Here is a 246872-nt window from a genome sequence, read left to right on the forward strand (position 1 = left end):
GGGAGGGAGGGAGGGAGAGATCAGGGCTGCAGACTAATTATGACCTTGTCACTAATGGCTGATGAAGCATCCATCACCATCTGGCCTCTGACTGGTCACAGGGATTGACTGACTCAGAGAAGCTATCTCAATCCTGGGGCTAATTGTTTTTGTTAAACTAGCAGACTCCCTACAGGCCTGCTCTGTTATCTTTTGCCCCCCTCCTTGCTTACACAGAGTAAATGGATTAGTTGGCAGATTGCAGAAAATAGATATTGAGGTCTGGCTGGTGGCAGCAGTGTAGGTGATAGCCCCTCACCCTTTTCTCTTGTCTTCTCTGCACTAGATCTTTCCTATAGCATCAGAGGCTAAAAACTAAACAAAGATGAGCACCAGAGTATCGTCACCATGTAAGTCAAAGTGAAATATCAAAAACCTAAGTTCAACCAGACCTACAGGTTCAGAGTGATTGAAGTTGGAATCCTATGACCATTTAAACTGGCAATAAGTCCTATGGAACTTAATTGTGCATACTTCTGAGTAGACATGCACAGGATTGTACTGTTAAGCTCCACTGAACACACTAGGGATTACTTCTGGGCAAATAAGCATAAGGCTTCACTGTTAATTCATCACGGTTAATATTAAATCAAATAGGGTTGGGGAAAGAAAAGATTTCAAGTGCTTGTCAATCAAGCCAGTTCTTTGGCATGTTTTGACCAGGACATAGAAAGGATTCATTAACAAGCAATTGAGTGGAAAATTGCATGCATGTTTCTCCTTAAATAAAGCAAAAGTAATCCAGTGGGTGGGAAATCTGTGGCCATCTATATATTGTTAAACTATAACTCCATCAGCTCCAGCAAGGATGGCCAATGGTCAAGGATGATGGGAGTTGTAGGCCTTCAACATATGATGGGCCAAATGTATCCATTTCCTGGTCTGCAGTGTGTGAACCACACCATGGTTGCAGTTGAGCTTCATTCCAAGAATTTCACAGGAGTTCCATAATTCAGTTTGAGGCCTCCTTCCCATGTGATCTCCTTGGCGTGACTCCTCATGCACCACTTTTTCTTCCATCAGTAACATTACACAGGGTCTACTCGTAGATCCAGGGCATTCTCCTGCCTGGCGGGGGGAAAGCCCCATAAAATATTCAGTTCTGATCAGCAGCTGCCTTTGTAGGTTGGCTGACCCTTTCCCTTTCCTAAATGGTTTGCTATCGAGTCTCAGGGCGTGAGCAAAAGTTGATGATGTTGAGGGGTCAGGGCAGAGGTAGATCAAATGTCTGGAGAACACAGGCAGCCTTCATCTCTCTGGTCTCCAAGCTGATGGCTGAACAAATGAGCTGTAATCATCCCCCTGGGGAACAGCAGCACTGAGAGAGAGAAGGGCCTGGCAGCAGTTTTGTTAAAGCTGCGTTGGAGAGAAATGGTGTGGACAGATTCAATGTCACAAGTGGGTTTTGGTTACAGCATCCTGGCACCATCCCGGGCTCGCTGATGGATCTTCAGCACCTTTCCTCGCCTCTTCTTGTGCGGCTGATGGTTCCACCTTTGGGGAGAGAGGCTAAAGATTAAGAGGATGACAAATAGGCATCTGCTTACACAGCGTTAAGGGCTAATCTGCCCTGCTATACTGCAAGAGCCTTGAAGAGAAGGGATTCTCACACAGGCGTAATACGCGCACACATGCACAACTACCCCAGAGACTCTCAAGGAGAGCAAGGCTCTCCATGGTTTGTCAAAGGACACCTGGTAGGCTTAGACTGGAGAGCTCTTCCCATGGAAGATCCTTGGCTGGGTTGAAGAGTCCAGTCACTATTGGAGAGACGTGACCAGCCCACAGACTGGATGCAGCTGCTTCTGGGCCAACACCTGAGGAGCAAGAGGCTGGATTAGTTAACACAGCAAAGGACAAGTTGCAGAAAGCAGGGAGCTGAGGCATCCAGCCTCTCAACAGGATCAGCCACCAGCATGGCTGTCTCCCCTACAGACTCAACAATGAGCAAACGGATGGAGGGCAGCCAGGCAGGTAAGTGGCATTGCTGCCCTTTGGACCATGTTTCTTTCTCCCCCTGCCCCTTCCATTCAGGTCTGAGGTTTCTTCTTCTTCCTTGGAACAAGCCTAGTTGCAATGGACTGGAAGGGCACCAACGGGTACTGCAATTGGGTACCAAAGGCACTGGAAGCTGTGACAATGGATGTGGCTGATGATGCTAGCAAGCGTTAGAGCCAAATAGAACCTCTGTCTCATCATGATTCCATAGTTTTCACCTCTGAGCTCAGATAGTGAGCTCATCTCATCTGAACAAGGCAGGCTTTCCTGGAGCAAAGTAATAGGAATATACTTTATACCAAGGCAGCCTATTGCTCCTTTTACCTTAGAATTGTCCACCCACTGGTAGCAGCTTGCCAAGATTTCAGAAATGGGTATTTCACAGCTCTACTTGAAGATGGCAGGGATGGAACAGGAGATCTTCTGGATACAAAGCATGTGATCTGTCACTGAGCAAAAGCCAGACCTCTTCTGAAGAATCAGAAAGTGAGGGAGGTCACTGGAGTCCCACAAATGAAACTATGAAAACTTCAGTCCAGGTGACGCCTTTAATCCTCAAGGCCACCACATGTGGAGGAGTGGCCTTTGTTTATTTGCACGTAATGAATTCATTTAGAGCAGCAGTTTTCATTTGGGCACTCATTTCTTAATATATTTTTTTTTACTATAGATTTGTATGGTTGTGGTACAGCAGTTGTGACCCATCTTAGGTCAGGCCCCAACCCAATAAAGGGGCCTGACCCACTAGGTGCAGACTAATGATTAAGAGATGTGGACGTTTCAAACTGCCAATTGTCTAGCACTCGGATAAAACTGAACAAATGAGTGATTAAACAAAACTCTCCCACCACCCCCTGAAAAGAAGAGGTGGACCAGAGTGGCTAAATACTTATCTCTTAAACTATCAGGTAAATTTAGGATCCTGAGAGCCAAAGTAGACTAGTGATCAGTGTGTTGGGCTAGGATATGGGAGACTTGGGTTCAAATAGGCCCTCCATCTTAGGACCCAGTCACTATCTCTCAGCCTGGAGTACCTCACAGGGTTGCTGTGAGGAGAACAATGTATACCATGCTGAACTCTTTTACAGGTGAAATGGGATATATAAAAGAATATTTTTATTTAAAAAATCTGAAGATAAAAACAATGAAGTAAAGTTTTGTTACCTATCTTGTTTATTATGGGTTGACCCATCAGATACATTGAGCAAACATAGAAATTGGTGGGGAAGTATAAACTCAGTTTGTGGTGTGGTGTAGAATAAACAAAATTAACAGTCTGATAACTAAAGATAATGATGTCAGGAAAGCCTGTTATTCCTTTGCTCTCTGAGTTGTGCTTTGATATAGTTAAATAGTAAAATATCATATGTGATGGATGGGGTCCTGTTGACCTGGGGAAGGGGAATTCTAATTGTATCTCTGGTATACAGTATTAGAAACTCCATTTTTAAAAAAGTTTTTTTAATTTAAAAGAGAAGCTGCCTATTGGTTACCTTCCAGGTGCAATGCTGCATTTTGGTTTAGTTTTACTTTTTATTGTTTAACTTATAACTGTTTTACTTGTTGTAACCTCCCTTGGGACCTTGCGTTGAAGGGTGGAAAATAAAGTCTGTGTGTGTGTGTGTGTGTGTGTGTGTGTGTGTGTGTGTGTGTGTGTATTTCACACCAGTGGACTGTTGTTGTACAAAATAATGCATAAGCAGGTGGCTGGTAACTTTGCCACACAATAGCTTGTGCAATCTGTTGCACAAGTTTCTTCTAGCACAACTGTTGTGTTGGATTCTTCTGTTGTGTGATATTAAAACTCACCTGTCCGTCCTTGTACCGGGGACACAGGATACAGCTCTCTCTCTCTCTCTCTCTCTCTCTCTGTGTGTGTGTGTGTGTGTGTGTGTTTGATATACGTTTTCTTTGTTATTCCAGTTCTGTCCCCAACAGATGGAAGTGAGCACATGGAGAACTGCTCTTTTACAAAGAGGGTGTGTGTGTGTCAAGTAAATATAGGGGTCCCGCAATGGGGGAGCAAGCTCCTTACCTGCCCCCCACCTTTCCCCTGGATTTGTCGTCATTCAAAACATGTGAAGATCTTCTCTCTTTTTCATTTCATTTTAAAATTATCTTTATCTTCCTTTCTTCTTTTTCTTCTTTTATCTGCTTTGCTTTTGTTTATGTTTTGTTTTGTTCTTTGGTGTCCTCTGCTCTGGGTTAAAGAGGGTATGCACACAAAGGTGATGTCTGGCTGGTGTAAGATGCCCTGAGTGAGAGGCAGGGAAGGAGAGATCTCCACCACTTTCGGTGCAAGACAAGGGTTAAGATTTACCTCCGAGAGAGGGTTTTGTATCCCCCCCCTTCTTCTCTTTTCCTTTCCTTTCCCCCTTCTTTCCCTTCTTTTTTATTATTTAGTTTTATTTTCATTGTATTTTATGGTGAAAAGTTTCAATAAAAATCTATGCAGAAAACTCAAAACATGTGTGGAGAAAATGCCCGTTTCATTTTGTGGTGCTCCATTAACATGCTTGGATAGCTCCATTGGTAAGAGCGTGGTGCTGATAACACCAGGGGTGCTGGCTTGATCCCCATATGGGAGAGCTGCATATTCCTGCATTGCAGGAGGGTTTGATCCCCAGGACCCCTTTCCAACTCTACAATTCTATAATTCTATGATTCTGTGATCTATCCAGCCCCCTGATACCTCTCTTGTTTGTCGCTAATAGGACTCAGCCTGACTCCCAGCAAAGCTGGCAGCCCCATGTTGCTGTGCAAGGTGTGTGCAGACACCAGCAGTGGAAAGCACTATGGTATCTATGCTTGCAATGGCTGCAGTGGGTTTTTCAAGCGTAGTGTCCGCAGGAAACTCATCTACAGGTAAGGGTGACATCTGTCCCCAGTAGGGCTCAGAATATTTAATGTATCAATGCATTAATGTGTTAGCTGCATCTTTCCTTCTGCCTAATGGTAGCGCTGCTCCCTCTCAACTCCTCCCTCCTTCCCTCCCTTTCTTTACTTTAAAACAATTATGGGAGCTTTAGGTTTGATCTGAGCTAGGGATCTGGATTTTACGAGACCCACGCCAGCATCCAAACCACTGCACCACGGTCATCACCAGCTCTCATCAGCCCCAGCAAGCATAGTCAATAGACAGGAATGATGGGAACTGTAGTTCAGTGACATCTGGAGGGCCACATGTTCCTCACCCCTGATCTGCCACCTGATCCAGTGCACTGCATTGTTCCTTTTGACAGGTGCCAAGCTGGCACAGGTATGTGTCCGGTGGACAAAGCTCACAGGAACCAGTGCCAAGCCTGCCGGCTGAAGAAATGCCTGCAGGCTGGAATGAACAAGGATGGTGAGTAGAGACCGGGGGACCAGGAAAAGGCTCTCACTTGTTGGGCTTCCAATGCATAATACATTATTTGTGGGGATGCGGGTGGCGCTGTGGTTTAACCCACTGAGCCTCTTAGGCTTGCTGATCAGAAGGTTGGTGGTTTGAATCCCCACGCTCTCCTCCCACGGAGGCTTGGGACGGGTGCAACTTCACTCCCAAGCCTCGGCGGGGATCGCTCTCCTCCCGAGGAGGCTTGGGAGGGAAGCTGCATGCCCGCCAGCCTTATGGTTGGCGCGGCGCAGCTGGCGGGTGTGCAGGGAAAGGGGAGGCTGCCAGCAAAGCCGCACAGCTCCCCTGGGGTGCCCCTGAGAGGCCGGCACCCTGGTGCCGTGTACCACTAAGCCCTATGGTAAAGACGGCTCTGCTGCCAACCCTTTGATCTGTTTGCTTTGCTGCTGACCCATTGCCTGTCCTGCCTCAGCTGTGCAGAATGAACGCCAGCCCCGCAGCACAGCCCAGGTGCGACTCGATGCTGTTGACCTCGATCCCGACAGGCAAGCTGAACACCTGACCACAACGCGGGATGTCCTGCTGCCACCGCAGCCACCGCCCTGCCCCTCCTTGCCGAGCCACAGGGGCCCCACCACCTGCTCTGCAACGGGGGCTCCGAGGGGCCGAGCCACAACTCCCCCCAGCAACCACCGCTTCATGGCCAGCCTGATGACAGCCGAGACTTGTGCCAAGTTGGAGCCAGAGGATGGTCAGTGGCTGGGCATGGGTGCAGAGTGGGGAGGCAGGCAGTATGCCAAGGAAGTGATGGGGAACCTCTGGTCATCCAGATGTTGTTGAACTACAACTCCCAGCCTCCCCACTCATTGTCCAACAACAACTAGAGGTCTACAGGTTCCCCACTGCTGCTTCTGAACATGTGGCCTTGGTGTCATCCTACTTCCAGCTTCCTTAAAACTACAGAAGACAGCTGGTGCAGATGCATTGATACACACCATGGCTGGTTTTTGAGTAGCTGTACTGGATTCAATCAAGGCTGTGAGACTTTCCTCTGCTGCCCCCTAGAGAACATTGATAGTACTGTCTCAATTGGGTTTCCAACACCTCCTAGTTTTGCCTTGTTGTCCACTGAATCTTCTAGTCTCTGCTCACTCCAGTTACAGTGGCCAGGTGTCCATCTTAATAGGAGGACTGCTTTATGCAGTCATTTATCTGGAGGGCTGTCAGAGTAGAGCTCGGTTAGAAGGGCTTTTAGACCAACTGAAGAACCGTAATTGAAATTGCCCATCAACGCTGTGCATTTATGCCAAGTAATCTCGGGTGGCGATGTGTTAAGTGACCGCCCTCTGCGAACATTTCCTTCAGAACAGATGCGTCTCTAAACTTGCAAATCTGCAGCTCTACAGTGTTGACAGGATGATTCTCCCTTCTGCAGCCGAGGAGAACATTGATGTCACAAGTAACGAGCCAGAGCGCCCAGCGGGAGAGGCACACGTGTCCCCATATCCCCCCACCAGCTCCGAGAGTGTCTATGAAACCTCCGCCCGGCTGCTCTTTATGGCTGTAAAATGGGCAAAAAACTTGCCGGTCTTCTCAAACCTGCCCTTCCGAGACCAGGTGAGTTCCTGGGCCAAGTCCAGTTATGGATTACTTGGGCTCAGGCTAAGGCAGGGGTGGGGGCTGGCAACATATGTTGAGGAGGGGCCATAATTCAGTGGATGAGCATTTGCCTTGTCTGCAGAAGGTCTTGATCGCTGGCATTTCTAGGTTGGGCTGAGAGAGAGAATCTCCTTTTCTCTCTTTTATTGAAGAACAGGATATTTTTTACCACAGAGGTGTCTTTGGAGGGGATATATTGATTGAAAATGTCTAGTAAACAAGGTCGGTAGTTGGGCTCCTATTGAGGGTATTTGGCAAGCCAACATGGCAGTGATGTGGGATTGATGATTGGAGTGGCCATTCTGATTTTATGGCAGTGGACAAAACTGTATTGTAATTTTTGAATGTGTGTGTGTGTGTGTGTGTGTGTGTGTGTGTGTGTGTGTGAGAGAGAGAGAGAGAGAGAGAGAGAGAGAGAGAGAGAGAGAGAGAGAGAGAGAGAGAGAGAGAGATACTCTAGCCTAAAACCCTGGAGAGTTTCAGTGTATGATCTGACTCAGTATACTTCCTATGTTTCTGTTCTGGGCTCTTATTTTCTTCTACTTGAGCTTACTCACTGAACCAGGAAGCATCCAACTGTACCAAAATACAAGCTTCATGTGTTAACTTCTACAGGTAAAAATAGCACATGCTCTAAATCAGGGTGGGGAACCTCTGAAGCCCGCCCCCCCCCGTGGCCCACGAGCTTTTGGCTAAGCTACACCAACTTGCCATGTACCTGACGTTATATATGACATCAGGTATGGGGCAGTTGAACACACAGCTAGGCTAAAGGGGATTTGCAGGAGCGGCTGCTGATCAATGGCATCTGCAGAGGCTTGCACATAGCAAGCACTCTGTAAGCACCAATGCTCAGCTGAGCCTAAATTTGCGTATATTGCTATACAGTGATATTGACAAATTTAGAACCAGATGTATCTTTATAACTGGGGTGGTGAATTTGTGGACCTCTCTGTCTTATTGGACTACAACCCCCATCACCCACAGCCAGAATGGTCAATTGGCAGGGATGAGTTTGAGTTGGTAGCCATAGATTCCCCAGTCCAATTTATTAAAAATGGGGAAATAAGGCACAGGCATTTTGGCTAAGTTGTCACATTATGTAAGGACTAAGGAAGGAAGACAACAAGGTAATTGGTTTTGTGAAAATTGGTGCTTGTTGGAAGTGTAAAATACATTTCTGTGAACACAGAGCATCCATAATCTGTTATCTAGTCTAAGGTGTCCTGTCGTTTGCAGGTGATCTTACTGGAGGAAGCCTGGAGTGAGCTGTTCTTGCTGTGTGCCATCCAGTGGTCTTTGCCACTGGAAAGCTGCCCCCTCCTCTCTGTGTCAGAGCTGACCCCCACCCTCAATGGAAAGGTCATGTCTTCAGGAATGGACATTCGTGTCCTGCAGGAAATAATTGCACGTTTCAAAGCTCTTGGTGTGGATCCCACTGAATTTGCCTGTATGAAGGCAATTGTACTGTTCAAACCAGGTGAGTGGGCTGCCAGGAGGAGTATGTAAATCATAGATAATTTGTGCATTTCCCCAAAATTACAGTTAAAATTTAAAAGCTCCCCCAGTAATGTTTTCCATGCAAATTACCAGTACATCATGGTTTTTGCATAATTTATCCTGGCTTTGCTTCTTTCCCCTCCTTGTGCTTAGCACTGGAGGACCACTCTTCTGACGTCTCAGCAGGCGTTGCCCATATACTTTCAAATAAGTATTTGCATTCATGAAAGTTAGAAGCTCAAGATGGTGTGCCAAATTACTGTCCATTTCCAATCCTCCTTCAAGGCTGCTGCATCCTCTGTCTTCAAAATATTCCATGAGACCCTAATCCTGTTTTAAGATCTCCAGTAGAACAGCGTCTGTGTACACATATTTTCCTAAAGCAGAAGTCTTCTGTTTCTTTTCTTTTGCAGAAACACGAGGTCTGAAGGATCCAGACCAGGTTGAGAATTTGCAGGATCAGTCTCAAGTGATGCTGGGACAACATAACCAGTTACATTACCCCAGCCAGCCAGTCAGGTACCTACAGCTGAGTGCTCCTCCTTGCTGTTTTCTTCTCAATTCCTCCTTCTGAATGCATTCATTCCAACCCAGCCCAGGCAACATGGTAGTGCTAGCTAAAGCCAGTGTTTCTCCAATTTGGGTCTCCAGGTGTTGTTGGACTACAATTCCCATTATCCCTGACCACTAGAAATTGTTGGAAGGTCACCTCCATTTCTCCGCTCTCAAATGTGGTGGAAAATTTTGGGATATAATTTTAACCTAACCTACACTTTTGTCTCCTCCTCCCAGGTTTGGAAAGCTGCTTCTGCTTCTGCCTTCGTTGAAAGTTATTTCTTCAGACCGCATTGAGCTTCTTTTTTTCCGTAGGACCATTGGGAACACTCCCATGGAGAAGCTGCTCTGTGACATGTTCAAGAATTGATGCCTCCAAGATTCCATTATGCCAGTATTTCTATTTAAAAAACATTGAACCATACACAAGACACAAGCAAAGGCTTCCTTGTGCATAGGCTTTGGCTTGTCATAGACTGGAAGGTGGCATTTGGCTGCAGACCAGGAAAGTCGCTAGGACCCAAACACTGAATTTTTACAAGGAGTGTTAATAGTTGCCTGAAGTCACACCCTCTTATTATGGGGCCTCTTCTTATTCCTTCCAAAGAGGCAGTAGGTTTGGGTGTATGTATGTATGTATGCATATGTGTGGAGATGCACTTTGTACCTGCTCAGAGAACTCATAATTGTTTCCATAGCCAAGTTTTGGCCTTGAAAACAGGTTCTTGGACTCAAATTCAGCTCTAATTTTAACTATAAAACTCGCTCCTAGTGCTGTAAAGTGCTTCTAGCCCACAAAGCTTAGAATGAACAAGTAGCACATTTTCCTTTAAAGACAATCAAGTGTACTTCTTGAATTCATAGAAGAGGAAACACAGTGGAAGGGGGGCGTTTTCCTCTACCTTACTAAAGGACAGCACCATGGAAGAGTGTAAGAACACAATGATTGGAAAATGCAGCCTCTAAAATAACCTTCCTGGTTATTTAAAACTTAAGATTTTTCTTGGCTAACATCCTGTATTGAAGTAAATTTGGGGGACAATCAAGGCACACCACAGCTTGTACATGAAACAAAGAGAAGGTGGGGCACATGCCTTGCCTAAGCCAACAGAAATGCTTGACTCGGCCACCTTTCATACTAAGCGGGAGATATGAGTTCTGAACTTTTTATGTGACAAATGGGCACAGTTTGAAGGCAGAATCCGTTTCTCAGGGGCTGCTGATTCAGGAATTGAGGAATTTGCTGGCTCTTGGGCTTGTATAAGTGTTAATAAACTGGAAGCTTGTATACTTTTTATTTAATTTTTAAAAATCCGTTTACTGTTTGCAGTTCTGACCCATTCACATGTGGAAAGTCCAATCCTAGACTTATTACAGCGGACACCCACCGTCTTTCTAGGGATTGCCAGACTACAAACTGGAGAACATCATTTATATTAAAGAACTGATGATCCAGTTCTGTGGAAGACCCCTGCCCCCTTTGGTTAGACTTCACTTTCATGACAATCAGTAAGGCTGTTGATGACAGATGACAACAAACTGAACTTGCTGGAATGTCAGGAACAAACCCTTTTCATAACCAATGACTAATGCCTGGAATAGAGGCATGAGAAAGCGAGTAGCATTCTGCTAGGTACAGAGTTATGAAAACGTATAACCAGTTCTCCTGATTCTGTTTTTCTAGAAGGGAAAAAATAAGATGTTTATATGGAAGGGCAATCACACTCAGGTTAGCGGGATGAAAGCATCCAGAATGCTAAGAAAAGGGTTAATGTTCACAATGGCTATAGCGTTCCAAGATAGGATTCTGGGATGTGATATACCTTTTTCTAGAGGCAGTTGGTACAGTTATGTCAGTTATGAACAGTCTTATGTGTGACAGCAGCTGAGCAGTCAGTCTGTCTGCCTCAGAGTTAGTCAGTCTTTAGTTTTTGTCTTAGATACAAATCTATGTAAGATGTATTCGTAACCTGAGTAACACCTGCCTGTCTTGTACATTATTCCAACAAGTGCAAGTACACTGAGTAAAAGTTATTTGTTATTTAAACTTTAAAAAGAGTGTGTCTCGCGTAATTTTTATAGGAGGGGAAAGGGAACTAATTAAAGGGTTAAATGACCCAGTCTCTTCTTTCGCATAGCTCTGTAAATGGGAACTAGTCTAATTTCCACAAGATTCTGCTACTACAGGCATCAGTGGGTGGCAAGTGTGATGGAAAAGTTAGTTTGTTGGGGAGGTTAGGTCACCAAGTGTTTTTCTTCTTTTCTTTTTCCTGCCAGTGTCTGATTGGCTGGGGTCCAGGGGTGGCAGTTTAAAAGGAGAGGATTTGGAGAGACAGGTTGAGAGGCTGGAAGATAGGGAGTTGTTCTGGGTAGAAATATCCACGCTGAGGAACAGATCAAAAGCTATAGAAAGGAGTCTCTGAGCTTAGTGTGAAGGACAGTGTGTGGTGTCCTGTGAGAGTAATAGGCCAGGAATTAACTGGGAGGCCGAGGGTAAGCCAGGAGAAATAGTAGCTGGAAAGATACTGTCTACTTAGGTCTCATTCCAGTCAGGAAGGGAGAGATTCTTCTAGAAAGAGAAGACTCCCAAACCAGTTAAGAGGGGTGTGACAATCCCTTGGGTCTGTTACGTGGAGTACCTCAGGAGTAGGATTGTCAAAGGGGTGTGTGTCACCTTGTTTAAGAACCAAAGTATTAAGCAACAACAGCTATGTAACACCTGAGAAAGAACTGAAGTGAAATAACTGGAAATAAGCTGAGCATTTACAATTTAGTCTAAAAACCTGTAATCTCTACCTGAAGCGAAGTAACTGAACATAAGCAACTGACATTTAAAAGAAGCTGTGCTTGATTAAGAGTCCGTAACATCAGTTAGATTTAGTATAAATATTATTAGGTGAACCGTTACTTGAAATAACATCATAACCTGAAGTACCCTTTGTTTTACCCACTTTGTGTCAAAAACTTCATTTAATAAAACCTTTCTTGTTTGACCAAATCCTGCCTGAGACTCCAAATCATTAAATTTTTCCTCACACAAGTCCCCCACTAGATAATCTGAGGTAAATTGAAGAAGTTCGTGTAATTGGTGTACCGTGAAAGGGCCGTTGCGCCGTCACAGCAAATATAACTATCCTAGCTCCAGACACAAAGCCAATCGATACAATTGATTTAAAATCACTTTTTTTTGCTGAACATCAGTATTAAGCAAAATCAAAACAAAATGAGAGACTACTTGAAGCTCTTTGATAGTATTATGGTTACTAAAGTTCAGTATAAATATGTTGGTTTTTTAAAAAACTTTCCCCCCACAATGTGGGACTTAACTCCCCCCCTTTAATATGGGACCTTTAAGCCAGGAAGGTAAATGGGTGGGGGGGATTGTAGAATTAGATTTGAGGGCTTGGCCGTGTGAAACAATGGAAGATAGTAATTTTTTGCAGCCTTATGAGGCAACTCCCATCAGTACATTGGGTCTTTGTGATTAAATAGCTGTGAATGTGGGGGGGGGGAGCTCCAGGTCTTGACTTTGTATGTATCTTTTAAAGTGGACATTTGGGGAGCCCCATTTTTTAAACAGACTGACTGTGACAGCAGCCCTCCTTACTGCTTCTCCACCCATCTGCATTTTGCTTGAGTACAGTGATTCTGGGAGTGACTTTTCCCCTGCCCGTCAGTCTGTTTGTGGAGCTTTTTGCTCATCTAGCAGCAGAGTGTGTCCAGGGCATAGCCAGAAAAACAAAGGGGGTTCTATCTCCTGATATTTATGCTGCCTATCCTGTGCCCTGAAAACAGAACACTGTTGTGGTTATGGCTACTGAACATTTGACACAAATATTTGGGACTGACCTACTTGGAATCAAACTGGCATTTGTTATTCTGACCTTTTTTTAAGTCAAAAAGGTCACTTTTCCACTGACAGTTTTCTGAGAAGTGCTTGGGTAGAAATGAACATTTTAAAATATCTGACAACACAATGAAGCAAATAAGGAATAGCTTCAAACAAGAGCTTGGTCTCCTTTATGCTTCGGGTCCTCCTAAGAGGGCCCATGCTTATGAATCCCAGTGCAAAAACCCAATCCCTAAAGTCGGCTGGTTTGACTGCTGGGATCAAGAACAGGTCCCTGAACTTGAAGCAGCAAGATGCCACGGATGAGATGTTACAATTTAAACAGTTCTCCTGCTCTTGGGTTTTTCTAGAAGGGGAAAGATAGGAAGTTTATATGGAAGGGCAATCACACTCAGATTAGCGGGACAAAAGCATCCAAAATGCTAAGAAAAGGGTTAATGTTCACAACGGCTATAGCATGCCAAGATAGGATTCTGGGATGTCATATACCTTTTTCCAGAGGCAGTTGGTACAATTATGTCAGTTATGAACAGTCTTATGCGTGACAGCAGCTGAGCAGTCAGTCTGTTCAGCTGCTGTCTGCCTCAGAGTTAGTCAGTCTGTAAGAGTCTTTGTCTTAGATACAAATCTATGTAAGTAACACCTGCCTGCCTTGTACATTTACTCTAACAAGTGCAAGTTCACTGAGTAAAAAGTTATTTAATATTTAAACTTTAAAAAGAATGTGTCTTGCGTAATTTTTATAGGAGGGGAAAGGAACTAATTAAAGGGTTAAACGACCCATTCTCTTCTTTCGCATAGCTCTGTAAATGGGAACTAGCATCAGGCATTTGCTAGGGTGGCAAGAGTGACGGAAAAGTTTGTTTGTTGGGCAGGTTAGGTCACCAAGTGTTTTTCTTTCTTTTCTTTTTCCTGCTAGCAAACCGTTAACAAACAACAGCTTCTGATTGGCTGGGGTTCCAGGGGTGGCAGTTTAAAAGGAGAGGATTTGGAGAGAAAGGTTGAGAATCTGGGAGATAGGGAGTTGGTTCTGGGTAGAAACATCCACTTTCAGGAATTTATCAAAAACTACAGAAAGGAGTCTCTGAGCTCAGTATGAAGGACAGTGTGTAGTGTCCTGTGAGAGTAATAGGCCAGGAATTAACTGGGAGGCTGAGGCTAAGCCAGGAGAAATAGAAGCTGTAAAAGAGACAGTCTACTTACCGGTAGGTCTCTTTCCGGTCAGGAGGGGAGAGATTCTTCTAGAAAGAGAAGACTCCCAAACCAGTTAAGAGGGGTGTGGCAATCCCTTGGAGTACCTCAGGAGTAGGATTGTCAAAGCGGTGTGTAACTGACAGAAAGTGCAACCTTTTTTAAGAACCAAAGTATTAAGCAACAACAGCTATGCAACACCTGAGAAGAACTGAAGTGAAATAACTGGAAATAAGCTGAGCATTTACCATTTAGTCTAAAAACCTATAATCTCTACCTGAAGTGAAGAAACTGAACATACGCAACTGAAGTTTAAAAGAAGCTGCGTTTAACCTGAAATACCCTTTGTTTTACCCGCTTTGTGTCAAAAACTTCCTTTGTTTAATAAAACCTTTCTTGTTTGTTTGATCAAATCCTGCCCGAGACTCCAATCATTAAGTTTTCCCCTCACACAAGTCTGCCATTAGAAAATCTGGGGTAAATTGAAGAAGTTTGTGCAATTGCTGTACTGTGAGGTGGTTGCACTATATGCAAGTGAGGGACGGCCCGACGGTACCATGGTGAGAAAGGGCCGTTGGCACCGTCGCAGCAAGTACATTATAACTATCCTAGCCCCAGACACAATGCCAATTGACACAATCAGCAAAACCTACAGTACATGACAGACTTCTCCTAGGAAAATACCATTGCAGAGCATCTAATGATCCAATGAAAAATCACGTTTGAGTAGTTTTCCGTATTTAAAAACCCAGCACCTCCCTGCGTGTAGAAAAGTAGCACATATGGGGAGGGGATCCCCGACTTCTTCCCATATGACAAGATTTCCTTAATGCACACACACACACACACACACACACAGAGAGAGAGAGAGAGAGAGAGAGAGAGAGACAGAGACAGAGAGAGCGCTCTCCTGCCTCCTAGTGATTAAAATGTGCCCTCGCAGTCTGAAGTGGCATAGTCCCAGAATCACATAATTTATATGGCTTTGTTATCACTTCCCTAAAAAACTTCTGCTTCTAACTTAGGTTTCATGCTCTCAATATTGCCCTGTCTCCCAAAGACACAAAAGCCTTTGTCTAGATGGTTGATTATGATTACCAAGTATGGAAAAAATCTGCCACTATCATTTTATTTTCCATTGTTTTCTTCTTTAATAAGCTAGAAGTTATTTGTTCATAAAGTTGTTTTTGTACAGCCATATAGTATCATATTTACAAAATATTACACAAATTGCACTTTGAATATGACGGCCTTGTTCCAGGAAAGAGAAACAAAAATAACATTAATTTAAAAAACTAAAGAAACCTCCAGACATGAAATTACAATGTGCCAGCTAACTGCAAGCCAGCTGGTTCAGTGAGCAAAATAAAGCATTTTCCTTTATAGAATTCTTCTTTAAACATGTAAGATTTATAGAGTATGACACAGGACAATATATCCTTTTACAATACATAAGTCTTTTAAAATTTACACTCAGTATACTTATAAATTACTTTTAAAAAATCCATTAAAAATAACTATATGCAGCCAACGTCCTTTCTAGTGGTGAGTACATTCACTTAATACCATGAGTGGGGAGAAAAAATTCCAAGACCCTGTACTTACTGCACAGGGTCAGGGAGTGCAGGTGGGGAAGAGCAGACTGCTATCTTGGAAGACAGGTATCAGGCAAAACTATGGGTGGGGAAATTAATGGAAACACTTTTTTTCTTCCTGTTGCCAGTATCAAAAACAAAACAAACAGTGCAACAACTGAAACTCTGGCTTGGACCCATCTGAATTATGTGATTGTATCTCCTCCTCCCCCAACAAGGCCAGTGCTGAAAGGAAGGCTTTGCACTGGAAGAAATAGGAATTAGTACCCTGGAGTGTATGCAGAGCCTAGCACTTCCCAACAGAGCAACTAGTCAAAATGAGAAGACAAGTTTCCAAAGGATCTTGGGTGCACTTGCTGAGTGTGGCTCAAATAGAAACAAGCACCTAATGTGTGTGGGGGAAATGCAATGACTGTCATGCAGTTCGGGACCAAGAGCAGGATTGGGGGGGGGGGGAGAGGAGAGGAGTGCAGCTTATTAGTCTGCAACATACTAGCATTTAGAGAGGTGGGTTCAAAGAGTAGGGTACCCTTTCTGGCTGTGGGTGTCCTACATTGCTTTATTCCTTTTCCTCTCTTTCTTAAAGGGTAATTTGAAGCAGGAAGAGCACAGCTGAGGATTCCCATGTCAGCAGCCAGACAAAGTCTGACTAACAGGGCAAGTGCAAAAGAGTAAAGTGGCAGTAGATATCGAGTGGGATGAGGTTTGTCCAGCTAGTTTGTGCCACGAGACCCACACAAATGAAGCTGCAATTTTTAATTGCCTTTTTTGGGGGTGGGTGGGGGGTAATTGGAGGCCCCGGACTGAATTTGGAAGGGGCTGCTCGCATGTTTGGTTTTAAACCACCAACTCATCACTGATTCTTAGCCAGTCAGACCACTCAGACTGGAAATGAGGCGTAGGACCTGCATACAATCACTAACAAAAGCTGGAAACTAAAGGTTATCAAATTCCCTGCTCTCATGCATACCATCACAGTACACTGCCCCTGTTGGTAGATTTTTTTTAATATTAAAAGGTTTTTTAAAATTACAGCTATATTTGCATGGGTGATACAAAGCAGCTGGGCAAACCTTATCCATCTGAATATTTTCTGCTATCCTCAGTGATGCTCTGAAAAAAAATGGGGCTCCCCAAAGGTCCACTTTAAAAGATACATACATTACTGCTAAAGTCAAGAACTGGAGCAAATTTTCCCACACACACATTCACAGCCATTTCATCACAAAGACGAACTCCTGAAAGCTCCAAATCCAAGGTACTGGTGGGAATTACCTCATGACATTAGGATGCAAAAAACGACTAGTTTCTGTTGTTTCACACTGTCAAGACCTCAGAACTAATTCTAGCATCCCCCCCCCATTTACCTTCCTGGCTTAAATGTCCCACATTAAAGGGGGGGGGAGTTAAGTCCCACATTGTGGGGTGGGTGGGTTAAAAAACAAAACAAAACAAAACATATTTACATTGAACTTCAGTAACCATAATACTATCAAAGAGCTTCAAGTAGTCTCTGATTTTGTTTTGACTTTGCTTAATACTGATGTTCAGCAAAAATGTGATGTTAAATCACATTTTAAACAGACCGATTGTGACAGCAGCCCTCCTTACTGCTTCTCCACCCATCTGCATTTTGCTTGAGTAAAGTGATTCTGGGAGTGACTTTTTTCCTGCCCGTCAGTCTGTTTGTGGAGCTTTTTGCTCATCTAGCAGCAGAGTGTGTCCAGGACATAGCCAGAAAAACAAAGGGGGTTCTATCTCCTAATATTTATGCTGCCTATCCTGTGCCCTGAAAACAGAACACCTGTTGTGGTTATGGCTACTGAACATTCGGCACAAATATTTGGCATTGACCTAACTGGAATCAAACTGGCATTTGTTATTCTGACCCTTTTTTTTAAAGTCAAAAAGCTCACTTTTCCACAACAGGTATGCACCTGACGGTTGTCTGAGAAGTGCTTGGGTAGAAATGAACGTTTTAAAATATCTGACAACACAATGAAGCAAATAAGGAATAGCTTCAAACAAGAGCTCGGTCTCATTTATGCTGTGGGTCCTTCTAAGAGGGCCCATGCTTATGAATCCCAGTGCAAAAACCCAATCCCCAAAGTTGGCTGCTTTGACAGCTGGGATCAAGAATAGGTCCCTGAACTCCAATTATCTTCTGGTGTTCTTGTCTGCTTGCACATTCCCTTGCCCATCACAGACAGAACTGGGGATTGACAGAATATGCAGATACAGCTCACTGGCCATTCCTTCCTTCAGGTTTACTGAGGGAACACACTGAGTCCCAACACACTGAGTTCCAGAACACCGGTGGCAGCAGACGGTGTTGAAGAAGCAGCAGGGTGCCATGGATGAGATGTTACAATTTTGCTGCGATCAGCTGGTGCGGCTCATACCATAAATTCATTGTTTCCAAGTAGCACCAGCTGCTGGGCATTGTTGTAATTGGCAGCATCAGGCTGTCTCTTCTGGCCTGGCCCGGCAGTTGCCTCTGGGAGCTCTTTGGCTTTTGGTGGGGAGTTCTTCACATTCTTCAGCTTCTGCTTGCCCTTCTCGGGATTGAAAGTCCCTCTAGTGGTGAACTGCGGCTTGTCATCCAAACCTCTGAGGTGCCCTGGCGCTTGTTCGAGTGCCGAGGCATCCCCAGAGGGAGCTGCCCGGTAGAAAGGCGATTTTGAGTATATCTGGAATCGCTTCCTAGTTACATGAGGTAAGCAGGAGGAGGAGGAGGAGGAGGAGGAAGGGGAGGGTGACAGAGATGGAGCAGACACAGAGGAGTCTACTGACTCCACAGATTCCTGCTGCTTCTTCAGATGCCTTCGAGGTCTGGTAGTGATGGTGTCTGCCTTGATGGGTCTGGCGAAGCCAAGTGCTAAATTTCTATCTGGCAGGAAAGAGATACAAGAGAAGTGTAAGAAGTGTTGGCATTATCCCAAAATGCACATATCTTACTGAGTTGTATGGAAAACAGAATATAATCAGGGAAAACCACTAATGGGAACGGACATCCAAAACAAAAAGACAGCTGCACATGTTGGTAGGATTCCCAACTTGTTTGTAAAACTATCTTGGGATTTCCCCCCTTACATTCCTTAATAAATACTACTTGGAACAAACTGCTACATAACTGAACTAAGCCTTCCTTTTTTGTGGTGAGCACATATTCCCTGCTTCCAAACCCAACCGTTCCCAGGGTCTGGTGTATGTAAAACTTTGTGCTCCCTACTCATTGATTTATCCAACTGGTGATCCCTTCTGTTCTTCCCTTAAAAGAAATTATTTGCTCCATCAAGTAACATGACAATCAGCCGATTGGAGAGGGGAGCACTCTTGCCTCTCATGGACCATGGGGAAGGGCACCCAGTCTGTCAATAGTTCTCTTGCTTGCATTCTGTTCTCTTCTATTTAACCCAGTGGGACAAACCACCTCTGGGAGAGCTGCACAGAGCAGGTTGTGTGCAAACTACAGAGGTATTTGCAAAGGCTGGAGTTGGTTATTCCCCATTGTATTACTTTGGGAAGACCTTTAGGATCATCACCATTATTAGAATGCAGAATTGCCATGGGGATATTTCTTTCCCCGATACAGTCAACTTTTGCAGGAGCTGGCTACCCATACTTTTGTCTGCAACCATGAGGTCTAGAACTTTGTTTTAAAACAAATGTTGCAATACTCAGGTTTCTGAGGGATTCTTGAATTCATCACACGGGAGGCAATGAATGCCATTTTCTCCAAGCAACATAAAAACTGATTTATATTTCAAACTTTAAATATGGTAAAGCAGACACATCAGTTATAATGCATAAGCAAAGACAGACACCCAAAGATAGTTAATCCCATCTTGTACATATGGACAAATTAACTATGAAAAGCCTTTATTCACCTGGTCTATCAAAGGTGTCTCCTTCATAACCAACGTTCAGGTTTTCAGAGCTGTGGGCAGTGCCAATGGAGGCCTCAGATTCCAGAGTTTCATCATCAGAGGCTCTTGGGTCTAGTACCAGCATCTCAACAGTTAGGTTTTCCCTGAGGAAACAAACAAAAAACAATTGGACTAAAGGGAAGAAGAGAAACCAGCAGCACGAGCAGGGAGTCTGGAAGTACTGGAGTATTTAGGTCACTAGAAAACACAACATTATCAGAAGCAAACATTTTTGGGCAAATGAAACCGAACAATTTTAACTGAAGATACATTGTAAGATATTTACAGCTGGAATGGTTCTAGAAGGCATTTGGTTATCACAAACCTGCTCCCAATCTGAATGTGCAACCCAGCTCCTAAGTGAGGCTTTCATTTCTTGAACCGTGGCAACCTTGACCACCCTCCCTGCTCCTCAGTTCCACTCATCCAGACTTACTTTTCTTTCTGAAGGTTTTCAATCTGTTCCGTCAAAACCCTCTCTTCTTCCTGCATGGCTACTTTCTGCTGCTCAGAGACCTCTGCCTCCATGGCCTCTTCACCACTCAGGACCTCTTCAGCAGCACCAGAGGCAGATGGCAACCGGAGAGGAGCTGGAGATGAAGGACTTGGGTAGGCACCGCGATGTAGTCGACCTTTGCCCTGCAGGCACAGTAGTGCTAATGAGGAGCATGGACTTTTAAGCCCACTCTGCAAATTACTGACACCCCTGATACATGTATGCAATATAATGAGCAAACAAACAATACCTGTTTGTGACTAGCAGAGAAAGACAAAACAGGAAGCAAATAGACACTTAAGGACACATGAATTATTTCAGAGGTTCTTAAAAAAAAAACCATTTCAACTATACATGAGCAGCAGAATTTTGGCAGATATCAGAAGCCACTGCTTTATTCTACAGATGTAGTTTACAACAAAGGTGCCTCAGTCTGTTGGCCAAAGCATCTGTGCAAGAAGAGAATATCTGGATTTCTATATACTATATTACTATACTATATATTATTATGCTATACTATATATAGTATAAGGTAAAGGTAAAGGGACCCCTGACCATTAGGTCCAGTCGTGACCGACTCTGGGGTTGCGTGCTCATCTCGCATTATTGGCCGAGGGAGCCGGCGTACAGCTTCCAGGTCATGTGGCCAGCATGACAAAGCCACTTCTGGCAAACCAGAGCAGCACACGGAGACGCCGTTTACCTTCCCGCTATAGCGGTACCTATTTATCTACTTGCACTTTGCATTCTTTCGAACTGCTAGGTTGGCAGGAGCTGGGACCAAGCAACGGGAGCTCACCCCGTCACAGGGATTCGAACCGCCGACCTTCTGATCAGCAAGCCCTAGGCTCAGTGGTTTAACCACAGCGCCACCTGGGTCCCTATAGTATACTGTACTATATAAAATCTTCCCACACAATATTGTAAGATACCTTTGTATTTTTCTAGGCGGAAAGTCTGAGAACAAGAGATAAATCCACCTATAAAGTTGATTATCCTCCATTTTGCACTGTGTAGTGAAATTCCATGACTAACAAGTACATGAGGGTAGCTATCCCTGAATACAGTGCCATGAAATATTCAAATTCTGATCAGGCAGTTCCAGACTATTCTATGGAACTGGATCCTACGGGATCACACCCATCTCAATTTATACAATTTCCTTTAGTGCTGTCTCTTTTCTTCTTCCTGAATAAGCTTGCTCTAGAGAAGCAATCCTGGACCTCTGAAAGGGTGGAGCCAACATTCTTATAACAGGAAAGAATTCCCTTTTCCCTCTTAGACGGACACTGTGTGCCATAGTCCCAGATAAATAGAAATTGTCCCAAGGTAGTGCCTCTGTGCAAGAAGAGCCAACAAAGCGCTGAAAGCAAATTTGATACAATTTGCTTTCTTAAGAGTCAAGGCTTTGAACTGCACACTTGCAAGATTGCATTTAAGTCTAGAAAAATAACTGCAAAAGTGAGACTGGAGTGGGAAAGATCTTTTTCTATACATCATTGAGAATCTGCATAGAAACACAGAAACAACTTTTGATGGATCAGATGAAATGGTCCCATCTACTTCAGCACCCTGCCATCTTGTTTTGGAAAGGGCATGAAGGCAATTGCACAGTACACCCATGTGCAGGTATAGAAAATGTCCAGTAATTATTTTTCTTAGGGAAAAGCAGCTTCAAGTGAAAGAGGTCTGGAGAAAAGTGGTGGGGAGAAGGCATTGAATCCCTCTCTCGGGCTGCCAGATCTGTACTCCAATCTGTACAGCTGCTTTTCTGCCTAAATAATTGTAAATGTGCACTCTCAGAAAGATGTGCTTGAAATCCCAAAGGAAAAGTTGTTTGGGAGCAGTGATTTGAGGCAGGGATGTGGCAGGTAGATTAAACACCACTGTTCCTCTGCTCAGAATTACCACTCCCAGAGCTCCACCTCCTCCAGAAAAGGCCTGTGTTAAATTTGTATGTGTGGGACAGGTTGTTCCACTCATAGTAATGTCTGAGTGCTTATCTAAATTTAAATATATTTGATTCTCTAATGTGGTTATGCCCCACTGGTGCTGCTGTTGTCGTTTTTTAAAAAACAGGACTATATTTAGTATATAACTTGAATCCAAATATTTGAGCTGTATCCCAGTGATAGAACATGTGCTTTGTATGCCTAAGGTATCAACTTCTATCCCAGGTGTTTCAGTTAAATGCATCCTGAGTAGCAGGTGTTGTGAAAGATTCCTGCCTGGGATTCTACAGAGCCACTAATGGTCAGAGCAAACAAACCAGTCAAGATGAACCAACATTGGCAGTACCCCACTTCTGATAAAGTGAAACATTCTGGAGAGCAACAGTGAGATCCTGGAGACAATACTGAGCTAGACAGATCTGACTCAGTGGAAGGCAACTTCCTATGTTCATTTACGTGCAAGGAAGATTCATAATTACCCCTGGCATTTCTTCTAGCAAGAAGAGGGGGGAAGCAGACTCCTACACTGCCCCTCTCTGGCAGGGTAATGGACTATTTCTTGTTTTCTGGTTCTTCTTGAGAATTCTAGCTAAGGTCGTGCTGGTTGTTTTGTTGTTGTTGTTGTTGTTGTTGTTAGATTTAATAAAAGTTGGATGGGGAAATAGCTTTTCAGAAGGATGGATCTGAATTTGCCCTCTTCCAAGCAATTGTTGCTTAGGGTCTTAACATGAAAAAAGGACTGATCAAGCGGGCAAGACAAGGAAGAGAAAAATCACTTAGAAGAAAATAAAGGGTTAGTAGAGAAGGCAGAAAAGGAGAAAATAAAAATGTAAGGAAACCAGCTCAAGGGAATGGTAAGGTCACAAATCACAAATACAACTTTCCAAGTGAACTAGCTTTACTGTGATATACTTTTAGTTCAGGGATAGGCAATGCTGCTGGACTAGTTTCCGTAATCCCTGACCACTGGTCCTGCTGTCTAGGGCTGATGGGAGTTGGAGTCCAACAACATCTTGAGGGCCATATGTTCCCCATCCCTGCTTTAGTTGTTTGGAATTGCCTGGAAGTCCAGTCTCAATCTGCGACTGGAAAGCTGTTCCATCAGTAGCAGAGACAGGCTGGTGTTTTTACACTCCTCTAGAGACCACTTGCAGATCAGATGCTGGAAGAAAGCAATGTACTTGGCTCACTGCAACCTCAGTCACTATTCAGAGACCTTTCCTGCCACCCCTGTGGAAAACTGGCCTCATCTGTGCTCCCTGTTGGTACCTATTCTACCAGAAGAACCCAAGGACAGTTTAAGGGAGAACAAACAAACAAGCACACGCACACACAGTTATGAAGTGTGTTGGGGCATGGAATGCAGCAGCACTGAAATGAGTGAAGGGTTACAGCACAAGGTCAGTGCAATGCAATTCTGATACATACCGGGATCGAACTGCGGGTTATGCTCATAAATCTAACGGCAATTAGTACAGGTTTCTGGATTAGAGAGGATAGGAAAAGGAAAGGAGTAGGTTAGAGTGCACGTGCCATCACCCTTCTCAAAGAGGAGCTAGGCTTTCAAATGGAAGCCAGATCTCAGCTGCAACTGTGAGAAAGCATAAGTAAACCACAAGCCACTGTGTGCTGCATAAAAGAGGTGGATTAGCACTGATTGTGTGCTCTCAATACAGCATGCTGAGCGGACTCAGAGTGCCCATGCTTGCTTCCAGCAGTGTAACTGGGTCACCTGCCACATGACTAGCGAAGCCCTATTATATAAGCAGATAATGTGACACATTACAAAGCCTGCCATGTGTTCCATCTCCAAACAGAGGAAAACACAGGCCATTTCAGTGCTGGAGACTGCCTTTCAACTCAGCAGCCCAGTTAACAATGTGCAAGCTTTTCATATTTCAGAAAGGCAATGAGGCAAGAGGAAGCCACCTGCTAAAAGGAGCTCAGCATGTGCTGGACTGAAATATGCATGGCAGCTTCATCACAGGTTCTCCCACTGGCACGTGCATGTGGGAGGGAAGCAAATGGAAGCCTGTTCTGTGTCAGATGAGTTTAGGAAAACCAGATGCTAAGAAGGGTTGCTCACGGAGGAAGGCCAATTACACACAAGCTAAAGTGGCCCAAATTCACCAAGGCAACCATGAGAAGTAAAAATATCAGACCCCCACCAAGGAACTAATGGGTTGGTCTTTGTGGGATAATGCCAGATTCCCACCTTCTCTGAGTTTTTGCTTTGTACATATCTGCACCTCTGAAGACTCAATCCAGGATAAAGCCAAACTTTAGCTTCTGTGCTAGACCCAACTGTGTGTTAAAAGGTTTTGAGGATGTATAAGGTTTGGAAAGACATGAAGAAGAGGAGATTGGGGAAGTGGGAAAAGGAGGGGGAAGAGAGAGAGAAGAGAAGAGAAGACAAGAGAAGATACATGGGTGTGTTCTCAGTTCCAAGATATTGTATTAAACAAATCTGCTATTAAACAAGTGTGGCATTGAAACACACACACAATCTATCATCTCCAAATTCTCGCTTGAGGAGGAAAGTTGCACTAACAAATGTGGGCTGACTGGGGGACAGGAAGACACGGGTCTCGGTATAAATTTCTTCCTGTTATGAATGGTCAGCCAGGAATTCATCCACTCCTTCGCCTTACCATAGACCTCCTGATCATCGAGAGCCGGCTCTTGGCCTTGTTCTCCGCGAACTCGAGGCTACTGATGTCTTTAAGGCGAGCCCGATATTTGTCCATTTGCTCTACAACAATCAGCTCAATGCAGCTGAAAGAGAAAGTTTGTTAAGATGGAAAACTGAGCTACATTTGACTGTAGGATGTATACACAAGGAGATAAATCTGAAAATTTTCTTGTTCTGAACACTATGATTGAGAAACTGGCAGACCAAGTCTATTCTGATGGCTGCCATTTCAGGGATCTCATTTCCACAGCAGTACTCCCTGCCTGCCACCAACATGACTGACAGGGCCAGTGTCACTATGGGTCATCTTTAGAGATTCCCCTGAAACATTCTCCACAATTTCACAGTGTATTGTATGCAGGTACTAAGGCTGCCCCCTGAAAAGCACCAACCCTGGAATTTCTGCAAGTGTGTGTGTGATTAGAAGCATTTCAGAAGAAGGGTGTTGATGCTTACTGCAATAGGGAATGAAAAAACATCACTTCCCACCCATCCCTTTTCTCCATTGGAGGCAAGAATGCAATTTTTCATCATGATGTACAATTAAATACACATAGAAGTCTCTTTGAGACTGCTGGCTGAAAACAATAAATAGGGGTGGAGATAGAAAGTGTAGAACTGCTCCCCACTGCACATATTCAGTCTATTCAGGGGAAGGGTTTTCACAAGTTTCCATTTTTGCTAATAATTTATCACTAGCAAGATACCCACAAGACAGTGAGCATACATACAGAAATGGGGCCATAAAGATGGCCTGAAGCTGAGTGGGTAGGAAAGTGATAGATCTCACTTTCTTTCACAGTTGATTTTGCCTCCTCCTTTCTCTTGACCTCTGATCCTTCTTCTTCTCCTCAATCTGCACATCTGAGTTCTGTATTGTTATCACTCAGTTGCCTTTTCAGACAACAACTGTGTTAACTGCTATTCACCTCTACATGCCCACATTTAGCCTTGGATCTTTGTTCCCAGTCCCAGTACGGACAGCGGCCTTCATCTGTTTCCTTGGTGTGAGGTATGATTATCACTAGGCATGCTCATCAGTCTAAGATTAGAGTGGGGTTGGTGTAATGGCTGGTAGTGTCTCACAAAGCTATTCATGACTCCTTAAAACTGTAAAAAGCAACTATCTCCCTGTGTAGTTCTCTGGAGAAAGAGGCACTGGGGGGTTTCCCTCCTATGTAAAAGGTTTATTCTTTCCCACCCTCTCAGCTTTCAGAGGGTACCTCCCTTCCCACACAAGCAAAGTAGCGCAAGAGAAAACGGCTGGCAGGCTCACAGAGGTGTGGCACATTAAAGAGGAGGCTTCAGAAATTACAATGCAGCATGTATTTTTTTTTACCTGATTGTTTTAGAGACATCCTGAGCACTCCGAAGAGGGTCAGTAGTATCTGGACTGCGGAGAACGCATGGAGCAAACACAATTGCCAGGGCATTAGCTGACATCCGATTCGTCTCCTCCTCTAGGGCAATTCTAAACAGCACCATAATATGACACCATCATTTTTTGTGAGAAGGCATCAAGTTGGAAATTACAAAGTTTGGACACAGGTTAAAGAGAAAGAAAACCAAATATGCTGGGGATGGGATGTAAAGAGATATGGGAAAGGACTCTCAAAGGTTGTGGGGAAAGTTCGTCCTTAAAACATTCATGTGCTACATTTTGCCACACCTCTTTTATTCATGACCTCAGCACTGATGGCATACAAAGGTGCCAATTTCTATGGCCTGTTAGGCTGGCCACATTCAGCACTGCAAGTGTGTTAGAATAAGAACAATACAATATTTTCCCACTAACATGAGGGCCACAGGGTAAAGACACAAATGTTAACGTTTTGCTTGACAACTTAAGGACAGTGGCTAGATACCTAGAACAATCTGACTAGCTGCTGCTGTGTGTGCTTGGATTGTAGTGTTGTTTTAATCTTGTACTGAGAAATGTATATTTTCTGACTGATGGTCGAATAAAGAATGATGATGATGATGGATTGTAGTGCTCATTGAGAGATCATAATCCGTGTGATTTTAAGCAAGTCACCAACACACAGAACTTGATATCCAAGGCAGGCAGCTTTCTTGCCACACTGCATGCTTACAGTATACATGCACAAGTCTCTGAGCATGCAGTCTGCCACCACAAGGATGCTTACAGGAAGTTAGGGGATATATATGTTACATGATGATATACATTAAGGGAAAAAGGAAAAAATTCTACTATCATTCATTACCTTACAAGATGGAAGATCAGTCGCTCCAAAGTACTCAGATGAGTACCAGAAAGCTGGCTGATCACTGAATAGACCCCACGAATGGCCTCCTTCCTCTCATGCAAACCTGCAGAAAGCACATTTAATTCAATTCACTGGAATACATACTAGAATTCTTCAATAATATAAAGTCTTCTTCAAATTAAAATCTAAGATCCAATTGCTAAACACCCCATTCTCACCCACTGGCTTCACTCTAGCCCTCCAAATGTCAACAAACATGTCTTAGAAGCTGCCTAATGCTCAGGTTTTGGTGAGCCTCCTAGGAGAGGAAGTGCTCTTGCAATCCAAAGGTGGCACAGGGATAGTATTGCTAATAAGGGTGCTAGTGGGACTTAAAAACCAGCACTTGACTTGTGTCTGCAGTGCAAAGAAAGAACCCAGCCAGCATATAGTGACCCATACATAGACCGCCTCCCTGCTTTGCTGGCCTATTTCCACTAGCCCAGGTGGGAGGAGCTCTGAGTGAGTCTAGCTATAAAAGTTGTTGCTGGTGAAAGGGGTGCCTCAAGAAAGTCTGCAAATATCCTTCTGGACAAAAAGGGAAGCTGTCGAAATGATCAATTGGGAGAGAAAACAATACTGTACAATCCTATTGTGGGAAATGAAACTTTTTAGTTCAGTATTTAAAAAAGAGGTTGAACTCCTCTAAGTAGAACTGCATTCTTTTTTGTGCAGGTTTTTAGCAGTCATTATTTGCAAGTACACATTTTCATACCCATAGCTCGCAGAAATTCTTCATAAAATTCAAATGTCATGAGAGGGTTAGGTAAATCCCGCAGCCACTGTTTGAACACACTGGCAATGACATGGATGTTGTAGTCATCAAGATTCACACTCTCAATATCTAGTTAAAAGAGAAGGGAGGCAAGCAGAGTGGAAGAAAATTGTTAAGAAGGAAATTATATTTTGCCTCTTAGTGATCAAGCCAACAGCTCTATGCTAACGTAACAGTTGAGGCTTGAGGCAGACAAAAACCCTCTTCCTTGGAACAGGTTACAAAATCATATGGATACAGCACAGAGGATGCTTTCAAGGATTTGCGTGTGGGGATGGGTCAGGCACTACTGAGCTCTGTCAGCCTTATATATGATACAAAAAGTCAACTTCAAATGTCATAGCCAACTATGATTTTAGAGTCCAAACCAATGTTTGAGGTTCCAAGCTTGCAAACATGCAGAAAAGCATTGTAAAGACCTGCTTATCTGTTTTCATCTTCCTTATGTTCAGCACACCCAATTCTATAATCCACAAGCCCTTGGTAACGACACAATGGCCATAGCTTTAGTTTATCTGTTCAAACAGTGAACCAAAGCTGGCACAAACTATGGTTTACTTCAAAGCACGTTCCCAGTTCTGGTCTGCTGGCTGATAGTCAAAAATTATTTGTCAATTCAGCTATTATGCCAAAGTCTAGTCAAGCTTCCTTAACCATAATTAGGAGTGATGTACAAATTGAGCCTATAGCTCTAAAACAGTGTGGATCTGTGTTACGTATAATCAGGAGGAAACAGATTCCTCTTTTCCAGAAGGCCTCCTCACCTGTGTCCAGTCCCTGCCGCAACTCTTTGATCTTATTGGTTGATCCGGATTTCCGGTAAATGCCCTCTGTGTACAGTGCATGCATTTCTATATAGCTGGTGAGCTTCTCAAACACTAAGGGCACTGTTCGCTCTTCAGTGGTCAGACGGGAGAGTTCAACCCCAAATTGCCGTGAGGAAAGCTCAGGATCGTACTAGAAGAACAGAGATGAGGTTATCAGTATCTTTTAAGAGGCAACAAACCAATACTGTCCACAGTTCAGTGAACCCAGGATGCATTAGGATGGATCCTGGTAACAAGTTCAAGCAGGAGAGAAGCACATGGCTTTAGAAACAGCAATTGCAAAATTTTCAAACATATGAGACGGTATTGAAAGACAGTTGTGGAGTTTTCAAACCCTTATCTGATGAAATTCTTTTGTTGCTTTTACAGTTTGTATATAGATGGCGTGTTTTTAGAGTTTGTTGAATTGATTTTATTTTTAGAATTTGTGTTTGTCCGTTTTATTATTATTTATTTATGTATTTATTTATTAAATTTGTTTGTCACTTTTTCTTGCCAAGGAAATTCAAAGCGACTTACAACCAACCAACCAACCAACCCTAGAAAGAGCCATTAAATCTGGGAGGGAACACATTAAAGCAGAGGTTTTCAACCTTTTTGAGTCCATGGCTCCTTTGACAAACTACATTATTTCTGTGGTACCCCCATAGGGAAACACTTTGAGTCTCAGGAAAAAACAATGCATTAAAGACATCCCACCCACTTCTCAAAGCCCACAGATCGTCAAAGGCCAAAGAGCTAGTTATAAAGGATTTTTTTTTTGGCCTAGCACCTAGTTTTAGTCTGTTTTTATCTTGTGCACTACTTCATTGGCTTTATACTGTGAAGAAGTCTATAAATCTGCATAGTATGAATAAGAATCATAGACCAATGAAAGGCCTTTTCCTAGATAGTTGTTGTTCTTGTTATACTCCTGTGTTTACACCACTGTGATAGCAGCAGCACCACAGTCCCAGTTAACAGCAAAGGTAAAACTCAAGAGCTAAAAGTGGAGCCATAGTAAAAAAAATGGCTCTGAAAAGCAGTCCCCATCCAAGGCTGCTCCTGACTCTGCCCTTCTCTCTAGGCTTTACTGCTTGGTTTGCTGAAGTGCAGGACTCCCATTTCACAAGCCTCAGCTTTGCAGGTGAAGGCAGAACAGTAGGAATTCTCAGTGCAGAGATAAATAACACAACTAGGCTGTGACACAGTCCGAGAGGCTACTGGAAGACCTGGATATGCTTTTAAAAAAATACTGTACCATTTAAAGACTCAGCAGCCAACAGTTAAGACCACACTTCCACCTAGACAAGAGCTTCTGACTGAGGAAAAAAGTGCAGGGCTTTAAAGCAAGCTTTGATCACAAGTGCAAAGAGTTCCCAATCAAGGACTGAATGAGAAAGGGGACACAACACCAGGATCTTCCAGCATTTGGTTATCTTCTTTTCTCATTCAACATAACAATTAACACATGAAAAAGGGAGTGATTTTCACTGGGTAAGGCTCTCCATGCAGGAATGCACCTGAAGAAAATGGGTCAAACACTGGGTGAATGTATTACAGACTCTTTTCCTTAGGATTACAGCATGGTCTATCTTTTGCTGTGACAGCCCTGTAAGCACTCTTTATTATGGCATAAGAATGATCAGTCACTGCAAACTATCACTAAAAAGCTACAAGGCTACCACTGAAAAGGAGGGAAATAGTTCTTTATAAGGCAACCCTCCTAAAATGAAGTGACCAGGAAATAAGAGAAAGTTTGAGATCCGCTAATATTTTCTAAACTCGGCATAACAATACATTCCTGAATTGAAGCACCATCCTGATATGAAAATACTGCTTTAGACTGAAATTGCCAGGAAGTATTAATCAAAAAGTTTCCAAATAACGAGGTAGGCCCCAAGGCCACAGAAGTCATGAGATTTGGCTGAATTATTCAACAAACCTTTTCATGTCACATTTCATGTTACATTTTCTGTAACCATTAAAAAACTAGAAACATTCTTAAAATGGAAAACCCTGACTCAAAGAAGATAAAACCTCAGTGATACCACAACAGTATAACAAAAGCATCTCAAGCCAATTGTTCCAGCATTACTATTATTCTTTCTAAGCTTGCTTTTTCTGCATTTAAACATTTAATGCACAAGATCCTGGCAGCAAACCACTTAGCCTCTAGTATGGGAAAACCCCACATTATCTAGATTTTACTTGGATGGAATACCTTAATTTCTTGTTTGCTAATTTTTTGATAGAAGGCCCAGCAAATTTAGGCCCAGCAAAACAGCTAAAGATGGCTGTGCTATTTATTAGATGTGACTCAGGTGGCGCTGTGGGTTAAACCACAGAGCCTAGGGCTTGCTGATCAGAAGGTTGGCGGTTCAAATCCCTGCGACGGGGTGAGCTCCCGTTGCTCGGTCCCAGCTCCTGCCCACCCAGCAGTTCGAAAGAATGCAAAGTGCAAGTAGATAAATAGGTACCGCTATAGCGGGAAGGTAAACGGCGTCTCTGTGTGCTGCTCTGGTTTGCCAGAAGTGGCTTTGTCATGCTGGCCACATGACCTGGAAGCTGTACGCCGGCTCCCTCGGCCAATAATGCGAGATGAGCGCCGCAACCCCAGAGTTGGTCACGACTGGACCTAATGGTCTGGGGTCCCTTTACCTTTACCTTACTATTTATTAGAAAAATAAAACCCTATTTATTTTCGAGTAATTGGTACCCTAAAACTGTGTATGACCTATCATCTACAGTTTATCAGAAATTGTGCAAATCCGGTTTATTCACAACACAGCACATGCACAATCCGGGGGATGAAGGGTTGGGTCGGGCAGACCAGGGACAATGTAAACCAAAATGGCTTCAAAGAAATACATCCAAATGTATTTCCAGGCTTCACAGTGAAAAGAAAAAGACTGCTAGTTACATACAGAAAGAGTTAGTTACCCTGGTCCACAAAACATATACCCTGAGAATATCTCAAAGGATATCTCAAATATCACAGTTTTGCCCATGCTACATCCGAATACATTACCCAAAGTCACACCAGCCACTGACTGAATGAACTAAACACAGAAATTGAAAAGGAACAGTTTAGAGGTAGGCCAGCAACTAAATTAATTTTCCTTATTTTCATATCCATTACTCATTTATCTGGAAACTAGGAGTATAAAATTAGTGGGTGCCATGGAACCAAATGGTCAATACTAAGGCACTTAAGTTATAGTAAGGGCCTTAGAAAATCAATATTGTTATGGCAGTTGCAACACAAGTCCTGCATTTTCCATAAACTGTGAGTTTCTAGGAAGATATGAACAGCCTCCTCCATGTGATAAGTGACAAAGAACCTATGCTGCAGATTTGAAGACGAGAGCCTAGCAGAAGACTCACTTTGCCATAGCAATCTGGATTTTCCATACCAAAAATTGAGGTCCTTCACAATCCAATAATGCAAGTTATATCAGGGAATATTGAAAAACCACTGCAAGCTGAAGATGAAAGAAACCGTACCTTTTTGGGGCACTTGGTTGTGGTCCTCAGGCAGCACTTTCTGTGGCAAGCATGCTTGCATACTGAAATCAGGAACACAACAATTAATACACTTGAATGCTGCTGTGTTGTGACTGATATTTACAGGAAAGCATTTAAAAGGGGGGGAATTGGTTGAGCACCCCATCACACCTGCTGATTCCCTCCAGCATTAGAACTATGGGGCAAATGCAGGATTTAAAACCTGGAGGGCCTTCAGAACATGCAACCTTCTGGTGTTCACTGTTGGCAACAGACTGTAGAGCTGACCTGTGCCCATTCTGAACTACTTTTGTGTCATTTAAGGGGTAAGCAGAGGACAGTGCAGGGTGAATTTTAGGAACTGGACACATAATTCTAATATTGGGAAATAGCATGGTATAAATATGGCTTGTTTGTACACTACAACTTGCTGCTGCTTTTTCTGACTGATTTCAAAGAGGGAAAACAGTGGAAACTTTCACGTGCAAATAGTCACTATATGCTTTTTGGATCCAAGACAAGTGTCTATTGGGGGGGGGGAAGAACCTTTAAAAAGGGTAGGAAAAAGTGCAGATGGGAAGAGTACATAGTAAATCAGTAAGAGTAAACACTTCATGCTTACATTTACAAACAGAGGCCTTGTCCATGATCCATATCAGGGAGGAACAGAATTCACAGTAAGTGGGAATGCTGTACTGAGTGGCCTTAAAAATGTGACCATTATGTTCTTCTACCTACAAGAAAAAAATCAGTTTGACATTCATTGACAGCTGAAAACAGATTTGAGTGTTTACTCTTCTGCTAAAAAGCTAAACTAAGCTATACCAAAGCATTTCAGACAGCTGCTATTTCACTGTTTGGGTGGAATGCTAAAAGCGCATTCTTGGCCCTGCTGGCTCCCTGACTCCCAGAATGCATGTGGCATGCCAAATAATTTAACATATAAAAATGTCCTACATGATCGGACTCATAATCCATCCAACCCTGTGGCTGTCCCAGAAAGTTACAACCATTAGAAAGTATCAGCAGAGTACTGGCAGAGAATCCTAGTCCCTGATGCTCATAATTAGATTTATGAGATTTTGATATTCTCCCACTGTCATATCTTAGTTCATGAGGGAATGTACGACTGGGGAGCGCCAATTTTCTTGTCATTAGTAATGATGCTGAGCAAGATCTGGGTTGTTCCAACAGCGGGACAGTAGTCTAATGATTCAAATTATAAAGTGAACTAATTGCAGTCTGTAGTTCATTCTAAAAATAGCTGTTAGGGCAAGCAAATCTATAAATTCAACCACAGCCAAGTTAATGTGAAGAGTGTTACTCGGATAAGCACCAAAAGCAGAGTGAAGTAAATTGAACTATGAATCCCATTGTCCATAAAGGCAAGCCCCAATGTTCTACATATTTCAGTTAAGATTACCAATGTGTGTCCACACACACAGTTAGTACATTATCCCACAGAAGCCTTTGCCAACCTGGTACCCTCCAGATGTTATGACTACAACTCCCAAACACTTGGCACTGGAGGACACCAAGTTGGTGAAAGCTGTCTTATAGCCACTGTAAAATTAACAAAAACCATGCTTTGTTAAGATGTGTTCCTGATCTATAACTCTGGGTTGTTTCACTAGGTGGCACAACTGTTACAGAGCTGATTGCTTAATTTCTGAAATATATAAAAGCACTTTATGACTACAAGAATATAACTTTTTTGTTCAGGACCCATGGCCTGTTAAGTGACTCCTAGCTTCAGCTTTGGCTCATACAAAATTATCAGCCATTCTATGACTGTTATATCAAAGTAGAATGATGTGCTTGCATTCCGACAGTAAAAGCCAATAGGATTCAAGCGGCACACAAGCAAAATCTAATGAACTTGTGGACCAGTAGTCGTAGTGTTTGAGTTCATTATGGGGGAATAGACCTGGGGTGAGGAACCTGGTGCCCTTCGCACATATAACCCCCATCAGCCCCAGTCAGCAATGCCAATGGTCAAGGGTGATGTAAGTTGTAGTCTAGCAACATCTGGAGAGCCACAGGTTCCCTACTCCTGGAATAGACCTTCCTAAATACTTGGTGCAAAATAATGCATTTAAACTAAACAATGAAAGAAGAAAGTTTTCAACTTACAACATCTGCTTCCTTCTTCCTTCTCTTTTTTCTTTCTGTTTTGGTTACCTGAAACAGAAGTAGCAAAATCAGAAATTAACAGGTTCAGAATCTGTTCTCCCAGTTACCCCTATGGTTCATTCTGCATCCTCATGCAACTTTCAATCCTTCACAAGCACTTTTCAAGGGCCCAATTAATGTCAGATGGAGATTTGGTATCTCATATAATGCTTCTCCCCTGCCCAGTACATCCCTCTGTGATTTCACTTCAAGCCTTCAAACCTCTAGCATTCCTAAGACACTGCTCAATTAACTCTGAGGTGGTTGGAGGAGTCTAGAATCCTGCTGCCATGGTGATACCGGTACCTTTAAAAAGAAATCCAACAAAGGGGCAAATAAAAAAACAATCCTGCCCTGACTGCTTTAGTACTAACAACTGCCCTTTGCATATTTTTCCATGCTTCCAGCTCTGTCCAAGAGACTTGGCTCCATTCTAGAATGGCAGCCATTAAAAAGATGTGAGCACACAGGTGTACAATTATGAGATTGTATTCAACTAAGCAGGGCTGGCCCAATACATTTTGGCACCTGCGGCAGACACCCAAATGATGTCCCCCTCCCTGCCAGGGAAGGAGTGAGGGAAGGTCTGTATCGGGATCTGCTGCCTCCGTAAATCCTGACACCTGAGGCAGTCACCTCACCTAGCCTCATGGGTGGGCTGGCCCTGCAACTAAGTTCTATTCAAAGTAGACCCACTGAAATTAATGGACCTAAGTTAGTTGTGTTCATTAATTTCAATGGGCCTATTCTGTGTAGGTCTAATGAAGGATACAGTCAATAGCTTGCAAAAATTATCTTCATCCATGTGCTTTTCTAGAGAAGAGCAGTCCCCAAGCACAAAGGTTTTACCAGGAAAAAGAGATGTCCATCTCTAGCAAAGCATTATGCTCTGCAATAGTGGAGTGTTGTTTGTGTGGCTAAAGCTGCAGTCTTCTGGGGGTAATGCCACTGCTCACTGGGATGGGGTGAGGTAGCACTGAGGTTGAGGGAGCTCTGGATTGGCCGTTGCTGCTCCTCAGGTATGCACACACTGCCTTGTCTCCTTCTGCACTTCACCTTCTCACCTCACACTGATGCTTCTTGGTCTTAATTTTGTGTTGATTACTGCAAGCTAACCTTTTCAAATTGCATTTGTTATTTAACATACTAATTAGGGAGACTATGAAAGATATTAAACTGCAAAGTGGTTTGTGCCAGGACCTCAGCAACAAATGCCCTTTCTACAAAACAAAGCTTTAAGAGGCAGTAAGGTCACAAGAGGGAGGCTCTTAAGGTACAGAAAAAGAATGTGATCCTTATTCCAGTGGGATGTAAGAGTAATCATTTGGTAGGATGTGCCAGGCCAGTTTACCTTTAAGGCAGTACAATTCGAAGGCATATATTCTGTCATATATTCATCCAAAAACACCTTGAAGGTATTGACCCAGACCCGGACAGGCGATTCATGCCAGTCTCTCTGTTCAAGTCTCATTGTTTTCTCTAGAATCTGTTCAAAGAGGGCATGCAGGTCTTTGTACCGGATGCAGTTTCCATCACCCATCTATAAAGAACAAAGAAGTGAATGTGGATTTCTCTCGATCTGCAACATTTCAAATTTATTTATTTTTATATTGTGATACAAAGCAAGTATTAGTTTAAATCAAAGCTCAACAACAGTACAGCAACAGTGCAAACACAAATTATAAGTAATAAACTTAATTAGCTTTGCTTGTTCTTAATATTGTTATCACCTAGATGAACAGAAGATTGCAGCCACTTTGCTCCTCCCTCTAGTCCTGCTGCCGCCACACTGCTGTGAACTAAGCCACTATGTCCACAACTGGATTCATGGGTTTTCTTGCTCTACACCAGGGGTTGTCAACCTGGTCCCTACCGCCCACTAGTGGTCGTTTCAGGATTCTAGGTAGGCAGTAGGAGAGGAGGGGGATCAACGGCACAAGCTGAATCCTCCTTCCATTGAGCACTGGTGGGTGGTAAGGAAATTTTACCATCAAGAAAGATGCATTAGTGGGCAGTAGGTATAAAAAGGTTGACTACCCCTGCTCTAGACAAACCATGAGCTGTAGTCAACCTTAATCCACTTCCCCCTTTTTAGAGAGCTAATGTGTCACCCTGGTATGCAATAATAATGAGAAATTTCAAGGATTCTGAAAAGTTTTGAAACTTGGTAGCAACCAAGAGCCTACAATCTAAAGCTCTTCACCTCATAACATAGTCACCCTGCAACTTACTGCCAAAGCTGATGAGTAGAAACTGAGGATATTTTGTCGGAATTCTTTCAAGGCTTTTTTAAAGACAACATCCACCAGAGTGTCCTTTTGGCAGTCCTCACTATCAAGATCATTCATCTGTGAAACAACAGAATAAAGTTAAACCATATCATTAAATTTCAATAGCTAATGAGCAAAAGAACATGAGAGGCAGAGGTTAATTCCATCATGCTCTGGTGTGAGCTACTGTATTTACATGAATCGAATGTGCCATCAAATCTAATACGCAACTGAATTTTCAAAACCTTTAAACAAAAAAATTATTTGCTGGCGAATGTAAATGCGCCATCAAATCTAATGCACACCCTAATTTTCACAACTTAATTTGGCCAAAAAAGTGTGCATTACCATTCAAGTAAATATGGTATTTGGGACACTTCGGACACAGCTGAAATGGAGCTAAACTTGTTCTCACTAGGGGTAGGGAGTAGACTTAGCCCCATGCCAAAGGGGGACTTTGAGAGCATTTCTTAACTTTCTTGCATATAAAGTGAATGCCTGCACACCTCTGAAGATTAAGAAATGCACTTGGAGATGCTATTATGGGGTGAGGAGAGGTACCTGCCCTCCAGCCCCACAACACTGGTGGTCCCCGCCTCAATGACAAGAGGTCCTGCAACAATGCACAAGAAGTGTGTTTCTGTACCATAAGGAAACAGAGGCACAGTGCACCTGCATCCTCACTGCAATATCAGAGTTCTAAAGGGAATGAAATGGCGTTGCGCAGGGGTTTAAATCATCCTGGCCACGCCCCCGAGCCTCCTGATTGGGTGCTCGGTGCTGTGATGTGGCTAGGACACCTTGCTGTGATGCGGGACATTGTCCCGCCAACACTGAGGTGGGAGGAAGTGTGCCCGGGAGGCCAAAGCACAACATGCCTCCGCTGTGAGGCGGAAGCGACCTGTCATAGAATGGTAAGATACCCACAATTAAAAGACCATCTTATAAGCAATTCTACTTATTTATAACTTAAGAGCTCTGCTTGATCCAGCTATCAGATCAATCTAGTCTAGCTTCTTGTTCCCCACAAAGTCAAGAAAAGCACAAAACAGGGCTACAGGCAATAAGTGCATTCCACCCAGCTTTTGCAGCCTAATTGGAATTCAGTTGCCTTCATAATATAGTTATAATGGCTAATGGCTGCGCCTTTATAATTTTTCTCTATAAAAGATATGAGATGCAGGACTCTTGGGCTGTCCATTTTTAAAGTTTGGTTACCTTTTTCAAGAGGAACTCATCCATGCTTTTCAAGTCACTGACGCTGGTTATGATCTGTAGAGCGTCATTCTGCCACTGTGCAGGTTCCATTGTCACATTGCTGATTTTCAGGCTGCGCTTTCGCTTCACCTTGGGAGATGGCTCTTTATTCTCCTTACATTCCCTTCGATAGATGCCAGACAACTCAGGACTCCTTGGGGGTGTCATCTCTAAAAAGTGCAAAGTAATGCATGTCACATCAAGCAGCAGGGTTTTCCAGCTCAGACATATATTGCAAGCATCTTTTTTATATAAATTATTTATTATTTTAATGTTTTAAAATACAGAAACAAGGTTAGGAAAAAGAAAAAGTACACACAAAAGGTATATGAAATATAAAAATTAACACAAAAATTACAAAATCAAAGATACATAATGAAAAAGATGTGAGCAAAAAAAAAAGAATGACCATAAAAGCAATGATTCCAATTATTCTCTCTGTAGTTTGTATTTTTCTTATTTTATCGCACATTTATGAATATCTACTTATCGTTTCATTTCTTCCTATTTGTACCAGGTTCAGCCTATATCTGCTATTAGGGTTTCAGATATACCATTGTTCAATAAATATTCTTTGAACATTCTCCATTCCTTCTGTGTTTTTTGCAAGCATCAATGCTCCAGTTCAAAGGTTCTTTATGCCCCTGGAACCTTGATGTGTGCACAAGAAGCTGCTGCATGCCCAAAGGATTCCCACCCACTACATTGTCAGGATTATTCTTAGAAATCTAAGGCAAATTATGGGCAAATACTAAATACAGCTGCCAAGAGGTAACTTTGCACAGTGCATCTGCAACCATTGGGAAAGTTTCTCCTTACTACTTACAAGAGAGACAACTAGCTTACCAAGCGGCACATTATGATTTGCAAAGGGTTGTCTGCAGTCACCCTGTATCAAGCACCTATGTCATGATCCCCCCCCCATAAACAAAAGTGATTTGAAATCCAATACACACAAACCTTTTTGCCTCACTGCTTATTTTTCCCCTCTGTATCTCGTGTGTAACCTCTCGCTACCTGAAATTTGCATAAAAATGCAATAGTGCCATTTCTCTTACCTTCTTCATGTTGTAGACCTGAAATAATCTCTCTTCCTGGTGCATCTTGATCAGAATGCAACTCCAACAGCTCTGACTGGGTAGCAAGCTTCTCCCTGTGGGTCTTCTTCTCAACTTGTCTCCCTTTCCCCCAAAATCTCATCTTGGCTCTCTGAGGCCTGATAAAAGGCAAATGAAAAGAGAAATTACTTCAAGTCAGGCTGCCAGTTTTATTCCGTACCTGCTTATTGCAATGCAAATATCCCTTCCTAAACATTTTCTAATTGTTACTTGGAAAATAGGAGGAAAGTAATGCAAGTATGAATATTCAACCCTGTTAAATCAATTCCACATTGCATTACACTCAGCTTCATAGAAAGGCTTCATGAGATCAGCTTTTAAATATGGGATTTGTTTGACAGCACCCCCATGTAAAACAAAAAACCCCTATCAGAAAGGCTTTTAAAAATGTGGTTAACGGCATTCTTCTCATCTCAATTACATGCTTCTGAATTGGCCCTTAGATAAGTCATGAGCTCTCAGGAAGATTTGTCAAGCATCCAAGGCAACTAATGCTACGGTGCTTAAATAGCACATTACAGAATGTTGCCTGCTACTAGAAAGTGAGAGTTCATTTCTTTTATATAGAATTTAGTAATCTGTATCCTCCAACAAGGTCGGGTTGCTTTAATTTCCAGCCTGGAATTAAATGCAACCTTTGTAGTACAACTTGTAGTACAGCTAAGGTACTTGAAGTGTGATGCAGGTCTCTACAGAGGAAGAGAGGATCTCTTTCTGCCCCACCTATCATATTTTTGTGCATCTTTTAGTGGGACCAAAAGATGGTCTTGCCTTTCCCATCAAATTCCAGCCAATCACTATAAAGCATTATAACCAGAGTTGGCAATACACTTTCTTCCCATTCTTCCAAAGGTGCTGGAGACTATAAGAATAGATTTGGCAGTCAATTAACTTTTGCTTTAGCTGAGAACAGCTTCAGACATTGCAAGTAATAGTGTTAATGACTTGCAATCCTTCCCTTCTTTCGTTACTTGTGTGGAATGTCTGAAATAGTCACTCATACAGTTTCTCCTCAGAGGCTTCCTATGAGTTTTAAGAAACTTTGCAAGGCAGTGTTAGTTTACACTGTTCATTTTTCTATGTTGCTGTATTGTTACTGCACTCAATCTCCTGTATCACCAGAGACTCAAAAGTCTCTGCCATGCCATGATCATGCTTTCCTTTGCTAATAACTGCTTCCTTAACCCTTAGAAACAAACAGTGAAAAGCCTGTGAAAAGCCTCCTTTACAAAATAACTCCTCATATACAGAAAACACATTAGTTGTGAAAACAAGGTGGTACAAAGTTATTGTAGACAATGCTTCTGGTCATTCAGATTCACCTTAAATTACAGATTGATTTTAATGAACAATTACTCCTGGGTTAACTGTTTGAACTAAATCCTGTAACATCCTACAACCCACGGGATCTCTTGTGCTGAGCATTCCAATTACAGCTCTATTCCATGCAGATGCATTTCTCATCATCTCATGAGAACTAACTCCGCAAATGGAATCATACAGTCAAATATGTTATCTGCACCAATTCCTTTTTTAAAAAATAATGTTTATTAATTTTACACAATAAAGCAAGACATATATAACATATTCTCCCCCTTCTTCTACCTCCCCCCCACGAGCCCTCTCCTGCCACGAGAGTCCCATGCAAAGTGGATAATTGAAGGTGGTCCATTTCATAATTGGGTTTATGCCACCAGGAAGCTCTAGGATGGAATCTGCACCAAATCCACCCTCCAAAATGTATAATCTTTTATGCAAACGAGAAAGCAAAATATATAGATGAATGGAATGGCTTTTTGAAATTTGTCCAAACATCCAGGAAATAAAATGCAGATATGAAGGAAAAAGAAAATTAGAAGCAATTAACTCAGGATCTCCCCCTTTCTTTTGGCTAGACATTTTATACCTTCCATCTGCAGCTGCAGTCTTCTGTGCAGCTGCCAGTTTTCCAATCTCTCCTTGAGACATTGTTTTGTGAAGTGTTGTTTGGCCTTCATTTGAAGAGAATCGTTGTAGCAGCTGCAACAATTAGAAGCACAATAAATACTTCAGAACCCACAAGGTTGCTGGATATTGTAAGGATATACAATCATCTTATAACGGTGTAGATATTTAAGCTGCTGCAGAGAATACAACTCACTATGAAAGATAAACTTGGAGGGAAAATGGTTTGCCTTGACTTCTGGCTTGGTTGCCAAAGAACCAGCTATATAAGGAAAACATCTACAGGTCCCTTGTTACAGAGGGAAGGAATATGCAGTACATCAGTCGCCTGCCACTATTGGCTCAGAAAGTCAATAGCAGAGAAAACAGCAAGGAGCTCCATGTTTATTTTCTGTCTGATGTATTTTCGGAAGCTGCCAGATGGTGCCTGTTATACTTCCGAAAATGCTTCACACCCTCCTTATAAGATGTGATTATGGATTATGGTAGAGAGGTTTGCTATAGCAACTTTTCCAGGCACAGCGAGGTTGGGGGTGGGGTGTCTAGCAGGTTACTGGAAATTCAGATATGAGAAATGAACACAAAGCAGTTTATTGTAAATGATTTTTTTTCCTGATGAGATTGAGTGTAGGGCTAGATAAGGGAAAGGAAGGGAGAAGAGCTGGAGTTCTCCCTACAGTCAAAAATCAGTGGGCTGTGAATGTTCAGTTCCAACAGTAACATTGAAGCAATAGTAACATTGCTAAAGAACAACAATGAAATAATGCCCCCCTCTCCCGTTTCTGGACTTAATAGTCAACTCAGGCCAGGTGAGACCTGCAGGCAGAAGTTCACTGTGCATAGATACCTGTATGAATCAGCAATAAGACATAGCTAGCCTGTCTGTCCTCCCAGAGTTGCCATATGCACTGCCTTGTCCCATGAACTTAACTTGGTTTAGTAAGATGATACAGGAACAAGACTTGTACTTGTGCCTGAGAAATCCCTGCTGAAATCCCTGAGAAATCTATCTAGCCCAACATCCTGTTTGCCATTGTGGCCAACCAGATGCCTCTGGGAAGACCAGAAGTAGGATGCGAGAGCAAAAGCCCTCTCCTGTTCCCCGTGGCCCTCATGATGAGCTGTCACTGTAAGTCTTAGCCTCCATTAATTTGTCCGATTCCCTTTAAAAATCAGCTAAGCTGGTGGGCATCACCACATCATGTAGATTTTTGTGCAAAGTAGTATTTTTTCCCCTGTATGTCCCAGATTTCTCACCATTCAGCTTCACTGGATGGTCCTGGGGCCTCGTATTACAAGGGAAAAATACATCACTATCGTTTTCCTCCACACATAATTTTGCATACCACTATCATACTTTTCTCACTCACATTTTAAATAGAAAGTAAAGATCCCCAAACATGATAACCTTTCCATATAGAGCAATTGCCCACAATCTTTTGAGTTTTTCCCACACCTTTTCCAGTTCTAAAATATCATTTTTGAACTGTGGTAACCGGAACTGTACACAGCAGTCCAAATGTGATCACTTGTGAAAAGCCAGAAAGTCTTCAATCAACTAGTTTCCCACTGCATTTGAAACAAGCAACTACAGTTACCCAATTAAGAAAAGCCAGCATCTTGAACTACTTATTGAAGTCGTTTTTTGACTGAATAATAATAATAATAATAATAATTTATTATTTATACCCTGCCCATCTGGCTGGGTTTCCCCAGCCACTCTGGGCAGCTCGCAACAGAATATTAAAATACAATAATCTATTAAACATTAAAAGCTTCCCTAAACAGGGCTGCCTTCAGATGTCTTCTAAAAGTCTGGTAGTTGTTTTTCTCTTTGACATCTGGTGGGAGGGCGTTCCACAGGGCAGGTGCCACTACCGAAAAGGCCCTCTGCCTGGTTCCCTGGAACTTGGCTTCTCACAGCGAGGGAACTGCCAGAAGGCCCTCAGCACTGGACCTCAATGTCCGGGCAGAACGATGGGGGTGGAGACGCTCCTTCAAGTATACTGGACCAAGGCCATTTAGGGCTTTAAAGGTCAGCACCAACACTTTGAATTGTGCTTGGAAATGTACTGGGAGCCAATGTAGATCTTTCAAGACCAGTGTTATGTGGTCTCAGCAGCTGCTCCCAGTCTACGGCATTCTGGATTACGGTAGTTGTAGTTTCCGGGTCACCTTCAAAGGTAGCCCCACATCCAAGCGAGAGATAACTAGAGCATGCACCACTCTGGCGAGACAGTCTGCGGGCAGGTAGGTTCTCAGCCTGTGTACCAGATGGAGCTGATAAACAGCTGCCCTGGCCACAGAATTGACCTGTGCCTCCATGGACAGCTGTGAGTCCAAAATGACTCCCAGGCTGCGCACCTGGTCCTTCAGGGGCACAGTTACCCCATTCAGGACCAGGAAGTCCTCCACACCTGCCCGCTTCCTGTCCCCCACAAACAGTACTTCTGTCTTGTCAGGATTCAACCTCAATCTGTTAGCCGGCATCCATCCTCCAACCGCCTCCAGACACTCACACAGGACCTTCACCACCTTCACTAGTTCTGTTTTGAAAGAGAGGTAGAGCTGGGTATCGTCCACATACTGATGAACACCCAGCCCAAACCCCCTGATGATCTCTCCCAGCGGCTGCATCTAGATGTTGAAAAGCATGGGGGAGAGGACAGAACCCTGAGGCACCCCACAAGTGAGAGCCCAGGGGTCTGAACACTCATCCCCCCACCACCACTTTCTGAACATGGCCCAGGAAGAAGGAGCAGAACCACTGTATGACAGTGCCCCCCGCTCCCAACCCCTCTAGACGATCCAGAAGGATGTTATGGTCGATGGTGTCAAAAGCCGCTGAGAGATCCAGCAGAACTAGGAAACAGCTCTCACCCTTGTTCCTCGGCTGCCAGAGGTCATCGACCAGTGCCACCAAGGCATGATGAGGCCTGAATCCTGAATCCTGACTGGAAGGGATCCAAATGGTCCGCCTGGTATTGGCTCTTAAACTGTCAAGCAAGAGAGCTGTTGTGTTGCCTAGCAACCACTCAGAATGCTTTGATTCTTCAATCTAGAGTTCTGATTGGCTATGTGGTTGTGAATGAGTTTTTCCCTTGTATAGTTGCTGTGGACCAGGCCTGAAGTCTATTTCTCCAAAAATTATATAATGTATATATAATATTATACACTGCTTTTGTTCCGGTTACCCTCAGTAAAATAGTAGAGTAAGCCTGTAATTTACGGACATTTAACTCATGTGCATTCTGCTTTATGTGCTTGGCAAAAAAGACTGACTATAGTTGTTGTTGTTTTAAAAAAGAAATTAATTAAAAGGGGAGTGGAAAGGAGGTGGGCAGTCTGGGAAAAAATATTTGCACAATTCAACCCCGCACTGAACCGAATATGCTTTGACATATTGGACAGTGTTCTCGAAGCTATCAACACGAGTCTGACCAAACAGCCAGATGGGCGGGGTATAAATAATAATTATTATTATTATTATTATTATTATTATTATTATTATTATTAGGGAGTGTGTATGGGTTTATAAAAACCTCTTGACGTGTGTGGCTGGAATGCAACCTATTGTACAAAAGTAAGAGTCATATCTTTTGCTCTGCTCACTTTTGGCCTTTGGTCCTGCCCACCACTGGCATTGTGACCCCAGAAGGTTGTCCATGAGGGAATGTAGCCCCCGTTTTGAACAATACTCCCTACCAGTGGTAAAGGTAAAGGTAAAGGGACCCCTGACCATTAGGTCCAGTCGTGACCAACTCTGGGGTTGCGGCGCTCATCTCGCATTATTGGCCGAGGGAGCCGGCGTACAGCTTCCAGGTCATGTGGCCAGCATGACACAGCCGCTTCTGGCGAACCAGAGCAGCACACGGAAACGCCGTTTACCTTCCCGCTGTAGCGGTTCCTATTTATCTATTTGCACTTTGACGTGCTTTTGAACTGCTAGGTTGGCAGGAGCTGGGACCAAGCAACGGGAGCTCACCCTGTCGCAGGGATTCGAACCACCGACCTTCTGATCAGCAAGCCCTAGGCTCTGTGGTTTAACCCACAGTGCCACCTGTGTCCCTCTACCAGTGGTACACAAGTACAATCTACCCAGCTTTGCTATAGCAACCGAACATTTGCAGTAGGAGAAAACACCATGACTGTAATGCAGTAGAAGATAAAAGGACCATATAGCTTCACTATATCTGTAACTAAGAATGGCTTCACTATAGATATTATTGCTTTGCTGACTTCTTTGGAAAAATAGCAGGCTAGTGAAATGCGATCAGTCTCCATACTTTGTGAGAAGATTAATTGCAACCTCTGCTCGCACCTCCAACTGCAGCCAACAGACAGATTTGGAAGGATAAACTGTTAATCTCCCAACTTCTCTATGTACTGAAATTTATTCAGAAACTTCAGAACTATGAATCACAATAAACTATGTACACTACTTAGAGATGAATATATTGTTGAAATAAATAAAATAAAGATTTAAAAAGAACCTGTAGTCATCCCTCTCAGCATAAATACCCAACACAGCATGCGACTAGAAAAGTTTCCTACTAGATAAAAAAAAATGTTTCTTTGTCCTAAACTTGAGATTGATCTCCCAACCACACAAGTTATTCAAAAAAGGATGTCATTTCTGGTGCAGAACTCATAAAAGCTATAAAATGAGACTTTGTGGTGTGCAATGCAGAGAACCATTAATTTCATTAAAAAAAACAACAACCAAGTTTCTACTTACCCGTATATTCCGGTGTATAAGACGACTGGGCGTATAAGACGACCCCCAACTTTTCCAGTTAAAATATAGAGTTTGGGATATACTCACTGTATAAGAAATACGACCCAGCGTATAAGACGACCCCTGACTTTTGAGAAGATTTTCCTGGGTTAAAAAGTAGTCTTATACGCAGGAATATACTGTATATTCATGTATATGTTGCTGTGCAACACTTATCGCTGTCCAGGAACAGATGTTCAATTCCTCTGTGCAGTGATGGATCATGATCTGCTTTGCCACAGACAGTTAGCCAAGCTAGTCAGCAATAGAAGGGTTGTCACTTAATCAGATTTTATAAATCAATGCTATGCTAGTATCTGTATTATATTTGCACTGTAAATGTATTTTTTTTTAATGGTATTGGGGAAAGGAGGTGGAAGTTGGTTATTCTGTTAGCTGATTCTTTGCCTGAGAACATGGGAGTGTGGTGACTTCAAGCAGACACTGTCTGGAGGAGTTTGTGAGGACAGGCAAGCTAAGGATTAATAACTTATGCGCTGCTATAAAGGAGTTTTGAAAACAAAAAGGACTAAACCCTCTCTTAGGCTCAAGGGAGAGAAACACATTGTATTCATTAATATATATACAGTTGTACCTTGGAAGTCGAATTCCAAAACGTTCGAAAACCAAATCGCAGCTTCAATCAGAAGCCACGGAAGCCCCATCGGACGTTCGGGTTACAAAAGAACGTTCATAAACCGGAACAATCACTTCCAGGTTTGCGACATTCAGGAGCCAAAACGTCAAGAGTTCCAGGGCAATCGGGATCCAAGGTACAACTGTATATGAATAATACTTGTTCGACTGTTGCCAACCTGTCAAGTAAATATGTATCTTCAAGTCTCGTGTAAAGTGCCTATTTTATCACAAATAGCTAACACGCTACGCCTAAGATTGCTTTAATGCACTCAAAAGCCCGTGACTAATGTACAACACTGGAAAAACATTGACTTTCAGGGCTTTTGTTCACTAACAACCAACTGGTGCAGAGGCAATAACCTACTTTGTTTCTTTCATGAAATCAATCAACTCTGCATATAGTCAGACTGCCTGGCATGCCTCCTCCTTTACTTTAAGCTCAAGATAAATACCCTACATCAGGGGTCAGCAAACTTTTTCAGCACTGTCCCTCAGACCTTGTGGGGGGGCCAGACTATATTTTGAAAAAAATATATGAATGAATTCCTATGCCCCACAAATAACCCAGAGATGCATTTTAAATAAAAGCACACATTCTACTCATGTAAAAACACCAGGCAGGCCCCACAAATAACCCAGAGATGCATTTTAAATAAAAGAACACATTCTACTCATGTAAAAACATGCTGATTCCTGGACCGTCCACGGGCCGGATTTCGGCCCCCGGGCCTTAGTTTGGGGAACCCTGCCCTACATGCTTGTGAATATATGCCAATGTCCTTTCCTATATCCACTGCTGTACTGAAGCTTGCTTTATTATTACTTGAGATTAAAACACAGCCTCTGCAAAGGGTAGCCATTAACATCTGAATACTAATGAACCACAGGAAAATTGATCAAACACCGAATATATCCCACTCTAACTAGCCAGATTAGAAAGAGAAACTGGCCCCAATGGTCAAAAACAACCAACTTTAGGAAAGCAGGAACCTAAGTCCAGTGAAACTAAATATATGTTGGGAATATTCACATGCCCAGCTTTAAATGCCTATGCAGTATACTTATACACATGTATACGGCATACTTATGTACATGTTTATACGGTTTTAATATATAACAATGGGAATGTAATTCAGCATAAGCTAAAAAGCAGAGCGGCTGCCCCAAAGTAGGTGTGCCAAACTACCAGTGAGAAAGCTTGTGAAGCCCCAAGGGCAGCATAGGAAAAAAGAGAATATCAAATGAGATGAGAGTTTAGGACTACTTGCATGCAAATGAAACCTGTTAAACTATGGCAGCGGAATCAGAGGAGCATTTTGAAAAGTGGCATGAATGGGACTCCTTCCGAATATGGAACTCTCCAAGCAAACAGTAAGCCCAGCCCCCTTCCCACCTTAGCAGTGATTCCCAGTGTGAAAAGCTTTACTGATAGTTAAACTAGTGATTTGTAACAAGGTAAACCTCCAAGAACATAGCACATTTCCTGTATGCACAAGGGAGAAAGCTTAAAGCTACTTCACTACCCTCTCACTGGGCTCTTCATAACAATCTGTGTAACAAACACAAGAACTGAATCAATGAAGATGCTAACCAGCTGCTCTGGTAGCAATGTTGTGACACAACTATATCCCCAAAGTTTTCAGAATAAGTTCTCTTGAGAAGCCCCTATGCTATGGCTTTGAGTACTTAAAAACACTCATTGCCTTGAAGGCTAATTAATGAATATGAACTTCAGGGAATTAGGAAATGGCTGTTCCATATAAACAGTTCTACCATCACTTTTAGAGGGATACTCTACTGGTGCTGACCTTTAAAGCCCTAAATGGCCTTGGTCCAGTATACCTGAAGGAGCGTCTCCACCCCCATCATTCTGCCCGGACACTGAGGTCCAGCGCCGAGGGCCTTCTGGCGGTTCCCTCGCTACGAGAAGCCAAGTTACAGGGAACCAGGCAGAGGGCCTTCTCGGTAGTGGCACCCACCCTGTGGAATGCCCTCCCACCAGAGGTCAAAGAGAATAACAATTACCAGACCTTTAGAAGGCATCTTAAGACAGCCCTGTTTAGGGAAGCTTTAATGGTTGATGGATTTCTGTATTTTAATATTTTGTTGGAAGCCACCCAGAGTGGCTGGGGGAACCTGGCCAGATGGGCGGGGTATAAATAATAATAATATATTATTATTATTATTATTATTATTATTATTATTATTATTATTATTAATTCATTTCCAGTTTCTCTGAGGAACTGGCATGTTCATTTATTGTACTCTAAATCTGGAAGGCAGACCGCCTCAGTAATATTTGTCTATTTTATTTGATAGTCCATTGCCTGTTGAAAGTATTTCTGTTTAACAGTGTTTTTAGAGAATTAATTTCATTCAATCTTGGTCATTGCTGTGCAATTCAGGGTTTTACCATTTTATGAGGTTTTAATGATTTCATTTGTACAGAAACATGATATTTATGAGTGGGCAGATTATGAATAAGATAAAATAAATGTGTCAGGGATGTAAAGCAGATTGTGCTCCAACCAGAAGGGTGCCTCCAAGAGCAATCAGTTTTTCTTCGAAGGATAGGCATGAATGGCAGTGAAGAATGCCACTGGTGTGGGGCAAAATAAAAAAATTCCTTCAGTAGCACCTTAAAGACCAACTAAGTTTATATTTTGGTATGAGCTTTCGTGTGCATGCACACTTCTTCAGATACACTAGGTATATATTTATATTTAGCTAGTGTATCTGAAGAAGTGTGCATGCACACGAAAGCTCATAACAAAATATAAACTTAGTTGGTCTTTAAGGTGCTACTGAAGGAATTTTTTTATTTTGCTTCGACTCAGACCAACACGGCTACCTACCTGTAACTGGTGTGGGGGCTCATCATGTTCCCTGCACCTGGTGATGCAACCATTGCTCTTCAATAATGTACTTGCCAAAAAAAAGGGAAAAAAAGAATGTACACCAGCCCCTTCACCTGCAAATCTCCATAACTGGGGCATTCCAAGTCAGGATGAAGTGATGGAAACTTAGAGAGAAACGACAATAGTCTAACTCAATATGGCTGCCCCATATTTCAGACCACCCCAAGATGTCTCCAGAACTTGATGTAATCTGTGCTCTTTTCTGCACCTGATTAAAACATTTCTGTTTATCTGAGATTAAGCTGAGATTAAAGCACATGTCTTTTTAGCCTACTGTTTGAATTGAATCTTCTGAATTACCCCCCTATTATTGTCCATGGCAGGTCGCTCAACCATTGCTGTGTCCTTTCTTTTAGCAGATCAAGATGATCAGGTGGCAGCAAAAACTGCAAGGTTTTTAGTGGGGGCAATTAGAATAATATCTATTATTTGATTATTGAAGTAAACCTCCAAAATGTATTTTATATAGTTAAGTTTTTACCTCTATCTTCAGTACATTTTATTTTATTGCTATGGCTAGTAGCTGATGCAAATAAAGATTCTTCTCATTCTGATTCTTCTGAATGTTTTTAAGTATCTGTTTTTAACTATTAAAGGATAATTTTTATGTTTTATGTTTATTGTTTGTAAACCGCTTAGAGGTTTTATTGCAGCCAAGCGGTATATAAATACTGTTAAATAAAGAGAAAAATGAAACATGCTTGTGACTATGTTCTCGGAGGTTACAGGCTACTACAAGAAGGGAGAAACAGCAGTGGAAGGTGTCAGTACAGCTACTGGTTAGCCAAGAGATGCTCCCACACAGCTGTGTGTTGGATCAATTACCATTTCAGAGTCACTGTGACAGGGCTGCCCAAGTCTGGCTGCACAGCCGGGCTCAGGGTGAGGAGGTTGGTCAAGGGAGAGAAGGAATTCAAAACTGTCATCGTAATCCTCTTCCTCCGTATCCCCCTCCCAATCAGCAAAAGCACCTCTAGTCAAGAAATCAGAGCGTGTCCGTGCCATGCGGGCTTTCTTTTTATGGGCTGGTCTGGCAACCTGCTTGATACCAAACGATAAAACAAATAACATGAAAATGCTTTAAACAAACAAACAAACAAAAAGGACAACATGTGATTCTGCTGCTGTTTGAAGTCAAACAAAGGGGAACATGCAACCATAAGGATTAAAATAAAAGGCTAATTTCCAAATGCAAGTTGGGGGGGGGGGAGTAAACAAGTTGGTAGTAAGCAACAAAAATGAAGGACAGCACAAAGAAAATGTATTGTAATGGAAACCAATAAAAACAATGGGGGGGACAGAAACAAACAGCACAATTGCTTTTGACACAGCTTATGTGTAGGGTCAATTCAGGGCAGGACTTGGACTCAGTTCTCACTGAGATGGTAATCCAGTGGTTGGGCTGGACTTCAGACTGCAGGTGGGCACCCTAGCAAACTTCCTGAACATGCTAGTTTTCTATGTGCACAGATTTGTTATTTTGAAGGACCATTCATTCATGTGAATTCCCACCTGTAGCCTGAAGTAGTACAGTCCACAAACACCCTTACTACCTCAGTGAAAACCAAGTGAATGGTTTATCTTTGTATTGCTGTCTGTAGAGCACTCTTAAACCTTGCAATTGCTTCCCTACTGATAAAATCCTGCTCCATCCCTTTACTCTCATACTGTTAGAAGGTAGCCAACAGAATAAAAAAATTCTACCAAAGAAAGATAAGGTTGTTGCATACCTCTCCCCTACTTTGTCCAGAAACCTTTAATGGTTTTTTATGTTCTTCTTTTGGAAGCAATGCTGAAGATTCTTTGCTGAAACTAGAAAACATAATTATTGCAGATTGACCCACAACAGGTCCGATACATACTCCAGGATGCATAGTTTGGGAAAGGCATCTGCAAGTCACATACATTGTTGTAATCCAGGGATGGAAACTCGGCCTTCCAATTGTTGCTAGACTTCAATTCTCATCAGCCTCAGCCAGCACGGCCAATCCTCAGGGCTGATGGGAGTCGCATACCAACATTTGGAGGGCCACACTGTCTGCAACCCTGTTGAAATCCTTGCAATTACCCTGCATGTTAGATCAGGATTATTACCCCCATATTGTGGGACAGGAGCAAGCTAAGATGGAATGGTTTGCTTAAGGTCACCAATTTATTTCATGACAGAGCAAGATTTGAGCCCTCTTCTATTCATAGCAAAGCCTCTCAGTCAGTACCGGTACTACATTATATCCCCAGTCTCAGAAGTGTATAACCGGTGTCTGGGTAAAGTTTCTGAAACTGAAGATGACCAAATAAGAGGACAAGTGCTTCAGCACTCTGAATAGGTTCATATCCCTTCCTATGAATGGCAGAAAACAAAGATTGTGGAAAATATAAAATATTGTAAATCTACTTAAGGTGCATACTTTACATAGGTTGAAGAATTTTAACTTTGGGGGTAGAACATTGATTTCTTAAGCACAGAGTAAAACAGTGAAATTTTTTCACATACAGACTCCCAACATCATCACTATCAATATATATATAGACCCCTCTCTCCAATTAATACTGTTCTGGGTTGGAGGTAAGTTACACATGTTCCTGTGTAAATGTCAATATGCATACAAATGGAAAAGCCAGAACATATATGTATACTAAAAATATAAATCTACTACAGGAACACCACATAGAAAACAAAAGAAACAAATGCCATTTTGATGTTTGAATTTTTCCATGTGCATGATTTTTCTGGGGGAAGAATCCTTTGGTTTTCTTCCATGCGGTTAATATTTCTAGGAGGGCTCAGGCCTTGTGAAAGTGAAAGTGAAATAGAAATACTGCAACATCATACTCACTTAAGACCCACATGACTGTCCTTTGGGGTAAAGAAAATAGAACCACCTCTAGTTTCAGTAGAAGAGCTTTCAGTACCCTGGCGAGGAATTCGGGGCAACCTGAACCGTTTTTCTCTTGCAGGCAGATTGCTCAAGCCTTCTTGAGATTCAGCAGCCTTTTGCAAGTTTAACTGATCTTTTCCTGCAGACTGCTGAACAACTGGGGTCTTGTCTTCCTTTCGTTCCAGGATCATGATGATAGTCTTTTCTTTCTGGGTCTTCTGGCAAACAGGTGGGCTTCTTTTTGTTGTGACAGTAAGACCTTTAATATCCACCATTGAAGTGGGCCCTGCACTTGTTGTAAGACAAGGCTCCTCTTTGCTCTGGGGACTCCCAATGAGGAGAGATTGAGGCTTGTCTGTTTTCTTTGGTGACCTGATAGAGGCTCCTTGAGAGGATTCCCTGACCCTATTCTGCTGTTCAAAAACTTTACGCTGCTTCCCCAAAATTTCCTTCTGCTGTCGAATCTGCTCCATCATTTCTTTCTCGTTCTGCAGTTGCTTTTGTTTCTGGCGCTCTTCCTTCTCCACATTTAGCTTCTCCAGCTTCTTGATAACTGGATCTGAAGATAGCATTTCTGAAGCAGGGCCCTCTTGTCCACTGAAGGAAGGCTGACATTCCCCATGAAAGGCTCTGCTCTGCCCTGACCTGTCCAGTTCAGTGGTATGCTTGGCTTCTGGGAACAAAAACTTCCCCCCTATTTCCATTCGCTTGTTCCTCAAATTGTTCTCTATAACTGACTGGCCAGCTCTGAGACTGTCCTGTGGCGGCAGGTAAAATGTAGGTAGGCTGCTTGAAATGTGTGGCTCTCTTGTGTGCAAGTTGTAGACAACACCTTGAGAATCGCAAACTGATCCACCTTTAGCAGCAAGGCACTCTGGTAATTCAGAGCTTGAGGCCAAACTTTTTCCACCCAACACATTTCTATTTATATCTGCATCAAGGACGGGGATGCATTTAACATTGTCAGATTTAGGGCTATTTGGTAACGAGTTTTTGGGATCAGGCTCGTGTAGCAAGGTTGGGTCCTGCTTGCCCTTCTGAGTGTCTTCATGGCTCAGCATCTCTAGACTTCCCTGAGAGCTTTCACTCTCTGGAGTTCCCCTGGGAGATTGCGTGTCTTCAGAAATCATCTCTGGTGACCACTGATGCTCTTCTGAGGGAGAAGCCCCACCAGTGGACCGAACCTTAAGCAATTCCAAACTAAATATTTCCTGTTCCAATTCACGCATCCGCCGGCTCTCTCGCTTTGCACGAACTCCTTTCTTTTGGTTGAGGTCTTCCAATGACTTGGGTCTCTCTCTCACAAGAACTTGCTCATCTATGCTCTCTCCACTCTGGCTGTTGGCTCTCCCATAGTGTTTGTACAATAAAGCCTCAGAATTATCCAAGGGATCAATCTGACCCACTCTGTTTTCAATCACTGACTTATGTTCTTCCACAGCTTTCACTCGCTCTTCAAATGAACGATCTTCCCATTCAGAAGGATCTGATCCTGTAATATCCAGGTTGTCCACTGGTACAAGTCCATCCTCTTCTTTAACTGCCAGTCCATTCCTCAATGGAGCCTCTCTTAAGCTTTGCTCCTTTAAAATCCTCAACCTTTTTTAAAAAGAAAGAAAAGAGATTTCAGAATTATGTGTTGCCAATTTCTCACCCTTCTCTTTAAAGCATTGCAAGGGTTTGGATTAGATGACCCCTGGGGTACTTTCCAAATCTACAATTCTATGAGACTTTCCTTTTTCTTCCAAGCTTCTTCCTCTAGCAATATGGCAATATTATTAAGTCAATCACCATTACTAGGAACAATAAAATGTAAAAGAAAGAAAGAAAAGTGAAATTAATAACAATACCATACTTGAGAAGATATGAGGTGTGTGTGATGGGTTTTAACAAGTATGAAAACCACGCTGTAATTAACCCTTTAATGGCCTTTATTTCTGAGCTCATTGTTCCTAATTAAATTTGCTGCAGCATTCCACTGAAACTTCTTTACACCCCTTGGCCCTTTTCTACTCCCTTTCAATCCCTTGGTTTTTATTCACCTGCTGCACTTCAGGGGGTCAATACCGGCTACTTTGGGAAATCCTGATTTACACGCACTTTTGTCCTCCCATGAAGGTTACAAGTATTACCTCTGCCGTGCTTTGTATCCTCTATATGCTGCTTGCAACAAAATCACTTTGTTTCTCTTGGCCCTGTAGACACTTCTGGTGTGGTAGCTTCGCCATTTTGCCTGGACGATGGTAGCTGCAGCATTCCGGTGCCTCAAGCATTCCCGCCAGTAGCTCTGGATAATGAAGCCAGCCACCCGCATCTGCTGAAATCTTCTCCTTGCCACAAAGCCTCGCCAGTAGGCTTGAAGAACAACTGCTGCCTTGCCTAAACAGATGGAATTGTTCAGGGACTCTTCTTCCTCAGCTTGCTTTCTTCTTTGGTAACTACGCCAGTATTGCTATGGGAAGAGTGAGAGAAAATATTTTCCAGTACTCCATACTGAGTCAGATTCCCTTAAAAGAAAGATCCTTGAAAACAATATCTAACAAAGATCCAGTAGCATAACCACAATTTCGCCTATTAATAAGACCAAGTGGTATTGAATGAAGAAGAAAGGCTGAACAGCCATTATCTTATTCTCGTGGATGACCAATCTGTACTCGGGTTAAAAAAAAAAGTTTAAAAATGATGAGGTGCAAGCATTTTTAAAGCTGGTGTCTTACTGACATTTAAGATGACAGAAGACAAAGCAAAAGAGAGTACAATCATGTTTTTCAATAACAACCTGGACAAATACTTTGTGGTATGAATGAAATTGAGAAGTGACTTTTAGTGTTAGTAAAAATATACACATGACATGAAAATAATTTTCTTAACTATGCATAAATATACTGACAGATGCCTTACTATGTATTAAACTCTTCCACATTCCTTATTATTACAATGCCACTGTACTGCACATAACTATGCCCTCATTTCCACACAACACCAAGCCAAACCATGGTTTAGTGTGAACGAGCATGTTCCTAGATAAGAGTTTGTGGTCTCTGCTCCCCCTCAGTGGTTCTGCTGCTGTGCTGCACTGAGCCAAGCCATGGTTTGGTTTAGTGGAGAGCTTTCCAAACCGTGTGTCACAACACGTTAGTGTGTCAGCTGCAGTGTGTGGGTATGTTGTGCGAATGCTCTTACAAGGGGTTAGTTTAACCTCCGGTTTGCTAGCAAAACTGAATTACTATGTCACAAAATGATGCATATCTAAAAAGTTTGTCAGCAACGTGAACGGTTTGGAAAGCTCTGGTTTAGTGTGTCATCCAAACCATGGCTAAATGAGCAAAATCTGGAGTGGAGATTGTGATCGCTTTGTTTCTCCTTTGATTATCTTACTGCTGCACTGTGCTGTGCTAAGTTTGGCTGTGTTTTGTCCAAACCCAGGTTCATGGTTTAGAGAAATCATGAGCTGCAAACCAAAGGCTAAATCTTGGTTACAGTTTGCAATTTGTCCGGAGCGAGTTTAACCCCAAGTCTGTGTTCAAAATCAGCACAGTGCAGCAACAAAATGACTGAGGAGAAGCAAAGCATTCACAATCTCCTCTCTGGGAGTGTACACATTTTCTTGTGCAAAGGAAGGCATGGTTTGGCTTAGTTTTATGTACAAACCAGTCCTATATGTAACATAAAAGAAACAGCTTTTGTCTTGAGATAAATGTCAGGCATCCTAAATGTCTGAAATTACTGGAAATCACACTGTTGACACCCACCTGTATGACCACAGCTGCCTGCTTCAAATTCAGGAACTGCCTCCTGTAGAGCATAGTGCGGAACCAGCTCTGCAGTAGAGTGATCCTTCGCAACACCTCCTCATGCAGTAGGCCTTGTAGAAGCTGACGTCCCTGCTCTTTCATGAAAACCTAACAACGTTGAGAGCAATAATAAATGCATATTTATTAATGAACAAATTACTGTCAGTTCCCAACCAGACACCTATAAAGATTTCTGCAAAATAATTGCAATGGTGTAAGTATCAGAAGAGGACGCGGGTGGCGCTGTAGGTTAAACCACACAGCCTAGGGCTTGCCAATCAAGAAGGTCAGTGGTTCGAATTCCCGCGACAGGGTGAGCTCCCGTTGTTCGGTCCCAGCTCCTGCCAACCTAGCAGTTTGAAAGCACATCAAAGTGCAAGTAGATAAATAGGTACTGCTCTGGCGGGAAGGTAAACGGCGTTTCCGTGCACTGCTCTGGTTCGCCCGAGCGGCTTAGTCATCATGCTGGCCACATGACTCTGAAGCTATACGCCGGCTTCCTCGGCCAGTAAAGCGAGATGTGCGCCACAACCCCAGAGTCGTCCGCGGCTGGACCTAATGGTCAGGGGTCCCTTTACCTTTACTACTACTACTACTACTAATAATAATAATTTATTATTTATACCCCGCCCATCTAGCTGGGTTTCCCCAGCCACTCTGGGCGGCTTCCAACAGAAATATTAAAATACAATAGTTTATTAAACATTAAAAGCTTCCCTAAAAGCTTTAAGTATCAGAAGACAGGAATAACCTGTTCTGCCCACCAATCTCAGCACTCACATGGGAAAAAGAGCCTGAATATTCATCCAGAGACACACATATGGGTGAACATATGGAATCTTATGGACTTCTTTGTTGGGTTTTACCTCAAGTCTGCAGCCTGAATACTTTTAAAAAAATATGAAGGGGGTGAGGGAATCACCACAAATTATTTTTTTAATTTTTTAAAGACACACAGTGAAGCAAATCCACAAAATGACTTTTAAATAAAATAAGGGTCACATTTACCTCAGAATCTTCCTCTCCCCACCTTATTCTAGCATCTGGGGCAACTTTGGCATGGCAAAAAAAGTCTTGGGGAGTTGTCATTTTGAGTTCTACCAGATGTTGTCTTATTTACATGCAACACTAAAATTGTGGCAACTTTGATTCCCTCTGCTCATTTTGCTGACGGACTGCACCAAGCTAAGCTATGTCACAGTTTGACTTAGTATGCTGTCCCAGTCTGGGTTCATGGTTTAGCTCTCCCTGACAAACCACAAGCTGTAAACCATAGGACAAACCTTTGTGACAGTGTGTGGTTTGTCTGCAGAAAGCTAAGCTATGAGCTCAGGTCTGGACAACATGTTGAGCCAAACTAAAGCTTAGCTCAGAGAAGCAGCAAAATGACTGGCAAGGAGCAAACAGCTCAAATCTCCTCTCTGGGAGCCCATACATTTGCTTGTTATCAATACATGGTCTATGTTATCAATACATGCTAAATGGGTCACTGTATAATATACAGATATACACTGTATAATATACAGATTATACACTGTGTATAGCTAAAAAACACCATTATGGCAGCAGAGTACACCCATATTTGATACTAGAAAGGAACAAATGTATTTTAATATTGTCTCAGGGAGCAAAAGGGAAATGAGGCTTTGAACGTACCATTGTTCGTCCCACTTGATAATTGTCAGGGTTGGTCTTTGTTTTCCTTAAGAATTCTTGGATATTCTCCTTGGATGGTACCATGCCTCTCGGCAGGAGTACATGAAAATGATCCACAAACTCCTGAAAAATTAGGCATACCTCTGCATGTTACTTAACACATTTTGTCATTTTACTTTGAAAGTTCATTGAAGTCAACTCTGTATCTATGGAAATAAAGACTGCCTCAGTAGATGAGATGAGAAACAGGGATCATTCCACCAGCTCTGCTGAAAGACTAGCTTCTGCCCTGAGCTGTTTCTATGTTGGATGATCATTACAAGAACTACTATTTAGGAACTGGTGCCTGACTTTGCTTTTTTCCTCTTCCTTCTGTGGTCCCCTTTCTCTGGTGTGTCATGCTTTTTTAGATCATAAGCCTGAAGGGACTGTTTTGTTTTAACTGTTTGTATGCAAGCAGCTCTGGGAGGTTTTTCAGCTGACAAGTGGAGTACAAATGTTCTAAATGCATAATCAATAAATAAACATAGCAATCCTGAAAAGGACTGTCATTGTGGATACCGAAAAGTAACAGTTTTAATTGTGTATTATATTCAAAGCTCTCTAGTTTACACAACTGAGTTAATCAGAAAGGTATGAAAGCTTGGGGTGGGCAGGGAGCAATATTAAGCTCTCCCCACCCACATCGCTCTGGTGGCTGTATGGAAAATGTGACACCGGGATGCAAAAATCTACATAGGCTTTCCAAGGAAGCTTCACGACCAGTTCATGATCACTGATCTCTGCAGCAAAAAACAACAACACAAAAACACTAATTCATGGATTTTTTGAAACTGACATTTCATTCTAATGTAACATTCCTCTATGTTGCAGAATCATTAAATTTGCCCTTAATGGAGTAACACTTGTACATGGTTGGGATTAGAAGATTATCCAATAAACTAATTCTCTTCCACTAGGAAGAAAGCTAAGTAAGACTATGGAGGGTTTTATAAAACAGATCATTTCAAGAAATGTAACTTGGAGTAAACAAGAACTTCAGCTTTGGGTGTATGACAAAGTATATAATGGAAAACGTTTACAAAAACAATGAGCAAAACACATTATAGTTAACACATCTGTATAATCACAGCCAATTTGTAGCTTCAGAAAAACTACGGTACATGGAAAATAAAGCTAATGATTTATTAAAATCAGAAGGCTACCTTTTGCACTAAGTTCAAATCATACGCTTTCAAAGGAGCACAATAGAGGCTATCACTCTGAATAACTCACTCCAAGTAGTTCAATGCACAACACTAGTGTAGCAGGAATATGGTCGACCTTTCCTTTAATTAACATGTTGATTTGGAAATGTGTTTTGTAAAAGTATAATACTGTAATTCACAAATGTTTTACACAAATATCACTATTTCCTGCACAATGTTTCTACAGCATCCCTCCTTTCCTTCACTGATTTTCTATTTACTTCTCAGTCCTTGCCGAATAGCAGCTGCAGCTCACAATGAACATTCCCAGCCACAACTCTGCATGCTTGCAAGCACTAATTTGACATGGCTATTTGTTCTGCCAGTTGCATCATTTTTAGCTGCAGAAATAATACCTTTCATACACTTATGCATTCACCTACATTTAAATCAAGAAATTGCCTAACTGACCGTAGTCCCTTGGAGCCCACTTCACCAATACTTTTTTGGGAGATTCAAATAATCTAACCTTGAAGGTGAATTTGGAACTATATCCTGACTGTCGTATGCGCACTGTCTCTCGCATCCCTGTGTATCGCAGCTGTCTAAGCACCTGGTTGTCACTGAACCTCAGGGGAAGCTGAAAAAGCAAAACATACAAGGGCCAAACAGTTACACATTGACTGCAAGTTCATCCAGGTAAGCAAGTTTCTATGGGTGACTTTGATGGCTACCAGGGCTCACCGGTCCTTTGCTGACGGCTGCCCTTTAAATAGATCTCAGTCTACACCACCAGAATCAACCAGGCAATGGCTTCTAAGGAGGCTCCACTTGGGAAAAGGAAGGGTGGAGCACTCTCAGTCATGTTCCTGATGCAAGGGAAGGAGCCCAGCTGCCGTACCTCAGGCAGAATGAAGGGTATGGGGACAGGGAGGATATAAAAAGCCTAAGAGAGTAGGAAAAAGGAGTGAAGCCCAGTGGAGACAGAGAACAGTCTGAGCACCTAAATAAGGCTCTTCCACAGACACTGGGGCAACTTGATCCTTGGTCAAAGGCCTTCTTCAGCCCCAGAGAATGCAGTTAAGAGAGGAAATATCAGTAGTCTGTTTATCTAGTCCCCAACACCCGGGGAGGCATAGGAATCCTAGACTTCAGCCTGCCAAGGCTAATGGTATGGAGCGGTATATCCAGTGCTTTTTTTTAAAAGGGGGTCTTCTTCTTCTTTGGCGAACACTCGTAGCTGAGTAAGATTGTCTTCTATAAACACGGTTTTAACAATGAGTCCGTAAGTGACTGTGGAGGTCAATTCTGGATCTACACTTCCTTCCACAGTGCGGACATTGGTTTCCGGGCAGGAGTTGATCATGGTGTGGATTTGCCAAGCGCACCTTCCTCTTAGCACGTTTCTCCCTTGTGTCTTGAGATCGAGTGTCTTCAAAAAAGGGGTACGCAAAGGTACGCAGTACCGGCACATCTTTTTGTTGTTGTTGTTGAAAAGTGTGCCACTTACTCTAACAACTTCATGGTGAGTTGTTTTCTCTAGAAAAAAAAAGCACTGTCCTCTTTGGCATGAGACCCCGAGGTAACAATTTTTCACAGCCCTCTAAGCTGCTATGGTGGCTCATTTACCAGAAGTAATGTATTTAGTGTTAAGTCCATCCAAGGCTTGGTTTGGTCAAAATCGAGCACACACTTCCAGAGTTAACACTAAATACATTACTTCTGGTAAATGAGTCACCATAGCCACTAGAAGGCTGTGACAATTTGTGTCCTGGGTTTTCAGAAACCATATGGGCACATTGTTTGCCAGATGTGATCACCCCCCCACCCCAGCTCACCTACCCCACTGCTAAATGAATCCCTGCTCCTGATATATAGCAGAATGGTATTGAGGATTACTGTTATGTTGATCTGAAAGATCAAAAGGGCACGACACTCCTTTACATTTATTTATTTTTATTCAGATTTGTCATGGCCAATGGCTAGTATAATCAAGTTATTTGGATTGGCTGTAAGTCCAGCAAAACTGATTTTCACTGTGGATTACTTAGGATTGGAGAGGCATTTACCTTGTCAGCATTGGAGCGAATGCACTTGACAAAATAGGGTTCTGCTTGGCCAAGGGTCTCCATCAGTTTGGTAAGCGATGCCTAAAGTGGAAAATAAAATTATGGAGTTGGCTTCTGCAACAATTATTTTGGTAAGAAAATAACATGTTGCCAAACCTCTCCTTATGCTATTTTTAAACTGTAATTTAACACACATATGAAATAGAAATTGTGATAATATTGCTTCTTATTGTAGACATTGAAAGACATGAAAATGGCTTTGCTATACAATGCATAATAATGGCATTAAGTACACATATGTAAATCTTCAAAAGCACGTCACTGGATCAGAACAAAAGCATACATGTCCCTCAGCAGTTCTCCTTCTGGAATGCTGCATATTTTATTCGAAATTTAGCTTCATTTATCTACTTAAGAGACAAGGTGTTCATAACACTTACCTATAGGCCTGGACCGGAGGCTCCAGCTTGTGGCTATTCTGCGGTTAGACTGTTGATGGGGACAGACTATCACCAGGGACAGTTTCAGAAGATAGCATTGGATGAGCATACCTGAACCACTTGGCTTTTGAATTAAAGGGTGCCAAAGGGCACTATAATGTCTCTAATGCTATTTAACATCTACATGAAGCCACTGGGAGAAGTCATTAGGCATTTGGGAGCAAAGTGCCATCGGTACGCTGATGGTACCCAACTCTATGTCTCGGTAACGTCTGACTTGGGAATCCTGAGAAGGCCCTGGACTAGTGTCAGTTAGATAATTTTTGGACTTATCGTATTGTGTCTAGTGTACACTGCTTATAGACTATTGTGATTTAAGGCTTTTTATGAAAAAAGGTTAGAAAACTCCTTAAAGCTATTTAGAGAGCATAGTACTGCTGAAATTAAAACAGCTTTGGCAGGTATATGGGTAATTAGTATACTATTAAAAAAATTCAAGCTGACATACAAGAATTCATATCCTTAATTTTATTAAGGACTCATATGGGCATCTATGGAGTTAGCAGTCACAGCCTATGCACAGTATAAAGTCATATAATCATATCAAGTTGACTTACTGTATATCACATATGACAATTAATCAGTCTAGCCGAGGATTGTCTACACTGACTGGCAGAAACTCTTCAGGATCTGAATCAGAGTTCTATTTCCCAGTCGAGCTACCTCTGACTTTTTTTTTTTAATTGAGGTAATAGGAGTGAAGCTGATACATTCTGCACAGAAAGCATATGTTCTACTACTGTGTTATGGTATATGAACCCAGAGGGCTGATTGATGTCTAAGGGATTTTAAAGAAGATCTAAGCCATACATAAATGGCTTGGCTTGCAACTATCTTTTTTTTAATGCGAGTCAGTTACTGAGTTAACTTACATAAGGCTGGAAGTGCCCAGGGGGATCTAGAGAATTTACTAGTTGACTATGATGTAAAAATGAATGGGACAACCAGGGAAAAATAAAGAAAATGGGAACGGCAACCAATTGTTATTGTTGTTTTTTCCTCTAAAATCAAGAGTAGGCTGCATTCCAGCCCATCTAGTATCCCTATTTAATTTCAATTGGAAATAGATATTCCACATGTTTTTCCTTAAGTTAAACTTCATGAAATGGTCAGTTACCTGGAACTGGGCACTGATGCTTGGGGGCTTCTTCTTCTTGTGAAGGTGGAGAAGAGACTTTGTGATACGGTCATGTAGAGTTAGGTTCGTCAAGTGCTTGAGCGATTTCACTTCAAGCAAGTGCTAAGAAACACAAAGATTATAACTTTGCTTATGAGAAATTTGAACCAACATAAGCACAAATCTTTGCAAGAAACCAACAGTGGAGCATGGTACCTACATGTTACCCAAAGGTCTCTGCCCCACCCTCCCCCTGCTGAAATTTAACTTCCACTGTAGCCAATAGAAGGCTTTTTTCAAGCCCAATTGCAGTTTGGAAGTGCAAAGTTAACTTTTGGGGGTCTCAACTATGAGGAAAGAGTAAATCTCTACCCTCCAGCTGTAAGCCTCTGAAATTGCTCCTCTCCAAAGTCTAATTGTTGCCGGGGGGGGGGGGGCAGGGGACAGTGATCTTCCTGGGGATTATAGCTGGAGAAGGGCCCATGCATTCCCAGTTGCATTCACCAGGAAAATAATCCACTGCCTCCACCCTCCCACTCCACTTGAAAAAAGTAAACCCCCTTTTTCAAAACCTAATAGTTGATATAGAGTTAGTGAGCATGCCATCACAATCTCTGTGGTTGTGGTGCTCACAGCAGTTTATCTGGCTTGCAAACGTGCATCAATTCCTTTTATCACATACACAGCCCAACAAGACAAAAACCCACCAACAGCATACAAATCAATATGGCTAACCTGATGCAAAACACCCACCCACCCCACTCACACACGGAACAAAGACCACCACAGCCAACCACAAATGAACAACCATACCCTAGGCCAACCCCAACATTTCTCACCACCAAAGGAACACAAGCAAACAGCAGGGAACCTGCCCAAGCGACGCCGACAACCCCCCCCCCCACATATTTTAAGTAAAATAGAAACATCGCCACCTGACCCCACCCATCTCTCCCCCATCTACCTCTTTCCCCCTTTTCTTCCCAATGTCTCAACAAATGAAACTGATTTGTAAAAATGTTACGAGAGACATTGCATATATCTTTGTAAACAAAGAAAATCTTTTTAAAAAAGTTGTACACATGGTGAAAACCACACTATGAGTTCATGGACAGTGTACACTTTCTGTATGCTTTCTTATGAAAAAAAAGAATAGCCTTGTAAAATAACAGCATCGTTTGTGAAATTAATCTAATTTAAATATGTTAGCTCAGGTTCTCTGGCTCTAGTACTCTCACCTTTGGAAGGTTAGGCTTGGCTTTGACGTTCTTGTTTCGCCTAAGAAAAAGCAACAAAGATCCACATTAAAGCAGCAGTCACATGTTAATGCTAATTTGTAAACTTTCATGAGAAAAACATTTGCTTCTGGTGTCATGGCAAAGCATGTGCTAATGCAGTGTCAACATGTCTGTAGTGAGTGCTGGTTTCATGTGGTCCCTCGCACTCCTGCTTGTGGAAGTGTCTGCATTTTTTGAAGAGATACTGAACTGAAAATACAAGTTTCACACATCTTTTTTTTTTGAAACCCACTCAACTCCTAGAAACAAGCTTCTTTAGAACTGAAGACATTCTTTAACAATTAATTCAGATACCGTATTCTTCCAGCTGCATCTTTGAAGAGGTATTTGGAAATTATAAAAGAGAATATAATTGATGTGATTACCAGGGCCGGCTCATCATAGACCCCCGGTGGCGCAGGGCACCATGGCGCCGGCCCGCCAGGAGGGTGCCGCGAGCTGCGCCCGCCCGCTGACCAGCCAGTCCGCCGCGCTGGGAAACGGGGCGGGAGGGCGCCGTAGAGATCGCGCGTCTGCCCGCCCGCCCGCCGCACAGCAGCGCCGCGCCCACCTGCCCACCCGCCCACCGCGCTGGGAAACGGGGCGGAAGGGCGCCGGAGAGATCCGGCGCGCCATGGCGACAGGGGCGCTTAAGACGGCGCTGGTGATTACAATACTTTCACAAATACCTAAAAGGAGATTTGTGTAACACGGTAACCCCTTTTAATTTAATCAATGTTCATAATAAAAACTCTGGCTCTACTGATCAGAGTCTCTGGTCAACTCCCAAGACCAGAAGAGAGCACTGGGGGCCTAGAACAGTTCAAAGGTTGCTTCCATGTATTTTATAGTGTCCCAATTCTGCAGTCTACCTCATCATCTAGATTTAAGATATACTTTTGAGGATTTCTGAATTGTAATTCTGTGTGCTTCGGGTGATGGATGCTGAAGGGTAATAGAGACCTCTCTTACCCCAACTTGTCCCATGTTTGTTGCTATCCCTAGAGATAAATTCATCTTTGTAACAAACAACAAATATGAACTAACATGAGGATGCCATGGGCTCTCTCCAAGAGCTTGCTGTTAGTTGAATTCACAAATATCCCATCTTTGTCGAGGAAACTGCTTTGGCTGGAGAGTCTGCTCTGTCGCACCCCCATCCTGCTGTTCCAACCAACTCCATACATATCACTGCAATGTGGGAAACAAATACACTTTATTGCTTAGATTTTACAAAGAATATACTATTCATTCATTCATTCATTGTAAAAAGGTAACCTTTTCAAAGTCACAATTTCATATGTAAAGCTCTTGCTCTAGCAGTGTCACTTATCACACAATCTGACTTACCGCTGGCTTTTCTCATTGATAGTGTTAACTCCCTGCAGATCTGAAAGTGGTGTTCTGGGACATTTGCGGGTGATACCTGTGGCAGCATATCAACAAAAAAATTAACATTCTATTTAGCATTAGATAAATTCTCTGCACCAGCTTGGGAGCGGAGGGAAATCAGACTGCAACATGTGCTGAAAATGGTACATGCTGGGAACTCGGGGAGGGGAGTGGGAGAGAAGAACCATAAATGAGGAGCCATGGCTGGTAATAATGGTATATTTGACTTAAGCTCTTAAAATACAGAAAAGATGTCCTAAATTCGTTTGCCACAAAATTTACTTGTAATCCTACATATAAAGCCATATTTTAAATATTTTTTTAAAAGATGCACATCTCTATATCCAAGAAACAACACAGAGGGGAAAGCTTTTATAGGAGGAAAATATTGCAACTAAGAGCCACACCTCCAATAAGATTATTATCTGTATAAGTTCTTTTCTGGACAGCTGCTTTCTCCTTCTTATAAAAGTAGAACAATGCAGGCCATATGAACACCACAAATTTGTGCAGAAGTAAGCCTCTGGATTCTATTAATAGCTTAACTGTAAATCTTTCTTATATACTGTGCTTGGACAACCTCCAACCTGGTAGCAGAGCTACCAGGAAAAAAGTTCACCATTTTGGTCTGGGCATTTTCTTTTAAAAAGCCCAGAATTATGGTTCAATACATTTTACTGAATACAAGATACACTTCTTAGCTGTTCCATCTTAAAAGCTACTGTCTCTATTGCAAAGCATACTGCGCAGAATTTAACACAAATATAGCTTGCCTTAAGTGAGTCTGAAAGTCTCATCTGAAATGCAAAACTATGGGGGCCTCTAACCTGCATTAGTAACCCTAACATAGGTATTCAGAGATGGTGCAGCACAGTGGCAAAGAAATGAATCAGGGAATTCTTGGTTCCAATTTCCCTCCTCCACCATGTCACAACTAATCAGATACAGAACTGACCTAATCTACAGGGTCCTCTAAGGATTAACTGATAATGTATATTCAGTATTTAGAACACTCAGTATCCTCAAACTGGATTTATAAAGGGAGTCAACTGGCAGATAAGATTGGTTTAACAATTTTGGAACCTTTGAACCCAATCATCTGGTATGGAATGACCCCAAATTTTAGGTAACTAGATTTGCAAAATAAATTTACTGGTTTGTTTCCTTGTGTAAGGGAAGTACAAAAAAATAAGATATACACCCCACACACACTTGGCTAGAAGTCAAGCCAAGACTTATTGCTTTTAATAAGGCCACAAATATCCTAATTAGCCAAAACAAACAAACAACCCCCTGAGCAAATAAAAACAAATCTTTCAGTCATAGTATACCCATAGGACATGAAAAGATTGCTGAAGAGATAAATAGATAAATATATATTAATAAATTAAGGTGATTCAATAAGCTAAAGCTCTATCTTCATGATGAGATTTGAAGGTGAGCAGTCTTACTGTGTTTGGCAAGAATCACTCATGCAATGTAATTTGCTCTGGGCCTAGTCATTTTCAAAACATTAAATTAGCACTTATAAACTTTATTATTTCATTCATGACCACTGAATTGCATCATTCAGGATTTAAGAGCAATGAGGGATAATATTTATTCAGTTTATTATCCACCTTATACAAAGCGTCTCAAGGTCACTTACATACACAATTTAAAATAACCATTAGGTTTTAACCATAAAATACTGTTCCCCCCCCAAAAAAAAGCAGTAAGCATGATTATTACACTCTCTCAAAAGCCTGGGAGGTGGTTAGTGCCGAGCCAGCAGGCATCCCTGGGAATAGCATCCCATAAGGGCCTCACATGATCTTCAAGTGAAGGGAGGTATTCCATTTGGTATCAGGGTCCTGAGCTGTATAGTCCTTTTATGTTAAAACCAGCACTTTGAGCCAGACTCAGAAACACAAGCATATGTGCCAGAACCAGTGTTAAATGTGCAGACTGCTTCATAATATGCTACTGTAATGTTCTGAAACTAAGTAGTCCCCTGGGCAGGGAGAGAAGCATTCAACTATATTAACAGAAAGCAATAAACGCCATCCCCTAAGGATTTGTATCGCACCCACTGCTACGTAACTGATTCATAAGGACCTAAAATCATGGAATAAGGAGTGAGGTCTGCAGAAGTTTGCAAATTGTTCAGGACAGAAGAATCCCAAGCAGACCACGGATGTATACCAAAAATAATTTGCAAATTAAAAGTTATAGCAATGTGCACCTAACTACTATTTTTGTGTTTTTATGTTGTAAACCGCCCCGTCATCCTTGGATGAAGGGTGGTATATCAATTTATCAATCAATAAATAATACTTGGTGACCATTTGTCTGTAAAATCATACCATGCCTTACAAACCTGATTAGAAATTCACAGAAGCAAGAGTTGAAAGTTTTCTCTTCACTGTGTGACACAGCACACAGGTTGGCTTAACAAGTGATTTCAAACACACTATGGTAAAGCTACAGCTTTGTAAATGGTCACCTGCATTCTCCCCATGGAAAGCTCCAAATGGGCAACAAAATGGCTGTTGAGATGCAGTGTAAGAGCAAATTGATAAAAATAACCAGTATCTTAATATATTGATATAAATTCTATTGTGCGACTTCATTTGAAACACTGGTGCGTAGTTCTGGTCCCCTTAAGAAAGGATAATGTAGAGCTTGAAAAAGCAAAGGGCGACTAAAGTAAATGAGGGGTTGAAGCACTTTTTCCATAATGGGAAAAGGCAGAAGTATTCAATATTTTTTTTATTAGAAGCAAGATCGGGGAAGGACACACTAAAGACTTAAAATTATGAATGGTGTTGAAAATAGGGAGGCATTTTTCTTCCTCTCTCTATGCTATAACTCAAGCTAACCCAATGAACTTGATTAGCACAAAACTCAGGACAAACACAGTTTCACACAAAACGTAAAACACTTTATGGATTTTGTTAGCAACAGCTATTGCGAAGATACTTTTTTTAAAAATAAAAAAGATGGGAAAAATTCATTGGGGCTAATCAACAACTCTTGCCCTTGACTAGATGGAGCTAGATGCTGAGGACAAAGAGATGAATACCAGGTGCTGAGGACAAACAGGAGAAGGCTGTTGACTTCCAGCTTCCCACAGGCATTTGGTTTGATGCTGCTGGAAACAGAACACTGGCCTGGATGGACCTTTCATCCAGCAGAGCAGTTCTTACACTGTTCCATCCAAAACTGATTTCAGAGCACACTTTCTTGTTAATTATATTTTCTTATATTCAAACACGATGGGGAAAATCCATGTCCAGCCAAGATTCATGCAATTCCTTCAACTCAGTTCATATCACATCATCCATTCAGCTTTTCTTATGCGTTAACACCATCCACACCCCTTGCAGAGGGAACACCAACCTTTGTGGGGGATGGTACTCCAAAAGATACGCAACATATACATGAGGGAAAGGCATTTCCTTTTATTAAGATTAGCAACAATGTGGCGTCTCTATAAGCCATTACAGCACAAATGCAAAAATGGAGGTCTATGAAGGCACAAGGTTTCAGTCTTCCTTGGAACCCAAAACACTGAAAAGCTGAATCATTTCTGTCCAAGTAGTCAGGCAAACTTTTAAAAGAAACTTAAAAATAAAATAAAATCTCCTGTTTCAAGAGTCTGAAATGGTGATGCGCCTGATCATTAAGGTGGAATGGTTACTGCATGTGCAAAGCTGTTTAATGAGCAAGTTAGCATCAAGGTACCCTTCAGTAGGCTCCCAATGTAATTGTAACACTGAAACACCATGCGCTACTCTTTATGGCAGAGGGTGTTATGTTTCATGCTGCTAGACCCCTTCTCCTCCCACAATAGAAATCCAGCCATCATTAGTATCAAAGGCAAACGGGCCTGGTTTTCATGCAGGACTAGTTCATTATGTAACAAACGGAAGTGAGGAGAAGGAAATGGAGACCAAGTGCATATCTATTCTCTTCTATGAAGGAAATCCTCCAAAAGCAGAACAGTTATTGTACATTGCGCTAGAGTCCTCAAAAAGTGGAGGCTTTTCTTTTAAAAAAAGATGTATAAACATTTATATCCACATGTAGACACTACTATACAAAAAAAGAGGGCACCAGAATTTGGTGGTATCTTGCAAAAAAAAATCTACCTAGTATAAATACATATTAGACTATCCCTCTGTCTAAAGGCTTTCACTAATGAAAAGCTTTTAATGAAAATCTTGGGATACCTAGGAGATTTAATCAACAGTTCCTTCGGTAAAATGGCTCCATGCCTTAATCAGGCTTATATACTGGAGAAATCTTTATGAGTGAGGTAAAAACAGGATTCAGAGCATCCATTCAAACCTCTAGGGCCCATCCTGCCTATAAATTCCCAAGAAAAGGGCACTAAGATCCCTCCCATGTTTTAACAGCTCTTGTCATTCAAGATGCCTTCAGGTTCTGCATTACAAGGTTCCAAGCATGGTTGCCCACCCTTGCTACTCAGTATGCTCCTGGTTTCCATTTCCTGCTGTGTGTGAGTGTCATGTCAGAGAGATGGTGGGATATGGCGCCTTACTGTACTTCTCCTCCTTGCATCTCTGCAGGATCTCTAAGCTCCTCTGATGAACTGGGTGATGGAGAAAGCTAAAACTATCCACACTTTTCAAAACCGCATCATCATGCCCTTGGGAAGCAAAACAAAAACATGGAGAAAAGAGAAAGATTACATAAGCAGAAACCAACGAAGAGTCAAGAACAGTGCGGACAATTGCCTTATTGACACAGAATAGTTCAAAAGTGATGGGTGCTTTCTGCCTATGGACAGTAATTTCACCATTTCTAGCAATTCTGAGGAGTGCACAAGACAGAGATGAACTGATCTTTTACTGGATCATTGTAAGGCAAGCTGTTGGGTTTTGGGCAACTTCCCTTCATTTTTTGAAATAATAAAGCTGCAGCCAAAAATATGAACTATAAATTGGAATCAACAATGAAACAGCACTGCATTTTATAATGCATGGCCATGATATGTGTTAACAGTTTTATCATAGCATTTTCATAAAATAGCATGACATTTCTATGTTTAATGGGATTAATGAGCTCACTTACCCATTAGCAATTAGGATCACATTTTCCAAAGGGCATTGCCTAATACATCATTTTAAATAAGCTGTTCTGATTATTATAAATATGTGTATCTGATGTGGGCTGTGAATTATTTCCAGATCAGGTATAGCCTGCTGAAATGTGGGATTTAAAACAAATCATAACAATTATTGCTATTATGTGCTATTATTTAATCTTGAAAACAGAAAACTATCATCCATGTCTCGAATAATTCTAATTATTACTTATCTTGTACTTCCAGTCTTGCATAAATCCTGCATCAGATATGCCAGATTCTGCATGTGGACTCTCATAATGCAGGACAGGCCTATTTATTCTGCATAATTTATTCTAGATGCTCTCTTTGTTACAGTTTTTTTTTTTTACTTTCAAGCATCATGAGTTATTCGTGTTGGGCTTGATTCATGTTACTGTTGTTACAACATAATCAGGAAGATAAAGACTAAATGGCAGTGCCTCTTATAAAGCTATGCTGACATTTCTAACTGAACAGCAGAAAGGCTCAAGTCTTGCACTGTAACACTTGGGAACTGCTTTCTAGAGGCAGATCTGGAGATGGTTCACCACAAGGCGCTCGTTGAGGGTGTTGTTTTGAGTGACTATTACAGCTCACCTCTCATATGCAGGCACAAAAGACACTCAAAATAACTCTCTGTATGAGCAACTTGTGAGGAATCGTCAGCAGATATGCCACAAGGTTTAGTCATAGTTAAGCCAAGGGAGATTTGAAGTTTGTATAGTTTAAGTTTGTCCAAGACTTTTCTGCTGAAGAAACAGAGACATTTGAGTGATGTAACAAAGTTGTACTTGTGCAAAAAGAACAATTCATGAAACTATCATGTGATTGGACCCTCAAATATATTTTTGTGGAAGCGAGGCTATTTAAAATCTGGCTTCAAATTACCTAAATTGCTAGGTTGCTCAGTTACTACTGGGTATCCTGAGCTTGTTGAATCAGTCTCTGTGCTTATCTTTGCAATACAGGTTTTTTCAGCAATGACAGCTATGAAGACAGTAGCAAGTTTTCTATCAACACTGATCTCAGACTGTGTCTGACAACTATCAAACACTGCATTGACCTACTTGTTGGAAAAATGCAAACTCAGCCATCCTACTGATGATGCTTTCATTAATTATATTTGACACTGCCTGTTTAAATCACATTTTTAGAATAACTTTCATAGTTTAAGAATTAATAGCCAGCAATCAGTTGACTGGTGTTCTTAGATTCCCATTCAAAATAAAACACTGTGAATAACTGCAAGTACTATAAATATTTCAGCAAATTCTACACTGTGAGAGGTATTAAGTAATTTTTTGCTTGGATGCCTCAAATAATGGTTATTAGATAGGCAAACTTGCAATTAAAACACATGAAATTGACAGCTGCTGAAGACATTAGGTCCAAAATTCATGTGACGACAAATCAATGGATCATCCTAACAAGCAAATTTGGAATTGTGGGTTGCAATACCAAAAAGCTTAGGGACCACAGCTCTAAAAAGCCCACATCATATAACTTCCCTGCAAACTTTGTAGAAGCAAATCAGGATGAATGTTCAACAAACAAGTTGTCTGGAAGCGACCTTGATGGTGAAATGGAATGAAAGACTGACCGAAGGAATGGATTAGACTGAATAAATTTCAGGACAACTGTAGTCTAGATGTGGACAGACCACAAAAAAGTTCATTTATACTGGATGCTGCATATTTATTCTATGATCTAGACTGGGCAGTCTACCTCAAATTATACCATTTTAAGTACTAGCTTTGTTTCACCATCAATAGCCAGCAGAAATGGTTACAAAATAGGGATTATACTGACAGTAACATGGGATAGCTAAATGCAACACAAACATAGCTCAAAACAGAAAGAGTTGCCAGATACTTAAAACAGTCTCGTGTAACAGAGAAGGGTGGCTATTTACATAACTTTGCAGCATATTCCTAACACAAATGGTTAAGATAGAGGATGAACCAAGAACTACAGCAAAATATGGTACAGGGGACCACTATTACAGGGAAATTACAATGGGGGAAATAGACTCTTTGCCTGAAATTTTCTACATCATCTAAATATTACAATTTAAAAAGTCAGGGTTTGCATTCATCGTGATTTCACAGGCCCACTTGATGTGGATCATTTTAATGTGAGATATATTAATCAATTTTTAGTGTGGAATGCAAATCTTTATTCACTAAAATTTGAAATACGAAGTTTGAAAATGTGGAGTTTGTTTTTTTACTTTCAGTTATCAGGATGAAAGTTTGCCACTATAAATGTAGAAGGGCTACAGTATCACTTGCTGAGTCAGGAGAAGAAAAGCTCAAACTCTAGACACTTGCATTCATTCAACTCTAGAAACTTAACAGATGTATTTGAAAAGCTAAACTATATAAACAGAAGTACAAAAAAGAAAACACTGCGAATAAATATTAACTTCAAGTTAATGCACAGCACCGATATTCAACATCACTGGCACAGAAAGAACAAAATAAAGTGATTTAAAACGAACGAGACATAGGCTTGAGATACTTTCCATATGTACCATAAATGTAACTGTAGAAGCTTTCTCAGACAATATTTCCTATTGCTTTCTGACTGTCCATGAGATGTTCCACACACCTGTAGATAAAAGCTACCCTTGTAAAGAACAGCAGTATATGATTAAGGAAGTATACCTAAGGGTTGATGTGGAATGCTCATATCAGGAGTTCAAGCTATACCAGGTACAAGAAACTACAAAGCCCTGACTATTCCACTTAATGCTTTTAGATATTCTCCATGGTACATTTGTAACAATTAAAAACAGATGAACTGCAAGGGTCCAAAGTTTAATTTTTCACACCATCATTGCCTCCAACTAGATTTGAGTTGGCTAGAAAATTTACTACTTTTTCGCTGAAAAATGCCCCCTCTGAAAGCTGCTTTTCTTAGTGGAAGCTACTCCCCACCCCACCCCCCAGTACAAATCAATATGACTAACCTGACCCAATAATCCTTCCCTCCCACCCACCCATGCAAGCAGCAGCTACTCCTTACATTATACATTTGCAACATGTAGTTTGGCCAGAGTGAAAACGTTTTAGCATCTGAAAAAATGTATTTTCATTTGTCCAAAAGGAAAGTTCTTATTCCCCTCTCCTCTCGAGTTTCCCATTTTTAGGAATAAGATTACAGCAATCTGCATTATGTGCATTTAATTCTTAGAAATATTAAAAGCTGCAAGAGACTGACACAGTTAACACTCTGGATATTTATGAAAGCAGGTTAGATTTTGTTTCTCACATGACATCCCCCCTCCCAGCCCAAAAAATGAAATAAGAGCAAACATGGAAAGCCTGTATACCATCACATATGAGTATATTTTTGCCAATATAGCTTCTCAGCATATGCACTCAGTAAAACAGACACATGTGTGTCATATATATCTGTAGTGAACACATCCACCATCCTACATGAAAACAATACCTTGTGCAATAGCCCAAATTCTTGCTCTTCTAGCTATGTGGTTGATAGATGAAATAGTACCTGTGCCACAAAATCTGCATTTTAGCAACAGTGGTTTCTTGAACACACTGATTGGTAGCCATGATATACTTGGATGGGCTGAGCATATGAAAATTATTGTGAAATAGACTAGAACAGCAGGCACAATTCCATTATTCTATTACTAAATTAGCAGCAGCCAGATTTTACTATAACATTTGTGAGCATTCTTGCAAAACTAATATCCCGAGTAACCTGCAATTAAGTGCCAAATATTTTTGTAATACTCTTTAGTACAAATGCTTACACACAAATTGTAATATGTAACAGCATTTGAGTATGTTCAACATGAATCTCCCCAAAGACGATCTATTACACATTTGTTTTGAGCTAATTGTTTTCAGTTTTGAAAGGAAAAAGGCCCCCAAAATGCAAACGTGAGAGAAACAAGGACAAGCCTCACAAAATATTGTGCACACCTTAAGCAAAATATCCTCAAATATACAGATTCAGAGTCTATTAGAATGTAGTTTTGGGGGGGGGAAGGGGTTGAGGTTAGGTTATAAAAAGGTTTTAAGGAGAACCAGGACAAGGAGATGACTATGGCCCAGTTCACAGTAACCAGCAGGCCCTAAACAAACAGCCTGTGAGAAATTAATTTTGCTATAATTAAATGCAAAAAGACTTTTAAAATGACCTCTGTTTTATAAATGTTAATAGAGAGGTGACTAACTTTTTTCAAACCAAGGGTTTGCTAGTGGTGGACATGGCCAATGTATGCACACACAGACAGAAATGCACCAAATACACTCACCAGACATGCCATCACATAGCACTTCTGTTGCACACAGCATTTCCAGCCCTCCCCATTCTAGTGCTGGAGTGGTAGTGGCTGGAATAAACTGCATTTTACTTTGCCCAGATCATTCTGGGCAAAGTGAAATGACAGTATTTAAAGTGATTCCCACACCAGTGCTGGAATAGTGGGGAAATGCTCTCTTTTACTCTTAAAGGGCAGGAAGGGGGCTTTGTTTTCTATAGTAGTAGGCTATTGTGGTGCTGTGGTGCCAAGACTGGAAATAAAATCCATCTACCTGTTCTTTAGAAATCATCTCTATAGAGAAACGGAGGAATGTCTCCAAGCTAATTACAGAGAAAGGCGTCTACATCATGGCTACTCTCAAAGCCTTCTTTCCAGAAAGAAAGGGAAGGGCATTGCAACTTTTTTTTAAAAAAAAGACATTTTATGTATGAAAAATTATGCAAATAAAGTAAAGCCAGCTTTTCCATGCATGAGGATACTGTAAAACTTTTAATTTACAACCCTCCATTCTTCATGAAAGCAAGCAATAGCTTTGAGATGACTGCCCCTTAGTGAATTATCACCCAAACATCAATACTTCCTATGGCTTAAAATGTTCTATGCATTCAGACTTTGCCAAGAAGAGGAAGAGGAAGAGGAAGAGGAAGAGGAAGAGGAAGAAGAAGCCACAAGCTTTGGGGGAAGGGGGAATAACAGATGTAAAGCCTTGATTTCTTACAATGCAAGATCTGAAATTGGAGGCTAGCCCTATAAGACACAGCAGACACCTTTGAGAGGTTCAAGAGGAAGAACCCATTTTATATGAAGATAGTTACAGAATACAGCACCTACCAGTTTTCTTCTCAGTGTGCCGCCTTCCTGCCTCCCTAAATGCAACTACACCTCTGAAGAAAGCTCTGAGGACCGCCCAACGAAACACAGCAACAGGATCAATTCCTATCATTCCACAAATAAAGGCACTCTTGCTGCTTCTTAGGAGAGCGACAATGTCTGGTCGCATATGATCTGTATTTTTCTCCCGGAAATCCTGAAGAAAAAAAAGAAATGAAATACAGTGTTCAGCAAGTCCTGAAGTAGAGTACAAGTTTTCAGGGCAAAAGGTTTTGGGTTCAATCTCTGACATCTTCAGGTAAGCCTGGGAAAGATTCCTACATGAAACCCTGGAGACAACCACTGCTTATCAGTATAAGACAACTCTGAGCTAGATGAACTAGTTGCCTGACTTGGTATAAGGCAACTTCCTATGTTCCTAAAACATTTGATTTCTACAATAGTCAGGGCAATAATATACACTCAGTAGTATGCTGTACATCTGTTAAATGCATCTGTTAAAGCTGCTTGGCCGAATAAGGTTCTAAGATGTTCCTCAAGCTTAAAGTTGTTCTCTAGCACTTTTTGAAGTATTTACAAATTAGATGAAATATGCATTGTCACCACTGCCAACATTGCCTAAGAAAGCAATCGAACTTGGGAAATATGGATAGGATCATGGAAAGACAAGAATGCAATGGAATCTCACTTATGCTCTTACACCTCCCTATAAGAACTGTATAATCTCAAACTCAAGACAATGTACACATGTTCTTCACGTGCTCTGTCTGTGCACATGAACATGATAAGCTTTTCCTACAGCAGGTGGGCTGTGCTAGAAGAACTGATATTTTTATTTAAAAATTAGGCCACACACATGCTCACATTCAGGTGCATTAAGTTCCATTCAAATCAATGGGACTTACATGCTAGCTATGGTTAGACTTCAGCTTCAATTATGATTAAAAAGGAAAAAACAAAGGCAATAGGTGATTATGTTAAAGTGTATATATTCTTGATTCAATCCACCAAGTTCCAATATTGGCACAAATAAAGGAAGAGAAAGAGTAAAAGAGCAGATTCAAAATTCACAGTTCTGAAGTCGAAATCCCCATTCTACAGGTGATAAACCATCTGCCATGTATGTTTTAGTTGTGATTCCTGCACTGCAGGGGGTTGGACTAGATGACCCTCAAGGTCCCTTCCAACTCTACAATTCTATGATAAGGATGACTTAATTCAACAACTAGAGCCTCCAAAGGCATTATTATGGCTTTCAAATATTAAAAGCAAGAGTTGCATCTATTTTTAGAGAAAATGTTAGCAGAGAACAATGTACAGACCTTCACACCATATTTTACTTTTCCAGCATAGTGTTTTATGATGAAAGCAGGTTCCATTACAGCTGGAAATTCAATGTAGAGGTTCCCTTCATGTTGACGCTTAAACTTGTCTAGTAGCGTTTGATTTGTGGCTTGTGGGAAACTGAATGAGTAAATGAAGAGAATGTTTTTAGTTGATGATTTTAATACATGTATTCCTATAAAACATACAGATATATTCAGTTCCCAAATCATCAGATAATTAGAAAAACAGCAACATGTCTATAGAGCTAAAATTGATTGGTTTTCCACTCTCCTTTTCCAGCACATAGGCACTAAGCATCTACTGGCTGCTTAGTGGGGAGACAAAAGAGTTGCTGCTTGATCAGCATACTCGCATCACAGCAAAAACTACACTCTCATCACGCTTCAAACAAATTGGATTTTTAAAATTTTGTTTTCATGCAGGAAAAGAGTAGTGTGTGAAGAGATCATTGTTGCTTAAGTTTTATTGTTTTTCTCTCCTCCTTTCAGTAAATGGTATACAGTAGCAAAAAAGAAACAAACAGGCCAATAACAGGAAAAAACAAACAACAGAACAATCAACAAAATGTTTGGTCACTCACAGTGTATGTATATCAAAATTCAGAAAAAAATGAAGAGTAACACAGAAAGAAAGAGGGGGCTTGGCACCATAGTCAATAGCATAAAATGAAGATGTCTGCTCACTCCTTCTCGGGCAGACAGCTTTGAGGGCGGACCCTGGCCCTCCTCTGTGAATCAGCCTATTGAAGGCCAGATTGTCCCCTTGCCGGCAAATTGGCAAACAGTGGCAGGAATCAGAGGACGTTCCCCTGGGCGTAGTGCCAACTGACCAATAGTGGTGTTTGGCACCATGCCTAGGGCAGGGATAAATTCCTGGCCTGCGGAGCCTTCTGGCCTCTCTCTTGCCACGCCGGTTCTTCCTTATGGAAGCTGCAATTGTCCTAAGGGGTGCTTTCCTCCAGACACAATCTAAGATCTGAACCACAAGATCAGCCTCCCACCCTCCCTTGAGATCATGAACACTGAGAAGCGTATCATAAATCACTGGTGCTATCTCCCTTTTTCTGATCTGTTTGTTGTAGACACTCCGGCTCAAACACTGTGATAGCCCTGTGGGTATTTGGGTCACTGTCCAACTTTCTAGCAAAACTGAGAACTTGCAGAGCATGCAGTCAATTTGGGATCGCACTTGGGAGTTGGGCTAGCCAGCCTCTCCTGTGAGAACTGCCTGTCCTAGAAAGAACATTTGTTTTGTTTGTTTTTTTAAGCATCACTTCAGCAAGGGGAAAACAATCCATTCATGCACCAAAACTGTCTAATAACCAGGGATCTTTCTTATTTTGCTTTTCATTTTTAGGCTGCTACTCATTTGCAAACAAAACTAAACACCACCACCACCACCGGACTTTAGTGATCTGAAACTTGACAATCAGAAGAGTGGGGCAAAAACATACTCACTTGCTTTCCTCATCCAGCAGATGGAGCAGCCCTGTTGGCTTTTTACTGATAAGGTTTATGCAGCCGGAATTGTCTGTGTATTCTATGTTATGCCAGCTGATGCCTTCCAGTCTGTACTCCTCCTGGGATGGGAGCAAGTTACATTATTAAGGCAGAAACCCCACATAATATTTTAGCAGTATTTTAAAGCAATCTGCTTTGCTAAACACAGTGAAAAGTCAAGCCATAAGCTAACAAACTCAGACGCCTGTGCATGAGGGCTGCTCCTTTGATGTCCCCCCCCCCCCAAATACCAGCAACCACGTAAACAGACAATTTTAATGTGTCATGGCATACAAGTGTTTCCTACATCAAGTGTAGGGTAGCCTATAATGAAGCTGCAGCAACATCCTGTGCTGCATCTACCACTGAAAAATCTCCCTACTTTTTTTAAAAGCACAGTTAGGATGATGCCTCAATTCCTTCCAATCCTACAAAGGGTGAGAGGGTTACTTACATCTCAGGCCAGTTAAAGAAAAAAGTTGAGAAAAAAGAACTGCCTTCAATTCCTCTCCCCCCCACCCCCACCCCTTCCTGGTGCCAACAGAAGGCCCTGCAGCTTGTTTCAGATCTAGAACCTGGATGAGTTGCTCAGATAAATCTTAACTCCAACGTTTTCAACAACAACAAGCTGCCCATCTAAATGAGTTGTCCATGCCACTCTGGGCAGCTCCCAGCAAAATATTAAAAACACAATAAAACATTAATATAGGGCTGCCTTCAAATGTCTTCTAAAAGTCCAATAGTTGTTTATTTCCTTGGCATCTGCTGGAAGGGCGTTCCACAGGGTGGGCACCAGTACCGAAAAGGCTCTCTGCCTGGTTCCCTGTAACCTCGCTTCTCGCATTGAGTGCTTCAGGTATACAGGACCAAAGCATTTTAGAGCTTTTAAGGTCAACACCAACACTTTGAATTGTGCTTGGAAACATACAGGGAGCCAATGTAGATCCTTTAGGATCAGTTTTATATGGAAAATATATAGAAAGGAAGGAGCCTTAGAAGAAGATCAGAAGTTTTTTCTTCCTGCAATTGTGCACCTCAAGGAGGGGATGGTTTGAGTGTCCTGTCTTCATACACTGAATGCCTAAGTTCTGCTGGCCAAAAAAATTCTCTATTGACCAGGCAAATAGTGGCTAAATATTGTTTTAACAAGTAATTAAATGAAAAGACAGAAATTGTTTTAATTACAGAACCTGTCTTTTAGAGAACAATAGAGTCTGATTTCTTCTAGAAGGTTTTCAGAGTTTCATCTCGGATTATACTCCTTCCAGCATCAAATACATTGGAGTCTGCAGTAGCCCTGACTCCTGGACACTTATGACCTGTTTTGAGTTGCCACCTTAGATTTCCCCAAATTCTGGCAACTTCGCCTCTGAACATGTACAAAGTTTCAATATCCATGAATGTTTGCAGAAAGCCTTGCCTTTGTAAAGCAAATGTTTCCAACTGTCCACAGACTAGAATTTCAAGACCTGTGTTCACCTGCACAGTTAGCCAGACACTGCGTAAGATGTAGCCTAAGCTGAGATGGCATGCCAACATTCTACTGAAGAGAGAAAAATTAAGGCTTTATGAGGGCTGCTATGATCTTCATATCAATCGAGAGGTGAGAACACATGCATGCAGTTTGATTAGGAACTGCCAACAAAACACTTTCTTTTTTACAACATATGATGGTTTTATGAAAAATAGTAACACTAGAACTACCACCTGCAAATGGATATCATGTAGTGAAATTACTTTCTGGTGAAAGTTATATATTCAATATTCAATATTAGTAAAATATTGATAAAATAAAATAAATGAAACTTCGATATTAGTAAAAAAAAAAAAGCAACTATGTAGTTTTAAAGACTTACTTGCTCCAATTTAAAGATGTGCCGGTTAAAATAGTGTTGTAAGCGTTCATTTGCAAAATTAATGCAAAACTGTTCAAAACTGTTACTTTCATAATCTTCAAACCCAAAAATATCAAGTACTCCAATGGACAAAGTCTGCAACATAAAGTGAAGTTTTAGAAATATTACCCTTAATACATAAATTTGATAGGTTGCACAAGAACACACATATTAAAGCACTTGCAATCATTTCAGACTTGGTTCAGATCTTAAATAAAAATATACTTTATATACAAGTCTTAAGGCAATGTTTCTATTTGGTCACAAAAGTCCAAAGATACGTCCTCGAGCTCAAACTACTGCTAAAATCCAGCCTTCTTCTACCAAAATGGCTACATGCAATGTCTGAGCATGACAATGCAAATAAAACCTATAGAATTGCGATACGAAGGATGGATAGAATCTAAGCTGACATTTAAACCGAGCCTAGGTGTTACCTTGGTGCTCTCCTCAAAGTCCTTGGTATTCAAAAGTGCATGGTTAATTCTAAAAACTATCCAATCAAACAGAGCACTGTACAATGATTTAGCCATGGAATTCCGCACTGTAACAGCCTAAAAATAAAAGAGAATGAGTACATTATTTCTAGTCATTCACATTATTTTCAGAGAACACTGACACCTTTCTTTAAGGAGTTCAAGGGTTAGGCATGCATTCTCCATTCCTCCAATTCAACCCTCACAATTACCCTATATAAGGTAGGTTGTTAGACTGAGCGTGTGTAGCTATCCCAATGTCATCCAGTGAAGTGATTTGAATCCAGGTCTCCCCTGTCTTGATTGACACTAACAGGTGCATTATACTGACTCTATACCATTACTTACTTGCAAGCAGGATTTCTATCCAGGACTGGGTGAAGACCTTTGTTTCACATACACCCCAAACCTCTCTTCACTACTAGCAAAACTACATTCTCTAGTTATTTTCCACCCATTAGCCCAAAGACCATTCCTGATTTTTCTTGGTGAGAATAATCCTGGGGAAGCAATAACGTCTGTACACATACCCCAGTTTTATCCCATGAACACTCTAACAGGATGGATTAACATCTTTACTTCTAATACAATAATTACGTTCTCTAGAGTTAAAGCAAAGATTACTTTGACACCTGCTGAGTTTACTAAAATATATTGGGAGGCAATAAATCCTTTAGTGTGCTTATTGTTCTGCCATGTAGTTTGATTTAAAACCTTCTGCACAATTTTAAAGGAAAAAGGACAAAATACTGCCATGCAGTACAAGATTGCTTCAACAAACCTTCTGCTCCCAAAAGCAAAGTTTTCTGAAAGGAACATTTTCTGAAAGGAAAATGAGCCAAGGTTTCATATTAGGAGATCTAATGGATTGCTGTGGCCTGCTGAAGTTCTCTTTGTTCACATATTTTGTGATTCTCGGGGAGGGGGATCACTTTGCATTTCACTCTTAGTCCATGTGGATCACGTTTTTTATCCAGTGACACGTATGGGAATTGCATGGAATAGCTGTAAACTATAGCGCTAATTAAACAAAAAACACCAAGTCTTCCTACTGATAGTACAGTATTAATGTCAGAACCCACAAAGGAACACTGCTTCAACTGCGAGTAATTATCTATTTTAAAAACAGAGCTTTCCCCCCAGTAAAATAAACTTTGCACAAAAGCTCAAGGAAGGCAGATTGTATCAGCAAACTTTAACCTTGATTAAAAGGAAGGAAAGTAAAAGACGCACCATTTGCCATTTTCATCCTTACTTCTTCCCCACCCCCACCCCCCACTTCTTAGAATAGAAATAAGTCTCTTCCAGTTTGAGACTGTGCAATTGCTAAAAGTGTCCAGGTTCTGACAACTACCAGACACTAAAAAAAGTTCCAAGTTCTCCAACAGTAACAAACAAGCTAAAGCATTTGATAAGTTGCTCAGTTTATGGTCCATGGGCAAAAGCCCTCTCCCCAAGTACATGTGCACCATGCAAAAATCCCAATTATGTGATTGTGTGGCACCATCAGGATGTGGCCAAATGAATAAACTACATTGTGGTTGGTTAAGTGGCCTCTGGGAACAGCAGCATACCACAGCAGGATCTACAGCGAAACATGACCACTATAAAATTTCAGTCAGCCTTGCAACAATATGACTTTACTGCCATCCTTTGCAACAGATCCACCTCCCTTCTCCTTTGCCTCTACCTTGCCTCCATCATTTGTCACCAGTCCCTGAGATAGCACATAAAAACAAGTGAGGGCCATATGTGTCAGGGGTAATTTAGAAATGTTCGTAACAATTGCCTGAATTTCTCCAGGGATGTTTGTCTCACATTTGGAACCCCTGGATGCAGAATAACCTGTTCTCTATCAGACGTCACATCTAAAGTCACATGGTTATGTTAACAGAGAACAAGATAGCAATGGGGATATTTTAAAAGAACTTTGGAGAATAGTTCCGCCATACTTCTGCTCTGCCAGTTATTAGAGCAAGATGCTTTCTTTGCATTTCTGTAAGCTAAAGCAGAGAAAGATTTTAAAAAGACCTTCCATGCATTCCATAAAAAGTATTTTTAAAGAAAAGTAATAGGAACCAAATCAGCTTTAATCCCAACTGTGTGATTTAACTAGAGATGAGCCCTTAACATACATCATAGTTTTTTTCAAACAAGAAATAGATGCTTGCCATATTCGCTCCCTCCTCTCAATTTCTCTTCTTCCGTTTCCTTTACTGATGCTATATCTTACATATGCTACTAATATAATGGCCAAAGCCAAATACATGCATATCATCAACTGCACACTCAGATGATATATTCAAGACCATTTTCCAGCCACAAATATTTCTTAATAGAGTCTTGTTTTTTAATATAGCTTCTTGCAAAACTACTTGCTTATGCATGCAGGAGGGACACCCTCAGTCTGAGAGGACAGAGTATGTACTTCACATTCTGCTGATTCAGTTCTCCCCCTCAAATCCCAATTCAAAGCACAGCATTGTTATCAAAATGCCTTTAACAACAATAGTATCCTCAGAACAGAGGTCCACCATTTTTTGCAATGGTCCAGCTAATCTTCTATACATATTCTCAGACAATCCACTAGGGGGAAAGTACATAACTATACTAAGAGTCTTATTTGTTTGTCATCTTGGAATTTACAAAAATGAGTGCTACAGGAGATCATGGAGGAAACATGCAACTAGGACAATCCTTTGTAATATTTTGTAACTTCCAAAGCAATGTTTTGTGTGAAGTCACAATTGGAGTTCAACACAGGTATTCCTTATTACTTTGGAAATACAATGTAAAATACCACTTCTCTCTGGAGGCTTGCCTGGGAATACAGTATCTTAAAAAGGATGCTAGCTGGGACAGCATTCTGCTGACAGATGAAGATTTGGATTCGTGGCTCACTTAGACAGCTGCAGTCCTTGCACAAAATGCAAGCCATTTGAAAATACAGATATTGTCATGTTCCCAATTTGCAACGAAACATTTATCATCACTGCAAACACTGAGTAACAACAAGCAGCAGGCACTAATGCAACAAGGGACTCAGACCATATCCTTTGATGTTTGCTTCCAGTTCAGCTGTGACTGAAGCTTTTCCAAGTTACTAACAATTCAGTTTATTAATGTTTCAGTAGGTAGTTTGACACACCTGAACCAACCAGTTTGGTTGCAGGTTGCATAGGGGTGTTTAAATGTCAGTCACATTATTAATTCCAAATTACACCTGATGAGGTGATCAATATTGCCATATTACATCCTATTCTTAGTAATATACAGCTGAATACAATGACATGTATAGGAAATTGGAACTGTCCAAATAGCATCTGGTCCTATTTGAAGTTTACGTAGGGATTTGAGGGGTTGTCAGAATTCCTCAGATCACTGGAATTCTAAACAATGTAGGTTCATATATTTTCCTTCAGGGGTCAGGATTACTGAGATACATTCAAGGGTTACACTTCAGGACAGAAAACAGTCATAATTTTAAAGACAGATTATCAAGATCAACATTTCAAAGTTGCTTCTTTGTCCACTTTTTACATGCCTAAAATGACTATAAAATTATTCTCAGTTTGGTAGCTGAGGATAAAGAACTGAAATAGAGGAGTCAAACAGCTAAACAGTAGGGACGGTAAATAAAATACACACAGTTGTCAACAGTGAAGTCTGTAGATATATCCCATGTTTGTTTTCATGCCCAGTATGATTTGAATTTAGAATTCATTCTTGATTCAGTTGTAAGATGGTCTTATCTTTGCTTACACATTTGTAAGCCTTGCCCCACCCCCACATTTTTCAGGAACCTAAACTGTGCAGATGTATTTTCCTAGGCTATCTCATGTAATTTCCCAAATTTAAGACATCTGCTACACATACCTCTGCCAGTTTGTATGGTAATACAAGCTTCTCCCCCACAGTCACTGTCTTCCTTGTAACTAGTGCTTCAAATAACATTTCTTCTTTCACCTAAGGGGGGAAAATCCACTATTAATCATAATTTTACAAACATATAAAGTTTAACACTTGGAGCAGAACTAGACCGTGTGCCTCAAGTTCCAGTGTTATTCAAATTATAACCCTGACATTAAGAAACAAAATAAACTCTATATTACAACCTGTTTCATAATTTCTATATTATTCTCTTTTGCACTAGTATCTGAAAGCTTACTTTCAGTTACTAAAGCTATACGAAAAGTTGCTAGCTCTCTAGTGTGATCAAATATTTCCATTACCCCTAGGCCCATGAAAGGTTCCTACTTCATAGCAAAGGGCAGTCCATGCTACTCGTAAAACAGGACTTGCATTTGGCCAGGGACTACAGATTCAGGCAGTCGGAAACATTCTTTTGAACATAGGATTTTCCTTAACGTAGTTATAAAGGACTTCCTTTTCCAGTTAAGAAGTTTTATATACACTTATTCTCCTAGTATTTATTAATCATTTATACAGTATTTAATATGCAAAGTACTGAACAGTTCTATTCATTCTCACAATAACCTATGAGATAGATCACTATTGTTTTGCGAATAGATAAACATTGATTTTAACTGGTGTCTCATCTAAAACTCATCTGCGTGAGCCCACTCTGACCCCCAAATAATTGATTTGCCTAAAAAAGGCAGTTTTGCAATAGGTTCAAAGCAGACAGGAGAAAGTACATATCTGCATAATCAGTGCTTTTTCCCCTTAAAAATGTTTAGGGGTACTTTCATTTTACTATTCATATTGAAATACTGCCCCTCAATGAGGCCAAACTTAGATTCACAAAATGTTTAGCGGTATGCACCCCCCCCCCAAGAAAAAAGAAGCACTGTGCACAATACATAACTATAGACTTCATTACAAGTTGCGGTGATAGCCACCAACTCACATGTTGTTGTTAAAGCATAGATAAAGACTATAGAAAATAGCTACTATAGTGAATGACTATAGATAGGTCTCAATGGAACCGTCATATGGAGAGCCTCTGCTTAAAAGAAGTTGTCAATGAACAACAAGGAATGGCCATCAACTTCATGCCTTGCTTGCAAGCTGGCTGGCCACTGTTGGAAACAATGTTTGACCAGGCCAGCCTCTCCCAACCTAGCCCCCTTCATATGTTGTCATCATCCCAGAACACTCCCCATGCAGATGTTCGGAGTTGGAGTCCAACAGATGTGTACGGCACCTAGTTAGGAAGGGCTGGATTTAGATTATCTTTAGTTCAATGGAAGTTTTGGTGAGAAACAACATCATAAATTAGTGCGAAGTGTCAGTTTAAAGGACATGAGGTCCAATATTCTTGATGCATAAGTTGCCTTCTTCTGCCTACACACACACACACACACACAGCACTTTCATACAAGGCTATTCTGCTTCTAGTGTGCTCTGCATGCTACAAGTATCTGGAAGTTCTGCAGAACAGGGAACACAGTCCACTGCCTTCCTGAAAAATGAAGTAATAAGCTCCATGACTTTAGAAGTGCCTTGTCTCAATCGAGTACAGAGAAGGAAACAAAGGAGATATGCTTTCGATACAGAGGGTTCAGTGTTCCACATGGAGCTCATGGCTTTCCATACAGTGACTCCTATGTAAAACTCTGCCTAATGATTACATCCAGACCTCCTGATGTGAAGCAAAAAAGCGAGCCAATCTGAGGCAGATGGAGAAAATGACAGTGCCATAAGCAAGGCAAAGTGACAGCTCTAAGCACAGAAGTATCCCTAACACTATAAAAGCTATTGACACACAAAAGGAATGCATACTAAAGGTCCGAAGCAGAAATTGTTACGTGGGGTTGTATTACTTGGAGAGGTTAAACTCCCGTGTGTGTTATGATTCACTGAAAGCATTTCATTCCACTTGGACACAAGTTCACATTCCTCTAACACAGTATCTGTAAAAGACACCATTTATAAACCTTGCCTTCATAACACTTTCAGGCTAGTAAAATAAAATGAAAAATACAATCTCAGAATAGTTGGCCTCCCTCTCATGATCCCAAGTCAGTTCCAACTTCAAAACAAAAACTGGCTCCAGCTAGAAGATATCTTGAACCTTTGACCTTGGATTTCCTTGCAAAAAGGCCAATATGAACACACAGTACTTTAAATGATTGCACATTTCACAGCAAGAATGGTTCTAGCCTGCACAACGAGATTCAGAATGTACTATATGGATATTGCCCTTTGGGGAAAATATTCCTGATAAATAATCCTATACAGTGCTATCAGTTACATCTATCTCTGTAACCAAAGTCAGTTCATGCATAGCTCATAAATGGAGAGGGATCATAGATTAGTGTTAGAACACATGCTGTGCAAGCAGAAGACCCAGGTTCAATCATAGGCATCTCCAGTTCAAAGGATCGGGTAGCAGATGAGGAAAAGACCTCTGTCTGACACTATGTAAAACTTCTGCCAACTACAGGTGGCAATACCAGGCTAAATGGACAGATAGACTGACGAAGGCACTGCCTTACATTTTTATTTTCACTTGTGTATATTTTTGTTCCAGCCAAACCTGTAAAATGCACAAGCATGTTGTGGTAGCAAAGGGTATGGAGGGTGAGAGCACTAGATCGTCCCCCAAGCCTTTCCAGCACCTAGGGAGTGGTACAGTGAACACAGGTACAGTGCCCCCTGCCCCTTTTAATCTCCACGCAGAACTGAACTAATGCCAAAGCGTTCTGCAACTCATAAGCGCTAAGACAACTTTCCAACACGCCTGAAAAGTAAACACTCTGAGCACTCAAATTGTGAGATTTCTTCACAACATAGTTCTCCCCGTCAGATGTGTGAAATATTTTACTAGTAAATAACATTCCAGTTGCTTATATATTCTGTTTTAGAGAATAGATGAAACAGGGAAACCAAGACTCAATGTGATGACATGTGGATGAAATCTCAGGTCTGTATAAGAGACGCATGATTGCCAACATTTGCTATTGCAAGGAATAAATTAAACCAGTCTGGCAGCATTCAGTTCCTTTGCTGAACAAGACTCGGTTATTTTTAAACAGCAATTTGACAGATGTACCCATTGCAATCTCGGCTTTCCAAATTAAAGCACTTTAAACCTTTGCCAGCCCAAATAACGGCTCTCAACACTTATCTGAAGTATTCATATGTTGTGTTTTCTCACAGTATATGAAAGGCTTGCAATTCTTAAAGTGGCCATGTAGAAAGAAGCAATGTGTCACCCTTCTCCACACCCTGCCAATTTAGGAAAGAACCAAGTACATGGCTGTATTCAACATTAAATATTAGTGGTGGAGTAGATATGCAGCAGAATGAGCTGAAAGAACAAATTTTACTTCTTTTTTGTTTACTTATTTACCTCAACCAAAGAAATGTGTATGTAGAGCTCTTCCCCTGCCATCTGCCTTATTGTGGTCAAGAATGTAAAAGAGAGAGAGAGAGACCCCCCCACACACACACTCTCACACACACTCTGACCCTCTGCTGGAAGGTGGTTGTGACCAAACCACCCTCCAAAGCAGCTTATCTCCCAATTTGTTTGATGCAGTGCCTGGAGGCTTCTCAGAGAGAAAACAGCAGGACAATATTCCTGCCCACCCTCCTTAGTCATTTCTAGGCAATATAGTAGTTTGGATTTTAAAATAACTGCTTCCTCTCCTTGGAGGCAAGGTGGAAATCTAGTACCAGTGAAATTTATGACTAGCTAAGCAGAGAAGATGGAGTAAAGCCTCTCAGTCAGTGGAAACATATTGATATTATTGTGGGTGACAGGAGAAAGATTGGACCATGCCTCGGGGTGGGGTGGGGTTCAAAACTTTGGTAGGGCTATACTGTAGTCCACTTTGTCCATAAGAGGGCTGCCCGGATCTGTTGAAGAGGAATGACTCCTCTCTACCTGGTTTTCCACTGCAAGCATAAATTGGATATAAAGGGACACCGGGCGGGCAGACAAAGCTCATGGGTGTCCTGTAAAACAGGCTTAGGTAAAGGTTTTAGGCTGTATCCAATGGTACTCATACTTAAAATAGGTCAATTGCCAGGGACTGGCTGGACAACGAGGAGGTGCCAGTTGGGGAACCCCCAAGGCAAATCCCAGAAGAGGAAGGCCCAGAGCCCAGGGACTGGTGGTGGGAAATGGATGAGAAGCTTGGGAGAATGAGATGAGAAGATGAGAGATGAGAATCTGGGAAAAGCTTGGGAGGAGGTGCTGGATACTGAAGGGAATTTAGAGAGCAGGAGGAACCTGTAACGGGGAGAAGTTTAGACTTCGAGGCAGAAGCAGGGGGGGTGTCAAGAGGCTGCTCCCGAGAGTCTTCCTTCTCCAGCTGTGACAAGCTCCCCCTGGTCTCCAAGAACACACGGGATAATGAGGAGAGTGGAACAGAGGTCAGAGATGGGCAGACACAGTTTGAGACTGCTTGCGAAACATTCGGGAGACAAAGAGCCTTAGAAGGGATGGAAGGCAGGGAGTTCAGTCCCGGCAACTGCTCCGCAGGGGCAAGACCTACTGGGAAGTGTTGCTGAGTTGTATGCAGTTTCCTTGAATAAAGCACTGACAACTGCCTCTGCTTCTTCGTGCTGACCTGCATCTTACTTTAGCCCTAACATCAATTGAAATTACTACACACAGCTAACTTAGGGCCATTAATTTCAGTACGTAGGTTTACTCTGAGTGGGACCCAGGTGGCGCTGTGGGTTAAACCACAGAGTCTAGGGCTTGCTGATCAGAAGGTCGGCGGTTCGAATCCCTGCAATGGGGTGAGCTCCCATTGCTCGGTCCCAGTTCCTGCCCACCTAGCAGTTTGAAAGCACATCAAAAGTGCAAGTAGATAAATAGGGACCGCTCTGGCGGGAAGGTAAACGGCGTTTCCGTGCACTGCTCTGGTTTGCCAGAAGCAGCTTTGTCATGCTGACCACATGACCCAGAAGCTGTCTGTGAACAAACGCCGGCTCCCTCGGCCTATAGAGCGAGATGAGCGCCGCAACCCTAGAGTCGGACACGACTGGACCTGATGGTCAGGCGCCCCTTTACCTTTTACGTTTACTCTGAGTAGAACTTACATACAGCTCTCCTGGTCTCTGTAAGGGAAAATACCATTGAGGGGAAATATTTGACTTCCGGACATTAAGCATTTCAGATTTATGCATGTGAGGTATTGTAGCTGTTTTGCACTTCCTACTGGAGCCAAGAACTAGCCAGATGCATAATAATAATCCAGGAAACCATAATATATACCCTACCAGGATTATAATTGAGATCTGCATGCATAGAACTACAATACACATTCAGTTTCTGTGTATGATCCTGAACTCTACAGCCCAATTCTATTCAGGTTAGTCAGAAGAAAATCCCATTTTTGGTGAACTTGACTAAATTCCAAGTGTATGCTTACTTAGCATCCTTAGCTTTAAAGTAAGCAATCTTGTTTGATATATTTGGCTTGTTTAGAGAGGCTCAAACAAATCTGGTGGGTTTCTTAGCTTAGCAGATATAATTTTGCAAGTGAAAAAGGCTGCATTACCAAAACGTTTTGGATTATATTGAATAAAATATGTTGAATAAAAGCTATTCTTAGTTGCAAACCAATATGTTTTGTTACAGCAACCAAATACTATGCATACTTGATCAGGATTTAAATTCTGCCTTTCATCTTGAACTATGGGTTCCCAAGACAGCTCACAATTAAAAGTATACTTATACAACCAATGAATGCATAAAAACAATGCTGATAAAAATTAACAATAAAAATTAATGCAGCAAGAGAAGAAACTCAGCACAGACCAGAGACATGGCTAGATAATAACAAAAAAAGTCTTAAAAGCACATTGGACAACCATGGGGGAGATTGTACCATAGCCTGGGTGCTTTAACTGCGAAGGCCCATACTCTTGTCCCCACCCAATCATGCCTCTAAGGGAGGTGGAATGAGAAACTGGGTTTCAGATGCTGAATGCAACAGGAAGTCAGATTTATAAAGGAATGCAAATTTCAAAATAGGAAATATGACTTACATTGATTATTTAAAGCTCCCTTTTTCTAAGCAATTTTAAATATTTAAAATCTGCACTCCTACATTCTGTTGAAAAAGCGAAGTATCCTATTTGTTTCTGGACATGAGCACAGTTGCAGATCTGAGATATCTGCCACAAGTCAAGTAGCAATGAAGTGCTGTGGTGAGTTATACTTTAAAGACTAGTAAAAGAATACTGATACCTATAAATGTCAAAATAGCTCAGACAGAAGAGCAGAGATCATGCAGCCAGACTCATACAAAAGGCTGGTTGGAAGCCAAGACAGACTGAAGATTACTTCTCCAGAACTGACAATGCAGTTTCAGACAAAGCAGATGAATTGCAGCAAATGGAGAGCTAATCTCAGGCCAAGAGCTAAGAATAATTATCTATTCTGCCCTTGTTTCGAAGACCTTCATGCTGGAAGTCAAGTGTCATTAACTTCTTAGTACAACTGAAGAGCCAAATGCTCTCCAGAAAGAGTAGTGGTGCCCTGCCTATTAAGCTACCTAACAGAAGAGGCTCACCTGGTACCTACCTAGTGTTTATCTGGCACCAAAACAATTTATTTTCCCGGGCTTTTAAAGTTTTGAGTCTTAAAACTGCTTTGTATCTTGACATGAACTACCCTGGGAACAATTTGGTTAAAGGATGGTATATATGTGTGCAAAATAAAAAACAAACTACCAGCAAGGAGAAACAAAAGTGTTATGTGAGTAATGGCAAGTGGCATAGATACCTCTAAAAGAAAATCAGACAAAATCATAGAGGGTAGAACTATTGACAGCTATTAGCTATGTATACAAGACAGGAGTGCCTGGCGTGCTATGGTCCATGGGGTCACGAAGAGTCGGACACGACTAAACGACTAAACAACAACAACAAGCTATGTATATTCATGCTATGTATATTAACTTCTGCAAACTGCCCTAGAATGTATTCTGGTGAAGGGTTTTTGTTTTTTTTTAAAAAAATGAATGAATCTGTATAGAACCTCAAGGCTCAAAGACAACAAATTTCTGTATGCTAGATAGTTCCTGTGAGACAAAATAAATGTAGGACAGTTGTTACATTCATGCCATAGTCCTGTAAACTTGTTTTTGATAAACCAATGCTGGGTCTTCGTAATCACAACATTCTTTTCTAACAGTTCACAGACTGACTGCTTAATTATCTGTTCTAGGACCATTCCCGGTATTGATATCAAGCTGACCAGTTGGTAGTTACCTGGGTCTTCCTTTCCCCCACTTTTGAAGATGGGGACAACATTTGTCCGCCTCCACTCAGCAGGGACCTCACCTATTCTCCCAAAATTCTCAAAGATTATAGACAGAAGCTCTGAGATTATATCTGTAAGCTCCTTTAGTGCCCTTGGGTGCAGTTCATCAGGCCCTGGAGATTTGAATTCATTTAAAATAGCTAGGTGTTCCCTTACCGCCTCTTTTTCCTATCTTGGCCTGCAGTTCCTTCCCTGCATCATTTATTCTGTTATCACCAGGTCAGGCACTGCTTTCCTTCTCATTGAAGACAGGGGCAAAGTAGGTGTTGAGCAGTTCCACCTCCTCTGTCCCCCAAGAGTATTCCTCTGTCTTCTCCAAGCAAAGGACCTACTACTTGCTTGTTCTTCCTCTTGCTTTGAACAGAGTTGAATAAACCTTTCTTATTATTTTTAACCTCTCTTGCAAGTCTGAGCTCATTCTGAGTTTTGGCCCACCTGACCTGCACTGATTTTATTCTACTCTAGTTGCTTGAAAAAGAAACATGGGGGAAAGTACATATCTGATGCACTTTTAGAAAGTACACAATGCTATTTCAGTTGTAACGCTGGCAGAAAACACTCCAGAGGTGCTAATGAAACTTACTACAAACCTAACTTATTGTAGATGGGCATTTTGCGAGAAGTCATATTAAGTCAGTAGGAAAGAAAAACTGCAAGTGATCAAAGTCAAAAACTATTATAAAAGTATGGAAGAACTGCACTAGTCTGCCTTATTTTATGTATGGTGTGGTGTTTTTTTTGTTTTGTTTTTTTAAAGAAAGCTTTACATTCATTTGATTCATTCATTCACAGGTGCCTCTGATGACAACTTCAAAGTTATGGCAAGTAGTGTTATAAGCACCTACTTTCTCCCACCATGAAGTGTGGTTTAAAATATACATATTAGAAACTCAAATCCACTCCAGAAGACAAGGTCATCAGAGTGCGGCAGTAGCAACATGACAATGGAACTCTCTTTTCATATAGCTGGATGGTGGTGATGATAATGCTGCTCTTACAACCAAACTTAGATCAGGCTGTGACCTGGCAGTGGGTCCTGACCCACCAGTTGAAGACCAATGAACCAAACTACCAAAACCAATAGTTTCACTATCAAAAACATATTTTTAAGAGGCTGAGTTTCTCACCAGCCCCACTTCCAAAAATGCACAAGTTGAAAGAAAGGGAAGAACTGGGTAAATCATGTCAAAGTTTCATGACTTACCTCTAGCAGCTCTGAGACAATAGGAAGGACTTCGGGATTACAGATATCTATGGAATCATCTCGGTAGGTTTTCTTCTTGTAACAGATGTTACCCAAGTGTAGTATTGCAGACAAAATGGAAAAAATCCTATGGGCATAAAACAACACATTTTCTCTTTCTTTTTCTTCACAGTAAATGCAAGTTTACCAACAGTTCACTACATATTGGGCTCTGTGATTTTGTATGCCAGACCTACTAAGCAATATTTCAATATACTAGCATATTGTCATATATAACGTGTTGCATTAATCAGCAATTAGGCAAATATATTCAGTACACACACAATTTTCTTGGTTTACAAGTGTACAGGCCTTGTATCTTTTTTCAGGTTGTGCAGTCTTTCTTACAAATAAGTTACATTTGTTGTGAGACATTAATGCTTGGTACAGTATAAGGTTGGGGAAGAAGAGTGGGGAGAGGAGGGGTGGGGTGGTGAAGCTTATATTATTTTGTGTAGTGTATGTGTGGGGTTTTGTGTCTGCGTCAACTGGGTAGGTTCTCTTTCTATTTGTTTATTACATTTCCTTGGTAGTGAGAGGTATTGGGGGCAGGGTGTGGTTGGTTGCCTGTGGTTGTCTGCATTGGGGCTTGTTTGCGTTTGTGAGGGGGGAGGGCTTGTTGGGTCAGGTAAGCCAGACTGATTCGTATGCTGTCGGTGGATTCTTGTTGTTGTCTTGTTGGGCTGTGTATGTGATAAAGAGGAGCCATACTGGAGTGAAGGTGTCCTCTTCTATTTGTCCCCGTGTCAGTTTCAGTTTATTGGTTGGCTTTTCTAGTAAAGCCGATTCCCATAAAATTTGAACCATTGGTCCATGTTTACTCCTGACAGGTCTCTCCAATGTCTGGCTATGAGGCATAAATATTTAAAAAATAAAGGGATAAATGATACGAAAACAAACAAAATGTTATTAAGCAAATCTGTTCTGAATGTTTCTGTGGTCATTTAGCAACCTATTGATTTAGTGACATGTACAAGTAACCATTTAGCAAGCCATCTAAGTTTAGCTATATAATATGTATTGGGTTCTGTGTTTGGGATCTTTAGCCTACTCAATCCCAGTGAATCAAAGCAGGCTACAAAAATAAAGTTGTTAATAAACAAAGCAATAGTGATTCATACAGAGTCCTGTTGGAGCTTATTCACACTAACATTTTTGAAACAGTAATGGCACTGGCTGACTTCAATAGCTTTCGCTCCTAAAAGCCCTCTGACAGATGCACAGTATTATGACTGCAACTCATTCAATCATGTAAAAACTTCAGAAAGTGTTGGCTGAGCATCAACCAAATACACATGCTGCAGCATTCACAACACCAATCCATGACTTAATAATGCGCTGTTATAAGGAACATCAACTTACTGTTTGCGAGTCTTGGGAAGGAAGCCCACCATCTCCATAGCTAGCTGCAAACGCTCAAAGTCATGCTTCAGATCTTCCCCTTCAACAGAGAAGCAATCCTATTGAGGCCAAATATGAGGAGCAATTATTAGACGAGATGGGCATCAAGAAGGAGAGGCAGGAACCACCCATGCAAACGTTATGCAAAAGACAGTGGAGAAAAAGCTGCCTGCACCACTCCCCACCACCAAAGGCGAATTCAAAAATGACCTCGTTCTTTGGACAGTAAATGTAGCCTAGGCCCTCCATCACTGCAAAATAATCAAGTTCCACTCTACAGAGAGCATGATCTACATTTTAAAATAGAATGCTGTCTGCATTCATGGATTATATTTGTGTAAAGATGAATAAATTGATTTTTGAGTTCTGTAAAATTACTTGACAAACCTGCAGGAAAAATCTTCCATCTGTTCACAAATACCCAAACATTTTGTTCTGCTTACAAAACAAGAGTTCATTTTCACTCCCTCTTTGAACAATTATTATTCCCAAATATAGAATTTAATCCCTCAATATTATTTTCCAAATATGACATAAGTTATTGTTTTTATGGTCTCAACAATTCTGCAGTCTGAGTCTACAAGAGAGCAGCAAGCAGCTCAAAAGTGATTGAGATTCCTCTCTATGTGACAAGAACGCATGTCAGAGTTGATTGCTTAGGGAACAGGTGAAAAAGAGGATCCAGTTCTTTGGGCACCAGAAGGAAGCTCTTTGAATATGTGAGAGGATATAGGAAGTGGGAGTCCTAACCAGGAATGGCTGGGACAGTAGGGTACAGGTAGGAAAAGGGGGCAAGTGGAAATCTATATAGGGACAGCTTCTATGTGTGTGGAAACAGCAAATTAAATATTAGCAGAATAGCATCAACATATTGGAGAGTGGATTAGCAGTAATAGCAGCATTTACTAACACAGTATTAACCTCTCAAGTGTAGCCACTTTAATTTATCAGTGTCTGAAAGTTTCAGTGTAGTCTGCTATACCAAAAAGTTCAACTGCTCAAGATGGGCAAGTATCCTACATCACTCTGCTTAAGTAAGCTATTACCAATATGTTCATAATAGCTTCAGGCAAGCTATGGGAGAATATTCAAACTATGTTTTCTGCAATTAATCTGTCAACTCGACAAATCTAAGTCATTGGTCCTCTACGCTGCTTAGAGATGTCTGTAAATTAAGCAGTACATAAATTATCAAAATAAATAAAAGAGACAGGAAATAAACATTCACATGAAATAAATATTCAAGATTTTTGCTACACTATTGAAACATTTTGTACTTACAGCTTTTTTTCTGAGTGGGAGGAATAAAGCAATAAAACTAATGGAAATTAAGTAAATTTAAAATGCCTAAATCTCATTTGTGAACCTTCTTACAATCAAACATAACACTCAAGAATAAATTTCCCTGAATGATATTAAGGGGGAAATAGTAAATCCATGTTAGAATTGTTAACATGCAATTAGAATAGCCATGCTCTCTGGGGTAAGATTTAACATGGGGTGATATCAAGACAGACAAAACCCACAATTTAAATACAATAATCTGACTTCACACAAGGGTGGGGAGACCCTTTCCCTTTTTTTGTCATTGCAAACAAGCATTGAAGTAAACCTCTTCCTTTCAGATGACACTTTTACTGAACTTTTAACTAAATTGCTTGATTTTTTTATTTAAAAAAATCCGTAATTGCCCATGGAATAATCTGGTGTAGACCATGAAAAAAAAATCCGTAATCGCCCATGGAATAATCTGGTGTAGACCATGAAAACTGAAGAGATTACCCTAGTTTAATGAATTGATAATCATTATATTTGTGGTTTTAAAAAAAACCCAGAACATGCTATATCAAAAATTATCCTGAATCGTTTAATCCAGGCAAAAGCTTCATTCATTGCATACTCTCTCTCTTTATATATATATCTATAGTAGAATATAGCTTTATCATGTATATATTATGCTTTTTACAGTGTCTCATATCATCCAACTACTTAATAAAACCTATCAAAATAACCCTATACAAAAATTATACACATAAAAAAGGTATACAACCACAAGTAATCTACCAAACCAATGAGGACACAGAAATTGTGTTGCCAGTAATCAAATGGAAATGGTTTTGTATTTGCCCTACAATTTGGTGCAAAGCCAGAGTGAGTGAAATGTCTGTCACCAGTAACCCAGAATGGATGGATGTACTTGTACTGACCGGCTCAGACTCATAGTAACAGTCATCCCAGCTCTGTTTGGGGGGTTTCTTTGTCATCTGAAAGTAAGGCAGATTGGGTAAATAGCATTCCAAATCCCATGCCACTATCTCTTCCCACTTTTACAGACAGGAAGTTAAGCATTTATTTAAAATCATTAAGCTACAAGCATTCCCATTTTAGAAAATGATGGCTAGGACCTGTCTTCTCCATTTCTCCTTACCTTATGAAATCTGATATGAGAATGCACATACATCATGCTATGTTACAAAAGAAGCCTATCGAACCTTACAATTAAACTTAGAAATCCTCTTCTATGGGCTGCAAAACACTGCAGCTATGCTCAGTAAGTTTGGATCTAACAATGCTATTTCCAAGGTGGCAGTTCTAGCTGTTTGAGGATGGAATGTTCAAAAGGGCTTCATTTGGTCAAGTGTTGTTAGTACTATCCTCCAGACTGAGGCCGTGCAATGTTAATGTGTTCAGTGTGTACATCCAGAAGTTCTCCCTCCTTGTTATCATTATAGGATGTTACACACTCCTCATATTTCCTCAACCTGCAGGATAGTACCTTTGCTTCAGCAAAGGAAGCCCTTCTGAACATTCAATCCTCAAAGCGCTAGAACTGCCACACTATATTTTCATTTTTTATCAGAACTGCTTATGAAGGCCGAACCTGGAACATTTTGCCACATAAATAAAAATTATTTTGTTAACCACAGTAACAGATATATTATTTTAATGATTAACCAAATTATAAAAGAAATCTACAGCAAGCTTGTGCGAAATGTTGCTTGATGTTTTATAACTAGCTATACATAAAAAAGAAGGAATAATCCAGCTTCTGCTATATAAAGAGGGATATGTTTTCGCTCCTCAGTCAGAATAATATTTTTTTTCCTTTTAAATAGCTAAACCTTTTGCAATGATCCCACATGATCTCAAGCTTGAAGATCCATGTTGCTTTGGCATTATATGAACACTATATATTTTCAGCCTTATATTTAGGATTCAGCCTTAAACACTGTACAGTATTGGGAAATTCTAATGGAGCACTGGCAGAGAGTGTCCTGCCATCACCGTAACTATTCCTCCCTTCTGCCATCTCTGTTCTATTGCATCAGCTACCCTTCTGTCCTGAAGGAAACAAATTATATAAGTGCTATGGCGTATTAGTATAAGATGTAGTACCTCCCCCAATCATTTCAATTCTTTAACCATAGTTGGAATTAATGGACTTGGGTTAGCCTTATTTGTTAAAGTACAAACAGATCATGCTATCAGGAAGGATGGCAAAATCATGCAACATTTGTAAATGGATTTGTCTCTTCTTGAGTAGAAATATCATAATATGGTTTTCCAGATGAATGTTATAAGTTGTTTATTAATTAAAAAAGCATTTGTGTTCTTTAGTAAAACTGCAATCCAAAAAACACATTATATTTTCTACAGGCCACTTAAGGCAAGAAAAAAATGCTTTGAAAACACTGTTTCTTACTTAGTTCCATTCTCCAAACCTACAAATTTATTGTGCTAGGACATCCATGCACAGGTAACAATAAAATTAATTTTAAAGCATCAGCACCAGAACAGTGGTTCATTGCTCTAGGGACAAAAATATACATTCAGTTAAAAACTGCTTGGTATATTCCCACCTGATTAAGATAATGATATTCATCAGGCTGTTTAAGATGAAATGCTGATTTCTCTTCTTCACTTGCTCCTGCCAGAAGGTAATAAAATACATGGTAGTTCCTGGCAACAAATAAAAATTGTGTTAAAAGTCCCATCACCATCAATACAAAAATGTTAGCAAGAATCATTGGAAGTATGAATAATACTAGTATTATTATTTTTTGACAAATCAAATACACAGACATCCAGTTTGCATGTAATGCTAAATCAAATGATGGCTTAGCAAGAACATTGTTTGGCTTCACATTTTATGTAGCTCTCCCCAAATAAACCATGAGTTATAAAACATAGGGCAAATCTTTCTTACAGCTCCACTCCGGAAGCCTACAACTGGAAGCTAAGCTGATGAAAAACTAACCATTGGTAATTTACTGTTTGGTTTGCATGGCATAGCGAGCCAAACTATGGCTTAATGGGATTGTACAAATGTATGAGTTCATAGCTGCTCTCGTCCTTTTTCTTCCTCTAAGCCTGAGTTTCAAGACAGGAATAGTGTTGTATGAGCAAATTCTCAAACCCAGGGCATGAACTGCTGTCAGTATTAATCATGACAGATTTATCTAACATCATATATATCAAGACACAAAATACATGCATATAAAACTTAGAAATAAGTATAACTACTTTATTTTAATAATTATTTTGGTTTACCTTTCTTTATCCCTGCCCCCTTCCCAGCAGTACTTTAGATTCAGTACTGACCTCTCATTATGTTCCTGATAGACAAGCCTTGACTTTTCCAGTAGATATTTTTCAACATAAGCTCTAGAGGAAACAAGAATATTAGTTAAGCCTGAGAATAGTTTGACCCATAGACTGGAGATTGCATTCCAAAAATGCAGTATAGAATGCTCCTGTTCAAATTCCCAGTCAGCTATGCTATTTTCCAATGTGACCCATTACCCCTCCCACCTATAATACCACCTCCCATCCAAAACATTCAGCATGCTCAGTCCTCAACTGGACTGTTTTTGCCCTTCCCTTTAGTTTTTAATCTCCATTTTTTGTACTTCTGTAAACCTTAGGGTTTTCCTCAAAACTGATAATACCACCCTCTTCTGCATGGATGGTACCATTATGGCTATATAACAATCAATTCTTAGAAAAGGAATGCTATTATCCTATATAATAAAGTCCAAGTTGTCCCGTGTGTCCCTGGGGTACTGCGCATGTACCCCAGAGACACAGGGATTGGACGGAGAGACTGCACGCGCGCACTCTCTCCCCCCCGCCTCCTCCAACCGCCGCTCCCGGCCAGAACGTCAGGGAAGCGAGGGTGGAGGCCGGCGGAGACCTCCTCCTCACAACCCTCCCTGGCCCGTGAGAGGAGCGGCGGGAGGCCGCGAAGCAGCGGCGGCAAAGTAGGGGTTTGTGTCCCGCTCCCTTCCTGTCGGCGGCTGCGGGAGAGGAAGGAAGGAGAAAGCAGCGCTTTCTCCTCCTCCGTTCCTGTCCCGCAGCCGCCGACAGCAAGGACAGGTCCCAGGGTTCGGAGAAGCGCTGCGCAAGCGCTTCTCCGAATCCTGGGATGTCTCCTTGCTGTCGGCGACTGCAGGAGAGGAACGGAGAGGAACCCCAGGATGTTCTAGTGCCCGTTATTGAACGGGCTGAAATACACTAGTATTATATATGATCTGCAGCCTTGTCAACTACGCATATAGCAACAGATAATACCTCACAATACTGGCTTGAAGTGATCACTGGAATATAGCACTCATTTCTACCATGATAGCAGGTTTTGCTGCAAGAAGCAAAGCTATTTTTTGTGTTATGTTGAAGAAACGAGGGCAAACGGTTGTAGGAATGGGTACTCTGAAGATCATTTGTGGGACCAAGGGATAAAATACTTGCTCTTTTTAAATACAGTATATCTTTCAGAAATAACAAAGTAAAGAAACTAGTCTCCAACCTAGATTGTTGCAGAACACTATCTCACCTCCCTTATCACAATCACATAACTGGAAAGAATGTTTCCAGAAAGATTCTTCTACAAGCTCATATTATACTGCTAATTTCCATTGTTCCATCTCTGTTCTGCTCAGCCCATTAAAACAAAAATCAACCTTCTTATCAGAGAGAACGTGTATTAGGTTAATCCTGTACACACACAAAAAAAACCCCCCACCTTTGCAGCCTCTGCAGTAATATTTATGTGTCTATAGATCAATGTTACTGCATTAATATGGGAGAGAATATCTTAATTGTGTAAGGTAATCCAATTCTTATGAAGCTGGCATTTTGATATACAGTGGTACCTCGGGTTACAAACGCTTCAGGTTACAAACGCTTCAGGTTACAGACTCTGCTAACCCAGAAATAGTACCTCGGGTTAAGAACTTTGCTTCAGGATGAGAACAGAAATCGTGCTCCGGCGGCGCAGCAGAAGCAGAAGGCCCCATTAGCTAAAGTGGTGCTTCAGGTTAAGAACAGTTTCAGGTTAAGAACGGACCTCCAGAACGAATTAAGCTCTTAACCAAAGGTACCACTGTATTCAGAAGATGTTGGAAAACAAGGCCTAAATTGCGATAAGCTTATTGTTTTGAAACATCCATAGTGAAAAACAAGATGAGAAAAGTAAGGAAACTCTCAAAACTAAGCTAGATCCTGACTTAAAATAATTACTTGATTGTTGGCACTCACTAGAATGACCATGTTGATCACTCTCATGTGTGTTGTTACTTAATGGATGATGACAAAATTTGGATTCGTTTCCCTTTTCTTTGCTTGACAACAGTTGCTCATGAACAGTAGTTTTATTGCCCAACGGGAAATATGTAAAGTAATACTCATGATTGCTTAGGATTACTAACAGACATGAGGGAATGAAATATGTGCTTTGCAGAAGGATTGGTAGAAGCAAACGTTTCTTGAATACAAGCACCCGTCAAAAAAAACCTAAATAAATCTCAAGCCCAGTGAAAAGCATTTCTTTGTCAACTCAATAAATATATTATGAACCAAAAAAAAGGTCTGATACTTATAACTTCCTTAAGAGTCGAAATTACGGCACTACAACTTCTCATGGTACTGAAGATAAGCATCTATGGAGTCATCTTCACATCTCAACAAATGCAAGTTGGGAGTCCTAACTATACACATTTGATAGTGCTTGATGTGATAGCAGAAGAGTTATTGTTATACACATGACTCTCCCCAACACAAGTGTGTATCCATCAAAATAGGATATTTACATCTTGCCCCTTTTAAAATTCCTTCCTACTCAGTCAAATAAGAAAAATATCACAGACTAACATACATTATAAAAACTGATAGCATGACTCTTTACTGGGCAATCACTGACAAGGAAAAGCAACACCACATTTTAAACAAGGAAGAACTGAGACAAAAGGAAACACTGCCCTTCCTTTTATAGCCTTAGTCAAGAAAGCAGAGCTTAATTAAACGGAACTAAAAGATTCCAAATAGCTCAGCTGCAGCACATACATCAGATTGGACAAAGCCATTCAGAAACTGAAAATCTACAGTCCCAAAATAATAGGATGCATCAGGCTGTTCCAGAAGCCTTCTAGCTTCAACAATTCTCAGACTTTACAGACTGATAGGGCTCCAAGTCAGGCAAACACAGGACGCGAGACATTAAAATATAGAGTACAACAGCTGTAGCTTAGAACAGACTTTCATTTCTCACATTAATAGACTAGATTCAAATTGTTTATTAAAAGCAAGAATGGAAACAATCCCGAGCAATTTGGTCCCTGGTTTAAGTGCAAATCTCTTAAATTGGTGCTTCTTTTGCTTTTGATTGAGCGAGTGGTTGCTGAACAACTCCAGACACGCCTGGAAGAAGCGGACCATTTGGATCCCTTCCAGTCGGGATTCAGGCCTCATCATGGGACTGAAACTGCCTTGGTCACACTGGTTGATGATCTTTGGCGGGCTAGGGACAAAGGTGAGTTGTTTCCTGGTTCTCTGCTGGATCTCTCAGCGGCTTTTGACACCATCAACCATAACATCCTTCTAGACCATCTAGAGGGGTTGGGAGCTGGGGGCACTGTCATACAGTGGTTCCGCTCCTTCCTCCTGGGCCGCGTTCAGAAAGTGGTGGGGGGGAGATGAGTGTTCGGACCCCTGGGCTCTCACTTGTGGGGTGCCTCAGGGCTCTGCCCTCTCCCCCATGTTTTTTAACATCTGCATGCAGCCGCTGGGAGAGATCATCAGGGAGTTTCGGCTGGGTGTTCATCAGTATGCGGACGATACCCAGCTCTACCTCTCTTTCAAATCAGAGCCAGTGAAGGCGGTGAAGGTCCTGTGTGAGTGTCTGGAGGTGGTTGGAGGATGGATGCCGGCTAACAGATTGAGGTTGAATCTTGACAAGACAGAAGTACTGTTTGTGGGGGGCAGGAGGTGGGCAGGTGTGGAGGACTCCCTGGTCCTGAATGGGGTAACTGTGCCCCTGAAGGACCAGGTGTGCAGCCTGGGAGTCATTTTGGACTCACAGCTGTCCATGGAGGCGCAGGTCAATTCTGTGTCCAGGGCAGCTGTCTATCAGCTCCATCTGGTACACAGGCTGAGACCCTACCTGCCTGCAGACTGTCTCGCCAGAGTGGTGCATGCTCTGGTTATCTCCCACTTGGACTACTGCAATGCGCTCTACGTGGGCCTACCTTTGAAGGTGACCCGGAAACTACAACTAATCCAGAATGCAGCAGCTAGACTGGTGACTGGGAGCGGCCGCCAAGACCACATAACACCGGCCTTGAAAGATCTACATTGGCTCCCAGTACGTTTCCGAGCACAGTTCAAAGTGTTGGTGCTGACCTTTAAAGCCCTAAATGGCCTCGGTCCAGTATAGCTGAAAGAGCGTCTCCACCCCCATCGTTCTGCCCGGACACTGAGATCCAGTACCGAGGGCCTTCTGGCGGTTCCCTCGTTGCGAGAAGCCAAGTTGCAGGGAAGCAGGCAGAGGGCATTCTCGGTGGTGGCGCCCGCCCTGTGGAATGCCCTCCCATCAGATGTCAAAGAAAAAAACAGCTACCAGATTTTTAGAAGACATCTGAAGGCAGCCCTGTTTAGGGAGGCTTTTAATGTTTAATAGATTATTTTATTTCATTTTTCTGTTGTAAGCCGCCCAGAGTGGCTGGGGAAACCCAGCCAGATGGGCGGGGTATAAATAATAAATTATTATTATTATTATTATTATTATTATTATTATTATTATTATTATAAAATTCAAGCTGAAAGTGGGCAACGGACTTTGTTCAGCAATTTCTTGTATCAGAAAATAAAGAGAATGCAAGTTTTAGAGGTTTAGCATTTGTAACTCCCTTGTGATTATACAGTAACAGTGTTATAGTTAAAAAAATGTGGGAAGTTAAAGCTTCCTTAACAGAATATACCTGTGTCAAGTCAATTATTTGGCACAGACAAGTAACTGGGAACAGATTTACATGGGATGTTTAACATTCCCATCAGGCATCAAATACCAACAGCTGCAACCCATCCATGCTTAAAGTTCCTTAAGTCACTGCTCATTGCTACTTACCCACGGACAGTGCCAGTCTCCTGATAATTCACTTGGATAAACTTGCCAAAGCGACTTGAGTTGTTATTGTGTGCTGTCTTTGCATTCCCAAATGCCTGCCGAAATAAAGAGATATAAAATAACTGAGAAATGGCTCAACAATTTGAACATCCTAGACTTGCTTTTAATATGTGGCTTCCAGTATGAAATTAGAGGGGGGTAATTAAAAATAATAATATAAAAATTCAGATAATACTAATTTTAAACTTTCATTCTTTGGTAGAAAGGCAGCACATACATTTTTATTCTAATACCTTAAATTGCACTCATAAGGGTACATCTGCCCAAAACAAAATCAGTGCTTAAAACAGTAGGCTGTGGGAGAAAGCCACTTCCGCGCCTGCGACGGAGGTGGGGTTGTGGGCTGCCCGACTGTACCATCGCGTAGGGGCTGCAAGCTCAGCCCCTACGCAATGGTAGGTTCCCGCCTGCGTCACCCCCCGACCAGCCAATGAGGTCGGTCGGGGCGGGGCCACCAACTTTAAGCACTCTGCAGGCGGGAAAAGCTCCCTCTTTTGTCCCTCTTCGCCGGAGCGAACAATTCACGCCTCGGATCATCGTTTTCGCTGGCCTCCGTTCCCCCGCTAGCGTTCCTTGCCTTTGTTGGGATCACCGCTGCTGCCACTTGCTCCCGCTTCGCTCTTTGCCACTAATAACGCGGTATCGTATTGTTATGTGGCTGTGCGCTCTCCACTGCCCACCTGGGAAATGGGTTGCAAAGTTTTGGAAAAGGGGCATTTTTGCTGGGTTTTTAAAAGGGCCGCGATTGTTACCCCCAATCAGCTGGGAGGCGGGTCCTCGTTACTGTAGGGGAGCGTGTTCTGCATGGAGCGTGCGTGGGGGGCGAATTTCAGAGCTCTCCCCTCTGTGGGTGTGCAGGCTTGGTGGCTGCCCCCTTTTTTATATTGCAGTGCTCGGGTAAAAGTTCTGTTGTTTACAGGCTCGTTCTCTTATCTAACCTTTCCGATCGGCTGTTAATCCCCTCCGACAGTGCTCCCCTTCCCTTTCCTGCAGAGTGTCTGACTGGGCTGCTGAGATTTCAGCTTCTTTCCCTCCCCCCAAGCTCCCTTTAATTGCATGATTGTGCTTGATTATCTTTAATGCTTGGTTTATATTTTTTCAGCATTACTGAGCACTGCAGCTAGCTCCTGCCTGTGCTTGCTGCCCATAGCTTCCCTTCCTAACCCACCTTTCCCCCCAACTCATTCATCCGCTGCTGCCTTTCAGCCTCTTTGGGAGCCCTCTTCTTAATTCCCCCATCGTTTCCTTTAATTCCTGCGTTCAGTTTATTTACTCCCGGGCGCTGGAGCATGGTTCCTGGTGTTTGTATCGTTGTCATGGTTACAACTCCTTGCCGGTCTCCATTTTAAGTGTGGCCACGTGGCCTGGCAGCAGCGGCCATCTTAGGAGAGGCACGCACTGTCCCTCCAGTACTGCAGGGCTGTTTGGGGATTACTAATAACAAATTGCAATTAAAGAAGCTGCAATCTACAAGCGGGCTTTGCCTTCAGTTCATTTGCTTATTGGCAAGTTTTGCATGCCCGTTGGAAGTAAGAAGGGATTTATTTTCATGTTCCCCTTTACTATCTTTACACTTATCTCACAACCCCCACCCCCGCATTTTCTGCAGCTATAACTTTGAGGCAGAGGGGTCGTTAGGACCGGCACTTTCCACTCTGCCTTTCTGGTGGCTTCGTGAGCCTTTAATTGCTCTATTTTCGAGGGCTGCAACCTTGTTGCTGCACCAGAGGATGCCTTTTCTCTCTGGGCATTTTCCGAGCCAGCAGCGGTAGTTGTAACAATGTTACATTGTCCCCGTAACTCAGCAGGCTACTTCATTGCTACTTTGTGTTTCTCTTATCTGTGACTGCTACAAGTGTTATGCTGCTGAAAGTTTGCAAGCTGTGGTTGTGAAACGTAGACAGCAGGCTGCTATAGATTTATAGCTAGCATCCTAGACTTGCTTTTAATATGTGGCTTCCAGTATGAAATTAGAGGGGGGTAATTAAAAATAATAATATAAAAATTCAGATAATACTAATTTTAAACTTTCATTCTTTGGTAGAAAGGCAGCACATACATTTTTATTCTAATACCTTAAATTGCACTCATAAGGGTACATCTGCCCAAAACAAAATCAGTGCTTAAAACAGTAGGCTGTGGGAGAATCATTTAATCTGAGTCTACACTTCTATGTAATTCACCCTTCTGTTCAATATTGCATAGGAATAAAATTACTGCCGCCCACAGAGTTTTATCATTTTGTCAGTTATTTATTGAAATTTAAAGAGTAAAATATTCACTTTTCCAGAATTCAATATTTTGCCTTACTAACATGCTTACTGGTTGTCCATAAAAATTCCAGTACGCATCTGATTTTGAACTGTACAGGGTGAAACACAGTGCAAAGAGGATTTTACTGTTACAGCAAGCTAATGAACAACTGGTTTTTAAGATTGTTAAATCCATGCCTGCAAATTGACAAGGTTCGTGACTGGAGTTATATACCAGACTAAAAGCTTGGTTGTAGATTATTTGAAGTTCATTTATTTATTTACTAATATCTCTAAACAGCTTACATTAAAGGAACTCAAACTAGTAAAGGTAAAATAAATACCAAAACAGTTTAAAACAGAAACCAACATCACAGATAACACAGCAGAAAGGTACAGTACAGGGAAAGCCTGGGAAAACAAGGGAAGCACTCAACAGTCAGCAGCTCTCAGATAATTGGGAGGGGGGCATTCCAGAAGGCAGTCATCACCACTGTTTGAGTCTGTTTTCTCGTATATAAGCCATAAGCCAAAATTCATCCACATAAGCTACTGAATGTTATGAACAATACTCAGTCATGTATCTTCAAATATCCTAGTGGCCATTCCTAATGAAACTGTAAATCAAATACTACCTATGCAACAAATTAGTTTAAAACTTTTGTTTCCAAGGCTTCCCTTTAACAAGATGCCCTCTGTTATTTGATCAGGATGCTTCCATTGCCAGTAGGCATCCCAGCAGACCAGGGGCCACAATACAATAGATTTAGAATTGTCTAAATTTTTCAAATAGCATGCCTTGCGCCACTCAGTGCCTAACAATGCCAGCTCCTCAGATTGAGGTACCAAGGACAGCAGCTGTGAAAATGCTAACTGTAATAACTCTAACTCTATATTGTACAGTATGCGGGCAAGAATCAGAAAGCATGCCAACCCAAATTTTTACTAAGGCTACTCTTACAGCAATAGCAACTGATTCTATCACAATTATGTGCCATATGAATAGAATACTGTGTAGTTCTAAATGGGTGCATATATTTGGCAGTGAATGGAAACCCAAACAATATTTTTAAAGTATCAAAATGAGATTATAATATAAAAATCTTGTAGATGACATCACATCTGATATCCTAGAGATTTGTGTACTTATTAACTGCAGTAGGAGAATGGTGACATCTTGTTATGAACTTTCCACTCAAAAGATGGTACATTATTACAGGGTGCAACACCAGGGCATCCCATGGGTTGAGAAAATAGATCAGTCCTCAAACATTTAGGTTTGATACCATTATTATTTTGTGGTATAGTTCTTTATTACTTTAGTAATATTAAATGGTTAAAAACCACCCTAAGCAGCATGATTACAGTTGGATAGGATATAAAAAGTTCTTTTAACTTCTATTTGTTGAATGTGGTAGATGTAAGCTAAAATCCAAGGCAGCATATTTAAAACCAAAATACCAAGACAGAGTTTAATTTGGCAACAGTAACATGCTCATTAAATGGATGTTTACTAAGCACCTCTTCTCTCCACCCCTAGAAATGTACATAGAAAATGCAACTCCACTGTAAAAAGATGACAAGTGACAACATGCCTGACATAAAAGATATTTCCTCTTAAAGGTTTGGAATGATAACATAAAAGAGACCCCAGAACACAAATACAGCTGTAGTCAACAGACCCAGTTTTAATCCATTTGTTGTTATCACTTTTGATAGGCACACTGGCTAGAACTTCAAATACAATGGAATCAACAACACAAGCAGATTATGCAGAGGAATATTTAGAATGAGGATAATTAAAATATATATATAATGTACAGTTCAAAGCTTTTAAAACAAGTTTCAAATCTTATGGAAAGTCAGAGAACGTCTTACTCATGATACAATAGCACTAAAGCAAATCAGTTATTATTTTTCCACATTTTTTCTTATCTACACATGTTTATATTATGCCTTGTACTTGCAAGGCTGGCTCATAATAATATTCTTGGTTGTTAATTAGAGCTGAGAGAAGATGGACTGAACATCAAAGAACCTTGATTAAAGGAATATGGAGAAATTAAGGAGTGAGAGAAGAGAGTTAGACACATCTAAGCACCTGGCGTGCTCTGGTCCATGGGGTCACGAAGAGTCGGACACGACTAAACAACAACAAAGCACCTTTATGCTCAACTGGTCTGAGCAATAGAAAACCCTAGTGGGAATATCAAGAAATGGAATGGAGGAGGCACATGATCCCTCTCCCCCACTACTTGCCTTATATCAAGAAACAAACACTTGGGGTACTATTTGAATTCTAGGTCCTCAAGCTGTATCATTCTGTCCTGGAGTCAGATCAACTCTGCCACAGGAAGCCACATAAAACTGAGTGGCCACTTGGTGTTCCTGAGCATGGGTTGCTGTCACTACAATTGTGGGAAACAATCCAGCTAGAGTTCTTGGACTGCTTAAGCAGAAGCAGTTCTATTCTCTGTCTAAAATGGCATATTTGATGTGCTATTAAGTGTTGATTACAAAATTGTATCCATTGCTTTGTCATAACCTGCCCTGTGACCTTATAGGGAAGGGTAGAAAAGAAATCCTACAAACAAAAATATATGCTGTACTGTAGCAGCAACATCTATACGTCTCCAAGTAAAGAGCATGATCAATCTGATATTGCACTTTATTACTCCAATAAATTTGCAATAAATTTTATTTTTAATTTTTCTTTGTTTGCCTTCTCTATTTTTAATAAACTTAGTTTCAATATATGCCACTTTCCAGCCTTTAACCACCAACCAATAGACAGTGGCATGAAACATTCCCATTTTGAGTTAATAACCATTTTGGTCACTGTAAATGTATGAATTGTCATTTTTAAATCTTCAAAGGAAACCTATCTGGCCTCTTCTCTGACAGCATTCTGTCCACATGCCAATACAATACATTCTTACAGTAAAGGGCTTTGACTGATTGCTGATGGAGATTCTACATTGCAGGCAGTATCATACTTGTAGTTAGAATGGCTCATTTGCTGCTCTTAGTTCTTATGACTGCATAAATTGCTGCTGAATTTACTCTATGTTTAGCTCACTGCTGATGTTATTGTTGTATAATAATCATTTCCCATCCCACATGCCTTAGTATGACAGCTGTTTGTTTAGTTGTCATTTTTAATAGTATACAGTGTATCAGGTGCTGTTGAGAAGAAAAGAAATGTATGCACATAAAACATGTTTACTGGACAGGAAGAAACAGCATATGAAATTGCCCTCAAAATGTTAGACACCGCAAATCACAGTTGATCACCACTGGCTCTTGAGTAAATATAAAGGGTAAAGGGACCCCTGACCTTTAGGTCCAGGCGCAGATGACTCTGGGGTTGCAGCGCTCATCTCGCTTTACAGGCGAAGGGAGCCAGCGTACAGCTTCCGTGTCATGTGGCCAGCATGACTAAGCCACTTCTGGCGAACCAGAGCAGCACACGGAAACGCTGTTTACCTTCCTGCCGGAGCGGTACCTATTTATCTACTTGCACTTTGACGTGCTTTCGAACTGCTAGGTGGGCAGGAGCAGGGACCGAGCAATGGGAGCTCACCCCATCACGGGGATTCGAATCGCCGACCTTCTGATCAGCAAGCCCTAGGCTCTGTGGTTTAACCCACAGTGCCACCCACGTCCTTTGGCTCTTGAGTAGTTAATAGGTTTCTGAGAAATTCTGAGTACCTTTAATTACTGGAATGAATATTAGCTTTGTCACAATACGTATACAGCTCAGGGAATTTCATATGTTAATCCAGTTGATTCATGTAGAGAAAGAATGAGTCTTCTCAGGAAAGAGTTTATTGTCTTTGGCAGATTTCAAATGCCAGTTGTCACAGTGATTGCTTATTGAATGCTTATTGTTTTACCAATGAATAAATGAGTGTTTTCTTCTTTTAGACACTTGGTTTAATCAATCTAAATATAAAAGAGCATTGAAGAAAGTCCATTGCTTCTCCATAAATAGCTGGAACTGACTGAAACAGATGCTACCTACCAGACACTGCATTTTCATATTATTTTGATAGCACAAAGAATTCCCTAAATCCCTAGACAAATGGAAAAGCTTGAGATGCTGAATCAGAGCACTGTCAAGCAAACTGGCTAGGAAGCAGCACAGCTGGAGCTTGGATGACAGAAAGGGAAAGTCCCACCAAAAGTAAATTCATTCTAAAATGTGAGGAAGAGGGCTGTGAAACAGGACTGCATAAAGAAAACTAGTAGAGACCCAGATTAAGGGAGGATCACAACAGGGAGGAAAATGGGCACGGGGCAAAACAGCAGGCTAGAAACAGAGGAGGGGTAAAAGCAACAAAATACTTGGCAAGTGTGACTGGGGCTGGGTAGGAAAATTGCTGACATGAATGGGGGAAGGGGAGAGTGGAAGTGAAGAAAGGAGACGTTCACTCTCAGTTATGATTGAGTATAAGGGAGGGAAATAACGAAGAGCAGATGTCAGAGGAATTTTGCTTAAAAATACATTTTTTGAGCTATCACACCTTCAGACTTCCAAACATTTCCAAGATCCAAAGCAGCTCTTGGCAATTTCCTGGTTAATATCACTGTTGCAGTGTAATGCACCTTAACTGACTTCCAGTAGTAATAAACTAAAATATATTCCCTATGTAGGGAAAGCTCAGAGCGTTTTTTACGTTCTATATGCCATCCTGTGCAACTATTTGCCACTATTAGAAACTCAGGTATGTAAAAGCTAGGAGCTAAATGGATCCTTAAGCCAAGGTTACAGTGGCCAAAACAGAATGTCTAGTTGGGCAAGATGGCTCTAAAGTCTTATTTTTCAATTTATGAACTGACTGTTATGAGTGTTAGGAACTGAGATATGAAAGCTAGGAGCTAAATGGCACCTTAAACCTAGGTTATGCGAACAACAACGGAATGTTTAGGTGCAGTTTTTAATAACAAGAATACAAAGCTGAAAATGAATGAACTGCAGCTAAAATATTATGTTCATTTTTCACATGGTCTAGTCCTTCCCCTGCCCATCCCCCTAATATTCTTAAAAGGGTCTCTTCTCCAGTTTTCAGAGAGTAGCTGGAAGTGGGTAGGCAGAAAAAGGTCCCCCTTTCCTTCCACTCTGCAGTTTAAATCTGAAATACTGCACCCAGATTTCAGAAACTGCTCACCCTAATGAAATTCCCTGTTGCAAAATGTGCCTAGAACAATGGAAGTTTTGAACACTGAATGTGATTATCAGTTAAAGACCTGGCTAGTTCAGATGATAACATTGAGTTAGGTTAAGAACTTTGAGAACTTAAAGAAGAAAAATCACTTTATCCAAGGACAGTCCACATATATATTGGCCTATTCCTACCTCTTTTTCTTAATGGTGACATCGACCATTCATAACGTAGGAATATTCTTCACAAATGTGAGCAAGGCAGTGGGATGGGGAATTAACTATAACGTTGTTCACTGCATCTGCTCAGGCTGCACAGGGAAAAAAACATTTTGATTCCTGAAATTCATTCTGATTGTGCAGATAAAATATAACTGCTAGAATTCTACAGGATCTGGTATTGGTGTGTGAAAACAGTCAATGCACCACCAGATGGAGATGTCAGGCACCATCCTGGCACCCAAGCATCTTCCTTTGGTTGCAAGTCAGATGCAAAATGTGCCTGGCTAATTTCGAACACTGCTGGTGTCCTCCACCAGCCCTTGTGGTGCTGGCTTAAGCCAGGTAAACAAGGCACCGTGCTTTGGGAAGGAGGCATGAAGCTCTGGCAAGGTCCTAGACCTAGAACCACCACCCTGTCTCCTTCCCAAAGTCTGGAAGCAAAGTAAGCAAGATTTGCTACTTTCTAGATTTGTGTCCTGGTTTTGTTTTTTTTACTAGAGTTCGCAAATCAGATTGCAGCATTCATAACATGCAATATATTCATTTAAAACATTTATACTTTAAAAACTCTCTGTGGCAGCTCTCAAAAATGTGGAACTCCCTCCCCGTAGAGGCGTGTTAAACATCTTTATTATATAGTTTTCAGATGCACCTCTGTACCTGAGCCTTTCAAAATTAAGACTTGTGTGGTTGTTATGAGGCCACCTTTGTTGTCTGATGCACACTCTTTGGTTTGTTTTATTGGCTTTTAATACTGTATGATTATATGTTTATAAGTTGCCTGATGGCCTGATGGGTAAGAAATCTCTTAAACAAACAAAACCTTTCATTCCTCTTTACAAAGAGGAGAGAAGCAGTAGAAGGAGCAACTCTGAACTGATCCAGGAGCAAGCGTGCGGTGGCATTATTGCCCACCTCTCACACTCGCCTCCTAAAATTAAGTTTTCGCTTTGTTAAAACACTAACAATAGGAACTGCCAACACATTTGCAGTAATATCAGTGGTTCACTTCTGACCTTTTAGAATTAAGTTTATTTAATTATCTACGGTATTGGGAGGAAAAAACCAGAAGTTTTTTCTAACAAATTTAAGTTCAGAAGTCTCATTTTTCAAGACACATACCACAAACTCGGCCAATTCCAACACTATGTTTCGGAATGCCATGATTCTCAGTGACAAATACACATGATGGACACATATGACGACTATACATGGAAGACATTATAATACAACATAGTCCATAAGGGTTTTCCAGAAAAGATTTGTGAGTAGGATAAAGCATGACTGCCAGATCCTGTCCATAGTTCTTTGGTGTAAAAAATCCATATGGATTTAAAATTCCAAGGTAATGTTTTCCACATGTCTTCACAGAAAAGTTACAAAAGCAGAAGAGCCTTGCATATCGCTATCAGTTGGGGGTGAATGGCTCCAGGCTCCAGGACAGAAGAGTAATCATAAGACATAAATACTTTATAACACACTATGAATGATGGGGTGGGAAGCTGTATTATAAGCTGCAGCAAGACTTTCATCTTACCTCAAGTACTGGTCCAGCTCCAAGAATTATTTGTTCCACTCCACTAGCAAATCCTTTTTGGCTAAGAGCAGTGAGGTGATGAATCAAGAAATTTGTGCTCTGTGTTTTCCCAGACCCACTTTCTCCAGAAATGACTATACACTGGTTCTTCCGACGCTGAAGCATAGCATGGTATGCTACATCAGCTACTGCATAAATGTGGGGCTCCAGCTTTCCAAGCTGATGATTATCATACATTTTTACATACTTAGGGTTGTAAATAGGGAGAAATTTGAATGGATTTATTACTATTAGTATGCTCCCAACGTATGTGTAAATTTTCTCCTGTTTAAAACGATTTCTAAGGTTGTCTAGGAGAGTTCTCTCATTCAAGTCTGGCAAAGCACATAAATCATCGTAGTCTTTGTATTGCGGTTGAGGAAGGAAGCCACGTTCCATCATCCTGCGCCGCTCTTCTGTCACCTGCAACCAGGACTGGAGACTGGCATAATGTATTGACCCATCTAGGTTCTTTTCCCTTAGAAGAAAGCGATAGTCCTCTCCACTCAAGCGGTTCTCTAGGGCCATTCGGGGCCACAACATCATGCGCTGGACAGGGCAGTCTGTGGGGTTGAGGATCCATTCTTCCCCACCAAACTCCTTCACCTCTGCCAAAACGTAGCATTTTGTTTTGTCCAGCTGAAGTTTGTTAATGAGAGAGTCTATCACCTCAGCAGCTGTGGAAGTTTTTCGTGCAATAACTGGACAATAGATGGTCCCTTCAGCAATGTTCCCAGGGTATATGTGTAGTGTGTGTTCGCTGTCCTCAAAGCGTCTTCTTCCTCCAACATCATTTCCACTCATATTGGACTTCTTCCCATCAGTAACAGTAATCCATCTTCAGAATGGTTGAATAATGATCATGGCATCAGCACTACAAAATGAAAGCAAAAATAGTTTATTGATAGGATATTTTCAAACAGAAAGTTTGTTTGTATGTTTTTTGAAAACTTGCAGTCACTTGAGCTTAGTGACAAAGATGAATCCAGGCACATTCCCAGATCATATACCTGCAATTATCAGAACTTGGGAACCACCTACCATGTCTCAGTCTTGCCAGGATTCAGAGTAAACTGGCCCTCATTCAGCCCACCACCAAGTCCAAGAACAAGTCCAGGGTTTGCACAGCTTTTCCTGATTTAGGTGTTACAGAGAAGTAGAGCTGGGCATCATCAGCATACTGATGACACCTCACCCCAAATCTTCTAATGACCCCTCCCAATGTCTTCAGATAAATTTTAAACAAAACTGGGACCAAGATGGTAATCTGCTACATCCAAGAGTACTTGTTTGTTGTCGATCAACGTTCTGCACTGTGCAAAGACTAAGTTTTCAGGCAAATGCCCAGTTCAATTTTAAATGGGCCAAACCATTTTAAAAGAACATTGCAGCAATACAGAATATTCAAATGCTCTACTGGTGACAAAAGTAAACCAGCTGTATTCTGATTTACATCCATTCTCTTAAAGAAATTTTATTTCCTTACATCTCACTGTGGACTACTTATTTATGTATATGTGATTCATCCTCATGCACAAAGCTGAAGTTTCAGAAACAAATTACTGTCTTGTTTGCTAAATATACACATCTCCAGAAAAACAGCACGCCAAAGAATAAACTTAGTAAGAAGGTCTTACCCTCTGCAGGTATTCAGGATACATGCAGGAGATCTGGAACGTTGCTATTATACTTCACATGTAATAACAAATGGAAACATTTCCTGAAAGCCAATTCCCATGAAGCTATTATATAGATACCCACGCTTGCCAGCTGACTGCCAGGAAGCTTTACATTTAACCTTCACAATGCATCTGAGGGGAAAGACTGCATACATTATAATGGCACTCTCTAATATCCCCAAAATGAAATGATTAAGATGTAAATGAACATTTTTAAAAAGAACATTTGAGCTGTCACAAGCTAAAGAAATTATCTCCTGCAGCTTTCCCTTTGTGAAGCAGGCCAGTCACCAGCTCTTAGCACATAATGGAAGGCAAACATTTTCAGAGTATGGTAGTAGTCCAATAGAAGGGTTGCAGTTTATTCATTATTTCCATTCACAGGACAAGAAGTGATTGAGAATGCTACAGGAAATCCTGCTAGGCGAATTATAACAAGGTGCAAGAAAAAGCATACTTTTAGTATACCTGTTTCTGGCATGTCTTTTACAAATAGTAGCAGGATTAGCTTTGTGATACATTGCAGAGGTTCAGTACAGATATGATCAGAAATAGTCTTTTGCTTTGCCACTTTTTCAAGCTGGTACATCACATTTTAAAGAACTACTGTACTAGTGTTGTCTGCGGTCTTTGATCATAGCTTCTGAAGAAGGAGCATTCCACACCAAAACATGTACAAGTGGTACCTCGGGTTACAGACACTTCAGGTTACAGACGCTTCAGGTTACAGGTTCCACTAACCCAGAAATAGTACCTTGGGTTAAGAACTTTGCTTCAGGATGAGAACAGAAATCGCACAGCAGCCTTGCAGCAGCAGCGGGAGGCCCCATTAGCTAAAGTGGTACCTCAGGTTAAGAACAGTTTCAAGTTAAGAACAGACCTCCAGAATGAATTAAGTTCTTAACCCGAGGTACCACTATAGAGCTACAATAAAAAATACTGTACCTGTGAGCACTGGAGTTTGTACTCTTCCTTCTATTACATAAAATAGTGCAAGACCTCTCTTTCAAGGCAGTTTGTTTAGCTTCAGAAGAGTTTGGATTCTTGATTTTCACTGATGCAATAAACAGTTATATATGTGGATTGATTGCCAGCTACACAAAGGCTTCCGCCGTGGGTTCCACTGCTATGCTGTGATGGCAGCCTAAATATAGCAAGGGATTGCTACTTTGTGTGGCTGTGCCTCCAAAGCAACTTATTGACCCTTGTTGACCTCAAGGACAGCCTATAATACCCTTCCTGAGCAAAAGGTTACTTGGTCTGTTCACTTATGCTGCTTCCTCTTGGCCTAAGCCATGTTCCTATTTTCCATCTTTGCTGCTACTCGCATCCCTGCACATTGCCCAATTCATCCTTATTTCTGACAACTGGCTACCCTGGCTGGGAACAACAGAAAATGCAATCCACAACATTTGAAGGGCACTCCATTGGCTGCCCTGTATCACCCACTGGAAGCACCGAAGCTAATCTGCTTTCCCACCCCCACAATTTGGCAACCAGAACAGGGATGAAGGCTATGGAAACAAAATTTAACCAGCAGCCCAGCTGGGGAAATGGGAACTTTGGTCAGCCAAACTTAAATCCCTTCTCAGTGTGGTCCTTCAGCAAAACAAAACACTAATGAGGGCATACTAACAACTACATGCAGTGCCTTTAGAGCATTAAAAAATGGGGATTATTTCAATCCAGGTGGTTTTGATGCAGTGCTATGGAAAATATTACACAGGTGAAGAATGAGCAGTAATGACATGGCATATTTTAATCAATACTTTGGCCACCTCATGAGAAGAGAAGAATCCTTGGAAAAGACCCTGATGTTGGGAAAGATTGAGGGCACTAGGAGAAGGGGAAGACAGAGGACAAGATGGTTGGACAGTGTTCTCGAAGCTACGAACATGAGTTTGACCAAACTGCGGGAGGCAGTGTAAGACAGGAGTGCCTGGCGTGCTATGGTCCATGGGGTCACGAAGAGTCGGACACGACTAAACGACTAAACAACAACAACAAATTTTAATCAACGAAAAAAGTTTGACCCCTCTCACTTGTTAACACATCACGAACTCCTGAGGATAGGAAGCTTTAGCAAGGTCGTTATGGTGCCAGCCTGTCTGCAGTACTTCCCATACCACCACATGATGTTATTACACTGGGAAAACTTAGTCATCAAGTGGACATAGCTATATAAAAACTATATGCAGATCTCTGGATGGTTAAGTCCAGTCAAAGGCAACTATGGGGTGCAGCGCTCATCTCACTTTTCAGGCCGAGGAAGCTGGTATTTGTCCACAGACAGCTTTCTGGGTCGCGTGGCCAGCATGACTAAATCGCTACTAGTGCACAGAGGAATGTGACGAGTGCCAGAGCACACGGAAACACCATTTACCTTCCCGCAGTAGCGGTACCTATTTATCTACTTGCACTGGTATGCTTTTGAGCATCTACGTTAGCAGAAGCTGGGACAGAGCAACAGGATCTCACTCCATCGTGCAGATTCAAACTGCTGACCTTCTGATCGGCAAGCCCAAGAGGCTCAGTGGTTTAGACCACAACACCACCCCAGATCTGCTACCTACTGGTTCCAAGCCCCAATCATGATGTAGGAACACATAAAGCAGGATCTCAACTGAACCACTGATGGGATCATGGTTTCTCACAACCATTTGGGAAAGAAGGAAGGAAGGAAAGAAAGAAAGAAAGAAAGAAAGAAAGAAAGAAAGAAAGAAAGAAAGAAAGAAAGAAAGAAAGAAAGAAAAGAAAAGAAAGAGTTTGGATTTGATATCCCGCTTTATCACTACCCGAAGGAGTCTCAAAGCAGCTAACATTCTCCTTTCCCTTCCTCTGGAAGTAACCATAGTTAGGCTAGAGGGGCCCATTGTTTGAGTCCTGATGTATGTTCAGCATAAACACCTTGTCCATTTCTTAAAAGCTCTTCCTCTAAGTGTAGCCTTGCTCATCTCTGACCTCATACCCTATTATATCCCTGCTGTGATTTCACTTCTATAAATTTCCCACTATCAGACAACTGAAGATAGATCTGCTGCCTATGTTCTCTCCTGCTGCACTCCCCACCTGGAACGCCTCCCAGAAACCCTTCAAGATTCCACATATCACACACCCCCTCAAAATGCACCTTTGTCATGAAAATAAAATAAAAACCTAAATTTGTTTTGTTGTAATCCCCAATATTTAACAGTATAATCTGCTTGGGCAGAATGCTGCTAGTGGTATCATACATTCTTACCATAATATGAGCCGACAATTCACTCTTAAGAAAACGTGTCATGATACACACTTTTCCAGAAAATTTAAACAGAGGAGCCCAAGGTAAGAAAGAATTGGGATTTTAGCCTAGGGAACAGTTGACCAGTTCCATGTTTTGTATCTACTTTCATGGACCAAGGCAGAAAACTATCACCAGATATTCATATTACAACAGATATTAAACCTTAAACCTAAAGAAAGTAAAATAAATGTTCATAGGCATGTTCCATTCAACTCTAAACAGAGAAATGCATAAGAGGCTAATGCTCAGGCTATCTTCAGAAGGCTGCCTGAATCTCTCCTGCCAGCACAACACAATACAGTCAAAGCCCATTCTCTCCTATACATCTCAGCAGTGCAGCTAGCACAACACAATACAGTCAAAGCCCATTCTCTCCTATACATCTCAGCAGTGCAGCTGCCACTGCTGTGTCAATCTACAAGTATAAGGGTAATCCATGCTTGTAGATGAGCAATATAGAACTAGGTGCTTGCTGAAATTGCTGATAAACCAGAACACAGTCAGAAACTAATCAGCCCTTTAGCAAAACCAGGCAAGGACCAAAATACTGTAGAATCTTGCAGCACCCTAAAAGCAGGCTAACAGGAGTAGTAAAAGGTAAAGGTAAAGGACCCCTGACAGTAAAGTCCAGTCGCAGATTACTCTGGGGTTACGGCGCTCATCTCGCTTTACAGGCCGAGGGAGCCGACGTTTGTCCGTAGAAAGTTTTTACGGGTCATGTGGCCAGCATGACTGAGCTGCTTCTGGTGAAACCAGAGCAGCGCATGGGAACGCTGTTTACCTTCCCGCCGGAGCAGAACCTATTTATCTACTTGCATTTTTTTGGCATGCTTTTGAACTGCTAGGTTGGCAGGAGCCGGGACTGAGCAATGGGAGCTCACCCCGTCACGGGGATTTGAACCGCAGACCTGCTGATCGGCAAGGCCAAGAGGCTCAGTGGTTTAGACCACAGTGCCACCCACGTCCCTAACAGGAGTAGTAGTACCCAGTCATTCAGCCCAACAGAAGTACCGTGTTTCTCATATTATAAGACATGTCTTATATTTATTTTTTCCTCAAAAAAACACACTATGGCTTATTTTCAAGGGATGTCTTATTTTTTTCTTCCTTCTCCTGCTGCGGCCGGCATTGCTGCTGCACCTATCACTATGTCTTATTTTCGGGGTATGGCTTATATTCCTTGAATGCTTAAAAATCCTGCTATGGCTTATTTTATGTGTATGTCTTAAAATATGAGAAACAGGGTACCCCTTCAAGGATATAGGTACTTGTGACGATACACATCTGTGTACAGTATATGCATGGTGCTGTACTTAATAGAGCATGGCTCAAATTTGAGGATGAGGCTAAAGTATCTTACTTTTAATAGAATCAATAAACTCTTTGATGCAATGGACCATAACAAGCTTCTGAACTGGACCAAACATCTCAGTAGCACTTTGGGGGAAGAGGGGCGGGGGAAGGTTCAGGAAACTGTTCATTATTCCCACTGTCTTTGCGTCTTCCTTTCTTGCTGAGTTGTTACTGCTGCTCCTTTAAGTTAATATTACCGGTAGCTATAGTTTCTCCAGATTCAGATATTTGTTGCATCTGTTTCCCAAATATCAAATGACAACCCTATAAATGAAGCTGCTGATCGTTTATTTTATGTATTTCCATATATGAATAACCTTTATCAGTAAACCTACCGTGTTTCTCATATTATAAGACATGTCTTATATTTATTTTTTCCTCAAAAAAACACACTATGGCTTATTTTCAAGGGATGTCTTATTTTTTTCCTCCTCCTCTTGCTGCGGCCGGCATTGCTGCTGCGCCTATCACTATGTCTTATTTTCGGGGTATGGCTTATATTCCTTGAATGCTTAAAAATCCTGCTATGGCTTATTTTATGGGTATGTCTTAAAATATGAGAAACAGGGTAAATAAAAACAAAAAATAAAACAAAAGGTTTCCAGCTACAGTTTCCCTGAAAACGCTTTGTAGCTTTCATTAGCAATATCAGGTCCAAATAATGATTGAGCTACAGTGACTCATCTTCCCACAAAATGTGTAAAGTCAGTTATGAAATAATCCAGGAACACCAGCTTTAAAATTCACACAGATCTCAACATCTGCATTTTAGCAAAGAGGCTAGCTACAAGAAAAGCATGTGTTTTTGTCCAACTCCTGTGCTTTCAATACAAACGGGAAAATGTAGACGAGCCAATTGTTTCAAGAAATCTTATTAGGTCAATAAATGCTATCCAATGCATTATACTCCATTTAAGAACAATAATCCTGTCAAGTATGCACAGTAGCTCAAACATAAAGATGACAATTCAGTGCCTTCCTCTCCAAAGCTATTTGATATATTTTTAAAAACCACCAAAACTTTAAAATTAAGCAAGGGCAAAAATGGAAATCAACAATACAGCGAGGACCTTGTTCAGTGATAAACCATAAGGTCCTAATTTCAATTCCTGGCATCTCCAGTTAAAGAAGGGATGGTCAAGGCTTTCAGGGTGCTTCTCTACATCTGTACTACATATGGATCCTTGATTTTTTTTTGTTTACAGTATAAAAAGCAAAACAAAAAACTCGCTACCCTTATTTTTTTAATGTGGCATGGGGAAGGCTTCAAAAGATCTGAGGGAGCTCCACTGTGAAAGGCTTGTCACACATACCAAAAACGCAGCAAAGACATTTTGACAAAGCAGAACAAAGCGAAGTATCAAAATAATTATAAATGGTACTGTGCAAAAGTTCGAAACAGAAGTCCTTTTAAGCCCAAACCTTGGGACCACACTCAACTAACCTGAAAGCTAACATCTAGAGGGAACCATAATACCTCTAAACCAGGCCCCTGGTCGATCATGTGATCCACAGTGATCTACCCAAAATAATAAAAAAGCTGATCAACTTTGGCTCCCCCCAAAAAGCTCAACAAATCCAATGGGTAGATCAATGCCATATTTTCTATAGTGGGAGTAGATTACAGTCTCTTGGGAGTTGGACATGCCTTCTCTAAACCAAGAAATATATGTTCCCCACCCTCCATTTACCTCAGTTTTAAAGAGCTGTTGCCCTCATTTCTTTCACTCCAAAACGGAAGAGGACAGCAGTGCTAAACATTACACAGATTTCAACTGAAACTAAGCCACATGATCTACATAGTGAGAAGTCTGCATTTATTACACTTCCTGAAAATCTTCAAGTTGTACATTAAAAGTGAAAGTACTTCCCAAAATAATCTATTAGGCTCCAGTTCATTCAGGGCAGCACACATTTAACAAAAAGAAAATGAAACAGCCAAAACATCTCACCACAGTTTGCAACTGAGTATCTGTACTGTACTGTACTATCAAACAGAATTACAAAAGCTTTTAACAGTCTGGAAAACAAAATGAATGTTCGGAAATAAATTAAAATAATTGTTTCAAAAGATAGTCTTTTTTTACTCTCGCTCAGCAAGCCTTTGAAAACAGTTGTAGATAGCCTAGAATTTCAGCATCAAGATTTTCATGGTTATAGAAGGTAGCTCACCCTTAAACTACAGCATAGGGCTCCTTTACTCAAGAAGCTCCTTCTTAAGTAAGTAAACAAACTGACATATTGAGAACATGGACTGTGCACATCTGGGCTAAACAGCATTTCCTTGAGTGCTTTTCCACTCATAATTTGCTTCCAACTGTCACTGTTTCAGTTTAAAAAGATGTCACTGTGAACAGAAAGCTGTGTTTGTGGCAAAGCAACAATGCATGGGGCATATATACAGTGCACTTACATTTGTAAATTACTTCTCATATATTTGAGCAAATCATGAAACAGTCCTGTTAAGTTGGCCAGTGTTATGCCTATTTACTGATGGGATGCTGTAGGAATAGTGACTTAAGGTCATACTGGTGAGTTTAAGCCTGGAGTTCTGCAGCTAAACCAGAGATTGGCAAGCTCCAATTCTGAGCCAGTATAGTACCTCAAATCACTTCATCACGAGCACAACTCAAACCAGACATGAATATATGTTACCAAGTCAGACCATCAGTCCATCTCACAAAAAGGATATACTTATTGTTCACAAGAGAAAATGCTTCCATTGTCAAAGCACTTCTGCCTCACAGGACACTCAGCACATGACTTCCAAGAACAGATGCATAGTATCATATGGTTTTGCTTCCTTTTAAAAAATTGAATGGTTAGGATTTTTCTATGGCACATTTATTCAAACCATCAATGATTGATTATGCTGCTGGGCACATTATTATGCATTTGGGCCTTAAAACGGATCATTTCATACTAAAGTACTAGTATTAACAAAACAATTTGGCTGGTATCATTGCTTCCAAAGCTTTTTTTCTCTTTTTTTCTTTGCTATGTCTATTCCTTAAAGTTGAGGTTGGAGATATTTCTTTTGTTGACTTTGGGTCTTAAATACTTAAACTCCAATGGGGTAATCTTTCAATGTATTCATAATATTTCTCTTACACTATCAAGACACAGAAACTCAGCTTTCCATTTCATAGGCTGAAACTACAAGTGCCGCTTTAGCAAAAACATCAAAGCTATGAAACAAACAAAAGTTAGAATTGGAAATAATTTTTCACCATATAATCCCAACATTGTTATTTTACTGTTTTTTTGTAATAATGTGGAGTTGAGTTACACCCTGCCTGCCAAGTATGTTGAGGTAACAAGACATTTGGAAACATGATGAGATGTGACTCCTATAAATCAAGTTACTACTATCAGCTTGAGTTCAGTGGTTTAAGAATTTGGGGAAATTTGTCTGTTGTCTGAATAGCATTTGGGTCAAAGATTTTTATGTTCTTTGGGTTCCTTCATGCTTTACTGTGTTATTCTGAAGATGATGATGGTGACTACTATTTAGACCATTTTTCAGTTTAGTTCAAGCGAAAAGCTTTCCTTTCCGGCTTTGAAACAAGTGATGGAAACTTCAGGCCCATGGGCCAGGAGTGCCCCTCCAGGCACCTCCCTAAGGCCACACCTCCTATCCAACCCTATGCACCCTCCTTAAGTGCTTTTGCCCAGCTGGAATGTGTCTTTGAACCATGTTTGCCTGAAAGGAAGATGGAGAAAGAGAGGGAGGTACGTGCAAATTACTAAGAGGTTTCATTATAATCAAGTGGTATATATATTTGGTTAAATAAATATGTATATTACACACACACACAAAACCCCTGATTATTTGTGTTTGTTTGGAATGTAACCTAGTCTACAAAAGAAAGAGTCACATCCATTGCCCCATCCACTTTTGGCCTCTGGCTCAGCCCACCACTGACAGGCAGACCTAAGGTTCCCCTCCCTTGCTCTAAAGCAGAGGCAAATTTGTTTACTTTGCCCTTTTTTCTGGCTATTCTATATCTAAGGGCTGATCAATATACCCAAACTGTCCTGATGAGTGTGTGCATAAAGGCCCTGTATTCTGCATGCATGAGGGCCAGTCTCTGGCTACCAGAAATCCTTGGAAATTTTAAGTGCTGGAGAGCTACTGCAAGTATTAGGCTAGATCAGTGTTTTTCAACCAGTGTGCAATGGCACACTGGGGTGCCTTGAATGATGATCAGGGATGCTGTGGGCAACAGTAGCCTCTGTTCCTCCCTCCTGATGCCCTCTCTTGTCTCTGCCTCCCAAAGGGCTGCACAGCACTTCGTTGCAGCAGCCCTGGCTACAAGCTTCCCAGAAGAATGGTGCCTCTGTGGCTGGCCAGGGGGTACTACTTCCTAGACCCCTATGGGGCATTGTGAGAAGGCACTTTTCTTTGGGGCAGGGGGACAGCTCAGAGATCAGGGGCAACAGCTGTGGCTGCCCAGCAGACTCCCAAGAAGAAGGGAGAAGAGGGGAGGCTGAAGGAACATTCCACAAGAGAGGGTGTTCAAAAAGCGATTAGGGGCTTCCAGCAAGGGTGGCATAACTGGGCTCCTGAGTCCCACAGGGGTGCCACAGAAAGAATGTAGCTGGTCAAGGGAGCCGTGGACCAAAAAAAGGTTGAAAACCTCTGGGCTAGATGAATAGAAAGGATTATAGTTTACTATTATAATGTGAGAACCTCTGAGAACCGTTCACCAAATTGTTCTCAACACCCACACTAATATATATATTTTTTCATTCTCTACTCCTTCACTAACAACCCTTGCTTGGTCTGAGAAACTGACTCTAAATGAATAAAGTTCCCCATTATTTTCTTGTGGAGAAGCTGGTAACATGTGGGCTAGACATTGTTACTGTTAGGTGATTTTGTACCTGGTTGACTGGCCGAAACCAAAGAGTGATCACTAATGATTTCTCACCATCCTGGAAAACAAGACAAGGGTTCTGTCCTGGGCTCACTTGTTGTTCAACATCTTTATAAACAAATTGGATAAAGGGATGCTCATCAAATTTGCAGATGACACCAATCTGAGAGGGGCAGTTAATACTTCAGTAGATAGAATCAGGATTCAAATGACCTTAACAGATTGAATGAATGTCAATAGGGACAAATGTAAGGTTCTGCACTCGAGTAGGAATAACCATCTGCACAAATATAGGATGAAGGGCACCTGGCTGGACATCAGTCTGTAAAAAGAGGCCTTAGTAGACCACAAGCTTAACCTAAGTGAGCAGTGTGATGCAGCAGAAAAATAATAATTAAAAAGCTAATGCAATTTTAAGCTGCATCAACAGAGAAGGGAAATAATAGTAGCACTCTATTCTACCTTGGTCAAACCCCACCTTGAATATTGTGTCCAGTTCAGAGCTCCACAGTTTAAGAAGGATATTGACAAGCTGGGACCTGTGCAGAGGAGAGCAATGAAGATGATAAGGCGTTTAGAAACCAAGCCTTATGGGGAACAGCTTGGGGAGTTGGGTGTACTTATTCTGGAGAAGAGAAGACTGAGAGGTGATACAATACCCATCTCCAAATATCTGAAAGGCTGTCACATGATCAATGGAGCAAGCCTGTTTTCTGCTGCTTCTGGGGGTAAAATTTGAATCCAACAGATTCAAATGGCAAGAAAGAGACTCTGAATAATATTAAGAAGAACTTTCTGATGGTAATAGCTGTTTTGACAGTCTTGCAAGGTGGTGAACTCCATCGGAGGGTTTTAAACAAAGGATGGATGGCTATCTGTCAGGGATACTGTGATTACCGCATTGCAGGGGGTTGGATTATATCATCCCTGGTGACAGTTCCAACTCCACGTTTCTCTGAAAGTGTAGGTATCCAGAAACCGAGAATATCACTCAGAAATACAAAATTGGATATAAGGTTATATTCCCCCATACTTTTACACACATAAATCAACAAGGCAGTTTGGAACACAACTACAAACATCTGGACTCAAGAACACCTGCAGCTCATTAGCAGGTAAGAAAGAATGGAAAGAAATGAGGGTTGCAAAGAGAACATTAAAAAATATAAAGGACAGACAAAAGAACAGCATGAGAACAAAAAACTCGTATTTTATACTAAAACACTAAGCTTTAATGCTTAGATCAACCTTAGGATACAAGTTACAACTTTTAAAGTCTGACAACTAGGTACAGTATAGGACCTTCTCTCAGGTGGTACTCTTTCTGGATGCTTCTCTGCATACATATTTGTGTGCCACAAATGTTATTGGCATTTAAGCACCAAGTTTAGACTCCTACTTACACCCAACAAACTGAAATCAATGAAGTGGACACACACCAGTGCTATTTGGGGTGGTGGTAGTCTAACACCAAACATTATGATGCATTTATTTACAATTTATACTCTGCCTTTCAATCAAATGATTCTCAAAGCAGTTTACAAGCAGTTTTGGTTGCAATACCAAACACACACACACACACACACACACACACACACACACACCTTCAGGGCCAGACTGTTTTCCTTCAGGGGCAACTGGGAGCTTAAACAGTCTTCCTTATGGAAGTGAGGATGAAAACCAACTTCCTGCAGATTCTCTTTTTCTAACGGATGGGGCCAGGATGGTGTTCTTATATCTTTTAAATGCATTGTGCCTATTTGCAAGCACTAGTACACTCTTGAGACACTCCAGAATTTGCTCTCTAGATTACCAAAGTCAACTTTATTCAACGCTATATTTTAATGTTTGTGCAACATTTATACGTATAAACCACTTAAGTGCCTATTTTAGCATTAAGTGATATACAAATTAAGCAGCAAGCAGCTAAAAATATAAATTGCTCAAATGTTTGAATTGTGCTGCTTAATACTTCTGGAACCTAGGGAAAGGCAATAGTGAAGAGTGACTTAATGCCAAAAGAAGTGTGTTAGTGTGAGGGTCAAATGCTGGGATATTTAGCCTACTGTTTTTAAAAATTATATTCACTTCATTTCACCGGCAGAATTAGGAACATTAAGCAGCACTTGACACAGCAGGCAACTGCCGGAGGAAAAAGAACAGAACAAGTGATCCATTCAGTGGGCAGCCTGTTCTGTCACAGTCCACTAGTAATGGATCAGTCATAGGGCAGATGCTACCTCTCAGCCTCAGATGCTTGCCTTCTTGGATATTTGTCAGTTTCAGAAGAGAGCCCTTAATATTTTCTAGTAAGATGGGCATTCAGAACTACTGTGCAAATTGAAGCACGAAGGTTTTTCTTTTTCCATTTTGCAATTCTGCAAGAATGCAATGGTTCATGCTTATCATATACAAAATCCTGGTCCATCTGTCCACAGAAAGCTTGCCTAGCACCTATGCTGGTTTTTTATTCAGTGTTAGGTGAAAATTTTTATTCTCTCAGGCCTTTTAATGTTCTAAATGGTGCTTTATTTTTATGACTGAACAATATTTTATCTTATAATTGCTTTTATATTTATCATTGTAAACTATGAGGGTATAAAATAAAAAGGCACCAACAAATACATTTTTGGTAATCAAACATATCTAAGTCAAAGCTTTCTGCAAGTGAGCAAATGACTCCGAAGTTCTTTGTGCTGATGTTTGAGGAAGACAAGAAACAGCAGCAGAATCCTTCAGGTTCTTCCCTTTTTTGTAACCCAGCACAAATGCAACATAAAAGCCAATACATATTTGTGGACTCTTGTGCTTCTCTTTGGAAGAAAAAGCTACGTCCCAAAGAAAGCAGGAAGGGAGAACCTCCATCCTGCAACAGACCACCTCATAACTGTCATATACTTCCTACTCATGAGGATTCAGGGACTTGCAGATCTGTCTGTTTTCCAGTGAGGTGGCCTAACTGCAGTATCTGAAGCAGAACAAGACTAATACCAGAGAGGCAAACAGAAGTCAATTCTAGGCAGGCAATCCAGGAAGAGACAGTAAATGTGCTGGGGGAGAGACAGAAGAGAACAGACATGGGTTGCAGGACTATCAGAAACATGGAGAGGGGGAAAGGTTTGCAGGGCACAGAATCGAAGCAGGAACATACAGGAGTGAAAAGGAGAATTTATGAAGTGCAACATGTCTGTTGCTGCACAAAAGCATCTGCTAACAGGAAGGGGAAATTTATATATAGACAGGAAAGGGCAGTGACCAATCACAGTGTGAAGAGGTGTAACAAGGCAAAGAACTGGCAAAGCTACTTGGGCCCCAGGAGGCCCATGTTTTTCCACATAGATATAGCAAATCAAGGAACAAGACAACAACCTAGTGGCAGAAAGCAGTTGTTTTGAGTATGCCTATGGCCAATGAGCCCAACAATAGCAGGATATATTTCAAGCTATTTTCTCCTTCGTCTATTTTTTAAAAATAGTCCAGTAGTTTAAATTGGTATGTTATGTTAAATTTAAAAGGTCGTCTTCAAAAGGCGGTACAACAATTTTTCAATGAAACTACAGACTGAAAAACAGAATGACACCAGTATAGATTTTCAGAAGCAGTCTTTTTTTCTTTTTTTAAGAACAAGAACTTCAATCCCAACCTTCAACGCTAGCCTGACTTTTCAAAGACTTTTTTCCTTGTAGTACAGAAGCTACTTCCCCTTATTACTGTGCTGGCACCAATCTTTATGCTGCATCAGTAATTGTATAATTGTACAATTTATGGAGAGGGAGGTAGTTTGTTTCAACTGTGTTCTGTTTTCTTCTACTACGCATTGTATACTAGCGATTGAAATGGTAAAACTAAATCGACTGGATTGCAGAAGTGCTTTGTCCATTTCACTTTGACGGAACCCCAAACTAACAACACACCTAGTGGACTGTAGTAAAGGTCCATGTAAATCTGCTGTCCTGCTGCTCACAGTAGCCAAAAAGATGCTTCCAGGAAGTGCACATGAAGGGTAAGAATACAATAGTCTTTCAGCGACTAGTACTGTTTTTAACTTCTGGCTTTTATTGGTAATTTAAATTTAGTTTTTTATATTTTTGTAAACTGCTTATAGGTTTTTACAATGAAGTGGTGTACTGTACAATTTTTGTCAAATAGAACAAAATATTGCCACTAACATGGTGGTTGTATATACTTATCACAGTTAATAGTTGTTGATGGATCTCTCTTCTTCCATTAATTTGTCTATTTTCCCTTTAAAGCCTCTCAGCTGGTGGCCTTTAATGCAGAGAGAGTAAATTCCAGAAATAACGCTTTGCGGTGAAGTGCTTTATCTGCCATGAAACTAGCAATCAATTTCATTGAATGACCACAGTTCTTTTGACTTTCAAGTATAGGGAAAATAAGGGAAAAAATCTATCCACTTTCTTTTAACAATGAAATTTTTTATGCTCTCTACATTTATAACACAGCACTAGGAGCAATTGTTGCTTAGTGAGAAGTTTTTCTTCCTATAGGTGACAAAGGAAACCCCTGTCTCATTTCCTCGAACTAGTATGAGAAAGTGCAAAACAACCAAGTACAGATTAAAATGAAATCAAACACATAAGGCAGAATTTAATTGCAATTTCAGTTTTCCCAGCTGAATTAGATTGTATTGGTTTAAACTGGAACTTTGTGTGCCTTCCTTTTCTTCATTCACTTATCTTTTTTCATCCAACATCTGCCTGCAGTATGTTTACATCCCCCACATATCCCCCATATTCCTGGGGAAGGAAGCACATGTGAGGGATGCCTTATTACAAACAGAGCAACTTGCACATTACATATTTTGACACAGCATGGGCTTGAACCCCAAAGCAAAGCCTTGCATGAGCAGTATGTGGTTCTGACGTCAAATAACTGAACTACACAAGCACTAAAAATACTGTTGTTGGTAACAGAATAGTTAACATGTAACCATGGCTAAGCATGAATAAATGAGCATGTGGGTAAAAAATTGCAGCCACTATGCTCCTCCCCCCATCTTGCTGCTTCTCTACCTAGAGCTAAGCCATTATCTGGCTTAGTGCTACATCTGAAGCAAGACTCATGGTTTTGCTCCAGCAAACAAGCTGTAGCCACGATTTGTTCTTGGCTTACTGCTTGTGGTTTGTCTGCAGCAATATGAACCACCAGCCTTGATTCATTCATAATGTTAAGCCAAACCATGGCTTAGTTCTAGGAAGTGCAGCAACAGCAAGACCAGCGGAGGAGCGAAGCCAGGACAATTATTGCTGTGAGGTACATACAGTGGTGCCTCGCTTAACGAACGCCCTGCTTAACGAAAGGATTTTTCGAGCGGAGGTTGCCTCGCTAGACGAATTTGTTTTATGAAAAATTTGTCTAGCAAATCACGGTTTCCCATAGGAATGCATTGAAATTCAATTAATGCGTTCCTATGGGCAAAAAAAAATTTCAAAAAAATTCAATGCATTCCTATGGGATTCGCTAGACAAATTTTTCGTTATAAGAAAAGACCCGTGGAACGAATTAAATTCGTCTAGCGAGGCACCACTTTATATGCTCATTCACTCATACTTAGCCATGGTTTGGTTGAGTATTATGCCCAGAATGTAAACCCCGCATAAGTGGGGGAGGGATGCTTGTATACACCACTCTGTGCCCGCTATGGTGTGTGGTACCTGCAAGACCTGTCAAATCAACAGTGCTAGCGTATGGTGCAGCAAAGAAAAGTCGTGTTATCCTGAAACTATTAGCTATCACCAATAAGCCAAATATGTAAGTAACTAGACTAATCTAAAAATACAAGTAACTGGCTTGTGACTTTGTGCATGTCTTTTGCACATTCCCAAATTCTGCTTTCCTGGCGATATATGCCTCTGTCAAGCTCCTGCAGCATCTCTAATAGCATTTTTTTTACTCTACTACCGGTATGTGCTCTGGATTTGCAGCTTCAAAACATGAATTCATTTTTTCTTTTTCTTTAATGTCATATTTCATTTCTTGACTTTCCACTTCTCTTTATATTTTAAGTATACATGTCTTTAGATTTCATTTTAATTGAAAATTTTAATTGAAAATTAAAATACCACACACATTTTAGTTTCTCTGGGTTTCATGTTAAATTAAAATTGTGCATTTTGAAGTAATGTGAGTAATTTAATCACATTTTGTTCACCACCATCAGGGGTATCTCAAACATTCAAAGCTTCATGACAAACTGACAATATAAAGCCTCCACATTGATAGCAGCTTCTTTTCTCTAACAAGTGGAAATTTCAGGAACTAGGTGGTGATGACAGAGTCATAGAACTACGGCCCGGGGGCCGGATGCGGCCCAATTAGCCTGCCAATCCGGCCCGCAACGACCCCCGCCACCCGCTGCCCGCACTTACAGCGCGCAGCGCGGCAGCGCTCTTCCGGGTCGGGAAAAAAGCGCCGAAAATCCTTTGTGCGCATGCGTATGGGCCTCTCCCGACCCGGAAGAGGTCATTTCTGGTGCACTTCCGGGTCAGGGGAGGCCCATACGCATGCGCACAAAGGATTTTCGGCGCTTTTTCCACCCTGGAAGCGCGCCGCCAGCATGCGCACGGGCGCGCACTCCCCCGCCCGCCGGCCCGCACAGCCGCGCGTTCGACCGTCCTCCGGCCCGCCACGCGATCCAACCCCCAGCAATACAGGAATGTGCAGCTGTCACATATGGGGATCAAGCCTGCAATCTTGGCATTATCAGCACCATGCTCTAACCAACTGAGCTATGGTGGATGGAGATTTTATCTGGGACCATAGCAGAGGAAGAGGACTCTTTGAGATTCTGATTCCTCTTTTCCCCACCTTGCCCCACCTTGCCCAGGCTGTTACGTAACAAAAAACAACAACAACCCAGATACATGAATGCAGTCTTTTATTTTTGTTATCATCTAGCTTGACATTCACAACTTCTGCAGAAGAGAGATATTTTATATCTCACATTAACAGGAATTTGCAATGCACAAAGGCAGAATTTCTAGCTAGTTCTGGAATGGGTCCCTTGCCTATTCATTTTGGATTGACCTGCTTGATATTCAATGCAAACGAGCACAAGGGTGATATTTCCTTTGAGGGAGATTGGTGGTGGTGGTGGTGGTTATATACAGCAGACACATTGCTATAAAAAGGCTGGTTTTGTAAATGCTACTGAACATTCTGATACATATACAAGACACAGAGTACTGAAATACTGTCAGTTCTCCAAAAACATGAACCAGAAACTAAAAAGATTAAAATAGTACTGTCAAGAGCATTTTTTAATGGTTTCTCGCAAGTACATTTTGGAGAGTGCAATAACTGCCTCTAATTTCAGGTGCCTGGTGTCAATGCCTGTGAGGAGAACAATCTACCCGACACCAATGCTGGAAGGGTCCATGGAGAGGGGAGTGGTGAGCACTTTGTTATTCAGCTTCTATTGCAAATCCCTCTTACATTTTGTTTTGTTGGCATATTACAATGATGTGCTGACACTTGTAACCCAACTTCAAAAGCTCAAGTCTTATATTTTAACACCTGGGAACCACCTTCTGGTTCAAGAGCTAAGGTTCAAATTTCATGTGACAATAAAAAACGGCTGGATGGCTAGTCAAAGGCGACTATGGGGTTGTGGCGCTCATCTTGCTTTCAGGCCGAGGGAGCCGGCATTTGTTCACAAATAGCTTTCTGCGTCATGTAGCCAGCATGACTAAACCGCTTCTGGCGCAACAGGACACCATGACAGAAATCAGAGCGCACGGAAACACCGTTTACCTTCCCGCCACAGCGGTATCTATTTATCTACTTGCACTGGCATGCTTTTGAACTGCTACATTGGCAGGAGTTGGGACAGAGAAACGGGAGCTCAACCTGTCATGGGGATTCGAACTGCTGACCTTCCAATCAGCAAGCCCAAGAGGCTCAGTGGTTTAGACCACAGCACCACCCGCATCCCTCATGTGACAATAAATCAATGGGTCGCTATATTAAGTAAATTTGGATTTGTGGGTTGCCATACCAAAAGGGTGGGAACTGGAGAAACCATGAAGGGTTCAAAGTCTGAGGATGCAGTCCTACAGTTACTGTTGGAAAAAAAGTTGATCCTACGGTAGGAATCAACAAAAACTTCTTCCACTTTACCTTGTTTTTCATTCAGGGCCCTTAAAATGTTTGTAACTCTTTTCACATTCATTCCCCTGATGGCATGGCCAGCTGGCATGGACACTACACATAACTGGTATGATGTAAGTAAGTTGCCTAAAAATGTTTTGCATAAAGTGAAGAATTCACTGAAATAATATTTGGGTAGACCCAGAGTTTCGTTTCTGTTACCGTCTTCTCCGTTATTTCCAACAATGGAGCATCATTTGAACCTACAACACTCGTCCCACATGCTCCATTGTTGGAAATAACGGAGAAGACGGTAATAGAAACGAAACTCTGGGTCTACCCAAATATTATTTCAGTGGATTTTTCACTTTATGCAAAACATTTTAGGCAACTTACATACATAATTAAAAGTTTAGCAATAGAACAATAAAACTTAACCAGAGAGGGAGAAAGAAACAGCAAGAAACGTGATGCTCACCATCCCTCAAAAGCCTTAACCTTAAACCAAAAGGATATTAACATCTGCGTCATGCAGGCCTCACTAGGAGAGCATTCCACAGACAGGTGATCACAACCAAAAAGGCCCTGTGCTTTATTAGCAGCCTCCAAACACTACTTCATATAGTTCCTTTTGATAAAACAGAGGAGAGCCTCTTTCAATTATTAGAGATGGGACTTGAGATATAGTCAGTTCTAGGAAAAACTCCCAGCAAAGTAAGAGGCTCTAGATTTACCACATTTCATTATGGGATCATGTAGAAACAGGGATACAGTATTTCACATTTGAAATGGAGGAAGTACAGAGTTCCCTACAGAATGATGCAAGCATAAGAGAATCAATAACTGGTTGTGGCTGAAACACCCTAAAAGGTGCTTGTCTATGTAGAGGATTGTCATCTAGGGATAACTGAGACTATCTTTAAATCTATTATTAAATGAGTCCACAATTACAATCTGAATATAAGGGTCTACAAGTACAAGATTGTTATGTTTCACAAGTCAATTCTCTGGAGCTACAATTGCCCCAAGAGATTATTGCTGGAGTCGCAAGGCATTCACTAAACTATCACAACCACAGAATAAAAGTACTGATCGTGGTAAACCTAAAACATTGGGGGGGAAATGCACCATCCATTCTTTGTTTTCAGCGTTCAATGAATCCTGCTTAGAATTCTTAAAATAGAATGAGGGATTGTCTGGAATTTAGAAAATTCAATACAATTTTACTGCCCACAAAAACAAATGGGAGGAGTAGAAACAGAGTAAAAAAAAATAGAGGGGACCAGGTTTATATGAAAACTCAATATGAAAACTACAGCAGAACTGAAGAATGACTTAGTTGCTTAAAATAAGAATACATTATTCCAAGAGAGAGAGAGAGAGAGAGAGAGAGAGAGACTGAAAATAATTATTAACTTGTCTTCCCTTTAAAAGATGGCTGCATCTCAGTAACTGTTCCCATATGACTCTTTAGTTTCACATGTACTCATTTGTCTACTCTTAGAGAATTTACTTCCTTTTAACCCCCTGCCCTTCAAAATATTAGCCTGAAAGGGGGGGGCTGCTATCAATAATAAACAATTACAATTAACAGTACTTGGAATGAAACTGATGCAAATATCACTCAAATATACCCATTAGGCTATACCCATTAGACTTCTCTGGCCATAGAAAGAAATACAGGTTTGCAAGCAACTCTTTAGTAGTAATCTTATGGGCCACAATAAGAGATTATAAATTAGCAACATTTTTAAGATAATGCAGTTTGTTGTTTGAATACTTTCAGAAAGAAAGCAATTTGTCTGGAACTGGCATAAAGAAGCTACCAGGGCAGGCTGAAAAAGTACAACTACTGTACTATTTGCACTTTGGTTTCTCTCACTTTCCCTTTGAAGACAGAAAGGATTACTAAATTACAAGAATAATTGCAAATAAGAACAAATTCAGGGAAAGTGTTCTATTACTATATTTACTCCAATCTAATGCTCACCTTTTTTGGCCAAATTACGTGGCAAAAATTATGGTGCACATTAGATTTAATGGCACATTTACATTCGGCAGCAAATACTTTTTTTTGGTTTCAAGGTTCTGAAAACTGAGGTGTGCATTAAATTCAATGGTGCATTGGACTCGAGTAAATACAGTACAGTATGTACCAATTTCCAGAGGGGTAGCAGTTCTTGAACTTCTTTGTAACACCTCAAAACAACAACAACACCTATCTGACTGAGTTGCCTCAGCCACTCTGGGCGGCTTCTAACAGTCTCTCTCAGCTTTAGGTTCCTATATATATTGTTGGACTACAACTCCCATCATTCCTAGTCAGAATGGCCAGTGGTCAGGGATTACAGTACTGTATGTAAGTTGCAGTTTAATAATATTTCGGTACTCCACAATTAAGAAAGGCTGTCTTAAAGACTAAATATATAATCAGATGTGTCAGATTCTTCATTGTTACTCCTAATATACAGTGCCAGATGAAGCCATGCTGGTGTATCAACCCATAATTTTCTCATTAATACGGTAATGGTTTCAGCCAAATAACATTGAATTTGCATTAGGCTGCCAGGTCTATAGTTCTATGGACCAAATGAAGGGTAGTATTCAAATTTAATAAATAAATAAAACAAAACAAAATAAAATAAAAATTCAGTCCCTCTTCCAGCCATCTGATAAAAAGACTTATTTTAACAATAGCCTTTGCATTTTTGTTAATTGATAACTATGGACAAAAAATACAATACTGGAGATCTGCCACCAATATGCATGCTGATTTTGTGTTTTATTTATGTGAAATATTTATCTAAGAGTTACCAAATACCATAGTGGTTCATAAAAAACACAATAAATAACAATGTTTTCCCAAAAAAAGGAATCCAGTACTGTACTGCCCATGAGTCAACTAATGCTTCTGGGAAAGCTTACAGAAATAGGAGTTACAGGTAGGTGTTGGTCTGACGTAGTCAAAACAAAATTTAAAAAATCCTTCCAGTAGCACCTTAGAGACCAACTAAGTTTGTCATAGGTATGAGCTTTCGTGTGCATGCACACTTCTTCAGATACACTGGTGACTTCTGTTTCAGTGTATCTGAAGAAGTGTGCATGCATACGAAAGCTCATACCTATGACAAACTTAGTTGGTCTCTAAGGTGCTACTGGAAGAAATAGGAGTTATTAGTATCAGGTGAAAAGTGTACCATATTGGAGCCCGTCTAACTTCAATGGGCAGTGTGCTCTACAAGGCAGGAGCCACTGGTGATTGTGATGCACTGCGCTAGATGCTGTAGTTTTAGAGACATGCAGAGGATCATTTGAAGGAAGTTTATAGACCACTGGTAGTCCACAGACCAGAGTTTGGGAACTCGTGAGCTAGTATCTAGGGAAATGGCCTGTAGTTCATCCAAGACAAGCATAATGAAAATGAAAGAGAACATTACCGAGGGTGAGAAAATGAATAGATATACAATAAAAGGCACAGAAATATGCAAGAGTACAGTGGCTCAGAAAAGACCTTGCCAAAAATATATTGATTTAAGAAATATATTGAAGGAGATGTGGTTAGGTTGTGCATAGGAAGCAATACAGTATGAAAATGGCAATTTACTGGAAAGCAGAATGACAAATTTAGCATTATGTTTTACAGTATTTCAAAATCCTTTTAACAACAAATGAGAAATTTTGCATACTGTCAGTAAATTGGAATTTGTCAATGCTCTGCTATTCCTTTGTTTGCTCCAACTAGTAATTTAAAGGAAACACTGCTAGATGGTCTAATTGACCCTATCCTTGTCTCTCTCTGTTGGTGTCTATAATTAGGCAAAACTCTGCACAACACGCCACCCAAAACAGGCCCTTTCCAGAGCCACACCCAATCCACTACTGCCAGTTTCAGATTTTCTTCCTTCTCAATACTGTACAGGAATAAAGTTTTATGTGATTCAACAAAGAGAAAATTCAAAGCATTTTATTTCTTCAAATACTGCCACAAATACAGCATTAATGACAAAAACAGAATTTTAAAAGCTACATTTCATACTTTCATCTGTTCCAACACTCCTACAGAAGCCATCTACAACTACAATAAGAACACTTGCAAAACTTGCAATACTTTTGTGTAAATTAACATCTTTATTAAAATAAAGATAGCTTTTCAAAAGGAATAAAAAAAATAATATTACATAACAGCAGAAACGACATATAGGCAGTTTTAATCTTAGTTATAGTGTTTTTGTGCAGAAACTAAATTGCATTTAAGTCAGAAGTTGACAACTGGCAGCATGTGAGTCTGATTCAGCCCCAAATCAACTTGATCTGTGGTCTAGTAGCACCACTTTTTAATCAGATGAATTGAAAAAAATGCTGATTGATTTAAGGAAGAGACTATGGAGTAGAGGGAATGTGTGTCAAATCTGAAGTAAAATATAACATTCAAAGTTACCATGACAGTTTGGGCCCACTTTTCTAATCTAAGAAAATTAAATGCAGGTGACAGTGTTCGGCATTTGAGGGGTGGGGGAACAAATCAACACACACGTATGATGAGACACGGAAACTGGAATATGAGAAGGATCTCAGGATTCTAAGTTGTGGTGTTGTGATAGGTGAATTGCATACTAGGAATTGTACGGTAGTTTTAAAAAAGGTATGATGGAAATGAAAGAGTGATGTAGAAATGAAAGCACTGCAGTACACAAGCCATATTGGGATACTGCATTGTAGCCAATTTTAGTCATACCTAGAGCAGACCCACTGGAAGTAATGAGCATAACTAACGTAGCAGAACCTTTCATTTCAATGGTTGTTTGAGTAAAACCAATGTGATACAACCAACTGTTTCCTCTCTCACACCATCAACACCTCAGAGTTTCTCACTCCAAAATATGCCCATATTGGATATGCCCATATCCAAACAGCAAAACAACTTTGTCAAGCAATCTGTTGTGCTACAGTGAAGTTAGACCTCCAAAATAAAAATTCATCTTTACTACCAATATCATATTGAATAATTATGACAATGAATATTTCTTTAAAGGTCAGAATAAACTTCTAGATCACTGCCAGTTCACATAGCTTGGCCTTAGTCCTAAAGCATTACTGTACAAACAGCCTCATCTCATCCAACTAGATCTTGTATTTAGCATTCAAATTAGCACTGCACTTACATGATGAATTTACTGATATTACCAGAAATTCAATTTCAGCAGGAGTTAGGGAAACTGGAGGATCTTTACTTGGGAATGTAAACCAGTGACATAATTCAGTTGACCCACCATGATCTGTTTTGGAACTAAGTTTATGCCTAGCAGAGCTTTCTCTTTTTAAAAATATTGCTACAACAAATGATTGCAGAAGAGGATAATTGGTACCATACTAATATGTAAAAAAATAATACATGTGAAGCATAAATTAACTTAAATACAAATTAGCTGGTGTCAATAACAAAATGAATATTGCAGTTCAAATTATTCTGCATATTCTAGTAGCAGTTTTCCAGCAGTAATGGGGCTGCATTCTTCCATGATTATGTCATTCACTACTCCACACACAAAGTTCTATGGCATGCATCCAATGAATACAAACCACTGTGATACTGAAAGAAACAGTCTAAAACCCACCACATTTTGAATCATAGTGTTTGGGGCTGACAGACATCTTTGAAGTCAGACCCCAGCCCTTAAACAAGACCAGTACGGTATATTGAAACCATAGCTGATAGTTATCTCAGAAACTGTTAACAAACTGTGCAGTCTGGCAAAAGCAGCTCTATAACCTCCTTTGGTAATTAATTCTTCTTCTAAATTAAATCTGTCCAGACAAGTTTCTTCCCTATATTTGACCTAATACTTAACCAGTTGAGATCAGTGAAGATTATCACCTCCATAAAATTTTCCTCCTATGAGTATGCATTGTAAATGATTCCTCGTGGAGAAAGATTATACTGGCTGAAATTGGTTCTCCAAAGAAAGTCACACACACAAGAGGACAGGCAGGAAGCTAATATCCTGCTTGTGCATACTTCCTGAAAAATCCATTTAGATGACCAATCTCAACTTAAAACCCCTCCCTTCAACATAAGCCTTGATGAGAAACATGCAAGCAATACTCTCATCAACACATTATAAAAGCCTGCATACAGTAAACGGGGTACATGGTGAAGAACTTAAGGAAGCAGGGGCACCAGCTTTAATAAAATATTGGGGGCAGGTAAGCCCCACATAATCGATTACAAGACACACACATCATGTGAATGGCAATGCCCATCAACAGGGGGCGGGGGGCTCAAATATCTTAGGGGGGGGGCAAAGGGATCTTGGTTCCTAGGAGTTGGCTTGGAAGGTAGACATTAACTTTAGCATTCAGCACAACAGCATAGCTGAAAAATAGATCCTGGATGAAACATGCGCTGAAGCAAAAAATCCAAGGCATGTACAACTATTTGAGAGACAAATGATCATAGGCCTGCCAACACCATTATATCCCCCACAGCAAATAAACCTACAAATGATCTTCCTGGAAGGTGTGACATCCTGGGAGCAGAACAGTTGGTTTAATACATGCAGTGGGAAGGTGAGTGAGCTGGAAGAAATTAAAAAGCACAAGAGGTAGAGACATGCTCCCTGACCAGCACTCAGAAGCAGCACCGATTACATCCATACTGCTACCAACAAGCATTCCCTCTCTTCTTATACGGATATAGGCATCCATCACTCCAAGATCTGCACACAATAGCACACAAGTACTGCCCTATCAGCTGAATTGAACGATGGTGCACTCTGTGTGGTGCTACACCAACTTAACACACTATTCAGGGAGCGCGGGGTCTTTTTAGAATACCGCCACTCAGTCATGGCATCAGTTTATCACTGCTCCAAAACAAAACAAAATGGACAAAAGGCCAGAAACATATGCATGCTGTGAAGAGGTAGATAATGAGTGTGCAGCATATTACAGGCTTGGCTCACTGAAGACAACAAAGAGTATTAGGCTGACTGTAATTGCTGCCTTTGGTTGTGTTATCAGTACTTATAGACTCCCTCTATAAGAAGAAACATGAAATCTAATCCCTCTGCTACTGAACTTCATTAGCTTCTCCTACTGCCTTTACACATCTCTATTTACATTAAGAAAAGAGCAAACAACTTTTCTGGAGCAAATCAACCTTGAACAATCTAAGAAGAAGGAATGACAAAGTATACAAGGATAGGGAATTGAATCCAGATATTCAGTTTTATATCTGCTACACACTAACCAACGAATGGTCTCAATACCACAAAGAGTGAATGCTGCTGTTCCCATCACAACAGTTTTGCTTGCTGTGCTGATCATGATCTACAGCACTGGTCTTCAACTGATGGGTTGGGACTCACTACTGGGACAAAGGTGATCAAACCAGCAGCATTACCAACATAAAAATATAAAGGGGGGAAGGTCCCCAAGTTAAAGGTGGGTCCTAGGTCTGGAAAAGCTAAAGAATAGAGTTATTCTTCCCAAAACATCATCATTTTTGCAATCTTTCAATGGTGTGACCCTAATTCTGACGGAAAAGCCTAGTGTATATTCACTATGAAAACAGAAAAATCAAGTGCCACCCGGCTCTCCTGGGTTTGCCTGCATAATCCGCTAGTAGTAAGTGGAAAGTGGTTTTAGTCAGCATCATGCTTTTAAAAAAAACCTGTCAGAAATTCTAACTCCTGCACCAATAAAGTATCATGTTCTAGGTCAGTACCTCCTGAATACTGAATCCTTTTGAGGACACTTACTTCTTCTTTCCCATCCTCTCCAACATTACTAAGCAGTTGAAGGAAGCTAGGACAAAGGGTGAAAAAGGAGCTGTGAGTGGAGGGGAGCACTTTCCTCATCCATTGGACCCCCTGGGAAACTCAACAAACCTGCTGTACCTGGAACTGGGTGTGGGGAGTGCAGCTGAATGATTAATTTCTGTACCACATAATATATTAAAAAATATCTCTAAGGGGTGTACAAAAAAGAAGCATCAGCAGCCAATAATCAAAAAATCAAAATAACATTGGTGTAAAAGGAGCCAGCTATGGAAATTCTGTAAAGCCACCTCTTTTTTTTACAGCTCTTTAAAGATGCTGAACACTTCTAGAAAAAAGCTGTTCTTGCTTATATTAGATAGATGACAGATGACACAGCAATAAAACAGGAATGGGTTTCCAGAAGGTTTATTCAAGGAAGCCGTATCCAATAAAGCATTTAAATGGGCATGAGGCCACTAGCTAAGTAACATGGGCAGTAGCTTCAGTAGGCCATGACTCTGTTACCGGTATGATGAATCTCAGAGCTTTAGTTAAATAAAAGAGCCAGCAGCTATTTCAAAGTATAGTTATGTTTTTACTAGGAGGACACCTTTAAAAGAATTTTCAGCAACACTGAGGAAACATGTTCATTGACTTCAGGATGGGTTCTGATAATTTTGTCAATCCTAGAGTAGGCTACAGTTCTCTCTCAGAGCACACTGTCAAATTTGAACATATGTAGTCACAGTCTAGGATACAATTATGTGGGTGCTTTCTTCTAAAATCAACAGTGGTTAGCTACACAATTCTGTGCAGGATGCATCCCCAGACATTTTCTCTAACTCTAGTCGTCTATATAACACATTGCTTTCTCAGCATATAAAGAATGGTTGCACTACACAAAGCAACAGAAACCCACAAGCAAGCAAAATTCCTAGATCATGTTCAAAGTCCGTTTCGGTGGCCTAATTCGGCCCGCTGGTCAGTTTAATCCGGCCCCTATGGCAGCTTATTTCCTGGGGTAAAATTCTTTTTAAAAAATCCACAACTTCAACCTTTAAAAAAGCTGAACAACTTCAATCCTAAAAAAAAGGTCAACAAGTTGGTTGGCCCTTCTGTCGCTCCTCACAGCCCTTCACTTCATCAAATCTGGCCCTCTTTGAAAAAAGTTTGGACAACACTGTACTGTAGATGAATTGTCTTGGGTGAGTCTAAGCATCTCACAATGAAACAGACAGTCCTAATTCAGCCTTGCTTCCAGTGATGGATGGTGGCAAAGGGAAAGTGTGTGTGTCTCTGTGTGTATTAGTAAGCAAGTAAGTACGGTAAGTAAGTAGGTAAGTAAGCAAGTACACCTCCCTATACCCATGGAAATAATGCAGAATAATAGCCTTTATTTCCTGTTTCTTCACAGACAACAAATGTTTGATCAGTATATTAAAATACACACATCCAAACACACCTATATAGGAACTCATTTCCAACAGAAACTCTTGCATAAAATGTTAAGTGTTTTCCCCTCACCCTCCCCTCCAACAGTGGATCAAACATTATGAGTACCTTGGGCCAAATATAATCATAAACTTGAGATTAAATTGGATGGACACTATATGCTATATTTGGATCTCAATACCTGAAACAAAAAAAAAGGTAGTGCAAAGTATTTTAACTTCTTGATTCCTCATATTGCCTCATATTATGCCCGGCCTTGACCTAGTATCAAACATGAAGTCCTCAGAGGCTGAACCAGACACCCCAGGGGTCAAGGACCTTGAGGAGATAGCAGAGTTCACTGGAACCAGTGCTGAACAGTGTTTGAAACTGGGGGGGGGAGGGAAGCTAGGAGCCAAATGGCTTCTGGAACCTGGGTTGTAGGAGCAAAAACAAAATGTCTAGCTGCCATGGGTGGGGCAACATTTTTAATTTCTTGTTTTGATATGCATGAATTAATAAGCAATTCACGTAAGTGACAAATTGTTAATATCACATTTTAGCAGAAATTGTTAATGCATGTTTAATTTGGTGTTGAAAATAAAAATATTAGTGCCATACTTCAGTTTTCAAAACACTATACTCTTTATTGTTAAATGTCTTAACATATTGTCTATCCTTAACATATACTTTGAGGCTTCAAAGCACATACATTTCAGTAATCCTTGAGTGTCAGGCTCAAAAAATGGCACCCAGGCCTTTTGAGGTGCTCGCAAATGGATAGCATTTTGCGCCTGGCATCCTGCGTGCTGAAGACGTCTCTAAATAGCCTTCTGTGGAGAGACCTGATGAAGAATCCTTGGAGAAGAGGAGCAGAACAACCCTCCAGTCCTCAGGAACACTGGCACCCAAGTTCAGACTGAAGAGCAATGACATGCATAGCATGTCTCTGTTGCTCCAGAGTCACTGCACAGCCCATAAGTAAGCAATCCTTGAAACATTTCCATCACCAGCAACTGTGGTCAGAGTGGGGTCTAGGAACCAGAGCATAGAAGGTTTCCCTTCTTGAGTTTTCCAGTTTCTGGAAACACCACAGGTCTCTGGCTCTTTGTTCCCAATTCAAATTCCCCCTCCTTGCTGTGTTGTACCTTCCCTGAACTCTCTGTGATACTGACCTTGGATAATCGCCTGATCTTGCCTCTGGGTTATGTTTTAGACCTAGACAAATTATCCATGTCTGATCTTACTGTGTTTGGACTGTGCTGTAGCCCTAAGCCTGCCTTCATTGGTGGGTGTTTGGTAAGAGACTTATACCTCCTGGGACAAAGGGTACCTACCGGAGTATAGCAACACATCAGGTAATGTATGCATTTTTATTCTCAAATAGCATTTTTATTACATAAAAAAGTATTTTCCTACCCTATAAAGCAGATGCATCTGGCAAAAGGATCATGTCCGCACAGTTTGAAACAACCTCAATTTTACTAATGACGTACTTACAATAACTAATGTATGTCCAAAGTCTATATACTTTTATCAAAAATTAACACTGATCTTTACTCAGTACACTATCCTAAGGATGAGTAACCTAGTTTACAGATCATTAGCAATATATAAAAAAAATATAAAAGGGCACTTTTAAAAGAGAAAACTTCACCACATTATCTTCCTCAGACTTGGGCTTGCCTAACTTGCAGCAAATTTCCTACTTGTTTTAATTACTGTAGACACCACTGCATATATCTGAGTCTTGGAATGGCAACAGCCATTTGCAAATTCTTCCTCTAGAAAATGTAATACATACTGGTCTCCTCTACTGGTGTTGCAAGTTCACTTTATTTGGAAAATATTTAACAGCTGCCCTGTGCTTTGCCCCCCTCCCCATAGACAAGGATTTTCATGAGCAATAATTAGAGAACCAAAGGTTTGTTTGTGAAACAGAAAATTTGTGTGTATTTCAGTAACTGGGAATGAAAATAAAATACAAAGTAAAGAGAAAATTCAAATTAATGCAGTTTCTGAAAATATTTGCTTTTTAATTTTTATCACCAATTCTTTAGTAATAATCAAAGATCCATTTAACTTGGCAGAATGGGTCACAGCTACACATAATTTCATTCAACACTGGAAAAAATACTTAATGCTTGGATGCTAGCACTACCCTATAAAACCACTACCCATGTACATAGTTAGGGATGCGGGTGGCGCTGTGGGTTAAACCACAGAGCCTAGGACTTGCTGATCAAAAGGTTTGCAGTTTGAATCCCCACGATGGGTGAGCTCCCGTTGTTTGGTCCCTGCTCCTGCCAACCTAGAAGTTCAAAAGCACATCAAAGTGCAAGTAGATAAATAGGTACTGCTCCGTTGAGAAGGTAAATGGTGTTTCCGTGTGCTGCTCTGGTTCGCCAGAAGTGCCTTAGTCATGCTGGCCACATGACCTGGAAGCTGTACGCCGGCTCCCTCGGCCAGTAAAGCGAGATGCGCGCCACAACCCCCGAGTCGTCTGCGACTGGACCTAACAGTCAGGGGTCTCTTTACCTTTACCTTTTACTACTCCTGTTAGCCTGCTTTTAGGGTGCTGCAAGATTCTACAGTATTTTGGTCCTTGCCTGGTTTTGCTTCATAGGGCTGATTAGTTTAAAATATTATTCAGTTTCCTCAATGTCAGCACCATATTTTTAGGAGCCTAGGAAGGCAGGTACTGGGGATTCTGCCAGCACTCTTCACTTCCTTATTTACTGGAGGTCTTTAAATGCTATTCCAGTACATACAGAGGTGTAACTATTCTTCACAAAACAGAAACTATAAATTTATTACTTTGTAGGGTTATATTTCATAAAACTCAAATTTTGAGCAAAACCCAGCATGAGTTTAAATATATCTGAGCAGAGTTGCCAGTTCTAGGATCTGGGCAGGAAAGTGAGCATTCTGTATGGGTCTTTAAGCAGAGGGAGTGGGGTGCCTTGGCGTCTGCGCCCCTGGGGAAATGGGGGCTGGAGGACTCGGAGCTCAGGCACAAGCAGACCTGCAGTCTCCAGGGGTCTCTCCTGCCTCCATCGCAGCCCCACGGAGAGAGAGATCAGGGAGGGGAAGTCTGACTGACCCTAGAAACAAGTGGAGAGGCGACCATGGGAGGCGCAGGATGGCATGGGCAGGATGCTGCCACTGCAGTAAGGGTTTTTATACTGGGTAGTAGATTGCAGCCTGGTGTATTGCTTTCATTTTATGGTTCAATGGCCTTGTTAGATAGTAAAATTCATGTTAAATTGCTGTTTTAGGGGTTGTTTTCTATCATCTGGAACGGATCAATCCATTTTCTATTACTTTCTGTGGGAAAGCAGGCCTTGGTTTAAGAACGCTTTGGTTTAAGAATGGACTTCCGGAACGGCTTAAATTCGTAAACCAAGGTACCACTGTATTTTGGATTGCAGTCCCATTCTTCCATATACGGTACGAACACAAGCCAAGGAAGCATTTATCCATCTCATCTCATCTTCCACTATTAACAGATAATCTCTGCAGCAGGTGGGACAGGACTTGGCTAGTAGGCATGCTGGGCTGGCATCACTAAAGACTTTTTAGTACACAGAGGAAAGGGGAAACAGCATGCAAACTGCTTCCAAAATATAATTGTGGGAAGTGTATGTAGCCCCCTCCCTAAGACTCGAGGAAGAGTCTCAGCCATTGCCTCTATTCAGGAAAGATTGTCCAAGTGCTGGGATGGCCAGCTGGCAGACAGACTACAATCCTCTCTAAACAAGAGTTTTGAAAGGAAACATATCTGAAATTTTTTTGAATACTAATTACAGAAACTTTAAAAATATACTTGAAATATACTCTTAAGGACCTGAATTAACTTTTAATCTACCTTAAAATAAATATTTTGCTATTTAATAGATATTGCAGTTGCTTCAGTGATTTCAGAAACAGAACCTCAACATGCTGTAAAATCACTTGACACTGTAAACTGGAAGAAAGGAATTCAGTCTCTTTCCAAGCTACCTTTTATTGCCATGTCAAAATCTTAACTTTATATATATATCACATACCATATTTATTTAAATACTATATTTAGTGAAAGGAGGAGTCCGATACACACTGTCCAATAAGTAAAATAATGTTCTAGACTAGATTATTTTACAAGCAAGAGGGAAGCTTCAGCTGACAAAGTGAATTGGCCCTAGTGACAAAACAAGCAAGTTTTGCAGCTTGGGAGCTCAGCAGCCAAGCAAAGAGGCCAGGGCAGACTACTCTTACCCTTCTATTTTAACCAAACAAATCCCAGGCTCCCAAGTAAACAACAACAAGTATGCTGGAATAAAGTCAGTAAAGGTGTAAGGGCTATCCAGAGTACTGCACAGCACATCACCTAACAAACATATCTGCCTACCAGACAGAAGTCAGGAGTGTGCCCAATGCAATGAGCTTCTAGTTCTCAGGAAATATGTTTGTTCTCTAGAGGCCAAGGTGGCTGACCTGGAAAAGCTCAGAGAGGTTGGTGGATGAAGCCTTCAATGATATGATAGTAGCATCTCACACCTGGGGTCACAGCTCTTCCACTGTCATGGAAAACCAGAGTCTCAGCTTGGGCATCACTCTGAGAAAAAGGAAAATGATCCCTTAGAAGAGACCCATTCCTTGGGGCTGAGCAATGTCCTCTCACTAAGGATACTAACTGGGGTAGGGGTGTTAGAAGCAGTGTTCAAAATTCACAAGACACCAGGCACATTTTGCACCTGGTAAGCTAAGGTTACAGTCGCCAAAATGGAATGTCTAGCTGCCATTCTGGGGTAAGATGGCACAAAAATCATTTAATATGGCTTTCTGGTTCATGAAATTTGTTCTGATTGTGCAGATAAAATATCACAGATGGAATTCTAAAGGATGTGTTGTTAGAGTGTGAAAACAGGCAAGATCCAAGGATCCCCAGGCATACACCTCCAGATGGTGAGTACATCAGGTGCCATCCTGGTGCCCAAGCATTTTCACTTGGTTGCAAGTGGCCGATAGTCAGGTGCAAAATTCACATGGTGAATTCACACACACACACACAGGGATAAGAGTGAAAACATTTATGATTATCAAAAGCAGGGAAGCGGTAGAACTAGGCATTGAAAGTGCAGGGCACATGATAGCAATTCAAAAGGGCCAAGGGGCCATATAGCAAAATTTACACACCAAACACATTTGAAGGCACACAGTCATCAATAAGGGTTTCTATGCTAATGCTGAAGCTTCTATGTCAAGAGGGTTAAGCTGCCATGCTTGGTCTTAAACCAGAGTATAGATATAGTGGCTGGAATGGAAAATGCCAGTGGGACATTATAATTTCTGAACACAAAATATATGAAGAACAGAGGAAATAATACTGGTGGTGGCAGTACTGCATACATCAAAGAAGACAGAGGAATCCAACAAACTAGAAATCGGAAAATGAGCAGAATCTTCCACAGAAATCACTATGGGCAGTAGTAAAATAAAAAAATTCCTTCAGTAGCACCTTAAAGACCAACTAAGTTTTTATTTTGGTATGAGCTTTCGTGTGCATGCACACTTCTTCAGATACCTGGGCAGTAGTATCAGCCTCTGACAGTAATTCACTATTGGAGACATACTGTCACACTCCAAAATCCCCAGGGTGACCTTGATATAGATAAAGAAATCAGGGAGACATCCAAAGGATGCAGTAATGAGTGACTTCTATTACTCTCACAAATATTGGGTAAATATGTGTTTCACTCAGAGATAGGTACCCTAAAAGAATACAGCATGCCTAGAAGATTATAAAACTGACCAGAGGGACCATGACTCCCAAGACCTGCCATCAAATTCAACACATATAAATTAACAATTTTGAAGGAAGTCTTAAACAGCAAAATTTGACTTCAAAAGGAGAAATTCCAAAAAATGAGGGAAGTGATAAGAAAATTGAAAGAGAAAGGCAGAAAAGACAAATATCTTCAGAATGCTTGGAGTTTTTTCAAAACCACAATAATAGATGCTCAGTTTGAATATATAGGAAAGGTACCCCCAGGCTTAAAAAGGATGCAAGAAGCTTCAGAAAATGGATATCTCGTACAAAGGAGAACAAAAAGGAACTCAAATATTTGGCAAAATAAATGCCAGCAGGCAATGAGGGAAGTAAAAACAATGGTTTTTGAGGAGTACATGGATAAATGTTCAAAAAAATTATGATCAAGAAAATTATTATTGGAAAGTAACATGCTAGAAGCAAAAAAAACTGACTAGAGAAACAGTTGGACCTCTGGGCAACAAGGGAGTTAAAGGTGTGCTAAAGGGAAAAAGGGGGGGACTGCCGAGAAGCAGAATTAGCAGCATTTGTCCACAGTGGTAGGTATAAAGCAGACTCCTGTGCCTTAACTAACTTCCTGAGGAAAGGAGTGTAAGAACTGAGACAGAAAATATTGATAAGAAATGAAATTATAGGCCTTACTGATAAATTAAAAGCCAACAAACTGATAGGTTTAGAGAGTTCTTTACTCAAATATGAAATTGCTGATCTTCTAACAAAAATATGTAACTTGTCACTAACATCACCCTCTGTATCTGAGGACTGGAAAGCAGCCAATGTAGTACTGGTTTTTAAAAAGGGATCCCAGAAGGAATCCAGGAAATGACCAGCTGGTTTGTTCCAACATCTTTTGGGAAAACTGGTGGAAAACCAGTTAAGGACTGGAATGACGTACTTGCACCAGCTCCTCATCCTGCAACCTAGTCGTTCACTGGACTGCCCTGTGTTTGACCTTGGAATGTTCCTGGACCTTGCCTTTTGCATTGCCCCAAGGATTTGACTTCAGACCACGACCAGAAGAAGCCCACCAATAATTAACATCTCATCCTCCACCCCTGCTGGCCAACGCCCCTGCTTTACGCCTTCCATGGGCAGCAGCCTGGATGCCAAGACCAAGGTGCAGCTCATACAGGATGCCAGGATTCTGCTGAGGCACCCTCACTGTCTTTACTGTGGCCCATCCTCCTGCCTGGTAGACTCAGCTAGCCACCCTACTCACTCCCCTCAGCAGCTGCAGCAGCTGCCTCCTCTGCCACTACATCAGCCAAGGAGCAACTGAGGAAACTGGAACAGCTGTTGGTGGATGGGCTTGTAGCACAGTAAGAGCATCCTGAGCGTGGCAGTACTGCTGGACCTCCTGGTCAGCCTCTACACTGAGTGCAGCCATGACTCGCTACTCCAGAGGGACAAGCGCATCTCGAACTTCCTTGTTTCGGAATGGAGCTCCTGATTATTAAGAGCAACAGGGGCAAGTTCCTCATCAACAGTGCATAGGCAGCCTACCTAGAGTCAACATCCACATTACCACTTATAGGCCCCAAAGCCACCTAGTCTCCATCAGGGACATGATGAAGCATCTAAGCAGAGACATGATGAAAATGTTTATATATGCAGTGGAGACATTTCTATTATTTTCTTTTAATACCAAAACCCAGGATCAAGGCCATCCAATTAACCTGAATGTTGGTCAGATCAAAAGAAGTATTTCTCTACACAGCACAATGTTAAGCTATAGAGCTCACTGCCATGAGATCTAGTTATGGCCTCCAACTTTGATTTTAAAATAGATTTGGGACAAATTCATGGCTTATAAGACTATCAATGGCTACTGGACATGGTGGTGATACTGTCAGAGGGAGTATGCTTCTGAACACCAGTTGCTGCAATTCACAATGTGCAGAACGCTGTTGTACTCAGGTCCTGCTTGTGGACTTCCCAAAGGCATCTGGTTGGCCACCATGAGAACAAAATACTAGACTAGATGGGCCTTTGATCTGACATAGCAGGGATCTTCTTACATTCATATTAACACCAACTTATTACCAACTTATGGTAAGACATAACACAGTCATACTTGGAATAGACCAGGCCTCCCCAAACTTACTACGCTTTGGGCCGGTGCCTGAAGTGCTGATCGCGCGGAGGGTGGGGGAGCGCGTGGCCCAAAGGACCGATTTATCCAGCCCGCGGCGACCCCCCGCCTTCCGCTCTTAGCGGTGCGGCGCAGCTGCCCACTTCCGGCACTGGAAATACCTTGCGTGCATGTGCAAGCGTCATTTCCGGTGCACTTCCAGGTCGGGGGGAGGCCCGTGTGCATGCGCACAAGCTATTTCCGGTGCTCCTGTGACCTGGAAGTGCTCCAGAAATAGTATGTGCGCACATGTATGGGCACGCGCTCCCCACCCTCCGCGCGATCAGCACTTCAGGCACCGGCCCAAAGCGCAGTAAGTTTGGGGAGGCCTGGTCTATTCCAAGTATGACTGTGTTATTATACTACTGTAAAAAGTTCACATTTAAAACAATCTACCTTTTCTGAATCCTGCCACTTGCCATGTAATTCTATAACCTCACTGTCCATAAATGGAATATAGGTTGTCTTTATTTAAAAATTAACAAAGATTTTGTCTGAGTTTAGAAGTTTTAGTATCAATTTATAGCCAACATTTTCAATAGTATCTATTAAAGCAGAGCTACTGAAAGGACTGGGGAAGTTATACAGGCAGGTATTTATTTGATTTGTAGGACTTTCAATCGCCTGTGTTGAAAATATAATGGATGAAAATAAGTATGTTTTTTATTTTGCATCATGATAACTAAATCACATAAAATTTATGTAAAACATACATTGCTAGATACTAGCAGTACATAATTATATGTGGCTCTCTTTAATATTAAATGCAGCCGGTACATACCTGTTATGTAAGTCTTGGGTAATTTTCCTAATCAACAAAACTGAGACTAGGATCTAAAGCATAGTGCATCTAATTCTAGATACTCAAAGGGGCTTTCAAGTTGTGTTTCCAGCCTTCTACCTCATTGCCAATGTCACATAAAAGCCTGGCTAAATTGAGAGAACTGTAGAAAGCAGTTTGTGATACCACATGGTGGCCAGCTGTTTGGATAAAGAAAAGTATAAAAATCCTACTTGATGTGTGCAAGCCATTCAGCATGACTAGTCGTTTCTGCCTGACCATTTCTAGGTTTTGTACAAATTTTCAACATCTGAGGGCAAATAGCAAAATAATTTATTTGGTCTTGTTTCCATAGCATATTACCATGGAAGGCTTTTACTTCTTTCTGGATTATCTATGGACTTGCATGCTTAATAATGATAAACATAATCCACCCAAAGTTAAGAACTTTTCAATTCTGTTGGTATTGATGGAAGAAAGTCAAATGTTTATTTAGTAATTCCACAAATTAGAATGGATTTAGAAGAGCTTAACTTTGAAAAGGCTGTGGTCCCTTCCTTTTAAAAAAATAAAAATAAATCCACACCATCCTGCAAAGTGATCCTGAGCTACATTTTCACCTTTGCAGGACTCACATGCAAGTTCCTTAGAGTAATACATTCATTCTCCTACACTGCTGTATAACCATTTTTCCTCTTCTAAAAGGGAGCTTTGTTAATTTCATTTCTGCAGAAAACTAATTAAGGGTTTTTTTAAGGAGGAAAGGGTCAGGAGACAAATACACCACGTACAAGAGCAGTGGAGTGCACAGACTGAAATGTGTGTGTTTGTGTATTAAAAGGGAAGCTTGCTGAAATGGTTGGGGTGGGCTGGGATAGGGCGGCTTTTAGCCAATTTTCTGTTGATGCTGATGCCAAACACCCAGTCACTAAAGCCTGCTTTTAAGAAGGCTTTGAAAAAAGCACAACATGACACAAGAAAGAGTGGGGATTGCATGGCTTGTCATTACTGAAAGAGTAAAACAAACACCAGCTAACCCATGATATAAACCTTTTCACACTTGATGCTTCATTTTAAATGATTTTTACATTTAAGCCCAAAAGCTCTATATACAATGCTATCCACACTGCAGAGTCATGTTGAAAATACTCTTGAGGAAGACATAGCCACAACAAATTCTGTGCATCCTTTATAGCTTACAGTGATGTTTCAGTCCAACACTGCTTAGCAGTGATGTTACAGAATGTACTGATTTGTCTCCATACTGCAGTGTTCTAACTGCACAGCAAACCCACGGACTAAACTAAGAGTCATAGCTACTTCCAGAAATCCAGCTAAGTATAAGAAAAGGTTGCTTTGTTATCGAGTACACACAGCTGCAAAGAATAGAAGAAAAAACTGAAATACAAAAGTTTTTACTGACAAAGTCTTAAGGAAGTGGAAAATTCTGAAATTTAAGAGATGCAGGCAAAAGAACCTCTGTATCATGTAGGAGAGGGGGGAAAGTGTTTTTGGTTTTTTTCTTCTATCAGCCAGCCTGGCCAGGAATCTTTTCATTTGGATCACAATGGAGCAGCTGTAGCCCAGATTTCAGCCCCAGACACATGCAATGCAACAGCAACCATCATTTTTTCCCCAACAGTGCCAGAAATACAAGACACTGTAGCAGGGTTCCAAAAATGGATGATCTCATACTACATCCACACCGCAGGGATGGGGGTGGGTAGCGAAGTAGAAGGCTCCATGACCTTGCAAGCAGTTTCCAAAGGGGGGGGAGGTAATATCTAGAAGGGGGACTGGGGGAGGAATCTTTTAAATAAATTTCGTGAGAAACACGCAGAGGAACGCGGGAGCCCCTGACGGTGGACAGAACCAGCAAAGCCGGAAGGCAGAGGGAAGGCTACCAATGCCCTGGAATGAATGAACATCCCGCAGCTCCCTCCCACTCCGTTTAGGACGCAAGGGACTAGAAACCTGCCCAGCCACCCGCTCCGTCAGGATTAGAATCAGGATTAGGATTAGGACTAGGTCCCCCCCCCCCCGCTTCTCCCTTCCTCTCAACCATTTCCTCTTTTCCCGCCCGTCAGGTTACGAAGGAAGCAGGCGGCATCGGGGAGGCAGAGGCGGCAGCCTAGCACAGCCGCAGGTGCCGAGGCGGCGACCGGAGACCGTGAGGGGAAAGGAAGCCCGGCTCAGAAGGGCTCCGTCCGCGGTGCCGCGTCGCGCCCCCCCCCCGGCCGCTTCATAACCGGCTGCACTGAGAGTAGCAGAAGGAAGGAAGAGCCGCCAACCCGGCGGGATTGGGTGCCCGGGGACTCCGAAGAATGAGTGGAAAGCGCCTCACCTGTGGGTCGGGCGGGGCCGCCGCATCCCTCCGCTTATCGTGCCCCCTCACGGGCTGGGAGAGGCGGGGAGGGGAAGACGACGACGACCGCCAGCACCGCCGCGCCGCAGTCTCCGCCTCCTCCTGCTGCTGCCGCCTCGCGTCCGCGCTCCTCAGTCTCCCTTCCCTCGCCCCCACCCTCCGCTGCTCTGTGAGGAAGACGCCGCTTCGCCTCGCTCCTCTTCCCTCCCTCCCGCGCGCACACACAGACACACACACACGAAGGCACGCGCAAAGCCCGCCTCTCCAATCACGCCTCGTCGTCCCCCATCAATCCCCGCCCTTCGCTCTCTCTCTCGCGCTCTCTCTCGGGCCCCCTCCTCCGCCCGCCCCTCCCTCCTCCGCCGAGCTGTGAGAAGAACACGCCCAAGTCGCGCGCACGAGCGATCGAGCGAGGCTCGTGCTCCCTCCCACAGCCGCGCCCCAACCCAACCCGCACACTAAGCCCCGCCCACGCACCTAAAAGGCGAGGGAGGGGGCGCACGGGTGACAACAGCCGGAGTAGCTGCGCCTCCCACTCCCCCCTCACAACCACAGTCTGGGGCTCATTGGTCCCGTATGTTAATGAGCTCCCCTTTCCTTTTCCCACTAGTGCGGAAAGGGAGCAGTGGGGAGGAAGGGGAAGTTGCTTTCCTGTTTGACAGCCCTTGGGTTGCTAAGCTCGCCGTGCTTTACGGCCGCCCGCAGCCACCGCGAGAGCGTCGTGAGGAGAATGAGGCCGGCGCCAGGTAAGGTCTTCTTCTTGCGTGAAGTGTGTCAGTGCGGAGCAACGGCGGCGCCGCCGCGTGTGGAATTATCCTGCCTCTGGGGTAGAATATTATGGAGGAGGGCGATAGAGATAGAGCTGATCGATGATAAGCGTGCTACGGCGGTGGGTCGCGTGGGTCCCTTCCCCCCGCCGGCCTCTGGGCAGCGCTTCCCTCCGCCCCTCGGTGTCAGGGACCGTGGTCGGTGGTCGCAGCCTCCGCTCAGCCGAGTGGGGGGTGGCCTTTCGCTGCCAGAACTTGATCCCCTGGCCTCCAGGGTGCTGATTTTCAAAATGAAATAAAGTTTGACTTAATCATTCCAGAAACCTGCATGAATAGATTCATGTCCGCCAATAACGAAACTGTATTTTTAATGTTCATTACGTAGATATCAGTGCATAAGTACGGTAGTCGCAGCCAGTCTGCATTTCAATTGGATTTTGTGTTGGTGATGTTACCTAGTTGTTGTTGCTGCTGCTGCTATACTTTAGCTTTGCTGCAGGCCATGTACCTTAGGAATCGCTGTGCCAGATCCAATCATAGGCCGCTTGACTCAACCTCCAGAGCGGTTTACAAAAGATAAAGCAGTAAAATCAAGAAAACTTCATAACCCCACTTTAGAGCATACAAAAGTTAAAATGCTGAAACAGATTTAAAATTATCTCAACTTTCAAAGCATCTTGCTAGGCTTGTCTAAACAGGAACATTTATTGCATGTGCAGAAAAGCATAGCCCTCTCCTGCTTGCATTCCCAAACAAGGGAGCTTCTGTATAGCATTAGTAGCTCTTGACAGACTAATTCCCTTCATTAATTTGTTTAACTACCTCTAGTGGCAGTGATTTGTGTAAGTTTGATCATGTCCTTCCGTATTTGCATTTTTTTTTCTATAGGAAAAGGCCCCAAACATCGTGCTTGTTCCTAATAGGGGAGGTGCTACAGCCCCTATATTGTTGTTTAATCGTGTCCGACTCTTCGTGCCCCCCTGGACCAGAGCACGCCAGGCACTCCTGTCTTCCACTGCCTCTCACAGTTTGGTCAGTCAGACTCATGTTGGTAGCTTCGAAAACACTGCCCAACCATCTCATCCTCTGTCATCCCCTTCTCCTTGTGCCCTCAATCTTTCCCAATATCAGGGTCTTTTCCAGGGAGTCTTCTCTTCTCATGAGGCGGCCAAAGTATTGGAGCCTCAGCTTCAGGATCTGTCCTTCCAGTGAGCACTCAGGGCTGATTTCCTTAAGAATGGATAGGTTTGATATTTTTGGTTATTTTCTGCACCTCTTGCAACTCAGTACATTTCTTAAATAAACTGAAGGTAACCTAAGAAGCCATGCTTATGAGACATTAAAGAAATTCACACATTATGGCACATAAATGCATTTGGCAAGGCACAAAAAGATGGAAGTAAAAACATATAATCAAGTTGGCGCACTTATGAAATTAACAATGCAATCTTACACATTGCTCTCTAGTATGTATAACTAGCATCACGTCCTTAGATATTAGCTTCTTACTGCTTATTAATGTGCTTGACAGGCCACAATAAATCTATTAGCATTTTAAGGTGCCAGAAGACTCATGGTTTTGTTTTGTTTTTTAACAATAAACAAGCAGTTGGGTTGGAGAGGAGAGAAGCACCCATTTTCCATGTTAATAGTTTGTTGTGGTATAAACTTGTGCGTAATAAATATGCTAATATTTAAGTGACACAATACTTTTGGGTTGTGTTTTTCTGTAACAGACTAATCTGAGCAACCACCTATAGCAGGCATCCCCAAACTGTGACCCTCTAGATGTTTTGGCCTACAACTCCCATGATCCCTAGCTAACAGGACCAGTGGTCGGGGAAGATGGGAATTGTAGTCCAAAACATCTGGAGGGCCGACGTTTGGGGATGCCTTGACCTATAGGGTTGTGGTACATCAAGAAGTAAGCTCTGCTGAGTTCAATGGGCCACATTCCCTTGGTAGTTATGGTATTATATACAAAATTTGAAAAAGCATATGTTGTAATAAAATCTGTTAAATCTTTCAGGTGTCACAATACTTATTTTTTCCCTTTTTGTTGCTGCAACCAACAAATATAATTACCTCTCTGAAAAAGGTTAAAACCTTAGATTGTTCATGGAAACAGACTGGGAGCAAATATCGCCATTTTGAAACTGGAGAGGTATGTTCCCTTCTGTTGGCCCTACTTAGCAATCTAGACATAGCATTTTCAACCATCTGCTCATTATGGTAGTCCAAATGAGATGCTACCAAAATATGGATAACTGTGGCCACGCTGTCTCTGTCCCCAAGGGCTATGACTGGTGCTTTCAACCCAACTGATGAAGGTACTTCATGCCACAGAATATACTTTAGTCTCCAAAGACAAAGGTAGACCTACTAACACCCTCAGACTATGTGTTTGTGAACACAGACTATGTGAAAACTTGTGTTTTCTGAGGGAGTGTGGCCTGAGCATCCTTCAGAAATATTGTAAGAGCTACCTGTTAGGAAAGAGGCCACATCTCAGTGTTTGAGGCTAAGATTTGTTTGGAGAAGGTTCCAGGCTTGATTTTGGGTATCAGCAATAAAATTTCTACCTTGCCATCATGTGGGAAACTTGCTGGGCCTAAAAAAGCCCCTGGCATGCTTCCCCCCCTTGCTAATTGTAGGCTCCATTTCCTCTCTGTTCTATAGCATATACCATATGCTTTGTCACATCTCCCAGGAAACTGAGTTGGTGTTCAACAAGGATTTTCTTTAGATGTGGGATTTATATGGTGAGTCACTGTCAAGAGGTTTCAAGTAACAGCTAATAGAACGAGCAGTGCTTCTTTTCTTTTGGGAACAAATATATGCAAGAGACTGCCAGTTATGTGCTCTGGGAGAAAACTGAAAAACTACTGCATTGCTGTAAACATGAGTTTGCAGGTGTTTAAGCAAAGAACAGAATGCAGATTAATTCTGTAGCTGTGCAAGGCCTGGTGGTTAAATTTTGAAGTTTGTGGCCATTGGCCATCAGCATATCTTGTGGCAGCAAATTCTATAGGTTAACTATGTGCCGTGTTAAGTAGTACTTATTTTTCTTTAACAAAATGTACATAACACTTGATTGTAAGAAAACCTCTAAGTGGTTTACTTCCTTCTGTCTGACCTGAATCTCCTACAATGAAACAGAGAAGAACTCTCTATCTACATTTTCCATACCATGCATAATTTCAGATCTCTAACATCTTTCCTCTTTCCTCACCTTTCTTCTGACCTAAAACCCCAAAAACGTACATTTCCTCATATGGGAATTGCTCCACCTCCTATTTCATCTTAGTTGCCTTTTTCTGCATCTTTCCCGGATCTACAATATCCTTTTTTGAGACGTAGTTGTATTGCATTACAATATTGGCAGTTTTGTTTTTTATTAATTTCATAATAATTCCTAGCCTGGAATTAACCTTCTTCATAGCTGTTGCACACTGGTGCATTTTTTTCTTTGGATTCTCCACATGACCAAGATCTCTTTCCTGGCCAGTCATCACCAGCTCAGACTCCATCAGCATGTATGTGAAATTGGAGCTTTTTGACCCAATGTGTATCATTTTACACTTAACTTCATATTGAAATGTATTTGCCATGTTATTGCCTATTCATCCAAATTGGAAAGACCCTTTAGGGGCAATCTGCAATCTCTTTTTATTTTTAAAATTCTGTTGTCAGCAAACTTGGCTACATTACTGACCATCCCTAATTCTAAGTCATTTATAAGCAAATCAAAATCCCAGGAGTGATTCTTATTTAATCTTTAATTTGTCAATAAGGTTTAGAAGTTCATTTATTTTGTCGTCACTATTTGCCTCAGGTCTTCAGCCTCCCCCGTCCTGCAAAAAGTCAGTTCAGATACAGGTATCTGCCCTTCATCTTCCACAAGATGTAGGGCAGGGGCAAATAATTTATTCAGGTTTTCTTCAATGTCTTTATTCTCCTTCAACACAACTTTTAAATTCCTTTTTGTCCAGCAGTCTAACCACCTCACCAGACTGTTTCCTGCTTCTGTTGTATTTAACTATTTTTTATTGTTGGTCTTAATGATCTTAGCAATATATTCATCAAATTCTATTTTTGTATCCTTAATTACCTGCTTGCATTTTTGTGGGTGCATGTTTGTAGTTAAATTTATTCTTCTAATTTGAGGAAGATTTCCATTTTCTGAAGGAAGTCTTCTTGCCTCCAATAACTTCCTTGACTTGACTTCTTCACCACACTTGGCACAAGAATAGATTATAATGGCATTTCAAGGATACTCATACATTAGAAGAGATCATTAGAAGAGAATCACAATCTTCTAGGATTCAATGCCAGACATTCCCTTTCAAATCATCATGGAAAATGGTAGATTATTTAATTGTGAAGACTGGTAAGGTTGATAATTGTTTCTTGGGGTCTGGCCTTGTCTTGAAAGTTGCACTTATGGCTGCAATTAGGAAACAACCTCTTTTGTGAAATGGGTTGTTTGTTCAGGTTTATTTAGAACGGGTTCTCAAGCTGTAGTTTGTGAACCACCAGTGGTCCACGAGCTCCACTCAGGTGGTCTGCAGGAGGCAGGGGGGACACGGACAGCTAGATGTTAATAAGTTAGCCAGCATCTGAACACATTAGCTATTCCTTGCCTTGGCCCTGTCTACCCACAGGTCAGTACTAAACCCCAGCGTTAAGTGAAGTCATGTGATTTGAACCACCTATGGAATCCCTGGCGGCTAAGGGTGCAACGGGGTTTCTGCTGATGATTTTGAGTAGCTGCACACAGCCACGGTGCGATCAAGTTGGTGTGAGAGCTCCTGCGGAGAGGCACAAAAGGAATTTTGCAGGATTAACTCTCAGCCCTCTGCCTGAGAGTTTTAAACCACCCGGTACCTGGACTTGCAGTGGAGCCCATATCCCCACCTGCAAAGAGAGTTAAAGAACAGTGAGGTCAGCACCCCTTCTCTGAGATTGCTTTGGGTTGTTTTTCACCTGTGAATATATACACTCAGCATTAAGAAAGATGATTGCGTAATCCACCAAGATCCTTCACAATTTTCAAGTGGTTGGGGGGGGGATTTGAGAATAGATAGCTTTGTGTACGATTCCATAAGCCACAGCAGTTCAGGACTCCAGCAGTAGTTTCCAGTATTATCTGCTAGCAAACTCTGAGGATTACTCACGTGTGTAAAAGGTGTTGTTTTTGCAGCCATAAACATCGGAACCAGCCCTGCCTTTTTTCTTATTTTGAATCTCAAGGATGATTAAGAATAGAGCTGGCTGAGTGACAAGTTGTGTTAGGTAACTGTAACTGCTCCCCTTACATTTTATTATATGTTTGATAACACTCAACTGGAATGATCAGTGCCTTGTGCATTGGTTGGAAAGACATTTCATTTTGACATACAGTATGTGGAAAATTCTAGACGCTTAAAAGAGTATACAGTATATAAAAAATCTGGTTCCCTGGAGATGTTCCCTCCCACTGGTATATGCATCCAGTATGTTTCATGTATATCACTTTAGTTTCCTTGTACTGTACAGATCTTAAAAGGATATTGCTTATTTTTTGACGTAACAATGCTTGACAAGGTTCACTGGTTCATCTGAAGTAGTAGTGGGTAAATTTGACTTCTATTTGTCCCATAATCATTTATACTGCAGTTATAAGCGTCCCACTTCCTTCCTGATGAGTAAATAAACCAGCACATTTGAGTTCATTCCTGCTGAATTGGGTGGGTGCACCCTGGTTTGCACTGAGTCATGCCAGAGGGACAATGTTTGCAGTGTGCAAGCTGTGCTTTCAGAAGGCTGGACCAGATCCTGGGTGATAAAGAGTTGATATTTACAGAACATGAAGCCTCAAATAATTTCACAGCTACATTCATTTTACCAGTAAGCCCTGTTGAACTCTACAAGTCTCTGATTTCAGGGCTAATCTGGGGCTGATTAGTACTGGTAATTAAAAATATGCTCTCAAGTTCAGTTGATGTTAGACCACCTGTCGTGGAGCATCCTGCATATCAGATTATTGTTTCCTACCTGGCTTCTGCTTTCACTTCCTATTGCACTCTTGCCAACCTTCCTCATAATGAGAGCACTCTAGAATCCCTTCCAGTTTATCTGGAAAGACAGTTCAGTTTAGAGAAGCAGCGTGGGCATGTTGGATGCCACAGTTAATATGAAACTAGAAGTTATACTGGATACAGGACAGGTGCTAAAAACTGCAGCCATGTGTCCTGCACTCCTTAGGTACATTTACACATGGCAGCATGCCACCATTTCCTCATTCCTGCGCCATACAACTGGCAGCTTTGGCAGGAATTGAAGAAATGGAGGAAAGGCATCTGTAAGCGTGCAGAAATGTTCTTGAGAGAAGACTCTGCATGGGGCTGTCATTTTCAGCAGCAGCCCCATGCCTGGCATAATGTCTAGTTGCAGCCTGAAGGCAAATCCTGAAAAAGTCTATTGAATAGAAGAGAAGGCGGTTGTGGAATTTTTCCTTCCTGCTGCCTAGTGGGTTTGTTAGAAGAAAGGCGGAAAGTTCTCTGGAATTGTTTTTAAATAAAGCATGCAGCATAAGTCCATCACTTGCTAGGGTGCTTTCTATAGTGCCATGGGCTGTCCTCTCGTGTTTTAAAAATAACTTTGAATATTTAAAGGAGCCATCTTAATGATCGACTAAGTAGATCTGTTTTATTTAAGCAAGCCTTGGTATTTGAATCTGTGTGTCATCAACTATATCACATCTTATTTCAGATCTAGCTGGTAAATTATGCCATAAAACTACTTACTTTAAAGTGGTTTGCTACATGTGACTTTCCCCCTGATTTTGCTTTTTTGTCCATCTAGAGGAAGTAGTGTCTCTGGTACTGGCACAAAACTTATACAGCCTTGCAGATTCTAGTATTGGTTTAAAAATAGAAGTTGTACCTCATCCCCTCCCGTGGACTGTAATGGAATGTTACTGTTTAGTGGTTTATTGTGGTACCTTACATAGTTCTACCTGGCCTTATTTGCAATACTTAGGCTTGTTTCTTTGGTCTGTTATTCTGGTATGTCTTTTATTTAAGTTTATATCCCTCCTTTCCTCCAAAGAGCCTTAAGTGATATACTGTACATGTCCTTTTCTATCCTCACTACAACCCTGAAAGTTAGATTAGGCTGAAATATGGCAGCTGTAGGTGAACCTGTCCCTTTTATTTTGGTTGTAGCTGAACTAATTGGTTCTCCTGTTTACCAGTTACAAGTATCCACAAAAATGATGGCTGGGGAAAGAATCTCTGGTCTTTTAATAAGAAGGATGCCTAGCAGCACATATCCAGTCCCACATAGGCAGAAGTTTAGAGAAGGCAACTAACAGCAGAGTCTTCTGCTGTTTGTTCCTTCTCTGTACTCCAGTACAATACCCTCAAGCTCTCCAGCAAGCTCCCAGAATTTGAGAGAGGGACAGGATCTTCCCTCACCTATGCTCAGGTTTGAGTATGAAAAGGATTCTTCTCCCACTGTTTCTTACCTTTTCCCTACCTCAGGGAGACTAAATGCTGTTTCTTCCTCTTCTGCATGTGCCAGAAAAATTTGGGGGGGAGGGAGTTTGGTGGCAATCCTAATCACATAGGGAGGCCAATAAGACCCTCAGCAGGTTAACTGGCACAATTCCATGACTGTGTTGGTCATCTTCGGCAGTGAGAAAAGCCCAACCTATTTTAATAGTAATCTGTTCTTTTCACCTTTGATTATTTTAGGCATTGGTATTTCTCTGGCTGCCGTGAGTCTGCCTGGATAGAATGGACCCTGTTGTCCTAAGTTACATGGACAGTTTGCTGAGACAATCAGATGTCTTGTTGCTGGATCCTCCCTGCTGGCTCAACGACCACATCATTGGGTTTGCCTTTGAGTACTTTGCCAGCGACCAGTTCCAAGACTTCTCTGATCAAGTGTGCTTCGTTGGCCCCGAGGTGGCTCAGTTCATCAAGTGCACGAGCAGCCAAGAGGAGCTGGCCCTATTTCTTGAGCCTTTGAACCTCCTCCACAAGAAAATAGTGTTCCTGGCCATCAACGACAACTCCAGCCAGGCTGCTGGCGGCACACACTGGAGCCTACTAGTTTACTTCCAAGACAAAAACCGCTTTGCTCACTATGATTCCCACACCAGGAGCAACTCTGCCCATGCCAGACGGGTAGCAGGGAATTTGGAGGTCTTTCTCGGCAAGAAAGGCAAAGTTGCCTTTGTAGAGGAGAAGGCCCCTGCCCAGCAGAATAGCTATGACTGTGGGATGTACGTAATCTGTAACACAGAAGCTCTGTGTCAGGAATTTTTCCGGGGACAGCAGCAGCCAGTGCTTCAGCTCCTTACTCCCTCCTACATAACAGGCAAGAGAGAAGAATGGAAGGAACTCATTGCTAAGCTGTCCCAGAAGTGACCTGCCAGTCTCCAATTATTGTCGTTCTTGTCTTGCTCTCAGTGCCTGAGAGGAGGGAAGCTTGTACATAGGGTTTTCCCAACAGAAAGAATGTATTTATGTTTCTGCACTGCCTTTATTCTGCTGCTGATCAGAATAGAGCTGAGTCGTAGGAAAGGTACATTTCTTCCCTGAAGTGTTGGGCAGTTCTGGCTTTGGCCATTTATCCCACCCCCTTCCAATATCCCAAAAAATTCTCACAACACCCAACTTCTTTGTGTGTGGTCAATTTTCAGTGATGTCAGTGACATTGTATATTTCTGCCTTTATTCAATTGTTTCAGCCATCTTTCAAAACTCATGCAGAAACCACCAGAAGTCAGATAAGATGTGATAATGGTACCAGCCATCTTGTTTCAAAACTCCCCAAAACATTGTTCCTGCTTTTCTGAATAAGGATTGTTGTATTAAATGTTTTGACTACCTTGAGAAAATTGTACACATCAGTATGATGACAAAGAATTTCTATATTGTAAACCTTGCTGGCAAGAAATACGGTCGTTTCTGCTGTTGAGTTTCTAGCAGTACTTCCTGCATCACTTTGATGTGTTTAGCTGGACTTAGTTCCTAGAACTAAGGATTTCTGGATACACTTATGAAAACAGGAGGGCAGTTTTGTATATCTGCATTTATTAGGAGCACGGATTGGCTTTGATTCCACTACAACAGCAAGTGGACAGCAGCTTGCTTCATTAATCTGCTCTATGCCTTGTGGGGAGTAAGTTGGGAATCCGAAACTTAGAAAAGCAGCATACTGGTAACAAAAGGAAGCAATGGATTCATTAGTCCTCTTGATGTGTCTCCTGCTTGCAGTTACTCTTCACCAGTAACAATATGTGGGGTGGTAGGGGAACTATCCTCAGCTGCATATGACACCCTTCTATTGCTGGGTAACATTGGATTGCTTCCTTCTGTGAAACATGCAGCTTTGCTTAAAAAAAGTAAGTGGATCTATCCTGTTGGATCGCATACCCTGGTGGGTGGTGGAGCCCAAATGGCTGTATCCTTTGTTTTTCCTGCTAGCTTTCTTTTTAAAAAAATTACCAAGAAATGATGCCTTAGCCACACATCCTATTTCCTAATGCTGCACAAGGAAACACAGCAAACAAGTTCTGCAATTATTCAAGTGTGTGATGGCACTGTTGGGGCAGAAAAGCTTTAATCATTTTTTCATTGCACATGTGTAGAGAGGAGGCCTGATGACTTTTACTCCGTTTAGGAAAATCTGCAGCCAAAAATAAAGAGAATTGGCACTTCTAAGTGTTGTGTTCAGGTTTATCATGGGGGCTTTTGTTCTCTTAGCTCCCTTAAATAAGCAAGGGATGTGTAGGATACATACATAACAGGAAGGAGGAGGAGGAAGGTCTTAGAGCAAGCATCCCTAGAACAACTGCTCTGTGCATACCTGCTGTCAACCTGCTGTTGTGCCTGGCTAGAACAAACTCGTTAGACTCAAGCCCCTTCCATTTGTTTATTGTTGCCCCAAAAGAAAATGAGCCTATCTACCGTAGCAGCCTGTCAAAATATTTGTGGAAGAGTAGTGTAACATAAAAAATTGAATCACAGTGAAAGCAAAGAGTATGAGTTCATTTTTGTAGTGGGGGGGATGTTCAGAACAAATTAAGACTTCAGAAAAGTTTAATAAATAGCTATATGTTCCTGCACATGTCTGCTTTCTGTTTGATTCCAGTTGCTGCTAATGGAATTATTTGGGATTGAAGAAGGGGTGTCAGGAGTTAGCATCTTGGAGGGTAAATACAGGTGATGGTGGTGGGATAAAACTTTCACAAGAAATAGCGAAGAAAGGTTTAGGTGACTTTGAGCTGTTTATTTTGAAATGCTTGACGCTGCATGACATGATACTGAGCATTGGGGAAGATTCATTTTCTCCCATCTCTCCCTTGATACTACAAAAGACTAGGGAACTTGCAATGCAGTCCTATGCACATTCGCTCAGAAGTAGTTCTCACCTTATTCGATAAAACTCTCTCCAAGGTAAATATGCCTAGAGAGGTTTAGTACAGTAGCCTTCAGGTGAAACTACTTCTCTTTATATATGGAGAAACGCAAACAATTTCAAAATAACAAGGGCGTCAACAAGTAGAAAGAGAAAGACAAACACTTTTTTTTGTAAGATTGGAGCTGCTTATATAGTGTTTGTCAGATAAGCATCAACTGATGGTGTGCTGTGTGGGTGGGGAAAGAGGGAAGCAGCAGTGCATCCAGTTAAGATTGCTCACTGCTTGCCATATGATGCCTTGCCAGTGGGAGCCTCCAGTGTTCAGAACTTAACCGTTTAAACAGATCAACAATGGAAACAGTTGCTCAGGGAGATTGTGGAAATGCTTGAAGAGGATGCTGGAAAGGGAAGGTGTGAAAGCACCTCTCACATGTTTTAGACATGCAGCTGTATATAGAAATGGAAGGTATGAGCAATAATCCCCAAATTCAAAAAGGAAGCCGTATTCTGCCGCTCAAGGTGTCCATCTAATCTGGCCATGTGCTACAGCCAGCCCTGTTTTGATAAAGGATAAACGTAGCTGACTAGTACATTGGGTTGCACCCAATTTGGTAGGTGTTCGAAAAACTTACATGCCTCCTCTCTAAAGAGTGACATAATGGGGGAAACGTCTTTTCATAGAACCCTTAATTTGAAAATCCCAAATTGTCTGTAGTTGGTATCTCATAGCAACCGTTATATGTGGCATGTGTCCTAAATATAGAAGAGACAGCTTCAGTGTGTATGAAGTGTGGAATGAGTTGTTTTCCCATGTTTTTTTAAAAAAAATCTTGCAGAGCAGCTTTTCAGGAAACTAAAGAAAGCCTTATTGCACAGGGGAATAGAGGAAATGCTAAGGCTTTCTACCCACATAAGTGAAACAACTTTGCTGTTTGGGAGAGTCAAAATCCCACTTAGGTTCCAGCCGATACCTTGACAAAACCTCTGGAGGCTTCCTGCTGACCTCTGATCTACACACCTTTCTTCCTCTGGAGTGGGACTGGGGGTTGGGCATACCAGCAGGCTTATCTTTCAGAGTGTCATGTCGATCACGGAAAAATTTCACCCAGGAAACTGTGCAACCACTTTTCTTAACCCTTAGCCTATTCCACTTTTCATGAATGGATTGTTAAAGCCCAGTCTGTAAACACTGTAATCCATGCATTGTGTTTTTGATAGCCTTAAAAATCTATAGCATACTCGCAGTGCCAGAAAAACCTGCTGGACAGCTACTGGAGCGAAGGCCAAAGGCCTGCTCCTTTCTGGGTGCAGCCAGGGCCATCTCTAATGGAATATTGATGTAACAGCTGGGGAGAGAAAAAAGGATGGGCAGGACCCTAAGCATTGTGGTCCCTCTGTTGAGAGGAAGGGCTGTGTTTTAATTAGATACTTATGTGGGTTTTTATGTTGCTCATAGTGCAAAATTCAAGGCTGTATGCCTGGTTCTCCCGCCGCCGCCCCACTTTTTCTCACAATAACCCTGTGAAGTAGATCAGGTAGGGACAGGCCCAGTGAGCTGCATGAGTGAGCAGGGAGTTGAAGCACCCACACAACACCATCTCTTAATCTGAAGGTTATTGATTAAGCCAGAGGTCTGCTCCACTAACCTGTTGCCCTGACTTGGTCACAGCAACCTTTTTGAGATGGTAAAAGTGGATAGTTGTGCCATCTAACCAAATAGTACAGAAGATCATAGAGGAGTTGGCTACAGCTGTTGTTATCTGTAGATCCTGTGCACCTATGATACAGGCGATTGCTGACAATCTCAGGCGAAGTTCATAGATGTACAAAAACATTATTGCTTGCCTTTTGAGAGTGTCTATCAAGTCTCATTTAGATATCTTCACAATTGCTTATTTACATATGGATGTTTTCTGCATGTGCTGGTCCAAATACGTCGAGGCCCTTTCCTGCTTCGTAGGATATGGAGAAGGACCACAATTCTTTGGTCGAGGACACACACTGCATGCAGAAAGTGAGTCTCCAGTTGAAAGGATCAGGGTGACAGGAGATGGGACAAAGCCAGATCTCATCACAGTGGGCAATACCTGGAGAAACAGTCTGACTTGGTATAACGCAGCATCTGCCTCTGATCTGTGCATAACCCTGTTTTGATTGGACAGGGTAGATAAAACAGCTAGAGCTGGAAAAGCCACAAAGAGGCTAAAGCACTTTTGCAGGCTGCGTGAAAAAGATACAAACCAAACTTATATTTCCCTGTGCTATTTGGACAATTTCTCACCACTACAGAAGATCTATGGAGAAGCTGGGTTGGTGGCAGGCGTGGGATAGGATGACACAGCTTCCATGCTAAAGAAGGCACTAATAATGAACTGGGAAGCATCACTTGCAGGAGACAGAGGGCAGGATCCAGTCAGTGGGGGGACGGTAGAATCAATGGGTAACATTTTCTAGATCTTGCTTATTTCATTGAAGCAGCTCACCTAATTCCCACCCCCTCCACAGGCATGTGTTTTTATTGTTTGTAGTTACTGCAAAGATAGTCGCTGCTGAATAAGCTGGGTGAGGTTGCAATTTGTGTCTCATTGGCAGTGCAGAAGCACAGCTCCTTCAGGAGAAAACCAGGGGCAGCTCCAATGGGACATGTTCTCCAGTTGTCACCCTAGCAAGCTACCTCTCTCTACTTTCCAGCACTGCTAATTCTTTAGGTAAACTGGACAGTAGAATGGAAACAACAAAGAAAAAGCATCTAGGCTGGCTGTGATGTTCCCCCTTCAGGGTATTCCCCCCCCCTTTTGCATGCACGTGGAGGATTTTACTGTCCTCTTGTGTACATAAGAGTAATAGGACACTTCCATTTAAGCATTTACTGCTGAACACCTCTAAGGAAAATAAACAGTTTGCTGTGCTCTCAGTGCTTTCCTTTGGAAGTATCCTGACATGGTCACAGCAGCAAGAAGAACCAGCACTCAATGTGCTGTGGAATAGGTAGAGGAATCTCTGGATAGACCAACAGGCAGGCTCATAGTGGTGCTGGAGTGGCAAACATTCAGGCTGGATGGTGAGCCTTTTTATTAGCCCAGACCTTTCAAAATGAATAAGCAATTTTATTCACTGATGCTGGAGATTTTCTGCTGCACTCGTTTGCTTCCACTTTATTATTGTTCAGGTGGAGCTTTAATGGTTTGTTATTTTAAATAATGATGATGCCCCCACATTTGTTACTTTGAAATGTTGTAGGGCAGGGTTCCCCAAACTAAGGCCCAGGGGCCGGATGAGGCCCAATCACCTTCTAAATCCGGCCCGTGGACAGTCCAGGAATCAGAATGTTTTTACATGAGTAGAGTGTGTACTTTTATTTAAAATGCATCTCTGGGTTATTTGTGGGGCCTGCCTGGTGTTTTTACATGAGTAGAATGTGTCTTTTTATTTAAAATGCATCTCTGGGTTATTTGTGGGGCATAGGAATTCGTTCATATTTTTCCCCAAAATATAGTCCGGCCCCCCACAAGGTCTGAGGGACAGTGGACCGGCCCCCTGCTGAAAAAGTTTGCTGACCCCTGTTGTAGGGCAAGGGAGACCTGTGGCCCTCCAGCTTTTGAACTGTAGGGCCAGAGATTCCCCACATTGCAAGGGCTGCAACAGATTTAGTGTTATATTTGTAATTATGAGAAAGTTTGTAGTAATAATTGGCAGGTATACATTTTGACCCTGAAATCTACCCTCTGCAGTTTATTCTAACGGTGCAAAATCTAAATTTGCTTGCACACGGCAGCATAATTGGTGTGTGGTGAAATGAGGCATAAGACATAGAGAGAGGGAGAAATGGGGCAGGGAAAGAGATGAGTCTTAGCAGTACCTAAAACATTATATGATAGAGCACACTTCTTGTTTCTTAAAATCCTTCCTGGCCTGTCTGCTGTTCTCGCATTTAAATGTCACATAAGCGGAAGAATACGCAATTGATGGAGCCAGCTAGTACATCTAGCTTTCGCGCCAAGGAATCAGTGGCAGCTGGGCAGCGTACTTAAATCAGAAAAACAGCATAGTAGAGGAAGCATTAAACACCACCTCTTCTCTCCCCCTACCCCAGCTTTTCAGCAGAGATGCTAAGGGACTGAAGCTGGGTGTGGGACATTCTGCAAGCAAAATAGCTGCCAGAAAAGCAGCTGTCTTTATGACATACATCCCCATGCCCAGATTAGTTCTGTTTTCCTTTTTATCTGCATTAGGCACATAGGAGCCAGCCTTATAGTAGGCCAAGAAAATTGTCTGTCTAGCTCAGTAGTACTCTGACTGGCCTCAGCTGCCTAGAGTTTCAGGCCCCCATCTTTCCCTGCATCTGCTACCTGATACATTTACTCTCATTTCCACTTTCCTTCATTTAGGTTTCTTTTCTGGTTTTAAAAAGGGTGCACACAGCTTGCTTTTGTGCTGTGTTTTTTTTGCTGCAGCATTTGGCCGTGGGGGAGGCAAGTCTCCCAATGCTTCTGAGATTTTAGCACCCCAGAATGCAGATGCAGTGAAAGCAGGGGGGGTTCCTCTTAAGGGTAAGCGGTAAGAGGCATTTTAAGCTGACTGCCTTTCCATTTCCAGGGAGTGTTTTGCACATGGGAGCTTTCAAAGTGAGATTTTAAAGGTGCTGTAGAGACCCTGGGGAGAGAGCTGAGGCCTGAAAAATAGCAATTGGTTGTATCCAGCTAAGTTCTACTCAGACCCATGGAACTGGATGGACCTAAATTAGCCATGCCCATTAATTGTAATAGGGACGCAGGTGGCGCTGTGGTCTAAACTACTGAGCCTAGGGCTTGCCGATCAGGTCTGCCGTTTGAATTCCTGCGACCGGGGGGGGGGGGGACTCCCGTTGCTCGGTCCCTGCTCCTGCCCACCTAGCAGTTTGAAAGCACGTCAAAGTGCAAGTAGATAAATAGGTACCGCTCTGGCGGGAAGGTAAACGGCATTTCCGTGCACTGCTCTGGTTCGTCAGAAGCGGTTTAGTCATGCTAGCCACATGACCTGGAAGCTGTCTGTGGACAAACGCTGGCTCCCTTGGCCTATAGGGCGAAATGAGCATCACAATCCCAGAGTCATCCGTGACTGGACCTAACGGTCAGGGGTACCTTTACCTTTTATTAATTGTAATTGGTATTCTCGAGTTTGAAAAACCTTGGATACAACTCAGTGTTAGCATTGTGCGCTATCAACATTTTAACACTACACTCCCCGAGACCAAAAACACGGGAAAGGAAAATGAGAAATCAACCATGGTCCCTGATATTTAGTAACAATCGGAGAGGGGGTTTTTCCCCTACCAAATCCCTTGCTTTGCAGAATCCTGTTGAATTGCCGCAAGGTCTTCAAGGCAAGAAGGGACTGCAGGAGATTAGGATGTGTATCATTCACACATGAGATGGTAGCAGCCAGTTTTATTAACCTTAGCTTGTACAGAATAAGTGTTGCAGCACAGTGAAAAAACAGCTGCTTGTGTGGCTCTAGCGTTTTAAGAAAAATGTTGAGGTTTTTATTTGAAACAGTATTACACCCTACAGCAGGCATAGGCAACCTTGGCTCTCCAGATGTTTTGGAACTACAACTCCCATGATCCCTGACCACTGGCCCTGTTAGCTAGGGATTATGGGAGTTGTAGTTCCAGAACATCTGGAGAGCCAAGGTTGCCTATGCCTGCCCTGCAGCAAGAGAGTGCAATCTATTCCCCCTGGAAATGCCCAGTAGCCAACACACAAAGTGGCACAGAACAGGAACTTGCATGGAGGGACTTGGCTGGTTCACAAGCATCCTGATAAAACAAGCAACAGAGATTCTTCTTCTTCCTCCTCCTCCTCCTCCTCCTCCTCTTCTGAAGTCCAGGGGCAGCTTCTTCTTCTCTCAACTGTCAGGCTCCGCTATATTAGACAGTAAATCGTTGTGGGAAGCAAGAGACACAATGGAGCTTCTAGACCCCTTAAGCATGACAAATGCTGGGCAACATCTGGAGTTGTAACCATGCTGAAAGGCAACAGAAGATTTAACCGAGGAGTAGCCAGAATGTTGATGGACCATTGGCCACCCTAGCTGGGGCTGGTGGAAGCTCAAGTCCAACAAACACCAGGACAGCCACAGGTTCTCCGCTCATCCCTATGTAAGTGATACATAGGCAAGTCCTGTATTTGGCTGGCTCCTCTCACAAATGCAGCCTTCCTTTGAAAGAACGAGTAAACAGCAGAGTGACAGTTCTAATCTCTGCAATTGCTACCACAGACTATGTAGTGATTAAACTAGAATAAGAGGATTATGGAAGTATTTCTGTGAACAAACATGGAAATATTTGGGGGAGAGGGGGGAGGACATTCATTTCCCTGGCACTGAATGATCTGGAGGAAACCTTCTCCACTTCAAACATAAGCCAGGAAGGGGACTCTACAATTCTATGAAATATTGCTAAGTGCCCTGAGCCCTTTCTCAGCACCACCATCCAGGCAAGCCCCTCCCCACCCACCACCCCGGCAAGGCAGCAGATGTTACCAGGTTGTAATTTCACAAACCCGGGAGCTTTTCAGTCAGAATGGGGTCAGAAAGCTCAGCAGCTGCTTGCCACTGAACTAGCAGAAGAGGATGCTGTTAATCTGCCCTCATTGCAATTGCGGAACCTCAGAAGTCGTAACCTACAGTTCTCCCCCAGCAAAAACCAAGCTGATTAAGCCACAAGGCCAAGGCAGACAAATCGGGGAATGCCCAGATGGCAGCTTTCCTGTTTGGCCGGGGAGCACCAGACAGAGGCCCCCCAAAAGTCCTCAGGAGAATCAGTCAGCTTAGGAGAGTTCTGTCGTCGTCCTCACTAGAAGTTGGTCACATGGGCTAGCTTCTCCTAGGCTTGTAGCTTGGCAAAGGACCCACCTCAGCATCTTGCAGAAGGTTGCCATATGTCAAGCTAGTGTGCCTGTACTTTTAAGACAGAGTTAGGGAACCTGCAGCCTTCCAGATGTTGGACTCCCAACTCTCATCACACCTGGTTACTGGCCATGCTGTCTGGGGCTGATGGAGTCCAGCAACCTCTGGAGGGCCACGGTTTCTCAATTGTCCCCGTTGTTCACATGTTTTTCTGCAGGACATAATTGCTGCATCCTAAGCAAGCAAAGAAAGGGAGAGGCAAAGGGACCTGTGGATCACCAGGCTGGAAGGCAAAGCAATCTCAGCTATAAGATTCAGATCTTTTTACAAAACAAAACAAAACAAAACACTGCCTGCATTTTAATATTTAGCAACCCAAAACTTTGCTGAAGCGCTGCAGACATTTGAGGACATCAATACTTTTTAAGATATTGGTGAGGTGGTTTACCCTACACTGCCAAGTTGCAGCATAGCATCTGGGAGTCAAGGTTGGAAGAGAAAACACCTTTATCCTTCAGGAGAATCACACTGGAGAGTCAGCCTTTGTTGCAAAAATGCCTCAGCAGCACACTGTGCAAGAGGCAGAGGTAGGAGCATTCAGCGTCAAACTTGCATTGCTGTGAAAGCCAGCACTGCCACAATTCACAGCAGCATTCATTCTGCCCTACATCCGAAATACCTTACCCAAATATGCATAGCTTGTAGTGGCAGACTGCTAGGCATGTGTCCCATTCAAGCATAGCTGATCCGTGATACCTCTGCCTCGATGGGAACGTGGCACATGCCAAAAAGGATTTACAAAACACTAAAGGACTGTTTCTCCTGGCCTTGGGTGGCAGAGGTTCCTGGCTCGTCTCCACAAGAGAATCTCAACACTTCAGCTCTCAACAGCTGAAATGTGAACTCCTGAACTCCCGACAGCTGTGTGTTCAAGCCGTTAAAATTGAATTACCTGCGTGCACACAGGCTTGGGAAACCAACACAGACCTTTGACTGTACATTTCCCTCCTGCCTTAGCAGAAGCAGCGCCATCATCACAGCTCTGCAAATGGCAGCTGAAATCAGGAAAGCCTTACTCCCATGCTCTTCCAGGATGTGGAACTTGTGGCCCTCCAGATGGGGTTGGATGTCAGCTTCCAGCCACCAATATCCACTGGTGAGGGAGAACGGGACTTTTTCGTCAAACCACACTTGTAGGTGCAACATGCCTGCTCTATGACAACCAAGCAGATGCCCGTTCCTTGCCTAGAGCAGGCACCCCCAAACTTCGGCCCTCCAGATGTTTTGGACTACAATTCCCATCTTCCCTGACCACTGGTCCTGCTAGCTAGGGATCATGGGAGTTGTAGGCCAAAACATCTGGAGGGCCGCAGTTTGGGGGTGCCTGTCCTAGAGCAATTCCGTGCCCCTGGGATCAATTCAGATAATTCAACCTTTTTGGCATTTCTCAGCAGCCTCGCTTTTTCCATTAATACGTAGAACAGGTGGATTCAGGTTATGGCTGGTGCCATGACGGACACCTGGGCCTGCAACTCTTTGAATAAGCTAGTCAACAGTAGAAGCTGGCCCATAGTAAGATCACATTATCTTTTGTGATCAAATCAGAAATCTGGGCTGTGGAGGTATGGGCAAATCAGAGTCTCATCGTGCAGCCAGGTGAATTTTGCCAGACACACTTCAAACTTTGTTCTATGTGCCCGGATACTGCCAAGAAACTCCCTATTTTCTTGCAGGGCCAAATCAGACAGCGTAGGCAGGCTTGCAGGTGCTTCCAGATGTTGCTCTTTTGCAGGTGGGATTAAATCACATGCCAGGAAATTCTGGTTATGTGATTAAAGCGGGTTTGGCAATCTTGTGCAACACACCTACTAACAAAACAACACTTTTTTTTTGCTGTAAAGGAAAGTGACTCAAAAATGCACAAAGTGTGTGGAATGGCAATTGCTTGATGTGACTCGTGGCATCACTTTCCCCACAAGCAAATCAGAATGAATGCTCAATAAACGGCCAGTCGGTGTATACCCTGCCGACTTTGTGCAAACAAGCAAGGACTGATGATAAATAAACGAGTCATCTACAACTGAAGCAACTTGTGTAACATGGCGTACTTTTTTAAAGCAGGAAAAGCTGCTGCATCCAGAAGGGTTAAGAGAAACAGGAAGAGGTGTGCATGTGTATGTGCTTAACACTTTCACTGCTTGCCAAAGATCTGTTCTTCAGATGTTCAACTCCCATCATCCCTTGCTGGCAGAGGCTTATGGGAGCTGCAGTCCCAACAGTACCTAGAGAGCCACATATTCCCTACCACTGCCTTAAAGAGAATTCCAAGGGGACTAAAGAGGCTTCAAGGTCTGCTGTGCCTCTGCTGGTGTTTATATCCTCCCACAGCTATGAACACGTGTCATTTACAGGACAACAAAGCCAGAAAACAACGAGCTTGTAGGATATTTGTGCAATTGTTCTGAACTTTAGAAAAGGAAAGGACAATGAAAAATAGAACCGTTGCTTACACTGAATAACACTAATGATAATACTTAGTATTTATAGAGCACTTTTCCGAAGCGTTCAAAGCGCTTTACATTACCTTGAAATCCTTACAACATCCCTGTAAGGTAGGCCAGTACTGTTATTCCCAAAATTAGAGAAAAGAAAGAGGGCTCCCAAGAACTGAGAGACAGCAGCTCACCAAAGGCCAGCCAGCAAATTCGTAGCTCAGCTGAGATTTGAACTGGGACCTTCTGGCTCATAGCTCATGCTCTGAACCATTATGCTCGAGCACAGACTTGCAGGGAGTGATAGAAAATGCAGCACACAACTGCCTTGCTAGAAATCGGGTTTTCTTGGCACTTCCTGGGCCTGCTTGCCTCCACCTGCCCCTCAGACCCTGGACACACAAACACACCTTGTGGTACCCACTGCCGAGAGCACCAGGACCCCACAGCCAAGACAACTCTCCAGCAAACAAAAGGGCTTTGTCTTAGCAGCTCCTTCCAAAATAGTAATCATCATAATGAGCACAAATATTACATTTACCTCCCATGAGATGGGAGATCTGATTAAAAAGAAGAGGAACACCTGAGACATTATTGCTAAGAAAGAAGCCAACTGGCTGTCCAGCAGCCCAGTAAACTTCTGGCACTGGGAGCAGGGAAAGAAGAGCAGAACACAGGTGGGGTGTGCTTCTTCGAAACGACATGCCACAGCCAGACCCACTGGGCCTCCTGAACCCTCCATTCTTGCTCATTCAAGCAGTCCTGGAGCTGCAGAAATTACAATACCAAAAAAATCCCTAGTCATCAGGTCAGCACTATATGAAAGCTTCCATTTCCCACAGACACACTCATGAAAATACCCACAACGGTGTCACCCCAGGGCATTCTGGGAAATTTCGACAGCATCTTCCAGAGGCACCGACCCAGCCTCTGTCACTGATCCAAGCACCGCCAGATGAACCCATTCGGGCCCTTTACATCCGCACCACACATGTAAAGCCCTTTCATACCACTTTATAGGATTCCTCTCCAACGGAACGTGGGAACTGTGGTTGGTTAAGGGTGCCGAGAGTTGTCAGGAGACCCCTGTTCCCCTCACCTAGTTACAATTACTCAGAATTCCTAGGGGGAAGGGATTGTTAAACAGCTCTTAAGAACAGTAACTCTATGAGAGGAAGGAGGGGCCTTAGTCCTATTCTAGTGCTCGAACTACAGTTCCCAGGATTCTTTGGGGGGAGCCACAACTGCTATCATAGTTAAGTATTTGGTGCGGATGTGGCCTAGGACTGCCAGTAGTCCCCCTGTCGGATGTGGGGGGGGGGGCTCCCATCAGAATGCAGCCCCTTCAAATCTGGAACCGTATAAGAACATGTTCCTTTAATGCAATGTTCTTCAAACTGTGTGCTGAGAGACCCAGGCGTTCCCTCAATAAGACGACCAAGAATGGCAGACAAGCGTCCCTAGAGGGCTGCCCCTAGAGGGCAGACAAGCCCTCCTTTCCCTGCAAGATGCTGGCACGTGGGTGCAATTTCCTGGGTGCAATTCCAAGACATTGCTAGTGGAGCACCAAACACAAAGGGCCAACACGCCAGCCTGCCTCCATCTACCCCACCCCCAGCTAAATTCTGCCCCCTACCCAAGCAGCTCCTTTGGCTTGCTGCACGGTTGCCACACACAATCCTGAGCCCCGAGACCAGGACATGTCACCCAAGATGACTTTATACCCAGGAACATGCGCTGAAATCTTTACACGACACTCAAGGTGGTCTACTGGAAGATGTGAAGGAACTTTCCCGGCAGACCAGACCACAAGGAAAGGGTTCCCAGAAAGCAGGAAGTTTGAAAAGCTATGCCTTTAAACCCCAAGAGGATCCCAGGTCCCTTAACGTCCCACAGCTAGGGCCCACTTCCTCCTGAACGGGACCGTTCCCAAAGTGGTCTGCTTGCTCTGTATTTGAAGGCCACACACTAGCTCATACACTCGTTCATTCATTCAGTCTGTGCTACAGAGGCGTTCATTCACGTGGCCTCATGTCCATCTTGGGAGAACTTTGCTTGCGAAGACAACCAGCTTCTTCAGCATGGTCCTCACTCTCATGGGCCAGGATCCTGGCTTCTCGGTGATCCAATGGGGCTTCTCACAGTTACCCATCAGGGTTCTTCCGATGTTCTTAACTGCTCCCTGGGTGTTCTGCCTCCATGATGCTACCCTTGGCCAACTCTCCCAGTTTGTCCAGGGCAGTAGCAGTGATGGGAGCAGACAAACCCTCTCCCCCTGCCCCCAATCACAGCCCAAGTCATCTAAACAAGCCATTCAAGGCTTCCATGGCTAGGGATGCAGATGGCTGACTCCAAGCCTGCATATGAATTGGCCTCTCAAGGGCTTGGAGTTCAGAGAGCTGCCTTTTGTTGTGCTGCAGAACGATGGAAGGGGGCATGGCCTTGGCTCTACCTGCTTCCGAGGAGAGAGCTGGCGCATGTGCAAAGGACCACAAACCTCCCCTGCGACAAAGAAATGGAGCAATCAGCTTGCTTTACCCCAGCCAAGCCCCCTGTCTCTGCTTCCTCGTGTCCGTGCCAAGCTGCAAAGCCCTTGGGTTAAGTGGGGCAGACCCATGTAAAGTGCTTCGAGGGCCACATGCACCCCTAAGTCATATCTGTCCCCAGAAAGTGCATACCCATGGCGTCTTTCCATGAGTGTTCAGGGCCTGCCTGGCAGTTTGCAGGTTCCCTTAGCTGAACGTTGCTGCAGCGGTTACAGTAATTTTGCAGGGCCACCAGAATTGCTCCAGCAGCATCCCCTGGACGACAGGAATCCTGTTAGTGCAAGAAGATGGATTCTAATGGAGATGATTTCACTGCCCTGGGCAAAGGATACGTCCGTCTTCCTTCCAAGGCAGAGCTTTCCGCTGCAGCAAAAAAAATCCAACACCAACTTTCTCCCGCTGCCCCTTTCCTGCAGGGGAAAGAAAGCAGCGAGAACTAGCAGCAGTCCAGAGTCCAGCTACTTCTCCAGACCTTGCTAGGATGCATTAGGATGTGACAGAGGACCAGCCACAACAGTTTGCTGGTGGTAACAGTCAGCCCTTCTGGAGCAAAGCCCCAGGAAGACATTGCAGTTCTGAAATACAGAGGGGAGCCTCAGAGGAAGTCCTGCAGTTCCAAATTTTCTTGCCACTCTAGAGAGCAAGCGTCCCAACGTATTCAGTGGCTGAAGAGCCTTTGGAAGGTACGGCCAGAGACATCATCAATGAAGACACTATCACACTGGCAACCCTTGGCAACTCTCACAAGCACCACTGCTACCCATGTACAGCCTGTTTGGCAGCCAGCACAGTCCCCTCTAGATGTTGCTGGACTCCCGCCAACAGCCAGGGACAATGGACGTCATCGCCCAACAACATCTGGAGGCTGCTGCATTGGCTACTGTTGGCCAAGCATCCCAATGGGTTGCTGACAGCAAGAAAGCACTTCTAGATTTCGCCACCAGAAGCAGAGAGCTTTGGTCCAGGAGGAGCACAGAGGAAGAGCATGGGGCTCATTTGCTGTGGCTTCACAGCAGTTGTGTTAACTCCTTGGACGCAGCACAGATCTATGTTTGCGGGTGCTGTTTTCTCCATTGTTGTCTTTATTGAGCCCACAGTCACCTGTCAGAAACAGACAAAGATGCCATTGTTAGCAGGCTCTGAACCAATCCTATGGGAAATCTGACTGCCCCACAAATGGCAAGAGAACTTCTCCTGATTTAATGCAGCTCCTTGTTTGTGTGTGACCAGGGCCGGCCCTAATATTAGGCAGAGTGAAGTGTGATGCGAGCCACCATGGAAATGAAGCTGATGCGAGCCACCATGGAAAGGCATCAAGCTGTTTGTTACTTAATTTTTTACTATTGCATTTCTACTGCTACAAAGAAGGAAGAGGTGCCTATGGCATCACTTGCTTATTTACTTCAGTTATTTATACACCGCCCTTCATTTCAAAGCAAAATCAAGGTGGTTTGCAAGACCACAAGACAACAGCAATATCTAAACCAGGCATCCCCAAACTTCAGCCCTCCAGATGTTTTGGACTACAATTCCCATCATCCCTGACCACTGGTCCTGTTAGCTAGGGATCATGGGAGTTGTGGGTCAAAACATCTGGAGGGCCGCAGTTTGGGGGTGCCTGATCTAAATGGTACCAACTTGGCTGGCCTTGAGTTCTCTGCACCTTAACTCAGAGTGGGAACAGGGGAGGTATGTCACAATTTGCTGCTCTACCTCTGCAGCAAAAATATTTTGGACCAGTCCTGCATGGATGCATGTGCATTAAAAAAAAAGTTCCAGGGTTAATGACTCAAGTCAAAAGACCTTTTTAAGGCAATTAATGATATACATTTAAGGGAACTAAAGCTCACTTGGGGGGGGGAGGGAATTTCCAGGAATCATCTTAACTCAGTACAACTCAAGTCTTTGTCCATGTCTAACATCTGTGCTCCCACCTTGAGGAATATGATACCACCCACATCCCAGTCCATAAAAGGAAACAAGTGCAGATGCAGAATTGCCTTTTGGCAGGGGCAGGAGCAGGAATCAAGTAAACATTCATTGAAATGTGCACAATTTATTCCAGCCAAGAACTGGGGTATTCTAACTGCAGAATTGGGATTTTTAGAAGCAGTCTAAGCAGAAGAACAGAATCATAGAATTGTAGAGTTGGAAGGGACCGCAAGGGTCATATAGTCCAATGCAGGGATCTTTTACCCAATATGGGGCTTCCACAAGTCACCAACTATTAGTAGTAGTAGTGGTGGTGGTGGTAGTACTGTCTACAGGCCATGCTTTGCTGCCACTAAAGCTGGTGTCAATCGGCCCTTTAAAAAAGGAGAAGTACACAAGCTGCAGGCTCCTGAAGCAATGCTGAACCTTTGCTTATAGCAGAAATAGAAAGCCTGCGGGGCCCTCCAGACCTGTCGCTGGACTTCATCTCCCCTCATCCATGACCACTGGCCATGCATGATGGCAGCTGAAGTCCAAAAGCACCCAGACCACCCCTGCAGGGTCCCCATCCCTGCCTTATGTGGCGACCAAGGACATCTTTCAATATTGGCATAATGAGAACAAAAGGTTATCCATCCCAACTTCCAGACCCCAAGGAAGGGCTCCTCTGCAGACACTCGCTGGGCTTCAGAAGGCTTTCCTACCTCCGGGGCACACGTGAGAGATAGTCCCGGTTCAAAGAGCAGAGCTGCTGCTCCAGGCGGAAGATGCGAAAAGCCAGGTAGGAGGAGGACACCACCAGGAGGCAGATCCTGAGGAAGCAGAGACAAAACGCACCGTTGAGCTCAGAGTCAGAAAACCAACCCGAAGATAGGATAGGAATGGGAGGGGGTGTGTGCCTGGAGGCTTACAAGACAATGAAGATTTTCAGCAGCTGGTAATCAGATGGCCTCAACTCTGCTTGGTAGCTCTGCTCCACCTCCAACTCCTCTTCAGTGTTTATTGCACTTTCTGGAATAATAATAAAAAGGCATCAGGCACTCGAATATTAAAAGTATATATAACGCAAACACACACACACATATACAGGGTGAGATCCAATATAGTGTGAGTGGACATCTGCTAACACAGTGCTGGGGAAATTTTTAGCCCTCCAGGTTGTTGGACTACAGCTCCATCAGCCCCAGCAAGCATGGCCTATGGCCTGGGATGATATGAGTTGTAGTTCAGCAACATCTGATGCAGGGACAGGGCAAAAACTCACCATATCTGCCCTAGCCCAACAGGGCTATTCTCTCCAACCTTTCTGCCTTCTGCGCCCCTGCAACATTTGCTTTGGAAGGTTAGGAGACACGAGTTCTGGGGAAATATTTTTGTTGAAGAGTAAGGTAAAAGGTTAAGGACCCCTGGACGGTTAAGTCCAGTCAAAGGCGACTATGGGGTTGCGGTGCTCATCTCGCTGTCAGGCCAAGGGAGCCAGCATTTGTCTGCAGACAGCTTTCTGGGTCATGCGGGCAGCATGACTAAACTGCTTCTGGTGCAACAGGACACCATGATGGAAACCAGAGCACATGGAAACACCATCTACCTTCCTGCCGCAGCAGTACCTATTTATCTACTTGCACTGGTGTGCTTTCGAAGAGTAGAGGTTCTTTTCAGAATATATATATACATATATATATATATATATATATATATATATATATATATATATATATTATAGCCAAATGAAATCTCAAGCAGTCCACCAGTGGGCTAGTTCCACACACGCATGGAAGTGTGTGGAGGTTCACCAAATCAAAGATTGGGTAAAACAGCGGTTAGAATACCCATCGCATGTTTTTGCTCATGCATTGAGCAATACAGAAGGTAAAGATTAATTAGATTAAATCCTATCTTTCAGACAGGAATTTGTTTATATATGTAGGAGCAGAATGTTAAAAAAACCAATCAAAATGTGCTAGCAAATATTTGAATTTTCGTTGCCGCAGCACACCTCCTTCAACAGGCAGTCAATACTGCCTTGCTGCTTTCCTTTGAACAACATGGATATTTTAGAGGTGAAATTTAAAAAGTTATCTATAACAATAAAAGGGGTTTGGATAAAACTGGGCCCACAATACTGAGTGCACAGCTCCTGGTGGATCCAAGGGGTGCATTTGCAGCTCAGCTGCACACAACTGAGAACACAGCACAGAGACTTAAAGCCAACTATTGCATTTGCACCTGGGTAGAAGCTCCTACTGGTGTCTGATGCTTCTGCCCTGGTGGAAAAGGCTGCTTTGTGGGCTACCCAGCAGCAAAGAGATGGTAGCCATCTCTTCTGCTGGGCAAAGGTCACTGGAGCTTCAGAAGGCGCAAGTAAGGCCCACGTGAAGGCTATATGTTTTCGGATAGTAACAACCCGCCATCTAAAACCAGGTTTCGTACAAGAATTCTGAGAAGGAAATGGTGTTTGCTTGCATCCATGTGGTCGCTGACGGGATGAACTGCCCCGGGCGTCTGAAGCGAAATAGAAAAGGAGAGCATGTGTCTCCCAAGTCTGAACAAAGAACACGGCCATCTGTGCGCAGCCGACACATGGATGCACTCAGGAGGGACGTGATGGGGCGGCTGGCATGACGGAGATTACATAGGGCAATCGAGACGCAGCTTATGTCCTTGGGACAGCTGAACAGTCGGTGCTCCTGCCAGCACAGCTGTTCGATCAGGCGGGGCAGAGGAAGCTCTGCCTGAGAGTCCGCAGGTGCCAGATGATAAACATGCAGCGGCACCAAGGGCCTTTTCCCAGCCCCCTGTTGCCCTGTACCTGATACTAGGGGCTCCTCTGAGTTACAAGAGCTCTCCTTTGTGCTGAGGCTGCTGATAGATGCCCGGTGGATGCACTGGAAGCCTGCATCTGGGAGGGCCAGGGACAACGAAGCCGGCGAGCCCTTCCTCCACTTCACTTCTGGGACAATCACCTCCTGTGGAAGGCATGGAATGCGGGTTAGCTGGCTGCAGGAAGGAGCCCCGATCTTTCACTGCAGTGTCAACCTACAGGCGGAGCTAACACAGCAAGAGGTTTGTCAACAAAGCCTGCTAGGCTAGTTCTTCCCAGTGCAACACTGCCCCCTCCTGGACATTGTGAGCCTTCTCCTCCAGGGAGAAGTCATCGCTCAGTGGCAGAGCACCAGTTTTGCATGCAGAAAGTCCCAAATTCAACCCCTGGCATCTCCAACTGGGGAAAAAGAAAAAGAACCAGGCAGAAAGTGAGGGGGAAGGCTTTCTCTGCCTGAGATCCTGCAGAGCCAATGCCAATCAGAGTGGACAATAGCAAGCTAAACAGACAATAGACTGACCCGGGACTAAGCAGATTTCTATATTAAAGAGAGTGAGGAGGAAAGGAATCATAAAATCATAGAGTTGTAGAGTTGGAAGGGACACTGAGGGTCATCTAGTCCAACCCTCTGCAACGCAGGAACCTTTTTGCCCAAAGCGGGGTTCGAACTCACGACCCTGAGATTAAGAGTCTCATGCTCTACTGACTGAGCTATCTGAAAGAAGGTGCCCTTCAGTACTTTGAGGCAATGCAGTGAGCAAAGCATAGAGGCCCAGCTTTAATAGTTATCATTTATGCCAATAAACCTGGTTAAGAGAAAGCAGCAACTGGCAGGCTCACCTGTGCAAAACAAGTATGCTGCTAATTGGGTTGCAGCCAATGAAAATTCTACTCAAAGGAGACCCACTGAAATCAATAGCTCTATGTTAATTATGCCTGTTTATTTCAATGATTCTATGCTGAGTAATACTAATGCTGGATGCAATACAACTCAGTATATTTAGCTTAGCACTGCATTGGATACAACTCATAACATATATATACAGCATACCCAGGCAGTATGGGTCATAACCCTAAGCTGGTCCTACTCAAGAGTAGACCCATTGAAACTAATGAATCTAAGACAGGCTTGTTCACTAACTTCAGTGGGTCTATTCTGAATAGGATTAGCATTGAATACCATCCTAAATATTCTTACTATATCCAGATAGTATGTCTTGATAGTATATATCGTGGTATGGTATGGTTTGGACCTAGGTAAAAGGTAAAGGACCCCTGGATGGTTAAGTCCAGTCAAAGGCAACTATGGGGTGCAGAGCTCATCTCACTTTCAGGCCGTTTGTCCACAGATAGCTTTCTGGGTCATGTGGCCAGCATCACTAAACCGCTTCTGGCACAACGGGACACCGTGACGGAAGCCAGAGCGCATGGAAATGCTGTTTGCCTTCCCGCCACACCTATTTATCTACTTGCACTGGCCTGTTTTCAAACTGCTAAGTTGGCTGGAACTGGGACAGAACAACGGGCTGTAGTGGGGATTCAAGACAACATCTTACCAGTGAAACGGTGTCAGGTTCTTCAGTCAGTTCCTTCAAGCTCAGGCTCTTTTTGCTTGAGACCTGCAGAGAGAATGAGGCATTAACAGACAGGAGTTTCTCTACGGAGGCGCCACTCGCTTTAAGGGTCTCCGGAAGGATGTGCAACCAACCGAAGGGCAGTTCCCTGTGGGCTGGATCCTGAAGCATGAGTGACTCCCTTTGCCCCCAAGAGCTGACTGAGCAGCCTGTACTGTATCACCAGTTTTCAGGGACTGTAAGACTCTTGTCATGACCTAACCCCACATATCTCTCTTAGGACTCGTAGCATTTTAACTATTAGCCACACTGGGAAAATACCAACATCGTTCCCCTTCTGCACCCAAGGCTGTGCTGAGCCTACAGACTATATTGTGTGTGTAATAAACCTTGCCCAGAAAGCAGTGCGAGTAACACTGCTTTTTCTCCAGCTGTAATGATAAACCTCGACATCACCTCCCTCATTGTTGCCCTTCTTTTAAAAATAGCAGCCAGGGAGAGCTGATCCAGATCAGGACCAGAGGGAGGGAGGGAGGGAGGGCTAACTTTTCCCTCTGTCCTATTTCCCTGCCCAAAATCACCCCCTCTCAGAGCTGCCATTCCACACCTAATATGGACCAGGTGCAACCACCTCAAATGCAGGTTTAATTCCCAGGCATATCATTGAGTAGACCGGTAACTTCAGAACAGGTCTGTCTAGCTCAGTGGTTCCCAACAGGTGGTCCGGGGACCCCCAGGGGTCCGCGAGCTATGCCAGAGGGGTCCGCAATATGCTATTAGAATAAAAAATATATTAAATATATTTCGTATGATAACAGATTTTTTGTTTTGGCCGTTTACTGCATGAGCAGAGTCTAGCGCAAAACTAGAATTAGATAGAGGCAGTAGTTCTGCTGTATGCCGTTAGGTGGCGCTTTACAAACACTACTGTTTTGCAAAGAGGCAGTGCACGCATTCTACTAACGCTCACCTCCCCAAGATGCTTTGCGCGCGTTGGCTTCATTTGTGCGCTACTGGGCTGGTACCCTGTCTTCTCCATTCCCCTCCCTCCTCCCTGGCGCGCGCTGCCTCTTTGCAAAACAGTAGTGTTTGTAAACAAAGCGTTGTTTTTCGCGGAAGCTACAGTTCGCGTAGTTAAAAATGGACCGTTGGTTAAAAAGTGGTTCGTTAAAACGACAAAGGCCTACAGATGAAGAGGAAGAACTGTAAAAAACGTATAAATATAAAATATAAAAAGACTCTTAATTTGGCTCTCACTTTTTAATTTTAGGATTAGGAATTAATGGGGGTCCTTGTCACAATAGCGGCTCGATGAGGGGTCCTCGAGAAAATTTTGTTGGGAACCCCTGGTCTAGCTTAACTATTTCATGGCACAGTATCTAACAAGCTTAACACAAGTCCTTGTTGTTTCTTAAGAGAAAGTCATGGAAAGTTGCCTTTGTACTGAGTTATACTTTTTTGCATTTTAAGTGGTCTCTGTATTATGGCACCAAAAATCCAGTTAAAAATAATTGTTTTTTTGTTTTTTTTAAAGGGAAGCCATGCTGAGCTCCTGAACTGAGAGGTCCGTAGCTCAGTGGCAGAGCACATGCAACTCCAGGAGTGAGGGAAAGCTCAGCAAGGTGACCTAATGTGGCCCTCCAGGCCTCTCTATGTGGCCCTCAGGGCTCTCCTCAGATCACAAACACCCTTCGCCAGCCACACCTCTCCTAGCCCTGCACCATGGCTTTCCTGAGCGCTGTTGCCTGGCTGACATGGATCTTTGAACTATGCCTCTGGAGAGAGGATGTGTGTGAGCCGAAATCTGACTTATTTCTGTATCTGCAATGCTGGCAGCTCTACAAGGTGCTGCAATGAATTGGGGTGCTAACTTGAATAAAATATTGGGGGGGCTGGTAGACCCCACCCTGCACAATCGATCACAAGAGGAAGCACACACATACCATTTGAATGGCAATTAACTTGGGAGGCAACCCCCTCAAATCTTTTATTGGGGGGACCAAAGGGACGTTGGCTCCTATGCCCCCCCAAATGTCCATGAGGTTGCCTCCCAAGTTAATTGCCAATTAGCAAAAAATGGCTGAAAAGGGTTCCCCATTCCTGAGTTAGGAGGACCAGAGAATCGGAAACCCCTTTTCTTGAGACCCCTGGGAGCCACTGCCACGCACACACCTGAGCTTCCATCATCACCATGAATAAAGCACCTGGCTTCCCCCAAATAATTCATGGAATTGTAATTTGCCTCTCATAGAGCCGCAATACGCACCCTTAGCAAACTACAGCTCCCAAGATTCTTGGGGGGGAGTCGTGTGCTTTAAATGGGTGGTGTGGATGGGGCCGAAGGTGGTCCGGTGGTTTGACTTTGGTGCAAAGCAACTCTATGCACTCACACGGCCATCAAGGGCAAAGTTGGAAAAGGAACATTTGTCCTTCAGAAGGCATTTAACAGTGTCTCCCGTGTGTTCTGTCACCCAGCTAGCATGCTTTTGTAGTCATGAAAGGCCTGGCTGTATTTCAAGAAAACCTCAAAACAAAAGCCTCATCCAGACAAACAAAAGGAGAGTTTTCCCTGAACAAAAGCACCCTAGGACTGCTTGGGAGGAGCTCGGGGTGGGGGCTGATCCTAAGATCCCAGTAAGACGATCTGCTCCTCTGCCACAAACACCAGCCAAAAATAGATCCAGCTGAAGCTTGTGACAAGAGTTATCTAATTCACGTCCTATGACTACCGATTGTGAAGTGAAGAAATGGCACAATGCCTGTCTGATAGAAAGGCCGGCTAAGAAGCAAGAAGGGAAGGACAGAATGTTAGCCAAGTGCCCCCCCCTCTTTTTGCCGGTCGAGCAAGGAACGAAATGTACTCCAGACAAATCAGACAGGTCTTTAGAGCGTTAATTGCCTAGTTACCTACCAAAAGCAGACCTTCAGGCCAGTGCAACCCAAACATTGGGTTGTTAAGGCATCCCACAAGATGCCATCGCCACCAACTCCTGATTCTCTCTCAAGATTACAGGACTCTGTGTTCTTCTCTGGGTATCATGAAAGGGAAGTGGGGGAAGTGTCTTGGGATAAAACCTGAGTTTTCAAATAGTAGTTTTTGCTTCTGCAAAGTGATTCCCCCACTTACTTTTTACCCAGGATGGAGAGAGATAGCTGCCTCGTACACACGTGGCTCACAAATGCAAGCTTACGAGGAATGGGAAATAGACAAGAAAAACAGCCTTTAGTTGGCCCTTCAAATCTTTGTTGGACTCCCAGCAACACCTCCATTCAGTGTGGATAATGCTTAGGGATAATGGGAAATGTCCTGTGGCAGCAGGTCCCTCAGCTTTGCTTTAACTAATTAAGTGCCATGTTTTCAAAGCTAGCCCTTCTATTAGACAGAGGCAGCTCACCTTGAGCAACAGTTCTGGAGAAACCATTAATGAGGAAACTCGTGTGTAAGATTTTTTTTAAAATCCCATGGCTATAATGGCTGCAAAAGGGATACATGCAGAAAGTGATCCCTACTCAATAATCTCTCCTTTTATTTTCAAATCCTGTAATTTTTTTGAAACCTATATAACATTAATAACAAAACATTGGTTTTGTTTTTTAAGTTTTTACAAAATTGTTGATTGTGAAATCAAATTAACGGCAATACCACAATTCAGAATATAACTTTGTAAATCCAAAATCATCAAATAGCAGAAATAGTTTTGGGTTTTTTTTAAAGGTATGGTATAATAAGAAGGGTTTTGCCTGGCAATGGAAATGATAGCAGGGAGAGATTTCCATAGCTGGGGTGCCACCTCAAATAAAAAGCCTCTCCCTTCTTGTTGCCACCAACATCTCAACTTAAATGGCAAGACACCCAAGGGCGATTGCAATGGACAGGCTTTTAAAAGTGAGCTCCTCCACAACCTGGATCTTTTGACCCTTTGCTGAGACCAGCTGACCAATTCTTTTAAGTGATACCATGAGGGCTGTCAGGGAGGAAGTGGAAGGGGAAGTACCTGCAAGTGGGTGCAGACTCTCCGCAGCACATCGTACACACTGTCTCTAGAGATCAGGGACACGAAGATGTACTGGAAACAAAACAAAAATTAGGAGCAGTGAATAATCCAAGCAGCAAAGTTTGAAGCACGGCAGCTGGCCAGGCTGATTCAGCATTTGCATGTTTAATGACACACAAACACACACAGACGGATATTAATATGCCCCCTTCGGAGGGCACTTGCAAAGAACTGTAAGCCTGCAAGCTTCAAAGGCTTCATAGAACGTTTTATACAGGCCATATCCACCCCAAACATTTCAAGCGCTATGATAACACTTTGACCTGTCATGGCTTCCCCCAGAGAATCCTGGGAGGTGTAGTTTGTTAAGGGTGCTGAGAGTTGTTAGGGGACCTTGCATACCCGTGTGCCTTAATAATCCCTCTTCCCAAAGAACTCTGGGAATGGTTTCTCGCAGAGTCCTAACAACTCTCAGCACCCTTAACAAACTACACTTCCCAGGATTCTCTGGGGGAAAGCCATGACAGGTTAAAGTGTTGTCATAGTGCTCTGAACGCATGGCGGAGAGAAGACCTTACTTATTCTATTTTTAATTATGCCTTTCGCACAGGGAGCTCAGGGAACATGCTCCCCTCTATTTTATCCTCACAACAATCCAAGTAGCAATAGGCCCATGACTACCTGCCACCTTCGTCACCTACCCCCAAGAGGCCGTTGTAACCAGCTGCCCTGCAAGGACATCACCAGGGCTCACTGAGCCTTTCCTGCTGCAATGGGAGCGATGAGACTCCAGCAGACCCAGCAAGGCTCCAGAAGGCCGAGGCCCCACCCAGCAAGGCTGCATTATGCCAGGCCTCCTGGGGCCTCTTTCTGAAATGCCAGCAGCCCGTCCGCAATGGGTGGCTTGAAATGGAAGCCACGCATGCATCTGGAAGAGTTTCACGGGTTTCAGTTTCGGAAAGCCCATGAAAGGAAAACCTATCAGGCGGCAGCCAAAATAGCAAAAGTTCATTTAGCCGTGGTGTACATGCCTAGTTCGAAAAACCACATTCCATCCACCCCTGCTCTTCTAGGGTTTCAACCAGAGGCGTAGCCTTCATTTCCTGTGCTCAAGTTGCTGTGCAATTTTATGGACATTTTTTCGTGTTATTTATTCTGAATCGTAAGCTGTTGGCACAAAACTTAACTTTTTCTTAATCGAAAGGCAGGGTTAGAATGTTTTAAAAAGCAGGGATGGAGAACCTCTGTCCCGTCAGGTGTTGTACTCCAGATGTAGGTGGACTACAACTCCCACGAACCTCAGAAAGCACAGACGGTTCAGGAACATTTGGAGGAATAAGGTTCCCTGCCCCAGCTGCAGTACTACAGTTCCCCAAATCCCTGAGGCTGGTGGGCGTCGGGAGTCCCAAGCCTGTTTTAAACGAATAAATATTGTGAGCATCTGCTCTCACCGGAGAAGGATGCCACATTTCTGGTAGTTCCATCTGCCTTTTCCCCTGCCCTCTGTGGCAAAACTAGTACTGCACTTGGCCACAGGGAGCAGGTGGGTCCATTGTGCACGAACAGGCTGAAGCACAGACAGGAGCTCCAGGTTCCTCATCTCAAACAAGGTATCAACTGAACTCAACACGGCACTCGATATGAAGGCGATGTAAGGAGGATCATCCACCTTCAAGAAGAGGGCGTGCTAGCAGAACCAAAGGTGAGGAGGCAGTGGCCGCAGAAGTGCTGGCAATCCTTTCATGTGGGGCAGGGATGGGCAAGGTGTGGCCCTTCCAGAAGCTGGATTACAGCTCGATTCATCCTTGGGCCATGCTGGTTTGGGCTGATGAGAGTTGGAAACAGTCAACATCCAGGGAGCCACAGGTTCTCCATCCCCGATGTGACACAAGGAGTAAAGGGCACTAGATAATAGCAGGTTTTTACACACAAACGAAAAACATATACAGTATAAGTACTGAGTGGGAAATCATTGTCTCCAGACATAAATGCCAAGGACATGAAGGGGGGGGGGTTGCATGACACATCTAAGGTGAACAGATTTATTTACATCATAAGCTTTCACCAGCAAAAGTCAATGGGCGAATAAGTGTACTAGAACCTGCTAGCCGCTGACGTGGAGCCTACTAGACTCTGCTGAAACAACCAGCAACTTCCCGTTCCCTTCCGAGTTGACATAACTCATGAAGAGGGCAGGCTGGGACTGAACCCAACATCGTAAAGGGACACAATTCGGACTGGGGGAGTTCTGAAGGGCTGGGTGGAAATGTGGAGAGGTCCTGATTTGCGCTGCAAACCCAAGGCTCAAAGCCAGGGTGGCTGATCTGTGGCCTTCCAGAGGTTGATTCCCATCATCCCTAGCTGTCGGTCATGAAGGCTGGGTCTGATAGGTGCTGGAACACAACAACACCTGGAATGCCAAAAGCTGCCATTCCTTAGGCCAGTTTCTGTCAAGGGCCACATTGCCTTGGCAGTAACTTATCAGAAGCTGCAGGCCTGGAGTGGGCGGGGCCATAAGGCAGCTCCGTACATTCCTAGGTGCAGCGGATTACATGGGATATCTGCACATGGGCATTTAATGTCCCTGCACCCCCCCCCCCCAAATACAGTAGATTTATTGCTGTAGTGGCTAAAAGGCCAGGTATTTATAGGTGAAAATGTTCACAGCTTTGACCTCAAATAGTACAGATTTTTGCTGGCGTCACTAACCTTTCGGCTGGCATTGGTGGTGATAGCAAGTCCATTTGGCAACAGGCGAGCTGTTTTGTGCTTTTTTATCAGTTGGACAGAGACAACAGGAATGACAACCTGAAACGGAGAAGAATGGATGTAGTTTGTGCGTGAGCCAAGAGCTGAAGTCATGGGATCACACACAATAACTCCCTGGGTCATTAATTTCTGGATGCAGAATCATCACCCAAGTCCTAACCGTATTCAGTCTGCAAACAAGCCACATAGATTTCTATGAGAGGAGGCTTGTGCAACTAGAAGTAAGACCCCATTTGCACTATGCATTTAAAGCCGTTTCCTGTCACTTTCCTAGCATCACAGAACTGTAGACTTGGAAGGGGCCCGATGGTCATCTAGTCCAGCTCCCTGCAATGCAGGAATCTCAACTAAAGCATCCACGACAGATGGCCATCCAACTTCTGCTTTAAAATCTCCAAGGAAAAGAGTCCAACCCCTTCCAAGGGAGTTCATTCCACTGTCATCCGAAAGTTTTTAAATATTTGTGGCTTCTTCCAAAGAATCCTGGGAACTGTGGTTTGTTAGAGGTGCTGAGAGTTGTGAGGAGACCCCTCAGAGAGCAACAATTCCCAGAGTTCCCTGGGAAGAGGGACTGGCTGTTAAAACCAGTATGGGAATTGTAGCTTTGTGAGGGGAATATGGGGATCACCTGACAACTCCGGGCACCTTTTAAAAACCGCCCATCAAATGCTTGCAAGCAGAAAAGTCTGTCTACTTGCTTCTTTAACCTTATTGGCCAGTCAAACATTGGTGTTTAAAAACAACAACAACCCATGAGTAGTTTTTCCTACCCACATTCTGCTCACTGTCAATAACGGCTAGAAATACTTAGGCTGTGAACAGATGAAACAGAAGGCACTGCAGAGGCTGAAATGAAGCACCAGGAAATTGCTCTTGCCTGCAGTACACATTTTCTGCCCCATCATGGGCTCTGATGAAATCGGTTATGCAACTTTTTATAGTAATTCCAAGCTGCAGGAAAAGACCATAGCTCAGTGCAGAGCATGCAGAAGGTCCCCATTTCAGGGAGAACTGAGAAAGGCTCCCTTCCCAAATTCTGCACAGCTGCTGCAGGTGTAGATGACCAGAGCTAGATAGATCAATAGTTTGACATAGTGCAGAAGCAGATTCCTATATATCCTGGGGGGGGGAACCAAGAATTGCTATAAATAAGCATGTGCTGGGTGCCAGGTTTCATGGCAGGGCCATTTATTATTATTATTATTATTATTATTATTATTATTATTATTACCCAAATGCTCTGTAATGGTGCAATTTCCAGACCATTGCACTTGGAGAAGAATTAGGACAGTGACCACAAATGAAGCTGCTGGGGACCCACAGCAGAAGCCCTGGCAGGTAAAGGGCCCCGGCAGGCATTGCTGTTGGCAGGGAGCCCCTTGCAGCAGCCTGAGGGTGCAGGGCAATGACACATTAGCCCTGGGGAAACGGCTGAGAATAGAACAAGAAAGGGGCCAATTCTTTCCCAGGGCAAAGTTCCCCCTCTCCTCCGTTGGGTTTGTATGGCTGTCATTATGCTGGGTGCTGGGTCAGAGCAAGCGCCACAGATGCAGTAAAGGAGGGACTGGCATTCAGCAAGCGTAACCACTGCCTTCGACATAAAACCAAAGGCCTAGGAAGACTCACAAGTGTCATGGGCAGGCTGGATGCAGAGAAGTGGTAGGAGGCACTAGCTGGGGAACCCCCAGGGGAAGAAGCTCAGAGACAGGGGATTGGTGGTGGGACGACAAATGTATGGTCAGAGGGGGAAGAAGAGGGAGAAGACTGGAAGAAGGAGGTGTCAGAAGATGAAGAGGCAGCAGGGTTTAGTGAGCAGGAAGAGGCTGTGGCAGAATCAGAGGCAGGAGAGGAGTGGGGCCAGGAGACAGAGATGAGACAGGCTGCTGAAGAAGCCAGGGAGTCTCCCCCTCCTGCTGTGACCAGCTCCCTTTCCCCCTAGTCTCCCAGAAGACACAGAGAAATGAAGAGGGAGGAGCAACGAGAGACAAGATGATGGAGCCTTAGGTTGCTGGGGGAGGAATCTTAGAGAGCAGTGGGAAGGTGGGGACTTTCAGGCCTCGAAACTGCCTCATTGGGGCAAGACCTACTGGGAAGAGCTGCTGGGATCACTAGGCCTGTGCTGTTTCGGTTTCTTCAAATAAGGAGCTAACTTCACAGACTCCAGTGTTGTTGCTTTTATTGCTGACTCCGGCTCCCGACATCAAGGCAGAAAAGCCACCTCCTTTACTTAGTGCCTAGCACACGAGGGAGAAAGAAGAACATGCCACAGATTGTGGACATGACCCTCAATCTAAGGAAAATAAACAGTCGGAGGAAAAAGTTCAAGGCTGCATTTAGATAAATTGCAATGTAACGACAGAAGAGTCCTGCTAAATGGGCTGAACATTGTGGGGTTAGAAGCAGCCTTCTTCCTGAGCAATGTTTATTTAAATAGGTAGCGCTCAGGATATAAATAATTCAGCCGTTCGGCACCATTTTAAGAAAGTCTGTTCTAAATATGGACGAGTGTTACCCATCAACGGCAGTGTTTACCAGATAACCCCAGAACTGTAAATCAAGGAAAGCAGCAGGAATTCTGCACCGTTATCAGATTCAGCTACGGTTTCTCTTATGCCACAGAGACAGGCCTTGCCTCCAAAGCAGCTTGCTCTGAGGATTTAAAACAAAACAAAACAAAAAAGTGACATTTGTTTCCATAAAATGTCCTTGCACCTTAGAAAGCTGGGTTCAACCATCTTGCTTGTCCCCGCCCCCGCCATGGCGAGTGGGGAGCCGGGCTCAGGTGAGTGAGATCCCAAATCTGGAACCATAGGCAAAGGCAAGCTGGTGTGCCTCCCAACAGCCAACCTCAGCTCAGCAGAGGTGGACTCTAGTGACCCAAGTGGTGTTCTGAGCTTGGAGCAGAGACAGAGCTGGGCCTCCTGTCTGAATTAGAGGCTGAGGAGCAGAATTGCCTCCAGGGCCAAGCCCAAGGGGCACCCTAAGTTCAGAGCATCTGTCAAGCATACAGGCAGGACAAGTCTCTACCCCCAAACCATGTGGGGTCAAGGGCCTGTATCTAAGTGGTGGACATGTAAAGTGGGAATGTAAACATTTGGCAAACATCACACCCTGGGACCTTAGATTGAATGTGCTGCAAAGAACGAACAAAGGAAGATAATATTCAACTCTTCCCACACTCTACGTCTGAGACAGCATGAAGATTATGAAAGACTGCACACGCGAAAATGGTTTTTGTATTTATAAGAGATGGCAGGGATGCTGTCTGCGAGGAGGAAAATATGGCTGCTGTAAGAATGGACAAGTAATGGCTGAAATGGAAATTAAAGATGAGAAGACGTGGCAACATGAGGAAGAGATGGACATATGTTTGCAACTGAAGTGGGAAACCTGATTTTAAGAAATTGTATTAAATTAAAGTAATGCGGACAGATCTGTAATAATTTGGAAAACTAACAAAAATAAACATATACTTTTAAAAGGGCTTTCCCCCACCTGCAGCTAGCAGTTCCCATCAGATTTCCCCCGGAACTTGTGCTACATTTGAGATGCTGCAGTTGAGAGGCAACCCTCTGCTCACTTGGAGAAGGCGCGTCCAATGTTGCAACCAATGTTTGACCGGCCAACAGGGTTGAAAAAGCAAGTAGGCAGACTTTCCTGCACTCAAGCATTTGGTACATGGTTTTTATTACTGTCGCCACTTCATATGATCTCCATTTAACACTCTCCCTCTTTTAGTCTTCTAATGTTTACTGACTCACCTTGATATCCTTCCCAAAAAGGTTTGCATAGAAACAGAGCCAGTTTGGGGAGATGTAGAGGCGGCCTTGGATAAGGATGTCTCTCTGGAGAGCACAGGAGCAGACTGCAAAGAGACAAGGCATCGTGTGAAAGGGTGTGATGGTCCTGCTTTGCAGGGGGGGAAATTACCTCCCAAAGCCGTTTGCCCCCAATCAAGATTTAATGCACCCTTGCTGGTGGCAGCAGCTGTACATAAACGGAAGGAGATCCGGAATATGCCACTGGGGTTGCAAATAAAATACAAGGCACAATGGAAGGGAGCTTGAAGCTTGCCTACTACTTTATGATGTTCTGCTAGTTCTAAGGCAGGTGTTGTTGTTGTTATTCTACAGGAGGCAGGAATCAGATCTTTATCTTCCCCCACCACTGCAGATTTACTCTGACAGCTGAGTGGTGTCACGATGGCATCAGGAGACTGATAGGTGGGTGCCCCCCCCCCAGTTGTCAAAAGCTCCCCCATGAGACTGAGTCTGCTTCACCATCTCATTCCCCCAAGGGAACTTGCTGGAGAAGCAGCACCTACCAGGACTGAACCCCATCAGCTGTTGCCACCCAGACCCAGTGACACCAGCTGATTGGAAGGTGGGTGTGGTTTGGAGGAAATGGCCTCAATGGTCAACTTGGACTTCCTGATGGGCCAGGACTGGCCCACAGACCAAAGTTTCCTCACTCCTGTTATTTGGAACTTTGGAACATCTTTCTCACCAACAAGGCAAATTGAAGTTCTCCCCCTGCTCCAATGGGGCAAATCCAGATTGGGACAAAGTGATGGGAAAAGCTGGCAACCACAAGCCCCCATTCCAAGATCCAGGTCCATGTTGCCTCTGCAATTTACTTTTTAAAAAGCATTCGAGCGATTACTAATTACATCTATTGTGTTGCATCTAGTTTGGCCTTCAGAAAACCAGGTGGATTAGACACTCTGGGCTAAGGTTGCCCTCTAGGAGGTGGCTTTAGCCGGAATACAGCCAGCTGATTTGACCGGCCAATGGCCAATGAGTGAACCGCCAGGCCAGAGTAGCCAGCCTCCAATACTACCCTCCAACTCTATGATTCTCCTCTATGATTCACTTCCTCCCTTTAAGCAATGTTTGCCACTCACCTTTCAGCACACTCTCCTCGGTAGGGATGTCCTTGAACAACTTGTGGTACTGAGAGTTGTATTTATTTGGAGGCTAGACAAAAAAACAGACATAAAAAAGAGATAAGGATATCAAAGAGGTCAGGCCCGAGTGCACTGGCAGCAGGCAGATATTGGGCAAAATAGTCTGACCACAGGTTTACCATTCTTGCAGCCTTTTCACTTAAATCCTCATCATCAACAACATCACCATCATGTCCTCCTCCTCCCCCCAGGACCATTATGAAGAGCTCATGAAAGAGACAGAGAACACACTGTCCGGATTGTAAAGTGTTGGGAAGTAAAACCCATTAGCTTGCAGCACAAAGGTAACGTTGACATTTATTGCTCCGCCTCCTTTTGTCTCTGGCCCGCCCACACTGGCATGTGGCCCTCAGCAGGTTGCTCAGAAGGGAATGTGGCCCCTGGTTCCTGCTGTATATGGAAAGCTGGCTATTCCTGTGCTGTCTGCTCAAAGCTTGTTTCCTTCTGCAATGCCTAACAATTATTTAGACACCTCCCAGCCCCCCCCCCGCCATCGAGCACCTGAAGAGAGAAGCCAATGACAGTGACAATAAAAACACGCATGCAGAGAGCCCATAAGAGGTAAGTATCTAGCAGGTGTCACTAGGCCAGAGTTCCTGTGAAGTTTAAGCCAAGAACAGAAGGTGGAGCAGCAGGACTAGGATGCAAGAGGCAGCTTTCAGTCCAGCAGGGAGGAAAGATTACAAGGGAAAAGCAAGCCAGATGGTTTGCCCCTGACCAAGGGCAGTGGCTGCAGAGTCCTGGAAACCAGCACCCTGCCCCTCCCCGACTCACCGTGACTTCGCTGCGGCATTTCTTTAACTCCTCCTCCTTTATGGCATCACTCAGGTGCAGGCTGTAAGACAAAGGAAGATTCCACAGATGGGCACCTCTACGGCCATACTCACACACACAAAAAAAAACCCTTCACTTTTATCAAGATCCCGCTCAAAACTCAATTAGGCTAGTGGCGGCTGCCAAGAGGGCATTTTTGGGGTCTGCAAACATAATCTACCTACTGAAGTCTGCCAAATTAGAGGTCTTGGTCCTTTTAAGATGGGCTTTAAAAGACCTGCAATTTCAGGACAGGCTTCTGAAGTTCAGTTTACCTAATCAGTTCTTTTGGCTACTGTTGCGTCTTTCTGCTTTCCATTCCTTTTTATGCTGCATTTTGTTCCGTTTGACCGTATCGTACTGAAAAGGCCCTAACCCTTACTGCAAAAGATTAGCACACTAACCCTATATTATGCCGGCCAAGTTTCGCTATCACCTCCTGTAAGAAAGAATCGGGTTCCGCGTAGACAATGGAATCTTCCTCCCAAAAGTAAAGTCACGTTTGAAGTTGAAAGGACATGACCCTTGTGAGAAATGACTAACAGGTTATCTGTATGTTTCCTGTTAGTCATATCTCACGAGGGCTGTGTCCTTTCCACGTCAAACAAAATAGCAAGCCACTAAGAATTTGTAGGAAATAAAAAAAAAGAGCGGCATGAAGGTGTTGTGACACACATGCATCCATGAAGATTCTTCTCTGCTTCATAGTTACATTGGCCCCCAAACAGTATTTTAAACTTCAGATTTGCATGGTTGGGTAGTTCACAAGCTCCACTATCTTCACTGGACCAGGGAACAAGTAAGAGAGCCTTGTTTGTACAGGATATTAACGAGGGCCACAAAACTCTCACAAGTCAGGCAGAGATCTCTGACCCCCTAACTTACATTCCACTTACTTCAGGACAGGTACACACTCCCCCTTCCTCTTCCTTCTTTAGCATGGGTCTCTGGAAGATTGTGGCACCTACTCTCCAGGCATCAGGGTAGCTAGGGATCCATTCTAGATCTAAGGTGGGTATGTACTGTGTATGACTCCCTGCTTGCTTATGTGCAACCAGGGTGTCAAAAGCAGCTTCTGTGTACACTGCCTCCTTTATTTCATGTAACAAATCAACCGTTATTTCTTTCCTGGTGCGTGGACACTCCTTTGTTAGGCAGAAGGTCATGAGTAAAAACACCCATCAGTAAGGAATCCACATTTTGACTCCAGCAAAAGATCCTAAATCTCTAGGGTGCGTGCATAGGGAACATGTGAGTGGTGGACACCCAGGATGTGGGTCCAGGCATACACCTTGTGAACAGTAGCCAGCGACAGCCCTATATTCTGTATTAGCTTTACAGAGGCTCTCCTCCCAGGGCCGACCAATTTTGGTGGCAGGGCAGAATGGTAATGAAGCATGGGGAAGGAGGATTAATTTCTCCTTCCCTGTGTGCCACAGTCCTGATCCTGCGCTGCCTCCCTGCAGCTGCTCTTTAGACGGGAAAAACGAAACACAACATTTATACAAACGCTAAACACCCAATCACATTCGTGCAATTAACGTCACATTTATTTCGTCCCTTTGTGTTGACTTCTTACAGCTGAACATCGGCTGTCAGTGTCATCTCATCCTAAGCATGCTCTTGAATGGGGCTCTCTCCCAAGTAAGAGCACATCAGATTGAAGCCTAATGTCAACTGAGCCCAGCTTAGAAACACCCAGATGGTAGCTATTAGATTTGATCCCAGCAGAAAGGGAAGGGAAAGCAATGTGGTGTGGGTGGGTGTGGGTGGGTGGGTGAGAGAGAGAGAGGGAGAGGGAGAGAGTTGAACTCAGTCCCTTTAAAAAGCCAAGCAAAACGTAAACAAATGAAACCACACTCACCTGCCATTTGGAGAATCCAAGCTCTTTTCCTTGTGTAATGCCTCCAGTTTGTCCAGGCTGTGCATGAGCCCTGCTTTCTCATGCATTGGTTTCGTGCTGCAGAAAAAGAAGGGGAGGGAGACACAGAATAATACAGGTTGTATCCCAAGCGAAAAAGCGGCCATTAGGTGGTGATAGTAGCACATAACCAAGGACACAGCCAAGCCACTATGCCGTCTAGCTCATAAGTGTCTACACAGACGGATGGCAGCTGTCCAGAGTTTCAGGCGGGGGTCTTCCCCAGACCCACCTGGGAACGGAGGCCTGGGACACATTCTGCATGCCAAGCACTAGGGCCTAGATCCCTAGATCTTGACAGAGAGCAAGGTTACAAAATGCTCCTGGTGGAAGCCCACGTTCCGTTCAGCAACACAAAACCTGCCAAGAGTTACGAAGTGTGCAGTGTACACACTCCTGCAATCCTCACATGCAATCCAGACACTCAGTTCTAGAGACTCTTTGATGTTGGGACCTGGAGGCACCCCAAGAGTTAACACAGACAAAAGAGATGAATCAGAAGGGAAATTTATTCTATCCAATGAGCCTAGGGCTTCCTAATCAAAAGGTCAGCAGTTCGAATCCCCGCAATGAGGTGAGCTCCCGTTGCTCGGTCCCTACTCCTGCCAACCTAGCAGTTTGAAAGCATGCCAGTGCAAGTAGATAAATACCTTCTCTGGCGGGAAGGTAAACGGCATTTCTGTGTGCTGCTCTGGTTCGCCAGAAGCAGCTTAATCATGCTGGCCACATGACTCAGAAGCTGTCTGCAGACAAATGCAGGCTCCCTCGGCCCGTAAAGCAAGATGAGCACCGCAACCCCAGAGTAGTCCGCGACTGTACTTAACCGTCAGGGGTCCCTTTACCTTTACCTTACCTACTAGGCTGAGTTTGTCATTACAAGTGTTCTTGAAGCACACCTGGGAGATTAAGATGTGGTATGGGAAGCAGGGGGAGAGATGTTGGCTAAATGAGGTGAAGGAATATAGGAATAGGGGAAGCTGCCTTATACCAAGTCAGACCATTGCTCCATCTAGCTCAGTATTGTCTACACTGACTGGCAGCATCTCTCGAGGGTTTCAGGCAGGAGTCTCTTCCAGCCCTACCTGGAGATTGTCGGGGATTGGACCTGGGACCTTCTGCATGCAAAGCAGGTGGTCTGCCCCTCAGCTACCGGGAATAAGGGTCTTCCTGTTGCCTAGGAAAGAAAGCTACTTGTCTGGGGAGAGGGCATCGCCCTCACCTCACCTCCCCCCCCCACATGCCACCTGTAGACACACCTCCACCTTACACAAGCAAATGGGAATTGGCTCATGTACCTAAAAATGTACCGGCCACTAAGGCAAAGACTTGTTTGGAAAGAATGCAAAACCCTACAGGCACACTGAGAGTCAGGTGTCAGCTGCAACAGCTATGTTAACTACAACCCCACCTGATATCCGATATTCCCTCAATAACTTTGTGCAACTTGAGATTTGTGGCACAAAACTTTGGCACAGGTATGGGAATGTGATTGTGGCTGATGGTTCTGGCTGCAGCCCCCTGGCGGACCACACGGTTATACCACTTCAAAAGTCATGGCTTTCCCCCAAATAATCCCGGGCAGTATACAGTGGTACCTCTGGTTAAGAACTTAATTCGTTCTAGAGATCCGTTCTTAACCTGAAACTGTTCTTAACCTGAGGTACCACTTTAGCTAATGGGGCCACCCGCTGCCGCCGCACCGCCAGAACCCAATTTCTGTTCTCATCCTGAAGCAAAGGGTACTATTTCTGGGTTAGCGGAGTCTGTAACCTGAAGTGTCTGTAACCCGAGGTACCACTGTAGTTAGTTAAAGGTGCTGAGAGTTATTAGAGACCCCCATTCCCTGCTCCCCCCCAACAGAACTACAATTCCCAGGGTGGGAATCCCTCTTCCCAGGGCACTCTGGGAAATGTAGCTCTATGAGGGGAATAGGGGGTTGCCTAACAACTTTCAGCAAACCACGGTTCCCAGGATTCATTGCGGGACGTCGTAACTGCCCAAGTGGAATAGTATTGTTTTGTAATGTTTGGTGTGGGTGTGGTCACGCCACACTTGGTTGCAAACCAGGGCTGGCAGCTCAAAAAGGCCCTAAGATCTTGAAACCTCACCACACTGGTCAAGTATAGAGAGAGACGAGAGAGCCAATGGGCTTTGGTGATTTATCCTGTTACACAGATGCTTAAGTCCTGGAGTAACAGTGCTGCTACCTGCCTGCATCTCTTTATCTCTCTCGCAATAGCTTGGATTATCAGTTAACCAGGTCAGCAAGAGGCTTTCGGAAAACCCAAAGCAAACAGCAGTTGGGCCAAAAGGTTATCCCACGGGAGAGCCTGGCAAAGCCCTCAGCTGCCTTGAAAGAGCTGCAACTCACGCAGGAATCGCCCAATATAGACAAACCATTCAAGATAAGAGAGGCAAAGCGGTGAAGAGGGCCCCAGAAAACCAAACAGCGCGGCCCAGCCTGCAGTAGGAGCCAGGCATGATGCCAAGGAGAGCTGTTCTGTGTAGCTAAGTGCCTCACGGTCAAAGAGCTTTTGTTTTGTGTTTAAGACCCAGAAAAAACTTCCAGGGAGCAAAACGGGGAGATAGGAGGGTGGACTCTACTGCTCATTGCCCATGACGAGCAGAGTCAGACAGACAATCCTGAAGGCGGTTCCCACTTCCTTATCTGCCCCAACTAAGCTTTGTTCCAAAAATCAGAAAACTTTAAAAAAATATGTATATGGGGAACCTTTTTCAGTTTAGGGGCCACATTCCATCTAGGCTGTCTGTCGGCTCCTATTGGCGTTCCTGCTGCACATTCTGTACCAACTGAACCGTCTTCAGAAAAGCACAAGTCTGAGCAGGTTTTTCATTTGTCTCACCACTTTCCCCAGGAAAACCTGCTCTTTGTTGCTGATTCGGAGCAAACGTCAATCCATAAAAACCTGATTCAGAGGCAAATATCAGGTTTCCCTGGGGGAAAGCGGCAGGACAAGCAGAAGAATGGGTGAGGCCTTCCTCAAGAGAGGGCTGTAGCTGGTAAGCCAGCAAAGCTGGTAAAAAATGTTCCTGGCCACTCCATCCAAGTGCCTCTCCATCAAGAGCAGCGAATCCGGGAGCACTGACCCAGGCTGCACACCTAACTCTTCATCCCCATCTAAGACAAGCTGCAAACTACAAGTCACCTCAAACATGACCTGCAGACAATAAACCAGCAATCCCTTTCCCTTTTGGTGTGTGCAGCACCTCTGAGGACACAACCCACCTACAGTGGTACCTTGGTTCTCAAACACCTTGGTACTCAAACGCCGTGGTTCCCAAACACCAAAAACCCGGAAGTAAGTGTTCCGGTTCTCGACCATTTTTCAGAAGCTGAACATCTGATGCGGCTGATAGCTATTGTTTCCGGGGCACCTGCACCAATCAGGGCCTTGGTTTTCGAACATTTCGGAAGTCAAACAAGACTTCTGGAACGGATTAAGTTTGGCACTTTTGTTTTTGCTATTTATTTGTGTTTTTGTTTTTGAGGCTTTTTCGGTTCATTTGTTTTTGTGACTGTGTGGAACCCAGCTCAGCTACTGATTGTGTTACTGCGGAAATGGAGAAAAGCCCCCCCCCCCAAAAAAAAACACACAATGACTATCACCAGTGCAGGTAAGGGAAAAAATTCATTTTAATTTTTATCATCTACAATACTGTCTTATTTATTTTATAGTACAGTATATTGATTGTTGCTTTCATTTTATGGATCAATGGTCTTGTTAAATAGTAAAATTCATGTTAAGTTGCTGTTTTAGGGGTTGTTTTTAAAAGTCTGGAACGGATTAATCCGTTTTGCATTACAGTGGTGCCTCACTAGACGAATTTAATTCGTTCCACGGGTCTATTCTTATAACGAAAAAATTTGTCTAGCGAATCCCATAGGAATGCATTGAATTTTCTTTTTTAAAAAATTTGCCCATAGGAACGCATTAATTGAATTTCAATGCATTCCTATGGGAAACCGTGATTCGCTAGACGAATTTTTCGTAAAACGAATTTGTCTAGCGAGGCAACCTCCGCTAGAAAAATCCTTTCTTTAAGCGAAAATTTTGTCTTACGGGGCGTTTGTTAAGCGAGGCACCACTGTACTTTCAATGGGAAAGCGCGTCTTGGTTTTTGGAACGCTTTGGTTTAGGAATGAACTTGGATTGTTAAACTCTTACACAATAAAAAGGTTTTCATCAACGGAAGTGGAGGATCTATCCCCCCCCCCCAAGTCTACCTTTTATCTGCAACCAGTGTGGCAGTGCAAAGTGTTAGGTTATAAACAGATTTGAGATAAGAGATAAAGGCTTTAAAAGGTGCAAACTTCTGCCCTTGCTTCCGCTTTTTCCAAAACTGCAGAGCTGAAAACTCTTACCTCTATGCTCAGAAAATATCACTGGAGACTGCTTCCGGGGCAATCAGCACTCCATCACCTCGCAACATTTGGAAATCAAATCCTGGATCTCCCAGGGTTTTTGTTTTTTGCATCTCCCCCCACTGCCTTTCCCATTTTGGAATGAAAAATCACATGGCTAACCCAGCACGATGCAAAGATGGCCATAAAGGAGTCAAACAAAACGAAGGATCAGCTATAAACTAGAACAAGGTTATAAACAAGAACAAAGGAGAGTCAGGTAAAGTTAACAGAGCTCAGGCTAAAAGCCTGCTGGAAAAGAAAACTCTTTTCACTTGGCAGTAGGATAAGATCAGAGAGGGAGACACACAGGTGTCCTGGGGCAGGGGGTTAGAAAGGCCAAGAACCACACAAACTCACACCAACTCATTGTAGCTGGTGGCAGAACCCACAGGAAGGTTTCCACAGATGACATCACTGGCAAGGTAGAATTTTACAGGTATTTAGGAAAGAAGTTTTTGACGTTTGATGTTATATTATGTTTTTGTGTGTGTTGGAAGCTGTCCAGAGTGGCTGGGGCAACCCAATCAGATGGGTGGGGTATTATTATTATTATTATTATTATTATTATTATTATTATTATTATTATTATTATTTGGCATGCCCAACAAGAAGTGACCTCCCCACCCCTGCCAAAAGCCTAGCTGCTGCTTTTTGTTCTGGCTGCTGCTTCTGAATGCGTTCCAGAGGCAGCCCCATGCAAGCTTTAAAACTTGTTTATTTTAAATAAAGAGTACAGATTTTACACACATACACACCCCAGCATGCCAGAGCATATCAGAGGTCTGAGGGATTTTCCACTGACGCAAATAGGAAATCGTTTCACAGAAGCGGGGAACTGATTTCTGTGTTAACACAGAAAAGATTATGTAGGCCCTAGTCCTGAAACAGCGCTTTTCGTTTCTCGTTTCGTTTCTTTTTCATTCATATCGAGCCATCAGTGTGCATGGCACTTTAAATCCCCAGGTCCACTTTCTCCCCCCTCCTCTTGTGATTTCCCTTGTGTTGAATTTCAGACTATAAGCACCTAGAGAGGCACAGACCTATGTTCTTGCAATCCCCAAAGTGCAAAAGGACAAATCTCTACCTCAAGTAGTTTACAATCTGGGGCAGAGGGGTCCAACATCAAGGCCTTTTCTGGCAGCCCTAGGCAACTTTTGATGCCTCCCCCCCCCCAAAAAAAAACCTGGTGCTGGGTTTGGCAAACAGGACTGAGGGCTCTGACAGGGTCCTAAAGTCCTCCTGTCTCCTTCCCAAAGCCTACTTCATACTTTCCCAATTTTTGGAAGGAGGTGGGACAGCTCTAGGACCGTGCCAGAGTCCGTGGGGGCTTCAATTTTTTGTGCCCCCCCCATGCACAAGGCAGTGTGTGGCCCACGGGTTCCATGCCAAAGTACTCTTGTGGCCCACTTGAGATGAAAATTTGGACCACCCTGCTTAGGAGGACACATACAGGGGTCAAACAGGGAAGCGATGTGCCGTGGTTTCAGTTGCACATGCTTAAGTTTGGGAAGGGCCATGTAGCTCAATGGCAAAGTACTTGCTGTGCATGAAGAAGATCCTGGGTTCCCACCCACCCCCACCCCCCAGCACCTGCATGCCAGGCTAAGAGCATTCCCTGTTTCAATCCTGGAGAGCCACTGCCAGTCAGTGGAAACCAAGAATCGCCAACCCAGTGCCCGGAGGTGCCAATTTGGGGGTTGTCATACTTTGGGTTTTTGTTTTTTTCCCGGTGGGGGGGATTTGCGTGGAGGGGTTGAAATGGCAGCCCCTCATCTCTGGAGAGTCTTTTTGCTCGACAGTCACCTTGTGTTATTCCACACCCGCTCACAGCAGTTATGTTGTGATTCATGTCCGCAGCACTTCCTCAAAATTCGAAGTGCAGCTGCTGGTCCAAAAAGGCTGCTGACACGCCCCCCCCCCCCCCGGTGCAGACCAACAGTCTGAATAAAGCAAGCTTAGTCACAAGCAGAATTATAGTGTAGATGCTTAAGAGAAGCTTGAAGGAAGTATGGCAGTGATGGGCAACCTTTTGAGCTTGGTGTGTCAAAATTCACCAAAAAAACCGAGCATAACTTGGGTGGTATGTCACTTTGAGAAAAAACCATAATTTTGTGATATTTATAGTTTAAATAACAAAAATGTATACTTGTAATATATAACTGTATTTAATAAACCAAAAACTAATTATTTAACCTAACCTAATCAAAAAAACCCTATTTATCACAAAGTGCCCAGAGCTGTTGAGCTTTTTGGGGGGAGCTGCTGACCAAAGTTTTGGAGGTTTTTTGGGGGGTGCAAAAGTTGCTAGCTTTTTGGGGGGGTGCCCCAAAGCTGCTGCGCTTTTTGGGGGGGAAAGAGAACAGAAATAAATGACGAATAATACCTTCACTGGAACTAACACACAGCACCGACATAGTTTGCCAAAGCGCCAAAAAAACCCAGCACAGAATGGGTTAAAAAACGAATGCTGTTACACCCACTCATCGTCTGACAAAGCGCCAGAAAAAAACAGCACAGAAAGGGTTAAAAAACCAATCTCTGGCTACCAGCAACAACAACAACAACAACAAAGGATCCGGGGTTTTAACAGCGGAGACAAGCTGTAGCGTGAGGAGGAGGGGGGGGACAACAACAACAGCGTGAATGGGCCGATGGGGTGCATGCCAGCAGTGAGGGCTCTGCGTGTCACGTCTTGACACGCGTGTCATAGGTTCGCCATCACTGAAGTATGGCATCACACAAGCAATCCCAAGTACCTGGGGTATACAGCTTCAAACTTCTGTATTTCAACCTGTCCTGCAGCTCACAAGGCAGAAGAAGAGCCTTTCTCCCTCTCAAAAAACAAAGGAAGAGCAGAAACTGGCAATCCAAGGGCTGACTAATATGATCCCCATAGCATGGGAGCTGCTTCCAGTCAGTTCCCACACAATGCTCCAGTGTTGGAAGCTGCTGCATTGAGTCAAACTCTTGGACCCTAGAAAATTACTACCCATATTTTGCTTCCAAGGGGGAAGAGTTTAGGGGGTGCTGCCTTTAACATCTCAAGAAGTTAAGAGACCTGAACAGCAGCAAGGGGAGTACAGTAGATGCATATTCACCTCTAGAGCATGCCTGCACTTGAGCTGCAAGTCACCGTCCTGCCATTTCAAGCTGTTCTGGGTCTTAACAATTCATAGGGGCAATTGTGGTATATTCTAGTATATCTTTAACCCAAGAAATACACACACCTTTATTTATTCCTTTTTAAAAAACATTTTATAGGAAAATTATGGTTTGCTAGTACATCTTTAACCCAACCAATAGACACACCTTTCTTTTGTCCTTGATCAATGGTGTTTACTATGTAGATATAGGACTGCAAATTGATCCTTTTTATGGGTAAAGTTTTGGTGTTGTTTTTTTAAAAAAAATGTACTCGGGTGAGTGTAAATGAAAAGCGGTTGATGGTAATTTTGAGCAGAAGAGGCGGGGGGGGGGGTGAGTGGTGGGTTGCCGTGCAGGGGAGGTGTCAACCTTTGCCTTGCTGACTGTTTCTCTGTTCAAAAACTCTCCCTCCACCCACCGACCCCTGAAGCTCCAGAATCACATTTACAACTATAAATACATATATTTGCATTTTGAATTGAGTAAGAACCAGTGGGAAAATACTTCCACTTCTCCTTCAGAGATTCAAGCTAAGTAGTTCATCTGCTTGGTCATCACTATGCCCTACAGATGTGGGATCTCAGCCCCAGGGGCCAAAAGTTCCCCCTAACCTCTCTATTTTCCCAGGCCAGTATTTTCAACTGGCTAGAATGTCTCTAATGATGCTTTTTGCTTGGCTGGATTGAAGATAGAGAGGGGTCATGTGTGTGTCTGTGTAGAAACTAGCCTATATTCTACAAAGCTAAAATCTCATTACTCTGCCAACTTTGCCCCTTGGCCCCACGCCCCACTGGCATGCGGCCCTCAGAAAGCTGCTCAGGAAGGAACGCGGTCATTGTGCTGACAAGGTGCCCCACTGCTGTTATGCACAACTGTGAGCAACATCTAGCTGGTCTTTGGGCTGTCTAGGTTCAAAATTATTCCCTTTCATGTCTGCACTCATGTGAAAATGGATGCACACACAGATAGGCAGAACGGTGACCACTGAGCAAGGTTTTTGAGGAGCAGAAATCCACCCCAACTGAGGAGAATGAGCAGCGAGGCTCTAAATGCACCAGCAGCAGGACTGAGCTGACCCCATTCTGAAGCAAGTGAAGAAATAAACTTTGCCATCTAACAGGGCGGCCCCCAAAATTACAATTACTTACCTACACACACCCCAGTGATAGTAGATAGTAAATGTTGCTGAACATGCGTGATCAGATCACGAACTAAATAATTATATTAAATATTTATTTTTAAAGCGAGAAACCTGCTATGGCAGATTTACTAATACATATTGCTTCAGAGGAAACCAGCTCAGTTTAATCACTTTTACGGCTACGTCACACCAGTATGCAAATTACTGGGGTTCTAGCAGGTCATCTCTCAATCCCCAAATATGAAATGAATGAGGCAGGAACTGCTAGAAAGGGGAAGAGGCTTCTGATGCAGTCCTATACAGGTTTACTTGGAAGGACACCTTGCTGAGTTCAATGGAATCTGCTCCCAAGTAAGTAGGCTGAGGATTGCAGCCTTAACCCGTGGAATAAAGGTCAGGATTATGAGCACTGGAAACAAGACATAAGATATCACAAAGTCAGTGCCCTTATCATATGCTGTGACTACAATTTTTAATTTTATTTATATTTTGTATGTTTTCATTTGAAACATTTATAAACCACTTAATTTTTTTAAAAAAAATCTAAATGATGTTCCAAAGTGCAATAAAATAAAACTATTCCCAGTTGTGGAACAAACATTACTAGAGTGCAAATTCTGCTGATTGAAGCTGTCATGTAGGAACATATGGGGCAAGGCAATCCTTTAAGTAAACTTAAAGAGTTTTATTTACCAATAATAAAACCTTTATAGTCCAATACCTGTCCTAGTAACAAAATGGCAGCCAACGCAGATGTTTGAGCAGAGGTGCAATACGCCGACAAGATCTCACTCTGGTCAGCAATGGTGCTGCAGAATTCTGCACTAACTACCATTTCCACAGAATCCACAAAAGTGCATTTCAGTAAGCCAGTCTTGAAGTTACCAACATCTGCATTGCTGTGGCCAAAATCTCCCAGGTGGCCTGACTTGCTAAAGCGGCAAACTGAGAAAGTGAAAAGAAAAGCAGGCAGGGAAACGGGAAGGGGCAGAGGCCGGCAAAGCTATTTTAAGTATTTTCAGGTACAAAGCATGTGAGCAGACTGATGCAACCACAGATCCTTAGGTGCTATCTAAGCAATAATAAAAATAGATTAAAAACCTCTAGGGATTGTGGCCAACTCTTCTATTGATTTACTTGCAGCCGCTGCTGAAAACCATGGCTCTTATTGTCCAGGGGGAAGTGGGCAACAATACACAGCAGCAGTGCTGTTCTCTGAATGTGGCACGTGGGGGGCACTTAAGGGGCGCCCTCAATTGATCTTAGGGTTTGCAACAAGGCATAGCGGAGGAAGCAGCCCTTAAGGGGGAAAGGAGACGCAGCATGGGACGTTGTGTCCGAATTTGAACACAATCGGTCAAGCGGTTTCGGAGAAAAGTGGAGACTCACTGCCTACAAGGCAGGCTTAGGCAGTATGTGGACCGAGAACTCCCAGAAGTGCAAGCTGGATTTCGAAGGGGCAGAGGAACCAGAGACCAAATAGCAAACATGCGCTGGATTATGGAGAAAGCTAGAGAGTTCCAGAAAAACGTCTACTTCTGCTTCATTGACTATGCAAAAGCCTTTGACTGTGTCGACCACAGCAAACTATGGCAAGTTCTTAAAGAAATGGGAGTGCCTGATCACCTCATCTGTCTCCTGAGAAATCTCTATGTGGGACAAGAAGCTACAGTTAGAACTGGATATGGAACAACTGATTGGTTCAAAATTGGGAAAGGAGTACAACAAGGTTGTATATTGTCTCCCTGCTTATTTAACTTATATGCAGAATTCATCATGCGAAAGGCTGGACTAGATGAATCCCAAACTGGAATTAAGATTGCTGGAAGAAATATCAACAACCTCAGATATGCAGATGACACAACCTTGATGGCAGAAAGCGAGGAGGAATTAAAGAACCTTTTAATGAGGGTGAAAGAGGAGAGCGCAAAATATGGTCTGAAGCTCAACATCACAAAAAACCAAGATCATGGCCACTGGTCCCATCACCTCCTGGCAAATAGAAGGGGAAGAAATGGAGGCAGTGAGAGATTTTACCTTCTTGGGCTCCTTGATCACTGCAGATGGTGACAGCAGTCACAAAATTAAAAGACACCTGCTTCTTGGGAGAAAAGCAATGACAAACCTAGACAGCATCTTAAAAAGCAGAGACATCACCTTGCCTACAAAGGTCCGTATAGTTAAAGCTATGGTTTTCCCAGTGGTGATGTATGGAAGTGAGAGCTGGACCATAAAGAAGGCTGATCGCCAAAGAATTGATGCTTTTGAATTATGGTGCTGGAGGAGACTCTTGAGAGTCCCATGGACTGCAAGAAGATCAAACCTATCAATTCTGAAGGAAATCAGCCCTGAGTGCTCACTGGAAGGACAGATCGTGAAGCTGAGGCTCCAATACTTTGGCCACCTCATGAGAAGAGAAGAATCCTTGGAAAAGACCCTGATGTTGGGAAAGATTGAGGGCACTAGGAGAAGGGGACGACAGAGGACGAGATGTTTGGACAGTGTTCTCGAAGCTACGAACATGAGTTTGACCAAACTGCGGGAGGCAGTGCAAGACAGGAGTGCCTGGCGTGCTATGGTCCATGGGGTCACGAAGAGTCGGACACGACTAAACGACTAAACAGCAAACAACCCACATGCCCTTTTTACATATATATAGATAGATATATTGGGCTTAGGCTGTATATATTGCTATTGGGATAGGGGCGTAGCTCAGCAGCAGAGCGCCTGCTTTGCATGCAGAATGACCCAGCTTTAGTCCCTGGCAGCTGCCCGTCAGTGTAGACAATACTCAGATGGAGCCACAGTCTGCCTCGGTACAAGACAGCTCTCCCACATTCCTATGTTGCTGAAACATTGGAAGCTGCTTTATAGCAGGTCAGACTATGTGTTATTTGCTCTGGCTGGCAGCCACTCTCCAAGTTCCTGGGCAGAGAAGGGTCCTTCCCATCACCTGCTCCCTGGTTACCTTAACTGGCGATGCCTGGGATTAAAACTGGGGTCTCCAGGCAGAGCACGTACCATGCCACTAAGCGGAAAGAAAGATAAAATCTTGCAAGGCAGCAGCAAAAAGCCATAATGAAGTTTGTAGCTGCTGAAAAGCTTGCCCCGTATAACCTCCTTGCAATGTCCTTATACGATACATTCATCCCAATACTTCTTTTCTTATCACCTTCTCTTTCTCTCACACACTTTCTCTTTTTGTCGAACTTCAAACTAGGTCAAGTACATAGAAGGGAGTGAGGGAATGTTTTAGCCAAGATTACTATACAGTGGTACCTCTACTTAAGAACTTAATTCGTTCCGGAGGTCCGTTCTTAACCTGAAACTGTTCTTAACCTGAAGCACCGCTTTAGCTAATGGGGCCTCCTGCTGCCGCTGTGCCACCGAAGCAAGTTTTTTTTTTTTGTAATTATTTTTATTAAGGATTTTCTTGGGTTACAAAGGTAGTGCAATGTCTCGGGTTTTTTTCTCCCATGTATCATTTTTACACAACAATTTTACTTATTTCTGTTCTCATCCTGAAGCAAAGTTCTTAACCCGAGGTACTATTTCTGGGTTAGTGGAGTTTGTAACCTGAAGCGTTTGTAACCTGAAGCGTTTGTAACCCGAGGTACCACTGTATATTCTTTCAGCAGGTTAATACTGACCCGGAGCTTCCATTCCGGATGAGAAAGGATGGGGCACGCACACACACACATCTAGTCTAATCACAGATTGACTTTCATGCTGCTAAGTTAATTAGCCAGGTAGTGTTTTGTCGTATGAATTAGCACTTTGTCTAATAAGCAAAGGGAGACAATGAAAGATGGCATAGAGGTGAGGTAGAGAGACTGATTTAGGTATCTTGTTTTAAAAATAAAAACCATCTAGCAAACTCATTCTCCAAGATTTCATCCTTCAAAAGCAAGATGACATCATTCATATGTAAGGGATCAATATTGGCAGGTTGGAAGAAACCCAAACGTTTTCAGAAGTACACAAATAAAATACCTGGTGGCACAATAAATGGGGACGCTAAAATAGTCCAGTTAAGGCATGGAAAAGCAGATTCTAGGTGGAATCACGAACAGGAGTACTCCATGCTACAACATTTTGTCGAAGGTACCACTTTTTATTTTCTTTTGGTCAGGCTCAGGCATTACCCACAGTAAAAGGCCAGAGCTGCAATGTCCAACAAAGCTGGGAAGGTGGCGCCGTGAAGCATACAAAACAGAGAGCTTGGAGTGGGGACATTCTGAAGAACCCAACCTACTGTACTTATTGGCATGAGAATCAAGCACAGCTAAGCAACATTTTAAAAGTGAAGCTTTAGCACATCCTTGATAAGTGTGGTTCAGCAGAGCAGAAGGTTTCCTACAGGTCCTCCTCCTTGTCCTCCATCTATAACCATTACTTCCCACCTTCCCCCACTACTCACAACATCCATGTTTAGACAATCAAATCTTGGCTCTGATGAACTGAAATGTGTGTGAGCTTCAGGCACCTGCACACAGGCACTTTGCGCAACTGAGGGAAACCAGCAAGATAGTTGCTGTTAACTGTACCTTCCCGTTCCAACCACTGTGGTTGAAAGTTGGCTTCTGCATCCTGGCTTGCTTGGAAGCCGTTAACTTTGGTTCCTTAGTTTGGATACAATGGGGAAGCGATGGCTAACTGGGACTTCCTGGCTTGTTCGCTCGTGCGGAAGGAGAACAAAACAGCCCCACGCAGGCAAATATGGGGAGCCTAGGAAGCTGTCTTCTACAGAGTCAGAACCAATGGTCCATCTCAGTTAAGTCTTGCCTAGATGGACAGGAAGCAGCTCTCCAGGATTTCAGACAGGGCTTTCTCCCAGCCCTACTAGGAGATGGATGAAGATGGAACCTGGGACTTTCTACATGCAAAGAAAATGCTCTACCCCTGAGTCAAATCATTTCCTCCAAAAGGCCTGAAGCTCAAGCCCGGAGGCTGTCTCGCCAGAGTGGTGCATGGTCTAGTTATCTCCTGCTTGGACTATTGCAATGCGCTCTACGTGGGACTCGGAAACTACAAATAATCCAGAATGCGGCAGCTAGACTGGTGACTGGGAGTGGCCTCCGAGACCATATAACAGCGGTCCTGAAAGACTACGTTTCCCAGTACGTTTCCGAGCACAATTCAAAGTGTTGGTGCTGACCTTTAAAGCCCTCAACAGCCTAGGCCCAGTATACCTGAAGGAACGTCTCCACCCCCAGTGTTCAGCCCAGACACTGAGGTCCAGCTCCGAAGGCCTTCTGGCAGTTCCCTCACTGTGAGGTTACAGGGAACCAGGAAGAGGGCCTTCTCGGTAGTGGCGCCCGCCCTGTGGAACGTCTTCCCATGTCAAGGAAATAAACAACTATCTGACTTTTAGAAGACATCTGAAGGCAGCCCTGTTTAGGGAAGTTTTAAATGTTTAATCGCTTTATAATTAATAATAATATTCTGTTGGAAGCTGCCCAGAGTGGCTGGGGAAACCCAGCCAGATGGGCGGGGTATAAACAACAAATTATTATTATTATTATTATTATTATTATTATTATTATTATTATTAAGCATCACTCAGCCTTCTTCTCAGCCAGTGCACATTGTGATGGCCACGGTTGCTTCCATCCCAGGCACATGGCACTCGGGACCAAGACACCAGCGCACAATGCACCACGAGCAGCAGATGCACTAACCAGGTTTGGACATTTGGACCAGCAAGTCATGGTTTAACTCAGCAACATGCCATCTTCCTTGCTCTAAACCCCAAAGTTGTTTGTTTTCTAGACACTGCACTGTTTCAATGCCAGCGCAATGCAATGCAAGATACTTATCTACAAAGGACGATCTGAAGAGAGGTTTGTGGGGGTGGGGGGATATAAGGAGAGAGAGAAAAAGAGAGTGAGTGAGTGAGAGAGAAATCTTTTGATCTCATGCATGCCGCTGTTTTCTTGGAAATCTTTGAGCTATTTCTGGGTCAGCTTTGTTGCTACTTTTAGCCATTCCCAGGGCCAAGGCAGCGAGAGGAGTTCAGCTCGTCCTGGAGATGTTGAGACTGGGAAAGGAATGCATCAACTGGACTCGCTTCATCCTCCCTGGCAGGATATGGCCCCGGGGATCAAAAGGACAGCACTTCTGAGACTTTGGGTAGAATTAGGGAAAGGGGGAGGAAGTCCATAGGCATGAACAGTACAAATCCCCAAGCAGCCATGAAGCTAGGTATGGTAGACCTTTGAACTCAAGATGTTGCTGAACCATCATCCCTGGTCATTGGCCATGCTTGCTAGAGCTGATGGGAGCTGTCTAGTTCAGCCACATTGGGAGGGTCAAAGGTTCACCATACCTGTCTCAGGCAAACATCCGAGCAAGGCATTTTAGCAACTGGGGAAGGAGGCAGCCTCTCCAGAAGGTCCAGAGACATGCTGGCCTTCTCTCATTCATGTAAGCATGAAATCACAGCTTCCATGCCAAGGTGTTGAGATGGGACTTGTGCTGCAAACAAGGGCAGGCTTTCCGCATCTCACTACAGTAGGGTGAACCATTCATACATTACGCAAGAAGTTCTAACAAGAAGATGTGTGAAATGCCTAGTTTCCACCCCACAACTACCATCCAAACACTTCCTCCGTGAAGCCTCTCTCCCCAATGGCATAGATCAGGCATCCCCAAACTGCGGCCCTCCAGATGTTTTGGCCTACAACTCCCATGATCCCTAGCTAACAGAACCAGTGGTCAGGGATGATGGGAATTGTAGTCCAAAACATCTGGAGGGCTGCAGTTTGGAGATGCCTGGCATAGATGTTTGCATATAGCTTATCAGAGAACACCTGACTTACTGCTGTTTACAGGAACAAGGCCAAGATGATGGGAAAGCAGATGATGGGAAGTTCACTCTATTAGGCATTGGTGGCTCCACCTAGAAACTTGTTGGGGCACATCAGATCCAAGCCTACAGAACTGCAGAGTTGGAAGGGACCACGAGGGTCATCCAGGCCAACCCCCTGCGATGCAGGAATCCTTTTGCCCAACACGGAGCTCAAACTCACGATCGTGAGATTAAGTGTTTCACGCTCTACTGACTGAGCTAACATGTCCCAGCACCTTAAGTAGAAAGCAAAAGGAAGAGATAGCAAGCAAAGTATGGGTGCTGAGGCCCAGCTGCCCATGGATGAAGTGCACCGACACCAGGACTGAGGTTGAAAGTCAAAGAGGAACATAGGACGCTGCCTTATACTGAGCGCCAGGCCACTGGTCCATCTAGCTCATTATTGTCTACACTGACTGGCAGCTGTGTAGTTTCAGGCAAGAGACACCTGGAGATGTCATGTGTCGAACCTGGGGCCTTCTGCACCCAGAGCAGATGCTACGGATCTCTGTGCCTGAGATCCTAAGGCACAGATGGGCAGCTCACATAGGCCTCCAGTACAGGCCACTATGGGTGCCCAAGCTGTCTACACACACACACACTGGCTGCATTTTGTTGCCTGGTGCTGTGGCTGTTCCCTTGCAGTTGCACAGGTAGAGGCAACTCTGCCAGTTGGAGCAGACAAGCCTAAACAAATGGCAGCTTAACTATGGACAAAATGGACAGAATTCTGTGGATAAATAGCAGCTGGCTATGGTATTTCTTGAGCCACAAAGCTGTTGGGCAACTCACCTTGACCTTCACCTAACCAGCCTTATAGGGTCATTGCGAGGACAGAATTGAAGCAAGATAGGAGTCCTTAGGTCGGAACTCTGTCTGTCTGTCTGTCTGTCTGTCTGTCTGTCTGTCTGTCTGTCTCTGTCTCTCTCTCTCTCTCTCTCTCTCTCTCTCTCTCTCTCTCTCTCTCTGTGTGTGTGTGTGTGTGTGTGTGTGAGAGAGACCTTGTGAGGTAGGAAGGAAAGATGGAATTGGCTTCAGAGGGGGAAAGTCAACCTCTTGTTTAGCCTGGCTGTTGCATTTATTTTTGGATGTTATGTTTGGCACTCCAGCATTGGCACAGGAATGCGTTTCCAGGGGACGGACATTGTTGAGAGCGAGAGCACCACGCAACGGGGCCACTCCACCCCTTGGGTTGTAATCCAGTTAAGTGCAGCCACTTCCTGGTGCTTTGTTTCTTAAAAAAGAACAAAGGCATTCAGCTTCACTGATTAAGCAATGGCCCAGACCACCTAACGGTCATTTTGCTTTCTGTTTTCTCTTCTCTGCACTTGGGATAGCATTGCAAAATTTCAACCGTTTCCTTCAGGCACTCTGAACATGGCCTGGTGCAATAATATACTGTACTTCCTTTTGGCATGTGCTTCTCATTCTCTGGAACTTGACACACCCACTTACCTTTTCTCAAAACTTTCTAGGCATAGTCTAAGCCAGGCATCCCCAAACTGCGGCCCTCCAGATGTTTTGGCCTACAACTCCCATGATCCCTAGCTAACAGGACCAGTGGTCGGGGAAGATGGGAATTGTAGTCCAAAATATCTGGAGGGCCGAAGTTTGGGGATGCCTGGTCTAAGCTTTAAAGCTCTGTGTCCAAGCAATCCCCCCTTCTTGCTGTTTGTTGTGCTTCAGCTTTAAAGAGCAGGTATTTGCAGGGGGGGGGGGAGAGAGCGCTTGGACACAAGAGCTTTAAATTGAGGACCTCTGCCTGAAAAGTATGGAAGAAAAAGTAAAGGCGCATAGGTCCTAAGGGTATGTCAGGGTGTAAATACTCCATGATCAGAGACCAGTCTTCTCCTTGTGTCGCTCTATGAAGCACAGGCACATCACTGGTGCTATATAAACAAGAAATACTATTAAGAACGGTCTTTATTCTTTGCACACTCCTAGCTTGGGAGTGTAGTCAAATGAAAGTGAAGGAAGGCGAACAGGCTGAAGTTGAACCCAGACAAGACGGGGGTGGTGTTGGGGAGGGGGGCAGCTTTAGACATCACTGGTTGCCAGCTTGTTTCTGGCTCCAATTCAATTCGCATTAGTGTTTAAAGCCCCAGATTTCCAAAAGTCTGCTTTCTTCCCTAAATAGCCTCTGGGGTTGAGATCAGAGACAGGCCCTCTTAGTAATTCCACCACCCTCAGAAGTTACGGGTGGTGATGGTTCAGTAGAGGGCTTTCTCTGTGGCAGCCCCTAAGCTGTAAAAAGCTGTAAAATTCCTTCCTGAACAAGGTATATATAGCACCATTATTATTTAGTTTTGCCCCCATACAGACACTCACTCACTCTCCCTCTTTCTCTTTCTCTTTCTCTCTCTCTCTCTCTCTCTCTCTCTCACACACACACACACACACACACCTTAAACCTGGGTTACGGTCACCACAATGGAATGTCTAGGTGCCTTTTTCCAATGAAGATGATAATGATGATTATTTCATTTCTATACCACTTTATGTCATTTATATTTTAAATAACAAATATCAATGCGGTTTACAACACGTTGAAACATCAACTAAAACAATCTAGAATAAAACAAATTCAAGCTTCATGGAAAATATTTCAGATCCTTCTCTGACATTTTGCTTTCCCCAGTCACTAGCCTGGCATCTAGAGATCTCCACTTGTTTACAATCGGACCCACCCCAGTTGCAAAATGTGCCTGGCTATTTTCTATCCCTGCCTCCACTAATACTCTGACATGCAGTGGCATAGCGTGGGTTGCCAGTGCTGGGGACCATGTAGCTAGCCGCCTGGCCGCCTGGGGCGGCAAACCCGAAGGCCGGGGTGTCTGTCGCACACAGGCCTCCCCCTCCCCCTCTGGCCCTCCCTCCCCCCATCCTTATCACGCTCGAGGCGGTTCTCCTCACAGCCAGTTTGCGCTGGCTCCGCAGGGGCTGGTCCTGCTCGCCCACCGCCTGGCTTTCTTCAGGGCCATCGTGGAGGCGGCCGAGGGCTGCGCTGCCAGCAGAGGGCAGCTCCTCCGGCAAGAGAGGAGACGCCATGGAGGAGCCTGGCTCGGAAGCCGCCAGAGCTCTTTCCACAGTGCACCCCAGCCTTGCCTCCACGTGGGCGCCGAGGGGTGCTTGCAGGGGCAGCGGCAGCCGTCGGAGATGGTCACCCAAACTCAGCCCCCCGTCCCATTACTACGCCACTGACCACATAGAGGGGAGGGAGGAAAACGGACAGAGTAAACATGTGCATTCAACAGGAGATCGCAGCCGCAGTGATAAGAAAATAAGCGCTGTTCTGTTGTCTGGAGAGGTCTCTTCTTGGTTTGCATGGAGAAGCCGTTTTCAATGGACCCCAGTGACGGATGTGCGCAGCTGTATTGAGGCAGCACCAGATGCTGAAATTTTGCATCCACTAACAATTTTGCACCCGGGGCAGCCACCCCTGTACCCCCACCTCCATGCTATGCCTATGCTGATATGGTTGCAGATCCTTCTTAGGATAATACGTGCGACACATCTGCTCAACCATTCACCCCGACTCCACAAACCCTACAGACAAACATCACAGAAATAGAGACAAGATTTGGAGTTGTGAACCTCGCAGTTCCTCTGCCTTCAAAGTGCCAAGTTGACCCTCTAAGGCTAAGCCATCCTGAAGCCCCAACCCATAAAGCAGCAACTGCACAGGTCTGCTTAGACAAAGACACACATACACACACATCCCTTAAGTGGATTTTCTGCCTCAAACAGACAAGGCAGAGATTTGCTCAGGCATACTTTAAGCTAGGATTTCTCAAGAGCGGATAAAGAGAAGGATTTGCCTGTCTGGGCAAAGGCTGGATTCCACAGCTCTAAAGCAGGGAAGGGAAGAGGCAGTGTATTGAGGAGAGTTCAGGATCCATCCTTCACCTTACATACTCCCATCCAGAACAGAGGCCCATTGAGCAACCCAAGGCAAAATGAAGCCTCAACATCCACACACACACACAGAGAAAAACACAAGCGCACACACATGAGCTGGCTAGCCTGGCAGTAGCTCCCCAAGGGCTAATACACAAATTATGCACAAAACCACAAGAGCCAATCTGAGTTGCGTACACACTTTATGGCACATTTGAGGCACACACACAGACACACAGAATGCTAGGCACTGTTGATTGCTAAGGTTGGCTGGGAGAGATAAACTACAGCTCCCAGAATTCTTTGAGGGAAAGAATGTGCTTCAAAGGTACAGCACGTATGCAGCCTAAAATTAGCTTTCATTGTGGCTAAACGTCAAATATGCTTCAATAACTAGAAGGAGAGGTCCACTCATCCCACCCCAGTGTCACACAATGGACAGAAGACATGACTTGATGGGCAGCTTATGAGAAGGTGATCTTCCATAAGCACAAGGAAGATGGGGATTTCTCCGCTGCGTGGATTCCATGTACAGATTTATTTGCTTGTACGTCTGAGCACTGGGTGGGTCTGGGACCACCAGCTCTTCTGCCACCCAACCCTCCCCCCCTTTAAATGTACATATAGAATGTATTGTTTTGATTAATTGTGGTTTGTTTTGTATTGTTTGACTGTTCTTGGATTTGCATCTTTTTGGAAAATTCAATTTTAAAAACTATTTTTTTTAAAGCTAATTTTTGGACACACAACCCTGCATGCAAATAATAATAATACTAACATTGTGTGCATGAGTATTATTTTCCTTAGAAGCTGCCAACACGCCCATCTTCAACTGGGGGCTGCCCTCGTCCATTCAGTTCTCCCTCCAGCGCTTTCTGAAATCCAAATCGCTCCTGCTCTCCAGCTAACTCCCCTTCTCCCTACTACAGACGTTTTCTTTAGTGGCGCTTTCCAAGCAGTTTGCCTTACCTGCCCAGAGCAGAGACATTCTCCATGGCGCCTCCTTGCTTGCCGGACTCAGCTGCTGAAGGCTGCCGTTGTGTCGGCAAGCAACGGCAAGTATACAAGCTCTGAATCAGGAAGCTGGCAACTTTTTAAAAGGAGCATTCCTGGCAGGTCAGCCTCAAGACCCACAGCCTTTGGGTGATCTCCTTAAGCTGCTCACCGGCAGGCAGAAGAATCCCCTCTCCAACATGTGCAAGGCAGGGCACTGACAGCAGGGTGCCAAGAGCTCAGGAACACCCACGGCTGCACTAAGCACCTGCTGGTCTATAGGTATCAGAGCCAGAGCAGCAAAGGGTGCCCTCCATATGTTTTGAGATCCAATACCCATCTTCACAGACCATTGAAAGCCCTAAACGGCCTGTATACTTGAAGGAGCGTCTCCACCCCCAGCGTTCAGCCTAGACGCTGAGGTCCAGCTCCAAGGGTCTTCTGGAAGTTCCCTCATTGCAAGAAGTGAAATTGCAGGGAGCCTTCTGCCCTCCCAGCAGATGTCAAAGAGTTAAACAACTATATGACTTTTCATAGACATCTGAAGGCAGTCCTGTATAGGGCAGTTTTTAATGTTTAATATTTTGGGTGGCTTCCAACACATATAAAATTTCAAAATTTAATAACATTATTTATAAATTTATAAAAATAGAAATTTTAAAATAGAAAATAAAACCAGCTATCTTAAAAAACTTATACTTACTAAAATCATGCGTTAAAATTTCACGTCGGGATAGACTTGCTGGAAGAAAAAGGGTTTTGGCAGGCACTGAAAACAATACAGTGAAGGTGTTTGCCTAATATAAATGGGCAGGGAGTTCCATAGTGTAGGTGTTTGCACACTAAAGGTTGACTCCTTGCAAGTGTGAAATGAACATTAAGCGGCACCTATGAAAGTGGCAGTGAGACAGATCACACGCTTGTTCCAAAGTGCTGATCATCCTGCCAGCCAAGAACCTCCTGCGAAAGTTGCTTCCAAAGCCATGCACATCTGGCACGTGTCAATCTGAGCACAGTGTGCTGCAAAGAGGTGTATGCGTCAGGCTATACTGTATAGGGCAAATATCAAGTATAACTTCTATCAGGCTTAAATCCAGATGGCTGCCAATGATCCGTCACCTTGGCACGCTAGAGAGAAAAGCAAAGAGCCTTAATCTGATCACCAGGCAATCTGATTAAGGCAGTGGGCAGAGATGGAGAGACACGCCTTGTCCCTGTACCAATGTGACAATTTGATACCGTATGTACCTCTGAACAAAGAATCCATTGAGATCTCCCTGGTGGAAAAAGGTTAGCATGGATAATGAATCGTGAGAGTAAAAGCACACCTTGCGTTTATGCAGCATTTTCCATGACAGCTCAAACGGGCTCATGTCCAGTTTCTCAGGAATCCATTAACAACAGCCTAGAAAGGCAGGCCAGCACCATTATCCTCATTTTACAGAGCAGGGCTTGAGAACATGACAGTGGTGACTTGCTTAGGACTACCTAGTGAAGGAGCTGTGAACCTGCAGCTGAACCAATTGTGGTGGTATTGAAATGCATAGACTGCAACAGCCAGTAAGGTTGGGTTGCTAGAGCAGAGGTAACAAGGCTGATGGGAGTTGTAGTCCACAACATCGGGAGAGTACCATATTGACTACCCTGGGCAAGAGAACCAAACTAGGACTAAGGAGACTTGGGTTTAAATCCCTGCTCAGCTGGCAGTGGGGAGAGTATCTCTATCCAGTTCATTTCTCTATCCAACCTACGTCATCAAGAATAAAAAAAGGGAGAACCACAACCTGAGTTCCTCTCAGTTGCCCCAATGCTAGCTAGTCAGGCCACCAGTCACTGCCCAATAGCAGCCCTCCTTAGCCCCCCCCCCTCCTATGGCCTCGACCCAGTATACTTGAAGGAGTGCCTCCACCCCCATCGTTCAGTCCAGACACTGAGGTCCAGCTCTGAGGGCCTTCTGGTGATTCCTCATTGTGAGAAGTGAGATTACAGGAACCAGGCAGAGGGCCTTCTCAGTAGTGGCGCCCGCCCTGTGGAACGCCCTCCCATCAGATGTCAAGGAAATGAACAACTATCTGACTTTTAGAAGACATTTGAAGGCAGTCCTGTTTAGGAAAGTTTTTTTATGTCTGATGTTTTATTGTATTTTTAATATTTTGTTGGAAGCCACCCAGAGTGGCTGGGGAAACCCAGTCAGATGGGTGGGGTATAAATAATAAGTAGTAGTAGTAGTAGTTGTTGTTGTTGTTGTTGTTGTTACCGGTATTAGGCCTAACCTGCAAGAATCCAAACAATCTTTGAAAGTGCCATACCATTGGCTGCCACACCACAAGTTATATTCTACAACAATTCTTCAAAGGGCCAGCCCTACCATTAAGCAAAGTGACAATAGATGATGTGCATTGGGGAAAAGTGATTAGGTGCTGGATAAGAGATCTGTGGGCCAATGGCGGATTGCCATGCAACCTCTATCTAAGCCAGCCAGTTGCTGTCACATATGTCGAAGGATGCCATTCCATCCCCAGCACTGAAGGAAGACGCTTTGCTTTCTTCTCCTTAAAATCTAGAGCCTATTCATGGCACTGAAGGTTTTCCTGGCTCCTTGTATTTTTAGAAACGGTTAAACAAGAACAAGACTCCATTCACTTTGGATGGTCTTGAGGTAAGTCCACAGGACACAGAAGATTCATTTCTCCCTTCCCAGGCAGGAAGCCAGTGAAGAGGGAGGGAGTCAATGATGGATCTCTAGCCAAGTAAAATCAGCGGGGGGGGGGGGTATCTTCCTCCAGCAGCTCCCACTTTTGGGTATTTCCATTTAGCCAAAATTAGCCAAGGAATAGCCTGACCCAAGGCCACATTTTAAAATTTAAATTAAAAACAAAAAACAAAACACAGCAACAACAGCTCAAAACCTTACGCATTCAAAAACAACATGAAGCAGAGAGCCTTGACCTTTTGCTATCCCTCACCAGAAGCCCATGCTGGCTGGGGCTGATGAAATCCAGCAACATATGGAGGGCCAAAACCACTCATTTCTATCCTAAAAGCTACTTTAAGGCTGCCTCGTTCTGAGCTATCTGAATACTTACACAAACAAGTTTTTAATGTGACCTTGGATGCACAGGAAGACACTTTTTGATCAAACTGCAAATCCATCTGCCCGCTTTGCCCTCATTTCAAGTTCCAAGCGCTTTTCTAAAAGCACTTATTTGTATTACTTTTTTTTAATTGTACAAGCTGTAATCAACAACATTGTGTGTGTGTGTGTGTGTACACACACACACACACACACACACACACACACACACACACACGGTATGGAGTACAGCACGGACTTGCCCTTTAGTACCTTTTCAATGTGAAACATTTCCACAGTCCATCACCTTTTGCAGCAAAACTCTGTGTTCTCTATGCTGGCAACCCTTTGCTTTATTCTTCCAGATGACCCATTTCTAACTTCCTGCCTAGATGCTTCACCGTACGAACTTTGCCCAGTCATGCTGTGCATTTACTATCCAGGACCACTTCTCACACAAATACCAGGAGGATATTTCCGTTGTCAGGCCCAGTGTTGTTTTTTATTAACCGCTTGGAGAAGGGCTTTGGGGGAGGGATGCTTAACAGATTTGCATAGGAGAGGACAGCCAACACCATACAAGCTAAAAAAATTCCTTCCAGTAGCACCTTAGAGACCAACTAAGTTTGTCATTGGTATGAGCTTTCATGTGCATGCACACTTCAAAGTTTAAAACCGTCTTGACAGGCTGGGACGACAGGCTGAAAAAACCCAACGTGTGGTATTCTTTTTTTATGTTTTACAAATGTACTGGTAAGTCTTGTGTTGCTTTTGCCTCTGTCTTCTCCCAAAGGAGAGCAATGCCCAACCTGCTGATAACATAATAAGTGACATAAGGAGGGAGCTGCAGCCCAAGATAGGAAAAGAGGTGGTAAGGGAACACCTGGCTTCTATAAATCAAATCAAATCTCCAGGGTCTGATGAGCTGCACCCAAAGGTACTAAAGGAGTTTGCAAATGTAAGCTCAGAGCCTCTGCCTATGATCTTGGAGAATTCTTGGAGAACAGGGGACGCCCCTACAGACTGGAGGTGGGCAAATGTTGTCCCCATCTTTAAAAGGGGGGGATAAGACCCAGGAAGCTACCAACCAGTGAACTTGACATTGATAGGGGCAAATATAAGGTTCAGCATTTAGGCAGGAAGAATATAAGATGGGGGACACCTGGCTTATTAGTAATACAGTGGTACCCCAGTTGCGGACGGGGTCCGGTCCAGCCAGATCCCAAGGTTTTCACAACCGGAGAGACCATTTCTGCACATGCACATGCGGCAAAAACCCAGAAATATACTTCCGGGTTTGCCGCTTACGTATCCCAAAGTTTACATAACCGGAGGGATACGTAAGCGGAGGTACAACTGTACATGTGAAATGGATCTAGAGGGTTTAAGTGGATCACAAGCTTAACAGTGTGATAAAGCAGAAAAAAAGCTAGTGCTAATCTAGGCTGCATCAACAGATGTCTAGTATCCAGATCAAGGAAAGAAATAGTACCACTCTACTCTGCCTTGGTCAGGCCACACCTGGAATACTGTGTCCAGTTCTGGGCAGTACACTTTAAAAAGGATGTTGACAAGCTGGAATGTGTGCAGAAGATTATCAAAAATGTTGCAGGATGTGGGATGCAGCTTGGCCTAACTGTAAGTGGAAAGGATCGAGTAACTTTTTATTGGGTTTTATAAACAAGGATCATAGGAATAATAAATAAATACTGAAGTCTCACGTCAGTTGTACATAACAAAAATAGCATAATAAATTTTCAGCAATATCAACAACATATGGTGCGTTATTAGTGGTCAATGTACAGTGGTGCCTCGCAAGACGAAAGTAATTCGTTCCGCGAGTCGCTTCATCTAGCGAGATTTTTGGCGGTTTTTTGTTTTGTTTTGCGAAGCACGGTTTGCAGCGGCAAAACAACAAAACAAAACAAAAAACTGCCGAAAACCTTTGTCTTGTGGAGCACGGCCACAGAAAACTTCATCCTGCGAAGTGCCGAAACATCACAAGACACTTTCGTCTTGCGAGTTTTTCGTTGCGTGAGGCATTCGTCTTGCGAGGTACCACTGTTGGGTTCTTGGTTTGTCAATTGATTTAAACAAAAACAAAGGGGAAACAGGATAGAATAGAATTAACAGATAATATTCAACATTGCATTGCTAAATGCCCAGTCAGGAGCCCTTGTGATTGTGCTTAGATGAAGTATGAGCAATAGTCATTTTTCCTCTTGGTGTATTGATGAACATGGAAGCGGGGTTCAAATATAATAATTTATGTTTATATGTAAATTTAGATCAACCAGACTGAGCCAAATGCGGGTGTGTGTGTGTGTGTTCATGTTTTGGAGTGCTGGCATATGTTATGTAATTAAATCACACAGGGGTAAAGCCATCTTTCTTGATCTGTTCACATGTCAACCACACTTTATTTGTTAATCTCTCGAGGAGGGCTGTTTCCCAAACTGTTTTGTGTCAGCTGCCTATCATTGTGCCAGAAAGGCATTTCCAGTACTGTACAATATCTGGTTATGTTGAGTCTCATCATTTGTAACAAATGGCTTATTAATTATGTGAATCCAGATTGTTGTTGTCTAGAAATATATTTAATAAAGCTAATTCTGGTTAGACTTCCAGTTGTTGTTTTTGTTATTTTATTAATTTCTTTTGGGTTCCAGAAACCAAAACTATGGGATTCCAGAAAGGCTGCCCAGGTGGTCTTAGTTGATTCCAAGCTGAACATGAGCCAGAAGTAATAAATTATTATACAAAGATTAAAAATACATTAAAATGTCACACATTAAAAACTTCCCTGAACAGGGCTGCCTTCAGATGTTTTCTAAGTGTCAGATATCTCTTTGACATCTGATGGGAGGGTGTTCCACAGGGTGGGCACCACTACCGAGAAGGCCCTCTGTCTGGTTCCCTATAACCTCACTTCTCGGAGTGATGGAACCGCCAGAAGGCCCTCGGCGCTGGACCTCAGTGTCCCATTTTACCATTTTAGACAGCACTCTAGCCATGAGAGGCAGCCTCAGAGCCACCCAGAACAACACAAAGTAACACAATATATAATAAAAAATGCAAAACAATTAAGAATGACTCGGTCATTCTTTGCTTTGAGAGCATCTCAGTGACCTCTGTGCTCAAATTTCCCATTTTGTCAAGCAAAGCTGGTTTTCATTTTCAAAAACCAGCAAAAACATTTCATCACGCACAAAACCCTGAAACACTAATGCAGTAACAATTTAATGCCATCAGCCCCCCCAAACGCAACCCAAAATCAAGGGTGATGTTGTTACATAAACACATCAGAGGCATACCAAGGCTTAAAACTAAGGCCGATATATTTTCCCCATTTTTAGAACACCAAGTTCATCCTGATTAGGAGGCCAACAGCTGTTGGCCTCATTCCGCAAAAGGCTGCCGGCTGACTTGCTGAGCCCTCAAAATATACCCATCCTCATCGCTGCATCTTGCCCGGAAGAATTTCAGAACCAATTCACAGATGGCCCCCTCCCACAGGGAGATGAAGAAGCACAACTCACTTCCCAAATCTGAAGGAACACCTGCTCCCGCAGGAACCTACCCGTATCTTAAGTTGGGTATTGGGGGTTGTGATCTAGGTCTGCTCAGAGGTTTGGACTAGGAGTGTTAGCTACCAGGGAGATGGCTTTCCTTGTGGCAATGTCCACGCGTGGAAATTCCCTTTCCACAGCAAGGCTCCTGGCGCCCACTTTACGAGCATTTAGGACCTGGATTTAAAAAAACCAGTTACCCACAGACAGCGCTATTTTTCTAGAAAAAAGAGGTGCCAGAACTCACCATGAACAGTGTTGTGTACTGAGTCAAAGGATTTTATATCTGTACAGTGGAACCTCGGTTTATGAACACCTCCGTTTACGAATTTTCAGTTTACGAACGCCGCGGACCCATCTGGAACGGATTAATTCACTTTCCATTACTTTCAATGAGAAAGTTTGCTTCAGTTTATGAACGCTTCAGTTTATGAACAGACTTCCAGAACCAATTACACCCATGCTTCGGGTTAAGTACGCTTCAGGTTGAGTACTCCGCGGACCCGTCTGGAACGGATTAATCCACTTTCCATTACTTTCAATGGGAAAGTTCACTTCAGTTTATGAACGCTTCAGTTTATGAACAGACTTCTGGAACCAACTGTGTTCATAAACCGAGGTACCACTGTATTACTATTGTCTGTATTTGCATTAGGGTAAAGTAACTGCCTTTTGGTTCCAGAAGTTACAGCTACTACTGGTTCATTTAAGCTGCTGTATTTGGATCCTCTGTCTTATTGGTTTCCTCCAAAAGGCAGCACTGTGATTGCCTGATATTGTTCCCTCCAAAATGTATCCCTTTTTAGCTAGTCCCCTGTCCCTATAAATGTAGCTTTCCTCTCCTCAGAGCTCAGTCTTGTTTGCTTTAATAAAGAAGTGTTACCAGAGAACTGTCTCCAGCATATTATGTCAAGAGAGCTGAAATCACGAACCCCACGTCACAACAAACGCCTCCCTTTTCGTCTCATAATGGCAATGGCACCCACCTGAGAGGTGCTGGGACTAAGTTCTGGGGAGTTCCGGCTGAAAAAAGCCCTGCCCACAAATTCAGTGGTATTAGGATTATGTTGCTGGTGGGGGGGGGGGGGTTGGTGACCATTTCTCATTTGCAGGTGGGAGATGAGCACCAAGGGTTTCACTCGTGCATGGCTGTTATCTTCTGGGACGGCCCATTTAGAGAAGGAGAACCAGTGGCTCTCAAGATTCCCATCAGCCCCAGGGACAAGTGTGAGGGGAATTTTAGTCCAGCTGCATCTGAACAACCATGGCCTAGACAGACCTTTGGGGTGGATCCAATAGGGCAGCTGTTAAGGTTGTAATTAATTTAGTTTTTACTTATATATATATTTATATGCCCCCTGACAAGACCCAAGATAGCTTATAAGAACCGGGGAAAACAAGCATTAATAAACAATTAAAAATTGATAAAATTAAAATTATATACATATATAAAGTCTATGAAAACCAGGAATTCTAATAAAAACAGCACGGCACCAGTCAGTGTTAGTAACTCAGATATACAATCTAATTGCCGATTGGCACCTTACAACCTGGGTTACGGTCGCCACAACGGAATGTCTAGGTGCCTTTTTTCCCAACAAAGTTGTTGTTGTTTTCATTTCTATACCACTTTATATTTTAAAGAACAGATCTCAAAGAGGTTTTCAACACATTGAAACATCAAATAAAACCACCCAGAATAAATCAGAGTCAAGCTTCAAGGAAAATATTTCAGGTCCTTCTCGAAAGGACATTTTGCTTTCCCCAGTCGCCAGCCTGGCATCCAGAAATCTCCACGTGGTCGCAATTGGACCCGCGCCACTCACAAAGTGTGCCTGGCACCTGGCTCTTTTCTATCGCTGGAAACCTCAGTCAGCATAGCCAGCCGTCAGGGGTGATGGGAGCTGCAGTCCAGCAGCCACGGGTTAGCCACCCATAGAAAATTAATGTGGGAAGCAGCTCCTCATCAGAGAACCATCCTCCATCCCAGGCTTCTCAGAGAACATAGCAAGGCAGCTTATGCAAGAGACCTGCCCGACAGAGTCCCAATCAAGCTGTAGGCAGCCCGTCACGTTGCTGCATGTTGAGTCAAACTCCCAGGAGAGGTTTGCTGGAGAATGCCCACGCCAGGTCCCGAGAGTTTCGCGCAGCCAGCCTGAATTTCCGAGACACAGCCCTCATTCAGCCGTGACCTCATTTCCTTGCTCTAGATGGGTACGGCTGCATTGCCCCAGCCTGCATTCCAGTGGAAATTGTTTGCATGCAGATTCGGAGAAATGCTATGCTTCTCTACAGCCGGAGGCGGGGGACGGACACACACAGACACACGCAGCAAGCAAGGGCATCCTTTGTTGGCGAAATCATGCTCAGAACGAGGGCAGTTAAGACTTGACAAGTCACACTGCGCCGCTCTTTAAAGCATGGCAAATATGAAATAACTAAAATGCTAAAGGCAGCTTTTTGAGTCATATTTATTCACAGGGAGTTTTTTTTGGGGGGGGGTTGCAGGAGGTGGGGCTATGCTAGCAAGGAAGAAAAAGGCTAAGCAAAGTCCCTTTTTGTAGGGATCCGAGGCAGACAAGAAAAATATTTACATAGCAAGTGAGTCTGCAACAAAATGCCATGAGTCTGTGCCGGTTGCCAGCCAGCCAATGAATGCTAACCGTTCTCAGGATATTCCCAGTTCATTGTTGTTTTCTCTCCCTACCCCAAAACTGCCTGTCAACATTCCAGCCTACTGAGCATGCTCGGTTCTTACCAAGCTATCTCCCCCATATCCAACCATTCCCCGTGTTATACCATACTCTCCCCCAATGCTGAGGTGAAAAAATGGGGCACACGTCTTCTGGGGTAACGCTCGTGCACAAGTCACATGACCCATGCAAGATCACAGCCCCCAAAGATGTGTTTTCTTCAGGACACTCAAAAATGAGCATTTTGGGGCACCACCTGAGATTGCAGCCCTGAAAAGTGCGCTTTTACGGTGCAAGATGGCATGAGGTCATGGCGTCCAAAATGGCCACCATGCTCTCACACAAAAAAACCCCAGGATGTCCTGGTTTTACCAGGACAGTTGAAGGGTGTGTTGTACTGTGGCAAATTCTGGGCTTCCCTGTGCTTGCTTACACCTTCCTCATTTTGGCTACACAGGGGTTCACACTAAAAGAATGAGTCCAATTAAACTCATAAGAGGGGCAGTCAATGTGGTCCTCTCAATATGTTATTGGACTACAACCCCTATCAGCCCCACCTATGGCCTATGGCTGGCGGTGATGGGACCTGTAGTCCAAGTATATTTGGATGGCACCATGTTGGCCACCTCTAATACATCACATCTTCTCCATTAGCCCCCCCCCACCCTTTATAGGTGCTTTATTATTTTTTCTTTCAGCCCTCACTTCTGCCTCCTAAACAGCCAGATATTAATAAAATAAGAATATATGCCTGTAGATGCCACTGCAATCTCTGAGTTGTGAGAGATTCCAGGCACTTACCCAGGGCTCATGTTTCCTTTGGAAAAGAGGCACAGTGGAGACTGTGCTATCATTATGATATATGGTTTATTTACACATATATACAACCTGAGCCAGCGATGGAGGGGCTGCCAGCATTACACTCCTAAAGAGCCTTGCTTCTCCCATAGCTGTAGCCTTGGCTCTGACTCTGCTCAGCTTGCTGCATTTAAGACATCCAATTTTCTCTCCAGCTTGCTGATACTTACAGCCTGCAACTATTTTTCTTCCTGCCCACATCATCCCCAACTGCAGTCCCAAGACTCAACTCTGCTTTGTCTCTAACTATCTCTCCATTGAAGGAGGGGCTCAGACCCATCTACCGGCACAGAGTATTTGCTTTGTTAATCACCCATTACCTTCCTTTTGTTCTCCGTAATGGCTCTTCTCCCAGGCAATTTCCTGAACGGGAAACTGGTTTCACCTGTATTTTAACACTTTGCCAAATCCAGCACCTGGCAGCCCATTTTAATACTCCAATCACTGATTAAACACCACCACTCACTAGACCCAGGAGTTTTGGGGGAGGATCTAGCACCCAGGAGCTCTATCCTTTTTCCTTCGGCCTTCACTTCTGTCTTCTCCTAAACAGTCAGATACTAATAAAATAAGAATACAGTGGTACCTCGGGTTACAAACGCTTCTGGTTACAAACGCTTCAGGTTACAAACTCCGCTAACCCAGTAATAGTACCTCAGGTTAAGAACTTTGCTTCAGGATGAGAACAGAAATCGTTACAGGTAGGTAGCCGTGTTTGTCTGACGTAGTTGAAACAAAATTTAAAAAGTCCTTCCAGCAGTACCTTAGAGACCAACTAAGTTTGTCATTGGTATCTGAAGAAGTGTGCATGCACACGAAAGCTCATACCAATGACAAACTTAGTTGAACAGAAATTGTGTTTTAGCGGTGTGGCGGCAGCAGGAGCCCCCATTAGCTAAAGTGGTGCTTCAGGTTAAGAACAGTTTCAGGTTAAGAACGGACCTCTGGAACGAATTAAGGTCTTAACCGGAGGTACCACTGTACACTTCGCCATGGCCCCCTAGTGAATACCTTCCCCCTAAAACTACCAAGAACACAGAATACAGCAATTGCTTTACCTTTGACAAAGCATGTCTTACATCAATTGGATATAGCAATAGCTACCGTACAAGTATGGGCAATATTCATCCTGCTTCCTAGGCAGCGTACAGACTGTTACAGTGGTACCTCTACTTACGAATAACTCTACTTATGAATGTTTCTACTTATGAATGGAGCTCCGTCCGCCATCTTGGATGCGGTTTAGATAGGATTTTTTCTACTTACGAATTTTTAGATAGGGTTGCTTCTACTTACGAATTTTTTCTCCCAATGCATTCCTATGGGATTCGACTTACTATGGGATTTTTCCGACTTACAAATGTGCGTTCGGAACGCATTAAATTCGTAAGTAGAGGTACCACTGTACTTCTATGGAGCAATGGGACTGAGTTCTTCTTCAGCTGTTACCATGCCAAAGGCTCTGATCCAGCATAACCCTAACTACACAAAACAGAAGAGGGGAAGGACAGAGCCTCACTACAGTGAGTGAATGTTCCTTGGGCTTCCCTAATTACAACTGCTGCTCTTAGCCACTTTCATAAGCAGTGATGAAATAACCTGAACCAGATGGGAAAGCAACTTCTGGTCTAATCAATTTAACTCCTAATGATTTCTATTTACTTTTTAGTCCTTGGCATTCCTGCAAGGTGTTGCTAGGTTCATTTTTCTAATGCACCACACAAGTTTTTAAAAAACCAAAGTGCTCTAGGAACTAGAAATTATATGGAAACGGCAGAAGAGGGCATCAATCATGAGTATAATTCCGACAACCACCATGCTCACACAAAAATGTGAATGTCTCTTGCTGCTGTACTCAGGTCACCTCTGAGAGCTACCGTAGTTTGGGTTTTCCTCAGGTATGTCTTGGAAGTGCAACAGAAACCTGCCAAACTGCTTTGACCAAAGAACTTGGTGGGATCTTAAAAAATGAGCGCGTATGCAGGATAGCTGTACAGGACAAGGTTGGCAGCAGCTGGTCTAGAGAAGGTCGGAGCAAGCTGCTCATGACTGGGACCTTCCAAAGTTTACTGGGTTGTGTGTGCAGAGGGGGAGACAGTGGGAGGTTACAGCAGGAATGCATCACAGATGGTTCCCCACCTCAGCTTTGCATGCAGAAGGTCCTAGGTTCAATCCTTGGGATCCCCAGTTAAGGCTGGGAATGTCCCCAGCCTATAACCCTGGAAATAATAATAATAATAATAATAATAATTTATTATTTATACCCCACCCACTCTGGGCGGCTTCCAACAAAAGAATAAAACACAATAATCTATTAAACATTAAAAGCCTCCCTGAACAGGGCTGCCTTCAGATGTCTTCTAAAAGTCTGGTAGTTGTTTTCCTTTTTGACATCTGTTGGGAGGGCGTTCCACAGGGTAGGCGCCACCACCGAGAAGGCCCTCTGCCTAGTTCCCTGCAACTTAGCTTCTCGCAAGCAGGGAGTCGCCAGAAGGCCCTCGGTGCTGGACCTCAGTGTCCGGGCAGAATGATGGAGGTGGAGACGCTCCTTCAGGTATACTGGAAAGCCTCTGCCAATCCATGCAGACAACACTGAGCTGCACGGACCAATGGCCAGTCCTCATGCTCCTGTGGATGACGACAATGAAAGCAGCCCAGCACCAGACCCCTGCACTCCCTCGACCCAAACTGGCAGAGATAAAGGGTGGAGGGGGCAGCTACAGCGGCCATCTTCATTATCCCAAATGCCTCTGGGCCCCACCTCCAACACTGTGTGCATCCAAGGCCGGGCTAAGAGATATTAGGAGTAATTTAGACGGCAGCAGATTCAGACGCATGGCCTGGTGCTTCTCATCACAATAGAGGGCCATGAAAAATTCTAAAATTCATGGACCTTTGGCCTAATGCAGCAGGACTTGTTATATGCCAGGGTGGATTTGATTTAAATCACTAGTCAATAAGACTTGATTTAATTTTAAATTTTTAAAAAAAAATTTACAGAAAGACTCATTCTTGCTGGTATAATCTTAATATTTACAACCAGATGAAGGTTTCATTTTTGGAATAATAAATGTTCAGAGTAGTTTTTACAGTTATGTCAAACATTACTGATTTGGTTATACTATTAGAAATACCTAGACAGATAATTATGACATTATTATTGTGAGGTTTAATAAGTTAACTGTTTATATTTGGACAACTTTTCTGCTGTACATTATTGGAAGGAGAAAAATAATAATTTGCTTAATAACAATTTAAATAATTTATTTAACTAAAACAATAACATTATAGCATATGTATCCATGTTTGTTAACTGATGTGGTTAAACAGTTTAAAAAAACTTAGTCTGAGTTTTAGTACACATGAAAAACTTAAAACAAATCCTTATTTCCTGATGAATAGCCTTTGGACTATAATGTAATTTAAATACCAGTAGAAAACTATATTTAGAAAGATTTTTTCCTCCTAAAGCATTTTATTTGAAAAATCTGATTAAAATTTTAAAAATCTGATTTTTTTTTTGCGGGGGGGGGGATCATTGATTTTTATCCACCCTGTTATACGCAATGTTATAAACTCAGATATACTAATGCAAAGGTTTTTAAACTGTGGTCACCAATCCGGCGCCCAGAAACCTCCAGGTAGTTGCAATTGGACCCATGCCAGAAGCAAAACACACCTGGCGCCTGGGGGACTTTGAACACTGGTCATATGTTCTCAAAAAGCGATCACCTGTAAAGAACTATAGTCTTCCATGGACGGGTCTCAAGCTGTTCATCCACTGCACACATGTGCTAGCAACAGCGACAAACATTTGGGAGGAAGTGGCCACATTCAAGAAGAATCTGGGGTCATTTAAGACAAGACATTGATCAGGATTGACGCAGGCAAACATCATAGCCAGTACATACCTAGGTTAGGAACACAGGAAGCTGCCTTATAGCTTTGGCCCATCCAATTCAGTATCATCTGTGTTAAAGCTCATCTGCCCAGAATTTGGGAGATAAGTTTTTCCGACCCTTACCTGGAGACCAAGCCCAGGAACTTCTTCAGGAACTTCTATGGCTCTAGTACTCTACAAGAGTCCTTCTACAAACCTACATCTCCAACTATTCTGGGGGGTTTCCACTCCAATTTGCCAGTCAGCCAAGCTAAACAATCAAATTTTCTAATACCCACCAGACTGGCATCCGAGAATCAAATCAACCTGGGAAACTGAGACCAACTGTCTTGTTTTGGCACTGGGGTGGAGGCATTGCCCACCTACAGAGAGCAATTAAGTCCCATCTCCAAGCCTCTGTTACTTTGCCTTGCCACCATCAAAAGCAGCTTCTGGACACAGCTACAGAGACAAAGCTACATTCAGCAGAGAGCCAAGTGGACAAGATGTTTGGAAACATACAGTCCTTTGGGAGAGCTGCAGCCACCCTGCGTAGCTTTCCCTCCAAACTTCAAGGTCATGCGATGCCCCGCTTTCTCATATCCCAGCATATGTCACAGGGGAAAAAGAAAGCACTCTGGCAAGCAGCGGGGTGGGGGAAGAGCGAAAACACCAAAAATAATTAGCATGCCCAAGTGTAGCAAAAGACAGCAGAGCAAAAGGAAAGAAAAGGAGGGGAGGTGGAGAGAAATCAGACATTCTGTCCTCACTGGCAGAGATAGATGTGTAATAGTGCAAAGCAAACAATGCTGGGCCTGTTAGAGCAGAGAACTGCAGGCCTCCCAGACCGTCTCATCCACGCAATCCCACCCAAGGCAGGGGAAAGAACTGTCCAGGAGAGACAAATTGAAAGGGAAAGGGGGCAGAGGGCGAGGAGGCAGCACAGGCTCCCCAAGCACCAACTGAAGTGAGAGCATAACTGCACGCTCTGAATTAAAAGTTGTCTAACTCACCAGGCTTACAAAACTTCCACCTGGGAATCATTAACACACACAAGCCCACATGTGTCTGCTGCAAAACACGCCTCACTCGTCTCCCGTGACCTTCCCTGTTGGGCTCTTGGGAATCAGAAACGGGGCAGAAGCTTCCTCGTCAGTTTAGTTCTTCAACTCAGCAGCAACAAAGCCAGGATTGTGTATGGAGAAATGGCAAGCCACCACGGCTTCCAAATCTGCCACTCAACCTCTCCCTGCCCAACACGGCCGTATGATGCAATTTTAGCAACTGGGATGTGTGTCTCCGGACAGTAGGCATCACTCTTAAACCTGGAGGAGAGTTGGGCATTGACAGGAAGCATCAAGGCTTTAATTCCAGAGTTAAAAGGAACTTTTTAGCAATAGCTCAAGCATCCAAAAAGGCCACCAGATCGAAATATTTTTAGACGTGTTCCTTGCTATCTTGCAGAAGCACCCGAGTCCAGGCATCAGCTCATCTCCAAAAACTGAACTCATTCTTGCAGCCTGTCCATCCTCATAATGCCCTAGCTTTATAAGAGTGAAAAGGGTTAGGATCCAGCCTTTCGCTTTGATTATTATTTACAATATTTCTGACCCACCCCTCATCATTCATGACCCCAGGACAACCACAAACAATCATTCCATGTCACAAAAACAACAGAGCGGATAAAATATTGTAAGCAGAATACAACAAACATTAAGAATCGTTAAGACTGCAGCACAACTCCTTATTTCTGTTACAAGGCTGGCTGAATTAGCATCCTCCAAAAGCCTGAGTAGATAGATCCGCCTTAAGTTGGTGCCCAAAGAAAAAGAATCAGCAGCAACCGTACCACTGAAAGGAATGCACCCTGTAAACAGGGTGCCAACACAGAGAAGGCCTTTGAGAATTGAGCCTGAATCGATTGGCTCACCAATTGAGTGACATCGAGCAAGTAGTCTCTCAACTATAATTCTCTCATCAGCAAAACAGGTTTTTTGTTTATTTATTTTAACTATCCTGCTACACCAGGCAGTGCAAACAAATGTTCCCAAACCCCAAAGGGATAATTTCTGAAATGTCCTGCTGCAATTTAATCAGCTTTCACACCCACTCTGGCAGTAATCAGCACAATAACCTCCCAAGAGGCCAGGGCAAATATATGTACTCTAGTTGTTCCCACTCTAACCCCATGTGCATTTTACCATCACAACAACCCTGTGAGGTGGATTAGGATATGAACAGCCTACAGAGTGGGCTTCACAAATGACTGGAGGGAAGTGGGTTGAACCTGGGTCTCCCCTGTCACTACATGACACAGGCCTTCCTCAGAATAAGGCCAAGGAATCCACAGGCCTCCACGTGTCGCTAGACAACAACTCTAATTATTCTTGATTGTCAACTCAACAACATCCAGAGTGCCACAGTTTCCCCCATCCTGGCTTTAGAGAGGAAAACCTGCTATAGCAGCAGCTGGGATCCCATTGGAAAGGGGAAATTATCACCAAGAGGGAGGGCTTCTGTCTGTTATCCTGTGAGGAGTTAAGACTGGGCAACACTGCCCCTCGACCTAGAGACCCACACCAAGGCTGTTGAGGAGTGGCCCCTTCAGACTCTGGCTGCCATCAGGGGGATACGCCAAGTCCCTCTGTTACCAGGTTCAAGCCCCCACAGGATGCTGCCACAGTCCTAGTCATGCAGATGCAACTTCAGCGACCATACCTGGTGGTGCCAACAAGGCAGGACTTTAGGGCAGAAGTACAGGGTCCCACCTGTTATAATTATTAACTACACACCCTTCGCAATTTGTTGAGATTCCTGCATGGCAGGGGGTTGGACTAGATGACCCTAGGGACCCCTTTCCGGCTCTACAATTCTATCATTCCTAAGGTCCCAGGGCTGGTTAGCAAGAGGAAATCATTATATGTAAAGGCATTTTAAAGCAGCTTGCAGTCAGGAAAAGAAACGCAGCACCGATTCTGGGCGGCTTGTCACAGTTTCAACGACCATCTAAAGTAGCCCCCGTTTCCCCATTCGGTCCCCAAGGCCAGCCCAGGGTCTCAAACGCCGGTCCCGCCGCCGGTTTGGCATCCGCCCGCGCCTCCCTCCCGACCCCCGTCAGGCGTGCCGCCCCTTACCCTTTCCTCGAGGGGCTGCCCTGGCCCAAAAGGTTCCAGACGACGGCATAAGCCAAGGCGCCAGCGAAGCTCCCCGCCTCTATCCCACCACCGCTCAGATCCAGGAGAGACGAGCCTGGAGGGAAATCGTTTGCACTGATCAGAACGAGAGCGAAGGCAGGAGCCGCCGGGTTCCGCTCTCTCCCCAGGCCGACCCTCGGCACGTAGAAGGCGCGGGGAAAGGGCTGCTGCTCCCCCGGCTCCCGAGCCCCAGGCGGGCAGCAGCAGGACAGGGAGCCCCCCGCCCGCCTGCCCGAGGCGCGTCCGAGCCGAGGAGCCTCTTTCCCCGCTCCCGGGTCCCAGCCACGCATCCCGCGTTCCCACGTGCAGTCTGACACGGGGATGATGTAACCCGCATACCTGCCCGGCGGCCCCTCGCGATCCCCCCTCCGCGGAGCCGTCATTCCCGGCAGCTCGCGATCGCCCGGCATTGGCCACGCCCACTCGCCACCCTATTGGCGGCAGCGGCGGCGGCAGCGGCGAGGCCTTCCCTCCCCGAGTGCGCGCGCTATCCCAACCGCGCGCTCTCATTGGCTCGCTCGCTGACCCTCCACGCGAAGTCCCTCCCCCAGAATTTGGGCGGGGTGCACAGCGGCGGCGGTGTCGCTTCTTAAAGGGGACGCCTCCTATGCCGGACGGGGCGGAGATCTTTCCGGTGATAAGGGAATTTGGGGTTGGTGGCGTGTCGTCGGTTGTTTGCGCTCCAGATGAGAAACTCTGGTAGCAGCATCCTTATGCAGTTCGGTGGGATCCACTTTGTGTGAGTGTGCAAAAGATTGCAGCCCGAGCCTTTTGAGGTTTACTCAACCGGCTTATATGCATGTTTACCCAGAAGTAAGTACTTTACACAGAGTTAAAAAGGTAAAGGGACCCCTGACCATTAGGTCCAGTCGTGACCGACTCTGGGGTTGCGCGCTTATCTCGCATTATTGGCCGAGGGAGCCGGCGTATAGCTTCCAGGTCATGTGGCCAGCATGACAAAGCCGCTTCTGGCAAACCAGAGCAGCACATGGAAACGCCGTTTACCTTCCCGCTGTAGCAGTTCCTATTTATCTACAGTACTTGCATTTTGACGTGCTTTCGAACTGCTAGGTTGGCAGGAGCTGGGACCAAACAACGGGAGCTCACCCCGTCACAGGGATTCGAACCGCCGACCTTCTGATCAGCAAGCCCTAGGCTCAGTGGTTTAACCACAGCGCCACCTGGGTCCCTTACACGGAGTTAAAGGGGGCTTATTCCCCATTGAAAAACAATGAAGAATCACCTGACACCATAAAGACTGACATGATGATGGCATGAATCTTTGGGGACTAAAGTCCACTGAATATATTTATAGTATATACATGCACATGGGTGTAAAAGAAAACAGTGTGCAAGTTAGATGTTAAACAGCACTAATATGCAAAAAAGATAGTTTCTCATCACATCCACATGGCTGACCCCAAGAATCCTGGGAACTGTAGTTTGGTAAGGGTGCTGGGAATTATAGCTCCGAGAAAGGTTCACTGTAGTTCCCATGGTTGTTTGTGGGCGAGCCACATGCTTTCAATGTGGTGTGGAGGTGGCCATTCAGTGGCCTCCCTCAACTGTCCTTCCTGGCAGTTGCCATTTCACCAGGAGAGAAGGCTCTGCTGAGGAAGCAGCTACATGTGGCTCCACCCACCCTTGAACTGTTTCTGTTCCAGTGTGCACTGCACTGCAAATCCTGCACTGAGCAAGGGAGTTGATGACCTCAGAGACCGCCGTCCATGATTCCACTGCAATTCCATTGACGCCTGCAACCACGTCACAACATGCCCCATTTATTAATTCAAAGTAGGTCAGAGTTGAGCAAAGAGTGACTACTCACCTGGATAGTCATAGAGCATGAGACTCTTAATCTCAGTGTTGGGCAGAAGATTCCCGCACTGCAGGAAGTTGGACTAGATGCCTCTCGTCCCTTCCAGCTCCGAGTGTTGCCCGTTCTGCAGCTTGCATTAAATAAGGTCAAGGCATTTCTCCTCGCTGTCTCCAAGCATTGCCATGAGTTCCTTGGATAATCATTCCTACCTTCTAGTATGTGCTGGTACCAACCAGGCTCTATACTCCCACAAAGCCAGTACTGGGTGGAGAGACTTTCTTGTTCCTTCAGCCTGTCATTATGTTATTTATTCCCATTCATTAAAACAAACAAAGCACCCAGCCTTGTTGCTCTGGGCATCTGCCACGAAAACGAACTTTCGCAATCCAGCACTGCTAAGCCCACTCTGGCACAAACTGCGAGAACACAGTCCAAGGCACTAAAACAACATTGGCTCGATCAAAGGCACCCAGGAGAACGGAGATCCTGGAAGCTTTTCCCTTCGCACTCTCCTGCGTTTTCGAAGACATCTGCTGGAAGGAGAAGCAGCTGCAGGGCAGCGCCACCCCATGAACTGGTTGTAAGTTAGAAGACAGGCAGATGGGGGCTGTCTAAGAGCAGACACTGGTTGGTGGGGCAGTGCCCCATTAGCCCTAATGGACCAGCCTCCACTCCTGGGATCTATAGTTTAACTCTCACAGAGGCACAATTCTCGGCAACCTTAAACTACAGTTCCCATAATTCATGATGGTGTGCTTTAAATTCTATCCCCTCTCCACCACCATGGAGGTGGATGGGAACAAAACTAGAATTGGTTGGGTCTCCCAGAATTTGGCTCTGGCTCCACCTGCTGTTGGTCTCCCTGCATTCTGTCCTACCAGTCTCAACAGCCACCACTGGAAGATTATTCTCTTGCAGTGAAGACTTCCCACCTAAGGGAAAGATATTTAGAATCCATTTCAGCCAAGTGTGGTGGAGATTCTCAGGGTATAAATTCCTTCTCTCATTAATTCCCCCAATTTATTTATGTTTGTTTATTAATTTTGTTTTACAAGATTTTTTAAAAATGAAATACTTTATTATTATTTTATTTTCTGGTATACACAAAGCAATACGGTAGCAACAATTAAGAGAAAATATCAAAGCAAGAAAGGAAAGGATGGATGTGAGGAGAGAGGACAGAGAGGTAGCATTCAAAGAATAGTATACTGTAATAGCATTTGTCCCTCAAAATCATATTATCCAATGATGCTTCACCATAGAAATCCATGAGATGAGGGTGACTGGCAATCATATTCCTTAACTTTAATGTATTCAGTAAATCGAGGCCAAACTTCAGAAAAGTTGTCCCTTTTTCAGATTGCATAGGGTTTGGGTGTGTTGTTCAATTTCCCATTAAAGCTTTGGTCCAGACCTAGAGAGATCAATAGTCTTGCTAATCTCCAGCCACAGATTTCCAGTACAGTAGTTGGCAAAATAAAACATTTATTGAGTATACTTTTGGTTAAATATTTTTGCATATACTTTTGATTAAATATCTTTTTATTTTGTTCTTTAATATTGTCAATGGACTAGCTCAATAAAGTAGATGCTACTCTAAAAAATAATTAAGTTTGAAATGTTCTGGAGTATTAAAATGGTATTTACTTGGCAACAAAAAGATCAGCATGTAGATACCAAGCTGCCCCCCAAATCAATAAAAATAAATAAAGAAACAAAGCAAACTGAGGTTCTGCCCCCCCCAAAAAAAGCCTCCCCCCCACAAAAAAATAAAATAAATCCTGGCTACACCCATGTCTAAGGCCATCACTATCAAATGGCAGTAAATTCTGGACATCCAACACCACCTCGTGAACTTTTCCTAACCCTTTTGATCTGCTCTGTGTTATAAGAATTTAAGGTCTCAAATATCTAAATTACGGTAAATGTACAAGGCAAACACGTACATAAATGCATAAACCACATGTCTGAAACAGTACAGGAAGACAGTCCTGAAACCATTTTGACTCTCCCAAACTGATCAAATGTTTCTCTGCAAGGTGAGAGGAAATATAAAAAAAAACCTCCCCATTGTCTCTGTGCTCACAAATCCTGCCTTAAGGGCACATTTAAGGGTGAATAGGGTGAGCCTGCAACCTGTGAGCTGGATTCAGGAATTAAGTAGTTATAATAACAAGAGAGTGGCCAAAACCCAGATAATGCAGTCAAGTAACTTGCCAAACAGGAGATAAACCACACACTCAGGATTCTGTTTTAGACTGCCCCCTGTGATGTCTGTACCTGTATGATGTATTGGGGGAGGTGGTCTGGGCTACACCCCTTCTGTGATGTATGTATGATGTTTCTGGGGGTGGTCTGGAGTTTGAGGGTGGGCAATTTAAAGAGTCTATATAAGAAGGCTGATCACCGAAGGATTGATGCTTTTGAAATATGGTGCTGGAGGAGACTCTTGAGAGTCCCATGGACTGCAAGAAGATCAAACCTATCCATTCTGAAGGAAATCAGCCCTGAGTGCTCACTGGAAGGACAGATCCTGAAGCTGAGGCTCCAATACTTTGGCCACCTCATGAGAAGAGAAGACTCTCTGGAAAAGACCCTGATGCTGGGAAAGACTGAGGGTACAAGGAGAAGGGGACGACAGAGGATGAGATGGTTGGACAGTGTTCTCGAAGCTACCAACATGAGTTTGACCAAACTGTGGGAGGCAGTGGAAGACAGGAGTGCCTGGCGTGCTCTGGTCCATGTGGTCACGAAGAGTCAGACACGACTAAACGACTAGACAACAACAATATAAGGGCTTGCACACATTTGTCCTGGGTCCTCCTCTCTCCTGCATGTGAGGGGAGCACCCTGTTGCAACAGCTTTAATAAAGATCAGGCTTACTAGCTGCTTTGCTTCTCAATATTCTCTGGTTGGCCTGTTATTTTCTCCTACTGATGGAGAACCTACAAAGGACTCTATAAGGGCTCTTGTGTACCCCATGAAGGGAAAAGAGCAGATTTTGTTTACAACATCTGCATGCAAGACTATTCTCTAACGAGAACTTGCAGGAGCTTAACTAAGCCTCATTAACTGTCATTAGGTTTGCCGGGTCACAAGTATCCCAGACCTTGAGTTTTCAGGGCCCAATCCTGATGTAACGGATGCAGAGGAATGGTGAGAGGAACCAGCTGGGGAACCCCCAAGAGAAGACTGGCTCAGAGCTCAGGGATTGATGGTGGGACAACAATGAGGGGTCAGAGGGAGAAGACTAGGAAGAGGAGGTGTCGGAGGCTGAAGAGGTAACAGGGTTTAGTGATGAGGGAGAGTCTGTAGCAGGCAGTTTAGTGTACAGTACCTCATTCTTCTGGTACAGCTGAGATCATTGTTGCTGTTATAAGGCCAGCCTCCAGCATTGCCGGAAACTCTAAAGCAGACACCTGCCTCATTAACAGATCCCCAGGGAAGTTCCTCCAGCTCCCCATGGCCCATCCAACCTCCTCCTGCACAACAAATGATGCTCTAAAAAGCCTCAGGACGCAGGGCCAGCTCAAATTGCTGCCAGTACTTCTGATAGGAATCTGCCTTCTCCTTCACATTTCCCTCGTTTAATGTAACCCAAAGCAATGAAAGGGTAGGTAAAGGTAAAGGGACCCCTGACCATTGGGTCCAGTCGTGACCAACTCTGGGGTTGTGCGCTCATCTCGCATTATTGGCCGAGGGAGCCGGCGTACAGCTTCCAGGTCATGTGGCCAGCATGACAAAGCCGCTTCTGGCAAACCAGAGCAGCACATGGAAACGCCGTTTACCTTCCCGCTGTAGCGGTTCCTATTTATCTACTTGCATTTTGACATGCTTTCGAACTGCTAGGTTGGCAGGAGCTAGGACCAAACAACGGAAGCTCACCCCATCGCAGGGATTCGAACCGCCGACCTTCTGATCAGCAAGCCCTAGGCTCAGTGGTTTAACCCACAGCGCCACCTGGGTCCCTGTAGACTCTTATCATTTGCTAATCTCCCGGGAAAAGTAAAGTGATTTCAGATAAATTGGGAGGTGAAGCGCATCCAGAATAAAATCACGCTAAACATAATGGAACTTGCAAATTACAATATTGATGGTATCTCGTATAACACAAGGAGGTTGTCAGGTTAAGAATGAATCAGTTAGTGTGGTGTAGCGGTTAACAGTGTGGTGTAGTGGTTAAGAACGGTAGACCCGTAATCTGGGGAACCGGGTTCGCGTCTCCGCTCCTCCACATGCAGCTGCTGGGTGACCTAGTCACACTTATTTGAAGTCTCTCAGCCCCACTCACCTCACAGAGTGTTGTGGGGGAGGAAGGGAAAGGAGATTCTTAGCCGCTTTGAGACTCCTTCGGGTAGTGATAAAATGGGTTGTGGGACCCAGGTGATGCTGTGGGTTAAACCACAGAGTGTAGGGCTTGCTGATCAGAAGGTCGGCGGTTCGAATCCCTGCAATGGGGTGAGCTCCCGTTGCTCGGTCCCAGCTCCTGCCCACCTAGCAGTTCGAAAGCACATCAAAGTGCAAGTAGATAAATAGGGACCGCTCCGGCAGGAAGGTAAACGGTGTTTCCGTGCACTGCTCTGGTTCGCCAGAAGCAGCTTTGTCATGCTGGCCACATGAGCCGGAAGCTGTCTGCGGACAAACGCTGGCTCCCTCGGCCTATAGAGCGAGATGAGCGCCGCAACCCCAGAGTCGGACACGACGACCTGATGGTCAGGGCCCCTTTACCTTTAAAACGCTAGTTATAAATGGCTACATCGAATCTGGAACTTTTACGTTGAAAACAACAGAGTACCAGGAAAATACTTTGTGTGAAAATACAATGGAATATATGAGGGCTCTGCATCCTTTCTCACACAAAAGGCAGCTGAACAATGGGAAAGGAATTTGAGCAGAGCACTGAGGGTTAAAGTTGTGGTTTAAAACAAAGTTTGAGTACAGAAAGGAGTTGGGAAAGGCTCTGTTGTGTTACCTTTTTCATATTAGCATCTATGTTGTGCCCATCTGTTTTTCTCTCCTTAAAACAAATAATAAAAATAACCCTCCCTTCCCAATCAATTCAGATCTCTCCCACTACTTTCCATTCAAGGGCCCTTCCCTTTCATGTCATGGCTGCTGCTCTTCTGTAAGCTGTCATCTTTTTTCCTCCGTGTCTTCACTCAAATCCAGAGTTGTGATTGATGGAAAGGCACTACAGATCCTTCAGTGGAGACTGCGCTCTTGACTTCAGGCAAATCCAGGACTGTAACAGGACATTATAGATCCTCCAATGCGGCTTGTGTGATGGCAGCCTTACATAGATAGATAGATAGATAGATAGATAGATAGATAGATAGATAGATAGATAGATAGATAGATATAAATGTAAAAAGGGGGTGTTTGTATGTCCAGACTTTTCTCCGAAACCGCTAGACCGATTACGTTCAAATTTGGAGACAACGTCACATGCCAATGTGCGAGTGTTTGTATGCACTTTGCATAGGCAGATGACACACCTGGACCAGGTAAAACCCCCAAAAAAACGTGTTCCAGAACTCAAAACTCAGACAAAAGTGCATGCTGGGAAATAGAAGCCAGAACCTGCGTCTCCAAGGCTGAGGCAAGATTGTGACGTCACCAACCAACATGCTATAACCGCCACAAATCCCGACGCTGGGATCCTGCCCCTAGCTCCCCACATCCAACCATCACAGACCACCAACACCGCGCAGAAAAGCAGCCTATGCCCCACCACTGCCTCCCCCCCCCCCCAACACCAAATACCTGACATACAGACTTGGATACGGAGACACCAGCACCGGGGAACTCGTAGGGATGAGCCGGGGGGTGCAGGGAGGGGGGGTGGACTCAGGGATGTGCCGGGGGTCGGGGGAGGAGGGGTCACGGTACCTCATGGGTCGGGACAGAGTGGGGGGAGTCACAGGGAGGAGCCACAGCAACACATGGCCGGGTACAGAGTGTGTGTGTGTGTGTGTGTGTGTGTGTGTGTGTGTGTGTGTGTATATATATATATATATATATATATATATATATATATATATATAAGACGACGTATTGACAACTGAGGTAGTTCTAGTCCAGGCATGTCCAACAGTTAGATTGTGATCTACTGGTAGATCACTGGACGTCTGCAGTAGATCAGAGATCACTGATGGATCATTGTCTCCCCCAAAGAAGCTGAATAACTGTGGCTCCCCTATAAAAAGCTCAACATTTTACCTCCTCCCTGAAAAAACTCAACAACTTTGACCCGAACCCCCCAAAATGGGCCTTCCTCTTTCTAAGCTCAACAACTTTGACCTGAAAGGGGGTAGATCACTGCCAGTTTTTAAGTCTGTGAGTAATCACAGTATCTTGGGAGTTGGCCACCCCTGAATCTAGTCCAGGCATTCCCAAGCTGCGGCCCTCCAGATGTTTTGGCCTACAACTCCCATGATCCCTAGCTAACAGGACCAGTGGTCAGGGATGATGGGAATTGTAGTCCAAAACATCTGGAGGGCCGAAGTTTGGGGATGCCTGATCTAGTCAAATAAGCTACTGTGGAAAACTGATATATAGGAAGCAAAGCCTAAGATGATGGAGAAGACTGCAAATCTGTTAACCGCTTGGCTCGTTCTGCTAATATTGGTGGCACCTGACAAGTAATAACACAGAACCTTTGACTGAATACAGTCCTGGCCACAAAGCTATTCAGAACTTATAGGAGAGATTCAGGATAAACATTAAAGCCAGAGATTGAATACTTTATTCCTTCTGAATGTCCCAAGTCGCTTACATGCCAGACTGCAAATGCACACTGCCCTTTTAAGATTTTCACATTGACAGAACCACATGTGCCGCCCTAGTGCATTTGCAAAGGGGGACAAGCAAGGACACTGTGAAAGGCTGATATGCAAATCAGACCAGATTTCTACAGACCAGGACTGAAGAGCTGCTGATGCAAAAGCTAATATCCAGAACTTAGCTGCCCACCCAGCCCCCCTCAGTAACATCTTTGGGTTAGTCAAATGAGAAGACAGGTCTAAGGAAAGTTCAGATTTTATATTTTTTAAAAATAGGAGCCAACCAACCAGTTACTTCATCCCAGCCTCTCTAGGTGTGACCATAAACCTGCACAGCACCTGGGGTAACCTAGTCTGTTAGGTTTACACACTGCATCTTAAAGGCTAAAAAGTTATGGAGAACACAAAAGCTTGCTCACATTTTAATGTCCTGGGTGGCCAGAAGTGGGAAAAGGTATCCCCAGTAAGCATCACTTGAACACGATTTTCTCTTATCTACAGATAGACAACCCTATTCTGATCTAATTCCACAGCAGAGAAATCATTCCGAATGAGCTCAGAGAATAAAACAAGATCACAGTAAAAAGGTAAAGGACCCCTGGATGGTTAAGTCCAGTCAAATCTGGCTATGGGGTGCGACACTCACCTCTGCTTTCAGGCCGAGGAAGCCAGTGTTTGTCTGCAGACAGCTTTTCCAGGTCATGTGGCCAGCAGGACTAAACAACTTCTGGTGCAACAGGACAGTGATGGAAGCCACAGCACACTGGAAGTTTACCTTCCCACCACAGCGGTGTATCTATTTATCTACTTGTGCCGGTATGCTTTCAAATTGCTAAATTGGCAGGAGCTGGGACAGAGCAAAGGAAGCTCACCCCATCGCAGATTCGAACTGGCAACAGCAGCACCTGCATCCAAGTGTCCTGTCTTAATTCAACCCCTCAGTGGCAAAGGACTGTCACCTATTCAGGTGTTGAAACTGACTACAACATGCACATAAGGGGAGTTGGGCTATGGATGTTAACTTGACAAGCCTCTCAGACCAGTCAAATATGACTTTTGACTTGACTACGCCTTTGCAGGAGCAGTGCAGATTGTTCCTCCCATTATCAGTTTGCCTAAACAGCAGCAGCTTGATTCATAAACAAACCATAAGTCTTCTGCACAACTTGCCATTCAGCTAGGTTGCAAAGAGTTCTTTGGAATCATGTCGTTTTGTTTTCTCTAGGGGGAAAAAGTTATATCAAGGTCACCTAACCAGTGCTTTTACCTTTGGAGCCTGATTTGATTATTCTGCATGTTAATGTATCAATAATTTCCCATTTATAAGAAAAAAGTTCAGTTCTGAGCCTTTTTACAGGAAAATATTTACTAGAAATTCTGGAGAAAGCTCCCCCTCTAGTGGATGATTTAATAAGGGCACTCAGTGAAATACAAAAATTCCCCAACAGTGACCATCAATGCAGTGTCTAGTCCCACTGCTTCCAGCTTAACTGTAAAATGGCGTTACAGGTAGGTAGCCATGTTGGTCTGAGTCGAAGCAAAATAAAAAAATTCCTTCAGTAGCACCTTAAAGACCAACTAAGTTTTTATTTTGGTATGAGCTTTCGTGTGCATGCACACTTTTTGGCATGAGCTTTCGTGTGCATGCACACTTGTAAAAATGGCGTGTGATGCACTTTTAGGATTAAAGAAATGGGGGGAATAGAGAGACCATATAAAAGCTGCACTCACTGGCAGTACTAGAGGCTTTGCATTCAAAGCAGCAGGAATTTCAGAGAAGGGCTGTAGCTCAGTGGGCTCAAGTTCAAACTGCAGGTAACACTCCCTTTCTGAAATTCCAGGCTTCCTAGGTTCTACCACATGGGTAGGCAAACTAAGGCCCGGGGGGGGGCGGATCTGGCCCAATCGCCTTCAAAATCTGGCCCACAGACGGTCAGGGAATCAGCGTGTTTTTACATGAGTAGAATGTGTGCTTTTATTTAAAATGCATCTCTGGGTTTTTTTCTTCTTCCCAAAATAATAGTTCAGCCCCCCCCCCACAAGGTCTGAGGGACAGTGGACCGGCCCCCTGCTGAAAAAGTTTGCTGACCCCTGTTCTAACAGGATGGGCATTTTGGCCTCATTTTATTATAGGTAACTAGAGACAGTAAGCTTATTGAAAAAGTTCACACAGGCCAGTTTTTGAAGACATGTATTTGTATGGGAAAATTAGCTCTCAGAAATTCAGTGCAAAAGCACTTGGTCCTAACATGGATCATGTGTTGAATGTGAAAACGCTTGTATTATGGTGGCAAAGGGATTGTATTAAAATCAGCACAACTTTATTCTCTCCCAGTAGCTTTAAAGGTGCAATTCAATGAACAGTTCACTAGCTGTACACTTATTTTGCTACCATGTGCATCCGCTGCTAGGCTGAGCAGACTAAAGGAAGCCCTCTGGTCTCTTTGGGGCTTCCTTCACTGTCACTGAAGTCCTTTTCCCGCTCCTGGGTATCACCATTTCCTGGCTTGAATTTATTTCCCAGCACCAGACATATACACAACCACACAAGAGTTGATCCACGTGTTTAGTGGGGAGATGGCTGTACAGGGGCACAAACATTTGCTAGCACTCCAGCCCAATTGAAACACTAAAAAATTATACATTCAATTTGTACTTTCAGTGAATTTCTTGCTCAACTTTTATTGGGTTCCAGATCGTTTTGACAAGCCTTTTGTGTGAAGTAGTTTATAAATATAATTGTGTTAAGGAAATACTAAGAATTATACACTTGGTACAAACCTTGAAGGGGGCAGCAAAAGGCCACTGAACAGCCAGTACTCTCTAGGATATGGCAAAGTAGACTAAATGTGTTCATGGAAAATTCTGTCCCCAATAGAGGTTTGGAAACATCTCCTGTTGTTCTATTGTATTGACAGACTTAATCATGAACCGCCAACCTGTGTCCCTTCATATAGAATCAGAGTTGGAAGAGTCCACAAGGGCCATCCAGTTCAACCCCCTGCCAAGCAGGAAACACCATCGAAGCATTCCTGACATAAGCCTGTGCTTAAAGACCTCCTAAGGAGGAGACTCCACCACACTCCTTGGCAGCAAATTCCACTGCCGCAGCTCTTACTGTTCTTCCTAAAGTTCTTCCTAAAGTTTAGGTAGAATCTTCTTTCTTGTAGTTTGAATCCATTGCTCTGTGTCTGCTTCTCTGGAGCAGCAGAAAACAACCTTTCTCCCTCCTCTATATGGCATCTTTTTTATATATTTGAACATGGCTATCATATCACCCCTTAACCTTCTCTTCTCCAGGCTAAACATACCCAGCTCCCTAAGCCATAAGCTCATAAGGCATCGTTTCCAGGCCTTTGACCATTTTGGTTGCCCTCCTCTGGACACGTTCCAGCTTGTGAGTATCCTTGAACTGTGGTGCCCAGAACTGGACACAGTACTCCAGGTACTGTAGAATACAGTGGTATTATTACTTCCCTTGACCTAGATGTTATACTCCTATTGATGCAGCCCAGAATTGCATTGGCTTTTTTAGCTGCTGCCTCACAATGTTGACTCATGTCAAGTTTGTGGTCTACCAAGACTCCTAGATCCTTTTCACATGTACTGCTCTCAACCCAGGTGTCACCCATCCTGTATTTGTGCCTTTCATCCCCGCCTCCCAAAAGTGTTTACATTTCTCCCTGTTAAAATTCATCTTGTTTGCTTTGGGCCCAGTTGTCTAATCTGTTACGGTCATTTTGAAATGTGATCCTGTCCTATGGGGTATTAGCCACCCCTCCCAATTTGGTGTCATCTGCAAGCTTGATCAGGATGCCCTCAAGCCCATCATCCAAGTCATTGATAAAGATGTTGAATAAGACTGGGCCCAAGACAGAACCCTGTGGCACCCCACTAGTCACTTCTCTCCAGGATGAAGAGGATGTTGAAC

The 246872-nt window shown here is 43.2% G+C and overlaps 4 protein-coding genes and 1 long non-coding RNA gene across 19 annotated transcripts; 3 read left to right on the forward strand and 2 right to left on the reverse strand.

The window, feature by feature from the left end:
* Positions 1–1955: 1955 nt before the first annotated feature.
* Positions 1956–9455, forward strand: NR2E3 (nuclear receptor subfamily 2 group E member 3). Its single transcript, XM_035131856.2, has 8 exons — positions 1956–2007; positions 4743–4902; positions 5280–5383; positions 5844–6122; positions 6807–6988; positions 8270–8510; positions 8944–9049; positions 9323–9455. The coding sequence occupies exons 1-8, from the start codon at positions 1956–1958 to the stop codon at positions 9453–9455; spliced, it is 1257 nt and encodes a 418-aa protein (XP_034987747.2).
* Positions 9456–15252: 5797 nt separating this feature from the next.
* Positions 15253–153032, reverse strand: MYO9A (myosin IXA). Of its 12 annotated transcripts, XM_088656534.1 has the most exons (44): positions 152702–153032; positions 113100–114012; positions 103865–103959; positions 99067–99129; positions 98325–98424; positions 96672–96728; positions 94426–94523; positions 93025–93151; positions 84446–84535; positions 80531–80647; positions 80055–80189; positions 78157–78278; positions 76675–76816; positions 75353–75548; positions 69658–69765; positions 65070–65145; positions 64767–64910; positions 63681–63720; positions 62443–62565; positions 60826–60906; positions 59286–59396; positions 57570–57692; positions 55872–56021; positions 54252–54571; positions 52078–53718; positions 50971–51052; positions 50066–50281; positions 40869–40981; positions 38903–39060; positions 37806–38014; positions 36549–36665; positions 35669–35857; positions 34279–34326; positions 32768–32879; positions 32146–32207; positions 28597–28789; positions 27773–27901; positions 27016–27121; positions 26130–26261; positions 24750–24873; positions 23527–23580; positions 20087–20289; positions 19612–19754; positions 16497–18611 (listed from the first exon to the last, which is right to left on the reverse strand). In XM_088656534.1, the coding sequence occupies exons 2-44, from the start codon at positions 113940–113942 to the stop codon at positions 18118–18120; spliced, it is 7986 nt and encodes a 2661-aa protein (XP_088512660.1). In that variant the 5' UTR covers positions 113943–114012; positions 152702–153032; the 3' UTR covers positions 16497–18117. The 12 variants fall into 12 exon arrangements, with proteins under 12 accessions (XP_034988232.2, XP_034988228.2, XP_034988233.2 ...); XM_035132341.3 differs by lacking the exon at positions 23527–23580 and having other exon boundaries at positions 15253–18611; positions 50066–50278; XM_035132337.3 differs by lacking the exon at positions 23527–23580 and having other exon boundaries at positions 15253–18611.
* A 397-nt stretch (positions 153033–153429) lies between these two features.
* Positions 153430–163608, forward strand: SENP8 (SUMO peptidase family member, NEDD8 specific). Of its 2 annotated transcripts, XM_060282372.2 has the most exons (3): positions 153430–153468; positions 154378–154521; positions 161229–163608. In XM_060282372.2, exon 3 carries the CDS (start codon positions 161271–161273, stop codon positions 161904–161906), a length of 636 nt encoding a protein of 211 aa, XP_060138355.1. In that variant the 5' UTR covers positions 153430–153468; positions 154378–154521; positions 161229–161270; the 3' UTR covers positions 161907–163608. The 2 variants fall into 2 exon arrangements, with proteins under 2 accessions (XP_060138355.1, XP_034987748.2); XM_035131857.3 differs by lacking the exon at positions 154378–154521.
* Positions 163609–165822: 2214 nt separating this feature from the next.
* On the forward strand, positions 165823–172877 carry LOC148683630 (uncharacterized). Its single transcript, XR_015946769.1, has 2 exons — positions 165823–165918; positions 172694–172877. It is a non-coding gene; the product is annotated as an uncharacterized LOC148683630 (long non-coding RNA).
* A 352-nt stretch (positions 172878–173229) lies between these two features.
* GRAMD2A (GRAM domain containing 2A) lies at positions 173230–236323 on the reverse strand. Of its 3 annotated transcripts, XM_035130790.3 has the most exons (13): positions 236168–236323; positions 234280–234394; positions 196565–196660; positions 194662–194722; positions 193825–193897; positions 192683–192786; positions 188862–188960; positions 186153–186224; positions 182140–182202; positions 180572–180728; positions 178674–178773; positions 178467–178574; positions 173230–176931 (listed from the first exon to the last, which is right to left on the reverse strand). In XM_035130790.3, exons 1-13 carry the CDS (start codon positions 236184–236186, stop codon positions 176928–176930), a joined length of 1071 nt encoding a protein of 356 aa, XP_034986681.1. In that variant the 5' UTR covers positions 236187–236323; the 3' UTR covers positions 173230–176927. The 3 variants fall into 3 exon arrangements, with proteins under 3 accessions (XP_034986681.1, XP_034986684.1, XP_060138354.1); XM_035130793.3 differs by lacking the exons at positions 234280–234394; positions 236168–236323 and adding an exon at positions 217049–217201; XM_060282371.2 differs by lacking the exons at positions 173230–176931; positions 236168–236323 and having other exon boundaries at positions 178463–178574; positions 234280–234668.
* Between the last annotated feature and the right edge of the window lie 10549 nt (positions 236324–246872).

The sequence above is a fragment of the Zootoca vivipara genome, chromosome 13 (assembly GCF_965207765.1).
Source record: "Zootoca vivipara chromosome 13, rZooViv2.hap1.1, whole genome shotgun sequence".
NCBI lineage: Eukaryota > Metazoa > Chordata > Lepidosauria > Squamata > Lacertidae > Zootoca > Zootoca vivipara.

Excerpts from the sequence above, each read along its gene's own strand:
- NR2E3 (XM_035131856.2), top strand. The coding sequence starts at position 1,956 with ATGGCTGTCTCCCCTACAGACTCAACAATGAGCAAACGGATGGAGGGC. Across the intron at positions 2,008-4,742 it reads CAAACGGATGGAGGGCAGCC|CGCTAATAGGACTCAGCCTG; the intron begins AGGCAGGTAAGT and ends TCTCTTGTTTGT. Across the intron at positions 9,050-9,322 it reads TACCCCAGCCAGCCAGTCAG|GTTTGGAAAGCTGCTTCTGC; the intron begins GTACCTACAGCT and ends TCCTCCTCCCAG.
- MYO9A (XM_088656534.1), bottom strand. The coding sequence starts at position 113,942 with ATGAGTGGAAATGATGTTGGAGGAAGAAGACGCTTTGAGGACAGCGAA. Across the intron at positions 93,152-94,425 it reads CTTCCCAAGACTCGCAAACA|GATTTTTTCCATTTTGTCTG; the intron begins GTAAGTTGATGT and ends TTATGCCCATAG. Across the intron at positions 65,146-69,657 it reads ATGCAAGGAGGAGAAGTACA|GTATCACCCGCAAATGTCCC; the intron begins GTAAGGCGCCAT and ends ATGCTGCCACAG.
- SENP8 (XM_060282372.2), top strand. The coding sequence starts at position 161,271 with ATGGACCCTGTTGTCCTAAGTTACATGGACAGTTTGCTGAGACAATCA.
- GRAMD2A (XM_060282371.2), bottom strand. The coding sequence starts at position 234,629 with ATGCGTGGCTGGGACCCGGGAGCGGGGAAAGAGGCTCCTCGGCTCGGA. Across the intron at positions 192,787-193,824 it reads CGAGGAGAGTGTGCTGAAAG|TCTGCTCCTGTGCTCTCCAG; the intron begins GTGAGTGGCAAA and ends GTCTCTTTGCAG. Across the intron at positions 188,961-192,682 it reads TTTTTGGGAAGGATATCAAG|GTTGTCATTCCTGTTGTCTC; the intron begins GTGAGTCAGTAA and ends TCTCCGTTTCAG.